The sequence below is a fragment of the Odocoileus virginianus genome, chromosome 19 (assembly GCF_023699985.2).
Source record: "Odocoileus virginianus isolate 20LAN1187 ecotype Illinois chromosome 19, Ovbor_1.2, whole genome shotgun sequence".
Classification (NCBI taxonomy): Eukaryota; Metazoa; Chordata; class Mammalia; order Artiodactyla; family Cervidae; genus Odocoileus; species Odocoileus virginianus.
This window is the reverse complement of record NC_069692.1, coordinates 23276688-23483182: the sequence shown is the minus strand read 5'-3', so window position 1 is coordinate 23483182 and position 206495 is coordinate 23276688. Positions and strand designations below refer to the sequence as shown.

Genomic DNA, 206495 nt, shown 5'->3' with positions numbered 1-206495 from the left:
CTGAAGAGCAGAAAGTGTGAAAAATCAGAAGGAATGTGCTAAATATATATTAATGTTTTAGGCCAATATTTTCATTTCTTTCCCCTATGTTCTATTCTCTCATTTAGATCAAATGAACAAATGTTCCTATTTTGTTTGTGTGTTGCTAGTCCAAGCTGGCTTTCTACTACCTGCTAGGTAAATGCTATGTGAGGCTTTAAGATAGATGCCCTCCTCTTGAAGAACCAAAGGAAGAAAGATGGCTTCTAAAGAAGATGGCTAACTTGGCGTAATCTTTTATTCAAATGCTGTTTGAACTATTTGTTCCTCTAGAGTGATATTATGACTTTGGAGCCAAAAATATAAGATATGAACCTATTTTAAGAAAATAATGCCCCAAGGGAACCCTGTACACTGTTGGTGGGAATGGAAATTGGTGCAGCCACTGTGAAAAAAGTATGGAGTTTCCTTAAAAAACTAACAAATAGAACTACCATATGATCCAGCAGTTCCACTCCTGGGTATCTATCCAGATAAAATGCTAATTCAAAAAGATACATGCACCCCAATGTTCAGAGCAGCATTACTTAAAATTGCTGAGATATGGAAGCAACATAAGTGTCCATCAACAGAGGAATAAAGATGGTATGACATATATATATATATATATATATATATATATATAAAATATATATATCCCATTATGTATTATATATATAATGATAGTACTCAACCATAAAAAAGAATGACATTTTGCCATCTGCAACATGGATGGACTTGGAGGACATTACGCTTAATGACTGAAGGCAAAAGGAGAAGGGGGCAAGAGGATGAGACGGCTGGATGGCATCACCAATTCAGTGGACATAATGTTGAGCAAACTCTGGGAGATAGTGAAGAAAAGGGAAGTCTGTCATGCTGCAGTTCATGGGGTGGCAAACAGGACATGATTTAGCAACTGAACAACAATGCTTAATGAGATAGAGAAACTGTATGATATCACTTATCTGTGGACTCTAAAAAATACAAAACCTAGTGAATATTTAAAAAAAGAAACTGACTCACAGATACAGAGAACTAGTGGTTAACAGTGGGGAAAGGAGAGGGACGGGGAGAAGGGCATGATAGGAGTAGGGGACTAAGAGGTACAAACTGCTCTGTATAAAATAAACAAGCTACAAGGATATACTGTATAACTCAGGAAATAATAGTCACTATAATAACTATAAATGGAGTATAACCTTTAAAAATTATTCGCTGCGTGGTACACCTGAAACTTATATAATATTGTATTTCAACTATACCTCAACAACAAATAAATAAAAAGGAAATGCCTTTTCCTTATTCACACAACAAAAATATATAGGTTCATCTCCCTGACCATACACAAATATGGCATATCAAGGAATCGTATGTCAATGTACAAAACTGATGCTAATGACTCACCGTATTATCTGCTGTGTTGGGTATCATGCCAGGTGCTGGGAGTGAAAGAATAAAACCCAGACCTTGTCCACAAAGGACTTACAGTTGGCTTGGGAGATAGCCCGATACTTTCCGGCTGTTTTCCCAGGAGTGATAAGGGGTTTGTGCAGTCATCCACTTTCTCTTACCCAGGTGGCTGGTTAGAAAGGCAGCTGTGGTCAGAGAACAGTTCCCCAAGAGAAGCTCTACCCTGTGAATGTCACAGTGTTAAATATAGAGGCTGTGTCAAATGGTGAAGCAATATCTATTTTAAATAGAGTTGAAGTTTTTTAAAAAATTTATTATTTCAACTGCAGTGGATCTTTGTTGTGGTTCACAGGCTTAGTTGTGACGTGTGGGATCTATCCATTGGACCACCAGGGAAGTCCCAGAGTTCAAGTTTTATGTTGAATGCTTATGTCACTTAAACATTCTTCAGTTCACGCCACGATGCCTTTAACCATTGGAATAACCATAGACAATTCATCAAGTAAATTGTAGGAGGGGGCAGCCAGGCACAAGTTAATGTCCTCGTAAAAGAAACTCCCAGGGCCACTCTTTCCACAAAATGCTGCCTATTTGCTTTTTCTAAAACCTCTTTCTAAATTTCATTTTTTTAAAAAAAGATTATCTCCCCTAGAGATGTTTAAAAAACTGTCATTTTGCTTCTGAGGTATTTTTTGCAAGCCTTGCCTCTTTGGTTTTGTGACATCATAAGCATCCTAAATAAGATAACATGTTGCAGCTCACAGGGAGACTCTGCATCTCTGCAGGACAAGTGGAATCTGAAAAGCTTCGAGGCACACACATCAGACTTTAACGCTAAAACTTGTTGTAACAAGAGTTTTTCCTACACTTAAAAAATCCACACTGACACAAAGTCAATTAAATTTTATTACAACCAAGAATATAAAATAAATGCAATGTAATTCATTTCTAACAGTCATTTCAGGAAGGATGTCAGGAAAACTCAAAAGCGAGAAACACTTGGCTCCAAAGCGGCAAGTCCTGCACCCCGGGGAGCAGTCCCCTCTGGGGGCAGCGGGCCTCACTGGGGGGCGGCCGGTTCTTAGCGCACACCTCACAGTGTGTGTGCAAAGCATACACAGTCATGTCTAAAGTCGTACAAACAGGGATGCGTGCAGAAAAATGGCTGAAAAGAGAGACAAGAACAGATACACTTCACACAGAGGAATTATGGGAAATACAAACTAGGCAGTTTAGAGAGGATATACTACATAACATATATAAAAAGTACTTTAAATTGTTGTTAAAAAGGACATCTTCAGTCCAGATTTTGTGTAATACTTTTAGTGTCTACACAGACAAATTTTTAAAAAAATTAAATAGTATTAATTTACTAAATATTTAGGAGATAACAGTGCATTAAGGATTTTTTTTCATATAATACATACATATCACTCCTTCGCAGTGATAGCATAGAAGAGTAAGTATGGCCTTAGGTACAACACATTTTTAAAAAACCCTAAAACAATGAACTTTGCCTTATGATATTTGTGACTATTCTTGAAGATTAATGAAACCTAAACAGCTATGTTTTATATAAAATATTATTTATACTTGAATCCTTCAAGCTTCCTTTAGTCTGCCGTTTCACTGCCTTTCTCCATTCCCCAGAAAGATAACATTACAGAGGTTAGGATTTGTAATTTTCATAGAATATTCCTTCATTGTACAGTTTGTCACATACAAGTATTCCAAGCAGATTAAGCTGCAAGGCTTATTGTCCAACTATTTTTTTCTCTTATCTTCAGCAGAGAAAACAGCATCATTATAGAGGCATACAAGTAGCAGTTGCTTCACCAGGAATGAGGCAGTGAACACGTAAGTAAATGTCATCCCTTTCCATTCTTAAATGTAAATTGTGTTTACAAGAGCAAAAGAGTAGTGCAGAAGGCCAAAATTCTAAGTACTAAAGTTTTAAAACCACACAGATATAAAAATATACATGTCCTTGGTTTTTGTATGTTCCTGCATGATCTACTTCATCATAAGGATTGTTTCAGCCTCATAGTGTCAGTCCTGCCACCAGGCTGTCTTACCTGTGAGCTCAGCTGTCCTGAAACTCTAGAATACTTTATCCTAAATACACACCTTACCAAAAGCTAACTCAAAAACTGATTTGTAATATGAAATGCAGAAAGCCTTTGCTTTGATTCCTCCCTTCCTTTCGGTAACTTCCCCTGGTTTGGATGTCCACCCTGCATTCTCAGGGGACACCGACTGTGATAAATTTTTAAAGAGGAATGTGGTTATTTGGGGAACACAAAAGTAAATTTTAACCTCAAAAATCTTCACAGGTTTCCTTCAAGGGCCCACAGTTTTAGGGCCCATGAGTATGTTAAAGGCTTTGTTCTCCTTTACAAGGAAAAGGAAACTGTGAACCAAAATTATTTCCAAGGGTAATGGACACCAGTGGGCATCACCAACTCTGAGGCAAAACCACAGGAGGAAAGGGCCAGTACCAGCGCAATGACCAGAAACAGTCACGTGTGTAATGGGCATATCTGGCTACAGCCCGTGTGAAGAACACTGGAAACAACTGTAAAATCCCCACCAGTTTCTGTATTAGTTCTGCCACTGAAATTCACTACATGCAAAGAAAGCAGGGTAGTCCTGTGATCCTGTAAGCACACATCACAAGAATTTATTCAAAGTGTATTAAAGGGCATGATATATGATTCATGCACATATTTGGGTTTGTCTTTTACTAAATGTACACCCCTCTCAAGGGCAGGAACAGAGCTTCTCTTTTCACTGTAATTTCCTACAAACTCTTAGTTGAGTATGTTCTGCCTACAAGGGCCACCCAATTGTTGTTGAAAGGCTGCTGTAAACATTTCAAATATATATTAATGCCTGTGGTGATACTTAATTGTTGGCTTTCTTGAAGGTAGATAAACATAGAAACCTCTCCATGATACTTGTTTATTATAGGGCAAAATTTGGGATAATAACTCTCTTCAAGAGGGTTTAGAAGTAGATGAAGAGATCTTCATGTTCTAAGATGGTTTCATTTACAAGCCTGTCATCCCAGCAAAGCTTCCTGTCATGGACTCAATCATGAGCTCTTCAAGGACAGGAAGTATGTCTTGCCCTTCCTATCTCCCCCAGCATGATGCTGGGCACAGGGGGAGGGTACAGTGAGGATCTGATGACACTGAGGCTTCAGGGCCCAGGACAGAACTTCACACAGGTAGCTACATTATGCAGAGGGATACTAGTTTCTCATTTTTAACAATGGAAGCAGTAAATTACCCTGGAGACAATCAGAAATTCCTTCCAAAGGAGCATGTCAATTGTTTCATCCTCAGTGTTCATCAGTGCCCCTAGACAGTCTTTGTTATTAATGAGCATTATTATGCTGAGATCAGGAAGGTCCTGCTGGCTACAGTATCACATCAATAGTGCAAAATGTATACTGGCTTCTGTCTAAAATCTTATTTCACTTGTGTATGGACCCAGAGGAGATAACCAGGTAGATAAGTTCACAAGGAAGAGTGAAAAATGCATATAACTTGCATATAACAACGATCCGCTATTTCTTCTAGCTCAAGAAAACATTAAAACAAGGCTGGTGCTGCTAGTAGCATTTAGAAGAACACAAATTTCTTGCCCCTTACATTACGATGGAAGCTCTTAAGTCTTTACATTTATGTGGGACTCTGGGGAGCTTCCTTTATGCTGGCTAAGAAAGAACTCACTGGCTAAGGGCAAACTCAGCCTGTCATTCATAGATCAGAGAAATGCAAATATGTACTTAGCTAATATAGTTGTACACTATCTGCCCATAGTTTAGGCACAATTATTAAGTTTTCTCCTAGGGGCAAAAGAAAGCATTCAGTGCAATGAAAAGACTCTTGATAGAATTAAGTTTCAGTAATAACAGCAAAATTATGCATACATCATACATACTTGAAACATGAACAAAACCTAAACTTTTAACATGCTTTAAAAATAGTCATTCTATGTCTAACACAAATACAAATGGAGAACACTGCTTTTTGTTTTAAAAGCAGATTAATTTGCAGGCTTCTATTTGAGTACCCTTGATTATGTAAGAAAGTTACTCAAGCTGACCCAGATGTGAAGAAACCAACAGTTCTTTAGAGAAGCCAACTGTATGTACAATACACAAGAAAAGCTTTTCCTTCAAAGGGAAGCAACACATCCTTTGATCAACATCACTCTTAAAGAAATCCTAGTGCAGTTAATACTCTCTTCAGTTTTCTGGTGTGGGTCACCAGAGGACTGTATTTCATCAAAGCTCTTGAAACCCTTTTTTAAAGTAGACTTAAGCTACATGAAGTTTAAAATTATCATTCTTAATTACTGAATACTATTCAGAATAAGATGATTCTGGGAACTAAGTTCCATATGCATGATTATATAAAAATTACCACATGTTTTAGTTCTCCATAGCATAAAGCATAGTAACTGCGAAGATCTAGGCTGTTTTTGGTTGCAGGTTCCCACTGTCCCACCACTTGTCTTTTTATTAGACCTTCCCTGAAACTAGATAAATAAAAATGTAATAGTAAGGTACTTTGGGACAGTAACAGTTCCTATTTAAGACTTCCATGAACAAAAGAGTTATATTTTGTGAAAACCACGTAGTGCTTTAAAAGGTGCATATTTACCTGTGTTGCTAGATCAGTTCATGAAGTATAAAACTATACACCACTGGAGTCTTGTTTCTAAGACATTAAAATCCTAATAAAAGAGCTTTGAAAAGATAAATCATAGCGATTGCTACAGCATGAGAAAGGTGCACCAGGAAGTCCTTCCCAAAGATGCTGAAGGTTACAGAAGGTAAGTGCTGGGTTTAGATCAGACGCTTTATCAGAGAAGTCACAATGGAACACATGCAGGGAAAGGCTGTTGGGGAAACTTCACAAAAATCTTCTTTAAGTCACCAAAGAAGAGACATCAGTCAGTCTTGCAAAATGCTCCGTAAATAGTCTTCCTCCTAAGTGGATGGCAGCATCAGAGCTTGCATTTTTGGTTCCCTTCAATGCAGATGTCATATTGCTGGAGTCTGTGCTCTGGGCTGCGGCCGGTCAGTAGCGGTGGGCCTGGTGAGACGGGTGGTACTGTGCGCTCTGCTGAGACGAAGAGGAGTAGCCTAGTGTGCTCTGGGACTGAGAGGATCCCTGGACGCTGCTTTGGTAATTCAGGCGCGAGCTGGAGTGCTAGGAGAGGAAACAGGAAAAGGGGATGACCTGTGGGGTACGAGAGCGGCTCAAGATGTTCATCGCAATGGGACACAGAAGGCTGTGGGTTCTGACCCATGGTAGCTGACAGCTAATTTCGTGTGTCAATACGTCTTGCTGATTTCACTTCACAGCCTGGTACCACTGTTCTGGCATGCACAAAAGCTGGCTGGATGTCTTCGGAAGATAAGCTACACTGGCAACGAGAGGTAGAGGGGAAATTGATGCTGACTAATTCTGGTTAGTGATTCTTTGCATAGCTGAGATTTGCAAACAGGAAGAATCAATTTGGCATTTTGATCTGGTGGTGTTCATAATGTATACTGAGGTGCTGTTAATTTTCTCATTATAAATAACAAAGCTGTGACTAAGAAATCGTTTTTTAGAAAAGAGTTTCCTCGTGTAGAGGCTAGAGTAGCCTCAGCAGCACCACCTACCTGACAAAGCAAGACAAGGTAACAGCAAATAGGTGCCTTTTTTAATCAACTTCAGGTAACATTTAGAATTAAAGAAAAAAAAATTGTATGTGAAAATTCCCTCAAGAAGGCTAAGACAAATGTATTTCAATTCAGTGTATTTTTATTACCTTAAATGAAACATTCATCTTCATGGTATCAAGGGCAAATATGAAAAAATATGTAAAAGAAAATTGCATCTATAGAAATAGAATATAGTGCTTGGTTAACTATAAGCGTTAACTGCAGCTGTGTCTTTGGCTCTGCCCAGAAGACTGGTTCTTCCTTTGAACAAAATATGACAAGATCCTATGTAATAAAGCTACTGTGAAAGTGTTAGTTGCTCAGTCGTGTCTGACTCTTTGCAACCCCGTGGACTGTAGCCCACCAGGTTCCTCTGCCCGTGGGGTTTCCCAGGCAAGAATACTGGAGTGGGTTGCCATGCCCTCTTCCAGAGACCTTCCCAACCAGGGGATCAAACCCAGGTCTCCTGCATCGAAGGCAGATTCTTTACTGTCAGAGCCAGCAGGGAAGCCCAATAAAGCTATTACTTGGAGTTTAAAATGTAAACGACCTTGGGGTGGCATTGGCCAGTTTAGTGAAGGACAAATCAGCAAGGTGGCCCCACTCTGCACGAGAGGCAGCCAAACTGGACTTGCAACATCTGGTCCAAGAAAACAGGGCAATAAGATAGTCTTGGTTAAAAATAATGCCACTTAATTCCTTCCTTTGTTATACAAATCTTAGTCATATTGTTGCAAGAAGGCTTGACAAATTCTAACAACATTTTATTGTAAGTTTATTATGGAAAAATGTTCTTTCCATTCACAAGGCCTACAGTTGCTAGGCTGCCTATGACTACTTTTACTTTAGCAGATTAGATTCTGCACGATAGCTTCTCCATACTGGATAGAGAACAAATGTGGGAGAAAGAAATAGCAACCCACTCCAGTATTCTTGCCTAGAGAATCCCATGGACAGAGGAATCTGGTGGGCTGCTGTCCATAGGGTCACAAAGAGTAGGACACGACTGAAGTGACTTAGCATGCATGCATGCATTGGAGAAGGAAATGGCAACCCACTCCAGTGTTCTTGCCTGGAGAATCCCAGGGACGGAGGAGCCTGGTGGGCTGCCGTCTATGGGGTCGCACAGAGTCGGACATGACTGATGTGACTCAGCAGCAGCAGCAGCAGTGCTGATATGACAGCTGCAAAGAGGTCTCTCACCCTCACCCTTCCTGGTAATCTTTCCAACTAATTAGCTGAGAAAGCTACCCATGTCACAGATACCCTGGTTTATTTTTAAGTAGACAGCTCAGTATGGACAAAGAAAAACATGTGAAGAAATCCTAGACTTGAAAGCAGTAAATACAGTAGTTAAGTCATCTGTCCATGATTGACTATAATCAGTCTAATATAATCAGAGACACCAAGATGAGCTAGTATATGATAAAGGTTTGTTGTTCATATAATACAATAGGAATAAACTAATGTTAGCAGGGAAACGGACTTTATAGTAGAATTCAAATATGTTCGTGACTACTACCCAAATAGCAAGCTGCTTTGCAGACCAAACTGATGCCTTGATTAGTTTAATTAGAACCAGTGGAAGTGCTATTATATACTCTGCTGCTTACAGGGAATCTTCCAAGAGAAGTTTTCAAAGTAGTTGTGTGAGATATTGAAAATGTAAAGCCAGTTTAAACAGCTGTTTATTATGTCTTTCTTGTTAACGTTTCTCTGGTTTCCAGGGCCTAATCAGTGAGTTTATGTCTTCGTTGCCTGTGGTTTTGTTTTCTATTATCTCTCTCTCCTATGTGCTCCTTCTCCACCAGTTCCCTGAGGGACCGTGGTTCTAAACCTTTTTTTAAGTTTTTTGTTTCCCTTCTTAGATCTTAAGTTTGTTACTACCTTGAAAACTTTCTTCCCCCCAAGATTCCCTATGGTTTTCACCCATATTTTTACCTCTCTCTCCAAATACCAATCCTTAGGGCTTTTTCCTTTAATTTCTTGAATTGGTAATACAATTGTAGTTTTTGTTTGAATCTCAACAAGTGTATTTTCTTGTCTCAAAATTATTTCTTGTGAGATTTAACAGTTATTCCCGACAAGTCTCTGTCCCTTCTCTTCCGTCATGTGGCTCTGTACTGATTATTTCCTCCCAGGGATGGCAGATCCTTCTGAAATATGCTGCTTACTTTGTTCACAGTAAGGCACCACTCCTCTCCCTTTCCACTGCTTATCTAGAGGTCTTTTTCTGACCTAAACCTGACATTGTAAAATGACAAATGTTGAGGAGGAGCTGCCTGCCTCACCTTCCCTCCTCAGGGTTATAAGATAAACAAGAAACAAAATATCTTGCAATTACATGAAATGACAAAAAACTTCAATTTCATATAATGCCCTAGAAAGACTAGGACTGTAAAATCAAACTTTAGAGTTAAGTACTGCTTATTTCTAAAAGGATTGTTGTTTTCTAGTCACTCAGTCGTGTCTGACTCTTTGTGACCCCCATGGACTGCAGCCCACCGGACTCCTCTGTTCATGGTATTTTCCCAGCAAGAATACTGGAGTGGGTTGTCATTTCCTTCTCCAGGGGAATCTTCATGACCCAAGGATGGAACCTGTGTCTCTTGCTTGGCAAGCAGATTCTTTACCACTGAGCTACATGGAAAGCCTGTTATGTATACTTACCATTTCATAAAATGTATTGCTAAAAAAAGAGACAACAGGCTTAAAATGGAGTCATTTGTGCTAAGCCCATGTAACCAAACTGAGACTTAATACCTAACCTAACTGCAGTTTCAGCCCCTCCCAGGAATGTACTCTTCCCCAGTTGGTCTGGAGTCTCCGCTTAGCACTAGAGAAGTCATCTAGCTGGTAGACCCCTGCAGTCTCGAGAGGAAGGTGCCCTGGCCTGACATGATCAGTCTTCTGCTAAAGTAACATCCCTTCCCACCTCTTTCTGCCTTTACAAGTCCAGAAGTCTTTTTTTTTGTACAGCTCTTCAGAGCCTTTTTTGCATGCTAGGTGAGCTGCTGATACATGAATCACTGAATACAGCCAATGAGATGTTGAAAATTTGCTCAGTTGAGTTTTGCTTTCTAACAGTATGTCAACATGAAAAAGTGTAACATTCGGGGGGGGTACCTGATAGTCCGAGGGCATGGCAGGCCCGCCCGAGTTTGTGCCTGAAGGCCCCAGCCGCGGTTTCTTGGGAGGCGCCTGGCTGAGGCCGGAGTCCTGGCTGTGCTGCGGCCCGGCGCCCGCGCCGCCGGCAGTCCCGTTGGCCTGGGTGCTGTTCTGCTGGGGGGGGGGAGCCTGCGGGGGGGCAGCCGCCTGCTGCGGAGGGGCTGCGGGCTGCTGGTGCTGGTTCTGCTGCTGTTGCTGGTTCTTAGGAGAAGAGGGGAAAAGGGCAAGCTTGATATGGAACGAAAGCATGCCTGTTGTTGTAGGATATGCATGTGAGACTGCCGGCCAACCTGGGGAGAGACCTATGTGGGACACCAAAGTGACTGGCACGCCTGGAGGATGGAGCAGCCAGGGAATACAGCACCCCCAAAGGTGAGCACAGAGCCCCAAAGAAGGCGCGTTCTCTGAAGTTCATTTAGACTGCACAGCAATCCTCCCTGTCAGGGACAGACATGCCGCTGAAGACACAGGCACAGAGGAAAGAGCAACTCCTTAAAACAGCTCTATCAATCTTTTCAGTCAATTTGAAATAGAAGGGCTGTGTGGGGAGGAGTCAGTACAATCAAAGCATAGAGTGATGCTTTAAAAGCAGCCTGCATAAAATGATGGCAATGACACTGAACAAACGAAGGAAGAATTAGGAATCGGGGAATAAAATAGACTGTAAAACAAAATCAGGAAGTTCATTTATCTGTGAATGCGTATTTCAAATTGCAGAGTACATCTACAATAAAGTAAATACACAATTAAATAAAATGCAGTTAAATATATAGGAATTACTACATTTATCCTTCCCTAAGTGCAGTTTATACCTTGTCACCTTTCTCTTCAGGTTCATCTTCATTAAGGAATTCTCGTTTGGGGTATGGAATCTGGCAGCCAGCAAACACACTACAAATCATTGAAGGGAAAAAAATACATATCATGACCTAAAATCTATAATATGATTGCCCTTGTTCATTTAAAATTCCACTTTTTTCCCCCTTATTTCCTACTCTTCATCTGTGGCTGGTATGCCTCTCAACACAATTTAAGCAATAAGAAAAGAACAATTTGTCAACTAAGTTTTACACTGGTGTAATTGCCACTTTGAATAACAAATCTTAAAACTGCAGTTGGCTAGTTGACATATGTAACACAGAAATTTCTCCACACAAACTTCATCAGCACTAAAAAGAGCTGACTGTGTATTTGCTTCAACAATGAAAGTAATTTTTTTCTCAAGAAAAGCTGTACCTCTAATATCAGTAAATCCAAGCACAATTTATATCTGTGGGTATAATAAGGATGGGGAAATGGAGAGATATAATAATGCAGCAGAGACACGGAATTTCAAAAGCTCCATTCCCTACTGGTTTGGTGTAAACTGTTCTGGCTGACCGATCTATAATAAAAGTCCCATCTGTTCTCAGCTTTGCTTTTTGTCTGTAAAACTGATTAATGAGCATTCCATAAACTTGTTTTCATTCACACCTCTTTACAGCTTTGCCTGTTTCAAAATACAGGACCTCTCGACTAGTTTTTCCCTGAGGTGGTTTTAACCGAGGAAATAAAAGACTCGAGTGACAAGTGCCTGCCTTGCCTTTAGCCACCACCGCACACCCTCAACCTGGAGCCAAGTGCACAGAAAAGGAAGGAAACATACTCTAATGTCGGCAAGGGGTCCTCCTGAAAATAGGGATCCTGCAGAGCCTGCTCAGAGGTAATTCTCTTGGTTGGATCCATCGTAAGGAGTTTCTGAAGCTAGAATAACACATAAGAAATTGACAACACATGAAAGCTTGCTTCCAGGTGAATGTTTTGACTGTGTTAGTGTCTAATAGAATTAACATCAAATGCCAGTTTATTAATACACTACACACATTTATGTGAAACTGACAGAAATGATTAGCAGTAAAGCCATTTTAGAATTTTTTTCCCTACTGGTAAACCACTGGAAACAAGGCTAGAAGTCAAGGATGACATCTCAAAGGAAAAAGATTTAATTTTGCCCCAGCATTCAGCAATTTCTTTTTTTCCTGAAGAGGAGGAAGAGCTGGGACAATTCCACGGCAAGTGGGATGGGGTGAGAGCTGTGCTAAGGATCACCTTCCCACTCTGGAGAGATGCACCTACCAAAAGGAATACTTTGCTGTCAGGCTTGACCTTGTGTTTCTCCATGTACTTTATGAGGCTACTGTTGGCGTACCTGCAAAGACATGACATCCACACACTATTGAGGACATTCACACAATTGACATCTTTTAATGGAAGGTTCCAAGGTTGGCTTTCTTATGAGGTATGTATTCATTTTAGCCATTGCTTTTTTTTTTTTCTGATTAAAAAGGAACAGGAACACAAAACCAAATGTTGGTAAATGTGTAAAAAAGAAATAAGAATTGTTACACACTGCATGTATGAGTTTATACTGTTAGAATTACTTTGGAAAATAATGCATTAACCATTAGAGCTGAAAATATGACTATCCTATGACCCAGCAATTCCTTCTGATGTACATATTCTATATTAGGATATCAACTGCTCAGGCTGAGGGGTAAGTAAATATTTATTTTATTATTCTAAATAGACTACATATTTTCATCATGTATATTCTTTCCTACATATGAAATATTTCAAATTTAAAAGGTCAAGAAACAGGTAATATATGTTTATGGTAGAAAATTTAGAGAATATAAAAAAGTATAAAGAAAAAATTGAAAACACTCATAATCAAGCTATGAAGCAATTCAAAAAACTCTGCCATCAAGATTTGATAATTTTTCTTTGGCATTTTTTCTGTGCATACATATATATATACACACACAAAGAGGCATTTCTGTTTTTATAAAATTGGAATCATAGTATATATAAGTTGTCCTTTTCTCACTTAATGTTGTTTTATAAGTGTTTTCTCTTGCCAAACGCTCTTTAAGCTTATCATTTGTGCTCGTTGAACATTTCCTACTGTCACTAACGCTGTTTGTTTCACAGCAGTTAGAAAGTGCAGATCCTCGTAGGTAAGTCTGGTGCACTTTGAGGGGACAGGACTGCATGGCCGGTGAGAATCAGAGGCCCCTCCCAGGCTCTGACTCAGTCGTTCACCAGTCGTGTGACCTTGGGGAGTTAGTTAACCTCTATGAAAGCCTTTAGGTGCCTCATCTTAGCTATGTGTGGCTGCTTTGATGCTTTTTCAGGATAAAGCCTTAGAATTATTAGGTCAAAGGGTAAGTACATGCCAAAGCCTTTTTTGTGTGCTCTCGAGCTTGCTACATGAACCTGGCCCTCAAGCAGCATGGGCACCTGAAAGCCTGCACTAGGAATGCGGTACTCAGGCCCTATACAGATTCTGAGTCAGAGTCTGCATCTTTAACAAGGTCTCCAGGTGATCTGTGGATACCTTAATGTCTGAGAGCTTTCATTCTCCCCAGTAGCTATAAGTAAGAATGCCCATTTTATTATACCCTTGCTAACACCAGGTATTTTTAAGAAAATCTTTGCCATGTATATTAACTTAAAAATTATTTTCCTCCAATACCAGGAATATTTTTATTGGCAAGGTGACCATTAAGTTTAGTGATGGTTAAATGAAACTTTAAGGTTTATGTAGAAATGGAGTCTGTCAACAGTGCTTTGGTCTTTATGCTGAATCAACTGATTTTTGTTAACTCCAGATTCTAAGGTTGTTTCTATCATAATATAAAAAGGTCCTGAAGTTGAAAAATCCTATTGCTCAATTCCCGTTGTGGTTTCTTATTTTTCCTAGTATTACAAATAAGATAAATTGTCATTTTCTGTACTATCCTCTTCTAGATTTACTACAGTTTAGGCGCCAAAAATTTTTCAAACTCTCTACATACATTATAAAGCATTTTATCAGCATGTTTATTCAAACATTCAATTTTTAAAGTCAACTTATTTCTTTTTAATTCTGTTCTCACCTTGCCTTCTAATGAGCTAAGAAGAGCTGACACTTTGGAGAGATTACAGAAAATTCTATTGTTACCCTTCACAATTCACATCAAGAGTAATTTTTTTGGTTCTTTTTATCTGATATAATGAAAACAAGTTATTTGTTTACTTTTTAATGTCATTTGAAATAATATCTGGAACTTTTTATTATACTTTAGTGACTTTTATGCACTGCATTATATTTAGCTAATTTTTAATAAATTCCTTTTTGTGTTATGTATTAGTAGGCGGCCTTTATGTGGATAAAATTATTTGCTTAGAAAGTATAGGCTTTTATCTCTGAACTTTTTCTGTTACTTTTTAAACTAAATTTCATTTATGTTTCTAAATTTCTCTCCTGTTATTTCTGGTTATTATAAATACTATCATTTTATAGGCCTTTAAATACTAAGATAAAATGTTGTGTCTTCATTAATTTTCTCTTTAGTATTACCAGCTTATCTTCAATTACTTGAACCACTTTCACTTAATACCCATTTGACAAATAACTAATGAATGTGCACTATATACTAGGTCCTGGAGATGCCTATAATGGTGTATAAAATAGGTATGATTCATATTCTAGAGGGAAAGGCAGATAAGTATTCAAAAGCCAACTGTCAGGCAGAGTGATGTGTGCTGAGAGAAGCAGCTGAGGATATGCCACAGGAGTGCAGAGGGGGAGCACCTGACTAGAAGGGCAAGGGGAGACCTCATCAGGATAGAAAGGATAAACAGGAGTTATCCAATGAAATGGGTGGGAGGACGGTAGTAATACGTCCCAGACTGAGGGAGCAGCATGTGTAAAAATCCAGGGGTCCAAGAAAGCTCAGGGGTTTTGAGGATCTTAAAGAAATTTATGATGTCCAGCCTATAGAGTACAAAGTGGACAGAGGTTTAGGAGATAAATTTGGTGATGTAGATGCCAAAGCTTTTTGTAAGCCATATTTAAAAACTGAAAGCAACGTGAAGACTGACATGCTCAGATGTGCTTTTGGCAATGACTGCAGAACAGGCAGTGAGTTAGAATGAAGACTCAAGGTAGAAATACCACTTATGAGGCCAATGCAGGATCCCAGGTAAGAGAGAGGGTGGTAGTCTGGCCTATAATAGTGGCAGGGTAGATGGAGAGAAATAGAGATCTGAAGGATAATGAAACAAAGAATTTACTAGATTTGCTAATTGTTTGGACACTAGGGGATTAAATGGAAGACAGTGAGGAGAAGGATCAGGGACATCTTTAAGGTCTTTGGCTTGAACAATTAGGTAAATCATGGAGCCATTTCCTAAGATAAGAAATATAGTGGGAGGAAAAGTTTAAAAGGACAGATGATAAGCTCAGTTTGGGACACGTATTTTGAAGTATTTATGGGACACTCAATTTGGGATTCCAAAAAGCAGTTAGATACATGGGTCTGAAACTTGGAAAGGAAATTGGAGCAGAATGTATAAATTGGGAGCCATCAGCATAACTGATGGTGCGCTATAGCCATCAAAATCACAGAGACTATCTAGGGAAATATCTAGGGTGAGAAGAGAGCCCAATTCAGACACCTGAGCAATGTCAGCACTCTCTTTAGGAGATGCATGGACCCCTACCTAGGTCTGTGTGAAAGAGAGGCCCAAAATGATCAGTGCCATCCGCTGCTTCTCTTTATCATGTCTGCTTTCATTTCTACAAGCTATTCCTGTCCTGAAATTTTTCCGTTACGTTTCCCAAACGAGAATCTCTTCCACCTTTTCCTCTAGGTGCACATATTTGTAACAAACTCCTCCCATTTCTACTCAGCATACACCTGCCCACTAGTTAGTTTCACTCAGATCCTAGGCCATGTTTTCTTCCTCCTGCCACCCTTACTGGTTGCCTAGCCCAGCATTTCAGACACAACTCATGATACAGACAAAGACAAAACTACCATTAAGGCCTTGAGCTGAGACCCTTTCCAAGCTAAACATAGAGACTTTTAAACTATTGACCCTTAAATTCTTAAAAGTTTTTAAATAAATATATGCCTAAGCCTGGCATATACATTAACAACATTTGAAATATCTTCTTTAAATCATAAACATAATTAATATACTAACATCTAAGTTTCTGGTTTAAACAATAACCTATCTGGTTTTTAAAAGGATTAAATATTCCACTGCACATTACTTGTATGTAATATGGTATTACTTACGTTGTTCTTCTAAAGTCTTTCTGAAGTGTTGGGTATTCTGGCATCTTTCTAATATCTTCCCAGTCTTTATCTTAGGCAAAAAAAAATATTGAATGTTGTTACAGGAAATAATATTACTTATCAAAAATCTAGTTATTTTAGCTTAAAAATATACATAGAAATACTAAATGTCCTTTTCAAAAAGAATGTTTTTGAAATATGACTCAAATATTATTTTGAAAAAAAAAAAAAATTACCTGCAGGAAATCCCATGACACTAAATATTCGGTCTAGTTGATCATGATGAAAAGGATTGCTTGTTTTTATATCTTCCTGACGACAGTGAAAAATAGGTTCTGAAGTCAACAGTTCAGCAAATATGCAACCTATTGCCCATATATCTATGAAGGAAGAAAAACAAGTTTTTGTACATATTTATTATATTTCTTTGGTTATAATTTCTTGGTATAATCACAACCTACATATAAAAATATTTTTCAAGGTAGGCAGATGGATGAAATAGGTAAAAGAGCTTAAGAGGTACAAACTTCCAAGGATGTTACAGGGATGAAATGTACACAAAGAGAATAAAGTCAATGGTATTGTAATAACTTTACAATGGTGATAGATGGTAACTGGACTTACTGTGATGATTATTTTGTAGCATATAAAAATTATATATGTCATATATCTTAATATAATACTGCATATTAAGTATAGCTTTTAAAAAGAAAAGAATCCCCCGAATAAATTTTTTTTAAGTTTTCAGTGAATACAATAAGTATACTGAGAAAACATCTATATGATATGAAATAGCTATATCACTGGGCTCCCCTGGTGGCTCAGACAGTAAAGAATCTGCCTGCAATGCGGGAGACCTGAGTTCGATCCCTGGGTTGGAAAGATCCCCTGGAGGAGGGCATGGCAACCCACTCCAGTATTCTTGACTGCAGAATCCCCATGGACAGAGGAGCCTGGAGGGCTACAGTCCATGGGGTCACAAGGAGTTGGACACGACTGAGCGACTAAACACAGCATAGCTATACCATCACATAACAGACTGAAAGTCAAAAAACATTTAACTTGTAAATTTCCTGATCAAGATAAACTTGGGGAACTCAACTTAGCAAGCAATGAACTTTCTTTACATTTAGGCAAAAGCTTTTCTAACCACTATTAATAATTTAATTGCTGAAGCATTCAATTGATAATCTAATACAAGGCATAACACTCAAGATGTGATAGAATAAAATAATATCATAATCAGGTACAGTGATATGTTTCTTTACAGCAATCAAATACATAATGACTAGAATTTTTCAGTTGTCAGTCTAGACAGTACAGATTACACAAAATGATTTGGGAAAACTCAGCTTTTGTCTGAAAGATACCACCTTCAGTGTTTTCAAGAAGTGGTCAGGTCTGCTGCTGCTAAGTCGCTTCGGTCGTGTCCGACTCTGCGACCCCACAGACGGCAGCCCACCAGGCTCCTCCGTCCCTGAGATTCTCCAGGCAAGAGTACCGGAGTAGGTTGCCATTTCCTTCTTCAATGCATGCATGCATGCTAAGTTGCTTCAGTTGTGTCCGACTCTATGCGACCCTATAGGCAGCAGCCCACCAGGCTCCTCTATCCACAGGATTCTCTAGGCAAGAACACTGGAGTGGGTTGCCATTCCTAGAAGCTGATAAATACAAGTATATACAAGCATTGCGTGTCACCAGTAAAGAGAAGTGATCTGAACATACTCACTTAGATGCTGCCCGGCTCAACCATGCCAAGATAAATTGAGGTATCTTTCAGAGTTTTCTTAACTACTTCAAATAACCAGTTAAAGATGATTCTACTTAGATTTTACACATTGAAAAACTATAATATAGTTTTAATCTAGATTCTAAGACTGTAATATTTATAATGCTTTGCCAAATGTACATGTGAATTAGTTCTTGTGAGATATATATTCATACTTGCCCACTTAATGCCACTTAGTATTTTTAAAGTTAACAACACACAGACTATGGGACAGCATAGAAAAGTACAGTGTTTAGAAGTCTTCTAAACATAGGAATCACTTTCTGTAGACAAGCTATCAGGTAGAATTACTGTTGGGATGCCATTTCATAAATTACTAAATGAAAAAAAAATATAGTAATGTCTCATGTATCTGACTGCATTCAGGGATGGTTTCCCTCCACCCAAGTTAGCCTTCCGGATAATGGGAACATATCCTTTCAATAACCATTTTTATTACGTTATTACCTGCCATCTTAAGAGGCTGTAAAATATAACTTAATCATCGCATCATGAAGATCCATCACTAAAGAGTAGAATAATAATACCAGTCAGTGACTACTTTGTCGTTGTTTTGTCTGCCATGTCATGCTGGCCATCCCCGTGGCCCTGCTGTGGCAGCCTCTGACTGTCCCAAGTCCTCCCGCAGCTGCCTCTACCCTGCAGTCAATGGAGACTGCTGTATGTTGCTGGCCACACGGTTCCTGGTTTGCCCTCAAATCAAAGGACAGCGGCCTGTATCTAGATTTCCTGAAGAACTGCTAAGAGAAGGAACCTCAATGTAGCAGGTGGTATTAAATTCTAGGGTGTCTTGCCTCATGTTAGCATCTAATTTTAAATGATCATCTGGCTCCAGCATCATCTGTACCCATTTCTCAGCTCTTTCCTTTATCAATGACTTGCACTTTTCTCTCTCTCCCTCTCCCCTCTCCTCCCTGCCTCCCCCCACCCCACTCCCCATGTGTGTGTCTCACACACATACCACAACCATCACTACTCACCTCCTGGGCTAAACCTCATTTCATAAATTTTCACTGATGCCAAATCAAACTCTCTTTTGTATGCTCTGAATAGAAATAATACTCATTTCTGATATGAACCAGGTACACAAAACTCTAAGAATGAGTAACTGTATATTTATGTCTACTATGAATATATAAGCTAACTAATGTGGGGATTATTATTTTTCTATCTTAATTTTTTTCCTAACTTCTAGCCAGAATAAATAATCAGGATTACTAGAATTAGAAATCAGTGATTATGTTTTTATCCTTAATTGCTAAGTCTCATTTTTACTGAGCTAGTAAGTCACAAGCTGGTTAAAATTCAATTTCAGTTCTCCTTACCCTGAGGAAATAAGAAATATAGTTGGTTTCCAGTTCAAACCCAATTACCTTTATTTCCAAAAAACACATCTATATTTTACAACAGTAGAACAGTTAATCAGAAAATATTCATAAAACCATGCTTCTCAAAGTGTGGGGACCACACACAACAATCACCAGAGGTACCTGTTAAACATAGGCCGTGGGTTTGCTAAGAATCTCTGAGAGTGAGACAGTCTTTGGTGGGGCATCATTTTGTTTAACAAGGTTTCCGGCCGAGTCTTCCTTCTCTCCTGGACTCTCCTTCTGACACAGACCGCACGGTGCCAGGTAAGAGCCGGGCAGGGGAGGTTCCGCTGCTATCACATCCTGCACTCCCACCCCGTGCCCGGGGCTGTCAGCGCCAGTCCTGTTCTAAAGCACCAACTGTTGCCCCCAGCTAGCACTCCTCTTTTCTCTGCCTTAACTTTTGGCACCTTCCCAGCCTCTGGTACCTTCTGAGATTGTCTAGATTTTATTGTTCTTGAGAGTGAACTAATAACAGAAAAAGCAACCATAATGCTAAATGTCTCAAAAATAAAGCCCCTCAGTGCACCCACTGGAATGGAAACAGAGTCAGGCTTATTCTAAGAACCACTCTGTCCCAGCGGTCCCCAACCTTTGTGGCACCAGGGACCAGTTTTATGGAAGACAATTTTTCCACGGACTAGAATTGGGCAGAAGAGGGATGATCCAAGCGCATTACATTTATTATGCACTTTATTTCTAATGCCACTGCTGATCTGACAGGAGGTACCAGTCCACGGCTCTGAGATTGGGGACCCCTGCTCTATCCCTTCCATTTCCTTTTAGTATCAAAAAAAGTCCTCCCGCCTTCTCGGACAGCTGCCAATGCCCGTGGCTGATAAGGGTGACAGCCTCTGGTCAGGGGTCTTACTACTACAGGCTCAGCTGCCAGGGCGTGGGTCTGAGGTCAGTCTCACATGCCTCTGCTATCAAACACATATGGCTTTCCTTGTGATGCTGTGGCCACTCAGAGCCTTTTTCACTAATTTAACAAAATCCTTCAGCAGTGCTTATGAAGAATTACAATATTCCACACTGTGCTAGTGTCTCAATCCCTAGACAAAGGAAGTATAAATGTGTTCTGGGTATCTGAGTTTTGCAGAAATCAGACTTCCTGACGAATGAGGACATTACTATATTTTAATTTTTGTTTCTGTTTCTACCCATGAAGAGGTTAATTATGAGTTTGATCTCTTCAAACGTGAGAACTTTCTTGATAACTCTTTGATAGTTCTTTTCAGTTTTTTCATAAGCTTAAGAAAGGATTGTGCTTGTCTATTTTTAATAATTTTATAATTTAAGTGCCTTTATCAAATAGAACTTGACCAAAGCAGCTGAATGCAGTCAAAATTAGTCTAATACAAGTAAACAGAATTCAAGAAAAGGAAACTTTAAAGAAACACAGCAAAACGCAGCTACCTTGTAGAACTAGGCCTTCACATGAATGGTCCTACTCCCTCCCTGTCTCCTTTCACCTCCTCTAAAGCAGCACCTGGGTTTGAGGGGAGCTCTCTCTTCCCGACTCCCTCAGTTGGCATCTGGGCCCTCTGAGGACGCTATAGGGCCAGGCAGCAAAATCTCTGCTGCCTCTGTTCTGAAGCAGACTTTAAACCCTACAGACTGTGTTTTAAGGTTTTCCTGTTCAGTGTTTACGCTTGGTGAGATGGCAAGATGCTGAGCACAGCCAGCCTACCCAGGCTCTGTCTCCTACCTTAAAGGAGAAACTGCCATTCTGATAACTATAATGGCAGGAGAGAAGGACCAGTCACATTGTTTCTTGCTTACGACGGGACTGCCTGATTAACTTTTTCCCAGATAGCAGGGGCTCCCTCCAATAACTACACTACTTCAGTTTTTCTGTTTTTCTTTTCGTGAAGAAAATTCTAAACCTCTCTCCAGTTCTTCTGATCAATAGTAGGTAGGTACAAAACAAAATCTGCATTTTATTATTTCTATAGCAACTCTACAAGATCAGACACTTCCACCCTCTGAAAGCAAATGCTTTCTTTTAGGCCCAAGAGGGAGGAGACACGTGGGTACTGATGGCCGATTCACACTGTTGCACAACAGAAACCAACACAGCACTGTAAAGCGATTATCCTCCGATTAAAAGTGAATAAAAAAGAAAATGCTTTCTTTTTTTAAAAAGAATCATATTCTCCTAAATAGCTGAATATCCAGAGCTCCTAGAATATAAAATCCGGGAATATAGATGACAACAGGACTTTCACAAAGCCATATAAAGTGGCTTTTACAAAGCAGCTTTATTATACCCTTTAGTGTTTATCATAAATGCAGTATCACACAATAATGATACAATACTTACCAATTATAAGTCAATCATTTCATATTAACTTACCAATGGCCTTTGTATAATGCCTTGCACCAAGCAAAAGTTCTGGAGCCCGATACCAGAAAGTCACCACTACAGGATCCAAATCTGCCAGTGGCTTTAGAGGAGAATTGAACAATCTGGCAAAACCCATGTCAGCTAGAAAATAAAATCAGTTAATAGGAACTCAGTGTGGCATGCTGTTATAACCATGATGACAATAGCCACTAACCTTACAAAGCAATCCTTTCCAACCAGTGGTCTGTACTAGCACCAGATCGCCCCTTCGGAGGGAGATATTGTTATTGTGCCTATTTTACTGATGAAGAGATTGAGGTTTAGAGATATTCTGACTTGTCCAAAGTCATAGAACTAGTACGTATACAGTCAGAATAAAAATCAAGGTCTGATTCCAGATTCATGGCTTTCAGAAACAGAATAATATTCGTATATGTTTTTAAAGTCTAAATGTTTTCATGATTATGACTTCTGTATGCCTATATATCTAAAATCTTGAGTCTATCTTAGTTCAGCCTGTGCCACAGTTGGCTTTTATGGACTCACGAGAGCCAATTTAAGTATCTTCCCAACATGGTGTTCAGTAATGTCATGTTTGTGGCTTGAAATTGGCTATGGTGGGAGTATTTACATCCTGAAAAACAGTGCATGCTATAAACTGGGGTGATTTGTTTCCCCCCAGAAAGCCAGTTGTTGTATAGTTACTAGAACATCACATACATGTTTTTAAGAACATATATAGACTATGTAAGAGAATTTGTTACAATTCAGCACTTAACAAAGCTCTATACCAAAGCTAACTAATTTAAATATTAGAGGTATACAAAAGTAGTAAAAAGATTATTACTATTGATATAATAATGTACTGGTTACTATCTGATTTTCTTAAGATTTCCTAAAGAACATATACATTATATCTATAAAGCATTTCAGAGCTTACAAATGATTTTCATACACATCATCTATCACTTCATCTAATCCTCATAAGAATGCTGGTTTAATAAGTATTCTCCCCCTACCCCCACTCCTGATGAAGAATCTAAGGCCCAAAGCAGTTCAGTGACTTGCCCAAAGTCATAGGGATAGGAAGTAAAAATGCCAGTACTCAAGCAAAAATCATGTTATAATTTAGCAGCTATGTTCTTAACCATGGATCTGATATACAACAGATTATACATATGATAATTGCATGTCACAAAGGTAAAAAGATAAATCACAAAGATAAGCCTCTATAATTTGAAATAGGTAATACATACAGTATAGTTTGATTATATAATGGTCCCTAATGTACTATACAATGCACAAGTAGTACATTAAAGTTGCAACGATAGAGTATCATTTAACCTAAAACCAATAGGCTATGATATGCATTAAACTTTTAATTTACAGTGATTTTATTTCTTTAGAGTTTGAATAATTCACAGGACTTTCTGAGAATGCTTTGGAGAACATGCGTCTTAAAAAATAAAGCTATCCAAGGATGCCTGTGCTGATGCCTACACTTTTTAAACCAAATTTCCCTATGGCAAACAAAAATATTCAAAACCAGTCTACCAATATTACACCTACCTCTAAGCACTGCTTTATATATTGCATAGATGCTGATTGTTGTTGATGGCAAAGTAATATGATGGAATACTATTCCTCCATTGAAAAGCATTCTATTTTTAAGTAAAGGTTAAAGCCAGTATTTCTCCCCTTATTCTCTACCTTCTTAGTTTTATGTAAGCCACACCAATTCACTGAAACATGAAATCAAGCCCAGAGAAACAATAAATACTCCTAAAAATAATTTTTTCAAACCATTTTTCAAATGATTACTAATTTAGACAAAATGTAACTAGCCTAAATGTTACTAACACCTATTTTCCTAAAGTTGGATATGAGTTAAATTATTCAGTTCAACAGAGGTAGTAAAATTGTGGTGTGGGTGCTAATTAGTGTCAAATGACAGAAAAGCAGCAGAAGGCAATGTCTACAGTCAAGGAGCTTACACAAAGGTGAGGTGACAAAATATATGGCGTAGATAAAAAGGGTTAAGTACTGTAAGACAAAAAGGAAAGTTGCTACTGGTTTCTGTTAGATTCAAAGTCCCTTGCAGGAAGAGGTTATGTCTCCATGGTTTTATCTGGAACAATGTTTGATAAACATTTGCAGAAGCTGACTAAATGGAAAGTGGAACTTGAGCTGGATTCTGAAGGCAGAATCACTGTGAATAGTAAAGAAGGCAATGAGCATTTTAGGAAAGGCCTGTAAGTCTCAGGTGCTGGGGAGGGGAAGCTTCTGATACAGGGAAGGGCACAATGTGTCTTTCATTCAACTTTGCTTTTTCTTTCAATCAAAAAAGAACTATATTAAAGTGTTAAGCATAGATATCAAAGCATTACTGGTTTTTTTTAATAATGTGCTATTAAAACAAAATATAAAATAATTTAATCAACTAGGTTAACTGTAACTGTTCACTAGACCTTTAGTACTAATTACTGTTGACTTTTAACCCTGACTTTCTCTCTAATCTTGGGTAGAATTATAATCCTAAATTCTTAACAATAAGGCAACTAACTGGCCTGGCTGGAATACAGAATTCATGTTGAGTAGCAGAGCTACTTGGGAGACTAAGGAGAAGACATTAAGTTTGGTGACTGGGATAAATGTGATGACAGCACTGGAAAGTACAAGATGAGGATGATGAATTTGGTTTGGAATTAATGGAATCTAGGTTGCCAGCAAGACATCCAAATAGAGAGTTAGAGTGAGAGAACAGAATTTGAGATCCAGATCTTAAAATCATTTTTATAAAACCCAAGATTTTAAGGCCATAACTTATCAATTCCCTAAAGCAGTAACTGTAGAGGGAGGCCATGTCTCGAGCTAGTGCCTAGGTTGTCTTCAAACAGAAGGTTAGTAGGAATGAGACAAGAATGAATAAAATACAGAAGTCACAGCAAAAGGAATAGAAAAATAGCATTATGTGATGTCACAGAGGCCAAAGTAAGGACACTCACAACGCCAGATGAGCTAGAAGGACAAATGACAAGGCAGTGAAGGAAAACAGACTAAACACAGGCTGCTAGACTTGGTAAGATAAAGACCATAGGTAGTCTTGGAGACAGCAGTTTCAGCAGAGGAACAGAATTTGATGTCAGTAAAAAAAAAGAATTTAATAACAGATAACAAATTAGGGTACATGAAACCGATGTGTAAGCATGATTTTAGAAGTAGAGGAACAAGGGGAAAAAATTGAACAAATGGTAAAAAAAAAAAAAAATGGATATGAGAAAATTTATGTTAAAATTGGATTATGAGTGTTTAAAGGTGAAGAGGAGAAACGAGAAGGAAAGAACAGAAAAACTGTAATTAGAAGGACTGAAGTACAGCAGGAAGGGTATTTAGAAGCTAGAAGGGCATGGGATAGGACTGAGGAGAAAGAGACACTTTCTGAGGCTGTTTCAAAGGCAGAGCTGTGCTGACAAAAAGTGGTCAGTCAGGTCATACCAGATAGCTTTGATATCACCAGGCAGCAATGTTTGGAGTGAAAGAGACCCCAGATTTGGAATTCAAGTCCTTCGTTTGAAAGGCCGAGTAAGCTACTGCCTCTGTAAATCCAGCTTTACTTATCTGCAGTGCCTACCAGAGGGTGGCTGTGTAAAACAAAGGAGATGACACTCCAAAGTGTCTATTTTAGTGTCTCCCACAGGAGGACCATCCTTTATTTCCCTTTCATGGGGAAAAACTTGGTACTCAATACAAGTGTGAGGGTGAAATAGAAACAAGTGAGGAAGGGTAGAAAGGGGATGAGAGAGAGGAGGAACGAAATGGGAGAGGGAAAGAAAGCAGCCACCTGGTTCTTAATTAACATCAACAGAATTTTTTTATGATTCAGTCTCACACTCAGAGTAGAGGTTTAAAGAAAGAAAAGTTGGTTTAGCACAGCTTCTTCAGGAACTGGGCTAGTCAATTAATGGAAGAAGTAGAAAACCAGGCAGCAGGGTATGCTTGGTTGAAGCAGGACAGAATGAATTTGTAGTAGGCAAAGTTAGCACAGTTCTGGATAATTTCTAGCATGATAAGTTCTAACAGCAAAGAAAGCAGGTTGATAAAATTTACTCTAAAATCTTTCTTAAAAGCACTGAACATTGAATAAATGTAAGTTCTCTTATAAAAAAAATTAGAATAAAGCATTTCTCAGCTTATTTTCTCCCCAAATATGTCAGTATAAATGACATATATATGTGTCTAAATGATATATATATATGTCATTTATAAATGACATAAACTGGTATAAATGATGCCAGTTTCTTTTAGAACGTTCAAGGTTGCAGAGAAATTGTTAGTACAGAAACAAGACTTCTGCCAGTGCCTTAATCTGAGACTGGCGAGTAAGAGAGCCTACACACATATATGTTCATTTGGAAAAGAAACGTTGGTACCTGGCACATGACATGCAGTAGGGAGAGGGGAGGGCAGGGGGAGGCATCTGTGAGCACCTGTACGTATAAACCAGGGCCAGGGTGGGAAGGATGGGTTAGGGAAACATTTGGTAAAGCTGAGACAAAAGTAAGATTCAAGGGATTATGTTAGGGTGACTATAATAGTAGCATTACAGTAACAGTAGCATAAACACATGCTTGGAGTATTGTATGGGAATGAATTTTTGCTTGCCTCAGCTTAGAATTATAGAACCTTATTTGGGGAATAAACCTGAGGGATTTTATAAACTATCTACATTTCCCAACATTTTGTCTATGAATATTATGAGGAATTAATTTTAAAATTACTTAAGTAAGAGTATTAAAAAGGGAAACCATCTTTGCAGTCATTTTAGTTTCTTAATAAGGTATTTTAGAAATAATTACCTACCTATTTTGACTCTCCCCCTCTCAGGACCTTCTCCCATTACTAGGATATTTGCTGGTTTCTAGAAATAAAAATAGAGCATTCAAATTACTATATTCTTTTGACATGCTCTAAAATGGAAAAAAGTTCTTATAATATGAAAATGTCACTTCTGGATTTTCATCAAAACTATAATTGAATAGCAAGTACCCTCTACATTAAGCATTTGACATACTTGAAGTTAGCACTAACTTTCCCAAAACATCCTTGCTATAGAAACATCTTATTTTCAAAATTATATCATACAAATAATCACAAAGGAATTACAGCTATCATTTCTATTTACCCCTCAGAAGTAATGACTAGTAATAACTTTTAAACCTGTACAAATTATAAGCTGTTCTATTACTGCCCACAACAAAGGGCTTTTGTGGTTGAAAATTTTTATATAAATTCCCAGCCACAAGATAATTACCTTCATTTAAATGAGTCAAGTGGAATATTTCTTGCTAAATAGTTCTAAACTACTGTAGGAAAACATGGTCAACATTCAACAGATTCCATTAAAATTCATACACCTTATGGTTCATGCAAAAGTGAAATTCCAAGTATAATCTCAAGAAGGAGGAAAATAAAAGTCAAGGCTAATACAGAGCCATATAAAGAAATGGGTAGGCTGAAAATGTATCCACCATCTTTTAAGACTCTTTAAAAAGTCATTCTTATTTGTAGACATTTGAGTAACATTTTAAAGGAGAAATTAACAGGATTTTGTGACTAGTTGAAGGCAGAGAGGCTTTTGGGCAAGTAAGTTTCCTCTGTAAATTGTCTAAAGAGAAAATTTATGATTCATTTATTCAATCAATGAATATATTTTCAGTGTCTTCCAGGACAGTGAACCATACTAAGAATTAAAAGGGAAAATAAAAGCACAGGAAACCAAATTCGTAACTTCCAGATGTTCACTATATAAATAGAAATATCAGAAGCTTTGTGTAATACTAGAAGCTAATGCTAATTATGAGTTATGAAGAAGACTGAGGTCTTGGGTTAGAGGTTAAACTAGATTACTTTTAAGATCCCTACCAATTTGCTGACTCTTTTTAAAGTCTCAATGAAAACAATAAGCACTAAAAATAAAAATGAACAGGGAGGAAATGATTAGAGTTTCCATTGTTAAGGGAAATGTTCACTGAAGGTGGGGGGCAGGGGTGATGTCCATTATCCAGATCCTGAAAAATGAATAGGAGCTAGCATGGCAGAGCACATGAAAGGTAATGACATAAGCTTAGGAGAAAGAAGTCTGACTTGACGGAAAGCAGAGGACGAATGCTGTAGGCAGCAGAATGAACCTAGACCCTGCATTGTCTTAAACGCCAGGTGAAGTAATCTGATCTTTATATTACAGGCAGCAAGATTACAGGAAGTGTGAGGGAAAGTCGCTCAGTCATGTCTGACCCTCTATGACCCCATGCACTGTAGTCCACAGGATTCTCCAGGCCAGCATCCTGGAGTGGGTAGCCTTTCCCTTCTCCAGGGGATCTTCCCAACCCAGGGGTCGAACTGGGGTCTCCTGCACTGCAGGTGAATTCTTTACCAGCTGAGCTGCCAGGGAAGCCCAGGAAAGGGGGAGGTATCAGAACTGGGTATGGTCATGAGGGCTCCATCCTAGGACTTCTCAGCTGAAATGAAGATGGAGCATGGAGCCGAGGAACACTTTAAAGGAGAAATTAACAGGACTTACTAGTGGAAGGCAGAAGATTAAGACAAGGGTGATAAAGATTTCACCAAGGTTTTGAGTTAATGTGACTGGAAGAATGGTGTCTTTGTGATAGAAAATTTGAGAGGTACTGATTTGGGAGGGGGAACAAGAAAGAGAAGATGACACATGGAATTGTGTGACAGGCCTGGTCGCACTAGTCAGGACAGTGGAAATAGGAATATTCAGATTTGAAGTTTATTGTCACTGGAGCATGGTAATTGAAGACATGAGACACTATTAGTTTACTATAGCAGAAAGAGAAAAACAGCATCAGACAAAAATCAAACCTTCAAAATAAGTTTGACAACTATTTATCAAAGCTCCATTATGTTTAAAACACTATATTGCAGACTTTCGGGAAACAAAGAAAAATAAAACATGAAGCCTTATCTTCAAAGAGGTTAATAATATACCTAGTAGGGAAAGAGAGAGAACTTTTTATAGGCAGATTACAGAAAGTACCAAAACAGCAAAAGAAATCGCTGGGATTAAATGATCCTTCTCAGTGAATATCAGGGTAGTCTTCAGGAAGGAAATGACTTGAGGTGAATTTAAGAATGACTAAGATTTTGATAAGCATAAACAAAAGAATGACTTTTCAGGCTCAGAGAACCCAAAAGTTAAGAGCACAGTCACAAAGAAAACCCACAGACATAGCATGCTGAAGAGCCTAGATGTGTAGAGCATAGAAAGCTCAGTGAAGAAATAAGGCTAGGAACTATGTTGGGAATTAAATGTCACATTAGAGAAACTACAATTTATTCTATAGACTGAGCCAAGACAAGACACTGAGATAATCAGATCAATATTTAGGGGAAAAAAAACTCTGGTAGTATTATGAAGGATAAACTGGAAAAGACAGATGGACCACAAAGTAAAGACAGAAGCCAGTTGGAAGTGGACTACAACCGTCTAGGGAAAAGTTAACTTGTGACAATGGTCATGGGGGAACATACAAGAGCATTTCAAGGTAAAAGCTCAAGATTTGGCATTGCTTTTTTGCACTACTTTCTCTACCCTCCATAGTCATTAGTTCAACAAATACTGACTGAGCATCTAGCAGTAATTTAGATCCTAGAGATGTCATACTAAACAAAACAGGCAAAATCCTTAACCTCATGAGCTTATATTCCAGTGGGGAAAAAAGGGTAATAACAAATATACAGTACATCAGTATTGATCAATGCTGTGGAAAAATAATAAAGAGAATACAAGAGATTTCTGCATCTAGTACTATGGCTGACTTTTGTCCACGGAATTCTCTAGCAAGAATACTGGAGTGGGTTGCCATTCCCTTCTTCAGAGGATCTTCCCAACCTGGGGATCGAACCTGGGTCTCCCACATTGCAGGTGGATTCTTTACCAGCTGCGCTGGTAAAGCCCACTTTCTTAATAATGCTCTTTTCTTAAAAGCTATTTTGTATAACACTACTGTAGTTGATTCTTTAAGCAGTTTGCGTGCTATATCTTTTAATAGCCTTTTACTTTCAGCTTTTTTTTGAAATCAACATAAGTCCAGTACTGTAAAACAATAATTAAAGACATATGCATTAGAAAGGCAGAAACAAAACTACTTTTATTTTGAGGTGATATAATTATCTACATAGAAAGCCCAAAGTATTTACAGACAAGTTATTAGCAATAGTAAAAGAGTTTAACAGGAGGTATGGCTACTTGAACAGTATGAACAAGTCAACTGTACTTCTATATATCACGAAAAAATAACTAGGAGATACAGTTTTTCAAAAGTATCATTTTTATAGCAAAAACAAAACAAAAACCTGTAAGATGCCTAGGAATAAATATATCAAATAATTTACAAGATTTTTATATAGAACACCTTGCAACCTTATCTTAAATTACATTAAGAAGTTCTAAATAAATTAAGAGCTCATGTTTATACATAAGAAGACTCAATACAGTAAAGACATCAATTCTCCCCATACTTATCTATATATTCAATGCAATTTCCATCAAAATTCCATCAGAGTTTCCTTGTGGAACTTGAAAGGCTGATTTTAAAATGTATGTGGAAGAGCAAACAGCTAAGAATAGCCAAGAGATTCACAAGGTATTAGGAGGAGGGGATGAAGAGAAGAATCTGGCTCATGATTTATTTTAAAGCTATCGTAATTAAAACAGTGTGGGACTGGTACAGAGATAGATAAGCTGATCAATGGGAGAGAATGGAGAACTGAGAGGAGAAGAACCTCAGATCAATGGAGAATGGAAGACTTAATCATTAAACGGTGCTGGCATAGCAAGTTATCCAAATGGGGAAAAAATAAGTAAAATGAATCCTCACCTCATACCATATATACAGTAATTTCAGGAGGATTAAGGAATTAAATGTGAAAAACAAAACTTTAAAACTGAAGGAAATAAAAAACTGGAGTATATCTTTCTGACCCTAAAGTAGGGAAGAATTTCTTGAACAGGATACAAAGAATAACCATAAAAGGAAGGACTGATAAACTTGGCAATTAAAGCAACTTCCAATCATCAAAGAGCAGGAAAATAAAAAGACAAACAGGGAGAACTATTTGCAACACAGATCAGCCACGAAGGTTTCGTATCCAGAATAAAGAACTTCTACAAATCAAGATGAAAAACAACCTAACAGAAAAATGAACAAAATGTCTGCACAGGGATTAAAAAAAAAAAAAAAGAAAGCAGTTTAACCACTAAGCATAGGAAAAGATGCCACACCACATCAATAATGGGGGAAATGCAAAGGAAAATCCCACTGAGATACCATTTTATTATACCTAGTAGACTGGTTAACAGTTAAGTACAGTTGAGTAGGAAATAGGTCAGGGGAAATTCCAGTACGCTGCTGGTGGGAGAATAAACTGGTACAACTTCTTTGGAAAACAATTTGGCATCATTTTGCCAAACTGAACAATTGCATACCCTTCAACTGAGTAATTCCCTTTTTAGATACACTAAAGAATATCCATAGCGCATTTTGTAATCCCGAAAAAGGAAAAAAAAAATCTGGACACAACCCAAATTTCTAGCTAATAGGAAAATGGAGAAATTAAATGTGATAGAGTCACACAATGAATTTTAAAAATAGCAGTGAAAATCATTGAATTACAAATAAAGGTAAAAAATGTTCAGATCTTGGAAGCACTATGTTGAGGGGAAAAAAGCACATTTCAGAAGACTATATATAGCAGGATGCCATTTTCATAAAACTTAAAACCAAGCAAAGCTAAAAAATATTAAAAATGTACTGTCTAGGCATATATACAAATGTTATAAACCTATTACTTTTGAAGGGGTGAATAATAGGTTCAAATTCAGGATGTTTGTTACCTCTTGGGAGGAAGCAGGACGACAGGATAAGGGGGGAAAGATAAAACAGAAACAAGCTATTGGTAATGTTCCAATTACTGGGTTAAGTGATAGGCTCTCGACTGTTATGCCTTGTAAGGTACATACAAACGTATCAAATCTTCTTTTTGTGTTTATCATACACTAAGATAATATGGACAAAAAGTAAAGGAATAGGGATAAGGTACTGATGACAGTGAGTTAGAAGGGTGTTATTTTTAACATTACTTAAGTATTCTTTTAAATTACTTAGACAGTACCTCCATGAGGTCACATTTGGGATAAGGCTGGACAGAAGTGCAGTAATAGGGGGAAAGCAGTTCAGTGCCTGAAGACGGGAGAACTGGAGACACAGCAGGGAGGACAGTGGGTACCGGGCAGAACAGAGGATAGGGCACTGTGATTCTAAAGAGAGGAAACCCAAGGGAGGGCTGGCCTGCTCTTTCCAATGGTTTGCTTTTGGCACAAGTATTTGGGTACCAGAACTGGATAGGTTCTTGAGCACGTCTGGCCTCTGCTCTGAAAGTTCTGAGGGCTGCCATAAGATTAGCAGTAGGCCATGGTCATGGTTGGTTGGAGCAGTTAGAAAAACACTGGTGAGCTGGCAGGCTGGCTAACTAGAGAAAAAGCAAAAGGGTCACTGTGGTTGGACTCATTGTGAGAAGACAAGCAGAGGGGAGGGGTAAGGCAAAGGTTAAAGAGGGAGCTGCCCATCACAATGTGGGGACTTGGAAAGACTAGGTTTTACATAACTAGAATTAGCATCATTTTGTTATCTTTCTGTCTTATCCATAATTTTTACAAATTGCATGATTTATTATATGTGTGTGTGTGCGTGTGTGTCAAGAGCAATATTGCATAGGAACCTGGAATGTTAGGTCCATGAATCAAGGCCAATTGGAAGTGGTCAAACAGGAGATGGCAAGAGTGAATGTCGACATTTTAGGAATCAGCGAACTAAAAACTGGAATCGGTGAATTTAACTCAGATGACCATTATATCTACTACTGTGGGCAGGAATCCCTTAGAAGAAATGAAGTAGCCATCATAGTCAACAAAAGTCCAAAACGCAGTACTTGGATGCAATCTCAAAAATGACGGAATGATCTCTGTTCGTTTCCAAGGCAAACCATTCAATATCACAGTAATCTAAGTCTATGCCCTGACCAGTAATGCTGAAGAAGCTGAAGTTGAACAGTTTCTATGAAGACCTACAAGACCTTCTAGAATACCCAAAAAAGATGTCCTAGGGGACTGGAATGCAAAAGTAGGAAGTCAAGAAACACCTGGAGTAACAGGCAAATTTGGCCTTGGAGTACAGAATGAAGCAGGGCAAAGGCTAATAGAGTTTTGCCAAGAGAACGCATGGGTCATAGCAAACACTCTCTTCCAACAAACAAGAGAAGACTCCTCACATGGACATCACCAGATGGTCAACACCGAAATCAGATTGATAATATTCTTTGCAGCCAAAGATGGAGAAGCTCTATAGTCAGCAAAAACAAGATTTGGAGCTGACTGTGGCTCAGATCATGAACTCCTTATTGCCAAATTCAGACGTAAACAGTAAAAACTGTGGTTTTTCCAGTAGTCATGTATGGATGTGAGAGTCAGACTATAAAGAAAGCTGAGTGCCAAAGAACTGATGCTTTTGAACTGTGGTGTTGGAGGACTCTTGAAGAGTCCCGTGGACTGCAACGAGATACAACCAGTCCATCCTAAAGGAAATCAGTCCTGAATATTCACTGGAAGGACTGATGCTGAAGCTGAAACTAACTCCAGTACTTTGGCCACCTGATGTGAAGAGCTGACTCATTTGAAAAGACCCTAATGCTGGGAAGGATTGAAGGTGGGAGGAGTAGGAGACGACAGAGGATGAGATGATTGGATGGCATCACTGACTCAGTGGACATGAGTTTGAGTAAACTCCAGGAGTTGGAGATGGACAGGGAGGCCTGGCATGCTGCAGTCCATGGGGTCCCAAAGAGTCAGACATGACTGAGCAACTGAACTGAACTGAAGAAAGTAGGGGGAAACCACTATATCATTCAGGTATGACCTAAATCAAATCCCTTATAATTATACAGTGGAAGTGAGAAATAGTTCAAGGGATTAGATCTGAATAACAGAGTGCCTGAAGAACTATGGATGGAGGTTTGTGACATTGTACAGGAGACAGGGAGTCAAGACCATCCCCAAGAAAAGGAAATGCCAAAAAGCAAAATGGCTGTCTGAGGAGGCCTTACAAATAGCTGTGAAAAGAAGAGAAGCAAAAAGCAAAGGAGAAAAGGAAAGATATTCCCATTTGAATGCAGAGTTCCAAAGAATAGCAAGGAGAGATAAGAAAGACTTCCTCAGTGATCAGTGCAAAGAAATAGAGGAAAACAATAGAATGGGAAAGGCTAAAGATCTCTTCAAAAAAAATTAGAGATACCAAGGGAACATTTCATGTTGAGATGGGCACAATAAAGGACAGAAATGGTATGGACCTAACAGAAGCAGAAGATATGAAGAAGAGGTGGCAAGAATACACAGAAGAAATACACAAAAAAGATCTTCACGACCCAGATAATCACAATGGTATGATTACTCACCTAGAACCAGACATCCTAGAATTCGAAGTCAAGCAGGACTTAGGAAGCATCACTGCAAACAAAGCTAGTGGAGGTGATGAAATTCCAGTTGATCTATTTCAAATTCTAAAAGGTGATGCTGTGAAAGTGCTGCACTCAATGTGCCAGCAAATTTGGAAAACTCGTGGCCACAGGACTGGAAAAGGTGAGTTTTCATTCCAATCCCTAAGAAAGGCAATCCCAAAGAATGCTCAAACTACCACACAGTCTCACTCATCTCACACAGTAGTAGAGCAATGCTCAAAATTCTCCAAGCCAGGCTTCAACAGTTTGTGAATCGTGAACTTCCAGATGTTCAAGCTAGTTTTAGAAAAGGCAGAGGAACCAGAGATCAAATCGCCAACATCTGTTGGATCATCGAAAAAGCAAGAGAGTTCCAGAAAAACATCTATTCTGCTTTATTGACTATGCCAAAACCTTTGACTATGTGGATCACAACAAACTGTGGAAAATTCTGAAAGAGATGGGAATACCAGACCACCTGACCTGCCTCTTGAGAAATCTGTATGTGGGTCAGGAAGCAACAGTTAGAACTGGACATGGAACAACAGACTGGTTCCAAATTGGGAAAGGAGTACATCAAGGCCATGTATTGTCACCCTGCTTATTTAACTTATATGCAGAGTACATCATGAGAAACGCTGGGCTGGATGAAGCACAAACTGGAATCAAGATTGCCGGGAGAAATATCAATAACCTCAGATATGCAGGTGACACCAGCCTTATGGCAGAAAGTGAAGAACTAAAGAGCCTCTTGATGAAGGTGAAAGAGGAGAGCGAAAAAGTTGGCTTAAAGCTCAACATTCAGAACACTAAGATCATGGCATCTGGTTGCATCACTTCATGGCAAATAGATGGGGAAACAGTGAGAGGCTTTATTTTTGGGGGGGTCCAAAATCACTGAAGATGGTGACTGCAGCCATGAAATTAAAAGACGCTTACTCCTTGGAAGAAAAGTTATGACCAACTTAGACAGCGTATTAACAAGCAGAGACATTTACTTTACCAACAAAGGTCTGTCTAGTCAAAGCTATTGTTTTTCCAGTAGTCATGTATAGATGTGAGAGTTGGACCATAAAGAAAGCTGAGCACCGAAGAATTGATGCTTTTGAACTGTGGTGTTGAAGACTCTTGAGAGTCCCTTGGACTACAAGGAGATCCAACCAGTCCATCATAAAGGAGATCAGTCCTAGGTGTTCACTAGAAGGACTGATGTTGAAGCTGAAACTCCAATACTTTGGCCACTTGATGCGATGAACTGACTCATTTGAAAAGACCCTGATGCTGGGAAAGATTGAAGGCAGGAGGAGAAGGGGACGACAGAGGATGAGATCGTTGGATGGCATCACTGACTCAATGAACATGAGTATGAGTAAACTCTGGGAGTTGGTGATGGACAGGGAAGCCTGGCATACTGCAGTCCATGGGGTCACAAAGAGTCAGACATGACTGAGCAAATGAACTGAACTGAACTGATGTATGTGTGTCCTGTTCAATCTGTGATGGCAAGGTTTAGAGAGATTATCATTTTCTACTACATTATATATTTCCATATGTTTGACTTTTTATGTTTTGGTATTGTTTGTAATTAGAGAAGTAGTATGTTTAATAATATAAGAAAAAAAAAATAATACTGAGAGGAATAAAGGGTAGAAGAACAATAGCCCATAAAAGAACTAGTGAAGGAGTATCCAAGGTAAGAAAACATAGGCAGCATAGGCTTCTAGAAGTTAAGAGTTTAAAAAGGAAAGGGTGGTCTCCAGGAACAGCAGAACGCAGGCTGAGAAGAGGCAACTTTGAGACAATCAGAAGGTCATTGTTGGCTTAGAAAAAATAATTTCTGTGCATTTACAGAAGCTAGCTGCAGTAAATGAGACCCAAATAAGTGGGAAACAGGCAAAGGCAAATTTAGGCTTTTTTTTTTTTTTTTTTGCCATGCTCTGCGGCATGCAGGACCTTAGTTCCCTAACCAGGGATTCAATCTGGGCCCTCAGTAGTGAAAGTGTGGAATGCCCAGTAAAGGGAGATTTAGAGTACATTTTTCAAGGCCTTAGTGAGATTTCTGGGATATAACAGTTTTTAAAATTGTAAAAGTATGTAAACCATCTTATGTACCATTTGTTACATTATTTGCATTTCCTAAAATTTGAGCTTAAATCCTTAAAAAAAAAATAAAGATGTAAGATAAAAATACAAAGTATGTGACAAAGGAACAAAAATTGTTTCACATAAGAAATGAAAATGGGGACTTCCCTGGCAACCCAGTGGTTAAGACTAGGCACTGCAGGGGACATGGGCTCATCCCTCTTATGAGAGAACTAAGATCCCACAGGCCCTGCGTGCAGTCAAAAAAGAAAGACGAAGTCAAAGTAGATTATGAGCTGCTGAGTGGGAGAAAACCAGGAAGCCGGTCTTGATCACTGTTCACTAACTCTGGTTAGAAGTTCCTATAGTTGTGCTGTATGGGAACAGAGAACATGGACAGGAGCAGCACAGTGGGATGAGGAGAGAGAGGGACAAGGACCTAGCGAGTTCTGAAGTCAGTAGAGAATACTTTTGACACGTCTGTTGGAAGCCCAGGGAAGCTGTAAGTGTGGGATCTCCATGTAGATAGAGCCTGAGATGAGGGCAGAAGTGGTGACATGGTTTAGGAGAGCAGTGACTGTCAGCTCTTTTGTACAGGCTGAGAAAGAAACCCAGAGTCTGGGCAGTATCCACAGAGAAGGGCTCCTGTAGTCAAGTTAAAATCTGGAATCGCAGAGGGAATCATTTTGAAATGCACACCTCTTAACTGGGATTAACTGTCCCCTTCAGAAATAAGTAAATAATTGTTAAGGTCATAAGATATTTGATGTTTCAAAATAACAACAAAATAATGTGATCACCCATGAAAATACATTTAACTTAGGGAACTATCTTCAATATCCTGTCATAAATCATAATGGAAAAGAAAATAAGTAAAAATAAGATGCCTTTAACTTTTGAAAATCATTTTTACATCAATTTCCCTGGGTTTTTTTTGTTTGTTTGTTTTTAGGAGAATTACTCAAAAAATACAGGGCTGGGGACAAGTCTCGGAACAACTCCATCTAACCCTCAGGATTCCACACTCAGGTGTGTTTACAGATATTATGCTGAATTTTCAAAAGACTAACTTTGACAGTGATTAATTAACTAAAGGTACATGCTATTAAAAAAACAAAGGAAACTGCAGCTCATGCACACACCCCCACACATAAACCTGAAAGAATGGAAAGAGGATACCAAAACGGCTCTGACCTAGTTACATCCCAATTAACACAGACGATGTTGTACTAAAACCCCTCTTCTTACTGTGAACACAAAATGCCAGCTGTGAAAGAAAGTGATACTGCTGGGTTTGCACACTTTAGTTACCATAGAAACAGTAGAAATGGCAGGAGTTGGAAACCTCATATTTAACTTATCAGCAATAAAACTGGATAGACAAATCAAGGCTGCAGGGTTCATTTTAGTTAAATTGTATTTAAAAGGCAAAAGTCAGGGAAATAATGAGATAAACCATATGATTACTCAGAAATTTTTCTTGAAATATCTGCGTTTTACAAGAATTTAGTTAATTGTTGAATGTACATTCATGATGTTTTACGTGTGTCTTAGGCAGGTTTTTTTCCTTTTATAGCATCAATTGTTTTTCACAGGGTTAAATTTATTTAATTGGCACATCATAAATAGAATAGCCTAACAATATACAATTTATCCTATTATATTTGCTTTACACTCCCTGCCCCAGGACATTTGGAACAAAAATATGAAACCCACAAGATGACTCTCATCAGCACCAATAAAGAAGACAGAAAAACACAAACACAATTGTCTACAATCCTGAATGACAGGAAAAAACCAATCAGATATCAATCAGACTAGTTTCTGAACAATGAACAGTGCTAGCCTAATATTAGTGGCTGCAACTATTCTTTTCTTTAAATACAGAAGTGGTGCAACTCTCGTCACATCTGATACAGAAGTACATTCCCAGGAGAAAATCCTCAGTTTATGTTCCTTTGTTTACACTGTTCTCCATTGTTCACCTTGAACAAATAAGATTCTGTGTTGTAACAAACAGGGCAAATAACTAAGAATAAGAAACATGCTTTTTTCCTGAAATACAACACTCAATTGCTAGTAGCATTAGTCTTATCATACATTTACCCTTTAAAATAACCTGGTAGTAATTGTTTTAAAAATTATACAGTATCTGATTATTGTGACTGCAACCTCCTAAAAAGCAGGGAAGATATTTCTGTCACCACTTTATGTATCTGCTGATTTGCTGGCTGAATGAAAAATTACCACTGGTTAGTAATCATGGTCCTTTGATAGGCAAGTTCTAAATTTTAAAAGAAACTGTAAGAAACTAGAATAAACACTTACCATGAAATATGCCAAGCTCACTTCTGAACACAGACTTTTAAATCCTAATTTTAATTTACTCCAGGGTTTCAACAATCACTCATTGCCAATGATTCCAAAATCTATACCTCTAAGTCTCTATATATCTAGAGATACATCAGCTGTAGGCTGGTCATTTCCACAATCATCTCAAATTTAACATGTTCACACTGAATTTTCCCTACCTCTCTTTCTGATGGTATTCCCTTCTCAGTCACTCAGTTATCAAAAATATCAAAAACAGAAGTCTGAGCACCTGTCCTTTATTTCTCAAATCTAATCAAGTCCTCGGCTTTGATTATCTTACCTCCTAAAGATTTATCTACTATCTCTCCTCCTCTCTGGGCTTCCCTGGTGGCTCAGTGGTAAGAATCCACCTGCAACGCAGGAGATGTAGGTTAGATCCCTGGGTCAGGAAGATCCCCTGGAGAAGCAAATGACAACCTGCTCCAGTATTCTTGTCTGGAAAACCCCATGGACAGAGGAACCTGCTGGGCTACAATCCGTGGGGTCGCAAAGAGTTGGACAGGACTGAGCACACACATCATCTACTATTAGCATCCCCAATCTTCCTGCAACACAGGAGACCCAGATTTGATCCCTGGGTTGGGAAGGTCCCCTGAAGAAGGAAACGGCAACCCACTCCAGTATTCCTGCCTGGGAAATCCCATGGTCAGAAGAGTCTGGTGGCCTACAGTCCATGGGGTAGCAAAGAGTCAGACATGAGTTAGCGACTAAACCACCACATCTGTCCTTCATGCACTTACTTCTCTATCAGTGGTAAAGAACCTGCCTGCTAAAACAGGAGACACAGGTTCAATCCCTGATCTGGGAAGACCCCACATGCCCCAGAGCGACTAAGCCTGTGCACCATAACCACTGGGGCTGTGCTCTAGAGCCCAGGAACCACAACTACTGAAGCCCCAGCACCTAGAACCGATGCATGCACGCATGCATGCTAAGTTGCTTCAGTTGTGTGTGACTCTTTGTGACCCCATGGACTGGGGCCCGCCACGCTCCTCTGTCCATGGGGTTCTCCAGGCAAGAATACTGGAGTGGGCTGCCATGTCCTCCTCCAGGGGATCTTCCTGAACCCTTCCTGGCAGGTCGGCTCTTGACCACTAGCGCTACCTATGTAGCCCCCTAGAGCCCATGCTCCACAACAAAAGACGCCACTGCGATGAGAAGCCTGCAGATGGCAACTAGAAAGTAGTTTCTCTCCCCAAAGCTAGAGAAAAGCCCATGCAGCAATGAAAACCCAGCACAGCCTTAAAAAAAAAAAAAATTTTTTTAAGTCTACTGTAATCTGGTGCCCACTTCTCTCTCCTTCCTCCTCTTTCACTGCTTCTTGTTTTGCACCAGTAATATTAAAGTGCTCCCAGTTTCTTACCCCTGGAGAAGGGAATGGCAACCCACTCCAGTTGTCTTACCTGGAAAATCCCATGGATGGAGAAGCCTGGCGGGCCCCCAGTCCATGGAGTCACAAAGAGTCAGACACGACTGAATGACCAACAGTTTCTTACCCCATGCCCTTATTCATGCTCTCCCCACCCACGACCCCCCCCCCCCAATTCATTCTTATAAATTCCCACTCATCATTTCAGATTCAGCTCAGTGTGAGTCCTCCAGGAGAGCCCCACCCCAACTGGTTATGTATTCTTCTGTGCTCTCAGCACCTTGTACATAGCTGATCCATGAATATCCTTTGTAATTTCTTTTTTAAAAGAAATTTCTTTTATGATTATCCATTTATGTGTATCCCCCCTCCCCCATGCATTCATTAGGAAAAGGATTGTATTTCATCTGTGCCTGTATTCCCAGTGCCCAGCCTACTCTCTGTAACACCTTAGAAAGATGAAATGTGTTTATAAAGCAAATATTCTAAGTCTAAAAACAGGTACTTTCCCCACAGAAATCCAGGAAAATGGCATTAGGTTCCATAATTCGGTAAGTGTCATACTTTAGGTGTATTGTGGGTTAAATAGGCCTTTGTATTCAACAGAACCTAACCACTATTTAAAGTGCTATTTCTAAGCAAAAATTCCTTCCCAACAAGATGCAAGCTGTCTTAAAATGGGAGCATTTTAATTTTATAATATTAAATGCTATGATTAATTTCATTTTACTTTAAAATGGTCTGGAAGTAATGGGCATCCTTGTTAATTAAACCTTGGTATTCATGGTAAACAGCTGCCAACCCAGCACTGCAAGACAGTGAACAATGCACTTCTTTGTCTTTGCCTTTTAGGAGTGGTCACAGGCCTGAACAGCAGAGATAAGGTTTTCTTTTCTCTAACAAGAACCAATAAAAAGCAGCCTTTATAAAAAGCTTAATGCAAGACAAACACATGTATCCAGAAGGCTATTTACCTAAGTAACTTCAAGGTCACCAACAGTGTATAATCAAGATATATTCCACATTGACAGCAAGGCCAGGAAATAAAGCCACAATGACACTCAGATGCTATCCTATTTATTAACTAGTACAATCCATCCACAGAGAAGCAACACTGGTAGAAAGTAGTTTTCTTTTTACATTTGTGACATTCGTATTCAAATCAAAGAATTCAGTATTATTACCGTGAGAAATTAAGAATGTCAGAGGTAGAAATTAAGAAGCTGAGCCCTCTCAGTTTACTCATGAAGAAATGTAAAAAAAAAAAAAAACAAAAAACCAAAAGCCCTACAACCTCAACTAAGTTCACTGTCCACACACTGTGGCAGACCCAGGATTAGAACCCAAGTCTCTCAGTGGTGCACTCTAGGCCAAGCTTATGAGAACAAAAGCACACTTGGCAAATGAACAATAATTGGCTTACAGCGCTCACCAAGAAAAGACTTCTACTCTGATGGTACTTAGATAAAAATATAATCACACAAAATAACCATCATAAGTAAAATGAACCATTAGTCCTTAAATGCAAGATCCCCTCTTGATGAAGATACTGTCATTCCCAATAAGGAATCTGAATCATCCTGTGTGTGTGTGTGTATATTAGGCGCTCAGTTGTGTCCACCTCTTTCAAAACCCATGGACTGTAGCCCGCCAGGCTCCTCAGACCATGGAATTCTCCAGGTAAGAATACTGGAGTGGGTTGCCATTCCCTTCTCCAGGGGATCTTCCCAACTCAGGGATCAAAGCCAGGTCTTCTGCATTGCAGGTGGATTCTTTACCCGCTGAGCCACCAGGGAAGCCCTGAATCTCTGCTGCTGCTGCTGCTGCTGCTAAGTCGCTTCAGTCGTGTCCGACTCTGTGCGACCCCATAGACGGCAGCCCACCAGGCTCCCCATCCCTGGGACTCTCCAGGCAAGAACACTGGAGTGGGTTGCCATTTCCTTCTCCAATGCATGAAAGCGAAAAGTGAAAGTGAAGCTGCTCAGTCATGTCCAACTCTTAGCGATCTCATGGACTGCAGCCTACCAGGCTCCTCTGTCCATGGGATTTTCCAGGCAAGAGTCCTGGAGAGGGTTGCCATTCCCTTCTCCAGGGGACCTTCCCAACTCAGGGATCAAAGCCAGGTCTTCTGCATTGCAGGTGGATTCTTTACCCTCTGAGCCACCAGGGAAGCCCTGAGTCATCCTACAGTGCTGCTCAAACAGAATGTCAGTGGTGGTCAGGGGCTTTCTGCACATGACACAGCCACTCAACTCCCCACTACTACCTTATCCTTTCCAGCTCCGCTCAAACACCAGTTTCAAAGAAGACTTTCTGACCTCCTGGATTAGGTCAGTTCACACCTTAAATCCTCTCAAAGCACCTTGGACATATCCTTTACTGAACTTACCACAGTTTTTTTTTTCAAATTATCATATATTTAGTCATGTGACTGCTTAATGTCTATTTCCCTCCTAGTCTAAAATCAACTTTAGGAAACTTTCTTGTTCATTTTGTACACACTGTATTCCCCACATCTACAACACAGGGACCAAAACAAATACTTTTGAGAGTTGCATGGTAGGTAGCAAGAATGAATAAATTAATGATCCTTGTTCTTGGCTCATCTTCAGATGCCCTTTCCATGGAGCAGTTCTGACAGCAGCTGTTGAACCCCTGCTCTAGATGAAACACCCCAAATGAGCTGTGATATTGCCTGTGGTGGACAGAATGGTGGCCCGCCCTCGACCCCAAAGATGTCCACGTCTTAATTCCAGAAGCCTGTAACTATGTTATATCACATGGCAAGAGGGAATTAAGGTAGTAAATAGAATAAGGTTGCTCAGGTGAGCCCAGTGGAATCACAATAATCCTTAAATATGGAAAACAGGGAAGAATCGGCATCAGAGTGAAGCAATGAAAAAGGACTCAACCAGCCATTGCTGGTTTCAAAGCTAAAAGGAAGGAAACCAAGATCAAAGAATGCAGGTGATCTCAAGAAGACAGGAAAGGCAAGAAAGCAGATTCTCCCCTAGGGTCTCCTCAAATAAACAAAGCCTTGCCAACACCTTGATTATTAGTTCAGTGAGACCCATTTTGGATTTCTTAACTCTAAGGTACTCTGTGTGTCTTAAGTCATTCAATTTGTGGCAGTTTGTTTCAGCAGTAATAGGAAACTAATGCACTGAGTTTAATTTTATTTGGAAGCACAGTCTCAGTTGCCTCTCAAGAGTCTAGTCTTGACCAAAGTCCAGATCTGAAGGCTTGGAAGTAACCTACCTAATGAGAGCATCTGTGTCTGTTCAATGCATAATAAATATCAGGTGCAAATAGCTCTTCATAATCTTTATTGTGCTCTATTAAACTAAAACCCTTAGTTTACTTTGGTCTTTGAGAGCTACCCTGAATTTGCCACTGACTTAAGAAGTAAATGTCATTTGCTAACCCCTGTTGTTCCCATCCACTCTTGGGTCTTTAAAATCTTTCACAGCTAAATGATCAAGCCCTTCCTTCGTATCGCATGCATGTGTGCTAAGTCACTTCAGTCGTGTCCGACTGTTTGCAGCTCTATGAATTGCAGCCTGTCAGGTTCCTCTGTCCAGGGGATTCTCCAGGCAAGAATACTGGAGTGGGTTGCCATGCCCTCCTCCAGGGGATCTTCTGGACCCAGGGATTGAACCTACATCTCTTATGTCTCCTACATTGGGAGACAGGTTCTTTACCACTAGCGCCACGTGGGAAGCCCTCCTTGGTATCTAACTGTCTTCTAATGGAGAAGGTTTGTGAATAGCCATGCAACTTGGAGTTAGTCTGGGTCCTTTACAAATTGGGTAAGAAATTATTATTAAAATTTGTGGGAGCTCCCTTGGCAGTCCAGTGGTTAAGACTCTGCTCTTCCAATGCAGGGGATGCAGGTTCAATCCCTGGTAGGGGAAACTAAGATTCCATATACCTCTTGGTGTGGCCCCCCAAAAAAATTTTTTTTGATAGTATACATATTTTCTTAAAATACAATCCAGCAGTTCCATTCCTGGGTAGTTTTCAGGAAAAAAAAAAAAACACAGTAATTCAGAAAGATATCTGCATCCCTATGTTCACTGCAGCATTATTTATAATAGCCAAGATATAGAAGCAACCTAAGTGTCCACTGATACACAGATAAAGAAGATGTGGTATATACATACACACACACCATGGAATATTACTCAAGTCACAAAAAAGAATAAAATCTTTCGTTTCCAACAATATCAATGGACCTGGAAGGTATTATACTAAGTGAAGTAAGTCAGTGAAAGACAAATACAAAATGATTTCATTTATATATGGAATATGAAAAGCAAAACAAATGAACAAACATAACAAAACAGAAACAAACTCAGAGACACAGAGAACAAACAGGTGGTTTCCAGAGGGGAGGGGTGGGAGGGGATGAGTGAAATAGGTGAGAGAGATTAAGAGGCACAAACTTCCAGTTACAAAATAAATAAGTTATGAGAATGAAAGGTACAGCATGGGGAATACAATCAACAACTTTATAATAACTTTGTATGGTGACTTTGGTCTTTGAAAACTGCCCTGAATTTGCTGTTGACTTATTGTGATCATTTTGTGATGTATAGAAATATCAAATCATTATGTTGTGTACCTAGAACCAATGGAGTGTTGCAAGTCAATTATATTTCAATTAAAAAAACAATAATAAAAAGAATGCCTGTGGCAGTATATATATTTGTCCTAAGTCATCAATTTGTAATTAAAATGGGTACATTTTATTGTATACAAGTTCTACTTCAATAAAATTAATAAAATAGTATGCCTGGATAAATCCTTCAGTTTTAAACATAGGACTCAAAGTACTGGGGCTCCTTCTGTATGCCCTGGTTCCTAACCAGTTTCTGCCATTGCTGTCACTGTGGAATATATCTTGACTATAAACCCTTTTAGGGACTATTAAGTTAACTTGGCAAATAACCTTCTATATCATGTGTTTGTGAGTGCAGGCAATAAAACTATACTGAAGTTAGCGATCATCAAAAGAATCTTGACCCTGAGCTGAAGCTTAAGAGGCCTTAGAGGCCAAACCACATCCCCTTTGAAGCTGACCCTCTAAGAAGTGTGATTCTTAGTATGTATCACCTGCCTGTGCAACAGACGGTAGAGCATTACGCTCTCACTCAAACCGACAGATGTACGGGACTCCGCTGGAAACTCCAGTGACCGGGCTGTGGGTGTGGATGATGGAAAATCTGGCATGCCAAAATGAATTGCAGCCCCACAGCTAGAAAACACTTCAATAGTCCCTTCTTACATTTGTAAAGTATGTGTGGCAGTATCCAGAGTATTGTAAGAAACATTCCCTTCCCTATCTTTACAAGGGCTGTACAGAGGGGCAGGACAGGAGTCGCTGCACACAGATGACGGCGCCACAGTCCAAGGCCTTCCGGCTGCCGTCAGGGGCAGCTGAGCCACTGACCGTGGGGGACTAGCTCTCAGGAGCTAGTCAGGAGCCACAGGTCACCCACAAACGCCCTAGTGTGAATCTTCAGCAGGACAAGATCTGTGACTACCAAGAATCATCTAAAATTACAGGTTAGAATAAACAGGCCATATTTAACTTTTTTCATTGTTAGCTCTGCATTCAGAAAGAAATTAGGGTAATTAAATCATATTAAAATAAATACTACTTTCTGTCACAATTCTTAATAAATGAAAAATAATAGTCATTTGATTAACATGGAATTGTTTGAATGAAAAGTTATGTGAAACACTAACTTTGATCTCATTTAAGCAAGTTTCTTGTATTCTTAAATACAAGACTTGGCAAAAAATATTAGCAATATTTAAATATAAACCAGATGAAACATGGCCTACCTTTTTTTTAAATGCCAAGAAGCATGTTTCACATATTTATAGCAGGATTCTACTCTGTAAACCAGAAGGACCTAGGAAGAGCATCAGGCTAAAGGAATTCCAGAGAAGAAAGCAGTTAAAACCAAGGTCAATACTGGATTGCTGATGGTATTCAGAAGAACGTACAGAAGAAGCTTCTTCAGAAAATCAGGAATTCAGGAACTCTAGAGCTAACACTACAGAGTCAACAACCATGTAAAGCACCTATCACTGCCATTTTACAAATGAATAAGGCTTGAGTAGCAAGATTAACCATCTTAGAAATAATTTTTTTTTAACCTAGGATTTCAAAGCTCCCATACCATAAGAACAAAGCTAAAATTCTAAAACATTATCAAAATGCCTGCAAAATGCTGAAATGATGGCTACAGTAAGATTTTAAGGGTTTCTTTGACGTATAAACATTTGCCTTATCGGGCCCCGTTTAGCATAGGCAAAATTAAAAACTTTGATGGGTCTCCTTGTGACACAAGATACAAAGAGAAGCTGTGAGACACAGCGAGATTTTCTAAACAATTCTCCAAAACCAAGCATTTAACATTTTAATCAAACCTTCACAAAGAAGGACAGCACAGCACTTTTTTTCCAGTTGAGTAGGAAACAGAGAGCCAGCTTTGATTTCTTATATAGCACTTTCCTATAATGATGTTCCTAAAGAGCCATCAAATGTTCTTTTTGGCTAAAGGACTGTATTTCACGCTGTCCTTTTACTGCTTGTCAGCTAGCTGGTAGAACTCAGCAGCACTAGCAACCTTGGAAAACAATGTTTTTGTCATCATTGCTATGTATTGCTTTACACAAATGAGTGAAAAAGAAAAACAAACATAATAATAAGTACTAATAGTGGTAAGAATATGCCTCAGGCTGCGTAACTAAGAAAGAACCTCTCAGTATGCTCAAAGTGAAAAATCCTGGATCTCAGTTGAACACGCCCTCTAGGTTTACATGGATTAAACTTGTGATCTAATAGCAGGGTGGGGAAGGAGTGAGAGGAGAGGTGAGGAGGGGAAAAGGAAGGAACATATACCAGATTCTGGGAGTAAATCACTGAAGAATGTAAAAGGGAAGGAATAATTGGTATATTATAATGTTTCATTACTCTTTAGAACTAGAACTATCCTGAAATTCTTACTACACAAGCAGCTTTTATACATGGAAGAGGCTGTATATGAAAAGAGAGGACTTCTTGCACTTTCTTTACTGTATTTTAACTAAATAAAAAGGACAATAACAGGATCCAAACATCATTTAAAAGCCTCTCGGATCTATGGTAGGCAGCTTCAGACGTAGTTTCCAATCATCCCCACCCCCAGTACACACTCTCATGTAGCTATTTCTGTTGAATATGGCTATGCCTGCATCCTCAGCTGCCAAGTCATGTTCGGCTCTTTTGCAACCCCATGGACTGTAGCCCATCAGACTCCTCTGTCCATGGGATTTCCCAGGCAAGAATACCAGAATAGGTAGTCATTTCCTCCTCCAGGGAATCTTCCCGACCTAGGGATTGAACCTGTGTCTCCTGCATTGGCAGATGGGTTCTTTACTACCAAGCCACCAGGGAAGCCCAACATGGGCTATGCCTAGTGACTTGTAATGAACAGAACATAGCAAAAGTAGTGAGCTGTCACTTTCACGATTAACTTACAGAAAACTGTGACTTTCATCTTGCTAGCACATTCTTTCACCCTCATGGGAAAGAAAACTGCCATGTTTTAGATGAGCTATGGAGAGGCCCAAGTGACAAGGAACAAAGGAAGGCCTCCACCACCCATCAGTCTGTGAGGAAACAAATCCTGCAAAAAACCACATGGGTGAACTGTTAAGACTTGACTGTAGCCTTTCAAAGAGACTTTGAGAATCCAAGTAAGCCACACCAAGCTTCTTGACCCATAGAATCTCTTGAGATAATAAATGCTGTTTGAAGATACTACATTTTTTGAGGCCAATTTGTTACTAATACACACTTAAAATATACATTGCCAACATGTCATAAACAATCTACAGTGCTGTTGAAAATCCAGTAAGAATTCTGCCTGAACAAGCAGGGTGTCATAAGGAAGAAAAATAAGAATCATTAAACCAAAATTATGTAGTTTTGTCAGTTAACATGACAAAATTATCCAGAGTCATATATTACACATTTCTCTGCAGCTAAAATGTCTAGTGCCTCATTTTTTTTAGTCAACTGAATTATATCTGACTCTAAGTATTGGCGAGTTTTATTATTACTATTATTTTCATCATCATTAAGCTCTAATAGAATAAATAAGTCTTTAGGGCTATAACCGAGCCTACTGGTAGTTTAGATGATAAAGAAGCTGCCTACAATGCAGGAGACCCAGGTTTGATCCCTGGGTCAGGAAGATCCCCTGGAGAAAGGAATGGCAACCCACTCCAGTATTCTTCCCTGGAGAATTTAACCGACAGAAGCCTGGTGGGCTTCAGTCCACAGGTCACAAAGAGTCGGACATGATTGAGCGAGTAATACTTTTACTTTCTAGGTCTGAGACAGAAGTAACTTTATACCAATCCAAAACTGTTCAGTAGATGTTCGTTAGTAATAAAACTCAAAAGATTATAGGATGTAAAATTATTTTCTCCAACTGGATCTCACAAAAACTTGCACGTACCATGTTTACAGACCATATACTAGCTATTTGTGCCTGTGAACTTCAAATGACCCACTATTAGCCCACTATTGTGAACAATAATTACCATACAAAACTCAAGTTAGAATTTTGCAATGGAACTGTCATAATATTTTTTAAAAGACAGAGCTAGGGTTAGAACTCTAGAGCATTCATTCAAATCCTTCAGTTAATAAAGACCTAGCATTTATTACCTGCTAAGCACAGAGATATGAAGGGGGAAAAAAAGAGTTTAACTTATAGTTCAGTTTATGCTGCTGATCCAGTAGCAAGATTCTGTAACAAAGGAGCCATAAATCCACTTAACAATACTACCATTTAGCCCACATTTCTCTACCTTTGCTAAAGAATAACGTGCAATTGCCAGATGCTTTGCTAAAATTCAATTCAAGTAACTTATGAGTACAAACATAACGCCAACACTAGGAATACAAAAATTAGTGAGATCTGATTCTTGCTCTCAAGAAGTTCATAATTTTGAAAAAGAGATAAACTATATCCTGGCATTCTTTCAGCCTACCAGAATAATGTCATAAAAATGAGTCATCCTATAGTTCATCTTCTTACTCTTGGCTATATCCTGCTGTAAAATTAAAATACATCTTTCCTCCCTTGGTGTTTACAACTTCCAAATATTTATAGTCTTATGTCTCTATTTTACTGTCTCTTTGCTAAGCTGAATACATTTAGCTCCTTTTCTTCTTTCCTTTTAAAACAATTTCTCAATGTGAGTAACGTTTTTGATGACTTTATTTAAATTCTCTATTTCTGTATTACATTCTAGGATCCAAATGACATAATTATTTTTCCAGATATGCAATCAATCACAATGAAAAACATCAACCTCACTGATGATGTGCTTCTATGTGTGAAGTCCAAAACACTGGTTTTTATTTACTTTTTTAATTTGCTGAGATATACCTTTACACTGCAATTTTATATTTACTCTAACATTTTTAATTGTATGAATTTCCTACGTGTCTCACACAAAATTAAAATTTAGAGATGGTATGCACTCGGAAACAGTTGTGACTAGCAGTGTAAACCCAAATTTCCTACAGCAATAGAAAATGAAGCATTTAAAAAACCTACTCATTGACTAAAACTGCAACTCTACTCTTAAGCTCATACAAAAAAGTTTTTCAAAAGTCTCCATCATACCCCTTTTAACCATATTCATATTTCTACATTTCTATATCTACTGCAGAATGTATCTATAAGGTAAACATATGGTTTTAAATCTATTCCAGAAAATATTTTGGCAAAACCATGACAGTATGACAATATGGTCCAGATAGCAGGCCTCATGATCAGTGAAAGAACTAAGGAGGTTATCAAAGACTATATTCTTACTGGTTTAAAGCTTCAAATCTTATTAGAGTTACTTATTTAAGGAGTAGAGGCACCAGGGGACTATACAGGTAAAATATAAACAAATGTTATACTAGGGTCAGAACCACATTCAGAACACGTCAATATTGTGCCCATGCTAATACAGATGGCCAATAATGGCACAATGGCACATGAAAAGAGGCTTTATATCACTAATTATTAGAGAAATGCAAATCAAAATTACAGTGAGGTACCATCTCATACCAGTCAGAACAGCCATCATTAAAAAGTCTACAAATAACAAATGCTGAAGAGGATGCAAAGAAAAGGGAATCTTCCTACACTGTTGGTGGGAATGTAAGTTGGTGCAGTTACTATGGAAAACAGTATGGAGATTCCTTAAAAACTGAAAATAGTGTTACCATGTGACCCAGCAATCCAACTCCTGGAAATTATAGTTTTGTCTGGATATATATATTCCTGGACATATATCCAGACAAAACTGTAATTCAAAAAGATATATGCACACCTATGCTCACAGCAGCGGTATTCATAACAGCCAAGACATGGAAACAATCTAAAAGTCCACTGATAGATGAACAGATAAATAAGATGTGGTACATATTTACAATGGAATACCACTCAGCCATAAAAAAGGAAAAAACAACACCATTCGCAGCAACGTGGATGCAACTAGAGGCTATCATACTAAGTGAAATTAAGTCAGAAAGAGAAAGACAAATACGGCCTTATATCCTTTGTATGTAGAATCCAAAATATGAAACAAATGAACCTAAGTATGAAACAGAAACAGTTTCACAGACATACAGAACAGACTTGGGGATGCCAAGGGGAAGAAGGTTGGGGGAAGGATGCAATGGGAGGCTGGGGTTAGCCGACGGAAGCTATTTTATGTAAAACGGATAAACAATAAGTTCCTACTATATAGCACAGAGAACATAGTCAATATCCTATGATAAACCATAAAGGAAAAGAATATTTTAAAAAAGAACGTGTGTGTGTAGCTGAATCACTATGTTGTACAGCAGAAATTAACACAACATTGCAAATCAACTATAATTCAATAATATATATATATGATATATATTGCATGTATATGTATGTGTATATATATGTGTCTGTGTGTCTGTGTGTGTGTATATATATATAGTCCATGCTATGTATGAGGTAATAATAATTAGTGGTGGCTTCTTTAATAGGGAAAAATAATTTAATCAGGAAAAAAAAAAAAAAAACCTTAATTCTGTTGCTCACAAACTTTCATACTTAAAAACAAACAAACTCCCTAGCCTGATATTCAGGGCCTTCCTCAATCAGGCTCCAACTCATTATCTTCCTAGTCTGACTTCGTACCCCCTAACTCAGCTTATCCATTTTTGAACCTGACAGAACCACAAACTGTTTCTGAGATAATTCAAGTGCTTTCTCCCCACAGAAATGTCACATCCAACACTCCATTAGGTTACCCTCATCTCTCAAATCCCTCTTTAAATTCTAAATGGCACCTCTCTGAAGCTTTCCCCCAACTCAGAATCTCTTCTAACCTTGAGTGGCATTTAGTCTGTACTCCTCACATTGCCATGATCACATCCTCTCTCATCTGTCTTGTAGTATAATTGTTTGTGTACATGTTATATTTCTTCTCTCAGACTAAATTCCTAAGAAGGTCTTGATATAGTCACATTGGTACTGTCCTCACCAGTCCATGCTTTGCACATATTAATACAAGGAAATTTAAAAAAGTTTAGTTGGCAAGTGTGCTGAATACAAATGTTACCTGATTCAAAAACATGCTATAATAATCAATATTCTTACTGATACTCATTCACTAAGGAAATATTTACTCAGTATCTATTGTATACCGGAGCATCAGTATACCAAAATGAGCCACTGACCCCACTCTCTCAATAACTTTATGGCCTAGAACATCTTCTAGACATCTATATAAATTACTGTAGTGCTAACAGACAAATGCCAGGAGAGGAGCAAAGATGAAGTACAACAGCAACCAACAAGGAGAGATTATTTCCAAGTAGGGATGGATATGAGGATACGTTTAACATTTGTGCAGGTTCTGAAAAACAGGGAATATCTGAATATACAGAGACAGGGTAGTGTTTTAAGACAAGAGAAATAAATGCCACTGAGGCAGGAAATCTCAGGAGGATCTAAGGAGTAATCAGTAGTTCAACAGTATAGTGTAAGTGAGGGATTATAGGGATATAGGAGAAAAATTTTAAAGGCAGCTGGAGGTGTACCTGACAAGACCTCAGAAGCCAAAAAAGGAACTGGAGCTTTAGTCTCTAAGCAGTGAGGAACTATTTCAAAGTTCCTGAGCAGGGACTGAGTAATTATTCTGAAGGTCTACAGTGGACTGGGAGGGAAAGGGATGGCTGACAAGGAGACAAGAGGCTAGCACCATCCTACAAGAAAAGGACAGTAAAGGCCTGAACCAGGAATGAGGCACCAGGAATAGAAACGGATGAATGGAAGAGGGCTTTCAGTGGTGAAACTGACGGGACTAGACAAGTTCCAGATGTGGAGTACGAGGGTCTGCAAGTGGTGAGACGCCTTTCTAGGCCAGCAGGAGGGCTGTGCCGGCACCAGGATGTCTGAGTGTGCAGCCATTCCCTGCTCCAGGGGATCTCCCCAGTCCAGGGGTCGGACCCAGATCTCCTGCATTGCAGGCAGATTTTTTCCATCTGAGTCACCAGGGAAGTCCCCATCACCAGGATAGACATTAACGCAGCAGCAAGTCTGGGTGGGAGAAAACTGAGTCCTGGCTATAGTCAGATATGCAGGCAGTGACATCACAATAAAACGTGTCAAACGAGCCTATTTACAACAAATACAAATGTTTATGAAAAAAGAGTTGAGATTAATCTTCATTAAAGCTACAGTTCATGGGGTTGAAGAGTTGGACATGACTGAGCGGCTAACACACTTAACGACATATTCTATTTAGAAGAAATATAAAATTTTATGAAAAAAGAGTTGAGATTAATCTTTGGTAAAGGATTCTGATAAATGATTCAAACATGAATATGACCTCAAAAATATAACTCACAAAGGCTATATTAAGTAGCACATTAAAATAAAAAAAACATTTATGAAGGAGGGTTTGACCTAGAACCTCATGTAGCCAAGAATTATTTTCATACATGCTGATTCACAGGTAATAGTAAAGCAGATACGTGGAAGGCAGTGAGAACCTCAGTTTAAAATTATGAGGTGAAATCTTTCTGTTGAAATGGTAAATGCAGCTCTGTGCTGTCATTTGGCCCCAATTTAACTTAAATGCCATATCAGGAGATGCTCAAGTCACAAGACTAGGCCTAACTGACAAGGTAGAATTCCTTTCTATAATAAATACTTCTCAATTAAAAGAACTGAGTCAACCTAGATTTACCCCTACTATATCCCTAGAATCTTCAAAAGCCTAAGCAAAATAAAACTTCTAATTATAAACTCACGGGTATCACAGCTATTCAACACCCATATTTCTTAAGAACAAACAAAAGAATTTCATCAACATAAACTAAAATGATAACAATGAAAAGATGTGTAACATATAATTTGATATTGATAAATTTTTGTTATATGTGTGCCGAGTAAAAAAGTAAAATCAAGTATTTGAATTGTGGTTAATATGCCTAATAAGTATATTTCCCCTGTTAGATTTATTCATTTACTTAATTCTATTTACTGGATGCAATGTCATTATTTCAGTTTAGCTTTGAAAACAATGAGAACTTGGTCTTTAATTATTAACATTTTTTCTAACAGTAAGCAAAATTATGAAAAATGAAATGGATTAAAAGGTATTTGTTTTATGCACAGCCATCCCATTAAGATTATGCAGGTCATTTGTTGAAAACCACATTGACATTTTACAGTTGTGTGTAAATGCAAGGGAAGAACATACCCTAAAAGTTAACAATGGTAATCTTTTGATCATAGGCTTATGGGTGATTTTTATTTCCTTCTTTTTGTTTACGTGCATCTTTAAATTTTTCTATAATTAATGTTCATCATAACTGTACCAAGAAGAAAAGGTATTTTTATAAGGAGAGGAAAAAAACAGATCGATCAATTTAAAAGAAACATACATACCAGATCTCTGTGAAGCACCCAATTTGCATGGAGGTAATGGATCCCATCAAGAATCTGGTAAAGTAATGATTTAACCATAGATCTTGGCAACTGCATGGGCTTTTTATTTGCTTTTGATGCACGGTGAAACTTAATAATATGCTAAAAATTAGAAAATATATATTAGAGTAACATAGTCTTTGCCTGTGTCAACAAAACACAATAAACGCTGCAACAAGTTCTGTACATTTTAAGATTACTTATTAAAGGCCAATAATGGTGCAAAGAAAAATAATTTAAATAATAAGCTAAAACCAAAACAGAATCTATATTGAGGATGAATGTGACATTATTAATGTGGTTGTTATGATGACTTACTGAAACCATTAAGATTTGCATTAAGTAAAACCAAGAAATAAAAAGGGTTTATAATTTAAAACCTGCCTTAAAATAGCATTAATTGTATTCTCTACTGACAGAAAGAAAAGGGGAAAAAACTCTGTAAGTTTTCACTGTTCTATAAAATAAAGTTAGTACTTAGTGCATTTGGGTAACATTACTGACTGCATGTGTATCAGAATTATTGGAAAGTTCCACCTTCTTTTGCCACATCATGAAATCAGGATATAGTCTTAGTAGTCAATAGTAAGTAGCAAATCACTAGACACAAGCAGGAAGAGAAAAATGGGGAATTCAATCACATTGAAATAAATGTAACTGGATCATCATATCCAAATTTTTATGTACACGTTATACTGTGGAAGGGGAAGAAATTCCACCTGGCCCCTGCACTCCCACATCCACCTCCATACCTCCATTTCCATCCAACATTTGCCCAAAACATGCCAACATGGGTACTAGATATCAGTGACAGAAGAGGTTCTTGTCAATATCTGCTATAGGGAAATTTCTTTCAAGGTCTATTAGTTTGTTAAAGTTACTCTTGAAAAGAGTTATAATTTATATAAATGACAAACCACATTCTACTGAATCAAAATTTAATTATCCAAAGTTTGAACTTACTGCCAAGTTTGAATTTGTTTTTTACTTTTGGTAGCTCCTGGGATAAAATGTTTAAATGACTTGATTCCTAACTTTAAACATGTGAAATTAGAATTTTTGGCTTCTTTTATATAGTTTTAAAAAATCCCTAATATTTGCAGACCTGTCCATATTTGTTTGGTGGAGTGAATTTTAAATGGCAAAATGCTGCGAGAGGAACCTTCACTTAGAGAGGAAAACTATTCACAAGCACATAACTGTTAAATATGAACTACTGTGTGCAGTGCAAAAGAAAGTAATTTCCCTGGAACATATTAGGAAACTGCCATTAATTACCTAAAACTACAATCTTCCACTCAGGAACATTTTTTGAAGTGAAATTTCTGAATGTGACAGATACTATAAAACAGGATGTAAATGTTTATTGCTCTAATTCTTTTAAATCAAAATTTACCTTTAGTATATTTATTTTGCACTACGGTCAACAGAGCAAGTTTTCCTTTCTGTGCATTACAGTATGCAGCACATACATTTATTCTTCATACCCATATAAAATTATTATCCTAAAGATAAAGTGAGTTTAGACGTACCCATAAATCATGTTCTGCATAATCAAACAGCAGCCACACCTTCCTGTCACTGTGAGAAAGGAACACCTTCTGCAGGGCGATCACGTTAGGGTGCTTCAATTCTCGCAAAAGCTGAAGGCAAGAGGAAGAGAAGGGTCACTATTCTGTTAGCAAAGAGGATAATGCACTTCCCATAACTTCAAAATGAAATTTTTGAAAATTTAGACAATCCAGATAACTAGCGTTAAAAAAAAAAAAAAAAGCAACACCACCACCCAAATACCACAACTTAGAGATAAGCTCTGTCAACATCTTGGTACATCTCTTTCCAATCCTTTCTCTGTATATGTATGTTTGGAAAATGGAATCCTTTTACATGGCAAGATGTAAAATAGTAAACAAAAGTAATACCATATTGCTAAATAATGAAGTGTATTTTGGCATGTGTGTAATTTTTTTTTTTAACTAGAGGAAAGGCTTCTAGGGAAGCAGGAATACTGTTTATATCCACTCCAGCATAGTATGTGCTCAATTTGACAAAAGGAGGAAAGATATTTAACAATCCCTATCTAACTTAAGGCTATGGTTTTTCCAGTGGTCATGTATGGATGTGAGAGTTGGAATGTGAAGAAAGCTGAGTGCCGAAAAATTGATGTTTTTGAACTGTGGTGTTGGAGAAGACTCTTGAGAGTCCCTTGGACTGCAAGGAGATCCAACCAGTCCATTCTGAAGGAGCTAAGTCCTGGGTGTTCATTGGAAGGACTGATGCTGAAGCTGAAACTCCAATACTTTGGCCACCTCATGTGAAGAGTTGACTCATTGGAAAAGACCCTGATGAGGGATTGGGGGCAGGAGGAGAAGGGGACGAGAGAGGATGAGATGGCTGGATGACATCACTGACTCGATGGACATGAGTTTGAGTAAACTCCGGGAGTTGGTGATGGACAGTGAGGCCTGACATGCTGCGATTCATGGGGTCGCAGAGTCGGACATGACTGAGCGACTGAACTGAACTGAACTAACTTACCCATGTCTAGAGCATGAGACAGGTTTTTCAGAAGAGTAGTGAGCATAAGAGAATGACTCTCAAACCCACTGATAAAACTGGTATAGAAAAGAGGTCCTATAAACAGAGAAAAGACTAGGCCTTTCACAAAGCAGAAGCTTCAAGCTGGACTCTGATAAGAAGGAAAGATAGACCATATCAGCAAGTGAAAACATAGTTCTTGGCCCATAACAGGCAGTTGCTTGATAAAATATTTAGCAACAATAACATTAGCTGTTCAAGGTGGAAGTCTTCTAAATATGCCCGCCTTACACCATCCTTAACCAGGGTTCAGACTTAACAGGTATAAACACACTCAATTTGTTAAATACTTCAAATGCCTTTTAAATGTAAAGCTCCGTGGAAAATTCAGAAAGAAAGAGGGGACAAAGCTCCTACTGAATAATTTCTATGTGCAAGGTGATTGTATATATCTGTTTCTTCTCTTACTTAATCCTTCCAACAACCCTATGATACACACAGAAGCTCGGGTTCAGTGTAAAAAAAATAACTTGACCAAAGTCAAACATTAGAATGAGAAGAGATTTGAATTTAGATAGTTCTGCCTGATTCCAAAGTCCATGCTTTTTCCAGTTCAGCTAAAGTCCTTGTCATCTGTTCCCACAATGTAGAAGGGAAGACAGACATACAAACAGATCAATGAGGCAGAGAAAAATATTTAATGAGAGAGTCTGACTTTATTAAATGTCTACCCAGAATATGTCCTCTTTCCTGCCTGCAGGGGAAGGAAAGGTAAAACTCACTTGTGTACCTAAACCAAGCTCCCAAAACACCAAACACTGGCACAGACCCCTGAACCCTGGACTCCATTTGTCTGGGAGAGGGCATGTCACATGTAGCAGTATTTAACTGACACCTCTAAAAAATTATGTTTTTTTGTGACTACAAATTCCTGAGCCCTCTACAATGAATCCACCTTAAGTTCCATGTTTAAACATTATTTCAAATAGGTAATACATCTACACAGTTCAAAAATCAAATGTATGTTAAAGGAAATACATTGAAATGCCTCATTCCCACTCCTTACCCCAGTGACCACAGGCTGTCCTCCCTGCTAGAAGTAATTTTTTTTAGTTGCTTGATTAGTCTTCCAACTATTTATGCAAAGGAAAGCAGGTATGAATATTTACACAAAAGATAGCACTTATTTTTTACTTTCTTGTAAATCTTTCATTATCAGCACAGTATTAGCTTATAGGAAGCTTTCTGGTTCTTTCTTACAACTCCAAGGTATTTCCAGGTCACTTTTTTGTGGTAAAATATACATAACATAAAATTTACCATTTTAACTATTTTTAAGTGTGTAGTTCAATAGCATTAAGTACACTGTATTCAAGAACCACCACTCTATCCCTTTTCCAGAACCTTTTCATTACACAATATTGTGTCCTATTACACAATATTTCCCATTCCCATGTCCTCCCATTCTCCTTTCTGTCTCTAGAAATTTGACGATGCCAAGTACTTCATATAAATGCAACTGTTCAATATTTGTTCTTTTGTGTCTGGCTTCTTTCACTTCACATGTCTTCACGTGAAAAGACAACAGATTCATCCATGTTCTATGGATATATCCATATAGGAAAGAAGTCCCTTTCTTTCTAAGGGTAAATATCAATAATATTTCATTGTATGCACATACCACATTTACTTATTCATCCATCCCTCCCATCATTCTATGGACATTTGAGTTGATTTCACCTTTGGTTATTATGAATAACACTGCCTTGAAGACTGATGTACAAACATCTACTTGAGTCCTTGCTTTCAATTTTTTTTTAATATACTCAAAAAGTAGAATTGCTGGATCCTACAGTAATTTTTTTTTTTTTTGGAGAAATTGCCATTCAGGTTATCTTTTCTACGAAATACAGGAGGGAAGAGGGTAAAGTTTGCAACACCATGCATTTACTAGAAAATTTCCCCTAGTCCCCAAAATTGCACTGTATAGGAACATACACTTGCAATTTCTGCACACCTATTATACTTTTTCTACCTTTCTGGTCTTTTTTTTTTTTTTTGGCAGGGGGCATGTGACATGGTATTTGGGATCTTAGTTCCCTGACCGGGGATTGAACCCATAACTCCTGCAATGAAAGCGTGCATTCCTAACCACTGTACCACCAGAGAATTCCAACCCTACAGGTTTTTATAAATGACTAAATATCAATGTGAAGGCAAGCTGAGACTAAGAAACAGCAAACTATGTTTGTTTTATTCCCTCTCCTAATTCATTTTTCACTCTACAATCAGAATGGTGTTTCAAAATACAGACTACAAGCATAAAAAAAAGAAGGAAATTTTGCCATTTGCAGCAACATGGATGGACTTGGAGGGCATTATGCTAAGTGAAATAAGTCAGAGAAAGACAAATACTGTATGCATCACTTATATGTAGAATCTAAAAAATACAACAAACTAGTGAGCATAACAAAAAGAAGCAGGCTCACAGATAAAGACAACAAACTAGTGGTAACCAACGGGAGGGCGGTCAGTATAGGGATACGGGATTAAGAGGCACAAATTATTAGGTGCAAAATAAGCTACAAGGATGTATTGTACAACACAGGGCATGCAGCCAAAATTTTATAATGACTATAAATGGAGTATAACCTTTTAAAATTGTTAATCACTATACTGTACACTGGTAACCTACATAATATTGTACATCAGCTATATAGCAATAAAAAAAAATACAAAACTGATCATCTCTGTCACTAGGGACAGAACTGAGGAATTGAAGCAAGTAATAAGGCAAAGGCCAAATAATGAGGAGGTTTGTAGGCCATGCAGAAGTGTCACCAGTGAGGTTCTCCAGTATCACTAGAAACATGCTGGGTGCAGCGGGTTAGTGGAGAAGCCAGCTGATATAAAAGGTACCATGCTGTGACTTTCTTCTGGGCGTGTCTGATGGCTGGGCCACTGAACAAGTGACTTTGAGGGTGATGGAGTTTAGGATGACTCAGATATGACTTTACCTAATCATGTGTACTTGATGTATAGTTGTACTGATATACTTTTATACTGTTTTAACTTTACATCTGCCTCCCCTAGTAGACCATAAGCTCCTTGAGGGCAAAGACAGTTTTAAATTTATCTCTACAGGAACTAGCCCAAGGTTACATGCCATCATGTAGAAGGAGCTTTTCTAAGTGATCTCATCCAGTTTGGAGGTTTTAAATGTCACCTAAACACATTAACTCCCAAACATTTATTTCTAGTCAATGCATACTCCCTGAAGTCCAGCTGTGTGTATATATCTCAAATGCCTCAACATCTCTACTTGAACTTCTGAAAGTCACACTGAGGTTGTCATCTCCACCTCCCATGCCCTCTACCCCAGCTGCTCTTCCCCAGCCTCAGTTAACAGCAACGCCATCATTCCAGTTACTCAGGCAAAAGTTCTCAGTCCTCAGGATTCTCCCCAGGTCTTTTCTGGTCCTTCTATTTAGGACCACCCCTCTGCTTCTTTATTTTTCTGCAAAGTATTATCACTATTGAACATAGCATATAGCTCTATATCCCTTAGGTATAATTCTAGAGAGCTTAGAAAAGCAAAATTTTCTAGTAACTCGGGTAGGAAAAAAATTTTTACACTTCAGTGGAAAAAATGCATTGTCAGAGGCACATTCTTTCAGGTTACCTGATTCTGATGCTATGGAAGCTATTGTACAACTCTGTACATTATAGATAACTGATGATAATGCAGAATAATTCTTGCTTATCTACATTCACTCTCCCATTGTGGAAGATGCTAAAGTTACCTTAACTTGGACATCGTTTTAATATTCCTGATCTACAAATGCGTCTGTCCTATAGACTCTTCCTTGCATGCTCAGTCACTTCAGTTATGTCTGAGGCTTTGTGACTCTATGGACTATAACCCACCAGGCTCCTCTGTCCAGGGGATTCTCCAGGCAAGAATACTTGAGTGGGTTGCCATTTCCTCCTCCAGGGGATCTTCCCAACCCAGGGATTGAACCCACATCTCTTATGTCTCCTGCATTGGCAGGCAGGTTCTTTACCACTAGCACTACCTGCGAAGCCCATAGATTCTTCTTTGAACGGGTTATAATATCTACTAGGTTCCTTCATTTAATAAGTTAAATAAAATCTTTAAAATGTGCTCATTTTATATCTGGATCACAGTCATAATTTTATCTATTTTGAAAATTATCCTTTAATATTCATTTTATAGAAGTATCTCATTGGCAGTAACATGAAGCTGCTATAGTCTTTATCCAACTGAGTGTGAATGCTCATACATCCAATACAAAAGAGAAACTACTAGATTTGATTGGTGCATTGGAATTCCCCCTGGGTATTATGTAATATATAATTTTTATATTTATATATATGTGTGTATACACACACACACACACACACACACACATTATCTTTCTAAAATTAAAAAAAAAACTATTGAAAACACATCTGGAAAAAAAAAAAAAACACATCTGTTCCCCAGGTTTCATTTAAGGAGTAGGGGACCTAGGTATTGTTTATTTATTTTATATTATTATTGTGTGTCTCTCTCCATTAACATACAAGTTCCAAGAAGGCAAAGTTTCTGCTGGTTTTATATTTCTAGTGCTTATGGTCATGAGCACATAGTAAGTACTCGATAAATATTTGCCAAAAGAATTAAATCTACAGAATTTACCTGATTCTTACAAAAATCAACCAGTAAGTAGCTTGGAATATTATAAAACGTTGCTATCTTTTCAAAAGGCATCTTGAATGACTTTGTCTTTTTAATAAGTTGACTAGACTATGTCTAACATAGTTCTTCTAGGGATTCAAACTCTCCACAAGCTACATTTACTTTAGACTTAAAAAGGAATTGTTCTCTCAACTAGCACCCACTCTTAGCAAAAGTATAAGGGTGCTGGCTTCATGTAAAGAACAGAAACATAGCTCTTAATGGCTCAGGGTGAGATATTTAACGTGGTATAGAACTGGAAAAGCAAAGGGGTACTATAAGGGTATTCGTTAAAAGGGCTGTGAAAGGAATAAATGCTACAAAATCCTGAAGAAAATGATACAAAGGAACAGGGAACAAAGGGAGACACTTGAGGAAATGAAGCAGGTTGACCAAATCAGTGATTACTTTCAAGGCTAGCAAAAAATAAATATGCTACAAATGCCACACAGGTGCATTCTCTGTCTCTATTTACTGAAAAAACAAAAACAGTAAACAACACAAATGGCCAATACTAAGAAAACTGATAAGTAAATTATGGTATATCCATATATCACAGTCTCAAATATATATATGTCAAGAGTTTTAAAATACATGAAAAAGGACTTATGCTATAATACTGTGATGTGATATAAAAAAGGCTATGGGGTGATCATTTTGCAAGGTACAGAAATATCAAATTACCATAGTGTGCACCTGGAACAAAGATAGTGTTATAGGTCAAATATACTTCCATTAAAAAAAAATTCAAGAAAGGGAAACAGTATGTCCCCACCCCCACCCCCAACCAGGCAAGCTGGGACAAAATTTCCCATTTCTTTGCCTTCATCAGATCTAAATTTCATCTTTTATTCGGGGGGAAGGTGAAGGAGATTAAAACACTCGAGCCCAAAATGTGACGCCTCGGCATAAGCACGAGCCTGCAGTGAAGGCATCTGTGGTTCAACAGATGGAGAAAGAAACCTTCCTGGAGGTTCCCTTATCTGATAAAAGTAGACACTAAGAACTGAGGACTGCCATAAATCCCCTCTCCCAGGGAAGTTTTATGACCATGAAAAAGACAGAAAGTCGGCACTGCATTGGACCAGCACAAACAAACTATGCTAAGACAGCCCTTATCTCCCACTGGTTTCCCCTATATATTTACCTTCCCACACTGTGCAGCCCCTCAAATTCTAAAACCCTTTCCTTTGTCTTGTCACATCTCTACAATTAATTGCTCTTTGTTAAAAATGGCATATCAGGTCTCAGGCCTACCCATTTCTTGGCATTTTCACTGCTAGGAAGGCCCCTGTGTCATACAAAGCTTAACATCAAATAAAATTTGTATGCTTTTCTATTAAAAAAAAATAAAATATGCAAAATATAAAATACATTTATAAAAGAGGAAATATACCACAACATTAATATAATTATCTCTGGATAGTGAATAATGTGTTTTTTTTTCTTTCTTCCTATTTTTCTACTTTACAAGTTTTCTATAATGAGCATTACCTTTATATTTTACACACACACACACACACAAACAGCTCCTTCTCTCCAGAATTCTACCTGCTAAGATAAGATACTGTCATGCAAGCTAAGCTTCTTGTACAGTTGATCGGAGAAGGGATAAAAGAAAGGAGATGCTTGTATTTCCCCAAATCCCTGGCAATATCAGCTTTTACCAATGAACTTTAATCTCTTGTCACAGATATTTGTTCAACATGACATCATACAACTATAAACATGCTTTAATCACATAAAGAGCAGTTTAGTATAGCATGATTTTCCTGTGAAAAGCCCACACTAAGTGATAACATTTCCTGTGCCAGACACAGAGCACTAACGTGATCCCAAAGGAGTCTTAATGAAGAACGTGCAGTGGGCATGCCAAGACTTTATCTGAAACCCCTTCCATGTGGGCATCTAAGTGACTATAAAGTGTCTACTTTTCACTGTCCTAAACAATCTAAAGCTATAATCCTAAACTTTTTTCTCTAAAGCACTATTTAGAATCCTGGCTCCATTTGGGGAGCCTTGTGCTAGACTAACAATTACAGAATCCATTTGTATTTTTATCCACACATCTTTCTTTCTCTTTCATCTGTACTTTCTTTTCTCTAAGTCTCTGATGCCCCCAGGGCTTCCAGATTCCTTTTTCAGGGTATCTAAATGGAAAGGGTCCTCTTATACTTCAATAACTCACTTATCTCAAAGTAACTCCAATTTTTTATTCTTATTTGATCTGTTATAAGTAACAGTATGATACATTTGACCATTGATCTTTATTTTTAGAAAACTTTATTTTAGAAAGCATTCAATGAGTGTATCTTTTTTTAAAGTGTGTAACCCTTCCCTCCTGCAAAATAAAAAAGAAGATAAAAGAGGAAACAAACTTTATGACAAATAGGAGATTCACCTAACTTCAAAATGCCCTAGCATTCCTAAACTGAAATTTAAGAATTAGCGTTTTGAAACCTGACACTTTCACACCTGTGGCAACCTTCTCAGGACTCCACACACACACACAGAAACAACAACCTTCCAGCAGGTGGCACTCACACTCTGAAGAGGGGTCCAGAAAACTACACCAGCCCTGGTTCAAGGTGGCCTGAATTTTTTGCTTTCTTTTATTCTATTGACACTGCTTAGGTACTTGTCATAGGCTTCTAGGAGGTCAATGTTCCCCATCACCACCCAACGAAAGTTAATAGTGAGATAGCAGGTACAATGCAAAGAGTACAGATTTTAGAATTCAGAGACATGAGTTTGAGCCCTGACCATAGCCATATGATATAAACCAAGTTGCTCAACCCCTCTGAGCCTCATGGAGGAATAAAAACATCTACTGACAAACATATAGTTTCTGTAAGGATTAAATGAATGTACATTAAGTATATAACACAATACTTGGAAAATATTAAATACTTGGCAAATTACAGTTGTTACTCTTACACCAACCACTCCTGGCAAGGATGTTATGAGGACTGAATGAGATGATGCACGTACCATGCATGGCATGCAACAAGTTCATGATAAGCAATAGTTGTTATCATTGTACATAAGTGAGAAGGCTAAGCACTTCAGGCAGTCAGAGATACCTGTCTGCCACAGAGACGCTGCGATGGGGAATGCCATCGCACCACCTCCTGCCATTACATCTCCTTCCCAAAGTGCCTGAGACTCCGGTAGCTTCCATAGTAACAGTATAGTTATAAGAAGGTCATTTCACTTTACACTTTGCAACAGTCTAGTTTCCTTTGCTCTGACTTCAAGTACTTGGTCTGAGAAAGAGACGTGAAACCAAGTGAGGGCTGTAGTAAATAAGTTTACATTCTATGACTATGATTGCATATATATGTTCTTTTAAAAGTGTGAGTGTTTAATCTTTTATGCAATGTATTCCATGAGAAAACAGAATACACTTCCTATAAATCAATAGCATTCTGAATATATGAACTTTAAATATTAAAAAAACAGATGCAATTCAAAATAAAGAGTTTATAAAGTAAAATCTCAATTATCTGGAATTCTCAGGAGCATTGTTTCACTGAGGGATTATCTGAAAATCTTTTCTTGCTTCAATGATCCTTGCCAAAAACATTCCCTACCTTCACAATTATAAAAACTAAATTTACCTTTGACTTTAGGCATATTTTTAATGTCTTAGGGTTTCAATAAATATGAACAAATGTGTATTTCCTCATTTATCCTTTTTTTCTCCTTGAAATATAATGAGGAGAAAAAATAAACTAACTTGAAACTCCTATTTTGATCCTGCCTTAAAAAGGAAAAAAGAATTTTCTGATTCTCCTCTGTCTCTAGCCTTCTTCTTTTTCTTCTCTTCTATTCTGCAGTCTCTTTTGATATCTTAGCCATGTGTCTGAGGTTTAGCCACGACTCCTATGGAGAATCCCAAATCTCAATCTTTACCCCTCATCTCACTCTTAAATTCACACTAGTTTCCAACTGTGCATTCATAAATCCACATGGAAATCCACTGTACCTCAAAAGCCACAGATCCAAAACTGAACATTGCTTGCTCACCTCCACCCCTTAAGTGGGTCCACTATTCTCGGAATTACATCAGTATGTCCCAATCACCAAGGCAAGCAAAACCTTAAAACCAGTGTTCAAGTGCTGTATGTGACATCTTTTAAATATCACTCAGGAATTCTCACCTTGATAATCAAAATGAACCCTTAACTGGTATTTACACATGTACTCTTGTCTCTGCCTAGACAGATTTTTCCTATCCGTTTTGCCTGATTAACCCCTACTTGCATTTTAGAAAGGACTGGTATACCACTGCCTCTAAAAAGCCTTCCCTGAAACTCCTAGTTTCAGTGGTTACCTCTTCTGTGTTCCTTCCATACTGTATTTCTCTGAATATGACATTAATTAAATTAGGACATAGTTTAATTATTGAGCCCCCCCCCCCAATAGACTACATGGTTCTCTACTGTTGTTCAACTGCTCAGTTGTGTCTGAATCTTTGTAACCCCATGGACTGCACCACGCCAGGCTTCCCTGCCCTTCACCATCTCCCAGAACTTGATCAAACTCATGTCCATTGAGTTGATGATGCCATCCAACCATCTCGTCCTCTGTTGCCCCCTTCTCCTCCTGCCTTGAATATTTCCCAGCATCAGGGTCTTTTCCAGTGAGTCAGCTCTTTGCATCAGGTGGCCAAAGTAGTGGATCTTCAGCATTAGTCCTTCCAATGAATATTCAGGGTTGATTTCCTTTAGGATTGACTGGTTTGATCAAACTGATTAAACCAGTATGATTCTAGTATGTAGGAACTATCTTCCATCTCTACATTTACCCTGTCAACAAGCCAGACACAGGGTAGGTATTCAACAAATGCTGGCTGAATTAATTGAGTGAGGATCTGTCATCTATCTCCTCATGCACTGACATGCATATCACCTACTACATCCCATGCACTGAAATCAAAATATCTTCCTAAAATAAGAAGTCTAATAATGTTAACTCTCCCATCCTAAAATCTTAAATGGCTCCAAAGGTTAAACCTGCAAACAAAACATTTAAGACTATCTACAGCAAAGGCTGAAGTAGGAAATGGCAACCCACTCCAGTATTCTTGCCTAGAGAACCCCATAGATTGAGGAACTGGGTGGGCTGCGGTCCATAGGGTCACAAAGAGTCAGACAGGATTGAAGCAACTTAGCATGCACGCATGCATGCCAAAGGCTAAATCTATTTTTCTTACAAATAATTTATTGACGGTGGGGGGGACGGACCTGAGATTCAAGATAAAACTGAATTGTAAAGATTTTAACCAAAGATGAGGCAAGTAGATAAGATCCAGGTTAGGAACAGTGAGCTTTGCCTTAATAAAGGGGGTGTCGTAACTGACACACGCGGCGGCCTTCACCTTCAGAACACTCCCTATACAATCACGAACGGGTTCCCAAGGTCTCCGCTGCACAGAATTCTGCCCATTACCTATCATCTCCCATAAAACCTTGCCCTGGGACGTGGAGATGAAGCAAAAACATGTCGGAAAATACCCAGCAGGTAGCAATGACTTTTAAAAGTCACAATTCATTAATAAATATTTAAGTGCCCAGCAAATTTCAGGCACAGTGAGCCTCTGTTAAGCCTCTGTTAATGGCTTAACAGAGACAAGCAGATTAGGAGATTAATCAAATTTTAAAGCTATAATCATGATGAGGCCATTAAGAAAAATACAGAATAGGCATATACACAGACATGACCTAGTCTGGAAAATGAGAGAAGTATGCTCGTTGGATAGAGGGAACTGAGAATGACAGAGCTTCAGCCAGCAAGAAGAGTGTACTAACAGATATTCTCATCATGCCCTGAACACACTGAATCTGAGAACTCCTTTACTATTCACCTTCTAGGAGCAAGTGTCAAATGAAATCCCTCTATATTATATTCTAAATTTGCCAGGGCAGACTTCTATGATCTATAAGAGAGCTCAGCGCTCTTCTTTTCGGATGAATATTTATAAAGCCACTGACAACATAGGACCTGGGCACAAAGCAGGCACCCGACAAGTTCCGTTGAGTAAGAAAATGCAAGCAACAGTACAAGAATTGACTTCCAACACGATGGTTACATGACATTTATTCCACATTGAGAGAATACTGGTTTCAAAAATGCCGTTATTTTTTTTTTTATCAACAAGAAACTTTCAAACAAAATTAGGTAAGAATGTTCAAGAAATTTCATAAGCCTAAAAGATAACTTGAAATTGGTAATTAATTAATTCAGCAAAATAAAGTAGTAGTAGTTTTATCAAGTTTCATCCTAGATAAACCTTATGTTTAGCTTGGTGTACTCTCAAGTTACCTGTTATTACCTCTAACTCATATTTTTATAACTTACATTTCTAAAAATGTACAGTTTCCACTTTCTTTAGTAAAAGGCAACCAAGTAGCCCTGGCATTCATCTCTTACCCTCCCGCCCCCAGGTCCTAGACGGTGCTGACTGAGGATGTGTAGGGAGAAGGAAGGACTTTTGCTTTCTGAAGGAACTTATTTAGTAACGCATGCTAGATACTCCACTTCTCACAATGACAGGCATTATCAATGGTCAGACAACCTACCCCAGATACTTCAAGAAAATACATTAACACAATTTATAGGTACAGGTTTGATTAAGTATTAATGGCTAAATTACCAGTACCAATAATCAACATATTTCATAGCACTGAAGCAGTGAAGTCAAGGCTCAAATAAATTAACCATTTATAGTTCCTGAAGATCTCACAGGAATTTTAACAACAGTAATAAGGAAAGCTACTAAATGATCTGACCAAAATATAATTCAGGAAATGGCCCCTACATTGTTTCCATTAAATGGAAAAACTATTTCCTTCCTACTCTGCTAAGAAATCTTTATATGTATTATGAGAAAACACTGAGAGGGATGAGTTTCCACAATGAAATAAATTATTTCTTTTATATTAAAGGTCTATTAGATTTAATCAATAAATTCTATTTCTTAATTTTAATTTTTTAAAAGAGCCACAATGTGACTGACATACGTGGTTTTTATGCAAATATGTTAAACAATTAGGAAAAAACTAGAAATCACTATAGTAGTTAAAATAGTTCACAATATTATCATTTTCCATAATTTTATGTTTAGCAGAGCACATATGCAAAAAGGACAAATTAATCTTAAAGTAAGCTTTCTTGGAATGATTTTGGAGCTTTGAAATTTAATGTCTACTCAAGGCTGCTTACAATGAACATATAAAATGTCAAAATTTCTAGACTGTCCTCTTTGAAACATTCTTCTCCAACATAAGTTCTGATCACACTCTTCAATAAACTTAAACATCCACTTTAAGGAAAGCTCCTTTTAAATAAAATCCACAGGGAAAAGGTGGATTAATCTGACTATAAAACTATCTTGTACAGAAAACATATTCTAAACAAAGGCTAACAACAAACTTGGAAAACATCACCAAACTGTAAGCCACCAGGGGACTAATTTGCTTGATTTAAAGAGCTCATGAAAAATCATTAAGAAAAAAAGAAAAACCGTTCAACAGTGGGTACAGAAGTTGAATAGACATTTCACAAATGTAGATACAAAGTTAAATTACAGACTTTTTAAAATGCTAGGCTATCTCAGAATTTTACAATGATGACAGAAGATCAAATAACTGAGATACAAGTACAACATGTACAATAATCATGAGGGCATGTATTTTAAGTTGGGTTTTTTTGGTGTCAAAGGATGTGTTTGTTCTGGTTGCAATCTATTGCCCAATCGCCTGTTTGATAAGGGCAGATAACTGCAAAATGACAAGCCAGGACTAGGAACATAGTCCAGTACATAAATTAAATGACTGCAGGGGAATGAAACCAAAAGACTGTGTTTTCACTTATGGTTACTAAAGGGGAAAGGTACAAGGGAAGATAAATTAGGAGTTTGGGATTAACACACACATACTATAAACAAAACAGATAATCAATTAGGACCTACTGTATAGCACAGGGAACTCTACCCAATATTCTGTAATAACCTAAATGGGAAAAGAATATGAAGAAGAATGGATACATGTATATGTATAACTGAATCACTTTGCTATAGCCTTGAAACTAACACAAACTGTAAATCAACTCTCAACTCCAACATAAAATAAAAATTAAATTAAAAAAAAGACTGTTTTCACTAACATGGCAACCACATCAGGTATTTTGTGCAGCCAGAGCATCCACAGAAAGCTTGCTTTTTATTTTTACTAACTTCAACTTACTACTTACCTTGCATTATCTTTTTCTCCCTTTTATCTACCCCCCATCCTCCACTACCCTTGCCAGCTTTCTACTTCCTTTCTTCCTTCCCATTCACTGAGGACTTTATTATTAAAAATCTCACGCTCTTCCAAATTCCTATGGCAGTTATATGTACCACTCATTTGGAAATTTAACAAATGACCTCTTGTATTACTTATATTTTTATACATTTCCTAATTTTTTCAGATTAACATTTTTATATATAGATACATACTTACATTACTTGATAAAGGTATGGTCATTCCATATATGCATGTAGTCAATATCAGTAATTCCTTTTAGATATATTTTTAGTTCTCATATAATCTACAAGTCAAAAGTTGTCCAGGGCATAGGTTCCATGACTGTATCAATTGAGGTAATTTACCTACGCCCCAGAAGTGTGGCAGCATGACCAAGGCGGATGCTGGAAATGATGAAGCCAACAGATCTAAAAGAGAGAAGGATGGAGAATAGTACCTGACAATGGTAACAGCAATAAGGATAGAAAGGAGGAGATGGATAGAAAGAAGGCAGGACAGATAATCAGTAGGATTTAGGAACTGACAGGCTGAAGGCAAATGATCTATGATGCTACAAGAAACTGAATAGGTAAATAGCACAAATTTAAGAAAAAGCATCAGAGCTTTGAGGTGGAGGAAAAACGTTGACTTTAGAATCAGACCTAATGAATCTGAGATGTCTATAGGGCAAATCGATGGTGGTCTTGGACATGAATCTTGAAGTCAGGAGACAGTGCTCAGTTGGAAGAAAACAAAAACCAAAAAACTGGGCATTATCAGCATAGAGATGAAACTGCTAGGAAATGTTTTCATGAAAAGATGAGAAGGTTGATTAGCAGAGAGCTATTTTGAGGGGAGAAAAAAAGAAGAAAAAATTTAAGGAACTGCAAAAGAGATATTTAAGAGAAAGAGGATCACACAAAGACTCAAAATATGTGCTCAAGAAGTAGAAGTTGCCTTCTCCTGGAGAGAAAATGTATGGTTATAAAACCCAAGAAGAATTTCCTTTCTCTCAGAAGGGAAAACAGATCATGATTTCAACTGTTGAGAGAAATGTCTATTGATTTGTCAACCTCTATCAGAGGTATTCAGGAAGCTTAAAAGGAACAGTTTTCTCCAGTGAAACTATAAATTCCATGAGGATAGATACCATGCGTGTCTTATTCATTGTTATTTACTGCAAGGAGAAGAACAAGGCCAATCATATGGTGGGCATTCCGTACTTTTTGAACCAAGGTGAAAGGTGGAAACAAAGCCAGATAACAATAAAAGCCAGGCTGCCCTTGATAGTCAATGGAGAGGAGAAGCCACGTGGCTATGAACAGAGGGGCACTAGTGGCTCAGAGAGGTGGTTTTACATGTTTGGCTCTGTTACAATAGGTAAGACTTCAATATTTTTTAAATATGGAGACAGAAAAATTCATAGGGAAGGAATGCTCAGATGTTCACTTACGACCCTTTCTAGAATTATTTGCTAACATTAGCCCAAATGAATATCTAATTGGTTGAAGATTTTATATTTTAGAAAGAGTAGGAAAAAAATAAATCAAACAACATAGGATTATGGTACAGAAGAGAATGGCCTCCTTAAGAGCAAGTTAGTATGGCAAAATCAACTACTAAACCCAGATATCTTTTTCCAACTTCTTTCCCTTCCTTAATTTGAAACCCACAAATTCTTTAAAGGTGTCCCTGTAACAGTGGCAACAAGACCTTGTGAAAGTCATTGGTTGGTAAGGCTGAGGTGGTGAGGAGGGGGAATAACTAAGACAACAGGGAAGGAAGAAGAAGGAGCCGAAAGATGCTTCAGGAAGGGTTTTCTCAAGTCAGGAGTTACTAACATAGTTACAGTTGTCAATGTAGTGATAGGGTAAGATCCACTCACATGAAAAAGCAAAAAGCATGATCTCATAGGAATTCCCATGGTTCAGAACACTTCAGTTCTAAATCTACACAATCTGTTAAATGTGAGTACTTTTTAAAAAGATCTGATCAAACAAAATAATGCTACTTTGTCAGCAGTTTCTCTTATCCTAAGAATATTCCTGAAAGTATCAGCACTGAAGCCCCTGGACAGTCCTGATTCTCCTGCTCTCTCACTGGCTGGCCTCTTGCTTGCATTCTATCTCAGGCCACACCAAACCACCCCTAGGTTACCTGATACACCACGCTGCATCATACCTTCACTCCAGAAAGTAATCCACCCCAATCTGCAAATGCTTAAGACACTCAGCTTCAAGATTTATTAATAGGTCAAGCATCCTGTCCTTTTTGAAGCCTTTTCCTGATAGCCCCTTTTTATCTTTCTCTGCCCACCACCCACCCTCTCTCCACATACAACTGAGCATTCTTCATTAGTACCTACAGAACCAAACCAAAATAGAGTCTCTTATAAAGGGATAAAGTGAAGTTGAGCAACCCAAGTTGATCAACTGTAAGTAAAAAGGAAATCTGACTTACAGGAATTTATAGCTCCTATCAGAAATCAATGGAGGACACCAGCCAGTTCCCAAGTGCCAAGTCTGTGCCAAGTCTTTCATGCCACTTCTGGACTTTCTTGTTCACATGACTCAGCCAACCACCCAAAGTCCAAAAAGAAAACCACTAGGCAACGCATCAACTGAAAAAAACCAAAAACTTCCACATTTATCCCATAAAAATTCCTTAGTCTGTGAGCAACTCAGAACTCACTGCTCCCATAGCCTTGAGTTTCCCACTTTACAAGTTGAAGTCTCACAATAAAACTCATCTTTCTGCTTTGTTTTATTGAGTATGCAGACTTTGGTTTTTGACATACCCTACTATTCTCACTTACCTCTATTATACCACTTATACCATCTGACTGCTTTACAGAATCTGATCAGATACTGTACTAGGCTGGAATCCTCCTTTTTCATTCATCTTATTCCCCAGAGCCTAGGACAGAACTTAACATAGAACATGAACTCTAAGCAAAGTGAAGTATAAAAGACTATTTGCCAAAAATTTTGTAAATACAAAATTCAAGACTATCCACCAAAGCAACACCCTAACTAGGTATCTATTGCTTTGCCAACAATCCACCATTAGAGCTACTGAATTTGGGCCCTAGAAATAAGCAATTACAAAACAGAAACATTTCCAAATAGAAATAAATGTACATTTTTTGCTTTGATTATGAAGGATGCAGGTTAAAACATAACTCAGTGTATGCTATGTTTCTTCCCAGATTTAAGTGTGGTTAAAATTATTATTCTACGTGCAGGAATGTGTTTCAATTATATTACTATATTTCCATCAACCATAATTTTATAGATTTTCTATAGCCACGAAAATGGTTGTTACAGTTCTAAAAAGAGTGATGAAATCTATAACTCATAAATCTTTCAGTCACGTACCATAAGTAATTTTTGCTTAATTGTTATGTCTTATGTTAATGACATAGAAAGTTTGAAACATTTTTAAATTGTAAAGGTAATACACGCTCAATTTCAAGATCTGAATCAGAAGACACAGAAAAGCACAAAGAAGAAAATACACCTGAAATCCTACTAAAGACAACTTGGTAATACTGTGATATGTACCTCCTAAACATTCTCCTGTGCACACACACATGAGATAATAGCAATCACAATGACCATGAAAAAGCTGCCATTTAATATGACCTTATCACAGAATTATACAGGAACCAAGCTAAGTAATTCAGCTACATTATTTCATTTAATCTTTAAGAGAATCCAATGAGATAGGTACTGTTTCTCTCTCTCTTTCACAGTAGAAAAATGAAGGAGGCTTGGGACTTCCCTGGTGGTCCAGTTGCTAAGACTCCACACTCCCAAAGCAGGGGGCCCAGGTTCAATCCCTAGTCAGGGAACTAGATCCCACGTGTCACAAGAATGAATTCCTGGCCACAGTAAAGAGTTCACATGCCACAAGAAAGATCAAAGATCCCGCATGCCACAACTAAGACCTGGCGCATCCAAGTAAATATTATATATAAAAACCCTAAGGAGACTCAGAGGTTAAGCAACTTACACAAAGTCACAAAGGTAACAAATAGCAGAGTAGGTATTAAGATAAACCTTTTGATGTCTAGGTTCCAGATCCTATCTATGTCCATGTGTATGTAACACATACATGTAATATTTTCAAATATGTACACCAAAATATAGGAACACACTAACCACAGTTTTGTAACTAACTTTTTTCCACCTAACATATTAGAAACAACTTTTCTGTCAATAAATGTCTATCTATAACAGCATTTTTAATAGCTACACAGCAGTCCACTATCTGGTTATGAAATAGACTGCTTTAAATTGTGTATTTGTGTTACTCCAATACAAGCTTTTTAATATTATAAATAATGCTATGATAAATAGTTTTGTACACTAATTAACTTCTTAAGACAAAAAGAACCAAAAGAGAAAAGCTCTTTTTAAGGCTTTTAGTACTTATTCAGCTCGTAACTACATTTCAAGTGCTCAAAAGTCCTACAACTAGTGGCTACCGTATTGGACAGCACAGATATTTAACATTTCCCTTACTGCAAAGAGCTCCACTTGACAGCACTGGTCTAGACTGTTCTAGACCATGAAGATCATTGTTCCACCTCTTAGCGTGAAGCTGGCTGGGGTAGGAAGCCCCGCTATACCCACTTACTCTTGAGGACCACCCTCCATGGTGACGTCTGCACTGACCCTACAGCTGCGGCACATGGATGGGTCTAGAGTGTCAGGTCCCTCCGTCTGCAGCTTCCACCTGGGTAGTAGATTGACATTTATCGACTAACATCACTGTTCCTATTCTTGTCTCTAGCCCTATGTCCCAGCCTGAACATGTTACTAGGTTCATATGGAGGGGCAGGCTGTCTGACAAACCTTAGTAAGTTTCCCTTGAACATGCTGGGTGACAACTGGAGGGTGATGTGTGCCCTAACTTTGCTCTTACTTTTACTGTTTTGTACCAAAGCTCTTCAGTATGATGACCCTTAGGAATGAGACCCTTTTTAAATTTTCCAAGGGTAAAATAAACTGTTCTGAATTCTACCATTTGGATTCTTTCAACAGAAAACTGTAGGAGTATAAAAGGTGAATCACTACCTTGCAATACAAAATTGATAGTTTAGTCGCTAAGTCATGTCCAACTTTGTGACCCCATGGACTGTAGGCTACTGGGCTCCTCTGACCATGGGATTTCCCAGGCAAGAATACTGGAGTGGGTTGCCATTTCCTTCTCCAGGGGATCTTCCTGACCCAGGGACTGAACCAGCATCTTCTGCATCTCCTGCTTGACAGGCTGATTCTTTACCACTGAGCCACCTTGAAAGCCCATGACATACAACTAGAAGATCATATTTAACAATGCAAAGTACATACTAGACACCATGTAAGAAGAAAGCTTGCTTGTGACTAGAAAAAGCAAAAACAATACAAGGACTTTAATTTCTAAACAAACAAATCTAGTCTTTAGGCCAACTCAAACAAAAACAGCTTTGTTATATAAGCCTTCACTTCATGCTTCAACTCAGTCCAAAACTGTCCTGTGAGGGATGATCTGTTCCGGCTCTTCAATAGCTCACCTGGGAGTCATTTTAGCTTGTGCAGAAGAAGCCTGCAAACCACCACGCTCTGTGACTGCTAGACCCAGCGGACCTGTATATGGGATGAGGAGACAACCACATGGAAACAACTCTAACAGTGCCCTGAGTCACCAGTCAAAAGATAGAGCAGGTCTAAATAGAAATATAACACACCCCTAAAACACACAAGAGGAATTCAGTCCACAGTGTTACAGACTTCACTTCCCATTAGACTTAAGTACTGTATCCAAACAACAAAACAAAAAAAAGGGCAAGCCACAACTGATCTAATCTCATCCTGTCTATAATAAGAGTTTAAAAATAATTTATAACTGTTAGAGGTGGCCACTATAAACTGTAAAGTTCTCAAAAGCAAGAAAGACAAATGTAAGAAATGCAAGGCATTTTACAGAGAAAAGAAATTCAAGTACATGAAAAAGCTAATGTTTTTTAAAGCTAAAATCCTACACCAATTAAACTTAATGAAAAGAGAAAAACTGATACCTATTATAGGTGTCTTAGGGATACATTATGATATGTAATATTAGTGTCTGCATATTTATATGCTAATAATAGATAAACACTGAATGCCAGCCACGTGCTATAGGGAAGGATTAATGAAGTAATGAAATACGCCTATTTATTAATTATACCTTCTACACACAAGGCTAATTACTTTTTAAAAGAAGGGCTTGTCTTGACAAAAATGCTCAGTAAATGAAAACATGATTTGGACTTCAAAAGAGCATTTGAATTACACAAGTCTTACATTTTATACCCAGTTAAATAAATAGACTTTTATGTTCTACAGCTTTCACAAATAGACTTTTATGTACTACAGCTTAAACAGAGGTAAGCAAATTTACTCACCAATTAAAACTGGGAAAGTCCTAGTGCTTTATCCACTCCCTCAAAAAAATATTTTGGTATGATTAAGCAGGAGCAAGAAAATCACTGAAAGATAACCACCTGATGCTTTTAAGTAAAAGAAAAAAAAAAGATTTATCTTGATGGAGAATTTATAGGCTAACTAAATATATATACAGTAAAGTTTGGCCTTGGAGTACAAAATTAAGCAGGGCAAAGGCTAACAGTTTTGCCAAGAGAATGCACTGGCCATGGCAAACACCCTCTTCCAACAACACAAGAGATAACACTACACATGGACATCACTAGATGGTCAGTACTGAAATCAGATTGATTATATTCTTTGCAGCTGAAGATGGAGAAGCTCTGTACAGTCCACAAAAACAAGACAGGGAGATGGCTGTGGTTCAGATCATGCACTCCTACCTTACTGCCAAATTCAGACTTAAATTGAAGGAAGTAGGGAAAACCACTAGACCATTCAGGTATGACCTAAATTAAATCCCTTACATTTATACAGTGGAAATGACAAATAGATTCAAGGAATCAGATCTGATAGATAGAGTGCCTGAAGAACTACGGACAGAGGTTCGTGACATTGTACAGGAGGCAATAATCAAGACCAACACCAAAAAAAAGGTCAGTTTTCATTCCAATCCCAAAGAAAGGCAATGCCAACAAATGTTCAAATTACCATACAATTGCACTCATCTCACACGCTAGTAAAGTAATGCTCAAAATTCTTCAAGCCAGGCTTCAACAGTACATCAACCAAGAACTTCCAGACGTTCAAACTGGATTTAGAAAAGGCAGAGAAACCAAAGATCAAATTGCCAACATCCGCGGGATCATTGAAAAAGCAAGAGAGTTCCAGAAAAACATCTATTTCTGCTCTATTGACTACGCCAAAGCCTTTGACTGTGCGACTGTGTGGATCACAACCAACTGTGGAAAATTTTTAAAGAGATAGGAATACCAGACCACTTTATCTGCCTCCTGAGAAATCTGTATGCAGGTCAAGAAGCAACAGTTAGAACCAGACATGGAACAACAGACTGGTTCCAAATTGGGAAAGGAGTACATTGAGGCTGTATATTGTCACTCTGCTTATTTAACTTATATGCGGAGTACATCATGCAAAATTCGGGGCTGGATGAAGCACAAGCTGGAATCAAGAATGCTGGGAGAAATATCAATAACCTCAGATATGCAGGTAACACCACCCTTATGGCAGAAAGCAAAGAGGAACTAAAGAGCCTCCTGACGAAAGTGAAAGAAGAGAGTGAAAAGACTGTCTTAAAACTCAACATTCAAAAAACTAAGATCATAGCATCTGGTCCCATCACTTCATGGCAAATAGATGGAGAAACAGTGGCAACAGTGACAGACTTTATTTTTGGGGGCTCCAAAATCACTACAGATGTTGACTGAAGACATGAAATTAAAAGATGCTTGCTCCTTGGAAGAAAAACTACAACCAACCTAGACAGCACTTTAAAAAGCAGAGATGTTACTTTACCAATCAATACCCGTCTAGTCAAAGCTGTGGTTTTTCCAGTAGTCATGTATGGATGTGAGAGTTGGACCATAAAGAAGGCTGAGCACCGAAGAACTGATGCTTTTGAACTGTGGTCTTGGAGAAGACTCTTGAGAGTTCCCTGAACTGCAAGGAGATCAAACCAGTCCATCCTAAAGGAGATTAGTCCTGGGTGTTCATTGGAAGGACTGATGCTGAAGCTGAAACTGCAATACTTTGGCCACCTGATGTGAAGAGCTGACTCATTTAAAAAGACCCTGATGCTGGGAAAGATTGAAGGCAGGAGGAGAAGGGGACAACAGAGGATGAGATGGTTGGATGGCATATCACCGACTTGATGGACATGAGTTTGGGTAAGCTCCAGGAGTTGGTGATGGACAGGGAAGCCTGGCATGCTGCAATCCATGGGGTCACAAAGAGTCAGACACAACTGAGCAACTGAACTGAAGTTTATTCAGCAGATCATATGAACCAAAGGTATTTTTTGGTACCAGCTGATCAGAGTAGCTTCTTTTTAACTGCAGTTGTACAGACTTGCAATGCTCTGAGACAGTGTCTCCCTGACTGACGCTATTAATGTAAGACACTGATGTCTATATTCTCCCTGCCAAAAACGTGCTGGGTTCAAATAATTTTGGAAACGCTGAGTTAAACAGGTTTCTTGCTTACATCTCTAGCCCTTACCACAGTGAGGTATGCTGCGGGCCTTCAGCAACCTTTGCTAAGTATATGTGAGCACGATCCTCCCTTGTCTAAAGCAGAGCTTCCCATGTTATCTGCAGCTATCAGTATTCAGTGGAACATAATTTGGGAAAGAAATACTACTCTCCGGACAACCACATGTTCTATGTTGAGTAGAAACATAAATTTACTAGGTAAGGGCTTTCCTGGTGGCTCAGTAGTAAAGAATCAGTCTTCCAGTGAAGGAGACACGGGTTCAACCCCTGATCCGGGAACATCCCATACCCGCAGAGCAGCTAAGCCCCTGTCCTACAACTGCTGAGACTGTGCTCTAGAGACCAGGAGCCACAACCACTGCAGCCCACACGCCCTAGAACCCGTGCTCCAGAATAAGAGAAGCCACTGCAGTGAGAAGCCCCCGCTCCGCAGCTAGAGAAAAGCCCACACCGCGACAAAGACACAGCACAGCCATAAACAACTAAATTTTTTTTAATTTACTAGATAAGCCACATAGTAAATATTAAGTAACATTGGCTTTTTTGAAATCAAAGGTCTATGTGGAACCACAATGCTAACATCTACAGACAATTTCTAACAGATTTCATAAAGAAAACAGGGCCTTCGATTTATTAGCCTTCATTCTCCCCTCTTTCTTATTCCTGACTTTAGGGTCCTTGCTACCCAGGTTTTCTTGGTAAGGCAGAAGAAGCAAGGATGATGAAACAAATGGATCTGTGTAAGTGAAAAGGACCATGGGGAAGCAAGATAAGTAAGATGTTTATCCACAGTGGCAGGAAACAAGGCGTATGTTAATTAAAGAAAGGAAGCTAGATGAGTGCTAATCAAGAATACAATTTCATGTCAGAAAGGCACACATGAAGCTCCTAACCTCAGGAAACCAAGCAGATCTAGAGTAACTTTCAGCAAGTAAAGGATCACGAGCCACTGTTCATGCCTGAAAAGAGAGCTGGCTAGTTAAAAAATCAATGGACTAGGCACAATACCCCACATACAACAGCCATTCTAAGGTTCTTTGTACCTCACGAAACTCCTGTGAATGAAGCCCAAAGCAGGCATATCTTTAAGTGATAGCTCTAAAAGAAGGTTAATTTGACTTCACAAGTATTTTCGCCAAACATAATGTTTTGTAAATTTTATAAGCACAAAATAACAATGTTGAAATAAAGTTTCTTTTAATTTTAAAATTTCTAGGTTGGTAATACTTTACCAACAAAGGGATTGTAATCATTATAATCATACTGAATACTTTTTTTTTTTTTACTGTGCTAAAATTTATATAACACATACTCGACCATTATAAAGTATACAATTCAGTGACTTCAAGTACATTCAAAGTACTGTGCAACCAACACCACCATCTAATTCCAGAATATTTTCATCCTCCCCAAAGAAATTCCATACCCATTACACAATTACTCCCCATTCCTCCCTCCTCCCAGCCCCTGGTAACCATTAATCTGCTTTCTGACTCTATGGATTTGCCTATTCTGGACATTTCATAAAATGGAATCATATAATATGTGGCTCTCTGTGTCTGGCTTCTTTCACTTAATGTGACTGAGGTTCATCCATACTGCAGCAAGTATCAGTACGTCACACCTTCTTATAGGTGAATAATATTCACTATATGAAGATATCACATTTTGTTTATCCAGTCATCAGCTGTTAGACATGTGAGTTGTTGCCATATTTTGGCTATTATCAATAATGCAACTATAAACATCTGTGTACAAGTTTTTGTTTGAATACTTATTTTCAGTTCTCTTGGGTATATACATAGGAGTGGAACTTTCGGATTATATCTTAATTCTATGTTTAACTTTTTGAATAACCATCAAAATATTTTCAACAGCATCTATACTATTTGACATTCCCACCAGCAGTGAATGAGAGTCCAACCTCCATGTCTTCATCAACAGTTATTACTTCCCATTTTATTATTACTGTTGCTGATATGCTAGTGGGTATGAAATGGGATCTCACGGCAGCTTTGATTTCACAATAGCTAACTTATCTTTACAATGGTGCCATCGTTCATTTTGTGTATTCAGTTCCTCGGCAAAAACTTTATTTAAATGATCATCAAAACTCTGAATCTTGAAATGTTATGTTGTTTGTTCCTCACAGCATTTTTATATGATTAAGTAATCGTCTAAAAACAATAGAATATCTTTCTTTCATAAGAGTAATTTTAAGGTATTTTTGGATTGTAAATATTTTTATTTCAGCATCCTAACATAGTTGGCACTACTCAGTGACATTCTTCATGAACAAAAGCATATTACATTTACTAAGAAAGCATACATTTTCTCTATGGAAGGAAGCATAACAATGCTAATTGTGTTTTGAATCCATGGGGACCATCAAGTGGAGTTACATAAATAATACTGTAACTTCTCTTCTGAGCCTGGGATAGGCAGATAATGAAAAATGTATACACGGTAATTAATTTATAGAAAGTAAAATGTTTCCTTAATTCCACATCTAACACTTTTAAGGATTATTTAAATATAAATAATACTCAAGCAAATTTGTGATAGCAAATTTGTAATTACAAATTTACCAACATGTTTATCATTTTTATCAGAGTATTTACCATGACATTATACAGTAGAATTATAAGCACTCTCTCTGGATATAAAAAATAAACCAAGTCATAAAACTCATACTTCATTTATTTATAAAAAGTACCCATCACTGAACCACCTATGACTTCAAGCACTTTTTCAACTTTAATTTCAAAATCATGACAAAGAATACCTATGCCATCATCAAAAATGTGCGAACAATAAATCCTGGAGAGGGTATGGAGAAAAGGGAACCCTCCTGCACTGTTGTTGGGAATGTGGATTGGTGCGGCCACTATGGAAAGCAGTGTGGAGGTTCCTTAAAAAACTAAACATAGAACTACCATATGATCCAGCAATTCCAATCCTGGGCATATACCCAGAAAAAAACATAATTGAAAAAGATACATGCATTTCAATGTTTACTGCATCACTATTTACAATGGCCAGGACACGGAAGCAAGTTTAATGTCCATCAACAGAGGAACGTATAAAGAAGATGCGGCACACTTATACAACAGAATATTACTCGGTTATAAAAAAAGGATGAAATTTGCAGAGATGTGGATGGACCTGGAGACTGTCATACAGAGTGAAGCAAATCAGAAAGAGAAAAATAAATATCATATACTAACACATATATGTGGAAACTAGAAAAATGATACAGATCAATCTATTTGCAAAGCAGAAATAGAGACACAGACATAGAGAATAAACATATGGACACCAAGGAAGGGAAGAAGAGGTGGGATGAATCAGGAAATTGGGATCACCATATACCCCATGTATAAAACAGATAACTAATAAGAACCTACCGTACTGCACAGGCTCTCTACTCAACGTTCTGTGGTAGCCTCAGTGTAAAGGAAATCCAAAAAAAAGGGAAACGTGTATAAATTATGGCTGATTCACTTTGATGTACAGCAGAAAATAACACAACACTGTAAAGCAACTATACTTCAAAAAAAATTTTTCAAAGAAGAATATCTAATAAATGGCATGGGAATAGTACGCACTGTGGGATCCCAGGTAAGCCTGGTGCTGAGGATTCAGGAACCACACTGTGAGAACCACTACCTTAGATCATGGCAAAGAGTCTTCCGACAGAAAGACCCATTTAAAGAGCACTAAATAATCTTTCTAAAATATTTAATCAGACAGATGTAGGATAGCTGCAGGCTTAGATAGACTCACTCATGTTAAACAGGGAACAGGAGCTCAAGTGTAGCATTCCACAAAACCTATGTATTTCTCAAAACAGCCTTTTAAATCTCCTGGTGGAATAAAGCAGACAATCAATCAGTAAGAACTTAGAGTTCTGTTCATATTATACACTTCAACTAACATTTACAATAGCACTCTGGAAATCTGAGATGGAGAAATAAATCTCATTTCAAAAGTTTTCGGTTCCATTAGAAAATAACTTGTTTTCAAGACTCTCATTTTTTTGATTCCTCCTGTTGAACACATTTTAAATGGTGAATGCAAAGAGACAAAAAGGAAAATTACCAGATGCCAGGAATGAAGAGAGAAACTGAATCAGAGACAAAAGAATGAGCTGATACGAAAAGTCCATGGGGATATGAGACCTGGATGCAGCCCTAGGAACTGTGGTTCTAAATTCCCCCTCAGAAACAGAAGATGCTATCTAGGTGCATAAGTCTGAGGCACTGGAACGAGCCTCCCCAACAGAGCCCAGAGCCACGGGACAGTGAGAAGTGATGAAAAGGGGACTAGAAGAGCTCCCTCCACTGGCCTGGCAAAGCAGTAAGAAGTCTGCTGCTTGTCCTGGGCCTTGTGGTATGCAGTATGTAGAAAACATCAAAGGCAAAGAGAAAACCTCAAAATCAGAGAGAAAACAGATTATCCAGGAAGGCAAGACTATTACACTGACAGTGGACATCACATCAGCCAAAGGACCACGGAGAAACCTTCAAAGTGCTGAAAAAATTAACTTCTTATTCTATATCCAGCTAAATTCTACTTCAAAAGTGAGGGCAAAATAGACATTTTCAGTTGAAGACTTAAAAAAAAAAGTCATTAAACAAGCCCTTGATGAAAAAACACTAAAAGTATACCTCAATAAGGAGTGTGCACCAAAAAAGAATTATTTAAGTAAATCTAAATAAACCCTGATTGTAAAGAAACTAAAAATATACAGGGCAGGGGTAGGAGGCGGTGGTGCAGTGGTTAAATAGAAAGAAGGTAAAATAACAGAGATAATAGGAGAGAGAAAACTGAGTTAAAGAGTTTTAAAGTCCTTGTACTTGGAGGAAGCTGGGAAAACTTGAAAATTTAAGTCAACTGTGTATGCAAAAATGCAAGAGTAATTATAATTACTAATTAGAAAGGATATGAAGTGTAAGTGCAGTCACTCAGTCATGTCCGACTCTTTGCAACCCCATGGACTGTAGCCCACCAGGCTCCTCTGTCCATGGGATTCTCCAGGCAAGAATACTGGAGTGGGTTGCCATTCCCTTCTCCAGGGGATCTTCTCAACCCAGGGATCAAACCTGGGTCTCCCACACTGCAGGCAGATTTTTTACCATCTGTGCCACCAGAGAAGCCCAGAAAGGATATAAGTTATTTCCAAATCAGAAGTTTAGAAAAAAAGGAAACAAGGAAAACTCAGTCTATACTTTAGAAGTCAGAACAGGGGGTGGGGGAATCAAAGCAAGAGACTAGAAAACATGAGAATAAGACAGAAATAAATCTAAACAAGCAAATTAATGTGAACAGATTAAATTGTCCCAACCCAAAAAGGATGCTTAGACAAGAAAAAGATACTAAATTTAAGAGAACCAAAAATATTTTCACTTTAAAATTTGTGAATCACTGTATTGTACATCTGAAATTTATATATCGTACATCAACTATAACTCAGTAAAAAATAATTTTTAAAAACAATAATTCCACATGAATCTATTTCAATTAGAAGGCTGTTGCTACTTCTTAGGAATAAAGAGCTAGAATAGTAAGCAGAATGGTTTTTAACAGGCCAGTGGTTTTAACAATCCGATAGATTACAAGTGTTCTGAAAATCCTGATTCATGAAGCTATGTAGCAGCAAATGGAATCTGAATTCCCCAGTGCTTTGAGACTTGTTCTTTGGAGAATCAATGAACTTCTCTGCAATAGAAAACAACCTTATATTCCTCTCCTATTTCTCAAAAGAAGCTCTTGACAAGGCAGTGATTCAAGGTCCTGACTGGGATAAATTGTAACTTTCAAGACACTGGACAAGACTTCTTTCAGAATGTTTGGCAGAATCTCTAATGCTAATGTAAAAGCAATGATTCATAGAGAACTATGGGAGCTTCTTCCTTCAGCAAAACAGCAAAACCAGATGTGCTACCAGGTACTCCATCAGCTTTGATGGCAAGCCACTTTTCACCAATTTATCTCTCAATGGTCTTTCCAGTATTCAAAATGAGCTCACAAAACAAGAATTCTTGATGGCATCAGCATGCTCTTAAAGGACAAAAAAGAGAAACTAGCTTCACTAAGTATCATCAGCATTCATTCGGTTACATGCTGAAAGAAAATAGAGTAACTGCTGACTCTTTTAAAGCCTTGTTTGAAAGGCTATGAGGAAAAAAATGTTCATGATTCTAGAAGAGGTCCTCATTGTTCCGCTCCTGGTCACGAACCATCCAGAGTTCAGAGAGCTTCACCTAGGCCTCTCCAATCTTACTGCTACTTTAGCTTACAAGAGTTTGTAAGATAAGGCTTGTGGGTTGGGGCAATTCCAAGTTGAGGTAAGGTTCCAGCCTTTTCAAATTAAGCGACCTTCTCTTCAAAACAATTCACACTGTCCAGTAAGTTTTCTATCCGGGCAGGTTTAGGGGCCTCTTGAGCTTCGTAGGCTTCCGACTTCTGTTACCAAGAACCTTGTCAGACAAGCAAAAGCACAGTTCTGTATGCGTGCATCCTCAACCTTTTCTAGTTCAGAAGAAAAACACACAAGTTTTAACCAACTTTCTTTTTCAGTTTCTCTTTTATCCTTTACTTTTTTAATATAGTATTTTTTTTTTCCCATCTAAACTAGACTCTGCATGAATAAGACATGGTACCTTTTCATTGATTCTTATCAATGGGAAACTGTTCAATATAGTCTCCTATACACACAGCAACAATGAAAACTGCACACAATTTAAATGGATACACTAAGGATCCATGAACTCTGTACTTGTTTAAAGTAAGGGAAGGGGAGTTTTGACTTTAAGGGGAAGAAAGACTTTAAAAAGGCAATTTTCAAAGTAATAGAAAAACACATTTTTAAAAAACCTTTTTAAAAATTGTTTTCAACACTCAGTTCACAAACTCCTAAAGTCTTAAGCTCTATCCAGGGATACGGGCAAAGAATTCCTGATCTCTTATCTCTCAAGTCATAAAATATGGATCTGAAACAAACAAAGAAAAAAAACTGGCAAGTATTGGGCCTGACTGTTGTGGCAGAATGTTATTTTCCAAGATGGCCACAACAGTAACTCTGGTAGCACATGCTCTTCTAGAACTTCAGAACTCTCCCAGCAAGAGGTGACAGAGTCAGGTGTGTGCGCGCCTCACTTGTAACCACCAGTGCAGTGAGTGAAAGCAACAATGCCGAGCTTTCTGAGGCCACCATCTCATGCAGAAGCAAGGCCACATGTAGGCACTGTGGTCAACAGTCCCAACTTGTTCAAGTTCTCGCCACCCAAGCACAAGACATGGTGGTGAACAAGCCTTCAAATTATCAAATGCTTATTCAAATTATTCTAGCCCCCAGCAGTTGATCCCAACCTTCAAGTCTTCCCAACGGAAACCCCAATCATCATACAGCTGGGAAAACCATCCCTACTGTGCCCTTTTGGAGTCCCCAGCTCAACAGAATCCATAAATATAATAAAAAAGGTTTTTATGCCTCTATGTTTTGGACTAGGTGTTCAGTTGCAACACTAACTGGAACAGCTATCTCAGGTGGGGAAATTAAATCCCATTCCTAAAGTCAAATGTTTTTTAGCCTAAACAAAGTTAGCCTCCCTATCTTCCTACAAAAGACTGACAAAATCAAATGTGATAAAATGATATATGGGCTTTCTCTTGGGTCTACCACCAAAATTTTTATATAGATAAATCAAACTTTTTAAAATATTCTTTTCCATTAAGGTTTATTATAGGATGGGCCTTCCCTGGTGGACCAGACAGTAAAAAATCTGTCTGCAATGCAGGAGACCTGGGTTCAATCCAGGGTTGGGAAGATCCCCTGGAGAAGGAAATGGAAAGCCACTCCAGTATCCTCGCCTAGAGAATTCTATGGACAGAGGAGCCTAGCAGGCTCCATGGGGTTGCAAAGAGTTGAACACGATTGAGCAACTAACACTTTCACTTTCACTTTATTATTGAATGCCAGATATAGTTCCCTGTGTTTATCCATCCTATTAATATATATTATATAGCTTACACCTGCTAACACCAAACTCCCAAGCCATCCCTCCCCCCAGCCCCCGCCCCCTGGGCAAGTCTGTTCTCTCTGTCTGTAATATGGACAACCACAAGTCTGTTCTCTATGTCCATGATATGTGTTTTGGAGATTGGTTTATTTATGTCATATTTTAGATTCCACATATAAGTCATATCAGATAGTATTTGTCTTTCTCTTTCTGCCTTACTTCACTTAGTATGATAATCTCTAATTGTATCCATGTTGCTGCAAATGGCATTATTTCTTTCTTTATGACTGAGAAGTATTCCACTGTGTATATGTACCACATCTTTATCAATTCATTTATTGATGGACATTTATGTTGTTTCCATGTCTTGGCTATTGTAAATAATGCTGCTATGAACATAGGGGTACATGTATCATTTTGGATTAAAGTTTTATCTGGATATATGCCTAGGAGTGAGCTTCCCTGGTAGCTCAGCGGTAAAGAATCCACCTGCAATGCAGGAGACATAAGAGGTTTGATCCCTGGGTTGGGAAGATCCCCTGAAGGAGGGCATGACAACCCACTCCAGTATTCTTGCCTGGAGAATCCCATGGACAGAAAGTCTGGCAGACTACAGTCCATAGGGTCTCAAAAAAGAGTCAATCACAACTGAAGCAATTTAGCATACATGCACGACTGCATCCCTGGGAGCAGGATTGCTGAATCATATGGTAGTTCTAATTTTAGTTTTCTGAGGAACCTCCATACTGTTTTCCACAGTGGCTACACCAACCTACATTCCTACCAACAGTGTAGGAGGGTTCCCATAAATCATATTATTAACAGCAACTCCTGATTTTCACAACTGACATTAAAGATTTTTAATATTATTTTTTAAATATACTTTTTTTTTTTTTTTGGCCACACTGCACAGCTTGCAGGATTTTACTTCCCCGACCAGGAAGCAAACTCAGGCCCATGGCAGCAAAAGCACTAAGTCCTAACTACTGGGCCTCCAGGAAATTCCCTATACTTCAACTCTCAAGTAAGTCCCACAGAAATTATAACAACAAAATCATGGCCCATATCCTAGATAAACTGCTCATATAAATTGTGATATTATCCCCTGCTGAGTAATATCTTTCGATTATTTAGAATGACTAACAAAGTCTGATAAATCCTACTAAGTCTCTTATATATAGTCTACAATTGATGGTAATCATTTACTGCGAAAGCTAAGAAAATACATTAACATTCTACACAAACCAGATTTAAAAGGAAATAATAAAAATCCTAGCGAAGTCAGTTTTCATTCCAATCCCAAAGAAAGGCAATGCCAAAGAATGTCCAAACTACCACACAATTGTACTCATCTCACGCGCTAGCAAAGTAACGCTCAAAATTCTCCAAGCTAGCCTTCAAGAATACGTGGACCAAGACCTCCCAGATGTTCAAGCTGGATTTAGAAAAAGCAGAGGAACCAGAGATCAAATTGCCAACATCCGCTGGATTTTAGAAAAAGCAAGAGAATTCCAGAAAAACATCTCAGTTCAGTTCAGTCGCGTCCGACTCTTTGTGACCCCATGAATCACAGCATGCCAGGTCTCCCTGTCCATTACCAACTCCAGGAGTTTATTCAAACTCATGCCCATCGAGTCGGTGATGCCATCCAGCAATCTCATCCTCTGTCATCCCCTTCTCCTCCTGCCACCAATCCCTCCCAGCATCGGGGTCTTTTCCAGTGAATCAACTCTTCGCATGAGGTGGCCAAAGTACTGGACTTTCAGCTTCAGCATCAGTCCTTCCAATAAACACCCAGAACTGATCTCCTTTAGGATGGACTGGTTGGATCTCCTTGAAGTCCAAGGGACTCTCAAGAGTCTTCTCAACACCATAGTTCAAAAGCAACAATTTTTCAGCGCTTAGCTTTCTTCACAGTCCAACTCTCACATCCATACATGACAACTGGAAAAACCATAGCCTTGACCAGATGGACCTTTGCTGGCAAAATAATGTCTCTGCTTTTTAATATGCTATCCAGGTTGGTCATAACTTCCTTCCAAGGAGTAAGCGTCTTTTAATTTCATGGCTGCAGTCACCATCTGCAGTGATTTTGGAGCCCAAAAAAATAAAGTCTGACACTGTTTCCACTGTCTCCCCATCTATTTCCCATGAGATGATGAGATCAGATGCCATGATCTTAGTTTTCTGAATGTTAAGCTTTAAGTCAACTTTTTCACTCTCCTTTTTCACTTTCATCAAGAGGCTTTTTAGTTCCTCTTCACTTTCTGCCATAAGGGTGGTATCATCTGCATATCTGAGGTTACTGATATTTCTCCTGGCAATCTTGATTCCAGCTTGTGCTTCTTCCAGGCCAGCGTTTCTCATAAGGTACTCTGCACATAAGTTAAATAAGCAGGGTGACAATATACAGCCTTCATGTACTCCTTTTCCTATTTGGAACCAGTCTGTTGTTCCATGTCCAGTTCTAACTGGTGATAGAAGCAAGGTACAATGCTGTAAAGAGCAATATTGCATAGAAACCTGGAATGTTAGGTCCATGAATCAAGGCAAATTGGAAGTGGTCAAACAGGAGATGGCAAGAGTGAAAGTCGACATTCTAGGAATCAGCGAACTAAAATGGACTGGAATGGGTGAATTTAACTCAGATGACCATTATATCTACTACTGTGGGCAGGAATCCCTTAGAAGAAATGGAGTAGCCATCATAGTCAACAAAAGAGTCTGAAATGCAGTACTTGGATGCAATCTCAAAAACGACAGAATGATCTCTGTTTGTTTCCTAGGCAAACCATTCAATATCACGGTAATCCAAGCCTATGCCCCAACCAGTAACGCTGAAGAAGCTGAACGGTTCTACGAAGACCTACAAGACCTTTTAGAATTAACACCCAAAAAAGATGTCCTTTTCATTATAGGGGACTGGAATGCAAAAGCAGGAAGTCAAGAAACACCTGGAGTAACAGGCAAATTTGGCCTTGGAGTACTGAATGAAGCAGGGCAAAGGCTAATAAGAGTTTTGCCAAGAGAATGCACTGGTCATAGCAAACACCCTCTTCCAACAACACAAGAGAAGACTCTACACATGGACATCACCAGATGGTCAACACCAAAATCAGGTTGATTACATTCTTCATAGCCAAAGATGGAGAAACTCTATATAGTCAGCAAAAACAAGACCAGGAGCTGACTGTGGCTCAAATCATGAACTCCTTATTGCCAAATTCAGACTTAAACTGAAGAAAAACATCTACTTCTGTTTTATTGACTATGCCAAAGCCTTTGACTATGTGGATCACAACAAACTGTGGAAAATTCTTAAAGAGAAAGGAATACCAGACCATCTTACCTGCCTCCTGAGAAATCCATATGCAGGTCAAGAAGCAGCAGTTAGAACCAGACATGGAACAACAGACTGGTTCCAAATTGGGAAAGGAGTACATCAAGACTGTATATTGTCACCCTGCTTATTTAACTTCTATGCAGAGTATATCATGAGAAACGCTGGGCTGGATGAAGCACAAGCTGGAATCAAGATTGCTGGGAGAAATATCAGTAACCTCAGATATGCAGATGATACCACCCTTATGGCAAAAGCAAAGAGGAACTAAAAAGCCTCCTGATGAAAGTGAAAGAGGAGACTGAAAAAGTTGGCTTAAAATTCAACATTCAAAAAAGGAAGATCATGGCATCTGGTCCGATCACTTCATGGAAAATAGGGAAACAATGGAAATGTGACAGACTTTATTTTTGGGGGCTATAAAATCTCTGCAGATAGTAACTGCAGCCATGAAATTAAGACACTTGCTCCTTGAAAGAAAAGCCATGACCAACCTGAACAGTATATTAAAAAGCAGAGACATTACTTTGCCAACAAAGGTTTGTCTAGTCAAAGCTATGGTTTTTCCAGTTGTCATGTATGGATGTGAGAGTTGGACTATAAAGAAAGCTGAGGACCGAAGAATGGATGCTTTTGAACTATGGTGTTGGAGAAGATTCTTGAGAGTCCCTTGGACTGCAAGGAGATCCAACCAGTCCATCCTAAAGGAGATCAGTCCTGGGTGTTCATTGGCAGGACTGATTTTGAGGCTAAAACTCCAATACTTTGACCACCTGATGAAAAACTGACTCATTGGATAAGACCCTGATGCTGGGAAAGATTGAGGGCAGGAGGAGAAGGGGACGACAGAGAATGAGATGGTTGGATGGCATCACCACCTCAGTGGACATGGGTTTGGGTGGACTCCGGGAGCTGGTGACGGGACAGGGAGGCCTGGCGTGCTGCGGTTCATGGGGTCACAAAGAGTCGGACACGACTGAGCGACTGAACTGAAAGATGATATCTGCCAATAGAGTCTTTGAAAATGGCACTGTGAATACAGAGATGAGTAGCGTCAAGAAAGCAAATGCAAAGGGTCTTGACAAAAGCCTTTGAAAGAGTTAAGTCTCAAGCTGATATCCATCCACTAAGTAAGCTGCAATAGGACGGAATTATAATGCTTTTTTCACTATTGTAGCTCTACCATCTGGAATTTATTGAATGAACCAGTGATTAAAGTACATTAAGTAAAACTTCCATAAAATACACTCTATGATGGCTTCAAAGGATTTCTTATGGATTCATGGCTTTCAAAAATCCCATCAAGAATGGAAACGAAAAAGAATGACAGCCAAACTAGAACACATGGAATTAGTTTGTGCTTTTGGAATCTAGAAAAAGCCAAAAAGTCTGAGTTAATAGAAACTAAACCAAACTATGAGGGAGAAAACTAAAGTAACTAGAGGAGTAAAACAAGTTTAATTATAAATATGTCTCTCCTAAATCCTCTTGAAAAAATAATGAATTAAATGCTGAGATGAAACTTAATATTACTAAAGATCAATAATAACAGTGATAGTAAGAGGCAGCTTAAAATGGGTAATATAATTTATATAATTTAAATGTAAAAAGATTTAAAATATCTTGACATTTACTTTACAAAATTGATAGACCAAATAAATAAATATATAAATCAGAGGAACAGATCCTGAACAAAATCCACAATGCAGCTTAAGAGGTTAGAACATCACCATAAGGGTATTATGGGCTGCTCTAACAGTTTCATAAGCAGCCTATAAACTTCTAGATACAAGTATTACATTTAAATAGAACTTTAGGAATTTTTTAACTGAAATTTAGCAGGATTTCATTTTTTTAATTTAAACTGTTCAAGTCTAATATGAGGGGAAAAATAGATTTAAGACAAATTCAAAAGTGAACTTTTACATAACTAAAAAGCTCACTGCAAAGCTCACTTTACATCAATATGTAAAATTCTTTGTTACAGTCTGCTTAAAAACGCTTTTTAAAAATAAAGTTACATTCTGTTGGCTTGATTTTGTAAATAAACTCTTTCAGAAAGCTTTTGTTTTTTCCAACCCCATTTGTAAAAGATATAGTAGTTGCCATAAGAAATTGGTAGGGTGTTGCTATGGTAACATTATTTTAATGTCATTTTAAAACACCAGTAGCTTCAAAAAACAATTAGGAAAAGAGAGGGGGGAAAAAGATCATCCTAGTATTTTGCAATACAAGTATTATAATCATGCTGCAACAGAGCTTCACAAACTTCTTCCATTCTGTACTTTAGAGGGAAAGTATTAGGAGACACTTAAAGAGCTAACAGGAGAGTATTAACAAGGCCGAATTAATTCCAGCTGTTTTGAGGAAGAATAAACAGATGCTATGAGGTCCTTCTTTCAACAGTTAAAGAAAAGGATTCTGACATGAGGTACAACTACTAAAGGACCATCCCCACTCATAATCCAGCAATGCTCTCAGAATCAAAGGACAAATGTTCTTTAAGCTCAGGCCTGGAGAAAATGGGGCAGAGCAAATCAATTAAAAGAGGAAGAGCCAAAAATGTTCCATACCTAATTAGAGATATCTAATTTTCTCCCTGAAATCTTATCTTAATTGGGTAATTTAGAAAAATATTTAAAACTAGTGGCTTAAGTTTACCTGGAGTAATAGACAACTATATTTGTGTTTATAGCAAATAAACCATACTTAAGTGGGAAAGAAAGAGTACTAAATACTTCCAAAATGAACCTTGCCTAAAGAGAATTAGGCTCTTCAGACCCCAGTGTTAGACAAAGATTGAGAGAGAAAAGTCCACTGATTGTGGTCCTTTTGCTACAGAAAATAATTACTTCTAGGTTCTGAAGAGTGACAAAGGGAATATACAGAAGGGTTCATAACAATAACAATTTGCATCTGCATAATTTCATACAAGTCTACAATGTACTCTTATATTTTTCCCACTTAAAATGTAGGGCTGGAAAAGATAACCATGGCACATCTGAACAGTATTAAAAACCATGTTAAAAAAAAACCATGTAAGTCAACAATATATTAATAATACAGAGTTTAAATAGTACGAACTATCCAATAAATAGGAAAGGCAGAACCATATAAGATAGAATTATGCTATTTAAGAAAATTTCTCATGAGGGATGTCAAACTTAGGTACCAAAAATTCTTTGAGCTATGATGAATACTGAACTGTTCTTTAATAGTAACTGAGCACCCAGACCCTTGCCATTCCCTTCTTTCCACTGACCTTTTTTCCCATTTACTGTTTTAATGCTTCCCTCTCCCCTCCTCACTGCTCATCCTTTAAAGCCCACTTAACTGTATTTTTTTTTAATCTATGAAACTTTGAGAACACCTGTCCTAAGTGGCCTCGCTCCACTTACTGTACTATCCTTTCAGAATGTATTCATTCACATCATCATAGTACTAATTATACTTGAAAATTTGACTTAGCTCCCTGACCAACATAAAAGCTCAACGAGGGAAAGACCCATATTATTTCTACAATCTGCTGTACAATCATCTTCACCATCCAGATTGTCATTGTCTCCTCTCCCTCCTCCTCCAGGCACCTCAAACTCAACATCTTAAAAAAGAAAAATCCCTCCCGCCCCTCTCCAACTCAGTTCTCTTCCAGGATTGCCCTCTCAAAAAGAGCCATCACCATCTATTAAACTAGCTACTAGGGCCAGAGAAATCTAGAAACTCTTGCCATCCATCTCTTTCTCACTGCCCACATCCATTTCATCGATTTCTATCAGTTTGACCTCAGAAGTATCTCTCATTTTTTCCACTTCTTTCTAGCTCCCGTAGACTGGACTTCTGTGATAATTTTCTAACTATCCTCCCTACATCTTCTTCCTCTTCTCCACTCCCATCTGTTGACACCAGATGAGAGCAGTAATTTAAAAAAAACAAATCGGCTCATGCCCCAAATCTTCCACATAGCCTACACAGCTGCAAGGGCTGGCGCTGTTAAGGAATCTTTCTCTTAGGTCACTTTCACCCTCACCTGTCATTCCAGGCACCCTGGCATCCTTTGTGCCCTCAAATGTGTCATGCTGCCTCATGCTTGTGCACAATGTTTCCTCTTCTCTGCCTAGTCAGTGCTTACTCATCCTTCAAACCCCAGCACAAGCATCGCTTCCTTGGGGAAATCCCTCTTGATGCCCCAACTTCAACTGATATACTCTCGTTATTCCACCATGTGCTTTTCCTTAGCTCTTGTCAAATTGTGCAAATACGTGTTAAAGATCTGCTTATTAACTATCTTCCCCAACAGACTTACAGAGCCTAGCACACGGCATATATACTGGACACTATGTTAAATCTTTCCATACATTAGCTCATTTGATCTTCCAAATCCCTATTAAGTAAATAATATTATTATCCCTGTTTTTACAGATGAAGAGAGATTAGTAATTTATCCAAGATCACAGGGCCACTAAGTATTAAGAGCTAGGACAACTTCAATCTGTCAAACTCCTTCTTATTACCATAACTGAATTGGCCTCCCTCAAACCATTACCGATAGGACTAAATATATATTTCTTGATTATTTTAAATGTCTACTCAAACTAAGCAAATAGATATCTGCTTAGTATATCTGCTTAGTATATCTACTAAGATACTTTTACACTGCTGTTGCTGCTGCTAAGTCACTTCAGTCGTGTCCGACTCTGTGCGACGCCATAGACGGCAGCCCACCAGGCTCCCCCGTCCCTGGGATTCTCCAGGCAAGAACACTGGAGTGGGTTGCCATTTCCTTCTCCAATGCATGAAAGTGAAAAATGAAAGTGAAATCACTCAGTCGTGTCCAACTCTTAGCGACCCCATGGACTGCAGCCTACCAGGCTCCTCCATCCGTGGGATTTTCCAGACAAGAGTACTGGAGTGGGGTGCCACTGCCTTCTCCAACCTTTACACTAAGATAAAGAATAATGGCAAAAAAATTCTTCAGAGTTTCTTTTAATTTAGAGACATGCACCCACTGAGTTAACCCACATAGGAGGGTTACTAACTGGGTCCCAGAAATAGAGAGGTAGTTGTCTTGGAACTAAATATAAATAGCTAGGGAAATAGGCTTCCACTGACGTGGAGCAAGGCTCTGTGCTGGCATAATGTGAGCCTTGCTATGGGTAACTATTTCTAACTTCATTAGCAGTCAACAACAATATTAACCATTGTTAATATTGTTAAAATAACTAATTCAAATAAACTATTTATTAAGTAATATATTAAGAGCCCACTTTGTTCTAAGCACAGTATTAGATAGAACCCAAGGATTCAAAAGTGAACATATCAGATATAATCTCTGACCTAAATTTTATAAAGGCAAAGACAATCTACACTATTTTTAAAATGCTAACATAGAACAACAAGGGCTTCCCAGGTGGTTTAGTGGTAAAGAATCCACCTGCCAATGCAGGAGACGCAGGTTCAATCCCTGGGTCAGAAAGATCCCCTGGAGAAGTAAATGGCAACCCATTCCAGTATTCTTGTCTGGGAAATTCCATAGAGAGGAGCATGGCTGGCTACAGTCCACGGGGTCACAAGAGTTAGACCCAACTTAGAGACTAGAACAACAGGCATGAACCAAAAAAAAACCCACAACAAGGGTAATCTCAATTCCATAAAGCCCACTGAATTGTTAACTTTTGTTTTACAGGAAAATGAAAGCATTTCAAATTATTAATTAATAACTTAGGTGAGCTACTGTTTATATAATAAAAAATTTCCTTATGCTTCAGGGGAAATTCTGTATATGAACCTACATCCCATCTAAGTATTAACCTATATACCATGCATAACTGAAGAGATAGTAAGACAGTCCCAAATAAGAAGAAAAACAGATAAAACAAGTACAGACATTCTTCATGGAGTTACAAACAGTTATAGTCAAGGAACAGGCCTACTTTTGGCAAATGGTAGGAAAAAAGAAACTATTTACATAAGACATAAGGAAAAAATAAGAAAACAACAAATAGGATAAGCAACAGAAGAAAAAGAAATGAAATGAAAAATAAAATGACAGGATAAAAATATTACTTAGCAAAATAATAAGCTTCAGTGTTTTGAATTCAAGGTAAGAATCTTGGAAACAACTGAAATATCTCTTCAGGACCTCCTATTGAATTGTGAAGCCACAAGTTCACAAATTCACATGTACCACAGTATAGACTTAGTGCAAGATACACACAAAATGTAATGTATCACTACCCAAACCATACACTGAGCATCAATTCAATTACATGTCCAACAATGATATTCATCTATGACTTGATTAGCATTTAGATATAATAAAAATGTATGATTCTTACATATTTAAATAAATTATTTCATTATAAATTATTTTCTTACTGTTATAATAAAGTAAGGAATTATAATGATTTTTTAAATTATGCACATCATCTATGAATTTCAGTTCAGGATGGTAAAGGGGACTGGAGATTAATTATTATAAAACAGGGGACTGGGGATAAGAAACAGTGCTATAGCATAGATATCTAGGAATGAAATTACCGAGCAACAAGGTATGTATAATTTTTTTAGGTAAATAACTTGTTTTCCTCAGAGTTGCAATATAATTATTTACAATTCCGCTAACACTAATGCCAGTTCCCCAATATTCTACATCACTGCCAGCTACTGTTACTGATTTGGAGAGCAAAAATATCTTTTACTGTGATTTTTTTTCTCTGATCATCAGTATAACTGAGCATCTTTTTTATTTACTGGCTATTAATGTTTCAATTTTTTTTTTAAGTTCCTGTTTAACTCTTTAGCCTATTTTTCTATTGGATTAAAACACTCTGACTTTAAAAATTCTTTCTGAGAGGAATAAAGTGAATACCATGTCAGCAACACCCAAAGACCATAAATAAAGATAAGCTTATTAATCAAACAGGTAACAAGTTGAAAGGAAAACAAAAGACAGAAAGGCAGGCAATTCAGGGAAAAAAGAAAAAGCACTTGAAAAAAAAAATTAGTACTTATAGAGAAAAAAGGTGACAAAACAGCTTGTGCCTGTAAATGAACTATACTTCAATAAATTTAAAAAAAAGAAAGAAAACCCAGTTTATACCCAAACCTCAGTTACTTACTACTCTGCAAATAAGATTCTCAAGTAGCTTTCTTCTCTGATACTACTTTGCTGTCAAGAATACTGAGCATATCTCTAGAAAAATGGTACTGCTGAGCCTGTCTGCAGTGCAGCAGCAGAGACACAAAGAGAACAGGTGTGGACACAGTGGGGTGGGGCTGGGGGCGGCAGGAGGAGAGGGTGGGATGAACTGACAGAGTGGCGCTAAAAACATATACATCACCATGTGCAAAACAGCCAGCCAGTGGGAATTTGCTGTATGATGTAAGGAGCTCAACCCAGTGCTCTGACAACCTACAGGGGTGAGATGGGGTAGGAGTGGCGGGAGGTTCAAGAGGAGGGGACATATGTGTAACCATGGCTGACTCATGCTGACGTATGGCAGAAACCAACACAATACTGTAAAGCAATTATCTTCCAATTAAAATAAATAAATTTTAAAACAATGACAACAACAAAAGAATCCTTTGGCAGTCATTTTGTTTTAAATGCTTATTTCCTTCAACTATCTGAATGCTATGTTATCTAACAACAACACTAAAATCTACAAACTGAAGAATTTGCCAATTAATGAGAACATTCTTTAGACAATTAGACAAATAGCCCATTCAAACTCTGAAATTACCAAGCTGCTGAGTATACTAAGAAGCTTGCAAACCAATATCTATGTTTTATCATCTTATCTCAGTCCTGTTACAATAATATACAACTGCCCATTGTAATAAGATACAATTATTTATTTTTGAACTATAATCTTCATCCTTTAAAAATGCAGTCTATTCTCTTGTTTGTAATCTGTTTAAGTTCTGCTTTATCTTGACTGTGCACTGTTCTGATGGGTTTTGTTTATTAAGTCAAAGATCTATACTAAAAACGTGAACAGTTTGTGTCACCAGAAGTCATGTAAGGCCAAAGTAAGAGAAGAGTAATATGTGATATTATTTCATTATGATAAATCCACTGATATCTGAAGGAACTAAACTTCTTTCCCCAAATATGCTAAATCCTTTGCTATAATACCAAAATCCTAATTGCAGGCTTTCTCTGTTCGTGATCCATACCACTTTAGATTACCCTATTTACTAGCTGGCTCCACTGACTCCAGACAGCTACTGACTGGCCAAGTGTCTCCATTCCTCTTTTCCTGGTTTCTACCTGAAACTCAACCAGCTGCCTCCCAGGTCTGCCAGCCTGCCCTAACTCCCTTATTATCTATCTATTATCTAACCCAACTCTTTCTCCCCCAGGTAGAGACCTAACTCCCAATTCCCACTGCTTGGATAATACAATTTCCACTCCAACTCTGGTTGCCATAAAACCACCTACCTATCTTCTGACACGACTAATCTCCCCCAGGTCACTTATCTCCCTAGTGACCTGGGTCTGAAGAGCCTATTCTCATTTTAAAAACCATGACAAGGCAAGATGTATGCTTTTAATTCTGAAATATGTTTCTCCATAGAGACAATGTCTTAAGTAGTCCTCAAGTACTATGGTACTGCTGCTGCTAAGTCGCGTCAGTCGTGTCCGACTGTGCGACCCCATAGACAGCAGCCCACCAGGCTCCCCCGTCCCTGGGATTCTCCAGGCAAGAACACTGGAGTGGGTTGCCATTTCCTTCTCCAATGCAGGAAAGTGAAAAGTGAAAGTGAAGTCACTCAGTCGCGTCCGACTCTTAGCGACCCCATGGACTGCAGCCTACCAGGCTCCTCCGTCCATGGGATTTTCCAGGCAAGAGTACTGGAGTGGGGTGCCATTGCCTTCTCTGACTATGGTACTAGAGTACCATAACTCAGTTACCCACAGGCCAAAAATGGTGGGGTAGGCCAGTTTTGGTGGGGTAGATAGTTAAGCTAGGCATCATTCATATCAATGTTTCCTAAAGGAAAAAAGCATTTCACATTCCAAATAACTGACTTTAAAAGACTGCCACCTCACTGAAAATACTGCTGTTTATTCTCTCAGCAAGCAACACTGTGTGTTACAGCAAGTAGTGATCAGTATCAGTTAACTGACTGATATATTTGAGGTGGTGGAACAACTGTATCTGCTGCTATAGTACATTTTAGATGTAATTTAACATTCAAAGGCCAGGGCAAAATCACTACATTTTTAAAACACATTTCCTGGCCTCTTATGTATTATTACTGATCTAAGCCAAGGAGGCCCACAATTTACTTTTTTATGACACTAACGAATTCAACTTAAGAGAAAGGAAGAAAACTAAGCTTTCACTGGGAACTGATTATGAGCCAAGAGGCTTACATACATCCTTACTACAATTCTGTGAAATTAGGAACTATGAACTCAATTTTAGATGTGAATAAACTAAGATTCAGAAAAATCAGGTATGTTGATAGTTATAGGAGTAATAATTAGGCCAAAAAAGAAAAAGAAAACTGCGTAGATTGAGAATGATACTGAATTCCAAATCCAGATAAATCAGAGTAAGGAATATGAAAGGTGAACTAGAAATAAAAGTAGAAATTAGCCATATTTTAATTCAAGAGCTTAGATGCAGCATATACCACTAACATATATGCAAGGGTCAGACTCACCTTTCACAGGCAACTCCTCCCTCCTAAGAAATGGTATGACTCCTGAACATATATGGAAAGGTGTGCTTTGTCAAACATTTCATGAGATGAGATTCTGGTTAGAGGGTGAAGCTGAGAATGACCTGGGACATTAGCAAGTTAAGACACTAAGGGATTCTGAGAGTCGGGGCAACCTGTGGATTGCCACATGGCCTGCTTCCTTGGCACTGCCAGCCCTCAAAGCAAAACTGATACAGCCTCATTCCCCCTGAAAACTGCTTCATCTAGGAGCAACTTGCCCAAGATATAGAGGAAAAAGGGTGAAGTTCAGATACATCATCAAGTCTATCTGATATCCGAGTCCATATTCTCTCCCACTTTACAATCTGAAGCCTAAGGCACGTTTTTAAAATGAATACTTTATTTTCCCATATCAATCTCTTATTTTGAATCTAGAATTAACAAATTTATGTTAAATTGTATAATTCAGTACCTTCTATAATAATATACTTAATGTTTGTATAGATGTTAAAAGTAATTGACTTTGGTGAAAACAATTTTAACTAAAAATTATGTTTTTATTACAGTTTGAATAGGATAAAGTTATTATCAATAATAATAATAAAGCAACATTTACTGTGCACTTATTAATATTTTTCAGGTTCTGAGCTAAGCCCTTTGAATATTATCAGATTTATTTTCAGTCCTTTACTCTGCATTATATCACCAGCATACTTTTGCTTCAAAATTATTCAAGACAAAGAGAAACAACACTAAAAATAGGGAATTAAGTCAATTAAATCTAATCTAATTAGAGCAGGAATATGACATTGATCATTTTCATATTTTTAAGAGAACTGAAATAACTCAACTGATTTTCTTAAGTAGGGAGGGATTTACTGATAGAGTCAACTCTTTGACGATAACCTACCAATTCTTTGCAGACCGAAAGGAGTCACAGCAACCATAGGTGCCTAAAGGTACTACTTTCAACCAACTAGTCTATTCCCTAGAGTTGGAAAAGAGAGAAGTGGAGAGTTTTGAGTTACTTCTGTGACTAGTGTTACCACACCAATCCATCTTCCTTCACAGTAACACACACACATGAGAAACTGGTGAGCAAAAACAGTTTTATCTCTTCTCCAACGGTTCCTTCTCACTTTTGTCATCTTTATACAAAACCCCAGAAACCTATATATGGCACACCTCTTTTCTACCATTGGCAACAATAGGTATTTAAATCTGCTTCTGAGAACATGAAGATTGGTCACTTAGTCTTCTCAGAGGAAACAAAGCAACCTGAAATATACTCCAAAAGGTGCATGCATGCACTCACACACAAATAATAATCACTCTTCTTTTTTTTTGCCATGCCACACAGCATGCAAGGATCTTCCTCAACCAGGGATCAAACCCATGCCCCCAGCATTGGGAACACAGAGTCTTAATTTCTGGACCTTCAGGGAAGTCCAATAATAACTTTTAAGAGACTCAAAACCTAACATCCATAGCAAGGTAGATAGATACACCAGTGGACCAGAGAATCTGTCTGCTGGTTAACGCCTTTTACCTGCCCCTTGTCCCTTTCTAGCTTTTAAAAGGATTTATTTTCCATCCTATGATGGTCCCTCCCTATGTGCTGACTCTATATGCATCTCCCAGATTCATCCTATAATAATCCCAAATCCTATTCCCCAACTCATACAAGATTTCACTTTTCATTATGAGTCAGTAAGAATATACATATCTAAATGCCAAACAAACTAAATATATTATATTAATGAGGAAAGTAGTAACTATTACTATCCAATGAAAGGGGGGAAACACACACACACATTTTAAAAAAGAAAAATATATATATATCCTGAATCTTCAATCCCAAGAGTAAACTTCTGTTTGTTTCTAAGGTGAACAAAAGGATTATACCAAAGAACAGATTTTTCCTCAAAGATGATTTCATATATGATTTAGCTCCAGTCTCCAAAATCATGCAAACTTTTTATGAAAATAATTATTAAAGATCATGTTAAAAGCCTACTGAAAAAAGAAAACTTTTTCTACCTTTAATATTTTTCACAAAAATACTTTGATTTTGTCCCAGTCATAGAAAGGGTAAATTACCTGAATCACAGATGTATTTCCACAAATCTATACACTCTAATAAAACTGGACACATGTTAAAAGAAAAATTTGCATTCAGTGCAACATAAAAGCAACTGAGATATAATTAAATAATCTAAATGAGAATTAACAGGTATTTCTCAATTTATGAGATCTAACAAAATAATTTTAAGGTTGATAAAAATACATGTTTTAGTAAGGGGCTTCCCTGGTGATTCGGTGGTAAAGAATCCACTTGCCAAAGCATGAGACATGAGTCCGATCCCTAATCCAGGAAGATGCCGCATGCCCGGCCACGACTACTGAGCCTGTGCTCTAGAGCCCTTGAGCCACAGCTACTGAAGCCGCAGTGCCCTAGAGCCCGAGCCCAGCAGCAAGAGAGATCACTGCTACGAAAAGCGCATGGAACGCAACTGGACAGGAGCCCCCACTCGCTGGAACTAGAGGCAAGCCCACGCAGCGACAAAGACCCAGCACAGCCAAAAATTAAAAAAAAAAAATTAAAAAAGCATTGGTAAGAATTAGAGCCACGCTTATAGACAGTTTATAGTTCTCAAGGAATCCACTGCAAACATACATTTTATCATTTCCCTTCCTAAGTTTAAAAAAGGGGGGGGGCTTATTCCTTGAAGACAAAGGACAGTTACAAGCATTCCACTGATATTTACATAGCAGCCTGCTAAACCACCACGGTGGCAAGAGAGGGAAAGAAAAAAAAAACGTAGCAAATACTCTTTTAACTGCCATTCTACCCTGCCTGCTCTGTGCTTTAAGAAAAACTGCAAGTGACAGTCCATGACAGCTGAGGCCACGTGTCACCACGGGAGCATCAACGCTGAGATGCTGGTGGACACACACTGGGCTAAGCTGGGCAGAGGGGTCTGAGGCAGTGGCTTCTCAAACCAAAACTGAGGAAGACAGCAGTCTGACATTAAGCCAGGTTTTTCTCTCTCTTCCTTCTTCACTCTATTGCCCTATTTCCCTTGACTAATTTTCCTTTCAGTCTGTCTTCACTTTCTTTGGGACCATGTCAATTTTTTGAAAAGTATTCAGGAATTAGATCTTATAATCTTTCTTATATCCCACACAACTAGCATGCTGATTATTTTGATAGTTAAAAAGTTATCTTTGTATTACTGTGGATGAAATTACATTTTATAAAAAATTAATGGACTCTCCACTCTTATGGGGAAAAAATCTTCAGTATTTTTGTAAAGGAAAAAGTCTAGAAGACCATACACAAAATATTAATAGTCATTATTTCTAAGAGGGTAACAGATGCTCTTAACATGCTTTTTCCACATTGAGAATTTTATAATAAACATATTTGAATTGCATAACCAGGAAACAAATTAATGGGATCAGAATTAATGCTGTTTACCACATTTCCAGCCTAGCAACCTTATGATTACACAGGCCACAAAGGTAAAAAACATCAAATTAGAACTCCCCTGTAATCTCAGACTAAAAAGGTTCATGTTTACATGTTCCTAGTACATACATCACCCAGAATTAGTCCTTATTATGGCATATTGTTAACTGTAAAGCACCGTCCAAAGATATGGGATTATAATTCACCTCTGATCAATAAGGTTCAAATGAAATTAACATGTGAAATGACTTTTATTAGTGAGACGAGGTAGTAATGCATTCTAGTTTATTTACAGTAATGACAGTTTCTTTTTTAATTTCTTTCTTTTATTTTTGGCTGTACTGGGTCTTTGTTGCTGTTGTGTGGGCTTTCTTCAGTTGTGAGTGGGGGGCTCCTCTTCATTGTGGTGCGTGGGGCTTTCATTGCAATGACGTCTCTTGTTGCGGGCCACAGGCTCTACAGAGCATGAGCTTCATTAGTTGTGGCTCGAAGGTTCTAAAATGAGGGCTCAGTACTCGTGGTGTATAGGCTTAGTCACTCGGAAGCATGCGGAATCTTGTGGGACCAGGGATCGAACCCCTATCCTCTGCATTGGCAAGTGGATTCCTATTCACTGTACCACTAGGGAAGTCCCTCATTCTAGTTCTTAAACTTCTTCCCATTCTGCACACATGCTTCAAGCTCATTCCACGGTTACAAATTCTCTGACTTCTCTACTCATCATCCAGCTCTGCACTCAGAAGGTGTCTGTAATCACAGTCCCATCATTTTAGAGTAATGAGTGAAATGTTACTAATTTTATCCAAATCAAAGGCATCTTATCTATGTGCCTCTATATAAATAAGAAAATGCCAGGAGGCAGATAATATTATGGGACATCGAAGGAAAAGGCAAAGAACAAGTTTTATCTGCCTTTTAATGTATGGTGTTGTCTACATTCTCCCCAATGTATCAGTCCCTCCTAACCTCTCTGACTCTCAACCACCTTACATTTTCTGTCCTTCCACCTCATCAACCAGAAAAACGCCAATTCTCCCTTCTTATACTGGGCTTAAAATAAAGAAAACAACACAGTCATGCAGACTAGTGACATGACTGGTCTCCTACTTTAGGCAGACTATAACACTTTTATAATCTTATCTTTGATCAGCAAATTTTCACATAGGCTTCATCAATTAACTAAAAACATTCATCATTTAAGATTCACATACACAAAAGAGAGGCATACAAGAATGTACCTACTTCACCATCTCCCTCGTGGACTGACGAGTGTTGACATCCTTTCTTCTGCCTCTGTAGTTTCGAGGATAAACTATCTGTTCCATTTCCTATTCAAGGCCAATCCCTCCAGCTGTGCTTGTGATCCACAGAATCTTACAAATTCCTCTTTAACAGACCCTTGACCCACTAATAATCCCATACACCTTTATTAATTTTCCCCCAAATTTACTGAGGTATAACTGTATACCATCTTCAAGTTTTATTATAGATACAAACCCAGGAAACCATCATGACAATCAAAATGATGGAGATTTACATCACCTCCAAGAGACTCCTCATTGTCCTTTGTAATACACCACTGTTTCTTTCCCACCTGCACACAGTCACTGATCAACTGTCCACCACTACAGATCAGTGTGCACTTTCTAGAATTTTCTATAAATGGAACTGGGTAGTAAAGACTGTAACCATGTCCGTATGCAAAGCTGTGGGTATGTCCAAGAACTATCTGAAAGACTCTAATCGCACAGCTCTTAAAGCCATACAAGCAAGACTTAATGGCTAAAGCAGAGTTTTATTAAATAACAATGAGATATCACTACAAACCTATTAGGACACTAAATCCAGAACACTGGCAACAACAAATTTGGCAAGGTTGTGGAGCAAAAGAAACTCTCACCCATTGCTGGTAGGAATGCAAAACAGTCTAGTCACTTAGGAAGATAGGTAAACATACTATTACCATGCAGTCCAGAAATTCTGCTCCTTGATATTTTCAGTACCCAAAGGAACTGAAAAGTCACGTCCACACAGAAGCCAACACACAGAGTGTACAGCAGCTCTACTCATAACTGCCAAATCTTTGAGGCAACCAAGATGTACTTCTGTCAATCAATGTGTAAACAAACTGTGATACATCCAGATGATGGGAGTATCACTCGGTACCATAGAGATATGAGCTATTAAGTCATAAAGATACGGATGAATCTTAAATGCCTATTACTAAGGGAAAGAAGCCAATCTCAAAAGGCTACATACTATAGTGTTTCAACTATATGACATTCTGAAAAAGGCAAAATTATGTAAACAGTAAAAAGATCTGTGACTATCTGAGGAGGCGGATGGTCTCGGATGAATCAATAGAGCACTGAGAACTTTGAGGGCAGGGGAACTATTCTGCATGATATCATAATGGTGGATACATGTCATTAGACGTTTGTCCAAATCCACAAAATACACAACACCAAGAGTGACCCCTAATGTAAACTACTGTCTTTGGGCGGCAACATAGGTTCATCAGTTGTAACAAACATACTACTCTGGTGGACGAGGTTGATAATGAATTAGGCTATGCATGTGTGAAGGTAGGGACTGTGCAGGAAATCTCTAGAACTTCTACTCAGTTTTGCTGTAAAAGTAAAACTGCTCTAAAAAAGTCTATTAAAAGGAAAAAAGAACCATATAGCAATTTTGGAATTGAAAAGTAAAATAACTAAAATGAATATTTCACTGGAGAGAGGCTTAGGAGCATATTGAGCTGGCAAAAGACATAATCAGCCAACAAAGATAGGTTATTAAAAGTATCCTGTCTAAGCAATAAGCAGAAAAAGAATTAGCAGAAATCATCAGTGTGTCGGTGCCCTGTGTGACACCATCAAGACTAAAAACATACACACAATGGCGGTCTCGAAAAGAGAGGAGAGACAGAAAAGGGCTGGGAGAGTATCTGAAGAAATAATGGCTGGAAATTTCCCAAATGTGATGAAAAACATTACTCTCTACACCCAAGAAACAACAGACTCCAATTAGACTTCACATCTACACATATCATAGTCAAATTGTCAAAAGACAAACATAAAAAGAAAATCTTGAGAATAGCAAGAAAATAACTCCTCATGTACAAGACTCTCATGAATTAACAGTTGACTTTTCATCAGAAACCATGGTGGCTAAAAGGCAGTGAGATAACATAGACAAAGTGAAAAAAGGAAGACTGTCATTCAAGAACTCTATATGTGGCAAAATTAGTCTGCAAAAAACAAAGGAGAAGCAAGTGATAAAGGCAAAAAAGGAAGAAATTAAGATATTCCTAAATACAAAAACAGAAAATTCACTCCCAGAAGATCTGCACTACAAAAAAAAAATACTAAATGGAGACTTTTGGTTAAAATCAAAGGACTTATGTACCTTATATCTACACATAAAATAAAGATCACTGGCAACAGTGGCAACATGAGTAAACAGAAGAAATAGCATTAAGTATATTTTAACTATTTTTCTTCTGTGTGATTTAAAAGACAACTGCAGTAAGCAATAATTACAAGACTGTGTTTGTGAGCTTATAATGTACAAAGATGTATGCACTTAGCCACTATGCAATAACATACATGTTAAACTCATGTCAAAATCCCTATCATGTTGGGGCTAAGTTATCCAGGTAATATAAAAAATTATTCAATTCAGAAACTGCATACTTTCTAAAGTTCTATTAAGCAAACCCTCAATAAAAATATGAAGACTGTAAATGAGTTTCAGAGTTAAGTTTTTTCAGCTTCTGCACAACAAGAAACAATGAACAAAATAAAAAGGAAAGTATGAGAAGTACAAAGTATGAGAAGCTATTTGCAAACTATTTATCTGATAAGTGGTTAGTATCCAAAACATATCAGGAATGTATTCAACTCAACAGCAAAAATCATCAGTATCATCCTTCAATTCAAAAATGGGTAAAGGAATTGAACAAGGACTTCTTCCAAAGAAGAAGATACACAGACGGCCAGCAGATACGTCAAGGGCAGTCATTAATCACCAAGGAAACACAATCAAAACCGCAGTGAGATGTCACCTCACATCTGTTAAGGTAACTATCACCATAAAGACAAGATGTAACAAATGTCAGTGGGGATGTTGGGAAAAGGGAATCCATGGATGCCTCAGAAGATCTCTAGAATTGGGTTTTCATTTCCTAATAATCAATACCTTAAATTTCAGCTATTTACCCAATTAATTCATGGACACTGAATTAATGCTGTATTAAATTATAGAACCCTAGCAAAATTGCATACCAGCGATATTCACATTGGTTGAAATAATACTCTGAATTTTAGGGAGTTAAAAATCAATTATCAAATGCTCACTCTGGTAGGGCATTATAAACACCAATTTATAATTAATGGGAAAATGACAAAATGAACACTTTAAACAATAAATTTATATTCTAAAGCAAACTAAGGATTATAAAGAACTTTGTTGTTATTCATTGATTTATTCAACAAGCATTTATGGGGCACCTGCTATGTGCCAGGTACTATGCAAGAAACTAGGGACAAAAAGACAAGGTCCCTACCCCCCAAAGTGTACACAGCCTAGTGAGAAGCCCCCATCCTGAAATCAAAGAATTTATGAGTAGAAGGGACCTTATAGTTCCCTTATTTCAATATAAGGAAACTGAGACTCACAGCTAGTTTAACCACAAAGGCAGACACTCAGGTCTACAGAAATCCCGCCTCATGTGTTCTTTGCATTATTCATTTTCTTATGATTAAGAGTGATGATGGAGTGCTTCAATGTGAGTGAACTACAAATAAGGAACTGTGAGTAAAACATGAGATAGTTACCAAATTAGAGACAGAAATGCCTAATGGATATGGACAATATATTTAATAATTTAGAGACAGAAATTCCTAATAGATCAGTGATCATGATAAAGGCCCAGTAAGAAACTAAAGCACTAAAATAAGAAACTGAAGAACTAAAATAAGGTAATATAATATTAAGACTTCTAAGCCACAATTATGATTTTGCCTTTGCTTACTGATTTGTAAAAATTGGGATACTAAAAGTACTTATTTCATATGATTGTTAAGAAAATTAAATTAATACTTAAAAGCACTTAGTAAGCATAGTATCTGGTAAATACTCAGGAAATGTTAGGTGTTCTTATGGACAATCATTTCTTAAATGTACAGGTGTGTCATATAAAGATTAAAAAAAATGATCTTTCTTTAAGGAATTATCCTATTATTATGACAGTCTTATTTTTTTTTTTTTAGCAACTAGCAAAATGTAACACTAAAACATGAATTCTTCAGAAAACGTTTAATAGGCACACTATGAACAGTATCACCCCCTTCTCTATAAAGACATGTATCAGTCCTAAAATTACAGGAAATATATACATTAATTAAATTACTAATTTAAATTAATAGTTATACTCAACTATAATTTAAATCAATTAAGAAGTCATTCAGTTCTGTATTCTTAAGATTATAAATCCTAAATATAATTAAGAGAATGTTCAAAGATGACTTTCAAGTAATTAAAAAGTTTATGCAACTTTTCTCGTAGAAAATTTTCTTAAACATCTTTGAAATAACCATGCATTGTATACATTAATGAAGCATTTATGTTAATATCATCACCCAACATCAATAACAAAATAAATAACATTTATGTCCACTTACTGCAATCTCTCTACAAGCCGACATAGATATTCCTGTGCCTTCAATTTGCTTCAATGCATATTCTTTTTCATCTTTTCTGCATAGGAACAAAAAAAATTATTTCTTTCTATATATTTTCAGATTCAAAATTATAACTATAATAAAAATGAAATGTACTAGCCTCAGTGATATGTAAATGCTCTCACTATGCATGCATTGCTTATTATTTCTGATAACATTTCAATTATAAAATGTGAAATGCCAAAAGAAACCCATGGCACAATGAAAACATTAGATAGAGCCAAAACACAAACTACAAAATTGAAATGGAACAGGATACTAAACACTAGTTTCAAAAAGTAAATAAGCATAAATATAAGCATAAATATAAACTCAAGCATATTGTAAGATAATTCTACTGTCTTAGTTATCTGGAGTCTATGAAAGCATTATGTTATAAACAATTAAAAAATAAATGACAGATGTAAACTTCTATATTTATCCAAAATGATTTCATAGTATAAGACCCATGCAATAAATGGAGATATTACAGAAGAATGTTGACCCACTGTGTGTGTGTGTGTGTGTGTGTGTGAGAGTTAGTCACTCAGTTGTGTCTGACTCTTTGCCACCCCATGGACTGTAGCCCGTCTGTCCATGGAATTCTACACACAAGAATACTTGATTGCTCTTTCCTCCTCCAGAGGATCTTCTCACCCCAGGTATCAAACCCAGGTCTCCTGCAGTGCAGGCAGATTCCTTACCGTCTGAGCCAGCAGGGAAGCCCTGTTGACCGACTGAGGCACACTAGTTTTCACCAAGGATAGGCAACATTCAAAAGTCTAAGACCTCAACCAAAAGCCTTGGAAAGAAAGACTTCAAAACTAGCCACCAACACCTCATTCTCAAGATCCCTAGGAAAAACTTGGTAGTTGCAGTGAATGTTCCAATTAATGGAGGTAGGATTGGAACTTTGGCAGACTCTGGTATCAGTAGTTACCAGGGTGCTTAACCAAGGGAAGACAGCAGCTCAATAATGGAGATATCATCCATAAAAATAGTATCAATGAGTGTCCAGTGCAATGAGGTATCTTCATAGTACCAACAACAGGACCAGCCAAAGCAAGGCCCCAGCTGATTGTAACAAATGTGACTCCTATCACTGGTTATTCTGACAAGAGGAGCATAATCCATGCCCTCCAAGTTTTGCCTTTTGATTATATTAGAGCTTCGACAATGTATCATCATGTCATAAAGATTTCGTCAAATGATAGTACCTAAGTAGTGCCTCAACGTCTTACTTACCTATTGCTCATTTTCCCCACTCTGTTTACTAGCAGATAAAGCAGTTTAAGAGCGTATTCATAAAATGCATTTTAAAACATCATTTCATGTGCATTTTAAAGATTTTCACAATCATCTGTGTTTTGGGCAAATAATTGAGTTACGGTTATTTTTTCCAACAGTCTGAATATTATATACATTTTTCTACCAATATATGGCATTCAAAACAAGCAGCATTTTGATAAACAGAAATTGCACATGTCAACAGATAGACTGTTCTGCAATTACTAAAAGGGTAATCATGAAGATCATTAGAAACATGAAAAATGTTTATCATACACTGTTGAGAAAATACATAAATTATACTGTACTAAAAAAATACACACACTCATCAAAGGATCAATCCAAGAAGATATAACATTTATAAATATATATGCACCCAACATAGGAGCACCGCAATATGTAAGGCAAACGCTAATGAGTATGAAAGAGGAAATTAATAGTAACACAATAATAGTGGGAGACTTTAATACCCCACTCACAACTATGGATAGATCAACTAAACAGAAAATGAATAAGGAAACACAAACTTTAAAAGACACAATGGACCAGCTAGACCTTACTGACATCTATAGGACGTTTCACCCCAAAACAATAAACTTCACCTTTTTCTCAAGTGCACATGGAACCTTCTCCAGAAGAGATTACATCCTGGGCCATAAATCTAGTCTTGGTAAATTCAAAAAAATTGAAATCATTCCAGTCATCTTTTCTGACCACAGTGCAGTAAGATTAGATCTCAATTACAGGGAAAAAAAATTATTAAAAATTCAAACATATGGAGGCTAAACAACACGCTTCTGAATAACCAACAAATCATAGAAGAAATAAAAAAAAATCAAAATATGCATAGAAATGAATGAAAATGAAAACACAACAACCCAAAACCTATGGGACACTGTAAAAGCAGTGCTAAGGGGAAGATTCATAGCATTACAGGCCTACCTCAAGAAACAAGAAAAAAGTCAAATAAATAACCTAACTCTACACCTAAAGCAACTAGAGAAGGAAGAAATGAAGAACCCCAGGGTTAGTAGAAGGAAAGAAATCTTAAAAATTAGGGCAGAAATAAATGCAAAAGAAACTAAAGAGACCATAGCAAAAATCAACAAAGCTAAAAGCTGGTTTTTTGAAAAAATAAACAAAATTGACAAACCATTAGCAAGACTCATTAAGAAACACTGCAATGATGTAAAGTAATTAGCCTCCAACTAATAAAAATAAATGGAAAAAAAAAAGAAACAAAGGGAGAAGAACCAAATTAACAAAATTTGAAATGAAAATGGAGAGATCACAACAGACAACACTGAAATACAAAGGATCGTAAGAGACTACTACCAGCAGCTCTATGCCAATAAAATGGACAACTTGGAAGAAATGGACAAGTTCTTAGAGAAGTATAACTTTCCAAAACTGAACCAGGAAGAAATAGAAGATCTTAACAAACCCATCACAAGCAAGGAAATCGAAACTGTAATCAGAAATCTTCCAGCAAACAAAAGCCCAGGACCAGATGGCTTCACAGCTGAATTCTATCAAAAATTTAGAGAAGAGCTAACACCTATCTTACTCAAACTCTTCCAGAAAATTGCAGAAGAAGGTAGACTTCCAAACTTATTCTATGAGGCCACCATCACCCTAATTCCAAAACCAGACAAAGATGCCACAAAAAAAGAAAACTACAGGCCAATATCACTGATGAACATAGATGCAAAAATCCTTAACAAAATTCTAGCAAATAGAATCCAACAACATATTAAAAAAATCATACACCATGACCAAGTGGGCTTTATCCCAGGAATGCAAGGATTCTTTAATATCTGCAAATCAATCAATGTAATACATCACATTAACAAATTGAAAGATAAAAACCATATGATTATCTCAATAGATGCAGAAAAAGCCTTTGACAAAATTCAACATCCATTTATGATTAAAACTCTCCAGAAAGCAGGAATAGAAGGAACATACCTCAACATAATAAAAGCTATATATGACAAACCCACAGCAAGCATTACCCTCAATAATGAAAAATTGAAAGCATTTCCCCTAAAATCAGGAACAAGACAAGGGTGCCCACTCTCACCACTACTATTCAACATAGTTTTGGAAGTGTTGGCCACAGCAATCAGGGCAGAAAAAGAAGTAAAAGGAATCCAGATAGGAAAAGAAGAAGTGAAACTCTCACTGTTTGCAGATGACATGATCCTCTACATAGAAAACCCTAAAGATTCTACCAGAAAATTACTAGAGCTAATCAACGAATATAGCAAAGTTGCAGGACATAAAATTAACACGCAGAAATCTCTTGCATTAATATACACTAACAATGAGAAAACAGAAAGAGAAATTAAGGAAACAATACCATTCACCACTGCAACAAAAAGAATAAAATACTTAGGAGTATATCTACCTAAAGAAACAAAAGACCTATACATAGAAAACTATAAAACACTGATGAAAGAAATCAAAGAGGACACAAACAGATGGAGAAATATACCGTGTTCATAGATTGGAAGAATCAATATTGTCAAAATGGCTATACTACCCAAAGCAATCTATAGATTCAATGCAATCCCTATCAAGCTACCAATGGTATTTTTCACAGAACTAGAACAAATAATTTCACAATTTGTATGGAAATACAAAAAACCTCGAATAGCCAAAGTAATCTTGAGAAAGAAGAATGGAACTGGAGGAATCAACCTGCCTGACTTCAGACTATACTACAAAGCCACAGTCATCAAGACAGTATGGTACTGGCACAGAGACAGAAATATAGATCAATGGAACAGAATAGAAAGCCCAGAGATAAATCCACGAACCTATGGTCACCTTATCTTCGACAAAGGAGGCAAGGATATACAACAGAAAAAAGACAAGCTCTTTAACAAGTGGTGCTGGGAAAACTGGTCAACCACCTGTAAAAGAATGAAACTAGAACACTTTCTAACACCATACACAAAAATAAACTCAAAATGGATTAAAGATCTAAACATAAGACCAGAAACTATAAAACTCCTAGAGAAGAACATAGGCAAAACACTCTCCAACATAAATCACAGCAGGATCCTCTACGACCCACATCCCAGAATATTAGAAACAAAAGCAAAAATAAACAAATGGAACCTAATGAAACTTAAAAGCTTTTGCACAACAAAGGAAACTATAAGCAAGGTGAAAACACAGCCCTCAGATTGGGAGAAAATAATAGCAAACAAAGCAGCAAACAAAGGATTAATCTCAAAAATATACAAGCAACTCCTCCAGCTCAACTCCAGAAAAATAAATGACCCAATCAAAAAATGGGCCAAAGAACTAAACAGACATTTCTCCAAGGAAGACATACAGATGGCTAAAAAACATATGAAAAGATGCTCAACATCACTCATTATCAGAGAAATGCAAATCAAAACCACAATGAGGTACCATTACACGCCAGTCAGGATGGCTGCTATCCAAAAGTCTACAAGCAGTAAATGCTGGAGAGGGTGTGGAGAAAAGGGAACCCTCTTACACTGTTGGTGGGAATGCAAACTAGTAAAGCCGCTTTGGAAAACAGTGTGGAGATTTCTTAAAAAACTGGAAATAGAAGTGCCATATGACCCAGAAATCCCACTTCTGGGCATACACACCAAGGAAACCAGATCTGAAAGAGACACATGCACCCCAATGTTCATTGCAGCACTGTTTATCATAGCCAGGACATGGAAGCAACCTAGATGCCCATCAGCAGACGAATGGATAAGGAAGCTGTGGTACATATACACCATGGAATATTACTCAGCCATTAAAAAGAATTCATTTGAATCAGTTCTAATGAGATGGATGAAACAGGAGCCCATTATACTGTGAAGTAAGCCAGAAAGATGAAGACCATTACAGTATACTAACACATATATATGGAATTTAGAAAGATGGTAATGATAACCCTATATGCAAAACAGAAAAAGAGACACAGATGTATAGAACAGACTTTTGGACTCTGTGGGAGAAGGCGAGGGTGGGACGTTTCAAGAGAACAGTATCAAAACATGTATATTATCTAGGTTGAAACAGATCACCAGCCCAGGTTGGATGCATGAGACAAGTGCTCGGACCTGGTGCACTGGGAAGAGCCAAAGGGATCGGGTCGAGAGGGAGGTGGGAGGGAGGATCGGGATGGGGACTACATGTAAATCCATGGCTAATTCATGTCAATGTATGACAAAAACCACTACAATATTGTAAAGTAATTAGCCTCCAACTAATAAAAATATATGAAGAAAAAAAAATACACACACTCAGATATATGTTGAAGGTGGAAAGTGCAAGTGTTAGTCACTCAGTCATGTCTGATTCTTTGTTATCCCATGGACTATAGCCCATCAGGCTCCTCTGCCCATGGAATTCTCCAGGCAAGAATATTGGAGTGGGTTGCTATTTCCTTTTCCAGGGGATCTTCCCAATCCAGGTATTGAACCCAGGTCTCCTGCATTGCAGGCAGATTCTTTACCAGCTGAGCCACCAGGCTTGAAGACCATTGAAGGTGATACAAAAAAAGAAAAACAGTTGTGTTAAGATGTAGAAAGTTATGTTGACCAGCTTTAGTACTAATACCATATTGTCTCTTAAATTAGAATTAGAGGGGAAAAGAAAAAAAATAATTTGACGCTTTGAAAACAGTTGACTATTAAAATAATCTTTAGTATTTTCAAAGTAATATCTTAGGCATGTTTCAAAGACTTGGTTTAAAGAGCTTAAGTGATCCCGTTTTCCTTTTCTTCTATCCTGTTTCCTCCAAACATAAAACTAAACATTTTTCAGACCACCCAGAGGCCACTAAGAAGCAGGTGGTGAATGTAAGTAAAGCCAAATATCCCCCATACCTTGAAAGTATGTGTGGATATGCCTGTGAAAGCGTTTGTGTCTGAGATGCTTAACACAATGCTTACAATGCAAATTTCACACAATCAATAATTAAATTTACTATCAGGTATCAACCACTAAATATTTAATTAAATAAATTCCTAAAGTTAAAAACGATTTCTGACAAAATCTTCACATGAAATTATACTTTTCTTTTTAAAGAAATATTCCAATCCTCAGTTCTCTAAATGAAGTGCTCCAGAAGCTCATGTAATTGCATAGTTTTATTTTTAATACTGTAAAGAATATTACACAATCTGGATAGGTTATTGTTGCTATGGAAACTATAAGATTTTTTGCAGTAAGTCAAAAAGTGCAAAATTAACACATCACATTAATGACTTTCGAATTTCACATCCAGGCTGTCAAAGGAATTTGAAAGCTTGAGCAGAATAGATTGAAGCATAGGCCTCTTGCTCTGAATTATATGGATAGGATCTATGAACAAACCCAGTAATTATTTCACTTAATAAGTTTAAATATAACTTCCATCTGCTAAATTAATAAAATACTCAAAGATCTGCAGACTTAAGGCTTATCTGCAGCTTTTGTGTTGAGAATGAAGGAAGATGCATGCATGATTACCAGTTCTCTTCTATGTTAACTGTCAGATGATAGATGATGATGTGGCACCTCTGAGGTTCACCATATGAAGAACTGGCAGAAACCCAGAGGGCATATGGACTCACTTTCATCACTGTACTATGTCAATGCCAATCTGTGGTCAGATGCCAATACCTTAGTTATGAAAACAGAAGATCTGTCCTTTCCCACAATGCCCACAAGTATTTTGATGACTAGCACATGGGACACAGAAGCTTTATAGCTCCCATCCCATGTGAGAGCTCTCCAGCAGCTCATGTGAAAATTCACACCCCACAGCTTACATGTTTCAGGCACAGATAATACGAAGTATCATAAAGGGTATAATTTACTCTTTTACCTGAAAAGGCTGAAAATCAGGTGAACCTGGCCTCCATGGCTATGACGACCTAGTTTTTAGAGGCAGCTTAGTTGCCTTTCTTAACACTATTTTATTTCTAAAATAAAACAAGTTATTATTTACTATAATAAAGACAAACAAAGTAATTGCAAAGCCTTCAGGGAAACTGCTTGCTAAATTTTAGTGTATATTAGATACTACAGTCAGAGCAACTGCACACTGGAAATAATTAAAGGAGTTTACTAAGTAAATCCAGGTGAATTAAAAGTAAATATACAGTATAAACCTGGTTTTATCTAATACAGAATGCTTTAAAGACATTTCTCCTGGGACTTCCCTGGTTGTCCAGTGGTTAAGAACCTGAGCTTCCACTTCAGGAGGTGTTAAGTCTGATCCCTGGTCAGGGAACTAAGATCCCACATGCCATACCACAGAGCCAAAAAGAATAAATTTTAAAAAAAAAATTTTTTTAAGACATTTCTCCTATACATCTGCAATATGTATTAAAAGCATGCCAGCTTCTTTCTCAGCATTCATCACACACACACACACACACACACACACACTGTTCAATGGGAACATTATATAACAACAAAATAGAAAAATTAATTTGGCAGAGACTGGGATTCTATTACATTTTCCATCTTAGACACTATGTTCTGGAAAACTCTTGATGCAAGCAATTCTATAGATAGTAGAAAAAAAATAAGAAGCACATACTTGTGCAAATTGTAGAAATGGCAGCCTTAAAATGAAAGCTTTATCCCAGTTAGAAAACTAGGCTCAGTGGGAAAATTTAAATGCAATTCAGGGAAGAACTACTCAAGCCTCAAGAAGCAGGTTCATCTTTTGACTGAAATATTAGGAACCAGTTCAACGAAAAACATAGTCTCATACCTTTCAGAAATGCTCAAACTTGGTATCCAGCGTCCAGTCACTTTTAGCAAGCTGAAGAATCATTCAACAGCCTGTATGCATGAGTGCAGTTAAGGTGTGGCCAAACCTCATTTGTTATAAATTAGACATGTCCAAGGCTTTCTGGCTCCTATCAATAATACTACCAGCTGTCCAGCTCAGCCTGGGCCATCTTTGGTCCCAAGAATGTATGACAGACAAACAATTCAGAAGACTCTTTTAAGAAAAGATGAGGGAGGCAAAAACCACCACAATATTGTAATTAGCTTCCAATTAAAATAAATTTTAAAAAAAAAGAAAAGATGAGGGAATTCAAGCTCAAGCAAAGTCGAGTGAACTTTTTCAGCCTTAAAACTATACGGTTAAAATCCTTTTTGCTTCGAAGAAAAACAGAAGGTCCTTACTATTTTATTTTACATCAAGCAACAAACAAATGCAGAGTCAATATTTTACATTCCGACACTGTGCCAAATTCTGAGGATGAACGAAATTAGAGACTAGCTACCCTAGATATCACAGAGTTCACAACCCACCTGGAAAGAGATTTTGAGTGAGCAGGAAATATAAACAGATAACTCTGATATGACTGCCTCTGTGCCCAAGACATACGCACTATAAGCACAGAGAGAATGCCACTGGTATTTAAGGAAGATAACTACAGAGTAATGCCATTGAGGGAAGTTTCCTGGAAAGAGGAGGGACAATGGGAGGGTCAGAGAATTTCAGGCAGAAGTAGGGCATGAAAAAACTAACAGAGGCATATTCAGGAAACAGCTGGTATTCAGTACAGCTGGAAGCCGAGGGCACGATGACAAAGGGCCGGAGACGCGGTTAGGTTAGAAAAGAAGAGGGAAGGAACCAAGAAAGTGCCACAAAATAACGTGTGCTTCATATGTAAACAGACAGGAGCAAAAAGGTCAGAAGGGGTCCAATATGCTCCTGAGGAAGGGCAGAGGGCAAGAACTAAAAGATCCAGAACAAATGGAGAGGCTGAGCCAAAGCAGAAATGATGCTCAGTCATGGATGTGTCTCGTGGTGAAAGCCCAAGGCTGTGAAGAACAATACTGCATAGGAACCTGGAATGTTAGGTCCATGAATCAAGGTAAACTGGACTTGATCAAACAAGAGATAGCAAGAGTGAACAACAACACCTTAGGAATCAGTGAACTAAGATAGACAGGAATGGGCAAATTTAACTCAGATGACCATTATATCACTGCCGTGGGGAAGAATCCTTCAGAAAGAAATGGAGTAGCCCTCATAGTCAACAAAAGACTGAAATGAAGTACTGGGTGCAGTCTCAAAAATGACAGAATGATTTTGGCTTGTTTCCAATGCAAACCATTCAACATCAGCAATCTATTCAACAGTAACCATTCAACAATAATCTAAATCTATGCCCCAACCACTAATGCCAAAGAAGCTGAAGTTGACTGGTTCTATGAAGACCTACAAGACCTTCTAGAACTAACACCAAAAATGATGTCCTTTTCATCACTGGGGACTGGAATGCAAAAGCAGGAAGTCAAGATACACCTGGAGTAACAGACTAGTTTGGCCTTGGAGTACAAAATGAAGCAGGGCAAAGGCTAACAGAGTTTTGTAAAGAGAACATACTGGTCAGAGAAAACATTCTCTTCCAACAACACAAGAGACAAGTCTACATGTAGACATTATCAGGTGGCCAATACTGAAAACGGATTAATTACATTATTTACAGCCGTACATGGAGAAGCTCTATACAGTCAGCAAAAACAAGACCTGGAGCTGACTGTGGCTCAAACCATCAGTTCCTTATTGCAAAATTCAGATTTAAATTGAAGAAAGTAGGGAAAACCACTAGGCCATTCAGATATGACCTAAATAAAATCTTTTATGATTATACAGTAGAAGTGAGGATTTGATTCAAGGAATTAGAACTAGTAGACAGAGTGACTGAAGAACTATGGACAGAGGTTCATAACACTGTACAGGAAGTGGGGACCAAAACCGTCTCAAAGCAAAAGAAATGCAAGAAGGCAAAGTGGTTCTTTGACAGGACTAAAATAGTTGAGGAAAGAAAAGAAGCAAAAGGCAAGGAGGAAAAGGGAAAGATACACCCAACTAAGGGCTTCCCAGGTGGCGCTAATGGTAAAGAATCCACCCGTCAATGCAGGAGACAACAGAGATACAGGTTTGATCCCTGGGTCAAGAAGATCCCCTGGAGGAAGGCATGGCAATCCATTCCAGTATTCTTGCCTGGAGAATCCTATGGACAGGAACCTTGCGGGTTACAGTCCATAGAGTCGCACAGGGTTGGACACTACTGAAGTTACTTAGCATGCATGCATGAATACCCAACTGAATACAGAGTTACACAGAATATCACAAATAGCCTTCTTAAGTGAACACAAAGACACAGAGGAAACAATGTAACGAGAAAGACCAGAAATCTCCAAGAAAACTGGAGATTATCAAGGGGATATTTCATGCAAGGATTGGCACAATAAAGGACAGAAACGACAAGCACCTAACAGAAGCAGAAGAGATTAAGAAGAGTGGCAAGAATATACAGAACTATACAAAAAAAGTCTTAATGAACTGGTTAATCACGATAGTATGGTCACTCACCTATAACCAGATATTCTAGAGTGTGAAGTCAAGTGGACTTTAGGAAGCATTATGACGAACAAAGCTAGTGGATGCAGTGGAATTCCAGCTGAGCTATTTCGAATCCTAAAAGATGATGCTGTTAAAGTGCTGCACTCAATATACCAGCAAATTCGGAAAACTCGGCAGTGGTCACAGGACAGGAAAAGGTCAGTTTTCATTTCAATCCCAAAGAAAGACAATGCCAAAGAACATTCAAACTACCATACAACTGAACTCATTTCACAAGCTAACAAAGTTATTCCCAAAATCTTTCAAGACAGGCTTCAGTAGTACATGAATCAAGAACTTCCAGATATACAAGCTGGGTTTAGAAAAGGCAGAGGAACCAGATCAAACTGCCAATACTTGTTGGTCACAAAGAAAGCAAGGAAATTCCAGAAAAACATCTACTTCTGCTTTATTGACTATGCTAAAGCCTCTGATTGTGTGGATCACAAGAAAATGTGGAAAATTCTTAAAGAGATGGGAGTACCAAGCCACCTTACCTACCTTCTTGAGAAATCTGTATGCAGGCCAAGAAGCAACAGTTAGAACCAGACATGGAACAACAGACTGGTTCCAAACTGGGAAAGGAGTATGTCAAGGCTGTATACAGTCACCTTGCTTATTTAACTTATATGCAGAGTACATCATATGAACTGCTGGGTTGGATAAATCACAATCAACATTCCTGGGAGAAACAGCGACCACCTCAGATGCAGATGATACCACTCCAATGGCAGAAAGTGAAAAGGAACTGAAGAGCCCCTTGATGAAGGTGAAAGAAGAGAGTGAAAAAGCTGGCATAAAACTCAACATTCAAAAAACTAAGATTATGGCATATAGTCCCATCAGTTCATGGCAAATAGAAGGGGGAAAAGTGGAAACAGTGACAGATTTTATTTTCTTAGGCTCCAAAATCATTATGGACTGACTGAAGCCATGAAATTAAAAGACAGTTGCTCCTTGGAAGAAAAACTATGATAAACCTAGACAGCATATTAAATAGCAGACACATCACTTTGCCAACAAAAGATCTGTATTGTCAAGGCTATGGTTTTTCCAGTAGTCATGTACGGATGTGAGAGTTGGACCATAAGGCTGAGCATCAAAGAATTGATGCTTTCCAACTGTGGTGCTGAGGAAAACTCTTGAGAGTCATCCCCTGGACAGCAAGATGAAACCAATCAATCCTAAAGGAAATCAACCCTTAGTATGAACTGGAAAAACTGCTGCTGAAGCTCCAATACTTTGACCACCTGATGTGAAGAGCCAACTCACTGAAAAAGACCCTGATGCTAGGAAAAACTGAAGGCAAAACGAAAAGGGGGTGGCAGAGGATGAGATAGTTAGATAGAATCACCAACTCAATGGACATGAACTTCAACAAATTCTGGAGACAGTGAAGGATAGAAAAGCTTGGCGTGCTGCAGTTCATGGGGTCAAAAGAAGTTGGACATGACTTGGCGACTGAATAACATTAGGGGTACAGAATTTAGTAACTGATTATGTAGGTGAAGGAGAGAAAGACTGTGAAGATGGGTGAAACTTCCACTTTGTCTAATTGTGCCAATAACGACTAAGCAGAGAAGTGATGACATGAATGCTGCTGCTGCTAAGTCGCTTCAGTCGTGTCCGACTCTGTGTGACCCCATAGATGGCAGCCCACCAAGCTCCCCCGTCCCTGGGATTCTCCAGGCAAGAACACTGGAGTGGGTTGCCATTTCCTTCTCCAATGCATGAAAGTGAAAAGTGAAAGTGAGGTTGCTCAGTGGTGTCCGACTCTTCCCGACTCCATGGACTGCAGCCCACTAGGCTCCTCTGTCCATGGGATTTTCCAGGCAAGTGTACTGGAGTGGGGGATTACATGAACAGAGACCAATAAATACAAGATTTTATCCTAATGGTAAGGAAAGTTATGTACAAAGATTACTCTTATTAGGAAGGACTGAGATTAGAGGTATGGAAAACAATGAGGAGATAACTGCAATGAAAGTTTAACAAGGAAAGACCCTGGATCAGCATAAGAAAATGTCAGCTTCCAAAAGGGGCTGACGACAGTCCTGTTAAAACCGCCTCATGGAAATGAAGGAGCTAGGCTAGCAGCCAGAAGCAGAGCTCAGATGAAACCTTCCAAGCACAACATTCTCCAAAACAGAATGGCAACAGTAAGACTGGCAAAAAGAAGGAATACTTGTGACAGTCATTTTAGAAGAGGAATTGGAAGGACCAAATGAACAAATAATGAAAATTAAGAAGTCTGAATCCAGGATTAGTCTGGGTTTCTGAGCTTGGTTGATGCAGAGGATGATACCATTAAGAAGGAGACTCAGGTCACATATCTGAAGATTCTTCAGCATGTAAATCTTTCTTTCAGCTAGAAAGAAAAACTCCAATCAAAAATAAAATATCTGAGAAGTCCAAAGGGGAGATACCCTAAAGATGTTAACAGGCTTACTGTGGTGATCATTTCACAATATATATACAAATATTGAATCATTACAGTGTTTTACACCTGGAATTAATATTGCTTGTCAATATACCCCAGTTTTAATTTACTGAGGGAGTTTCAGATTTAAAGGACTTGATCCCACAGATGTGATACTGGATTGGAGGAATTTTTTTTGGCACCTCAAAAAGAAGTTGAGGCAACATGGGAATGAGAAAAGGAGAAAAAGAGAGCAGAAAGAAGAAACAACAATTTCTGAACTTCTGTCTCACATCCCTTAAGAAAACAAACAATTCTATGAATTCATCCTTTTTCTTTGCCAAACTTTAAGAACAGAATTCAAATTAATGAAATAACCAGAAATATAGTACTCTTTCTCAAGACTGTTTTGGCTATTCAAGGTCTTTTGTGTTTCTACACAATTTTTAAATTTTTTGTTCCAGTTCTGTGAAAAATGTTATTGGCAATTTGATAGGGATTGCATAGAATCAGTAGACTGCCTTGGGTACTGTGGTGATTTTAACAGTACTGATTCTTCCCATCCAAGAACATGGTTTATCTTTCCACATGCATCATTTTTTGTGTGTCTGACAGATTTTGGAGTACAGATCTTTTGCCCCCTTAGGTAGGTTTATTCCTAGGTATTTATTCTTTTTGTTGTAAATGGAATTGTTTCCTTAATTTCTCTTTCTAGTATTTCGAAGATAGTGTATAGAAATGCAAAAGATTTCTGGGTACTTATTTTGAATAAAGCAACTTTACTGAATTCATTGATGAGCTCTAGTAGTTTTCTAGAGGCATCTTTAGGATTTTCTATGTATAGTATCATGTCATCTGCAAACAGTGACAGTTTTACTTCTTCCTTTCCAATTTGGATTCCTTTTATTTCTTTTTCTTCTCTGATTGCTATGGCTAAGACTTTCAAAACTATGCTGAATAAACATGGTGAGAGTGGGCATTCTCATCTTATTCCTGATCTTAGCGAGAGTGCTTTCAGCTTTTCACCATTGAGTATGATGTTAGCTGTGGGCTTGTCAATAATTGTTTTCTTCTAGAAGAATCCTGCCATAAATGAATGTTATATCTCTTTTCTTTAATATGTGATGATTTGGCTTAGCAATTTAAGAGGCTTCCATATCTCACAGAAAAAGAACAAAACAATATAGAATAAAAACTTTGAAAATAAAACTAAAGAAGTATCATTTAGTTTTAAATTGGTAATTCTGAATTACTCAATATCACTCTATATTCACTCAGCCTAGCAGTAATGATTCCTTATTTGGAAACTCTTTACAAAATAAATGACAGTGATATTCTATCATATGGCTACAACAATTATCAACACATGGCCAGTCTTATTTATACTACCTCCACTTTTCTTATTTTGAAACAAAAGCCAGACATCACATCATTTGACTTGCCATAACAATTCAACACCATAGCATTTTTAATTATCAGGATTTTGAATTTAAATGACAATATTCCTTCAAAAATAATTCTAAAATATTAAAAACCTTGTACCTCAGGGTTCACCGACTCAACGGACATGAATTTGAGTGAACTCCAGGAGAAGGTGGAGGGCAGAGGAGCCTGAAGTGCTGCAGTCCATGGGGTTGCAAAGAATTAGACCAGACTTAGAAAATGAACCACCACCACCACAGGATATTATTAATATTTTGTATTCCCCTATATTCAACAAATCATGTAATAATACCAGCACCTTCTTTATGTTTCATCTGTCATATATTTCATCTACTCATTCTCTAAACATCACCAAAGTACAGTAAGAGTCTCCCTTATTTAAGTCGAGTATTCCCTTGCAACATGGAAATCTGACTATGTTTTTACCTCCATTCTTTTAATCTCTTCTCTTAAAACTGATTTATTAATTGATATACTTCTCTAAACAATGTTCATTTTATACTATTTGTTTCATTCACAATTCTAATTCAGATAAACATTTACTATTTTAAAAGCTCTAATATAATAAAATTTCAGAAACTCCTATTTATGGCAAATTCTTACCGCTCAGAAATGATTTTAATTAAAACAAACGTATCTGCAGTAATGCTTTATGATTCAGGTATCAAAAACAGAGGCTTCTTTGGTGGTCTGGTGGTTAAGAATCCACCTGCCAATGCAGGGTTCAATTCCTGGTCCAGGAAGATTCCACATATTATAAGGTTGATTAAGCCCATGCACCACAACTATTTAGCCCAAGCACCCTTGAGTCCATGCTCTGCAACAAGAGAAACCACCACAATGAGAAGCCAATGCACCACAACTAGAGGGTAGCCCCCACTCACCACAACTAGAGAAAGCCCACACCCAGGAATGCAGACCCAGTGCAGACAAAAATAAACAAATATTTTTTTAAAGTGTTAAGTTTAAAAGATGATGCTGTGAAAAAAATAAATAAATAAAAGATGATGCTGTCAAAGTGCTGTACTCAATATGCCAGCAAATTTGGAAAATTCACCAGTGGCCATAGGACTGGAAAAAGTTAAGTTTTCATTCCAATCCCAAAGAAAGGCAATGCCAAAGAATGCTCAAACTAGCAAACAATTGCACTCATCTTACATGCTAGCAAAGTAATGCTCAAAATTCTCCAAGCCAGGCTTCAACAGTACGTGAACCGTGAAGTTCCAGATGTTCAAGCTGGAATTAGAAAAGGTAGAGGAACCAGAGATCAAATTGCCAACATCCACTGTATCATCGAAAAAGCAAGAGAGTTCCAGAAAACATCTACTTCTGTTTTATTGACTATGCCAAAGCCTTTGACTGTGTGGATCACAACAAACTGGAAAATTCTGAGAGAGATGGGAATACCAGACCACCTGACCTGCCTCCTGAGAAATCTGTATGCAGGTCAGGAAGCAACAGTTAGAACTGGTTCCAAATATGAAAAGGAGTACATGAAGGCTGTATATTGTCACCCTGCTTATTTAACTTATATGGAGAGTACATCATGAGAAGCGCTGGGCTGGAAGAAGCACAAGCTGGAATTGAGACTGCCAGGAAAAATATCAATAACCTCAGATATGCAGATGACACCACCCTTATGGCAGAAAGTGAAGAACTAAAGAGCCTCTTGATGAAAGTGAAAGAGGAGAGTGAAAAAGTTGGCTTAAAGCTCAACTTTCAGAAAACTAAGTAAGATCATGGCATCCCGTCCCATCACTTCATGAGAAATAGATGGGGAAACAGTGGAAACTGGCTGACTTTATTTTTCTGGGTTCCAAAATCACTGATGGTGACTGCAGCCTTGAAATTAAAGGACACTTACTCCTTGGAAGGAAAGTTATGACCAACCTAGACAGCATATTAAAAAGCAGAGACTTTACTTTGTCAACAAAGGTCCGTCTAGTCAAGGCTATGGTTTTTCCAATAGTCACGTATGGATGTGAGAGTTAGACTATAAAGAAAGCTGAGTGCCAAAGAACTGACACTTTTGACCTGTGGTGTTGGAGAAGACTTCAGAGTCCCTTGGACTGCAAGGAGATTAAACCAGTCCATCCTAAAGGAAACCAGTCCTGGGTATTCATTGGAAGGACCGATGTTGAAGCTGAAACTCCAATACTTTGGCCACCTGATGCAAAGAGCTGACTCATTTGAAAAGACCCTGATCCTGGGAAAGATTGAGGGCAGGAGGAGAAGGGGACGACAGAGGATGAGATGCATGGATGGCATCACCGACTCAATGGACATGAGTTCGGGTAAACTCTGAGAGTCGGTGATGGACAGGAAGGCCTGGCGTGCTGCGATTCATGGGGTTGCAAAGAGTCAGACACGACTGAGCGACTGAACTAAACTGAATCATTAGCAGATATTTACTGTAAACCAATTACCTTATATAAACTATTATCTTCCTTTGAGAATTCATGATCTCAAGTTAGACTTACCTGCTACAGAAGGTAAAGTAACAAGGAATGTCAGACTTCCCTTTCAGAAATGCTTTACTAAGCATGTGCTATGTGCCAGGCTTTGTGCTCTAAGAATAGAAGAAAAAACAAGATGATTCTTTCCCTTGTGAACCTTTACACTGAGAAACACAAAAGCAAGGCATACAATCTGATAAGCACTATAACAGACGAATGTGCAAAGTACATCAGATAAAGAATGTTAAGGGTTTGGTTCTGGTGCAGGGAGTAGATAAAGAGGGATGTTAGGTAAATAATTTTCAAAGGGAACATTCCAAGCTGACCTTGAAACATAAGCAGGATTTCATTAAGCACAGAAGAGGAGTCAGAGCCTTAAGGACACCGGAAATGTATGAACAAAGTTTGAAGAGTAAAATCCACATTATACTCAAGAAACCAGCAGAAGACGGGTACAGTTAGAACCCAAGAGATGAAATAATTCATAAAAAGAGCAAAGAAGATGGAATTAGCATAGTCTTGTATGATACGCTAAAAAAATAGCATTTTTCTTGTATAATATGGGAAGCCATCAGAGGTTTTCAAGCAAGAGAAACATATGATCAAAAAAAAAAAAAAGAAAGAAACATATGATCAAGCAAGTATTCTCAATAAGACAGAATGGAGAATGAATCACAGGGTTTAAGCCAGAGGTAGAGAGAACATTGTAAAAAGTTCTAGGAAGGACTGATGAAGATCCAAATTAGAATAAATATGGTAAGAATGGAAGGAATGCATCCAAGAGGCCATCCAGATATAGTCTTATCTACTGTGGCCAAATGTATATAGAAACACTGTACTTACGAAGCATCTGATGAATAAATACACATGCACGCACATGCACATGTAAACTAGAGAGTGCTAAGCAGAGAAAGCTGAAGACTGAGGCTTCCAGTCAGTGCGCTGTCTCAGCGAAAGCAAGGCTAGCTACACTATACCGCTACTCCCGCTGACCCAAACAAAGAACAGTACTGACAATGAGCCAGTTAGCAAGTAAAGCATAAACTCATTTTGGAGTGTAGATTTTAGAGTGACTACTGGGTAGCCAGGAGGAGATGAACAGAAGGAAATAAAGTGCAATTCAGAAAACTTCCTTACACAGGCAACTGTTAAAATCAGAGGAGTAAACGTGATCACAAAGAGAAAGAGCACAGCAGAAAAGAGCTGAAAGGCGGTGGCCTGGGCTCTTTCACATCCTGATGCTGTTGTTCAGTCGCCCAGTCGTGTCCGACTCTTTGCCACCCCATGGACGGCAGCACACCAGGCTTCCCTGTCCTTCACCATCTCCCGGAGACAGCTCAAACTCATGTCCATTGAGTTGGTGGTGCCATCCAACCATCTCATCCTCCTTTTGCCTTCAATCTCTCCCAGCATCAAGGTCTTTTCCAATGAGTTGGCTCTTTACATCAGGTGGCCAAAGCACTGGAACTTCAACTTCAGCCCAGCACCTACCTAATGTTAACATGCATACTGTTTACCAGAGTAAACAGACAATGCTCATGGGTGGAGGCGAAAGGACTCATGGGCTGTCACTGACCCAAATTTCACCAGTGGCCAAAGAACTTAAGATGATTAATAATGGGACTCATAACCTCATATTCACAGTAGCAAAGCCACAGGAGTTGGAAGGCCCTTCTCTACTGAATGCCACCCTTCAACAGGTTGTAGGAAACATCAGGGTCTTTGATAATAGGCAAATCTAGATGCAAGATACTACCAGAAAATTGGTCTGCCTTCTAAAAAATAAAAACCAAAAAGGACTCATAAAAAAGGGTGGAGTATTAGTCTACTCAAGACATGTAACAACCAAATATTATGCATGAAAACCTTGGCTAGATTGATGTTCACATTAAAAACAGCTACAAGAATGTATTTTCAGGACACCTGGGAAATTTTAAACATAGACTAGACATTATATATTATTTTACAGTGGTAAATTTTCTTTTTCAATTACTTGTTTTAAACACAGGACAATGGCATTATGGTTATGCAGGAGGATATTTTATTCTTAGGAGATATAGAAGTATTTTGGGGTAGTATGTCATGACAGTGCCAACTTAATTTCAAATGGTTCTACGACAACAAAAAATAATTTACATATAAAAAGAGTAAGAGAGAAAAAACATACAAAAATGATAACAGCTAAACCTAGATGGAGCTTATGTGGGTATTAATTGTTCTAGAGTTTGAACTTTGAACGTCTCTGCTTTTATAAAACTTTTTTTAAGTTTTAAAACACTATTTATTGCTAAGTCTAAAATACTCAAACACCACAGTACAGTGACTGCCAAATCTAAACTGGAGTTTGTGGGGTTTTTTAAAGTTTTTCTTTAAGGGAGCATTTCAGCTCCATGGAGAGGTGTGATACATAACAAGATGGAGTATCTGGCTGGAGACCAATTTGTCTATGAGTCCAAACCAAGTGGACCCATATGGATAGCTTTTACAAAACCATAAATGGTAAAACTGAAGAAACTAGGCAGACCGCTTTATGGCATAATTAAACCGGACTCACTGCACTCATGGGGTTATTGCAAATTCTGACTAAACCTAAAGAATTTTCAAATAATATAATTATTCCCTTATTTATGTACAAAACTTTTCTTAATAAAAAAAAAAAAAAAACGAGGAGGGAAGCAACTAATAAACAATAGTTAGAGAAGTAAAAGAAAAATAGTAAGTTGTATATAGAAGCCAAAGAACAGTATCAAAAAGTAAGTGGCAAAAGCATCAAATGCAGAAGGGAAGTCAAACTGGAAAGAATGGAAAGGAGGCAGTCATAACCACCTGATGGTTGATGTTTCGAAAGAACATGATTAGTAAAGCAAAGATTTTGTTCAAAATTCTCTCAAAGGAAAACAAAAAAAAAAAAACTATACCAAAGTCTATTTTGTTACTACACCTACTTAAAATTGATTCATAGTCTCCTCCCTCTTTTGAAGATGGAGGAAAAATATCTTACTCATTTTCATATATTTTTTAGGAGCTAACAAAGTACCTCACAAATAGCAGAAACTAAACGTTTGTTGCACTGAAGTAAACTCGTTTATTAGTCTTGATCAACTTAAAAAATATTTTCAAAAAAAAAAAAAAAAATTTCAGCATAACAGAAAATCTGGAAAATCTTTTAAAAATGTATATCCTAAAGATAAAATCAAATATTCTGGGGAACAAAATTCAAATGACAGTAAGAATCAAACACCGATATCTATTGGAAACGTATGCATATTTAAAATTTCACCAGAAAGCAACAATCTCCTAGAAGAGAAGGAGAAAAGTATCAATATTTTGTCATTCTCTAGTCTAGCACCATCAGAACAGATAGAACTAGATCATCAACCAGCTTATTTAGTTACACTTTAAGATGTCAATCTTCACAAAGTTATATCAAATTTTAAGTATCAATGAAAAATAAATATTCAAAAGAGAAACTAGCAAGATATCAAAATCAACATTTAAAATTTAAATACATACATGTTTTTCACCATATTACTGCAAGTTCAGCCAAATCTAGACCTCTGAGAACTCCTCTTTTGATAAGATTTAAGTTTTTACATGTTTCTCCTGGCTGATCTTAAGTACCATGATAATAGAAAATGTGATATTGTAATAGAGTAAGAAACATATATTGTGTGGTCTTCCTCCAGGGCTCCTGGATCACAGCCCCTAAAATACTTGTAATTTCCTAAGCAATTAGAGGATAGGAGCATCTTTTATTATATTATTCATTTTTTTACTCCTGGAATATCTCCAGAAGGATAAAAATAAAAGAAAGCTCTTTAGTTATTCATAACAAACCCCTTTCAACCACATCTGAGTTTATGTTATAAAGGTGATTTTTGGAAAGTCCCCAGATAGCTACTGGATGGGGACTGGCTGCAAGGGGAACAAACCAGGTGATCAGAACTTTCAGCGGCCCGTACTGCTGCCCCAACCCAAATGGGAGCCTGGGAATTTAATTATCCACCAATGGTCAACAATTTAATCTATCACATCTACATAATGAAGCCTCCATAAAAATCCCTAAAGTACAGAGTTCAGAGAGCTTCTGGGTCGGTGAACAAGAACCCCTCCACTTGCTGGGGGGGGGCGGGGGGCAGTTGGCACATCCCCAAATTCCACAGGAACACAAGCTCCTGTGCTTGGGACCCTTCCGGACACAGACCTAACCCCATATATTCTTCATCTGGCTGTTCATTTGTATCCTTTAATATATCCTTTGTAATAAGCCAGTAACCCAGTAAGTAAATCGTTGTCCTGAGCTCTATGAGCCATTCTAGTACATGACTGAACCCGAGGAGGGGGTCATGGGAACCTGTAATTGGTAGCTGAGTGAGAGGCTGTGGGCAGCTTGGGGACCCATCAGTTGCCAGCGGCATCTGCAGAGGGGCAGTCTAGTGGGACTAAGCCCTTAATGTGGAGTCTGTATCAACTCTGAGCAGCTAGTGTCGAAACTGAGTTAAACTGTAGGATTCCCAGCTGGTGTCTCAGAACTGGTCAGTATGGGAAAAAAAAACCTGTGTACACCTCTGGTGTCAGAAGTATCCTGGAAAGTATTCAGTGTAAGCAGAATTGTGAACACTGAGAAAAACAGAGTTCTTCCTTTCAGAGAGTCTATTCCTAACATAATATCTTTGCTAGAATTCAAACCATTTGAACCATTATAATCCACAATCTCTGAAATATGGAAAAAGTGAATTCCTTTAAAGGACTTTACTTGAAATTTTAATCAACATGACATATATCATGAAGTAAAAAGTCAGCTATTAAGAATTAATTCTTTTAGTTTCCATATAGGTTGACCTGGATTAGTTTATAGAAAAATTCAGGTAGACCTAATGATCCATGTCAGATCCATGACAGGAATGTCAACCTAAAATCAAATTCTAGTCACTAAAAACCTAAAAAACTGAAAAACAAGAGGTCAGAAAAAGGAAGCCATTGCCCAACCAAGAACAAAAATACCAATAATAACGAGCCAATCAACTTGTAATTTATGAGGGGGAAAAAGCATATTGATTTTGTCATTAAATCATCTTTAAAATATAAAAGGTTATGCTGTCTACTATCCCAACACATTTATAGTAAGAATTATAAAAAATAGCTCTATTTCTATAGTACTCAGTGTAAGGTAGGCATCATTCTTAGAACCTCAACTACATTAACTCTTTTCATCCTCATCAACACGCCAGGGAGCAAGTATTATACTCTCTCCATTGTTACAAATGAGGACACTGAAAGCAGAGCAGTTACATGATTCTAGATCACACAGCTAGTTAAGGAGCAGATCCAAGACTCACCTGAGTCAGTGCTTCTGGTCACTACAGTTTCGTTTCTTCTCTCTCCCCTTCTGGAGAAAAGGAACAGAATGTGCCAAGGCTCCGAGGCAAAAGAGAACAATGCATGGGAACTTTAGTAAAGCTGGTTTAGAATGGGAAAAGCAGGTTAAAGCTGAAGGAAAACAGGCAGGGCTGGTTCAGACAGAACAGGTAAGCCACATTAAGGAAACTGGACTGCATCCCAAGAAGAAAAGGATTTTAAGCAAACTGTGCTTTTGTGAACAGGCAGGAGGTGAGGAGAGAACAGGGAGAATAACATTAAAGGGTCTCTGCTATGGTGGCCTAAATGGGCAGGAAATCCCAAGATGGGAGAGAGACGTGTATGTACAGCTGACTCACCGCTGCACATCAGAGAGCAACATAGTGCGGGAAAACAACTGCACTCCACTAAAGATGAACTAAATAAGACCTCGGCAGGAGCCTAAGAGACGGCTACAGTCTAAATCAGGATGGCAGCAGAGGAAATAAAAGCAGATGGGTCTGAAAGATAATTAGGAAACAGTATCAACAGGCCGAGGAACCAGAGATCAAATTGCCAAAATCACTGGGTCACAGAAAAAGCAAGAGTTCCAGAAAAACATCTACTTTTGCTTTATTGACTATGCCAAAGCCTTTGGCTGTAAGGATCACAACCAACTGTGGAAAATTCTGAAAGAGATGGGAACACCAGACCACCTCACCTGCCTCCTGAGAAATCTGTATGCGGGTCAGGAAGCAACAGTTAGAACAGGACATGGAACAAAAGACTGGTTCCAAATAGGAAAAGGAGTACATCAAGGAGTACATTGTCACCCTGCTTATTTAACTTATATGCGGAGTACATCATGTGAAATGCTGGGCTGGATGAAACACAAACTGGAATCAAGATTGCTGGGAGCAGTATCAATAACCTCAGATATGCAGATGACACCACCATTATGGCAGAAAGCAAAGAGGAACTAAAGAGCCTCATGATGAAAGTGAAAGAGGAGAGTGAAAAAGCTGGCTCAAAAGTCAACATTCAAAAAAGGAATATCATGGCATCTGGTCCCATCACTTCATGGCAAATAGATGGGGACAGTGGAAGCAGTGGCTGACTTTATTTTCTTGGGTTCCAAAATCACTGATGGTGACTGCAACCATGAAATTAAAAGATGATTGCTCCTTGGAAGAAAAGCTATGACCAACCTAGACAGCATATTAAAAAGCAGAAACATTACTTTGCCAACAAAGGTCTGTCTAGTCAAAGCTATGGTTTTTCCAGTAGTCATATATGGATGTGAGAGTTGGACCATAAAGAAAGCTGAGTGCCAAAGAATTCATGTTTTTGAACTGTGGTGTTGCAGAAGACTCTTCAGAGTCCCTTCAACTCCAAGGAGATCAAACCAATCCATCCTAAAGGAAGTCAGTCCCGAATTTTCATTGGAAGGACTGATGCTGAAGCTGAAGCTCCAATCCTTTGGGTACCTGATGCAAAGAACTGCGTCATTTGAAAAGACCCTGATGCTGGGAAAGACTGAAGGCAGGAAAAGGGGACGACAGAGGATGAGATGGTTGGATGGCACCACCAACTCAATGAACATTAGTTTGACCAAGGTCTGGGAGCTGGTGATGGACAGAGAAGCCTGCTATGCTACAGTCCATGGGGTTGCAAAGGGTCTGACACAACTGAGCGACTGAAATGAACTGATCAACAGAACGTGTGGTTAGAAATGAGGAAGTAAAGTAAGAATGAGTGTCAGTTTTTTACTAGGTCAACTGGGTGCCATACACTGAGTCAAAAAGAGCAAGACAAAAGCTTTTGTAAGTTGACAATGAGAGGACTGTGGTCTTGTCTAAATGAAGATGTCCAAAAGGCATTTGGATACATCTGGTGCTTAGAAGGAAGATGTGGGCTAGGACAGAGTGTGAAAACAGACAGAAATTAAAGTTATGAGAATAGCAAAGAGAAGAGAACCCTGAAGAACATTATTTAAGGAGAAGGACCCCACAGCATTAACAGTCTACATTATATGGTGCTTAACACGACTGGTGGTGATGGTGCAGTTGCTATGTTGTGTCCGACTCTTGTGACTCCATGGACTGTAGCCTGCCAGTTTCCTCTGTCCATGGGATTTTCCAGGCAAGATTACTGGAGTGGGTCGCCATTTCCTTCTCCAGGGGAGCTTCCCTATCCAAGGACTGAACCTAGGTCTCCTTCATTGCGGGTGGTCTCCAGTATCATGGGCGGATTCTTTACCAACTGAGCTGCCAGGGAAGCCCACGGCTGAGTGGTTTCTGATTATGTTACCATACCCTGGTCTTCCCAAATAAACATTAACTTCACTGAAAGCAAGGACACCATTGCAACTCCACAAATTTTAGCACGTTAAAGGCAATTTCCAGGGTGCTCAGCCACACTTGACTTTAGGAAAGTCCTTTATTTTGGACTCCTTTGATCTTAACTTTTCCTCCATGCTTTTACTCCCTCTGCACTTGCTGCACTGATCACTGGAACTCAGCAGACAAAGACGTCCTTTGCAACTAATGACATGAGATCTACACACTGGTCCTGTGATCTATTCTCTCATCTTCAACAAACACTAAGCGAATTCAGTGGGAATTACTTTAAGAGGAAAATGGAGTAGTTCTTGTTTAAGATAATAGACAAAATTTGCTCTATTTCATTTTACTACAACAGCAGAAATTTTTATGACACTCAAATCACAAAATACTTGTTCTTTTTGGCCCTCAGTCTTTTCCACATTGACTGATCTCCCTGATCTCTCTTTGCCTTAGTCTTTGATCCATCAGACAAGGTCAAGCTTTCCAGAAATTTTATGAACTAGTTCTATCCTGAGGTCAAAGCTTTCTTCTCTGCATTCACCAAGCACATTTCTGTACTATACACCTGACATTCATCATATACCACTCTGTAAAGTTACTTTTTCACAGTATGTGATTTAAAGAGCTTAAGGTATGGAATTATACACCTATTATATTAAATCAGACAACAAAGAAGATACTCATACTCTCATATTACCACTTTTTACACCTATTAATTAAAAATAGTAACCCTGCACAATTTTCAAGATAAATGAGATTATATATGTAAAATATCTAGCAGAGTGCCCACTACCCACTTCTTCTACCCATCAGTCCATAAGCAGATTTCAGTTGGAATGCTTAAAAGAAACATAGGAGTAAGAGCTTCTAAGAAATACATATCAGCAAAAATGGAACATTAAATTGAAATTAACCTTTCCTAAATGGGTAATAAGTTTCCTGAGAGGAGGTATCATTATTATGTGTATCTTTGCAGCCATCACAATACCTTGCAACTGTCAAGCATCTGATTGATTGAATATATTAGAGGACTAATGCTATTGGTTTTCTGACTTTTCTAATAAGACAGAGGTTTACAGTAAGAGTCCAAAAATTAAGCTTTTCATTCAACATATAGTTATGCCAATTGTACTGCATACTGGACACGACAAGGGTTATAATAATAGTCTTTATTATTAATGAGATAGTCTTTGCCCTATAGAAGTTCACAAGAGAGTAAAGGAATTAAGTGATATTCATAGTTACTAAAAATAAGGTACCATATGAAAAACTGCCTTAATTCCCTCATTTAAAATATTTTTATAACCATCAATTTAATCCTATCTTTCTCAAAGAAGTTTAGGTTAGGGAAAGGGACTGTGGGGAGAATGAATCCTCCTGTGACCTGATATAAGCAATACTTTACATCTCCTATACTACTGATTAGGATAATCTATTGTGATTATCATAGCTTATGAAGAAAACTGATGGTTTCCCCAATAAGATCAGGAACAAGGCAAGAATATCTGCTCTCATCATTCCTATTCAAAATCATACTGGGAGTCCTAGCCAATGCAATAAAATGTGGAAGGAAATAAAAATTACAGAGATTAAGGAAGAAATAAAAGTGTATTTGTATAACTGTCTTTGGAGAAAATCCCAAGAACAACAAGCAAACCCTTGGAACAAATAAATAATTATAGCAAGGCTGCAGGATGAAGGTTAATATGCAAAAGCCAATACTTTCTTATACACCAGCAATGAAAAGTTGGAAATGGAAATTATAAACACAATTTAACATTTACAACAGCAGTTCCAAAAATGAATTACCTAGTTATGACTCTAACAAAACATGTACAGGGTCTATATAAGGAAAACTATAAAACTGAAGAAAGAAATCAAAAAAGATCTGAGAGATATTCCATGTATATAGCAAAGAAGGCCTAAAATTGTCAAGATGTCAATTCTTCTCAATTTGATCTATAGACTCAACATAATCCCAATGGAAATCCCAGCCAGTTTTTTTGTGGACATTGACAAACTCAAGTTGATATGGTATAATCACACTGGGTGATAGTTTCTTACAAAAGTAAACATACTCTTTTCATACTATAAAGCAATAGCACTTCACGGCATTCACCAAAATGAACTGAAAACTTATGTCCTCATAAAATCTGCATATGAACGTTTATAGCAACTTTATTCATAATTGCCAAAACTTGGAAGCAACCATGATATGTTTCAGTAGGTGAATGGATACATTAACTGTGGTATATCCAGATAATGCAGTGTTATTCAGCACTAAAAAGAAATGAGCTATCAAACCATGAGAAGGCAGAGAGAGGAAGCTTACATGCTTACTACTAAGTGAAAGAAGCAAAACTGAAAAGACTACAAACTACATGATTACAACTATGATGTTCTGAAAAGAGGAAACTATATAAACAAAAAAATGTCTGTGCTTGCTGGGGGCTCAAAGGAAGGAAGGCAGGGACGAATGGATGGACCACAAGTGAGAGAGGACGGAAGGGGGCAGAGCACAACCATTAAAAGAATGACACAGCGTACTGCGATATGACAAATATTGGTTAGAACCAACTAGGCCAAGATGGAGGAAGATGCTACTTCCGGTCCACCTGGAGCCTCACTATACACCCACAGGCGCCATGACAGCTCTGACGCTGACCATAAAAGGTCAAAACGTAGGGAGTGGCTGATTTCCAGAAATCCCCACCCCTTACCCAAGACAGAATATTCTTCCCACTTTTTCCCACGGAAATAAACTGCCTCACAGTGAGGGGCCACTCTTGCCTTCTGAGACTTTCACATTGTGCCTATGGAATATGTATCTAAATAAAATTGTGTTCACTTTACTATGGCTTGAATTCTTGCCTGCACAAAGCCAAGGACTCTCACTAGGCTGCCCATTCCAGGAACATCCCCAAGACTTGTGACGTGACCATCCTCTTGTGCCCCATTCTCCTATAACACAGCGTATATTTAGAGCAGTAAAATTATTCTGCATGATACTGTAAGGGTTGATACGTGTCATATATTTGTCAAACCTATAGAATCTACAACACAAAGAGTGAACTTTAAGGTAAGACTATGGATTTTAGCTAATAATAATGTAACAGTACTGGTTCAACTGCAGCAAACATACCACTAAAACAAGATGTTAGTCATAGGGAGATGGCGGGTGGGGAGAATGAGGTTGAGGCATATGGGAACTCTCTTTACTTTCCACTCAATCTTTCTGTAAACCTAAAACAGCTCTAAAAAATAAATTATCTTTGAGAAACTACTTTTGTAACCATTTTGTCATATCCTTCTCACAGAAGTTGTGGGGATGAGGACCTGGGGAAGAGTCTTTCTATGCCTTGATATGAGCAGTTTATTTTATATCTTCTATGTTAGTGACTAGAAAATTTATTGAGATACTCAACTAATAACAAAATACACCACAGAAAGATTAGCTAAACAAATAGAAGGCTGCATAATTCAACAGCAGTGAAAACAGCAGACTAGCCTAAAAATGAAGAATGAAATGGCCTTCAAGAAGTTACTTCCAATCTATTGTTGGTAAATAGAAAATATCCTCCAAATGGCTAGTGAAGAGAACCAAAGAAAGGAGAAAGGGCTTAAGTGGTAAAGTTGCAGCTATCTCAATAAACAGCCTGAAACTCCTCTAGTTAAGGAAAGCAGTATCTCTGAATAGGAAAAAAATGAAATAGTGAAACTAAGTTGACTATAAAATGGAGTGACTCTGTGTAGAGCACAGAGTAGATATTTAATAAATACCCTATATCACATAAGGTGTATGTCCTTAATATACAGTATAAGATGCAGCCACTTGATATCAATACAAATATAATTTCAGGGAGACATAAGAAAACCATTCCTCTAATTCCCATTAGGAGTCTATCTAAAAACTTATTAAAGAATGCAACATTGTTAGCTGCTATAGGTCTTAAAAAAAAAAAAACCTGCACTTAAGTATCATCTGAATAAAATTCATAAACGGTTTCATAAATTCAAAGAAAGTAATATCTATCTGGCACCTAAATGGCAAAATATTTGTATTTTTAAAAAAAAAATCAAAGAAGCATTACCCAGGAAAGTTATGTCATGTTATTTTCTTAAAAATAACTCATTAAGAAGGTCTCCATAAAAACATATTTTACAAATGAGTGGGATGTGTTTGTTTCTCTACTGAAACAAGAACTAACTTGAGAGAAGAGCATATTAACAAGTTCTGAAGAGAGGTAATTAGCATATGAGAAACAAAGATTTTTGGCACATGGGACCTAGAGCAAAAATGTCTGTCCTCCAGTCATGAGTCACCAACGAGGCTGCCTATTTACTGTGAAGCAATCTTTCAGCAAAAGGAGCAGCAAGGAAGAATACAGCGTATGAATAATGATTTGGATAACTTCCCAGGAAGAAATCATAGTAAAACCAAGTCTGAGAAAGTCAGATAGCATGCACTATACACTTTCCTTTCACTCTTACTCTTTGGTTAATAGCAGAGAGGCTGAAATTTAGTCTGGAATTCTATTCAAAGTTTTCTACTTTTTATGGATTTTAGTAATACTGAATAAAATTTCCAAGTATTAGCTTGGTTTTACATTTTGTGAAAAGCACCATTATAAATTATTTTGTGATGACATTTGTGCAAAGCTCTCACCTGTCACATGCCCACCCCAGCACACACACACAATGACACCAGAAGGCAACACTCTGCTTTACCTTCTGCTGAAAAGTCTGCTACCTCCAACGCTTGAGGTCCATACACGAAGCCCTCCTGGAATCTATGAACACAGCAGAGGCAAAAGGCAGAGAAGTTTATGTAGATTTAAAGTTACACTGCCCAAAACACAAAATGCCAAACGCCTATCATAAGTCTATATATCTGCCAAAGAAACCAGATTTGGGATTTGACAATGAATAAATCAATAATATATTGATATCATTCAGAGTTTATTATACATTACACAACTAATTACGTGGGAAAAAAGCAAAAGTTAACTAATTATAATTCTAAAAGGTGAAATTGTAATTCAAAAGTTAACTAATTATAACTCTCACCAATATAGGTGATTTACACTATTGAAAATCCTAACAATAAATTTTTAAAATCATGTGAGAGAGCCAATATAAGGAATATATAAGAAATTAAGTAGAAAAATATACTTCACATATGAACTATGATACATTTGACAGCTCAAGGTACATTCTTAGAACCAGAGACTATTCGGAATATAGGAGAAAAATAATTAAAAACAGACCTGCAGAGGGGGAAGGGGAAAAGTAGAACTGTAAAGATACTCTAATGCCAAGATTTAATTTAAGTCTGACAGCAATGTTGAAATGAGCCAGATACTACATATGCTAGGCAGTATGGGGGAAATCTACCTTGTTCGAATAGTATAAAATAAATATAAGCACGAAACATGAAACTCTTTTCAGAAAACATTCATGTAAAAGATTAAGAACTTAATCAGATAAAATACATAGATCTCAGATTTCGTTTCATTCTTTAAGGATACTGGGCTTAAGGACGACAAAATGCAGCTGGTATATGAGAAAAGGAGTCAGATAAATTTTACTAGCTATTAAATTTAAAAGACGGAGGCATGTTATCTTTATGTAATATCAAAAAATCCTTTAAAATATCATCAAATAATTAGGAAAGAAAGAAAAGCATTATTTTAAAACATGATAATATGTGAAGAAAGAAACACTGCCTTGAGGTCAGATGGCTTGAATTCAAGTTCCAGCTAAATCTCTTAACTGCTTTGTGACATCAGTCAGGTCACTTAATCTCTCATATAACGAGAGTTGTTCAATGAGGACTTTACCTCTCCAACAGTACGTACTGGCTTTACTCTCTGACTTATACTGACCAGCAAATGAAATGTCATAATATAATTACAGAATGTTACATTCTGCAAAAATTTTACATCAAGTGCATTTGACATAAATTAACAACAAAAGTTGTTAACTAGGAAACAGAGGGAATATTGGAAAAAGAAATGACAACCCACTCCAGTGTTCTGGCCTGGGAAATCCCACGGACAGAGGAACCTGGCAGGCTACAGTGCATGGGGTAGCGAAAGAGTCAGACACGACTTAGCGACTAAACAAGAAGAGAGGAAACAAAGTGCCAAGCTGAGAAACCTGTGGAGCTGTGTGGGCAAGGAAACCCAAAGAAGCAAAGCAAAAAGGCTGAGACGGTCAAAAGAGCCTAGAGTAGGTGACAAGGCTAAATGCCTGCCAGAAGGTCACAGTTCCCAAAAGATGGTTATATCATATTACTAATTCAGCAATTTGCCCAGCACTATCTGCCTCAGATGTACCTTCTCTTAACTCCCAAAACAACCTTATAGACTACACCCTCCTCTAAGCTTGTGACATTTTAAACTAAAGACCCAAGACACAGTAACTTCTTGTGTATCACATATATTTTTTAAAAGTCAAAGAGATAAGATCTCACCTAATAAAACAATTATGCAGAAAAGGCTTATATAGGATGTATGATGAGCTAGTCACTGTCCTAAAGCTCTATAAGTACTAACTCATTTGGTCTTCACAACTTTGAGATAAGTTCTGTTATTATCCTCACTTAGCAGATGAAGAAATTGAGACACAGTGAGCTTAAGAAACTTGCCTAAATGCACATAGCCTGAAGTGGCAGACCTGCAATTTAAACCCAGACTGTCTACTTCCAGGCTACACTTTTAGTCGCTATATCATCCAGTCATCTATGAAATTAAAATCACACAAACCAAGCACTTAGCTATATGTAAAAAACAATTACAAAATGTTCTTAAGTATTCAATCACATTGCATTTGCAACATTTCCTTGGAAAACTCAAATTCAAATGATGGCTGTACAAAACATGTTTAAAAAATGAGAAATGCTTACAACATAAAACCAAAAGATAAAGGCCTGAAAAAGACTGAAGAATATATATCCAAATAACATTCAAATAATATTTTTATTAGAGTAGCAAAATTGAGTGATTCCGTTTCCATTTATTAAGACTTACTGCCATGGGATTACACTAAACTCACTCTTTAATCTTTTTAAACCTTCAAAAAAAAATTCAATACAATGGATACTAACACATATCCATTAGGACAGCTATTAATACTATAAAAAAAAAATATTTCAAGGACTAAAACAAGGCAAGGATGTGAAGAAACTGGAACCCCTGTGTACTGTTGGTAAGAATGTGAAATGGTGCAGTTGCTATAGAAAACAGTACAGCAATGCTTCAAAAAATTAAAAATAGAATTACTATTCAGAAATGACACTTTGGGGTATATAGCCAAAAGATTTAGAAGTGGGGATTCTCAAAGAAATATCTGTATACTCATGTTCATAACAGAATTCACAATAGCCAAAAGGTGGAAGCCACTCAACTCTTCACTGACAGATAAGTGGATAAACAAGATAGATAGACAGATAGATAAGGTAGATAGATAGATGTATACACACACACATACATACATACAATGGAGCATAACCAGCCTTGAAAAAGAAGAAAAGCCTGCACATTACTACAACATAGAATAATCTTGAGGACATTATGCTAGATAAAATAAGGAAGTCCCAAAAGTACAAATACTGCATGATCCTTCTTATACAGGTACTGGGGGTAGTCCAATTCATACAGATAGAAAGTAGGGGCTTTCCCAGGTAGCTCAGCAGAAAAGAATACACCTGTCAAGCAGAAAAGTAAGATAGTGTTTGCTATGGGTTGGGTAAAGGGAAAAATTGGGGAGTTATTCTTTGCTATAGGGTTTCAGTTTTACAAGATGAAAAGAATTTTGTGGAAAGATGGAAGTGATGGTGGCACAAGTAATGTATTCAACATCACTGTATACTTAAAAAGGTTAAAATGGTAAATTTTATTTTATATGTACATATGTCATCACAATTCTTCAAAACAGTAATAGGTGATAATTGTATATCATCCAAAAAGATATGTATAAAAAAACTATGCTATTTCATCCTCCAGAAAAACTAATGTACATCCCTTTTTAATGTATGATTGCTATACAGTTGAAAAAGTATATTTTATATATATATATATATATATATATATATATATATTTACAGTGATTTCTATCAAGGCGATGCTTACCAGTGTTAATCATCCTTAGTACTCCTTGGTGTCTCATTGGTAAAGAATCTGCCTACCAATTCAAAAGACGTGGGTTTGATCCCTGGTCTGGGAAGATCCCCTGAAGAAGGAAATGCAACCCACTCCAGTATTCTTGTCTGGAAAATCCCATGGACAGAGGAGCCTGGCAGGCGACAGTCCATCGGGGTCTCAAAAGAGTCAGACACAGCTTAGTGACTAAGCAACAACTTAATTTTACTAAATGTTTAATTAGAAAAAGAAACTTTTAAACTAAAAGGTTAAAGTAATTAAAGCATAATTTTTTGCTCCAAGAACTTAAAGAGTTCTTCTAACAAAATAATGGTTTAAATCCTCTAGATTTCCCAGCAGAAGAGCTTAAAGATTCCATTCTCATGTTTTAAGAATGTCAGTCAAATCTCTTTTGTGAGACACTACACATGTGCTACTACTTAGGTATTATACTAAATTGGTCTCCCTACTTTTATTCTCAATCCTTCTTGTTGCACATGTACCATACACCTGAACATAGACCATATACATGGCTGCCTACCATATACCCATACTCCCTTCCTGTTACTTAATAACAGATTCTAGTTTTATTCTAGGCAGCATATACCCAAGTAAGGGTCTATACATCCTAGCCTTCCTCACTGCCAGGACTGGTAAATGAGCTAGAAGTGGAAGTCACTGGATGGGACTTCCGGGAAAGCTACTTAAAGGGGACTGAGCACAGATCTTTCTAACACGCAAATCCTAACTGTCAAAATCCTTATCTTTCCGCAGAGGCCCTTTCATAACTTCTTTGCCCTCTACTTAATTCTGAAGCCTTAGTTAGTTACTCAGTTAGTTCAGTCGCTCAGTCGTGTCCAACTCTTTGCGACCCCATGTTCCCAGCATGCCAGGCCTCCCTGTCCATCTCCAACTCCCAGAGTTTACTCAAACTCATGTCCATTGAATCAGTGATGCCATCCAACTACCTCATCCTCTGTCGTCCCCTTCTCCTCTTGCCCTCAATCTTTCCCAACATCAGGGTCTTTTCAAATGAGTCAACTCTTCACATGAGGTGGCCAAAGTACTGGAGTTTCAGCTTCAGCATCAGTCCTTCCAATGAACACCCAGGACTGATTTCCTTTAGGATGGACTGGTTGGATCTCCTTGCAGTCCAAGGGACTTTCAAGAGTGTTCTCCAACACTACAGTTCAAAAGCATCAATTCGGTGCTCAGCTTTCTTCACAGTCCAACTCACACATCCATACATGACCATTGGAAAAACCATAGCTTTGACTGGACAAACCTTTGTTGGCAAAGTAATGTCTCTGCTTTTTAATATGCTATCTAGGTTGGTCATAACTTTCCTTCCAAGGAGTGAGCGTCTTTTAATTTCATGGCTGCAGTCACCATCTGCAGTGATTTTCGAGCCCCAAAAAATAAACTCTGACACTGTTTCCCCATCTATTTCCCATGAAGTGATGGGACCAGATGCCATGATCTTAGTTTTCTGAATGTTAAGCTTTAAGCCAACTTTTTCACTCTCTTCTTTCACTTTCATCAAGAGGCTTTCTAGTTCCTCTTCACTTTCTGCCATAAGGGTGGTGTCATCTGCATATCTGAGGTTATTGATATTTCTCCCAGCAATCTTGATTCCAGCTTGTGCTTCTTCCAGCCCAGCATTTCTCATGATGTACTCTGCATATAAGTTAAATAAGCAGGGTAACAATATACAGCCTTGACGTACTCCTTTTCCTATTTGGAACCAGTCTGTTGTTCCATGTCCAGTTCTAACTGCTGCTTCCTGACCTGCATATAGGTTTCTCAAGAAGCAGGTCAGGTGGTCTGGTAGTCCCAACTCTTTCAGAATTTTTCCACAGTTTATTGTGATCCACACAGTCAAAGGCTTTAGCATAATCAATAAAACAGAAATAGATGTTTTTCTGTAACTCTTGTTTTTTCGATGATCCAGCGGATGTTGGCAATTTGATCTCTGGTTCCTCTGCCTTTTCTAAAACCAGCTTGAACATCTGGAAATTCACAGTTCATGTATTGCTGAAGCCTGGCTTGGATAATTTTGAGCATTACTTTACTAGCGTGTGAGATGAGTGCAATTGTGCAGTAGTTTGAGCATTCTTTGGCATTGCCTTTCTTTAGCCTTAAGCTCCAGCCATAAAGAACCACATGCAGAATGGTGACTATCATTAATAATATTGTATATTGTATACAATATTGTATTGTATACCTGTAAGTTGCTAAGGCAATAGATCTTAAAAGTTCTCATCATAAGAAAAAAGAATTTTGTACCTATGCACTCTTCTTCAGTCACTAAGTCAAGTCTGACTATTTTGTAACCCCATGGACAGCAGCTCGCTAGGTCCCTCTATCCATGGAACTTTCCAGGCAATAATACAGGAGTGGGTTGCCATTTCCTTCTCCAGGGGATCTTCCCAACTCAGGAATGGAAACTGATTCTCCTGCATTGGTAGGTGGACTTTTTACCACTGAGCCACCAGGGAAGCCTGTGGTGATATGATAAAAAGAAAGGAAAAATATGTATTTTGCACTTAGGATATAGTATACTATACCATTAGATTAATTTTATTAACTGTGTAATCTAAATTGTCAAAATCCCAAAGATTCCTAAGTGTATTGTATCATTTACTATGAAAGGTATATTAAAACTTTTCTCTTACACTGAAAAATATAAGAAACAAGGAGAACCACTTGTAGCCTTTGCACAAGCTGCTGATAATATCCTTCTCCTAAACCTTTCTTCATCCATCCCTCAAGCCTCAAGCTTCTACAAAAAGCTTTGTACTACTTTGTACTACTATTGCACCCACCACATACACAGGTACAGACAACACATTTGTGCAACAAATATGAATAGACACTCTTCCTACTTTTACTGCTGACTACTCGTCATGTATGGATGTGAGGGCTGGACTATAAAGAACGCTGAGCGCCAAAGAATTGATGCTTTTGAAATGTGGTGTTGGAGAAGACTCTTGAGAGTCCCTTGGACTGCAAGGAGATCCAACCAGTCCACCCTAAAGGAAATCAGTCTTGAATATTCATTGGAGGGACTGATGCTGAAGCTAAAACTCCAATACTTTGGCCACCTGAAGCAAAGAAATGACTCATTTGAAAAGACCCTGATGCTGGGAAATATTGAAGGCAGGAGGAGAAGGGGACGACAGAGGATGAGATGGTTGGATGGCATCACCAACTCACTGGACATGAGTTTGAGTAAACTCCAGGAGTTGGTGATGGACAGGGAGGCCCAGCATACTGCAATCCATGGGGTCGCAAAGAGTTGGACACAACTGAGCAACTGAGCTGAACTTTTCTTGTACAGGTACTACTGTACTTTCCAATTATAAGGTAATTTTGGTTTTCTTATCTGCTTTTGTCACTAAAGTGAAAGCTCCTAAGGATAGAGAGCATCAGTAATTCTTTGGCTTTCCATAACCCTTAGCACAGAATCTAGAATACAAATTCAGTAATTGTTGGGTGAGTCAGTGAAGTTCAGAGAGACGGCCATTCTTAAACACTTCAGAAATGGCATGTTCTCAAACACTTAAAGGCACACTCTTGCCTCCATTTCCAATCACCAAAACTCTGTTATCAAAGAATTAGATAGACATGATACGAGAAAGCTTAGAAGAGATGGCATTTAGATTTTTAAGGAAAAATGAAAATTAAGAAAAAGAGAGATTTTAGTGCCCATTGGACAGCCCTGTCCTGGAGAAGGGCATGGCAACCCACTCCAGTATTCTTGCCGAGAGAATCCTCATGGACAGAGGAGCCTGGCGGGCTACAGTCCACGGGGTCGCACAGAGTTGGACACAGCTGAGTGACTAAGCACAGCACAGCACAGCCAGCCCTGGATCAGGTTCTTCACATTTAATTATTTCAAGCCTCATAAAATTTCTATGAGATAGTTCTTAACCTCATTTTAAAGGCTAAGAAGTACATAATTTGTTAAGCAGCTAGGCTCTGACCTCAGAAATATCTGCTTCTAACAACTGATATTCATTACATATTAGCTCTTAAATTTTTAGATATAAACATAAAATATAGTGGCCAAGAGAAAATTATCAATAAATAACTCACCAATTAACTTAGCTTCCATATGCTTCATCACTATTTACAACAGTTTAGCTGAGTTACAAGGAAGCCAGTTTTTAAGTGATGAGGATGAAAGAGCATGACTGACAGAATCAAAATTCAAACTTGCTAAAATGAGCTTTCAAGCATAAAGAAAAACTAACAGCAAAATTTCAGAATAAGTCTTTCTCATTACAATCTTCTTTTATTCCGTCCAGTATTAAGTAGGAGAATACACTGCAGGGGACAATGTCTCTCCTAAATTCTAGGTATGTTTAACAACCCCAATCAGTGACCCTGAGGGGAAGCCTATTGCTCACCACATAATATTTAGAATAATACCTTAGATGAGTAACTACATCCATTAAAAGGTTAGTAAACATAGTGAATAACAGAGTCTAAACAAGAAACAAGAAAATAACTCTACGGAAAAAATTAATGTAATGCTGTGATCTTGGGGTTCGACAATCCTTACCCAGATCTTCTCAAACCTCGAAAAAGATGTATTATTATGAGTGTGTGTATTCAGCCAATTCTTTGTAAGAGGTTCATGAAAGGAAATAACATAAAACTAAACAAGAAGTGCCCCAAAACGGTGGCACAAGGCATTTCAGTTAGATAAAGGCTCCTGACAGTGAGGATGGTTTAAATGCAAAGATGAATAACCAAAAAAGTATTAAATTTCCTCCTATGGGAATACTTAAAAATTCAGAAAATTTTATCTATATGAAAGTTCATGCTTAATTCTATCTGAAAACAAAAGAGGTTGGCATCAGCAACTTATGTCTTTCTCACCCAGGAACAAATGCAAATGCCTTAGTTCAGTAACCCCCAGCCATTAAGCCACCAATCATCTTTTCATTACCTGGATACTGAAGATCCTTCACTGGCTCCCAGAGCTCAAGAGTCCACACTAATACTGCCTTGCTATGCATACTGTTATACAACATAGAAGAGAGGTTTCCCACTGAATTCTACAGCCCTGTTCCCAATAGCTAGACACACAGCAAAACCTGGTGAAAGCCTGATCCTACTGAGAGACCCAAACAATCCTTAATTCAGGGTCAAAGAACCTCTGCCAACAACTTGCCCAAATGCCTCTCTCACCACATTCCGATCCCAATTCCTCAGAATTAAAATTGAAAGATTCCAACAGGAATCTGTGAAATATAAAAGCTAATGCTACAGTTACACACCAAAACAGAAGCAACTTCTCAAAGGAAACTCCTATCCTCAACTATTAATAATTCAAGGGAAAAACACAATTAAGAGAAAAGGATATGATAGAATATTTCTTATTTGTCAAAAAGAATTCTTACTTTTACACTCCCTTTCTAAACAAACCTGTAACTACAAGAAGAAAATAAGAACAAAAGATACACTTTCCACTCTGGAACTATGCAGATGGAAAAACTGCTTTTTTTCCTTTTATACCACCTCAATGACCCCGCAATTTGGACCCAAGTTCTGGCAATCCACTCAGTTACCTTCCTGGCCATGCTGGGGGTGTGAAGACTCCCCACCCCCACTCATCCAACTGATCACTGAATCCCACCTCTCCCCTAAATATTTTTTTACCTTCCTCCTAGCTTTGTCCCTTTTAAAAAAATGTTTATTTTATACTGGACTATAATTGAGTTACAGTGTTGTGATAGTTTCAGGTGTACATCAAAGTGACTCAGTTTTACATATACATATATCTATTCTTTTTCAAATTCTGTCCCCATTTAGGTTATTACAGAATACTGGGCAGAGTTATCCATGCTAGTAGGTCCTTGTTGGTTATCTCTTTTAAACATCGTAGTTTGCACATGTCAGTCCCAAACACCTAATTTATCTCTCCCCATCCCCACTTCTCCCCTTTGGTAACCTTAACTTTGTTTTCTAAATCTATGAGTCTATTTGTTTTGCAAATAAGTTCATTTTTTTTTTTTTTTTTTTTTTTTTTAGATTCAGCATATAAGCAGTATCATGTGGTATTTACCTTTCTCTGACTGAGTTCACTTTCTCTGACTGAGTATGACCATCTCCAGGTCCATCCAATGATGCAAATACAGCTTTCCTCTCCTACCCTTACTGCTGCCTCTAAGCAGCAGGTCCTCCTCACGTTTCGTTCACCGGGAACCCTCTAACAGCCTCCTGCTTCACTCTCCTCCCTCTCCTGTCCTCTCCACCATCCACACTGCTGCAAAACTCATCATGAAATTCCATTTGACAAGCCTACACACCCAACTGTCAGCAGTGGTTATCTCTACCAAATGCCTACATTTCTGTGCTATTTGTTTACACTTTATAACAAGCAAGTGCCCCTTTTACAATTGGAAAAAAATACTATTATTTCCATTTGGGGGAACTATTAAAGTCTATTCCATTTGGAATACAATATCCCACTTTAACATCACGTTAAAGGCCACATTCTTGAGCCAGGCACAGGATAATCCTGCTCTGCCTTTCTCTGACATATTTCTAACTTCCATCCCTAGTACATACTGAATACTTTGGCCATCCTGAATTACTTGCTGTTATGTTCCTTGATATCCTAATTTTATACACAGAGGAAGCATCCTCCATTTGGAATACAGAAATGCAACAATAATCTTGAGTCTGTTCCTAATAATCAAACTGGCTCTCACTAATTTTGTTGTTCAGTCACTCAGTCATGTCTGACTCTTTGTGACCCCATAGAATGCAGCACACCGGGCTTCCCTGTCCTTCACCATCTCCTGGAGCTTACTCAAATTCATGTCCATTGAGTCGGTGATGCCATCCAACCATCTCATCCTCCATCATCTCCTTCTCCTCCTGCCTTCTATCTTTCAAAGCATCAGGGTCTTTTCCAGTGAGTTGGCTCTTCCCATCACGTGGCCAAAGTATCGGACTTTCAGCTTCAGCATCAATCCTTCCTATGAATTTTCAGGGTTGAGGTCCTTTAGGATTGACTGGTTTGATCTCCTTGCTGTCCAAGGGACTCTCAAGAGTCTTCTTCAGCACTAAAATTCAAAGTCATCAATTCTTTGGTGCTCAGCCTTCATTATGGTCCAACTCTCACATCTATACATGACTACTAGAAAAACCATCGCTTTGACTAAACAGACCTTTTTGGTGAAGTAATGGCACAAACAAAACTGTGCGCACCAGGACCCAGGAGAAAGGAGCAGTGACCCCACAAGAGACTGAGCCAGACTTTCCTGTGAGTGTTTGGGAGTCTCTGGCAGAGGCATGAGTCAACAGTGGCCTGCTGTGGGGTCAGGGACACTGACTGGCATAAGTCCTTTTGGAGGAGGTTGCCTTTACCCCTACCATTTGGCCTCAGGGAGGGAACACAGCACCACCCATCAGCAGAAAATGGATTAAAGATTTAAATTTAAATTACTTTAATTTTAATTTACTTTTAAATTTAATTACTTTAAATTTAAATTACTGAGCATGGCCTTGCCCACAGAGCAAGACCCAGTTTTCCCCACAGCCAATCCCTCCCATCAGGAAGGACCCACTAATAGTTATGTCATTAAAGAAAAAACAGGTTTATTTACCTCATTGTGCACCACATTATTTCTAACTGTAGCCTACAGTCCCACAGTTGTACCAGCACACTAAATTCTTTCCTTCTACCAGAAAGAAATGCTGTTTTTAAATGGATAAAATAAAATGGCACTTTGCATCCATAGTCTAAGAGATAACATGGGAAGAGGCACGATGCAGTGATAAATCTGGGGAGGGGGATTGAAGAGTAGAGAAAAACAGGTCAAGAACTCTGGATAAATTTGCAGCACAATTTCTTGCAGAGTGGAACAGCTATATCTCAAGTGTTATAAATCTTCATCAAGTAAAGGCATAATAAAGTTAAACTGGAAAATAGTACAAGTATTTAGATTATTTCCTTCCTCCTTCTAGCATGAAAATTCTAAAGTTGGCCACTTTTTCAAAACACACATTTACCTTCCTTCAGTTTCTTCTACTATGTAAACAAGTACAAACAACCATATGGAAATTACAGAGACTGTATGTAACTTAATGAGATCTCTTCTTCTAATTATAAATTACACATAATTCTCTTTCAAACCACATAAAATACAGACACAAAACCCAGATTTTTAAAAATATAAGCCAAACACATGAAAGAAAAAAAAAAAAAAGACATTCCTTTCGTTTGATTGTGTAATTGGGTCAAACGAAACCAGCAAACAGCATTACCCAACACACATTTCTACCTAAAGAAATAAATAAAGAAAAGTTAGGGAAAGAGGGGTGAGGACAAACAAAGCTTAATAGGCTGCAGTAGCTAAGGAGAAAATCTAAGCATTTTCATACTTTTTGTGCTACATTATATAAGTTTTATTAAAAAGAACAGGTTCTTAGCTATAACAATGGAATTATGGCTAGGCAGAAGAATGTGTTTAAGAGATGCATGTTAAAATACTAAAGAGTATAGTGCATGATGATTGCAACTTACTTTCAAGTGGTTCAGAAAAATATTTAAGTATGTACCAACATATTTACAGACAAAGCAAATATGGCAACCTGTTAACGATTTAATCTAGACCTGAGGCTGGCAAACCACAGCCCCAGCCAAATCCAGCTGAGCCTGTTTCTGTAAATAAACCTACTAGAACACTGCCATGCCCATTCATTCACCTGTTGTCTACAGCTGCTTTTTCTCTACAGCTACACAATTAAATAGTTGTAAAAGAGACCATGTGACCTCCAAAGCCTAAAATACTTACTGGCCCTTTACAGAAGTACAGCAAATATCTGACCCTTTATGGAAATAAAATTGCTAAGTCCTGATGTAGAGAGTGGATATACAGGTGATCACAGAATCAAGTCTTCAGGCTTTTCTATATGTTTGAAACTTTTCAATAAAAAGTTAGGAAAACATATACTTTTATACACAAATCTTTTGATATCTCCAGAATACAGATGAATACAGAAACAGATCATTGAAACAGAGAGCTTGGATACAATCATAATACTGATATGATTCTAAAAACACTATTAATGTTGTTTGGGGTACAGAACGAACAACTTTTCAGGACAGCACTTTGGTGATATCTACTTTTAAACACTCCTTTTCTATACCTATCCTATAGAAATACACAAGTATGCAAAGATTAGTAGCAGTGCTTACCTGTCAGACAATGATGCAAGCACTTCACCTATCATGCAATCCCCACAACAATCCTAGGAGCTAAGGACTACTATACTCCCCATTTTACATATGAGGAAACTAAGACACAGAGTTAATTTGCCTGAGTCGTGCAGCTAATAAATGGTATAACAGGGATTATGAATTCAGATAAAACTTCAAAACTCAATCGGAATCACCATACAACACTGCCTGTTGGAAAAAAGGACAAAATACTCCAAAGATGGATACACAGAACCAATACACAAATGAAGACATTCAACCTCTCTGGTTATAAAATAATAATAATTAAATAAAAGCAGAATATCATCTGCCTGTCAATTAGATAAACGGAAAAAAGCTAATGTGGGCAAGAGTAAGGAGAAAGCAGTAGCACTGTGTCCTTTTGATAGATGTGTAATAAAGTCAGCCTACTTGGAGAAAGGTGTGGCAATATGCTCCTAAATTCAAAATGAGCATATGCTGTGATCCAACAATTCTGCTTCTAAGAATGTATGCTCAAGAGATAGTCAGACAAGTGGGCAAATATACTAAGCATTATTTACTACCATAAAAAAAAAAACTAGAAACAACCTAAATGTTTATCAGTAACAGTAAAATACAATGGAATACCATAAAGTCATTCAAAATGATTATATAAATCTATATTACTAACACAGAAAGATATAACCACACATAGCATTTAGGTTTAAAAAAAGAAGAGATTAAAACCACATATATAGGATGATCATACTTCTGTAAATTTTTTTAAGTGAGTATGTATGTCTGTGTACAGACCACAAATGGATGAAAAGATGTCAGGAGGGAAATGAACCAAAATATTAAGCAATTATCTCTAATTACTTAATATTAAAGTGGTGGGGTTTTGAATGTTTCTTACTTTCTCCCTATTTCCTTATTATCTAATTACTTTTCCTGATTGTGTAACCTATATTACTATTTTTAGAAACCATAGTCAATTTTAAATACTTGCTTTTCACAGCTCAATAATTACTATTTCCTCATTTAAATCATGCACAACCATTTCTTTATAACATGCACTGTGTATTTAATTAAGGAGTTTGGAATAACTTGTTAAGGACTTCATGACATCCTAGAAATAAAGACACTAAAGAGCCAACAATCAACAAAAATTCATGCTAGAAAATTAATGGTAATAGGATTAACACATATTATCTATAGTAAAAAAGCATTATCGCCTTTATTTCTCACAACTCATAAGGAAACATCACTATCCCCATTTCTACAGACTTCTCTTTTCAGACCCCAAACCCTCCTGGTTCTTCCCCAGATATTAAAAACAAATTTTTTTAATACACAATTAGAATTTATCTTGCCCAAAATCTCTAGATCTCTGAGTTTATTATTCCTTTCACCTCTACACTATGCGTTTACCACTCATTCTACTAAAAATCACTTCTCTGGCTCACTCTTCATCCTTCAAAACTCAGCTATCATAGGCTTTCCTTGTTCTTGAAAGCTTTCCAAATCACCTGCACACTCCTAGGTCAATTCAGTGTCTTTCCTGGTCACCCTCACAGCATCCTGTGCATACGTGGAAAACAGAATTTATAGCCCTGTAATCTCTTTCATTCTCTCACTAGATTATAAGAAGAGGATCTATGCCTTTTATCCTTACACTCCTAATTCCTACATAGGGTTATCCAGTAAGAGTCAAATAAATGAATGATATTGCCAGTTATCTTTTTTCACCACATATTTTTAATATAGCCAAATATATTATAAATCCTTAAAGGTTGGAAACTTTGTCACATGTCCTTTTACTTTAAAAATTTTCTTTAAAAAAAAACCACTATCAGATAAAAAAAGACCTAAAACTACAAAACTCTTGGAAGAAAACAAAGAATTAAATCTTCGCAACTTAAGATCAAGCAGCAGTTTTTTAGTATAAGCAACAACAAAAAAGACAAATTAGACACGGTCAAAATTAAAGCCGTCTATGCCTCAAAGGACATCATCAAGAAAGTGAAAAAAAACAATCCACAAAATGAGAGAAAATATTTGCAAATCATAAATCAGATAAGGGCCTAGTATCCAGAAAACTCTTACAACTCAACAACTACAAAGAATAAAAAGACAACCCAATTTTTAAAAAGGGAAAAAGATTTGAACAGACATTTCTCCAAAGACTATACACAAATGACCCAAAAACACATGAGAAGATGCTCAGTATTAGTTATTTGGGAAACACAAATCAAAACTACAATGTGATACTATTTCATACCCACTAGGATGGCTAACGGGGCTTCCCAATGGCTCAGCAGATAAAGAATCCACTTGCAACACGGGAAACACAGGAGACATGGGTTCTATCCCTGGGTTAGGAAGATCCCCTGGGAAAGAAAATGGCAATCCATTCCAGAATTCTTGCCTGGAAAATCCCCATGGATAGAGGAGCCTGGTGGGCTACAGTCCAAAGGGTCGGAAACAATCAGACATGACTAAGCACACAAGCATGGCAGGATGGCTAAAAGAAAAAAATACCAAATTCTAACAAAGAAATTGGAACACCCACACATCGCATTTGGAAATGTAAATTGGTGCAGCTGCTTTGCAAAACAGTTTGGTATCAAGAGTTCCTCAAAAAGGTTAAATATAGAGCTAAAATGAAGTGAAGTTGCTCAGTCGTGTCCGACTCTTTGCGACCCCTTGAACTTGTAGCCCACCAGGCTCCTCCGTCCATGGAATTTACCAGGCAAGAATACTGGAGTGGGTTGCTATTTCCTTCTCCAGGAGAGCTAACATACAACTGAGCAATTCCACTCATAGGTACACACCCAACAATTTGAAACATGGTTGAACAAAAATTTCTACATAAATGTTCATAGAAGCATTATTCACAATAGCCAAAAAGTGGAAACAACCAAAGTGGTGAATGCATAAACAATATATGGTATATCCATGCAATACAATACTCTTCAGTCACTTACAAGAGTGATGTACTCATACATTGTGCAACATGAATGAACTCTGAAAACATTATGCTAAGTGAAACAAGTTAGAGATAAATATAGCATGATTTCATTTATATGAATACTATATAGTAGATAGTATACATATAGTATGATTTCATTTGTATGAAATGTCCAGATTAGATAAATCCATAGAGATAGAAAGTAGATTAGTGCTTTCCAGGAGCAAGAAGAATGGGGAAATAGGGACTACTTCTAATGAGTAAAGGGCTTCCTTTGGGGATGATGAAATGTTCTAAAATTAGAGACTGGTAATGATAACACACCACAGTCCAAAAGCATCAATTTTTCGGCGCTCAGCTTTCTTTTTGGTCCAATTCTCACATCCATACATGACTACTGGAAAAACCAGAGCCTTGACTAGACAGACCTTTGTTGGGAAACTAATGTCTCTGCTTTTTAATATGCTGTCTAAGTTGGTCATAACTTCCCTTCCAAGGACTAAGCATCTTTTAATTTCATGGCTGCAATCACCATCTGCAGTGATTTTGGAGCCCAGAAAAAGAAAGCCTGACACTGTCTGCACTGTTTCCCCATCTATTTCCCATGAAGTGATGGGACCAGATGCCATGATCTTAGTTTTCTAAATGCTGAGCTTTAAGCCAACTTTTTCACTCTCCTCCTTCACTTTCATCAAGAAACTTTTTAGTTCCTCTTCACTTTCGGCCATAACGGTGGTGTCATCTGTATATCTGAGGTTATTGATATTTCTCCCAGCAATCTTGATTCCAGCTTGTGCTTCTTCCAGCCCAGCATTTCTCATGAGGTACTCTGCAAATAAGAAAAATTGATGCTTCTGAACTGTGGTGTTGGAGAAGACTCTTGAGAGTCCCTTGGACTGCAAGGAGATCCAACCAGGCCATCCTGAAGGAGATCAGTCCTGGGTGTTCATTGGAAGGACTGATGTTGAAGCTGAAACTCCAATACTTTGGCCACCTCATGCGAAGAGTTGACTCACTGGAAAAGACCCTGATGCTGGGAGGGATTGGGGACAGGAGGAGAAGGGGACGACAGAGGATGAGATGGCTGGATGGCATCACCGACTCGATGGGCATGAGTTTGAGTAAACTCTGGGAGTTGGTGATGGACAGGGAGGCCTGGCGTGCTGCGATTCATGGGGTCACAAAGAGTTGGACACGACTGAGTGATTGAACTGAACTGAACTGAACGATAACACAACTCTATGAATATACTAAAACCAGTGAACTGTCAAAAAATAAAAACCTCTGCACTACAATGGACCTAAATAAATATTTCAGTGATGAAAAATACAGTAACTTATCAATCAATACCTTAGAAATTTACAGAAAAGTACATTCTGACAACCTACAATAATTAATTTGCCTTCATCAGTCTCTTCATTAATCATCATGGATGCCCCATAGGCAAACAGTTCTCATTACCTTTATATTAAGACATTTGTTACAGATAAGAATGTTTAGGTAGGAATTAGACAAGGATACTAATATATTAGAAACTGATACTATGGAATCTTAAGGGAAATATTTTAAAATTTCTGGACTTCTTTTAAGGCAAGTAATTTGATCAAGATATAAGATTCCATGAAGTTCTAAAAGCTTATGTTGTGTTTTTGACTGCTACCTATAAGCACATCTGGAAAGAGATTTTAAAATTTTTAATTAAATTATGTAGTTCTTAAAACCCCAACTTTATGCAGATCAATATAGGAATACTGGAGAACACTAGGCAACACTAGTTAACTTTGAAGTTTCCTAATCAGGACCTCCATTTTAAAGTCAAATATTGTTAAGCACAGTATGATTTATGTATGCTCATCTTTTCACTTTACAGTTTTCCCTTAAGAAAGTTCCCTTTCTCAGAAAAAGTTTTAACCATGTATTTATTGATCACAGTGCTACTTGGAATAATAAAATGTTACAACCTAAGCATCAATCAACAAAGTAAACTGGTTAAACAAATAATGGCACATCTATACAGTGAAACATAGTCATTAAAAACATAGAATAAAAAAGAAAAATAAAATAGAAATCAGAACAGTGACTTTCTGCGGAAAGGTCAGAAAGCAGACTTTTAACCCATATCCTCAAGAATAACTGCATATAATTGATGCTTAATTGATGGAAGGTTTGTACATGGGAACCGTTAAACCACAGCTGAAAAAAATGTATTTAATGAATTGAGACCATATCCATTATACAATGTTAACTAGAAAACACAAGTTACCAAAAGTCATGTAGAACATGATCACATTCTTGAGAAAATATAAGCACATATTTGCCCACAAAAACATGTATAAAAATATATCCTATACCATTCATAAAGTTCATCTATTTTAATCCTTTTTGGTTACTTTTTCCAGCTGTGAAAATTATATAAATTTAAGGTATACAATGTGACAATTTATGTGTACATACTACTGATTATCACAATAAGGTTAATACATCCATTACCTCATAGTTAATAATATGTGTGTACTTATCTTTTTTTTTAATTTTTCTTAAACATATTTTATTTATAAGAAGAAACTTTTAATTAAAAAACTTAAGACTCTCCTCTTTAATCTATTTTCTTTAGTTTTAAGGCTTAAAGTAAAATAGCTCATCACGGAATGCATTTTTTCCTCCTAGTAAAGTTTCTTACAACAACCAATTGTAGATGGGGAAAAAATTCTATCTTCCTACTGAACCTAATAAGGTCAATCCTCATTTTCAAAACCACCAGGTGATTATAATTTTTACTCAATACCTACCCTTTTATTGCTAATTTAAGTTTCAGGGAAATTTGTCATGGAAACCCCCTTATATTTTTGGAGAAAAAAATAAACCAACACTTTGCTAAGGACTTTTATACATTATGATTTAATTACTCCTCATAGAGACCACATGAGATAGTAGTTTATCATCATATAAATTTTACAGGTAAAGAAACTGAGGTTCAGATATATTATTTAACCAAAATACCAAAGCAAGAGAGTATTAACCCAGATTTGAAATAAGGCTTTCCAATCTCATGTTTTCTTTATACTATAGTTGTGCTTTTCATTTATATGTATCTTTATTGAGAATCCAAAGTAAAAATCCCTCTCTGAGAAAGGAAAATTCACATAGCTCTTTAAGAAGCAATAGACTTTTTTAAAAAAAATCATTTGAGTCCCAAAGTACTTTATTTAAGGGCCTTTGTGACTGGAAAATATATTTCTGATAAAGGTACTGAATTTGCAACCTCAATAAACTAGTCTGAAAAGTTTAGTCAGCTGGCATGGAGCAAGAGTCACATGTAAAATTTAACATGTCTAACTTCTATCCTTTGGTGCTAAAAGCACCAAATTTCTCTGTTACATTTTCCTATCATTTGTACAAAAAGATAAGGACTCTCATAATGCAATATAACTTTATTTAAAAGCACATCTTTATTCACCTTAATTTTAAACTTTTATATTTATATGAACTTGAAGATCTACAAAATTTGGTTAATTATGAAAAGTCTTTACACAGTGTGAGAGACAATGATAATTCATTAACCATATTTATCATTAAGCCCTTTGATGACTGCTAAGCTTTGTAAAAAATAAGACAACAGGCCCCAAATGGAGTCATTTTTGCTAAGTTCCACGGTAATAAACTGAGACTTAGTTACAATTTTGGTCTTCTTCAGAAATGGAATGTTAAACCAATCAAGAATCACTTGATCAGCACTAGTTAGATAATCTGCCTGAAAGATGTCTGCCATCTCCTAAAGGAGATGGTTATGACCTTGCCATAACCATTCCACCTCCTGTAACCAATCCGCTTTTGGTCTAGTAAAATTTCCTTGTTCCTGTTCCCTTCTACTTAGAGTTCTTTCATTTTGTATAGCCCCTTTGCACACTTTTCTGTTAAGATTGAATGCTGCTCAACTCTTGAATCACTCAATAAATCAAATAAGACCTTTAAAATACAGTTAAATTTTGCTTTTAAACACTTTGGTGGCAATGTTGGGATCCAAAGGAGACTTCTGACTCTGGGGATGAGAAACAAAGGCATTGGTACCTGTGAATCCTTTGAGTTTTCTGTCTTTCCGTGGGTAAGTTCCATGGGTAAGTACTCCCTAGTTCGGAGCCTACTTCTGATCTCTGCTCTGATTGGCTCCCAATCTAATTAGCTTCTCAGTCCAAGGCTGAGGGAGTCAGTTTGAGCTTCCAAACAGTTCCACTTGGAATCTGACTTTCCAGCTCTTGGTTAGTGCACAGTGCCCATTTGTTGGGATTTACTAGTTCACTTCAAAATTCTACATTAGCAACCACCAATGGTTCCACTTAGGAACACATAAGGCCTTCCCTTGACAAGTCCGCAATGCCATCTCTTTGGTTATTGCTGGTGTCTGCAATTCCGTTTCCTTGGCTACTGTTAGTTTCTGTTACAATGCACATGAGGTCAAGGAATAATATATATACTGTGAACGGGAACCTCAGAAGCCAAAGTAACAACATCGATGGTACAAGACAGATACTTAAAAGCTGTCAGAGTACTCACCACCGAACTCTAAGACACTCATGCTGGAATAAGTTGGTCATGGAAGAGGTTAGGTTAACACCAGGTCACCCACCAATCTCAAGAAAATTGCTGTGTGACAAGATACACTTTAAAACATCAATCACATACCCCCAACCCAGCAGCACATTCCTGTCAGGTACCTACAGACCTGAAGCGTAGCTAAATGGAATCCTCAAGTTTCAAAGGACTGAGCACAACACCTTCTGACACAATTGCTTATTTTAATTCTACGAACTGTGGTCCTGGAAGCTGTTGGTATCTAGGAAAATGGCAAAATCTTACAAAGACAACCGAGAATTACAATGGTCATTGAGGAGAATATTCCAACTAAACAAGATCATCCATTTAAAAAGTTCACCTGGAAGCAAGAACTCGCAAAGCAAGCCAACAGAACAGGATACCTATTCCAATTGGCATGCAGAAGGCTCAAAAAAGGTTCAAGATTCTAAAACAGCTTCATTAAAAGATTCTTCGTAAAATGCTAATGAAAAATTAAAGACACAAGAGGCACCTAAAACAAAAGACTACAAGACTGACTGTCACAAAGGGTGGGACGCGACTTAGCAACTGAACAACCACCTCAAGACTGACGTGACTCCTACTACTCCCCTCTATCCTACTTTACTTGAGCACTCATTCAACTAATTAATCCTCTGTCTGAATCATCTTTCCACTATGAAGAGACTACAAGACCATAAACAAAAGTCTCCCAATAAATGGCCTTACAAACACCCCCATATTTACCCTCAAAGGAGGGCCCCCAGCTGGGCCTCTCTCAGGGTTGACAAGACTCTGAGGGATTTTCTGGTTATTCCCTTAAACAGCCAGTGGGAAACTAAAATTAACGAAAAACCTTGCCAAATTCAGGTAGACATCAAAGGTACACTCTTTAACATCCACTCTGAAGCCTACAGATGCAATTCTGGGAAAACTGTCAGAAGCTGGCAAAGGATGAGAATTCTTGCCAGAATCACCTCTCCTGAACATGTTTCTAGTGCCCAGTTGAGAAAGGTAAAATTTAATGTCATCCCTTCCTTTCCAGACCCATTGGTTATTAATCCTTCCTCTCCTAGAGACAATTATTGCCTTCTTGTATGTCTTTCTGGGTCCTGAGAATTGTATAAGTCTTTTGTTCTTTCTTCTAGCTAACTTTGGGAGTGACTCAGGGTCTTGAGAAGATAGTGTATTTTGCACCCTCTTGGAGATGCCTCAAGTCTCAGGGGTTATCCAACACTGCCAGGAATATTTACTGTTTGTCTCAAATGAAACCAGGTAAGACATTGGAAAGGATTTTTTTTTTTTTTTTAAGTAGCTCTCTGGTCAGAAGTTGGCCAAACTGTAAGCTGATACTCAAAGCCTGACAGAAACTTTACTTTAGGCCTTTTCCCCTAAGCTAATATGAAACCAAACTATGGACCCAGAGAGGTAGGAAATATTCCAAAGACAAACAGGCCTAGATCTAGAACACAGGAATCTTTTGATTGCTATCTTAGTTGAAGATCCTCTCTCTGACAAAAGGAAGCAAATTGAAAAGACAGACAGATGGATGGGTCAGCTCTTTGAAGTCATTTTGGTTGCAACTTAACTCTTCAAGCATCTGCCCACAATGCAGGAGACCCAGGTTCAATCCTGGGTCGGGAAGATCCCCTGAAGAAGGAAATGGCAACCCACTCCAGTACTCTTCCCTAGAAAATTCCATGGATGGAGGAGTCCATGGGGTCACAGAGAGTCGGACACAACTGAGTGACTTCTCTTTCTTTAACTCTGCAAGGAATTAAAAAGTAACTGTCCTCATCTTATAAATTGAGTCTTTACAAGAACAGAAAATGAAGCTCAAGAAGAAATTCAAAGTCTACCTTTTTTCAAATCTCTAAACCTCCCCTTTTCATCTAAAATGACTTCTGCTGTTCAATCGCTCAATAGTGTGACTCTTTGCAACCCCATGAACTGCAACACGCCAGGCTTCCCTGTCCTTCACTGCCTCCTAAAGTTTGCTCAAACTCATGTCCATTGAATCGGTGAGGCCATCCAACCATCTCATTCCGTCATCCCTTCTCCTCCTGCCTTCAATCTTTCCCAACATCAGGGTTTTTTCAAATGAGTCAGCTCTTCGCATAAGGTGGCCAAAGTATTAAGAGCTTCAGCTTCAACATCTGTCTTTCCAATGAATATTCAGGGTTGATTTCCTTTAGGATTGACTGGTTTGATCGCTTTGCTGTCCAAGAGATTCTCAAGAGTCTCCCCCAGCACCACAGTTCAAAAGCATCAATTCTTCAGGGCTCAGCCTTCTTTATGGTCCAACTCTCATATTCATACATGCTGCTGCTGCTGCTGCTAAGTCGCTTCAGTCGTGTCCGACTCTGTGCGACCCCATAGACGGCAGCCCACCAGGCTCCCCGTCCCTGAGATTCTCCAGGCAAGAATACTGGAGTAGGTTGCCATTTCCTTCTCCAATGCAGGAAAGTGAAAAGTGAAAGTGAAGTCGCTCAGTCATGTCTGACTCTTAGCGACCCCATGGACTGCAGCCCACCAGGCTCTTCCGTCAATGGGATTTTCCAGGCAAGAACACTGGAGTGGGGTGCCATGGCCTTCTCCGATCCATACATGACTACTGGAAAAACCATATCTTTGACTAGACAGACTTTTGTCAGCGAAGTAATGTCTCTGCTTTTTAATATGCTGTCTAGGTTTGTCATTGCTTTTTTTCCAAGGAGCAAGCATCTTTTAATTGCAAGGCTGCAGGCACAATCCTCGGTGATTTTGGAGCCCAAGAAAATAAAATCTGTCACTGTTTCCATTCTTTCCCCATCTGTTTGCCATAAAGTGAAGGGACCGGATGCCATGATCTTAGTTTTTTGAATGTTAAGCTTTAAGCCAGCTTTTTCACTCTCTTCTTTCACCTTCATCAGGAAGCTTGTAGTTTATTATTAAAATTCCCATTAGGAACCAAAAGTCTATTTAGGAGGGACTTTCATTCTTTCTCTGTGCTTTTGAGATACAGATGTTCTACCTGGTTTTCTCTAGAAACTGAAGGTCCTGTCTTTGAAATGAAAACTTCAAAGAGGCAGTGCTTACCAGAAGTAAAGAAAAAAAGGCGAGTGAAAGGTTATCTGAAAACCAGGCAAATGAAAAATTGTGTCCATGTTAGTAAAAAGTGTAACCTTCTGAGTAGGTAGCCTTAAATCATTCCATCTACCAGAAACACAATATGGACGCAACTGTTCTTTTATTAACTTTGATTTTTTGCATTATCATACCTACCTCATAGCTAAAATGTTGGAATAGAAACTGTAAGGTCTGTTTGCAGTCTAAATGTTTATGAATGTCTATGTGTGTGGTATTTTCTTATCTTCAGATGACATTGCTAAAGTTTATTTGTGAAAAGATTTAACTGGCTTAAAAACAAACAATTGCTATATAAAATAAGTATACTGTCAGAAATACAAAAACTCATTTTTTCACAAGTTCATATGATCCAGGATAAAGCTTTAGTAAATAAAAGCCAGTGCAGGGCTTCCCTGGTGGCTCAGTGGTAAAGAATCCACCTGCCAATGCAGGAGACACGGGTTGGCTCCCTGATCCAGGAAGACCCTACATGCCTCGGAGCTACTAAGGCCCTGGCCACAATGAGCCTGTGCTCCAGAGGCCGGAGCCACAACTACTGAGCCCACGCACCCTAGAGCCCGTGTTCCACAACAAGAGAAGTCACCGCAATGAAAAGCCCATATAACTAGAGAGTAGCTTCCTCTCTCCACAACTAGAGAAAAGCTTGAGCAGCAGCAAAGACCCAACACAGCCAAAAAGAAAGAAAGAAAGAAACAATTTTTTTAAAGCCAGCGTGTCTGTTGGTTTAATCCATATAGGCAAGATCTTAGAGTTATCAACATTAAATATAAAATCTACTCTACCAGGATTTATCAAAAGTCAAGTTCATGCTATCTGTTACAAAATCAATAAGAATCCATCAACTTAAGAAGATGGTTAGCTATTAATGTCTTACACAAGTCCCATGAGTAATCTAAACATAATTGTTAAGAAAAAGAGACATAAAACAGATCTAAGGTAAGCTTTATAAGTAAACTTTTCAACAGTAATTGTATTTTACAGTATGTGTACTTAAAAATATTTTTCAAAATCTTTTTGGTTACTTGAAACCTTAAAGTTATATTGAGATAAGTTAAATGATGGCTGCTGCTGCTAAGTCGCTTCAGTCGTGTCCGACTCTGTGCGACCCCAGGCAGCCTACCAGGCTCCCCCGTCCCTGGGATTCTCCAGGCAGGAACACTGAAGTGGGTTTCCAGTTCCTTCTCCAATGCAAGAAAGTGAAAACTGAAAGTGAAGTCGCTCAGTCATGTCCGACTCTTAGCAACCTCATGGACTGCAGCCTACCAGGCTCCTCCATCCATGGGATTTTCCAGGCAAGAGTACTGGAGTGGGGTGCCACTGCCTTCTCCAAATGATGGCTATTCATTGACTATCTAGATCATTCCCAAAGAAGATAAAATACTAAAACATTAATTGCTGAATACATCTTTACCTACTTTGGGCTTCCTTTTACAAAGGAACTAAAAATATTTGGGTCTTCTATTAAACATATTTTGTGCCACACTGTAAAATTTGATATGATAAATATCCTTAAGAAACTATGAAATGTATTCACAAATTTGCCAGTAAAAGTTCACAACTGTTTACTCAATTTTAACTAGAAATCTGATTTTTAAGAATTAAAAAACCTTAATTTTTAAGAATTAAAAATATAAATAATTTAAAATACTAGAAATAAGAGAAATATCTCTTGTATGCAAGGCAAGTAGGATGTGTGTTTTGAAAAAGAAAATGTGAGAAATGGAGATGTATTTTTGTTAAGAGGAAAGAAGGTAATGTTGTCCTAAAGTAAAGATGGCTATTTGAGTATGGGAAAGAGGAAAATAAAGGGACAAACTATGGACAGAGAAAGTTGAGGAGAGAGAGAGGGAAGTAAGGAGGGAGAGAGGGAGGGAGAATAGGCATCTTGTGTGATCAAACTGGCTAAAAACTGAACTGTAATTATAAGAGTTTTTAAAATAAGTTTTAATACCAATACTGTACTTATATACAACTATAACTTAATCCTTTTTCATTTGCTAAAAAGGCAAAGTTTTATTGTACTAAGGGTCACTCTTGATAAGCTACTGTGAAGGTTTTTCCTTTCTAAGTAATCTGTCTAGAAAGTAACAATTTTGTGTTTTATCAAGATAATTTCTTGTGTCTCATGTTATCTTTATCACATCTTTGATTAATTAGCAAACCTAATTCTTCTTGATATTAAAGTTTTGCTCAGAACTATAGTCTTCTATATTTGCCTTTGAAAATCCTTAATTGTCACTTGCGTTAAATGGATAATTATTATTTCATAATGATCTGAATCATTTTTAGTCAAGTGTTCAAAACCTTTGATATTCTGACAAATTCCCCAAAACTGAATTCTAAATGAAGCATTTTTGACCTCCAACTAACTTTGAGATTTTCAGAGGGTCCCTGGAACATCTCAATGTATTTGTTCTCTTTCCCTATTAAAAAGAGATAAATGTATTAAAAGCCTTAAAACAACTTATGCCTTTTGACTCTATTAAAAAAAAAAAAGAAACCAGATAGATGTTCTAAGATTTATATATGAAAACACCTGTTACTATTATTTATATTGTCAAAATACTGGAAAGAACTTAAATGTTCAATAATTAGAAAGCGCTAACTAAAGCCATCATATAGCCACATGACAGACGAACACAGACATCCACCCAAAATCAAGTCTTTGAAGGAAATTTGATAATATGTACAAACATCAATCATACCTTAAGTCAGAGGATCCCAACCTCATTCATAGCGCTCTAAGTATCTTAGTAATTTGTTCATGGCACCGCCAGGTCCAAAGAGATACCTACCTAACAATTTCAGTATGAAGGTTTTCTCAAAAAATTAAAAACAGGGCTTCCCTGGTGGCTCAGTGGTCAAGAATCTGCCTTGACCACTCCAATGTCTCCAATATAGGAGACATGGGTTCAATCCCTGATCCAGGAAGATCCCCTACATGCCGTGGAGCAACTAAGCCCATGTGCCACTGCTATTAAGCCTGTGCTCCGGAGCCCGGCAGCCACAACTACTGAAGCCCATATGCCCTGAGCCCATGCTCTGCAACAAAAGAAGCCACCACAATGAGTAGCCCGTGCACCACAACCAGAGAGGAACTCCTGCTAGCCACAACTAGAGACAGCCACACGCGACCACAAAGGCCCAGCACAGCCAAAAGTAAATAATTCTTTTTTAAATTAAAAACAGAACTACCAGATTATCCAACAATCCCACTTCTAGGAATACATCCAAAGGAAACAAAATCACTATCTCAAAGAGATATCCTGTACTGCCATGTTCACTGCAGTGTTATTTACAACAACCTAGTCATGGAATCCACCAAAGTTTCCACTGGCTGACAAACGGATAAAGAAAATACGGTATAACACATATAATGTAATATTACTCAGCTATAAAAAACAAGTAAATAATGCCACTTGAAGCAACATGGATGGACCTTGAGATTATCATACTAAGTGAAGTCGGACAGAGAAAGACAAATATCATATATATCACTCAAATGTAGAATCTAATTTTTAAAAAGATGCAAATGAACTTATTTACTAAGCAGAAGCAGACTTACAGGTATTGAAAACACACTTGTGGTTACCAAAGGGGAAACGTGATGGGGAGGGATAGATAAATCAGGAGCTTGGGATGAACACATACATACTACTCTGCATGCATACATGCTAAGTTGCTTCAGTCATGTCTGACTCTTTGCAACCCCATGGACTGGAGCCCACCAGGCACCTCTGTCCATGGGATTCTCCAGGCAAGAATACTGGAGTGGGTTGCCACTTCCTTCTCCAACATGCTACTATATATAACACAAATAACTAACAAGGACCTACTGTATAGTACAGGGAACTTTACCCAATATCCTGTGATAATCTATATGAGAAAATAATCTTAAAAATTAATATATGTATAAATGAGGGGTTCTGCTAATGGCTTAGTGGGTAAAGGATCCATCTGCAATGCAGGAGACACAGAAAATGCAGGTTCAATCCCTGGCTAGGGAAGATCCCCTGGAGGAGGACATGGCAACCCACTCCAGTATTCTTGCCTGAAAAATCCCATGGACAGAGGAGCCTGGTGGGCTACAGTCCATGGTATTGCAAAGAGTTGGACAAGACTGAGTGACTAAGCACATATGTATAACTGAATCACTTGGCTTTATATCTGTATTACCTGTACACCTGGTTAGGGAAGATTCCGCATGCCATGGGGCAGCTAAGCCCATACTGTAACTACCAAGCCTGTGCTCTAGAGCCTGTGAGCCACAACTACTGACCCATGCATCTAGAGCCTGAGTTCTGCTCTGAGAAGCCAAGGCACCACAACTCGAGAGCAGTCCCAGGATGTTGCAACTAGAGAAAAGCTCGCATAGCATCGAAAACCCAGTGCAGCCAAAAATAAACAAAGAAATGAAAATATAGTTAATTTACAATGTTTCAGGTGAACAGCAAAGTGATTTAGTTATATTTTTTTCTTTTTTGGATTCCTTTCCATTATAGGTTATTATCAGATTCTCAACATGATTCCCTGTTCTATACAGCAGGTATCTGTCAGTTATCTATTTTATATATACAGTAGTGTGTATATATAAGCTACTGTATATATTAATACCAAACTTCTAAAGTATCCCCCCTCAGCTTTTCTTTAATGAACACATATGGGGTCTCTGTTAACACACTGACTTTTAAAGAAAATAAAACCTGCTTTGTTTTTAAAAGATACTTGCCTTTTTCCAATAATAAAAGTTACATACACTCTATTTCTTAAATGTTTTATTTTTTAGAATAGATAGTATACACAGTAAAATAAACATATGTGGATATTTTTCAAATAATGTAAGAGTATGTGTGTGTATCACTCTTCATCCTGTTCGTGACGCCAACTACCTTGCTGTGTCTCACTGTGCACACTGTTCGCTGAACCCAGGGTAGGCAAGGCTCGAGCTAAGAGGCTGGAAGGAGACCCGAGGAGCTGTAGGAATGCAGGCACGTTTTCTCTCTTCTGGCAGATGCAGCAACCGCAGCATAACCTGAGCCGACACAACCTCTCTCCTGGCGGCACAGCGGCTATAACCGTATCCTCTCCTGGCTGAAACTGCAGCCAAGGCACTAGACACGCTATATGCGCTCCTCTCGTGGCTGACCTGACGGACACAGCTGTGACACGGCTGCCTTCTAGGTGGAGCTCATGTATGTATGCAGCACAGAGTAGCCTGTGACCAAGCAAGTACCTCACCACACGCGTGCACAATGCTCCAAAGGATCTCAGCTGTTACACAGTCATTCACAAAACTCGGAGCAAGAGAGCCCGACCACGCCATCGTGGCGAATTTGCTCTCTCCCCACAGTGCGCTAAGTTGCTTCAGTCACATCCGACTCCTTGTGACCCCACGGACTGTAGCTCGCCAGGCTGCTCTGTCCATGGGATTCTCCAGGCAAGAATACTGGGGTGGGTTGCCATGCCCTCCTCCAGAGGATCTTCCCAACCCAGGGATCGAACCCTCATCTCTCACATCTCTTTTCAAATGTCTTCCTCTCAACCCAAATTTCATTCCCACAATCAACTATTAGCAAATTATTGTGAAAACATCCAGTTTCAGTCTTTGTAGTCAGAGATTACATCTCATTCACTCTTGTATCCTCATTACCTATGACATAATACTTGGCTCACGGAAAGGAATCAAACAATAAACAGTAAAGGATGGATAAATGAATGGAAAGCCAGAAAAGTGGAAAACAGGTGAAAAGAGATAATGGACTGATGGCTAAAAGACAGGTAGATGAAGACTGGACAGATGGAAACTTGGATAGAGCAGAGATTGATGAATGAACACATGCAGAGATGTATATTATTGAGAAATTATTACTACATGACTTCAAGGTGTTCCTCTTGGGCATTATTTGGCTGTTCAGTGGTTAGGACTCCACTCTTTCTCTGTAGTCAGAGAAGTAAGATTCCACAAGCCATTCCGCAAGGCCAAAAAGAAAAAGTGTCAGTCTTTGCTAACTGACCTTTCTAGTGGTCCCTTTCCCCTTTCAGAGATCCCTACTGAGCCTAGGACACAGAGCCTGTGCCCCACAACAGAAACCACCACAATGAGAAGTTCATGCAGTCCAACTAGAAAGTAGCCACCACTTGCCACAACTAGAGAAAATCCATGCAGCAATGAAGACCCAGTGCAGCCAAAAAAATAAATAAAAATTTTTAAAAAAGAATAGCAACCCCAACTGAGGGCCAGATTGGTAATCTAGAAGATTAAATAAAGGAAATCTTCTCAAATGTCTTAGAGGAGTTGAAAATTTTGAGAATGAATTTAAGAGACAGGAAAGATAGAGCATAAAAGGTCAACATTTCTTAATAAACATATCTGAAGAAGAGAACAAAAGAGGAAACAGAGGAAGAAGAACTAAATAACAGGAAATAAAAACTGCCCTAAACCTAAGAAAAGAAACGCCCACTTAAAAGATCCTTAAGAAACTAGCAGGATTGGAAAATGGCAATGAAGGAGTGAAGGTAGCAAGATGCAACTAAAGCCACTGTATACCACTTTTTAACTTTTGAAGTTCAAGTATGTTCACAGATCATCTATTCAAAAAATAATCTGTAAAAGACACAAGAAACAAAGCTAGATAAGTGGATAGAAAAAAAAAGACCTACACATTCTAGACAGACTCTGGTGAAACTTTGGAATTCATGGATAAGTGAAAACCCCTAAAAGAGGAGAAAACCAAGTTTCTAATAAAGAAACTTCCCATGAGCAACAAGAAATGCCAAAAGCCATGAAGCTTAGCTTTGGGTTCTGAGAAAAAGAATTTTTCTTAATACAGAATTCTATATTCAGCCCAACAATCAATAAAGTATGAGGACAAAAAAACATTATCTGACATGCAAGAACTCAAAAATCTACACATCCTATATGAAAAAGTTAATTTAAAAGATATCTTCAGCTAACCAACAACAACAGACAATCCAAGAAAAACCAACCATGGGATATACAGAAAAACTGCAAGCTGAGTATGACCCAAAGACGTGAAGAAAGGGCAAAATAAGAAGATCCACTGGGCACTGATACTTGGAAGATTGTTGCAAGCAGCACTTACTTGGGATACAAGTCTACATTTCCCTCTCTATGGGTCTCAGCATGCTAATTAATTCAGCAATAAATTACATAATTATAATATTTTAAAGCTGTTGAGTGAGTGGTTTCCAGTGTTCACTTTTAAAAATAAACCCATAGATAAAAAGCAGTGGATCAACTAGGAAGCTATAAAAATTATAAAAATCCAGGAGTCTGAGAAAGAGAGTAGGAAAAAATTTTGTTACTTTCCTTAACATTCACATTAGAAAGATCATAGATAATATGTAAGTTGACAAACTAAAAAAAAAGACATCTAAGTTTACACTTCAAAGTCATAAAAGAAGTCACAAAAATCTTTAAACAACAAAGGTAATAAATTTGAAGCTTGAGATGGAAAGAGAAAAGAGGAGGTAGTGAAATCTCACAAAATTGCTCAGCTTTTCTAGGAAAGTTAATAGAAACTGCCTAAAGTTGATAAATCAAGACAGAATTACACGTATGTTACTTAGAGTTATAATGGTAAGCATCAGCAAAACTTAAAGCAGAAACAGTTATGGGTTATCTCTGAGAAGTCAAAGGGGGCTTGGGAGTAGGCAGTAAGAAGGAAGACTTTTTGTCTTCATTTTACATACCAACAAATTGTTGGGAGTTTTTTTTACTCATGTGCAACTATTCCTTGATAAATTTTAGTAGCACAAAAAAGATTTCTACTTTGATACAAACACACTATAAAGATGAAAAGATTGCTGAGAGATTACTTAATAGAACTCTGGTTTTCTAAGTTACACAAGCTCAAATTACATATAAATATTCAGAAGAAAAGAAAGTCAAAAAGATTTTTTTAATTTGCACCATAATCCAAAACAACAGGACTCGCTCATGTCTAAGACACTCTTAAAATGCAAATATAATTGTAAAAGCGAAAGGGGAAAAGGAAACTAACTTTTGTAAAAATCAACACAGTTTGTGCCTCAAACTGCTTAGGTCTTTTACCAAGTGAATTCATTTAACAATCATAACAAAAAATAACTTTTCATGACTGATTCATGTCAATGTATGGCAAAAACCACTACAATACTGTAAAGTAATTAGCCTCCAACTAATAAAAATAAATGAAAATAAATAAATAAATAACTTTTCTACAGAAAGATAGAACTAACCCCTCTATGAGGAAAGTTTTACCTTATTTTTCCAGCAGCCACAGACTTACCTTTCTGTCCAAATGTAAATATCTATAAATAGCTATAAAATAGTTTGCCATAGCAGGACTTTGGTCTGTGGTCACAGAACAAAACAAAATTAGCTGGCATACATGATAATTAAATCTATATCCTAATCATATTCATATTAGCAACTGAGGTCTACCACAAAGTCTCACTGAAATAATCTCTTTAAATAGAAAATACACAAGTTTCAAGCCTCTATAAGGAGGGTATGTTTTTCCTTCAGAAAGACTTACTCTATTAGAAACTAAAGATATTTTATAGAGACATAAATTGTTTGAGAACTTTACAGGTTTTTATTTCTCTTTGATCCATTACCCACTTCTGTATAAGAAATAAACCCTCAATAAAAAACTACTGCTCCACACTTGTATCTTGAATTACATCCTGTCCTCTCTCTGGAGACTCTCTTTCATCCTGCACAATGCATGCTCAAAATGGCTATTACAGGAAGTGTTGGACTATCTGCTATTTATAAACGGACAAAAATCTTTAAATAGTTCTCTCAGCTACCTCTTGACAGTTCTAGACCTTAAAAACTACCTGTTTTTAAAGAAATACTCATATTGGTAATTTAAAATGTTAAAATGCTCTTTGAAAAAAGCAAAGAGTGTGTACCTTTATTTTGTAATCCAAAGCTGCACGAAACTATACAGTCACAGTATCACAAGTTAAGGAATGAGTGGATCTTTAAAAACACATTAGTCAAATACTCGTAGACATTTACCACCAAGAAAACCCCAAATTGTAATATATTCCCTTCAAGCTTTCTATATTGATGTCCAACTTTCACTACACTACTTGAGAATTCTGAAAAAAAACAAATATGCAATTTAACATCATATATTAATTTTTGATCTAGCATATCCAGTTTAAAATATAGTAAACAAAAGTAAAAATTCTTAATTCATCCATACTGACATCCATTGTACTTAAAAAAAAAAAAAAAAAAACCCTTTCCGTGGATCTACTTTTTTCCTATCTAAAACTAAGACATGCCTTTCCCATACTGCTAAAATAGTCATTTGAATTTCCTATGCAAGCTAATAATTTAGAATTCACTTTTTATATATTAATAGTTATTTTTAAAGCCTTAACATTTCTCTTCCTTATTTTCAGCCCTCCTATCTTCAGTCTTTAGTGATTTATATTTGGTACCTCACCATATTTCCAAATAATTTCAAAACACTACTTCCAAAGGTAAAGAGCTTTTAGAAATTTAACTGACAGCAATACTAATGTGCACAAAATACTGTACCTACTGGGCTTCCCAGGAGGATCAGTGGTAAAAGAATCTCCCTGCAGACACAAGACACACCGGTTCAATCCCTGTGTCGGGAAGATTCCCTGGAGTAGGAAACAGCAACCCACTCCAGTATTGCCTGGAGAATTCCATGGACAGAGGAGCCTGGTGGACTACATACAGTCCAAGGGGTCACAAGAGTCGGTCACAACTGAGCGACTGAACACACACACACTCTCCTTCTGTACCTACTAGGATATTCATCACAGTGTACTAGGAAAGGGCTGGAGACAGACTAAATATCCATCAAGATGGATACTTAAATGCATCATATAAGTCAGTACAATGGGATATAATGAAAACTACTGTAAGCAATCAGGCATCTCTGTATATAAGATACGTATCACATATGTATCACATACAAAATATATAGAGCAGCAACTGTAAGTGGTGTGTGCTCAGCAACTCAGTCGTGTCCAACTCTTTGTGACCCCGTGGACGGTAGTCGGCCCAGGCTCCTTGGTTCATGGGATTTTCCAGGCACAAATACTAGAGTGGGTTGCCCTTTCTGCTCCAGGGGATCCTCTCCACCCAGGGACTGAACTCAGATCTGTGGCTCCTGCACTGACAGGCAGATTCTTTACCACTGAACCACCTGGAAATCCCACTTAAAGCACACTACTACTTAGTAAACACACATAATCCCAAGAAAATTCCTCTAAAAAGGAAAACCAAGAATGGCTGTCTCGAGAAAGGAAAGAGGGTGACTGGGAAAAGGAAAACTTACAATACATTGTGCAAACGTTTTTATTTCTAGCTTGGAACAAACTCATTGAATGTACACAAATTACAGCGATTTGGTAAAACATAAAGGGTGGCAACCAGATTGTATAATCTTTTTTATGCATATGCATTGACTACTAAATACATACACTTTTTTTAATGAAATACTTTTTTTAAAAGTAATCAACTATCCTTGGTTCTACCCATAAATTGAAAGCTTTTCAATTCAAGTACTTGTTTGCTTTATCAAATTATTTTAGCCTCAAATTTTCTTCTGTTATCTTGAAAGAAAAGACCCAAACCTTCTGATTTCATTTGTTCACACTGTCACTCATTTTCATAGAAAGGTCACTTCATGGATTTAAGAACTTTTGCTAAGCCACCTGCTCAAAAAAAAAAAAAAAAAAAAACTCAATCCTGCTAAGTCCAATATCATTGCTACTGGCCAGTTTCTTGGTCATACTAACCACCTTTCTTGGGCCACACGTGGCTAGAGGCTGCCTTACTTACAGCACAGATGCATTTTCATCACTGCAGAAAATCCTATTGGACATCACTGTTCTAGACTAAGGTTGTCAAATTATAGGCCGTGGGCCAAATACAGCCCACTACCTGGTTCTTTTCCTACTGGAACACAGCCACTTTAATTTGTGTTCATTTACACATTGTCTGTGGACACTCTGGCACTACAATGGCAGATTCAAGTAATTTTGACATAGATGGTCTGGTCCACAAAACCTAAAATATTTAGTTTCTGCCTCTTTAGAGGAAAAATTTGTCAACCACTGCTCTAGACAATCAAATTTCACTGAAAAGAATATTCCCTCTGGGCCTCAAAAACAAAGTTTTGAAGGCCTGAAGTGCAAAAATGAAGAACCAATTAAACAAACTCATGGTCACCTGATTTGCTAACTGCTAAAGGTACTTAATTTTTTAACATGAATCATATCAAAAAATTTCCTTAAAATGTTTGAAGGCTGACATTTTCTAAGCTTCTCTATAAACTCGATAGTAAAAGCACAGAAGACAGATTACTACAGTTAGCAATTTTAGAAGAGGTGGCCTAAGGGGGGGAAAAATGCTTAATTCAAAAATTACCCACATTACTTATCAATCTATTAAAAGAAATGTATGGGCTATCTTGAAAAACAGCATATAATTTCTTTGAGAAAAAAAGGTACCCTAGACCTAGTTAATGCTGTAGAAATATTTACATTGAAATGCTTATCTCATGTAGTATCACTATATTTCAGGCTTTCAAAACAAATACTGGAAACATAGGTTAAGTATGTTTACCTGAAAAGAAAAAATATATATTCTTTCCAATTTAGGGCATTTTTAAAATTTTAATGCAATTTTTGAGTGTTCTTACATGCTCAACCCTATACAACGTGGAGACAGGAGGATGACAATGACCCATTTGAGGCTAACAGTTTACAGAGCAGATTAATATCACAGTGATATTATACACACAAGAACAAGAGGGGCAGAAACACAGATGAGTACACTGGGTGACTAAGGAAGACTTCTAAAGAAAAGCGATTTGAATTGGGTATTGAACTGTGAGCAGGAGTTTCCCAGGTTTGTGGGAGGGGGAAAGGAGAGAGAAATCACAGAGCAACACCATTCTGGTTCGAGTATAGAAAAAACAAAATGAGACATGAAAAGGACTTAGCAGATCCTAGAAAAATATGAGCAGTTGAATGCTACAGAAGCATATGGCTTGAACACACGGAAAGAGGAGGGAGGTGGTGGCAGGCATAAAGGCTGTAAAGACTGAAGACTTTAGGATCCAAATGCAAACGGTTTTTACATGCCAAACTAGGGAATTAAGATCTGATGAAACCGGATGAGCCACACAGAATGTACAGTTTTCCAAGAAGAGATAACGACATGATTGATTTTATTTTGTAGGAAAGTAACACTGGCAGCAGTAACACTGGATCTAGGACTACAGTGAGGAAAGACTGATGGCAGAGAAACTCGGCTAACGTGCAAATCAGAGATGATGGTCAAAGGTAATGATAGTGAAGATGAAGAGAAACCAGATTAAGAGAAGCAACTACATGAAGCAGAATCTACTGGCCTGAACTTCTACTTTTTTAAAATGCCCCTCCCTCATATGCGATACTTTCCCTTTTCCATATTTTTTCAATATAGATATAGTATCCTTTGCATGGAAAGTTTACACAATAAGATAGTCAAAACTGGAAGCAATATGGTCTTCTTCGTTTTTTCTCCCAAGGTATTAGGAGGGAAAACACATTAGAAAATGCAAGAACTCAAGATTCAAGAAACCAGGATTATAGGCTTGTCTTTGCCAAAACTATGGGCATGACAATCTCTTAAAACTTTGGTTTTCTCATTTGTAGAAAGAAATTAGACTAGATGACCTAAAACCTTTGAAAGTTCTAAAATATTACGATCATTAATAATATATCTTAAATCTTTGGGAGGTCTCCAAAAACGCAAATACTATCACCTATATTAACTATGAACCAATGTGAAAAACCCATCAAAAACAAGCAGACACTATTGTACCTATCATTTACCTAAATGTATCTACACGTACTGATTACATTTATTGTGAAGGATTTCATGACAAACATTAAGACACGTAGTTACCAACTACTTCTCATCTGAAACCCTTAGGCAAAACTGAAACTCTGTAAGATGGCTCTGTCAGCCATTTCACTTTCAATTACTGTATTTCAAAATATCCCCAAAAAGGAGCATTCTTTTATTGGAGTGGTTTCAAAAAGCTAAATGAATGTCTGCAAAGTTGAATGGTATTATTGTTGGGTATAACAGTTTTCAGACATAACGCTAGTATGGAATCATACTTGCCTGAATCTCTTACAAAAGAACATTTTTAACAATATTCCTTTATCAAAGAAAACAAGAAGTGTTTCAGACTTGATAAATATGGTCTTGAGATTTGTAACCATACTGTTATGTGACTTTTTCTAAACGTTGAAAGAAAAACTGTACTACAAATTCTTGCTCATAAAGTCTAGAAATATTTTAGTTTCTCTTCAAGAATAACTTTTATGACTGATGGAAAAAAAAAAAAAGTTGAGTCAAAAAATCCTCTTCCTTCAGAAAAGATGAAACAAATCTCACTTTTATTAAAGGTGAAAAACCCAGGTGTAAATCTTGCATCTCCATTCTGTTACAAATTTATGTAGCATAATTAACAGGGCCTAAGTTAAAGTCATGTTTCAAAGGAAATAACATTCCATGGTTTTGTAAACTCTACTATTAAACTATAAGCAGAGGCTTTTCTAATGAAGCTATATGTTACATTACCACTTCTAGTGTTTCTTCTAGAGACCTGAACAATTTTTTGCCTATATGCTACATTATATACACCAGAATAGTTCCTCTTTAAGGTACTCATGTGATTTCTCTCTTGCTCCCTAAAATAGCATTATACTTCTGAGTTAACCAAAATAAATTCTGGAAAGAGCTACACTGTAATTTACCATGATCAGAGTGTAAAATCCTTTAGGATGCAAATCTGTATCAGTTTAGAATCATCACTAAAAACTTTCTGTTCTTTCAAATCAGCTGGTATCAATAAACACAAAACTAATCTTGCTACCAAGGCACAAGAGATGTGGGTGTTCACTATAAAGCCTCAAATCTCAACTAGACTCTTTGTCTAAGAAAAAAGTCTTTATAGTGATTTTTCTTACATGTAATTTAGTTATTTAAACTAATGCTTTCAGATCCTAAAAGTTTTTTTAAGTATAAAAATTTTGAAGATACACAAACTGATCTTACTCTACTAAAGAGGCTTTATTAATTCTAACCAAACAAATTTCACTCAAGAAGGAAGTGTATTCAAATCAAAAATTTTATTAGAGGGGAAAATATTCAAAAAGAATAGAAGCAGGAATTAAATAATCTATTCAGTGTTGTAGCCTGTGCTATTCAAATACAATTCAGAAGCAGAATTTTTAACTTTTTTCAAAAGTTGCCTGCTTAAAAAAATTTTTTCAATCTTTAACAAAATTAAAATACATTTTAAAAATTCAAGTTCAAATATATTACGAAGTTAGCATGAGGAATATGAAAACACCACCTCTGATTTGTTTTGTAACGCTAACGTCCAAACAGAAAAGCTAGATGCTCTTTCCCCAAATATATCTGGTAAGACTCCCACAGGAACACCAGTATAACAAGCAGCATAAATATTCCAAAAAACAAAATACAATTATAGTACTTCGCACTCCAAGATATTCATTCAAGGACACCTGGCAATTAACTAAAGGAATTATGAGAAAAGTTTACAAACAACCAAATATTCTGGGGCCCATTCAGCTATAACAAGAGAAAAAAGTTATTTGCAATAGTAACAATCCTTTACACTTGCAAAGTACTTTGTAGTTTTCACCATCCTTCATGATAAAAGAGTTTATAAAGTTGTGCTAGCTCCTTCCCTGTATGAAATCAGCAAGCAAACGAGCGCGCGCACACTCCCACACAGTACTACTACTTTGATCCTAGAGTCCATCAATCAGCCCTGTCAATTACAAAAGCGTGCGCAGAACGGTAAGCAGCACTTCAGATCTTTCCATCGTCGTTATGGCTGATAATCAGTTCATTCAGAAATGTTTCGCTACGATCCTAAAAACTCTCTTCCACATAGTTTGATCGTCCTTAAAGTTTAAGCGGGATAGGCAGATGTTCCTGGGCTCCCTAACTCTAGGGAAGGGGAATTTCTGCCAGGATGGGCCCTCAGGTGACGACTGACTTAAACCCACCCTTCTCAGGCAGGGAACTGGTTCCACCTGTCCTGGAGTACGAGCCTCGTGCCCTCCAGGACGAAGGACAGGCGTTTTTCAATACAACGTCTAGCTCTTCTTCTCCTAAGAGAACAATCAGTAAGAGCTTACTAAGGGGTCCCTAAAATTATCTCTCACCGCCCAGGAAAACAAAGATTCAGGCCCAGCACTGTGTCACTCGAAATCCGTTCTGGATAATCTAGGTGCCCGATAAACCTCAGCACGCAGTCGTCTCGAAGAGAATGGGGTGGAGGACGTAAGAATACCCAAGGTGAGGCGAAATGAGGTACAAGAACGAACTCGGAAGTTCTGCCAGCAAAACGCGGTTCGTCTCTCAGAAGGTCCTACACATTCGAGGGGAAGGTGCGGAACTGGAAATTGAGAATGAGAGAAAGCGAACTCGCAGCCTGGCGAAGCGGCGTGAAGAAGTGGCCGCCAGGCACACGACAGAGACAGAAGGGACCGCGCCGAGGGACCACCGGGCAGGCTGGCCCCTAGGGCCAAGGTGCCCAACGGCTCACACCAGTGAGGCTGGCGAGGACCCAGGCGCTCGGGGCCGCCCGACAGACTCCTCCGCGAGGTTTCAAACCGCCGCCCGCGGGAGGCGCTCAGCCGATTGGAAGTTCCAGCACGACCGTCACCAGCAGCCCAGGGCCGGAGCGGCAACTCCTCGGCGGAGCTCTCCCAACCGTCTGCGTCTCCCCTGGAGACCAGACCCCCACACACAAACTCCACCTCCAACCGAGGTCCCAACTCGAGTCCCGCCGCCAGCTCCTGGCACGCGGAGAGCGCCCTTCGGGACCAGACCTACGCCCCCCAAGCAGGCTGCGCCGCGGGAGTTCGACGGGCGCGACGCTGGGGTCTGGCAGAACCCGCGTCCCTGAGAGTCTGCCCCGGGACGCAGCCCCGAGACCACCTCCGCCTCGCCCCCAGCCCGGGCACGGCCCGACTGGGCTTCGACCCACCCATCCCGCGAGGTCGCGGGCTGGGCGAGGACCCGAGCAAGCCTTCTCCCCCCGCCCCTGCTCTTACCCATCTTTTCGCCTCGCCTTGTAGACGTGCCCGTAGGTGCCGCGTCCCACTTTGCACCCTTCGTACTCAAACAAATCCTCCACCCGCTCCCGCTCCGCCGCCAGCTTCGCCTTGAAATCATAATCCATTGTCTGCTTTCCCCATAGAGGCACCGGGACGCGGGGGCCGCCGCCGCTCAGTCCCTCCTCCTCCTCCCCCCGCGACCGCCGCTCCACTTCTCCAACAGCCACCTCTCGGGCGCGCGCGCGCGCGCCGCCCGCCGCCCCGCGATTCGCCTTCAGCAAGGGACTTCTCGGCGGCCGCTGCAGCCACCTCCTCCACCTCCTCCTCCTCCGCGGCGGCGGCGGCGGCGGCGGCAGCTCCCGCAGGCAGCCCCAGTCCCGCCTCCCCCCTTCATTTCCTTGTTTTGGAACCTGGTGGGCCGCGCCGCGGCTTCCTCGAGCTCATTAACGAATCAGCCCGCCCGCCCCGAAGTCGCGGAGACTCCCGGGAAATATAGTTCCTTTTGCCTCCGAGATAATTGAGTTTTGCGGCCGAAAGAAATACAACTCCCATGTTGACATGGGTCGCTATAGCCCCGCCTCCAAGAGGCTTGCACGCCTGCGCACTGAGGCCGCCCCCACCTCAGGTAGCGCTGGACTGCCAGTTCCTGCGAAGGTAGAAAGCGCAAAGTTGCAGTGTGCTTTCTGCGAATCTGTGGGAGCTGGTGGAAAGAAGGCCCTTGTTCTGATGTAAGGAAGGTACTCTATTAAAACTGTCCCCGAGCGAGAAGGAGAGTGGAAAGGATTTAACAAGCGCCTTGCCCAGGAGTTTGCTCCAGAGGTTTACTAGGCAAGGACTGTGGTTAGGGCAGTTACACTGAAGATTGTTGTTTGTTTTTTATGGCCATTGGCCCGCCTCTTGCCCCGCCCCATCCAACCGCTCATTGGCGAAGAAGAGAGAATGACGTCCTCGTTGATGCGTGGGTATCCCCTGGCTTTGGCTTCTTTCCGGCTCTTGATTGGTAATTGGATGTGCTCGGTTCTTCCTGATAGGTTAATCTTTTTTCTTTACGATGCAAAAACCGTATTTCAAAAGCTGAACATTCAGCGGTTTCCTCGTTATAGCATCAGCCAGAGAACTTTCGCGCCCCAGCAGCAAGTCTTCATTTTCTTAGCATTCTAATCATGGTCTCTTCCTAGCATATGTAGCCAAGGTTTTGGCCATCTGTCTAAGGACAATAAAAGTACCTGCAGGATGCAGCGTTTGAAAACAATCATTTGGGTTGGACTGTTGAGGGTTTTTTGTTTTTTTTATGATTTTTCCACAATAGTGACGTTTTCCTAGAATGTTCAAGAAAGTCTCGTGCATAAAATGTATCAGATGCTTGTGATACAATCTTAAACCTGGTTAGTGCTAGAATAGGACTTACACAGAGGAGAAAATAGTCAATGCCACCTGAAATGGCAAGGAAAGTTAATAGTGACCTGCCTGCTAGGTTTTGGAGGAAATCTGGAAACCTGGAGGGAGGAGGAAAGAGGACCGTTTATTTATTACAAAGTTTCCTGGGAGACTTCCTCAGATCTTGATGTAAATCATGAAGTAACTGAGTTTGTGTTGTTTCCCGGCACTATAGTTAAGTGCTGGAGATGCCAGATGAAAACTCGTCTTTTCCACCGGGGACTAAAACGTATTGAAGTAATAAACATGCAAGCAAATTAAAAACAAACTGCGTGGGTACAAAGAGCAATAGAATAGGATTTCCGGAGGAGTCAGGGCAGGCGTCATGAAGGAGGTAGTTTTTTCAGCCAAAATTTGAAGAATCATGTGGAGGACAAATGGGGAAGTAAAAAGCAGAGAATTATTTCTCGCAAAATGGCATGTGCATGTATCATGAGAGAAGCTAATGTATTCTGACAAATGCAACCAGCTTGAACATTACAGATTAATTAAGGCAGGAAAAGGGGGTGGTTAAGAAATGACTGGAGAGATAAACAAAAGTTCAGATTATGAAGAGTTATATATATAGTAAGTGGAAGCTTTAGATTTCCTCATTCTATAGGCAATAGAAAGCCATTGAAGACTTTTAAGCCAAGTTGGGTTGACTCAGACCATCACTGAGAATGCATTGCAGATCAATTTGCCAGTCTTCCCCATTCAGCTTTCTTCCTTTTCCTTCGAGAAGTATTGATCTCATCAACATTCCATAATAAACTGATCACGTGTTAATCTCCGTCTCAACATGTACTTCCCCAAGAGCCCAATTTGTGGAATTCCCCATGTGTGCAAGATGATATACCTTAGGGTTATTCATTGAGCATTGTTTCTCCTAGGAAAGGACTGGGAAACAACAAAAATGTTCATTAGAAGAGGAATGGATAAATTACGGTACATGCACCAGTGGATTACTATAAGGCCCTAAAAGTATTGCAAAAGCTACGAATGTGCCTCTCCGATTTCTTCCTTGCGGGAAGGCACCAGCTGATAAGCTTTGAATCTACCACTGCATTTGCAGTGAGCTCACAATACCCAACAATTGCTCCTAGCCTATGACTGAACTTAGAAGGATACTGAGACAGGTCCATTCCTGCAAGATGCTGGGTTCCTCTGAAAGTGACTCTAGCTTAAAAACTCCTCAGATTTAAGCCTGTCTGAAACTTAGAACTGTGTTGCAGTCTGAGTCACTGCCTACTCAACCATCCTTTCTTCCCTCTCTCCTTCACAAGAGCATATCATCAGGACCTGACAGCTCCTTCAGCTCCCTACTTTCTCTCTCTCACAGGCATTTCCTCCAGTAAGTCTCTTACAGGTCTATTCGTATCTTGGCATCATGTGCTTTTCAGAAGACCTAAACCATGAGGCAGTTGTTTAGGTAATTAAGTGGGAAAACCTCCAATATATATTTTTAAATGAAAAAAAAAAAAACAAGCAAGAAATAGAAGATTGTCCCTAATATGCTAACATTTTTATACAAAGAAAAATATATATATACTTGCTTATATAGGCATGACTTACCTCTAAAAGGACCACAAGAAACTGATCAGGGGAGAAAAACTGCTTGAGAATCAGAGACAGGAGGGAGAATTTGTACTGCATACCTTTTTGAATTTTGATTCATGTAATGTCTTTTCAAAAGGTAAATAAAATTTAAATGAAAAATTTAGGAACTTGGCTAAAAAAGGTAGGAGAAAGATAGGATTGTAGCTACCATAGTCAAGACAAGAGTTTTGTTATTAGTTTGTTTTTAATAAGAGGAAGGGACTTCTCATATATTGAAGGAGAAGAGCTAGTGGAGGAAAAAAAGGTGAAACCGATACACTTACAGCCATCCTGTTTTTCACTTTCAGTATAATATTCAATTAATTACAGGTGATATTCAACACCGTTAAAATAGGGTTTGCATTCAATGATTTTGCCCAACTGTAGCCTAATGTAAGCGTTCTGAGCACATTTAAGGTAGGCCAGGCTGAGCTCTAATGTTCAGTGGGATAGGTGTATTAAATTCATTTTATTTTCAATTAACGATGGGTTTTTACAGGACATAATCACATCGTAAACTGAGGAAGATCTGTAGTAACTTTTCATTTCTATATGATGTGGGAAGCATGATCAAGTTCAGAGGACAAAAGAATCAGTGGGAGTAAGGGCAGGTGGCTTGAGGAAAGAATGACAATTTTTGGCAAGTAATTGGGATGAGAATGAGAACTAACATTTACTGAATCCTAGGTATTTTATATAAGCTAGCTAACATAATCCTTACAAGTACTCTGTGAGGAAGTTATGCATTATCTCCATTTTACAGATAACAATACTGAGGCTCCAGGAGGATAATTTGTGTGGTCAGTCAATGATACAATTTAGCCCCAGGTCTCTAAGACAATGGAGGATAGACCACACTGCCAAGTACTGTTAGTGTACATTGGGCTTTCCTGGTGGCTCAGCTGGTAAAGAATCTACCTGCAATGCAGGAGACCTGGATTCCATCCCTGGGTTGGGAAAATCCCTTGGAGCAGGAAACAGCTACCCACTCCAGCATTCTGGCCTGGGGAATTCCATGGATTGTATAGTCCATGGAATTATAAACAGTCAGACATGACTGAGCGAAATCAAGATTAAATTATCCCGTCGAGACATTCATCCTCTTTGTCGTTGATTCTACTTTTATATGTTAAAGTTACCATGTCTGTTTTTGTTTCCTTCGTATTTGATTGATATCAGTCACTAGGTCCCCCTTCTCAGTGCACAGAAGAATCATAGGGTTTATGAAAGTGAAAGTTGTCAGTCGTGTCCAACTCTTTGTAACCAACGTGGACTGTAGCCCGCCAGGTTCCTCTGTCCATGGGATTCTTCAGGCAGGAATACTGGAGTGCGTTGCCATTTCCTTCTCCAGAGGATCTTCCCAGCCCAGGGATCAAAGCCAGGTCTCCTGCATTGCAGGCAGATTCTTTACCATCTGAGCCACCTGGGAAGCCATCTGAGCCACAGGGCTTATGAAATACACAGAATTTATAGTTGCCACTGTCACTGAGATGTTCATTTTTCAGTATATGTAACAGGCTTTCCTTGCCTTTGCTGTTGCCACACAACCAGCAGCAGTTCTCCAGTCAGTCAAGTTTCAGAGTATTAACTGCTATGTAAATACCTGTTACTCTTCTGGAAGGCATATTTAGTTTACTTAAATATTGACTTAAAGTCTGAGAATAAAGCTTCAAGTTTAAAGGCTAGTGGGGAAACAGATTCTAGACTCTTTAGTACAAGTCAGTGCCAGGGAAGCTGAAGAAGAGGAATTAGAGGCAATGGGATTAGGAATCAGACCCCTCTCCCTACTGGAATGAGGATACAAGCCAGATCAAGAGAGGGATGCCCATCTGCTGCTGATCCAGTGGAGGAAGAGGTTCATGCCTATGTCAGTTTCCTAGCACTCTTCTAATAAATTACCATAAACTGAGTGACTTAAAATGAAAAGAATTTATTCTCTTGTAACTCTAGAGGCCAGAAGTCTAAAATTAAGGTGTATATAAGGTTGGTACCTTTCAGAGACCCAGAGGGAAAATCTGCTCCATGCCTCTTGTCTTCAATTCTGACCAGTTCGGTTCAGTTCAGCCGCTCAGTCCTGTCTGACTCTGCGACCCCATGAGCCACAGCATGCATGGCCTCCCGGCCATCACCAACTTCCGGAGTCCACCCAAACCCATGTCCATTGAGTTGGTGATGCCATCCAGCCATCTCATCCTCTGTCGTCCCCTTCTTCTCCTGCCCTCAATCTTTCCCAGGATCAGGGTCTATTCAAATGAGTCAGCTCTTTGCATGAGGTGGCCAAAGTATTGGAGTTTCAGCTTCAACATCAGTCCTACCAGTGAACACCCAGGACTGACCTCTTTTAGGATGGACTGGTTGGATCTCCTTGCAGGCCAAGGGACTCTCAAGAGTCTTCTCCAACACCACAATTCAAAAGCATCAATTCTTTGGTGCTCAGCTTTCTTTATAGTTCAACTCTCACAACGTACGTAACCACTGGAAAAACCATAGCCTTGACTACACAGACCTTTGTGGACAAAGTAATGTCTCTGCTTTTTAATATGCTGTCTAGGTTGGTCATAACTTTCCTTCCAAGGAGTAAGCGTCTTTTAATTTCATGGCTGCAATTGCCATCTGCAGTGATTTTGGAGCCCAGAAAAATAAAGCCAGCCACTGTTTCCACTGTTTCACCAACTATTTGCCATGAAGTGATGGGACTGGATGCCATGAACTTAGTTTTCTGAATGCTGAGCTTTAAGCCAAGTTTTTCACTCTCTTCTTTCACTTTCATCAAGAGGCTCTTTAGTTCTTCTTCACTTTCTGCCATAAGGATGGTGTCATCTGCATATCTGAGGTTATTGATATTTCTCCTGGCAATCTTGATTCCAGCTTGTGCTTCCTCCAGCCCAGCGTTTCTCATGATGTACTCTGCATATAAGTTAAATAAGCAGGGTGACAATATATAGCCTTGACGTACTCCTTTTCCTATTTGGAACCAGTCTGTTGTTCCATGTCCAGTTCTAACTGTTGCTTCCTGACCTGCATACAGGTTTCTCAAGAGGCAGGTCAGGTGATCTGGTATTCCCATCTCTTTCAGAATTTTCCACAGTTTGTTGTGATCCACATAGTCAAAGGCTTTGGCATAGTCAATAAAGCAGAAATAGATGTCTTTCTGGAACTCTCTTGCTGTTTTGATGATCCAGAGGATGTTGGCAATTTGATCTCTGGTTCCTCTGCCTCTTCTAAAACCAGCTTGAACATCTGGAAGTTCACGGTTCATGTATTACTGAAGCCTGGCTTGGAGAATTTTGAGCATTACTTTACTTTCCTGTGAGATGAGTGCAAATGTGTGGTAGTTTGAGCATTCTTTGGCATTGCCTTTCTTTGGGATTGGAATAAAAACTGACCTTTTCCAGTCCTGTGGCCACTGCTGAGTTTTCCAAATTTGCTGGCATATTGAATGCAGCACTTTCACAGCATCATCTTTTAGGACTTGAAATAGCTCAACTGGAATTCCATCACCTCCACTAGCTTTGTTTGTAGTGACGCTTCCTAAGGCCCATTTGACTTCACATTCCAGGATGTCTGGCTCTAGGTGAGTGATCACACCATTGTGATTACCTGGGTCATGAAGATCTTTTTTGTACAGTTCTGTGTATTTTTGCCACCTCTTCTTAATTCTGGTGGTTGCCAGTAATCCTTGACAATCCTTGGTTTGTGGCAGCATAACTCCAGTCTCTGCCTCTTCCTTATCATGCCCTTCATTCATTTGTGTCTGTGTCCAGATTCCCCTCTTAAAAGGGCATCAGTCATTGGATTATGGCCCAAACCTTAATATAGTGTGGCCACATAGTAACTTGTATACATCTATAAAGACCTTATCTCCAAAATAAGATCACACTCAACTTCCAGGTGGCCGTGAATTTTTGGGGGGACACTATTTAACCCAGGACAAAGCCTGAGTTTTGACTCTGTCTTTGTCTGTCTCTCCATCCTGAAAAGGGGAAGAAAATGGTCCTTTACTATATCGCAGTCAGTGGGCATGGGAGGGACTTTTTGGTATCTCCAGACTAGCGTTTTTAATTTACATTTTTTTCTTTTCATAAAGGAGAATCTAACTACAAGAATGTTACTAAAACACTCCCTTTTTATCTTTTAGCTGAATCTCTCTGTTCTAATAACTGAAACATATCATGGTGAATGAATCTGATCCTTAAAGATTAGAATTTTCTGTAGACAGATTACAAAATCTTTTAGTTTTCATTGTCATTGTTTTGGTAGTTCATGTACAGAAAAATATCAGGTGTCATCAAATATATGATAACTACAATATGCTACAAAAAAATTAAAAAGGTTAATCAGTCTCACCGTAGATGCTTAGTTCATTTTTATTGCTGGGGGGACTTTTCAGAAAATTTTAAATGAAAAAAAAAGAGAATTAAAAATGAATTCCAAATAGGAAGGAATACACGAAAGACTACATTGGAACCTTAATCATTTCTTTGGCTTACTGTGTTTTCAGGAAAACATAGGAAAAAAAGAAAAAGTCCACAAATATGACTGCCAGTCGTTCTTTAAACTTCTTAGCTCCTCTATAGCATTAATTATTCCCTGACACCAGAATGGAGTCTGTGCTAGGTTTCCAACAAACAAACAAAAAAATAAATGATAACCACCCAGAAATTAATAAGGCCTAATCACATGCCTGTAAGGAATTTGAAAAGTTTTATCTACATGTTACGAAACTGAGTTCATTTGACACAGGTAGAGGACTTCAATGAATGAATAGAGTGATAGTTTCAACAGTTTGTTCAAGTCAAAATGTGGGAATGCCCAATTTACAGTGGATTAGTCATGAGAACTGAGCTGCAGATCTTGTGTATCAGGTTCTGCGAATATATGATGGGAATAGTAAGCAAAGTCATGACTTTTTTTAATGCTTATGCCCTTAGTCATGACCAGATTATAAGCTATGTGAAATCAAATTTGAATATGGATAAAATTTCTCTTTACACAGTCTTATCTAAGTCAGGGAAATTTGTTGAAGAGATTTACCGAGTTGTTTCCTAGTGGTCTAAGGCTCAGCTCAGGATCATCTCTTTCAAGAAGTGTTCTCCTACCTTGAGACAAGGTTGGGTGCCCTTCATTCATAATGCGGAGAAGGACATGGCACCCCACTCCAGTACTCTTGCCTGGAAAATCCCATGGACGGAGAGGCCTGGTAGGCTACAGTCCACAGGGTCACGAAGAGTCGGACATGACTGAGCGACTTCACTTTCACTTTTCACTTTTATGCATTGGAAAAGGAAATGGCAACCCCCTCCAGTGTTCTTGCCTGGAGAATCCCAGGGACAGAGGAGCCTGGGTGGCTGCCGTCTATGGGGTCGCACAGAGTCGGACACTAGTGAAGCGACTTAGCAGCAGCATTCATAATGATGACATCCTGTGAGACTGCTCTACACTTTGCTGATCTTATGTGTATCATGTTTACATGTCTTTCTTCCCAGATGGGCTATGAGTTTCTCAATGAACCAGGATTAGACTGGTTGCTTTCCACATTCTTACATTTGATATTTTTTGGTTTTGGTCTAGGTATGCAATTCCAAGTTAAAAATGAATCTTCCTCAGAACCATGAAGGTATTACCTATTGTCTAACATTCAGTGGTTCAGATGTGTTATAAGACTGTTTTACCTAACCTTTTTTAAGTGTCCTGTTTTTTCCATAGAAATGTCTAGCATGTGATCTGTAATCTCTCTTGAGTTATTTTTTGGCTGTGCCGGGTCTTAATTGCGGCACACGGGGTTGCAGCACATCTTTGTTGAAACATGCGAACTCACACTTGTGACCTGTGAGGTCTTGTTGCCTGACCAGAGATCAAACTCTGGCCCCTTGCATTAGTAGGGCGGAGTCTTAGCTACTGGACTCGAAGGGTAGTCCCCGTTCTGTAATCTTGAAGATACCAATCTTTCACGAGGGTATTTTCCATTTGTTTTTCTCTTTTAATCTCTCTGGTATTTTCCTTCCTCTTCTCCAGTGCTATCATGTCACTACCCCCTTTTTTCCACCCTTTGGCTTTAGACTCTCATTATCTTGCAGACTGATTCTTTTTTTTTTTTTTTCTTTTTTTAAATTTTGGCTGTGCTGGGTGTACGTTGCTACATGGGCTTTTCTCTAGTTGCAGCGTGCAGGGTTCTCCTTGTGGTGGCATCTCTTGCCGTGGGGTGAAAGCTTTACAATGCACGGACTTTAGTAGGTGTAGAGCACAGGCTTAGTTGCCCCAGGGCATGTGGGATCTTCCAGGACCAGGGATACAAACCTGTGTCTTCTGCCTTGACAGGCAGATTCTTTACCACTGATCCACCAGGGAAGTCCCCTGCAGACTGTCTCTTAATGCCTCTTATCAGTTGTCTCTTTATCTTCCTCTTCGGAGCTACTACTTGTATTAGGAGGCTTGGCATTTCCCTCCTCTGAGTAGAGCACTTCTGTTTTTGGCTAACTGTCCGATGCCCTTGATTTGACAATTGCCTGTAGGAGGAAAGGCGCTAATAAGGGCGGGTCAGCAGACCTATATGCAATTCTCCAGCTAACAGCCCAGCTCTTATGTCTGTTGGTGCTCTCCCTTGTATGCAATTCTAGCAGCCCCAGAACTTCTCAGAGGCTTATGGCAGACCACCTGCATCTCTCTAGCCTTTTAGATGAAGATTCCAGCTTCCCCTATTATATCTGTCAGAATAGTCTTTTAGAAATATTTTGGGGACTTCCCTGGCAGTCCAGTGGTTAGGGCTCCTCGCTGCCACTGCGGGGAGCATGGGATCAGTCCCTGGTAGAGGAACTAAGATCCTGAATGCCTCGAGGCATGGCAAAAAATTTAATATAATATTATATATATATCTCAAAAACTCATTATCTAGTCTCTCCATTACTGGTTTATTCTGAATCTTTCCTTCAGTGTTGTCTTAAGAGAAACAGAAAGAAAATGTGTGTTTAGCACCCTGTCCCCCAGCTTTAACCAGAAGCAAGAATCATGATGTGAAGGCAAAGGCTCTATTTTATTTACTAATAAATATCCAGTGCCTAACTGTTTATAGTACTCCTAAGATACTAAATAATTTCCTCCCACTTCCCTTTTTTTGATACTCAGTCTTTAAATAAAAGAATGCTGCAGGTATCCAAAGAGTGTATCCCTCTTCTATATGACTTAGCTATAGTAGCCAAATGAACATGGCAATAAAATTGGGAATACAGCACTAATTTTTTAATAAACTTTATTTTTTAGAGCAGTTTTAGGTTCACCATAAAATTGAGAGCAAGAAACAAAGATATCCCATTACTTCCTGTCCCCACTAATCCATGGCCTTCTCCATTATCAAGGAATGTAGCACTTCTTTTACACTTTACTTTTCAATTGAAGTATAGTTGATTTACAATATTATATATGTTTCAGGTGTAGAACAATGATTCACAATTTTTAAAGATTATACTCCCTTTATAGTTATTGTAAAATATTATCTAACATCTCCTGTATTGTACAATATATCCTTGTAGCTTATTTATTTTTAGTATAATGGTTTGTTCCTCTTAATGTTCTACCTCTATCTTGCCCCTCCCCCTTTCCTCTCCCCACTACTAACCACTAGCTTGTTCTCTAATCTATTGATTAGAGAGTCTGTTTCGGTTTTGTTATATTCACTAGTTTATAACACTAGTTTTGATGATGTAAATACATCTAGAGAAATTAAATAAAGATGATTTTATCCACTAGAAACAAAAATGCTTTAAGTAGCTTAATTGCAAGAACTCATTAAACTGAAATTGAAGCTAGGAGCTACTGTCAGTAAAATAGATCTGGGGGAACAATTGGAATATGCTTGATTAAATAGTCTCAGAAAGAGTTTAATATCTTCCCATTGATTTTATTATTGCATATGTGCATGCTAAGTCACTTCAGTTGTGTCTGACTCTTTGTGACCCCATGGACGATAGCCTGCTAGGCTCCTCTGTCCATGGGATCCTCCAGGCAAGAATACTGGAGTGTATTGACATTACCTCCTCCAGGGGATCGTCCCAACCCAGGGATCAAACCTGCATCTTTATGTCTCCTGCATTAGCAGGCGGGTTCTTCACCACTGGCACCACCTGGGAAGCCCCGATTTTATCATTATTGTTGGATAAATAGTATTTAGTCAATTTACCTATATACTTATATACAGTTTTGAAGATTCATAGTATACCAACTCCAGGCTTGCTGAAAAGTGGACAGTTGTGGAGGAATGTGGTAACTTGATGTGTATAGTAGTATACACAGTATAATAGTATAGTAACATGGGGAAAACTAGCAAGACTTGTTTGTTTATATTATTCTCAGCATTCCTTTGTCTTCAAGAGATGAGAATGCTCCCTTCCTCTAGATATAGGGAAGGCACCCTTCACAAGAAAATTTTTTGGCCTGCTTTGGGAGTGGTGGATTGGTCACGATGACCTTCCTACTTCTGCTGTTTTCTCAAACTCCTTCAGGTGAAAATACGCTCAGTGTCATATTCTGAGGTAGTGTGTCCTGAGTCTCATCAACCTCATAACTAATTACATCCTACAAAGAGCTAGCTGTCAAATAAGGTCACATTCTGAGATTCTGGTGGACATGAACTTGAAGGGACACAACTCACCTACACCCACCAATATTCCCTACAGGAAGGTATGCCCATTCTGGAGCTTCTGTGAGTGTTGGCAGCTAAAAGTTCACAGCTCTCCTTTCCCTAGAGTCTAAAGAATGACCCTTGACAAAAGGAACTGTTTGATCCAAGACAGTACTTAGCCAGAGGCGGCTTACCACCAGTGACCAACAGATGGTGTGGTACAAAAAAATTGGTCCCCTTGTGGGGCAAGTCATACTCCAGTGCTCCCCCTGGGATCAGGATGACAACTTTTTCCCTACTCATCCTTTTTCCCTCACTCCCTTTCTTTTGAGAGCACAGCCTTAAATAATTACTGAATCACTTTTCACCTCTCGTGATTGGCAACTATTGCTGCTTGATTTTCACTAAAGAAAAGGAAATTGAGCAATGTTATACTTTTCTCCAAAATCAGAGGACAGTGATTGAAACCATGAAGTTAAAGGACACTTGCTCCTTGGAAGGAAAGCTTTGTCAAACCTAGACAGTGTATTAAAAAGCAGAGATGTCACTTTGCTGACAAACATCCATATGTAATCAAAGCTATGGTTTTTCCAGTAGTCATATATGGATATGAGAATTGGACCACAAAGAAGGCTGAGCGCCAAAGAATTGATGAACTGTGGTTTTGGAGAAGATTCTTGAGAGTCTTGAGAGTCCCTTGGACTGCAAGGAGATCAAACCAGTCAATCCTGCATATTCATTGGATGGACTAATGCTGAAGCTCCAATACTTTGATCACCTGATGCAAAGAGTTGGCTTATTGGAAAAGACCCTGATGTTGGGAAAGATATAGGGCAGGAGGAGAAGGGGGTGACAGAGGATGAGATGGATAGATAGCATCACTGGCTTAATGGACATGAGTTTGAGCAAACGCCAGGAGATAGTGAAGGACAGGTGAACCTGGTGTGCCTCAGTCCATGTTGTCCGTTTGCAAAGAGTCAGACATGACTTAGTGACTGAACAACAAAAATACTTTCCCAGAAGCATTCTGGCAATATGAATTTAAAATTTTATTTTTTTTTTTTTATTTTTCGGCCGTGCTGGGTCTTCGTTGCTACACACAGGCTTTCTTTAGTTGTGGCGAGTGGGAGCTACTCTTTGTTGCATGTGTCAGCTTCTCATTGCAGTGGCTTCTGTAGTTTTGAAGCATGGGCTCTAGAGTGCAGGCTCAGTAGTTGTGGCACACAGCTTTAGTTGCTCTGTGGCATGTGGGAGGATCCTCTGGGACCAGGGGTCGAACCTGTGTCCCCTGCATTGGCAGGCAGATTCTTAACCACTGGACCCCCAGAGTCCCTAAAATTTTAAATTATTATCTCTTTGGACTTAACAGTTCTACTTATGAGAACTTTCAAAAAAGTAATCAAGCAACAAGGATTTACTGTATATAGCACAGGGAACTGTATTTAATATCTTATCAGTTCAGTTCAGTCGTTCAGTTGTGTCCGACTCTTTGCAACCCCATGAATTGCAGTATGCCAGGCCTCCCTGTCCATCACAAACTCCCGGAGTTTACTCAGACTCATGCCCATCAAGTCGGTGATGCCATCCAGCCATCTCATCCTCTGTCATCCCCTTCTCCTCCTGCCCCCAATCCCTCCCAGCATCAGGGTCTTTTCCAATGAGTCAACTCTTCCCATGAGGTGGCCAAAGTATTGGAGTTTCAGCTTCAACATCAGTCCTCCCAATGAACACCCAGGACTTATCTCCTTCAGGATGGACTGGTTGGATCTCCTTGCAGTCCAAGGGACTCTCAAGAGTCTTCTCCAACACCACAGTTCAAAAGCATCAATTCTTCGGCACTCAGCTTTCTTCACAGTCCAACTCTCACATCCATACATGACAACTGGAAAAACCATAGCCTTGACCAGACAGACCTTTGTTGGCAAAGTAATAATAACCTATAATGGAAAATAATCTGAAAAAATATATGTATATGTAAAACTAAACCACTGTTGTACACCTGAAACTAAGACAATATTGTAAATTGACTATACTTCAGTTTTAAAAAGAAGTAATCAGGCAAGCTAGTGTCTTTGACAGGTGATCAATATATGTAGGCAATGATACTGATCGTCTTAACAGTTCTGAAATGTTAATTCTTTACTAGTTGAAACTAAGATAAATCATGGGCTTCCCTGGTAGCTCAGACAGTAAAGTGTCTGCCTATAATGCGGGAGACCTGGGTTCAATCCCTGGGTCGGGAAGATCCCTGGAGAAGGAAATGGCAACCCACTCCAGTATTGTTGCCTGGAAAATGCCATGGACTGAGGATCCTGGTAGGTTACAGTCCATGGGGTCGCAAAGAGTCGGACACAACTAAGCGATTTTACCTTCACCTTCAGAAAGTGAAAGTTTTGCTGTAATTGTACATATCAGACTATTCAAGTGTTATAAAATCAGTATTCTATGGAGAATTAAAAAATAAAGCACTCACTTAAGTGGACAGAAAGAAGATAATCAGGCAGGTGTGCACAGTTACATGTACAAAGATGTCCATGACCATGGTTTTTATGATAAAAATTAGAAAGAGTTAAAATATGGTTAAATTCAAGTGGTGCTGGGAAAACTGGTCAACCACCTGTAAAAGAACGAAACTAGAACACTTTCTAACACCATACACAAAAATAAACTCAAAATGGATTAAAGATCTAAATGTAAGACCAGAAACTATAAAACTCCTAGAGGAGAACATAGGCAAAACACTCTCTGACATAAATCACAGCAGGATCCTCTATGACCCACATCCCAGAATTTCAGAAACAAAAGCAAAAATAAACAAATGGGACCTAATGAAACTTAAAAGCTTTTGCACAACAAAGGAAACTATAAGCAAGGTGAAAAGACAGCCCTCAGATTGGGAGAAAATAATAGCAAACGAAGCAACAGACAAAGGATTAATCTCAAAAATATACAAGCAACTCCTCCAGCTCAACTCCAGAAAAATAAATGACCCAATCAAAAAATGGGCCAAAGAACTCAACAGACATTTCTCCAAGGAAGACATACAGATGGCTAACAAACACATGAAAAGATGCTCAACATCACTCATTATCAGAGAAATGCAAATCAAAACCACAATGAGGTACCATTACACGCCAGTCAGGATGGCTGCTATCCAAAAGTCTACAAGCAATAAATGCTGGAGAGGGTGTGGAGAAAAGGGAACCCTCTTACACTGTTGGTGGCAGCTGGAAATAGAACTGCCATATGACCCAGCAATCCCACTTCTGGGCATACACACCAAGGAAACCAGATCTGAAAGAGACACGTGCACCCCAATGTTCATCGCAGCACTGTTTATAATAGCCAGGACATGGAAGCAACCCAGATGCCCATCAGCAGACGAATGGATGAGGAAGCTGTGGTACATATACACCATGGAATATTACTCAACCATTAAAAAGAATTCATTTGAATCAGTTCTAATGAGATGGATGAAACTGGAGCCCATTATACAGAGCGAAGTAAGCCAGAAAGATAAAGACCATTATAGTATACTAACACATATATATGGACTTTAGAAAGATGGTAACGAGAACCCTATATGCAAAACAGAAAAAGAGACTCAGATGTATAGAACAGACTTGTGGACTCTGGGAGAAGGCGAGGGTGGGATGTTTCAAGAGAACAGCATTGAAACATGTATATTATCTAGGGTGAAACAGATCACCAGCCCAGGTTGGGTGCATGAGACAAGTGCTCGGGTCTGGTGCACTGGGAAGACCCAGAGGGATCGGGTGGAGAGGGAGGTGGGAGGGGGGACCAGGATGGGGAATACATGTAAATCCATGGCTAATTCATTTCAATGTATGACAAAAACTACTGTAATGATGTAAAGTAGTTAGCCTCCAACTAATAAAAATAAATGAAAAAAAAATATGGTTAAATTATAGCACATCCTTTCAGTGGATTATGCCATAGCTGTTTAAAAGAATGGTTTATGGGATTTCTCGGGCAGTTCAAACACAGTGCTGCCAGTGCAAGTTTGATTCCTTGTTGGGGAACTAAGATCCCACATGTCTTGGGACATGACCAAAAAATAAAATGAAATAATTTTTTTAAATGGTATAGATCTAATTTGTATTACCAGGTTCCTCTGTCCATGGAATTCTCCAGGCAAGAATACTGAAGTGGGTTGCCATTCGCTTCTCCAGGGGATCTTCCTGACCCAGGGATCAAACCCAGTCTCCTGCATTGCAGCCTGGTTCTTTCCCATCTGAGCCACTGTGCTGTGTGGTTAGTTGCTCAGTCGTGTCTGACTCTTTGCAACCCCATGGACTGCACCTCTTCTGTCCATGGGATTCTCCAGGCAAGGACACTGGAGTGGGTTGCCATGCCCTCCTCCAGGGGATCTTCCCAACCCAGAGATCGAACCCAGGTCTGCCGCATTACAGGCAGATTCTTTACTGTCTGAGCTACTAGGGAAGCATATTAATAGGAAAGGATGTCCATTCATATTGTGGAATAAACATGAAACAAGTAAAACTCACAATAGTATATAGACTGTGGGTAATTTGCCATAATGTTTTTCATATACAGTATCTCTCAAATATTTGATCATGCATATTTATTTCAAACTGTTAGTAAATTCATAGGAATTCTATGCTAATATTTTCATTTTATTTTTTTAATTTTGTTTCTATTTTCATTTTAAATTGTAATAAAACATGACATCAACTGGCTTAAGTTCAGAGGCTTTAAATATATATTTATACATATACCTTTATTTTACTGAGAATGAACCTCATGGGAAAAGAAAGTTAATAATATATATAAGCTGATGAAGAGTTGGTCCCTGTTAGTAGGTACAAAAGAATATTTTCTTCCAGAAAATATTTCCTCCTTCTATAGAAATTAGAAGAATTCTGACTGAAGTTTTAGTATCCCTGCCTGTAGCTGATACATAAAATATTCCTCTGATTGTCTAAATTAAGTTTTCTAACATCTCCCACATTGGCAGGTGGACCCTTTACCACTGAGCCAGCAGGAAAGCCCTTTTTTTTTTAATTCCTTTAACAACCTTGTGAAATAAGATCCTACATTTAGATATGTTAAATGATTTGCTGACTGTCACACTGTTACTTAGGAGTGGACCTCAGATTCTGATTTTTTTTTTTTTGTTTTGGCTATACAACATGGTTTTCTTCCCCAACCAAGGATGCAGCCTGCACCCTCCGCAGTGAAAGCACCGAGTCCTGACCACTGGACCACAGGGAATTCCTAGGTTCTGATTCTTTTCTTATTGTTGTTGTTCAGTCACTAAGTCGTGTCTGACTCTTTGCGACCCCATGGACTGCAGCACGCCAGGATCCTCCGTTCTTCACTGTCTCCTGGAGTTTGCTCAAACTCATGTCCCCTGAGTCAGTGATACCATCCAACCATCTCATCCTCTGTTGCCCCTTTCTCCTCCCACCTTCAATCTTTCCCAGCATCAGGGTCTTTTCTAGTGAGTCAGCTCTTCGTATTAGGTGGCCAAAGTATTAGAGCTTCAGCTTCAACATCAGTCCTTCCAATGAATATTCCGGGTTGGTTTCCTTTAGGATGGATTGGTTTGATCTCCTTGCAATTTAAACCATGCCTTCTCCATCCTATTATAACCACCTCCAAATTTTATTACTGTTAGAGTCATAAGCAACTGTGCCTTTAAAGTATTTTTCTAGGGCAGTACTTCTCAAACATTAATGTGCAAATGAACCATCTGAAGATCTGACTAAAGTGAAGATTCTGATTCTTGTAGGGCTGGGCAGGGGACTAAGATTTACATTTCTGTCTGCACTGCAGGTAGTGCTGATGCCAATGCTGTTGATCATAGGCCACACTGAGGAACAAATTTTCAGAGTGTCTGAACACCTGCAGTGACCTAGTAGCTACTATGTCAAAGGTGACTAAGTAGTTACTATGTCAAAAGTATGAAATTGAATACATGCAGCATTTCTAAAATTGCCAACAAAGTAATCAGTGACTACAGCTGAAACCACACACCTAGTTTCACATTGAGACTCAAACCCATTCGCACCTCAAATGGGATTCAGTTCAGTTCAGTTCGGTCACTCAGTCTTGTTTGACACTTTGCGACCCCATGAACCACAGCACGCCAGGCCTCCCTGCTCATCACCAACTCCCGGAGTCCACCCAAACCCATGTCTATTGAGTCGGTGATGCCATCCAACCATCTCATCCTCTGTCATCCCCTTCTTCTCCTGCCCTCAATCCTTCCCAGCATCAGGATCTTTTCAAATGAGTCAACTCTTTGCATCAGGTCGCCAAAGTGTTGGAGTTTCAGCTTCAACATCAAACCCAACCAAAACTCGGACTGAAACCTGAATCCACAGTCTGGGACTCAAACTCACTGTCTTTTTTTTTTTTTTTTTTTTAATTAGAGGGTGATTGATTTACAATGCTGTGTTGGTTCCTGCCATACAACATGAATCAGCAATAAGTCTACATATTTCCCCTCCCTCGTGGCCCTCCCTCCCATTCTCCACTCCATCCCACCCCGTAGGTTGTCGCAGAGCGCTGTGTTGAGCTCCGTGTATTATACAGCAGCTTCCCGCCAGCTATCTATTTTACCATATGGTCATGTATATGTTTCGATGCTATTCTCTCAGTTTTGCCCCACCCTTTCCTTCTCCCGCTGTGTCCATAAGTTTGTTCTCTGTATCTGCATCTGGAACCCACTGTCTTTTAATTAAAGTCACTTACCTGGTGTTTGGACTTACTGAAGTTCAGGTTCTTTATGTCTCAGTGCAGAAGGACTTCAGTGAGAAACAAAGTGATAGGCAAGAAGTAGTTTTGTTAATATAGGACACTTGTGAGGGATATAAGTGGGCAGGCAAGGGGGCTCTGCTCTGAGAACTAAGTGTTAAAGCAGATTTATTTAAGGAGATACACACTCCATAGACAGAGTGTGGGCCATCTCAGAAAGTGAGGGCCCAGAATATAGTGTGGTTACTTTATATGGGCTGAGTAATTTCATAGGCTAAGGAATGGGAGGATTATTCCATCTATTTTGGAGAAGGGACAGAGATTTCCAGGTATTGGACCGCCATCCACTTTTTGTTCTTTTATGGTCAGCCTCGGAACTGTCTTGACACCCGTGGGTGTGTGATTTACCATGCTTCTGTATTACAATAAGCGTATAATGAAGGTCTACTGGAGGTCAAATCTACTGGAGGTCCACTCAAGTTCTATTGGAAGTCAAATCTTCCACCATCTTGGGTCTAATCAGTTCTAACCAGTTTATGTCTTATCTTCAACAGCAGTGTTATTTTTTAAAGGCCGTGCCCTGCCCCTTTCCCTCCTTTTTCTCACCTGTGTGCAGTGACTACATACAACTCCGAAAAAACTGAAGCTTTCTTCCTGTGTGTAACAGCCTTTGTGGGGTGATATTACTCTCGGAGCAGACAGTTCTTCAGATAACTAGTAGAAAAATCTAGTTAACTAAAAAACCTCATTTCCTAATCATGTTGGTTAAGTATATTCTTGTCTAAGCCTGCCAGCTTTCTGGATGAATCCAGCACTCATACAGATGACTCATGATACCCTGAACTTCAGTCATTATTATCTTCCCTCCATTTTAGCCATCCTGGCAGTATGGGAGATTAGAGACACAGAATAACCCTCTCTCTCTCTCTCTCTCTCTCTCTCTCTCTCTCACACACACACACACACACACACACACACACAAAACTGGATAGAACATAAGAAACATCTGTTCAAATACATTATTGAATTAGCAAAAAGTTAAGAAAGGCCAAATGCCAAGTGAAAGCAGGGATTTGGAGAGGTAAACATGCATAAAAGGAAGATTTTATGGGGGAGTATCTTCTAAATTCTGATGAACTAGAGTTCTGATGGTCACGAAGGATGTAGGGACAGGAGACAAATCGAAGATCCTAGTCAAGGTAGGGTATCTAATAGGAGATTCTCACAAATACATACATATATACATGCAAACTTGGACACCTTACCAGTCTTGACTTTGGCTCTGGATAGAAGGGAAGGAAAAGCTATACTAATCATTTGCAAACACAAGCAGAGATTCATGGCCCAATTAAAACTACCTCCTCTTAAGAGAGAATTCTTCATGACTGTCTCAAGTTTCTGGAACTGTCTTTGTTCCAGACTATCTTTTCAACAGTTTATATGGTTTTGGAGGCAAATGATAGTATCTCCCTCTGGAGACAGATTTGCTTACAATCTTGGAAGACAGCCATAATGCCTACCTCTGTGAAAAAAAGGCAGGCATGTTTTCTGCCCATCATAAAATATCCATGTTCTATAAGTTCATTGTTCCTTTTCGGTAATGTAACTTACTGCATCTAACCCACATTGTGTGCCCTGTGGGAATTGGGATTTGAGGAACCAACACAAATGCTGACACTCTGGCTACTGTTACTGCTTTGAGTAATAACCTGTCCTTAGTCTCTGACTCAAGGGTCACATGTCTTCTGCTAAAATTCGTGCAATTATGGCAGGCTAACTGTGGCAGGGTAAAATCTCAACCCTTTCACAGTTCTTAATGTCCAGGTGATCCCAAACACTTTATACTGAAAATTTATATTAGATTTGTCCCAAGTTGGTAATACTGTTAGGTAGCTAGTATAAGCAAAAGAATGTCCTCTCTGGAGAGCATCCTTCAACTCCAGCCTCAAACAGTTCCCACAGGAACCATGAGCTTTAAGTCTATGTATAAAACCCACTAGAAAACAAGGTACCATGAATTAGAAGCAATTTAAGGAAGGCTCCCCTAGTGGCTCAGATATTAAAGAATCTGCCTGCAGTCCAAGAGACCAGGTTCAGTCCCTGGTTTAGGAAGATGCCCTGGAGAAGGGAATGACTACCCACTCCAGTATTCTTGCCTGGAGAATTCCATGGACAGAGGAGCCTGACAAGCTACAGCCCACGTGGTCACAAAGAGTCGGTCACAACTGACTATAACATTTTCTTACAGAAAAGCTTCAGATATTAGATTGTTAAAGAATATAAAATAAGTGTTATTATCTTTAAAGAAATAAAAAATAAGGTTGAAATTTGAATAAGAAACAAGAAAATGTTTTTAAAAAATGACTAATGAAGTTTGCAAAGGAACCAAATAAGACCTCTAAAAATGAAATATGTTATTGTTGAATGAAAATTTTAATGATCAGGTTAAACATCATTAGAAATGTAACTGAAAAGATAATTAGTACACTGGAAAATAGATCTAAAGAATGTAATAGAGAGCAAATCCAAAAGCAAGATTATGAGCCACAAAAAATGAATTAAAAGGTTGATACACGTTGAATCAGAGTTCCAAAAGAAGAGAAACAATGAAGAGGCAATATTAAAAGTGATAATGGCTGAAATTTTTCCAGAAATGGTGAAAGAAGCTATACTAGTTTCCTACCACAATGTATTTAATAACAAATTACCATACCTTAAAGGCTTAAAACCACACAAATTTATTATCTTACAATTCTGTAGGTGAGAAGTCCAGTTCACGTCTCACTGAGCTAAAAGCAAGATATTGGCAAGTCTGTGTTCCTTTCTGGAGTCTCCAGGAAAGCATCTGTTTTCTTGACCTTTGCAGCTTCTGTGTGTGTGCGTGCTCAATTGCTCAGCTGTGTCCAACTCTTTGTGACCCTATGGGCTGTAGCCTGTCAGGCTCCTCTGTCCATGGAATTCTCCAGGCAGGAATGCTGGAGTAGGTTGCCATGCCCTTCTCCAGGGGATTCCCTCAAGCCAGGGACAAAACCCACATCTCCTGAGGATCTTGCATTGGCAGGTGGATTCTTTATCACTGAGCCATCTGGGAAGCCTCTGAGGCTGCTAGAGGCTGCCTGTATTCCTTGGTTCCTGGCCCTCTTCCTCCATCTTCAGAAGTGGCAACAGCAGGTCAAGTTTTTCTCATATTATATCATTTCTGACCCTTCCTTTTCTGCCTCCCTTTTCCATAATGAAGGACCTTTGTGATTAAATTGGCCCCACCTGGATAATCCAAGATAATCTCTCTAAAGTCATCTGATTAGCGATCTTATTTTCATTTGCAACCTTCATCTCTCTTTGTCAGGTAGCCTAAGAGTCACAGGTTTTGAAGATTACGACTTGGACATCTTTGAGGGTTCGTTATTCTGCCTACCACAGACATTAATCCACATGTCCAAGAATCTCGATCAATTTGAAGTAGACTAAAAAGAACTTGTGCCTAGTCAAAATCCATACTGAGTCATATCATGATGAAACTTCAGAATGCCAAAGACAAAGAGAACGTATGAAAACAGACATAGCAGAGAGATTTCCTACCCCAAATAGTAAGATTTACCTAAGAGATGGTTAGCAACAAGATTCCTGGGCCCAGTCAAGACTCAGTGAATCAGTGTTATGCTAAGTGAAGTCAGTCAGAAGGAGAACTACTGTATGATATCCGTTGTATGCAGAATCTGAAATTACACAAATAAACTTGTTTACGAAAAAGAAACCGACTCATAGACTCAGAATGAACTTCTGGTTACCAGAGGGGAAGAATGGAGGGAAGAGAGAGTTCTCTAGTTCAACACTCTTGTTAGGAACATCTTAATGTACCATATGAAATTGTGATCAGGAAATACAATGAAGCTAATGGGGAGTTGTATAGTATAGTGATTCATGGGAAGGGTTCTAGAGACAGACTGCACGGGTCTGCTTCTTGTAAGTCAAGCTGTATGACTTTAGACAACTTACTTAACCTTAGTTTTACTATTTGTAGAGTGGAGATGATGACAGTATCTACTTCTTAAAACGTAAAGGAGACAAAGCATGCATAATTAACATCACTCTAGCTTGTATAAATTAGATGCTCAATAAATATTAGCATTGTGTATATATTTTAGGCATAATAAATTTGCCCCCCCAAAAAGTAAACTTATCCTAGGTATAGAATAGGGGATAAATATGCATAAGTAAATAACAGGCACAGGTCACTTTAGACAATACTATGCTTTTTAAAATGCGTATAAATTGGATTACAAAACAAGAGTGCCTTCTTTAAAAGGGAATTCTGGTAAATGCGTCTGTAACAATGTCTTTTCCAATGTGTATTATGTAGCTACTCATGTTTGGATTTCCTCTCCACTTTCCATAATAATCAGGAAAAACATGTTTTTGTAACTCATAACATATTAAATAAAAGCATATATTCTAAGGTTAAAAATAAAATGCAACAATAATAAATATTTTAAGAAATTGCTGATTTTGATCTTTATGCTTTTTCTCTCTTTTTTTTTTCATTTTTATAACCAACTTCTAAAGAAAATTCATGATATCAGTGAGTCTCAATTTTAATACTTAATTTGTAATAATGCCTTAATAGGTACTGGATGAATAGTTGTTGAATGAATAAGTGATTGAACTAATTTGTTAATTCACAAATACAAAAAAGATGATACCTACCCCTGAAAATGTTCCAGGGAAAAATAAGACTAACAAGAAAAATTCATAGGTGTAAATAACCGTATCTTTCTTAAACTACCTGATCTTTCGGAAGTAATCACTGGGGTTAGGAATGATCTATCTTGCCTCTCTGTATCTACACAATACTGCAGCTCTTGTATTATATCGTGGAATGACTGTGAACCAGCACAAAGCTCAAGACTGTGTCATTTGATAGGCCCACTGCACAACTGTACCCTGTGTGTTACTTAGCAACATTTTTCTGCCCCTCCTCTCTCATCTCCTGTTGGGAAACCTGCTCAGAGGCTGTGGAGCTTGGCAGGGATGAAGGAAAATCCAGTGACTGATAGTTTATGTCCAGGAATTTTCTGAGGCTATAGATGACTTTTGGTTTTGGATGGTGTTTTTTTTCTTTCCAGTTTTTTCCCTTTATTTGAGGATTAGAACAAACGTATTTGTTTACTGCATAGTAGGAGATGCAGAGCAGGAACATGTTTTACTGGAATGGGGCTCTTTAGTACCACACCTTAATTGCTAAAGTCCTCGCTGTTGGGAAATGTTGACACTCCCCTTCTCACACTCCGGGTTAGAGCCTTGTTGAGTTAAGCAATAAACTACTTCGCACTGGAGACCAGAATTTAAATGAGTTACAACTCACTGTCATGTAAGTCACTAAGGTGCAGGATAAGGAAAATAAATGAGTGCAAAAGGGAAAGGTATCACTCCTTTCTATATAATAACTCCTTAGACATAAGTGTAAATCTCAGTCAATAAAGTAAATACTCCTTGAGTGTTAATTATTAGTTAATCATAATTCTGAATGAGGAAAGTATATACTTGGGCTTCCCAGGTGACTCAGTGGTAAAGAATCCTCCTGCCAATGCAAGAGACGCAGGAGCCACAGGTTTGATCCCATGTCAGAAAGATGCCCTGGAGGAGGAAATGGCAACCCACTCCAGTATTCTTGTCTGGAAAATTCTATGGACTGAGGCGCCTGGTCACAAAGAGTTGGACACAACAGAGCGACTGAGCATATACACACAAAGTATATACGGTTGATCCCTGGACAACGTGATTTTGAACTGCATGGGTTCACTATCTGACACAGAATGCAGCATCTGAACTGTTAGTTTCAACATGTGGGATCTAGTCCCCTGACCAGGGGTGGAACCTGGGCCCCCTGCCCTGGGAGTGGAATGTTAGCCACTGGGGAAGTCCAGGGAAATCCCCCTACTATTGCTTTAGAATCTGCTGTCTCTATCAGATAAAATCTAACAAGGTTGATAGTTCAGTCACATTCAATTTGTTTTTTGCAAAATTCCTTATTTTCCTCCAGAATTTTAAGAATCCTGAGACCAAGGAAGTAAGTGAAGAATTTCTAAAAATGTGCGTGTATACTTAAAAACTGTAACTGGGGACTTCCCTGGTGGTTCAGTGTCTAAGATTCTGAGCTCCTAATGCAGGGGGCCTGTGTTCAATCCCTAGTCAGGGAACTAGATCCTAGCTCCCACATGTGGCAACTAAGACCAACAACAGTCAAATAAATACTAAAAACATTAAAAAAAAAAAAAAAACCTGTAACTGTTTGTATTAAATCTACAGAAAAACTGATGGTTCAGTTCAGTTCAGTTCAGTTCAGTCGCTCAGTCATGCCCGACTCTTTGCAACCCCATGAATCACAGCACACCAGGCCTCCCTGTCCATCACAAACTCCCGGAGTTTACTCAAACTCATGCCCATCGAGTCGGTGATGCCATCCAGCCATCTCATCCTCTGTCATCCCCTTCTCCTCCTGCCCCCAATCCCTCCCAGCATCAGGGTCTTTTCCAATGAGTCAGCTCTTCACATGAAGTGGCCAAAGTACTGGAGTTTCAGCTTCAGCATCAGTCCTTCCAATAAACACCCAGGACTGATCTCTTTAGGATGGACTGGTTGGATCTCCTTGCAGTCCAAGGGTCTCTCAAGAGTCTTCTCCAACACCAGAGCTCAAACACATCAATTTTTCAGCACTCAGCTTTCTTCACAGTCCAACTCTCACATCCATACATGACTGTTAAGAACTGGCAACTAAGATTTAATAGATTTATTTTATAAAACAGTACTGAAATAATAAGTAAAGTAAGTAAGTAAAGTCGCTCAGTCGTGTCCGACTCTGTGACCCCATGGACTGTAGCCTACCAGGTTTCTATGTCCATGGGATTTTCCAGGCAAGAGTACTGGAGTAGGTTGCCATTTCCTTCTCCAGGGGATCTTCCCGACCCAGGGATCGAACCCGGGTCTCCAGCATTGGAGACAGACTCTTTACCGTCTGAGCCACCAGGGAAGTGTAACAAACCATAATACATTTGATAACTTTATAACAATATTTACTCCCAAATTATAGTTTGACATAATTACAAATTGATAAATGGTATCAAATTATATAAGTTATTAGTCAGGTGGCTGGTCATCTGGTTTCTTCTAGCATCTACCAGAACTGCTGAAAAGCAGACTGAGTCTTGAAGAAGTTGATCCTTTAAGTACCTCTGAATCCCTGTGACTAGAAGGATCCAGGCATCTCTTCTGTGGGACATTACAAAAGAAATGTCTTCTCCTCTCTGATATTTCCGTGCCCACAACCAACTTAAAATGGGTTATGACAGGTATGAAAATGTAAAAGTGTGGGGTTCCAAAAATGCATATTTAACAACTGTTGAGTCAAAGATTCTTTGGTTATAAGCAAAAAGAAGCTATATTAAATTAATTCATGTAAAAAGCAACAAAGGTCCATCTAATCAAGGCTATGGTTTTTCCACTGGTCATGTATGGATGTGAGAGTTGGACTATAGAGAAAGCTGAGCACTGAAGAATTGATGCTTTTGAACTGTGGTGTTGGAGAAGACTCTTGAGAGTCCCTTGGACTGCAAGGAGATCCAACCAGTCCATCCTACAGGAGATAAGTCCTGGGTGTTCATTGGAAGGACTGATGTTGAAGCTGAAACTCCAGTACTTTGGCCACCTGATGCGAAGAGCTGACTCATTGGAAAAGACCCTGATGCTGGGAGGGATTGGGGGCAGGAGGAGACGGGGACGACAGAGGATGAGATGGTTGGATGGCATCACTGACTCGATGGACATGGATCTGGGTGGACTCTGGGAGTTGGTGATGGACAGGGAGGCCTGGCATGCTGTGGTTCATGGGGTTGCAGAGTCGGACACGACTGAGCAACTGAACTGAACTGAACTGAGAAAGCATTGAGTTAGAAATCCAGAGGGAAATCTCTTGGATCCCAAACACAAATATAGAAATGGTCAAATCTGACAGACCACTGTTCTCTTTCTCTAAGGTTGTATGATTTCTGCTTCCTTTGGCACATCTAGGTTATGGGGTATTTCTGAAGACCAGTTTTCTCTCTTTATTTGCATGCATAAGGCATAAAAATGTCTGCCTGTCCTGAGTCCACCTCACCTTATGCTCTACACCCTCCATGGAGTTACTCAATACTAGGTCTTTGGATTCAACTGATCACACAAAAAAAAACCTTGGTGTTCTCCACTTTTCCAATCAGCTGTGGCTCGGGAGACAAGGTCTAATGCCCATAGGGCTGCCCCTACCATGGACTGTGGGTGGGGTTGACTCTCCCAGAAGGGCATGTGGGTAAGAATGAAACAATTACTATCTCAAGTTCCTGGATACAGGATATGTTGAAATTAGACTTTCTCAGTTGTTTTTTTGTTTCTTTCAAGTTGGAAGTTCAGGCTATGGAAGACAGAAGAGTCTAATCGTATCAGCATATTCTCCTTATTCCAAAACAAGGTAGGATTCTGGTATATGGTAGGTGTATCTTAGTCTGTTAAAAATGGGAGGGGGGTATACTAAGGCTACTTGTTTCCCAAGGAATTTTCTAGTGTCCAGGATGAGAGGAAGCTTTGAGTAACCAACTAAAACCTGTTTCTAGGCGCCAGAAAAGCTTTTGTTCTAAAGCTCCAAATAAAGACTTCCTAAGAGAGATAACATATCGATGAGTGCTTAGTCGCTCAGTCGTGTCCGACTCTTTGTGACCCCACGGAGCCTGCCAGGCTCCCCTGTCCATGGGGATTCTCCAGGCAAGAATACTGGAGTGGGTTGCCATGCCCTCCTCCAGGAGATCTTCCCAACCCAGGGATTGAACCCAGGTCTCCCACATTGCAGGTGGATTCTTTACCAACTAAGCCACCAGGGAAGCCCAACATATCAATACTGATAGTTTATTGATCCAGTTATTCCTTTAATTGTCTTTCTCAAACAAGAAGAGTACAAAAGAAAAAGCCATGAATAGAACTTAATTCTTTAATATTTTGGTTCCATTGCCCAGGTGGTGCTAGTGGTAAAAAGAACCCACCGGCCAATGCAGGAAACTTATATAAGAGATACCAGTTCAATCCCTGGGTGGCAAAGATCCCCTGAAGGAGGGCATGGCAACCCACTCCAGTATTCTGGCCTTGAGAATTCCATAGACAGAGGAGCCTGACAGGCTATAGTCCATAGCGTCACAAAGAGTCAGACATGACTGAAGAGACTTAGAATGCATGCACACCCTAACTATAATACCATTCTATCTGTAATGAAAACAGAACAATCACATTTGGCTTCAGATTTTTAATAGTTTATAAGGATCACTTGCTTTTGTTAATTAATTTTTAATAGGTTATAATAAATTGTAGTGACAATTTGCTTTTACTAGTGCTTTGCATTCAGTTTAGCACAGTGTCTATCAAGAAACTAAGGTACTAATTATGTACAGCATGGCAACTATAGTTAATAATACTGTATTACATATTTGAAAATTGCTGAAAGAGTCAATCTTTTTTTTTTTGAGTCAATCTTAAAAGTCCTCATCACAAGAAAAAGAAAAAGAATTTTTTGTAACTATTGATGGTAGCAAATGATAACTAGACTTATTTGCAATGTATATAAATATCAAATCATTATATTGTACACCCGAAATAATATAATGTTATAAGTCAATTATACCTCAACAAAAGAATAAATAATTGACAAAAAAGAAAAATGAAAGAAAACCAGCCTAGGTACTGCTTGAGACTAGGTATGGAGTTTTCAGGTAAAAATACATTTTCCTGAAAAGTTTAAAGATGTTGCTCCCCTGTCTTTAAGCTTCCAATGCTGCTATTGAAAAGTCCAGTGCTCTCTGATTCTTTATCTTCTGATTTTCACCCTTTTTTGGTCTTGGAGTCTTTAAACATCTTTATGCAAAGTGTTCTGAAATTTCACAATTACGTATCTTGGTTTGGATTTTTTTTTTTCATTTATTGTATGAGGTAATAGGGGAGTCCTTTCAATCAATGTCCTTCTGTTCTGAAATTTTTATTATTATTTCTTTGATAATCACCTCCTCCCTCTTCTTTCTTTCTAGAACTCTTATTATTTGAGTTTGGGGACTCTTAGACTGATCAATTAATGTTCTTTCTTTTCTCTCCGGTCTTTCAACTCTGCCTTTTCCTACTTTCTCAGAGATTTCATTAAATTTATCCCCCACTTTTTTTTTAAAAAACACTCTCAGCTATCCTGTTTTTAATTTCCAAGCACTGTTTTCTTTTATTTTTGTTATTGTTGTTCTTTGAATGTTTCTTATTTAGTATTCCGTTTTTGTTTGGTTTGGTTTTTATGGATAAACTATCTTCTCTCATCCCTATGGAGTATAATTATGGTCTTTTTTCTTAGAAGTTTCTTTCTACTTCCTATAATTATTTTGCTTTT

The 206495-nt window shown here is 38.4% G+C and overlaps 1 protein-coding gene across 2 annotated transcripts; it reads right to left on the bottom strand.

Moving 5' to 3' along the window:
• Nucleotides 1-2319: 2319 nt before the first annotated feature.
• CDK19 (cyclin dependent kinase 19) lies at nt 2320-178080 on the bottom strand. Of its 2 annotated transcripts, XM_070449956.1 has the most exons (14): nt 177679-177764; nt 138243-138304; nt 108786-108861; nt 55912-56022; nt 54341-54481; nt 26801-26858; nt 21950-22081; nt 16668-16811; nt 16432-16501; nt 12440-12512; nt 11970-12067; nt 11137-11215; nt 10283-10525; nt 2320-6656 (listed from the first exon to the last, which is right to left on the bottom strand). In XM_070449956.1, exons 3-14 carry the CDS (start codon nt 108807-108809, stop codon nt 6525-6527), a joined length of 1305 nt encoding a protein of 434 aa, XP_070306057.1. In that variant the 5' UTR covers nt 108810-108861; nt 138243-138304; nt 177679-177764; the 3' UTR covers nt 2320-6524. The 2 variants fall into 2 exon arrangements, with proteins under 2 accessions (XP_070306057.1, XP_070306058.1); XM_070449957.1 differs by lacking the exon at nt 138243-138304 and having other exon boundaries at nt 177679-178080.
• Nucleotides 178081-206495: the final 28415 nt, after the last annotated feature.

What these genes read in the sequence shown, in the direction of transcription:
- CDK19 (XM_070449957.1), bottom strand. Translation starts at nt 177,806, where the DNA reads ATGGATTATGATTTCAAGGCGAAGCTGGCGGCGGAGCGGGAGCGGGTG. An exon ending in AAGGCGAGGCGAAAAGATGG is followed by an intron (nt 108,862 to 177,678) that starts GTAAGAGCAGGG and finishes GTTCCTATGCAG; the next exon opens with AAAAGATGAAAAAGAATATG. An exon ending in GACCCCTTGCCGACATTAGA is followed by an intron (nt 11,216 to 11,969) that starts GTATGTTTCCTT and finishes AATGATTTGTAG; the next exon opens with TGTGTTTGCTGGCTGCCAGA.